Source organism: Larimichthys crocea, chromosome III (genome assembly GCF_000972845.2).
Source record: "Larimichthys crocea isolate SSNF chromosome III, L_crocea_2.0, whole genome shotgun sequence".
In the NCBI taxonomy this organism is placed as follows: Eukaryota; Metazoa; Chordata; class Actinopteri; family Sciaenidae; genus Larimichthys; species Larimichthys crocea.
In genome coordinates this window covers 44387553-44660507 of record NC_040013.1, presented here as the reverse complement: position 1 = coordinate 44660507, position 272955 = coordinate 44387553, and the positions used below count along the sequence as shown (strand labels likewise).

Genomic DNA, 272955 nt, shown 5'->3' with positions numbered 1-272955 from the left:
TGTGGTTCCTATAGTTTCCAAAAGTAGATTGGGAGCCAGAGCTTTCAGCTATCAGGCTCCTCTTCTGTGGAACAAACTACCTTTCTGGGTTCGGGAGGCAGACACGGTCAACACCTTTAAGAATAGACTTAAGACTTTCCTTTTTGATAATGCCTATAGTTAGGGCTGGCTCAGGTCATCCCTTAGTTATGCTGCCATAGGATTACACTGCCGGGGGACCCCACCGAGGGTTATGCCTAGCCAGGCACGGTATTGGTTGAAGATGCACACATCTCCCTTACCGAAAACTCTCTCTCTCTCTATATATATATATATATATATATATATATATATATATATATATATATATATATATATATATATATATCTATATTTCTCTATATCTCACTCTCTCTATATATATATCTCTATATCTCTCCATATCTCTCCATCTGTGGACATGTCTCATTAATGCATGTTACTAACCAAACTTCCCCGGAGTTTCTGTGCTCTGTCGTCCAGCAGGTTCTCGTGGATCGTGGCTGCTGCTGTGATCCTGCATGACGCCCACTACATATATTATTACTGTCATTATTACTACCATATCTATTACTGTAATCGTTTTTATCATTCATTATAATTCATTGTCATTTTATCAGTCATTGTACAATATGTTTGTGTTGATTTGTCCTGTACACGTGACATCCATTGCACGTCTGTCCGTCCTGGGAGAGGAATCCCTCCTCTGTGGCTCTTCCTGAGGTTTCTTCCACATTTTCTCCCTGTTAAAAGGGTTTTTGTGGGCAAGTTTTTCCTCACTCGAACCGAGGGTCTAAGGACAGAGGGTGTCACTCCCTGTACAGATTGTAAAGCCCTCTGAGGCAAATGTACTTTGTGACTTTGGGCTATACAAATAAAATTGATTTGATTTGATTTGATTACACAATGGCCTGTGTACTGTCAAAAGTCCTGACTACAGATATTTCAGACAATGTTGCGGATCTGCTTCCTGAGGCGGAGAAGGTCGAAACTATATGTTTGGTTTCGGGGGCTTTCCCTGAGGTCTGTGGCAGAAACTGGAGCTGTGATAATTAAAAAAACTCTTCACTTCTGCTTTCTGCTGTGCACAGAACAGGAAGTGCATGTATTATATTTCATTACCTGTTTCTGACCCGGAAACTTTGTACAGCCAGAGAGAATATAGCCCGAGATCCACACACACATACACACACACGCATGCACGCACGCACGCACACACACACACACACACACACACACACACACACACACACACACACACACACACACACACACACACACCAGGGATGTCCAAAGTACGGCCAAGGGGCCAATTATTGCCCTCGGTCAGATTTCATGCAGCCCAAAGCTTAATTTTTATAATGTATTATTTATGGCCTGCTACAAATAGATTTGACTTTTTTGGTTGACATAATGAAGCATTTGAACCTCTAAGGACATAACTGCTGGTGTTATATATCTGTAGATGTGACACAAAATATTACTTTCTGAATGATCTTGTTAAAGAGTGATGCATTTTTTAACTTAAATTTCATACAATACACACAATACAAACACAGTTTGTTCTTTGTTTTAGGACTTTAGATGTGAAAGAAAGGAGGAACTGGTTTCAGGATTTGTTCACGCCCGATTGGTTTAGATTTGGTCACATTGCCATTAAAAAAAATTATAAATATATAAATATAATTGTGACAATGAAAACAAAATTGTTACAGAACATTTGTATGTAACCTTTATTGGTGATTTTTTCATTTTTTAAATGTTAGTATTGGCCCCCGGGCATCTTCACATTGCCCTCTTTAAAAAAAAGTTTAGACACCCCTGGTAGACAGAGGAGACACAGCGATGCATGAACCCGTCTAGTGAAATCAAAATTCAGTGTATTCAACCTTTGAGTTCAACCAAACTAACGTCCTGAGTTGATTAAACATGACACCATGACATGACATCTGGTGGTCAGAGTATGAACACATTTATATCATTCTGTTTGAAGCTGTCCACAAAAGTACAAGAGACTATTGTCTGTTCACATGTTTGCTTTTATTTTATTCATCCCATCTGGAAACAGTCACTACTGCAAATAGTTCAAATAAAAGAACACAGAGTTTATCAGACATGATGACCTTACGTACTGTGCAAAGGCTGAGTAGTTATAACATATAGAAAACACTCGAACACAATATAAGAAGGATATAAGAACAGCATATAATAACAGCTGTAACCATACAGTGAGAAGACACATAACAGTACAGAATGTGCAATATTTAGACTTTTTACATGCATGATCACTTAAGCATGTCCACACAAACCTTTACAGTCACACAGACACCAGAGTTTGACTGAACAGCAAACCCTTGGGTACTTTAACTATTTTTTATCTCATGGTCTTCCTCCATTGCTGAGTTAGCTCAGTCACTCAAGATCAAATGACCTGCGTAAAGTACAGTCAGTCACATGAAGGGTGGGTTTAGAAACTTTAGAATATGACGGCAAATCATCAGTTCCAAGCTTTATTTGATAGAGACAGCTGGAGAGTGACAGGAATGTGGAGAGAGAGATGGGGGCACGGGTTGGATTCAAACTCTGGGCCGCTGCGGCAAGGACTAAACCTTTGTACATGAGGCGGCTGCTCTATCAACTGAGCTAACCGACACCCCTGAGAATTAATTTTAGTTTCATAAACTTGTCGATATTTTTAATTATCACATTTGGCTGGGTGGTTAATAACACGTTCTTCTTTGGTCTGACAAAGTCAGAATTTACTGAATTTACAAGGACTTTAAAGAAAGGGGTTCCCTGGACACAGACATCCACCCCAACCTCATAGTGACAGCTGGAGAAATAGACAGGAAACTCAGGGGAGAGAGAGAGGTCGACATGCAGCATAGGACACAGGCTGGAAACGAACCCATTAAGGACTTTAGCCATGATACAGGGGTGCGCACTCTACCAGGTACAATGGAGGGCTGCAGTGACCTCTAGTGTCCATGAGCAGAAATCACATCCCTGACATGTCAGGCTCTGGACAAACAGTTCTTATGACAGCTTCAGGTCTGTTTTTGTTCTTGATCTCACAGTTTCCATCATCTATGAACAGTGTAGGTATGATGAGGTCACACTGGCCACTCAGAATCAATCCCCTTTAATCCTCCCTTCCTATGTATGTATTACAGATTGTATATTTTTAGTCTGAAAATAGCAGACTTCTAAGTACACAGATAAACACCTACTGTTTCTGCTTCCTCTGTGCGTCTTTCCTCCTGCTGCCCTTTAACACGACAAAGAAAACTGAGGTTTAAAGACGTCTGCACAGCCACAAACAGTCTCAGAGAGAGAATGAAACACTGAACAATCATTCAACGTGTTCCATCATTTTGATCCCCATTTCCTCCTTTCTGTCCTCTCCTTGGACTCTGTCATATACTCTATATGTGTGTGTGTGTGTCCCTATCCCAGTGGGACAGCCATGACCGAGGTTGTTGGGTCAGAGAAACAGGCCAATCACAGATGTGCCGCTCCCTATTTCCTGTCCTGAATGGCAAGCATTCCCCAGCAGTTCAACCAAGGATGTCAGGAATTGCACAAATCAGCTGATGCTTTAATAGCTCTTTATTTATACAGGCTGACGGCCACTTACATACATACAAATTATATTTTACACTGTTGATGTCCTTTTTAATGGCACAGAGGATTGGACATGGAAAAAATGTGACACTAAAAGCAACCGCAGGCCTCTGGTAATGTGTGACTGTGTGTGTGGCCGGGCAGGAGACTTGAAACGTTACACTTGGCTGTATTTATGTTTGATCATTCGGTCAATGTACATTTTTTGGATTATTATCTCTATACATACTTCACCTTTACACCTTACATACTTTGGCATGTTCCTTGGTCAATATTTTTGCACAAACTGTACAGCTCTCAAATTGTACTTGCTTTTTCTATTCGTGTCTTGACTTTTGCAATACTTGCTTCTCTATTTTCTTACTCCATGCTTCTGTTCCAAAGTGGCAGGGCTTTGTGTGCAAAAACTGAAAACGATTAATCTGAAATTTGGAAATCAACACTCTAGTGGCATCTATTTTTCTAAAGACATCTGAACTCTTTTAAAGGACTTTAAGACAAAGGACTAACTTCCACTGTGAAATATGTTACTCAGTTTTTATTTATGTCCACAATTCTGAAACCTGCATCCAGATGCTGAAATCCAGGTTGTTGAAGTAAAAATATACCTATCTCAGTGTATAAGTGTAAAGTAACAAAATGTGCTGGATACATTTTGTCATGTGAAAATTGAGACATGTGAACTGACTGAACTTTTCCTCCCCAGCTGCTGTTGAGTTCCTGAGCCAGGCAGTGCAAACAGTCCCACTCCCGGCCACCAGGGGGCGGACGCCGAGAGTGTAGGATGTTTACATTTCCTGGAACTCAGAGGTCAAAGGGTAACTTTACAAACTCACATTACACTGTCTGTATCTGAATTTGATGTGAGCGTTCACATTCTAAAAACACACTGAAGACCTGAGAATGTCAGCCCAGGTGGTAGATCTGGACATGGTTTGTTTTTGGGAACATACCATGTCAGCTGGTTCCCAACCTTTTTGATTTGACCCTAAAAAGCTACCTGCAACCACGTGTCATAGTTTGTTTCATTTTTACAGGCCTGAAGACAAAAATGTGAAATTATGCCTGAAAATAGTCTCCCATCCTATCCTGTAAAAATTGTCTTGTGACTCCTAAGATTTATCTTGCAACCCTCACTGGGGTCCTGACCCCCAGGTTGAAAACCAGAGCTTTGGTATCAGTTCGAGGTTTTGAAATCAACCTGAAATTTCACTCAAATTTAGTTTGAGTAATTTGAAAACAGTTTTTGTGTGGTCTTGCCAGCGACTTTCATCGGATCTATTTCTTTATTAGAGGGTCGTCTGCTGTTTCTAGATAGACCCATTGCAGCTGCTTCTTTTTCAACGCTGTGAGCACCACAAATGAAATATGACAAAGGACCAAACACGCATACAACTATCGGCATGGATACTACTCGAGGTAAGAGACTAAAAGGTTTTTTTTGTTGTTGACTTGGGCCTTTAAAAAGGTCAAATTGGTAGCATATTTACATTATCTAAGTATTACAACAGTAATTATAACTAATTATAACATCAGTGTCATTACAGGAACCTAAAAGGCCGACTTATGAGATTTATTTACGTCTAAATAGTGTGACAGCAGTAAATATTCTGCTGCATCATGAGCTGCTCAGTTTGACGTTTGTCTCTCTGCATGCAGAGGAGCTTTTCAGAGCTGAACTGTCTATTTCCTGAGTTTTGCAGCACCAAGGAAGCAAAGCTAAGACTGTTTAGACAGAAACTGCGAGAGGCACAGCATGTTTTCATTCATGGTATGATGAATATGGGGGTGGGGGAGTCTGTAATATTAGAATGCTTGCTTCCTTCCTTCCTGCCTTCCTTCCTTCCCTGTCTGTGGCCCTGTAGTGTATGTTACACCCACTTCCCTCGAGCTCTCACTGGTGAGGGGGGAGGAAATCAAGACCAAACCATTCAGGATCGACCGCTTGTGTCTCTCTCATGTCTTTTTCTACCTTCCTTCTAGGTGACATTTATCCTCACCTCTTCTCCCTCACTTTTTCTTTCTTCCCATCTTTCTCCTCTCTCCTTCTCCTGTTCTCCTTTACATTCCTTTCCCCTTCTCCTTTGCCCTCATCTCTCTGGAGAGGATGAAGCCGCTCCCATCCACTGGGAACTGAATGGCCTGAATGGAGACTAGACTATCACTGCCAGCCGGTTCTCCATGGAATCGCACTCCTTTTCCTCCTTCCAGTTTTTCTGTGATTTCTATTTACTTTGGGTTAGTACCACTGGTACATATTTATTTTCCTGTGAATTGACCCATTCCCCATCGACAGATAAAGTTTTTTTGCATCTTTCTCACTACTGAAAGGCACAAGTTGATTCAAACAGGACATAGCACGACAGGGATCGGGTCAGTGAAGTTACTACCTTTATTCCAGTTCACATGACTGCAACTATGTAAAGTTACTTCTGGTATGATCCAGCTTAAGCCCATGACTTAGCATTCTGAGTAAAGGGCAGTCTGAGTTGCCATTGGTTGAGACTGACTTCTCCAGAAAAACTACTTTTATTTATTACAACACAGAATTTTCTTTGTAGTTTGGGCCAAAAGTTGTACTGCTTATGGCATCTATAGCCCCAATGTTTTCACATTTAAGTGTTGTAATTTCACTTCAAACAAAGATATACAGCATGAAATTAACCACCAAAATATTGTATATTTTCTTATCTATTTCTTTATGGACCCTGTCCCAGCTTCCTCCTGATCCTGCATCCATCTAATACAAGTCAACAGGTGCGAAAAGAACCTAATAAAACAATGAGACCCTGTTTGTGATTGACTTGCTGAGAAGTCAATCACAAACTTGTGTTAGCAATATTTGGGGGACATTTGGGACTTCATTCAACTTCTTTTTGTTTCTATCGGCAGCCTCGTAGGACACACCTGCACAACATGAACCAGCTCCAGTGGTCCAGTCCAGAAAATGTTACAAAAAGGCTAAGAAGGTCAAGATAGCATTTTTAATGTAAGTATGTCTTCTAGAGTCACAGTTAGAAGCACCAAACTAGACAACAACATTGCTAGTGTGTTTGCAGTGCACAGTTATCACCAGTCACCAACCACCAACCACTGGTACCCAAGAAAGTAATGACCAAGATCTCAGAACATGGAGCTATAGCTACAAATATGTCCAATGGAGGGCAAAAAACTTGAGTGGTACTCGAACCATTATAGTTCTTCTTACTTGGAACAGCAAACATCCACCACATAGAGCCCGACTTGTTCAACTTTGACCTACCTTACGTGAACTCATGGTTTTCATGTACAATTAGAGATCGTAGCACTTCACGCACATTACATGACGGCATACAGGTGAAGTGGAGCGATGGTACTAGCAGTTGGCTGCTGCAAACATCCGACTGAAAGCCCCAGAACCTAACACCAGCTTCCAGTCAAGGATGTTTACAGTAGCCCTGACTGCCAACCAGCCTGGAGAGGACACGGCACCTACAAACACACACACACACACACACACACACACACACACACACACACACACACACACACACACACACACACACACACACACACACACACACACAGGCCTGCAATACACTGCAAAGAAGTTAATGTGTTATTATGTCAAACAGCTGAAAATGTCTGGCATTGATGTCACATGATCACACCAGCAGAAATTAAACAAGAGTACTTTCAATAATGGAATCTATTTTTTAATACACATTTTATACACATACAGTATCAACATGACAAAACATAACAGAACTCTACTATAAGTCTAGCTTATGTCCCACGGGCAACTTGGACTCAAAGAAAATATTGGTGACTTCCTCTACAGCTGCTCTACTTTTTTTTTTTTTTGTTGCTGTTTTTGTTTTATTTGGTTAACTGAATGCTAAAAAAAGTTCTCCTACCTTTTTTTCTTACATCTAATAATCTTTTTCCCCCCTTTCTTTGGAATACTGATTCCTGGTTCTTCATTGTTGAACCTTGCAGCAGCTCTTTGAAGAACCAAAGTGAAGAAAAGAATTTACTTTGGGTATAACTTCATTACTAATCTTTTTACTGTTTCCTGTTCGTTGTTCCCACATAACTGTAGTGGATGGAAACACATTCATTTGTATTTTACTTATTTATTATTATGCACGGTACGGTTTAGGATAAGACACTGTAACAAAGTTTTAATTTTTTTTGTTTTTTGTTTTAAACAACACTTATTTAACAAATCCAATGTTAAAGGCACACCAAGTCTGTTCATTTTGTCTAAAAATATTAGACATAACAGACGTTATGTTATCCTACTAACAACATTACCTTCCCAAAGTAAGAGACTCTTTACGTTTTTGGTTTTACTTTGGATTTTTTTAATGGTTTTTAAGTCATTAAATGAAACACACACACACACACACACACACATACATATATGACATAACTGTGAAATGAAAGCCTATGAAAAGCACTGATAACAGCTCACTGCAGCAGGTTGGTGCACAAGCCCTGTTCTCTCTCTCACACACTCTCTCACACACACACACACACACACACACACACACACACACACACACACACGTTTGAGTGTTAGAAAGCAGCCTTCATTCTTTCGGTTCCACAGTGCAGACGCAGTGCTGAGCTGTGACCGGTATAGTTAATGGTTTCCACTGTGTTTTCTTTCCCCAGCTTTGTTGTCCAGTAAGCATTCTATCAGCATGTGACATTCCACAACCTTAACTCCCATCCCACACACACACACACACACACACACACACACACACAGATATTTACCATGTAAACACAACTCAGCCTTTCTGTTTAGCCATCATACACACTCCCACAGCTCGGCATATGCACACACATACGCGCGCACACACACACACACACACACACACACACACACACACACACACACACACACACACACACACACACACACACACAAATCTAATTACTTCTTCTCACGCAAATGAATGTAGAGGACTCCCATAGTGCCCTTTCTGACCCTGCTCCCCCAACCCAAGCGCTCACTTCCTGTTTCTCCCTCCCTCTGTCTCTCTGCATTTCTCATCCAATTTTTCTTAAATATTACTGTATGACACACACACACACACACACACACACACACACACACACACACACACGCACACACAAAGTCAAACTGCACTGGGCATTTTTATTTCCATCACAATCATTTAACTGCCATCCCTAATTTAAATGCCTGAAGGATGGCAGGGCCCCACAAGTAAGCCATGATAACTTATTTTGAGTGTGTGTGTGTGTGTATGTGTGTGTGTCTGGGAATGCCAAAGACTGCACAGTGCATGTGTAAGAGTTTGCATGTCTTTGTGAGCATGAGCATGAATGTGCCTTTGTGTGTGTGTGTGTGTGAGAGAGAGAGTGAAAGAGCGAGAGAGCATGTAATCACATGTGTGTCCTGTGCTCAGATAAAGACAGGAATGCCAGCTCTTCCCCCGTTCCCTCCTTCTCCTTCACTAACAAAGAACTAAAGTGTCAAGGTACTGTATAGCAAGCGTCGCCTTTTAACCGACATGGACTAAAACTCGACGGAGAAATCCACCCGGAGCTCCCGCGCCTTCAGTTCAGCACAGTTTCAGATGCGACTGCGCTTTCATTTCAGCTGACTGGGAAGGCTTTGCCAGGAAGTGGGAGGTAAAATGTGGGAGAGAGCGTGTTAACAGTGGAGATGTCCAGAGGCAGTCAGTGCTAATGTTTGGCATCTGGACTGATCCAGGCATATTTCAAAAGAACACCATCAGCTAAAATAAATCCAATCCAAACCTCTCTTTATTGAGTTTCATCCACTTCAGCCTGCTGTGTGCTGCAGGTGCGACTCACTCTGTTCTGGTCGCTCTCTTTTAGCTCTGACGATGGCAGATAAGAGTTCATTAAGTGAGCACCTTGACGGCTGGCCAAAATGAAACTTGTCTGTTGTCAGGTTTGTCCAGCCAGCTGTACTCAGACAGAGTCTGTGAGATTTGTGAGGAAGAAGAGCCTCTCCCGAATGAAAGAGTGTTTCTTTAGTTCCCCGATAGGTTGAGGCATCTTTGTTCTGGCTGATCGCAACACATTAGTTTCAGTGCCAGGTTGTATTCTTCTAGTTAAACATTCATTCACAAGTACACTCCACGTATTGATCAAGTAGCTTGTGAAAATAAGTCAAATTTAGAGACAACAGGTGGTATTTTGTCAGATGTCAGATAGAAATTTAATCAACAAGTATTGGATTTGGAATTGGCAGATACTCCGTGTGAAAGGACTCAGATCAGGATCAGGACGTCCCTGCTGGCTTTTGAATCTCGGTACTGTGACATTCAGACTGACCATTTTGCTTTGAGTTGGGTCCGCATTAAAAGTATTTCTACACCAAGTCTGGGTTCCTGTTTGACATTTGCATGAAACCAGCCTGTGTTGCAGTGGTATGCTGTAACCATGGTATATGTTTATGAAAATGGACGGTTATCATACTGGGTACATTTCCTTATCTATGTACTGAATTCTATTGTGTTAATGTTACTAGAAATTGTAGGACATCAAATTTTGTATATAATATTTTCTGAATCCTTGTGCTTCTAATGCTTCTTTCACAGTAATTGTGTTGTTTCTTCTGAAATGTTGCTGAAAAAATTAACATTCAACCCATGAAATCTGTGAGGCAACAGCCTGAGTTTAGTTTGTTTCATCACCAGAGATTATCTGTAACAATGAAAGTTGTCAGTTGTCAGTTGTCCTTGTACACAAGTATCAGACTAAGAGTCTACAGCCATACTAGCATCTCTGTGAGATTATCATTATATACAGTGTTTCTTTTAGGTAAATGCTACCATCAGTGTGCTAACTAGAAGATTTGTTATGTTTTGACAAAGCCAGGTCTTTGTGCTAAGCTAAGCTAAGCTAAGCTAAGATAAGTATTTATTCAAGAAAGACATGAGGTCATGATGTCAATCTCCTCATCAGACTCTTCACCATAAAGTAAAGTAGTTCTCAAAATAACAAACTATTGATTTCAACCAAGCAGCAACCTCCATGGCTGGAAAATGAAGCTTATACAGAAGTGCCAAAAACTGTAATTCCTTGAGTGTCCACTTGAGGCTGGCTGCAGAACATTTCAACCTCCATAAGTCCCCGTGTTCAAATGTTCAACTTCACAGCAGAAATAAACATGTTTAAGCCTAGTACAAAAAAACAGTTATGGTCTCTATAGCTAATTTCCCCGTTCATGACAACTGTACTGAGGGTGAATTTATATACAACTCACCTGTTCAAAGTTAAAGGTATGCATAATAAACAGTGTGGATGCTTTGATTGACAGGTGGGTGTCATTACACATTACTTATTAGAGCACCCAGGGGTCGATGAGCCACGAGTCAAGACAGCCAACAAGCTACAAGCTAATAAGTGTCATTGCCTTGCCAAAAGAAATCAAATGCATTTTTTTTATTAACTCAAAGCAAAATAGCATCATTGCTAAAGCTTCCTTTATACAAAATCATTCATCCACACTAAGTGAGTTTCTGGAGCGTTTGCTTCCCAGTGTGGATGAATCTGAAAAAATGTAAATCTCATGTTAAAATACAAGGAAAACTATGGCACAGTCCTGTTCACTGTTGATGTTGTGGAAGCATGTCATGTGTGCACACATAAACAAATTTTCACATTTAGCTCTCTTAGTGCTGATGTCACACACTGTCGCCCATGCCTGTTTCTGAGTAAAAGTTTTAATTAACTTACTGTGTGTTAAACCTCTTCCATGTCTTATTAATAACTTCACCACTGTGACTCAAATGACCAGTCTGCTTCCACTCCAAGGACAGACAAAGTGGCACAAGAGGAGGAGGGAGAGACATGGGATGTCCTTGAAATAATCCTTGAAGGATTGGGAGTTTCTTGACTCCTGGTCCTGTATTCTCTAAATGCTCTTAACTCCAGGCTGTCTATTGTAAATAGGTCTAATGGACGCTTGACAATGCTTCAGGAATTCTACTTATCCAGCCGTCCATGTTATTTAGCTTTAATTACATGACTGTGTCTGACTGCCTTCAGTGTGTCTCAATAACTGTCCATACTCACACACTCCAGTGCCTTTTCTGAAGAATAACAAGACACTCATGTGCAAGTATGCGTGTGTGTAGACTGTATATGTCGGAGTGTATGTGTGTGTGTGTGTGTACTTATGGGTACTACTCTCTCTCTCTCTCTCTCTCTCTCTTTCTCTCTCTCTCTCTCTCTTAGGTCACTTGGGGAACAAAGCAAACTTTATCAGAACATTGCAATCCTGCATTCCCCAGATTCTTAGCACTTGGCAACCGGCTAACACACAGAGCAGAATGAGAGAGAGAGAGAGAGAGAGAGAGAGAGAGAGAGAGAGAAGGAGATGAAGGCAGGAGAAATAAAGTCAGGTCTAACTTGTAGGAAGAAAGACAGTTTCGTGGTTTAGCTGTACAGAAATGTGATCGGAGAAATTTGTGATCAGTGTTTGCAAATTGATTTGCAAGAATTTGTGTGTGTGTGTGTGTGTGTGTGAGGGAGTGTTACTTCCCTAAACCTAACGGAAGACTAGTTCAACCAAAACCACCAAATATGTTTATGTGAGTAAGCTAACAGTCTGGAAAAAATACATAAACTTACTCCGTAAAGAGAATATCTGGAGATATACGCGTGGACATTTTATTTTTTACAAAGAGCATCGGCTGTAACATCTTTGTACATTTTGTTACTATTTAGAAATATGACAGAATTTTTGTAGTTTGAATCGAGCGTTGCACCAATTTGTACTGCTCTCTACTGTACGCTTTGAATGTCAAAGTCAAATGGCATTCAGAAATCTGGCTATTTAAGGGGGTCTTATCAAAAGTACATACCTGCTAGTACATGACTGGAGGCACTTTTTCAGTTTGGTTTTCATGCAATCCAGCCAGCAGCTGCCATTTCGAAACAAAGGAGGCATTTTTATTCCGACAAAAACGAAAGAATAACCGAGAATGAAAGTTGAAATTTGCCTTTTGAAAGAACCAGGGTTTAAACACAAAACTAAAGATTGTGGGCCTGTTGAAGTCTACCCACCATACTCCAACAATAACAGGTGGAAGTTTTCAGGCTCTGTGGTTATGGACTGCAAGTTAAGGAATAGTTCAACACTTCCAGAAAAACATTAAGTTCAGAGTTTAGCCTAGCTTAGCATTAAGACTACAATCATGGGGAAACAGCTAGACTCTGTGAAAAGTTCAAACATCTACTAGCAGCTCTAAAGCTCACTAATTACCACATTGTGTCCTGTTTAACTTGAATCTGGTACATTCTGAGTACTATTTCCTGATGTACAGTTTATCCGTAAGCCGAATGTCTCCAGCTGTAGTGTTGTTCACCAAGAAAAAGTTGCAGCATGTATTCCTGAAAAGCCACAACATGTAGATTTTTGTTAGATTAATGAGACTAATGAGACATAACATGTTAATTAGTGGTGCTGGTAAGTGTTTTTTAATCTCTGAAGAGAACCAGGCTAGCTTTCTTCTTGATTCTAGTCTTGATATGCTTGATATGCTGTGATTAACATATTTCCGAAACTGTTGAATGGTTCCTTAACTTGCAGTCCCTTTCGCATTCATGTCATTTCCACAGAGCTGGAAAACTTCCACCTGTAATATTTTTATCTTTGAACGGAGCCAGGCTAGCTGTTCCTCCCTGATAAGCTAGGCTAACACATAAACAAGACACATATATCAATCTCTCATTTCAAAAGCATACGTTTTGTGAGGACAAAAAATATCTTTGTCTTTGTGTAATCGGAAACAGCAGGGTTATGTTAAATGGTGAAGAATTCGAGAAACACTAAAATGTCATTAATGTAAGGTAGAGGTCATGATAGTCAGATCTGTGTACAGTAAATATGCCAAGGTGACAGTGACTTCAATGGTGATATATCGATGTTTAAAACTGCTACAAAGGAAACCTTTAAAGTATGGCAATGAGCGTGTCTGTGTGTTCTTTCATCCACTCAAGAGGCACTTCTCTTATATCACAAATACACCAACACAATAAGAGAAGCAGTGTGCCAGATTAAACACCATTAAAAAGGTGCAGTATATCAAGGACCCGGGCACTTCACATGACCTCTAGCTGTGTGCCAAAGTGAACCTTTGAAGTTTCTCTAGTCTTTCATCATCCGAGAGCTTCAAGTATAATGTTTTCTTTTAGCCATAATTCACTGTCATTGATTTTTGGATTACAATTCTATTTTGTTGACGTTGTTTCCTGTAGATGTTATGTTGATGAAGCTTAACTTGTTGTGAGGAGAGTTCTTTTTCTTGATCCAGTTCTTGTAGCTCATGCTTATTCCAAACCAATATGAACTGTAAACCACTTCACTTGACTTCACAAATACTGTAGACTGTGCTACTTAGAACGGCATGTTCGGCACTTTATAAAGGCTCTGTTTCAGATGACCCTCCTGATGTTTACGTGTTTTTACAATTTAGCCCCAATAACTGGACTAAAGCTTGATGAAAATTGGTTGGTGATACCAAGCGGCAACTTATGTGGCTGGGAAATGAAGTCAATACGGAAGTGCCAAAAACTGTAATTCCGCGAGCTGCATTATCTTTATCATATTATTGAAGACTTTTTGAGGGACTCCTGCAGTAGTTAAAAGCATCTCTTGTTCAACAGCAGAAAAGTTTGTGTTCTTTAAAAACTTCCTGGGTTCCACTGGGCGAAAGGGGAAACACATCCTGTGTTCCCGTGACTTTAAAAAGTCACAAATGAAAAGCAAAATCAGTCAGGAAGCTAACGGCGATCAACAAACAATGAGTGCAGAGATGCCATTCTTATCTGATGTGTGCTCACACACTATCTCATACTTAAAGAATTCCTTCAGAGCCCAACTTCTTCACTCTACACCACATCTGGCAGATGTTTAAACTCTTTGCAACATCTACACACACCATCACTCCCACAAGGAACCTGCTAACCCTCCCGACTCCTACATGAAGGGTAATTGGTGACTGAGTATCAGGTTGAAGCTCTCTGCACTAGTTACTGCTCAGCTTAGTGGATTTTATATTTACAGGTTTCCTGTCATGGCTCTGGTGCCAAATGACATGATTTTACACATTTGTCAAATTTTGTGGATTTTTTAAACACTTTAACGTAGTGCCTAACCAGGATTAGATTCATGTAGCCTTCAGTAATATCCAAGTTAAACAAGACTTAATCTGTGCCCTTGACTTCATAATTTGATTACAATTTAGCTCCTAATCTTCATTAACAACACTTGCTACTGGCTTTGACCTTTGCATTAGTGTGTGTGTGTGTGTGTGTGTGTGTGTGTGTGTGCGCGTGTTGTGTGTGTGTGTGTGTGTGTGTGTGTGTGTGTGCGCGTGTGTAGCTGGAGTTTTCCTACAACTTTCCATTCTTTATCTGATAACACAGGTCCTGCCCTTTCCTTAACGCCCTCCCTTCCTCCTCCTTTCAGCCCTCTCTCTCTCTCTCTCTCTCTCTCTCTCTCTCTCTCTCTCTGAAAGGTTGACCTTGTGTATCAGTCTCTGTCAGCAGTTTAACGGACCATCAGATATTCCGATCAGGGTCCGGAATACTAACAGAGCCGGTGGCCTGTGAAACCAGAACTCTGATTATTAACACGGTTGACTCCTAAAAGGACAAAAAATCGTGGGTTAATGTTCCCCGACACCCTCGGGTGCCGGAACTATGTTTAGCAATGATGTTGGAAAAGTTGATAATAAACCCCCTGGTCTTTCTCAACGAATGCCTAACGCCTACCAACACGTACGTTTTTGTGTTGTCCCTCATTGCACACATGCTGCAGTTCTTTGATAACTGTCAATTGTTTCAGGTTTAAAGAAAGTTCAACCTTTTTTTTGGAAATACTTTTTTTAGATAGCAGAATGATACCACTCTTAAGCCTGAGAGTGGAGCCGAGAGGTGATTAGCCTCACTAGCTTAGCTAAAGGCTGGAAGCTTTGTAAACAGCTAGCTTGAAACCACAGATGTTATTTTTACATATCTGTTTGTATACAATTTAAATGTCTACAATGATTTAATTAGTCAACCTCAAACGTGTTTGTAGCCTTGACATTTAAAGAACCAAGCTGGGCGTTTCACCTACTTCCAGTCTTTAAGCTAAGCCAAGCTGAGCTCAGCCTGACTCTAGCTCTGTACTTTACACGCAGATATCAGAAGTCAAAATAAAAATAACTAATAAGCATGTTTCCAACAATTATGTGTTCTCAGGTTCGTTATTATGCGTATCATTAGCTACATGCTAAAGGAAACCAGCTAATTCATTACGTTAACGATAAACAATGGAACCCATTAATGCCATTCAATTGAATAGAACTGTTTATCCAAGTCAGACAGGAATTTCTTTACAGTCTGCATTCCTTATTTCAACTTGGCTCCATATTGTATTCAATATTTCAAACTTGCTGCTCTATTTTTACTGTATTTAGTCATTTATACATCTTTATGCAATGAATAATTTCATAAAAAAAAAAAAAAGAACTGTCTTGGCTTCCCTCCCTTTTTTCCACTGCTGTTTGGAGTTCGGCTCCAGATCCCTGCTCTGTAATGTATTGTGGGATGGGCCCGAGAATTCAGGAAGTCACTCCTGTTGTCTCCATGGCAACCCTGAGGTCAGCTCTGCGAGGCCGGAGACCCCTCCTCAAACACAAAGAACCAAGAGGCCTGGATCAACACAAACAACCCGGCTTCCACACACACGCATGCACACACACTTACAAACACAAATGCGGGCAAGCTCACAAGAACATAAACTGCATTCAGCTAACTAAAGGACTTCCTGTGTAAGCTCTTCGGCAACAACATAAATTCTGTGTACAACATGAACGCTTCTGTAAATCACTGGTGAGGATGCAGCACTGGAGAGCACAGCTGACTGCTGTGCATTAAAGTTAAAGGACTATGTCAAGTTTTTGGAAGACTGTTATTCAGCTTACTGGTTAACACACTGACGCCACAAGCATCTCAATGCTCCGAGTAAATGATTGGTTCTGCTGGATTGGAACATGAGCAGCTTCAACCAATCTTAGATGATCAGTATACTGGATCATTTAGGTAGGGTTGGGTAAGAGACTAAAAGATGGTACATAAATACTATTTTTTATGTGAATATTACAAACACAGTAGCAGGGATACTGGCGGTTTCCGGCTTTAACACAACAACGTGTTATCACGGAGCATAGACTGTATATAAAGATGGACGATGCGTCTCCATTTCCTCCACTGTACAAAAATGAAGCCAAAGGTTTTCATGAGTTCTGCCATCTTGTGCTAGGGATGTCACCAGAGTTTGTGCAGTGGTGATCGGACTTACAGCCGCAGTGTCGTTTTCCTGCCCCATACACCCAGTCGACTGAACAGCGAGCAGTTCTCATGCTGTCAATCATGACGTGACAGCCCATTTTTAAAGTATCAAATGACATATTAAAAATAAACACACTTAGTTTGGCCCATGTCCCATCTGCTAACATGACGGAGGCGGTTTATGACACATATTGCGGCCATCCAACATGAAGGGGGGCGATCAAAATGTTTGTTCAGCTTTATTTTCAGGGCGATGTCATGTCTTTATATCCAGTCTGTTGTACAGAGCACAAGCAACAATGATGTTCCATATTCTCCCCACTTACAAGTTGTATTGACCAACAAGCTACACTGTTGTCCTCTTTTAAGGATTTTATAGATATTATAACGTCTTCTGCCTCGTCTTGTTGTAACAGTACATCTCCCTGTGGAAGCTTTTCCTTGGCCCTCCACACATTCATCCTGCCTGGGAACCAAAGCGACCGTCATCCCAAGGGAGGAAAGAGTCGGATGAATAGGCAGCGCTCACTGAGGGTCACTTTCATACGCAGCCCACCACAGATTACTGATTACCTAGTTAAAAAGTACCTTCAGAAGTTTAATACTCAGTGATCCAGAGGTGCATGATGGCACGATTGAACTACATATGACCTCAGGTTGTTGATTACCATAATCACACACCATAAGCAATATGAAATAAAATCCATTCTGAACCTTTAACCCTCTAATGTTCTGTCCACTGGCTCAAATCTAATGAACCTACAGTGAGGTTTAGACTGCTTCATCCTTCACGTCACCTTATTCCTCTAATCTACACATTTCTCAAATTTAAAGACACTTTCTATTAGTGTATGACCTGATTACTTCACATTATTTTTGGAATAGCCTACTTGAACTTCAGAAACGATGTGACTCCATACAGTTCAGAGCTAAGCACCATATATAGACAACAGCCCATATAAATGTATTTTTGTCTCAATAATCTATCACAATCAAACTGTTTTCCTTTTAAATGTAATAACTCTGAAAAGAAAAATGAGCCAATGTAATCTGATTACACTTTCCCTGTAGTCATTTACAGTCGGGTGTTTGGCTACAGTATATTTTTACACAGCAAATGTACTTTGGAAATTTGAGCTGATGACATGCATTTGTTCAAAGTACGTCTGGGTCATTTCATGCACATCTGAACCCTGCAAGCTTTTTTTTTATATATCCTGAACTGTGAAATATATTTCCTATCTTCTTCAGCAGTTATACATCCTCTGTAGTCAGGCATTAAAGCACCCAGCCTGAGTAAAATGCAGGTAAACTGCAGGAGGTGAGCTGAGCTCTGCTTTGACGAACACAATATAAAAAGTAATAATTTAAACTTTTTTTGATTGTCAGCATAGTTATACAACAGACAGAGCTTAAGTATGAATATTTAAAGATTGTAGTGTGTCCTGTAGCAAATTCGGCTGATAGATAATTCACTGTCTGCTTCACGTTTGCCATTTAAATCTTTCCCTGAGTCTCACATCGTTAGTCCGGACTCATTGGCGTGCTTTGCGGATGTAAGTTATAAAAAACAATTATCCAAGTTATTCTTTGATGCTGGAGCAACGCCGAATTTATCACTATCATATTTGAATCGGTGAAATATTACTATTCATGTTTAATAACGTACGCAGGTGTGCTGAAAGCTACGATAAGTCAGACTTGAGTACTTTCTCAGCGGAGTTTGGCGTCTTAGTAAACCTGCGGGAGAGAGACAGCGGATCCAGTCCGGAGGTAACTCACCGTGTCTCTGCGGACAGCGGCTCCAGACAGCCGGCCCGGCGTCGCTGCTCTCTGCGGCTGATTTGAAAGAGCGGCGGCCATTCCTGGAGCACCTTGCCACACGGTGACATACATGTTTAGAGGTCTGTTGACAGTCAGAGAAGAAACTCAGTCTTCTGGAGGTGGGTGGGTCACTTGTCCTCAGCGACGGTGCAACGGTGCGGGGATGAACTTGGTGATGACAAACACTTTTTTCTTTTTTTTTTAAGTTGAGCCACTCGAAAGGTGTCACTCTTTTTTACTTGTACTTCTACTCTCTGAAGTCTCCTTCCCCTTGTCCTCGCTCAGACTGTCCCCGCTAAACTCTGGAGGTTTTTGTAGGAAGAAAAGTGGACGGAGTCCGGCCCTCTTTTTCTTTGACCGGTGTGAAGTTAGCTTAGCCACAGGAAGAGCGCGCTTCCGGTCATCACGTTAGGCATGAAGTAAAGTTATACACGAAAAGTACACATAAGCCTACTTCAACGCGATTATGAAAGTCTAATGTTACCATAAATTTTGCTAAATGGCGCACTGCGTATTTTTAAGGATAAACGAATGCTTTTGTTTTGAAATCAGTGACATTATTTCCGGTATCATGTTGTCTAGTTGTGTTAAACTTGGAGCTTCGACACTGGCCAATAGGAAGCTGTAGGACAGTAGAGCCAACTCTCACCTTGCAGACTCACACACACACACCTACACACACACACCTACAACATAACACACACACACACACACACTATATGTTAATAAGACCTTTCCTTTTGTTCCCTAGTTTAATCCCTACATACTTTACTGTATCTCAACCAAAGCCATATTTTCTACTATATAGCCACGTGACTGGAATCTGAGCATTTACCAACCACATTACTGCTCTGCTTAGAAACAAACTTGTACAATAAAACACAGTGATTTTTCCCACTGGGTCTGAACAGAACCAAAAGATAAGATTCCCAACAGTGAGGAAAGGACAGCGAGGCCTTATCTCACCTTGCAGAGGCTGCACCAACCTCCACACTGCTGACTGCTGAGAGGTCAACTGTACACTGATGTCCTTTTCATTCCGCATGGATCAGCTGAGAATCTTTCAATCAGCACGTCTCCTTTCATGAGCAGACATTCTCCTCCGGTGCTGGTTATGTAAAGGGGGAGCACGTTATGCTATACTCACAAAAAGCCTCAGCTGCATGAGCACATTCAATCACCCTGAACTTAACCCTGACCAATACACTGATCTTATATCAAACAAGATCATGAACTGGTTTTACCCCAGAGCCAATCATGTTCCTAAATTAGAAGACTTGATAAATTGTGTGGGATCAATTTCATCTGTACTGCAGGCTCTGCAGGCTCACTCTGCCAGGTTTATTTTGGCTTGCTCTGTACTATACTGCTTCTAGTATCCACACTTACCAAAGAAAAATGAAAATCAAGTTATTCCTCAGATATGGTAATGCATAGTATTCCTATGTTGCAGTCTTGTAGGACTGAAATATGTGCTCTGACAGCATAATGGCAACGTTTCTGTCGTGATTGCATACATTTCTGTACATTTTGTTATGACTGAGGAAATGACCAAATTGAATTTTTGAACAAATTTATCATAGTACCACATAATGTAAGGGGACATAAACCATAATGTTCCTAGTTTAAATCCAGGGCTCCTTTTATGCACGCCATTTCCAATGTATGTATAAAGAATGGACACCGTGTGTGTGACATCAGTCGTAGGTTTCCAAAGTGCCATTTTGAAGCTTAAAATATATGGCACTGGTAAACATGTTTATTTCTGCTGTGAAATTGATAGATAGATAGATAATATGGGCTCTTATGGAGGTTGTAATGTTCTGTAGCCAGCCGCTGCATTGGCTTCAATTCCCAGCCACAGCAGTTTGCTGCTTGGGCATTTCCCGTGTCTTTCCCCCTCATATATCCTGTCATATTTATACTACTAAACACCATCTAAAAAGTGGCCAGTAATAATAATAAAAATCCACACTAGATACGCGAGAGTTTAAGCATCTACAGTCAGCAGTAGAAGAAGTATTAACATCCTCAAGTAAAAGAAGCAATATCAGTACAAGTTCTGCAATGAAAATGCAACTTAAGTAAAAGTATGCAAGCATTATAAGCAGATTCAAGTATAAGTGGTAATGTATTTGATAGTAAGTACTGGTGTACAGTATTTCCTATAGTTGGTCAAGCTAAATGTAGATATTTTAAATTAGGTGTGGTTAAAAGCATCATATATTATAAGCTACTCATATGGTGTGTATGTAACTAGTAAGTAAAACGATCAAATATATATAGTGGAGTATAAAGAACAATGTTTCTTTCTGAACTGTAGAGGAGGAGTTCAAGTAAAAAAGGAAATTTCTACTGGAGTAAATGTGCTTAGTGACATTCCACCGATGTCCAGAGGTTTGATGTTGCTCAAAAAAGAAAACAAACAAAAAGAAAACAGCAAAAAAAACCCAAAACAAATATGTAGCTGATAACTGTCCAAAAAATCAGACCAGACCACCCAGTCAGAATTTGTAATACTGTAGTTACGTAACACTGCTGATGTAGGTGATACAGTGAGGTACAATAAAGACACAATTTCCCATAAATACCTAGGCCATATGTTATACATCACAAAGTAGTCCAAAATAAACTGTCTCATCTAATGTAAGTAAACACAGACCAAGTTGGCCCATGTGACACTTGCCATGGCCCACTTTGAGCCTCTGGGGTTGGAGAGCCTTTGTCCGAGCACTGTGTGCTGTCTGGGTAACCCTGGACAAACCCAAACCCTAACCCTGAAGTGGGCCCCTTGAAGAAGGCAGAGTCGGCCCACATGTCCTCACTTCACAAACATTTCCCCACTCTGAAGGTTGAAAAGTCAAAATGCTTCTCTCACAGATGCACAGATTCGTGGACATGAACACAGACACACACCCACACACCCACACACCCACACACACACACACACACACACACATGCTTTCAACCTGAAATGGCAGTCCATGTTTGCTTTTTCCACTGCCCTCATCACAGCTTTGTTTAGGGTACAAACTGAAGCAGAAGCTACTGGTATCAGGATCTGAATGCAGATAAAACACCTCCAGATTGTTGAAGAATAAGTGTTTGCATTCAAAGCACCATCGGGATGTGGGGATTAGGTAAGAGAGTTGACACTCAAAGCAGTAGCTGGAGGTGTGACCTATAGAGGAGATCCCACTCCACTAACACTAGTATATGAAAACAGTTTAGGAGATCACCATCATCTGACAAACAATACATCATATGACAAAATACAGTGCTCACGGCTGAGTACATGCAGCCTAAACACGTCCGTGCTATTTCCATCTTTGTTGTTTAGTTTTTCTTTGATTCCTGTCCATGTCCATGTCATCCTCATTGTTCTGACATGGAATACAATATTCATAACTATGCTTTCATGCATGTATAATCACCTGAAAATAACAATCTTTTTTGTTTTTGTTACTTAAAAATTCTCCATTTATATCTACAGTGGGAGCAGGTCCTCTTCCATGAAGGACACCATGTTGAAACACTGTGTTTCTACAGTAGCCCAGAAAAGACAAACTAAATACTGACTCTAAACAGGGCCTATCAAGTGTTGCTTCTCCTTTACACTAGGAAAGTGAGGGTGATGTGAGGAATGGTAATGGTAAATGGACTGAACTTATATAGCGCCTTTCTAGTCTTCCAACCACTCAAAGTGCTTTACAGGACATATCTCATTGACCCATTCACACACATTCATACACTAATGGCATTGGCTGCCATGCAAGGTGCCAACTGCTCATCAGTTTGAGGAGCTAACCATTCACACACATTCATACACTAATGGCACAGCCTTCAGTAGCAATTTGGGATTCAGTATCTTGCCCAAGGACACCACGACATGCAGACTGGAGGAGATCGAACCAGGGATCGAACTGATTAGTGGACGACTCAGTCTACCTCCAAGTCACAACAGGAGATTCCAATACAGCAACTACACCACTAGATGCAACTAAATTTTACACACTGGACCTTTAAGCTCAGATGTTGGGTTATAATTAAATGACAATGTTTGTGTTTTTTGTGAGCTCATAGCCTTAGATGGAATTGCCTCATGGAAAGCATGTATCTGAACGTCCGAACATAATACAATGCTGTAAGCTTTTAATCTGTTAAATGTACGGAAGCCCCAAGAGGCAAGAGAGAAGAAAACTGGTGATCTAAGTTTGATTGAAACTGTTTTCTCTTCTTTTTGTTTTTGACTTTGGTCTTTTGTTTCTCCTGGATTATTATTCTTTTTTTCATCTGGGAAAACGTTTTTGTGTTGTTGTGATTTTCATTTCAGCTGCATTTTCAGCGTTCATGTTTTCCTCCAGGTGAGTTTATATTTCTCTATTCACTTCATTCAATTCAATTCCATTCCATTCATGAACACAAGGTTAGCAAGTTAGCAAATTCAATTAATGAAATTTGATTGTTTGATCGTGTGTTTCTTGGTGCATTACAGCCACTCGTCAATCATTGCAATAGAGTCAAATCATTGGTTGTATTGATTATCTCGGGATCTATGTGCACGTGTCTTCATTAAAAAAAAAACATAAAAAACTGCTCCATAGTGCCACAAGAGGTGAAAAACTCCACAGGATAACTTTAATTTGTTTCATTATTAACCATGGAAATTGTCTAAATTGAATCTAAATACAGTATAAATACATTTCATTTCACTTAGAAGACAAACAAAATGGCTGTCGAAGTTTGAGAAGGAAAATCTCAAAAAAAGTCACCGTAAATGTATTATATATATATTTTGATATATTTAAAGGTTAATATTTACTGACACAGTGTCCTCTGGGTAATCTTCCAGTTTATTATATACACTCAAGTCATTTTCTCTGACAGCAGAGATGTAAATCTTTCATTCTCAATAGAGATCATGATCTGCAAACAGAACAGTTTACATATCCAGTGGGCAGTAAGTTACAGAAGAAAACTATGGGAGAGGTAGTGTTTGCACGTCTAAGCAAATGTGTGTTTCGTATACATGAGAATGCAAACACGGCAGAGGAGAGACAAAGGCGGGGGAGGAGAGGAGCCGCGGGTCAGATTTCACTGATCTGTTAGAAGTGGCAGAGAATGGAGGACAAAACAGAGATTTCTACTGAGAAATTCAGTACGGTCAGTTTAAGCTGAGTCGGTTTACAGGTAGAAAGATAAACAGGGCTTGTTTTTTCAGTCAGTGTGGCTCATTTATGATCCGGTGATTATGAAGTGTGTTCCTCTGGGATTAGGCCATTCTGAGCTGCAGCTCATTTAAAAACAATATGGGGCAGACATACACTAGTCTAAAGATCATTCTCTGTGTTTGATTCATGAAAGACACTGGGCATAAAACACCTTGCTTACACAGATTCAAAAAAACATCTGTGATGTCTAAATCCCAAATTAAAACTGATGACACCTGCCTTAGAAACAGTGATTCCTCCTTATACAATGCTAGCACAAATGAGCATTTATTGGGAATACTTCTTTCTATACGACGAAAGACGATTAATAGAATATATATTTGTTTGATTGTATGATTTCACCGCAAATCACAATATCCTGACATAACTAGCAGGAAATCACTAACACCAAGCCTAGACTTTGATTAGGTTGGGTAAGGTTTTATGGGCTAGAATCAATCAATCAATCAAACTTTATTTGTATAGCACGTTTCATACAAAACACAAACACAACACAAAACACAAAGTGCTTCACACAATAAAACCTGGACACCTCAACACACACTTTTATATTACATTTCTGCCATATTCTGTCCATATAATAAAATAATATATGTAATATAATATAATGTAATAAAATAATCTGACACATTGGTATCTAAATTTAAATAACAGCCAAAAAATGTGTACATTTTCCCCCTAATTCACAAAGACGGCAGCAGAAATCTCAGAGGTGGACAAAGTTAAAAGTTAAAAATAACTCTTTGCGTGGATTAATACTTCTGAGGTATTTCTTTCTTTTGAATAAAGAAAAGGCTGGTTGAGTGATATCACCGGTCGTCCGTTCACATCAACCCCTTCGTGGCTTCACCATGAGGATTTCTCATCTGAAGCGTCGTCGCTCACCAAATACCACAGCAGCATCGACACAAAAACTGATTTGCAGACTGTTTCTGTTTGTATCAGGTGTCAAAGCTCACAGAGCCACTTCATGAGTCTGAGTGACCTGTCGTGTCTCCAGTACAATGACTATTAGACATTTTCATCTGTTGTTTGTTTGCTGTGGTGTACAGCTGTAATGTATCCTGGAGTTTCAGGTCACCTGTTATTGACCTCTGTGACGTTTTTCTTCACCCTGACCCCAACTAGCCAGTCCTTCATGTGACATTTAACCATAAGCTAAATATACATAGTATATACCTGATATTGATATGAGAGTTGCTAGCAGTGTCAGTTCAAGTTGTTTCGATTCAAATTACAGTTACAGGCTGTCTACCTGCAGTCTGATCAAACTGACTCAGGCTCACAGAACCGTGAGTCCAAGTGTATCTTCCTCCAGCTTTGTGCTGTATTTAATTGAAAATAAATCAAGCAATTGCTAGCAGTGGAAATAGACGATGCTGTATTTTCAATGTGTAATGAAAGTCGTCTTCATTACTCACATTTGGTAATAATAGTAATGAAGCAAGTGATTGTTTTATTGAAATCGTGAATGTACATGTGTGTGCAGGTCAGCTGGGACTGACTGGAGGCCAGCCCTGCATTCATTCAGTTAGTTTGGCTAGTTCGGTAGCCTGAACACATATACTCATTGTGGTAATGTGTGTAAAATGTGACGTGACATTATTGCACAATTCATTTACAATAATTGTGCATTATTGAAAATGAAGGTCTTCTCTCCAGGGTGTTCAGGTGAAGAGTCCCCAGTGTAGCTGAGCACTATTTAAATGTTCCGAAACATACCATGAGCTGATTAGTTGGGGAGGGAGATTTAATCGGTTCTTGAGGCCGCTGCACGGCCATCCTAACACAACGGAATCAATAAACATCGAGCAGTGTGCTTTAGCATGCTGCTGCAGAGTGATGATGAGTCTGTCCAAACGTCCTGCTACATGAGCTGCGGACTCCAGGAGATTCTGTAACAAAAGCAACCTGGAATCCTTCAAAGATGAAGGTGTACCAACTGATGGAAAACGTATAAATAGCAACCGATTCTCTCTTCCTCAGCACAGAGAGTTTATTTATAATACTGCACAGCAAAGATGAATCTGATCACACACTGCGCCGCCTCCGGACACACAGGTCACAAGAGTCCAATGACAATGCAGATCTGTCACTGTGACGGAGCTGAGTTATCTCAGGCCTATGAGAGCAGTCAGAAATGCCCATGTGGCAATCTATCTGAGATACCTTTGGACCTTTTATTACAAATCTTAATCAATCCGTTTTAATATAAAGGAAATGAACAAAGCAAGTGTCTCAGGGTTTAAGAGAAAGTCACGTGTCACGTGTGTGTGGAACGTTTCAGTGTTGGTTTGTATTGAAACAGCCCCACCTAGTGGATCTACAACAGTAACACACGGTACACCTCTACACACAGGCTTTCTGGGTAACTGAAGCATGATACTCACAGGGATTAAAGACATTTATTGTCTAGGATCAGTGTTTTCATAACACAAAGCTTCAGCGTTGACAATCATCATCTGATCGGCAGCACTTCAGAGTACTGGCTCTGGTTCCAACTCCTTAGAGAACACTACAGAGAAATCACATAATACTGATTTTATTACACAACATAGAGATATGAGCAGCTGAGAAACACAAAAATTGACGATTGAGGTCATTTGATTTAAAAAAAAAAGAAGAAGAAGAAGAAGAAAAAGCTTATTTATAATCAAGTTAGTACAAAATTACACATTTTGCCAAAGTTTAAAAATCTAAGACTGAAAAAAAGTCAAAATACGTCCATGAAAAGCGCTCGTTTTTCTCACTGGCCAGCTCAGATTGTTATTATAGGTGTCTGACAACATATTTCCATACTGAAATGGCTATCATTCAGAACACCTTAAACTGTATATATCATTAGTGTTTGTATTAAGTTGTGTTAATATTCTTCACTTTGGTAGATTTCTGTCCCACTAGTGCAACATTTCAGTCTAATATGAGCTGTGACTTCGTGTCAGCGTGGCTCATCTATGCTCTGGGTGAAGTGCTCCCCAGTATACAGGCCGTAGTGCAGGGTATTTTTCTGAGCTGCAGCCCAGGACATCTGCAGGCTGGAGAAGCGAGCGGCCCAGTGGCCCTGAGGGTCCACTGTCACCACCCCGCCCAGCCCGTCCACTCTGGACTTCATGTAGGCCAGGCCTAAATCACTGGCTGCCTCCACCGACTGACCTGAGGTTGGTTAGAAGAAGAAAAAATGTGGTCCAACAGTAACTGAACTACTCTACTGTGCGTGCATTACATGTACATTTACCGTAAGTGTGTGTGTGTGTGTGTGTTACCTTGCTCCATGTGGAACAGGATAAGTCTGGCTAGTGTAGTCTTCATGATGGCTTCTCCGTGGCCTGTAGTTGACACTGCTCCTATCTCGTTGTCAGCGTAACCTCCACTTCCTGACACACACACACACACACACGCACACACACACACACACACACACACACACACACACACACACACACACACACACACATCATATCACATGGTGTCACCCTTACAAGCTATTTCAAAGGCAGTTCGAGTTTCCTTGTTTTATTGCAACATGCCACTTTCAGACAGATGTGTCAATACAGTTAGAAAGAATCATCCTGTAAATGATGGAAATACATTAAAGAAAGTGTCACTGAGCAAGACTGAAAGTGTCTGTTTAGAAATGTGACTGACAAAACAAACTCTCCCTGCGAAGGATTACAGATCAGTAGTTGGCATAAGGATGTAATTACACATCCTTTACACTAGATGGTAGAGTTTGACTTGAGCGCCTTCTCTCTTGGAATACACTGCAGCAGTGTTTGGACACCAGTGCAAACTTTGATGCTTGTCATTTTTAAATCATTCCATCAAAACATGGAAAATATCTATATCTGAAAAGGGTTCACTGTGCAGGCTTGGAACCCTGTCAGGCACAGCAATCTAGTCACGAGACGACCACAGCCTGTATCAGGAGCCTGTTGAGTCAGGTTGTATAGTGTGAGGCGGTACAACCGGGCAACTGAAGCAATCTGATCAGAGAAGGTAGAGGTGCGAGACAGGAAGTCAATTTTGACGTTGATATCATGTTGACCCCTTCGGTGTCTCCACTGTAAAGCGTCCCTGGGTTTATGATCTTATGGAAGCCATTAAAGATTGTGCTTCTCACCCAGCATGCATAGTGAAAAAAGACAAAGACATTGAGAGTTGTGTTTTTCTCACATCACGAGTGTTGAATCAAACTCTGTTTACAAAGCTACAAGTGCCACATATTTGGTTAGAAATGACCAGGAAGAGGAGGTTGTGATTTTCTGAACCATTTCTTTGTTTTTCAGATAGAGATGGTTCTCAGTGAACTGCAGCCACGTCTAGAATTCTACTGTGGTTCAATCGTCCATCTGATCTTAGAAACAATTCTATGCTGATGATGAAATGTTACAGTAGACAAAAGGTGACTCATAAACAGGTTCAGCAATGATAAATTCTAAATCTGAAACACTCACCTAACGTTACCTAAGGTTACATAAACATTTGAGTGTGTGCCTTTCATCAAAACGGTGACTGATGCCATTTTGAACTGAAGTTTCAACTTTCAGCTTTCACTTTTCACAGACAGCCTTTGCTGTTAAAGCCAAAACGTCTGCTTCTGACTGTGAGGCTGCGACTTGCCCACTGACTCATGACAGTAAAATCACTCATTTACTGATAGTGACTGATTAGACGGGGCTGAAGCGGCCAAAATCCACTTACTGCTGTTTACTGAAGCTCAGTATAAAACAGCTCTTGAGATAATTCAGCTCCTGTCACACAACTGTATACTTATCTTCTTAAATGACACTTCTGGCTGATTACTCAGCATTAGGTCAACAACATTAGGTTATTAGCACAGGCCAGTCAGGTCACGTGGTGCAACATGTGTCTGAGAATGTTGTGCAGTATGTTGTTCACAAGCACAGAGCTCAACTATTAACTCAGCAGGCTTTGATTGAACTGTGTGGAACTCCTTTTGGTCAAAGGTCGACCAGGCAGGTGAAGTCAGAGAACAATGAGTCAATCTATTGTTTTTGTCAGACTATGGTGTCCACTGTTTTTTTGCTCTCTCTCATAAAATGTTCATAAAAAGGTTTATTTGTATGAGGGCTGACCTATCACGGGTGTGTCGCCCACTCGTCCCTCCATCTTGTTCAGGATCCCACCTGTGGAGGTGGCAGAGGCTACGTTGCCCTCAATATCGACTGCCACTGCTCCAACCGTGCCCATCTTCCCCCTCCACGACAAAACACACAGAAACAGTAGAGTTATGTTTGAATGACTTCATCATATAGCATTCACTTTTATTTTACACCCAGTTAAAACCGGGTTAAGAAACACCTTCTTTTAACTATCGGCCCCTCGCTGCTGGCAGGATCTGAAAGTTTTGCTCTGTACTTTGCTCTTTTGTGGAGTGCAGCTGTAGTCAGCTGGGACTCACAGCAGTGACAGTGAATTCCAATGATGACCCAGACTCAGAGCGACAAACCTGTCCAAACATCCAGAGAAGCTTTCCCAAACTGGTTTTGTAGTATAATCCGTTGTTGATTCTTCTGCTCAGTATGTTCCAAAAAATTCATCACTTCTATCTTTACTGTTCTACTTTGGGAGGTTGTGAGATATGAGGAGGAAACACCAGGACGAGGAAGCAGTGCATTTTTCACATGAACTTTAGACCAGATATTGGTATTAACTCCATAAATCTATGCCGACAAAGAAATCGTAAAACAAAGTTATATGACAGTGAGATACCGTATGAAAAATGCTGTAAACCATCTGATTTCAGATTGATTGGTTCTCCTATCTGTGCTCATTATAATAAGCTGGGTTAGTGTGTGTTGGCAGGTTAGCACTTCCAGTTCCAAAGAGGGTTACCCAACTCCGAATGCAAGTAAACAAATCATTTGTTAAGCAAGAAACGTGTCACGATGGGTCGATGCAAAAAGCTTTCCCAAGACCTTCTCAGTAACATGACTGAGCCACACAGCAATGGCCCTGGATAACGATGAATATCTCAACTCCTAAATGTTCCAGTTGGGTTATTTTTGAGGCACAAGTGGAAGGAACATCACTCCATCAACTGACCATGCACAGAAGCTCCTCGCAGGTATTCCAACTGGGGAATCAGAAAGGTAGCCAGGAGAGCAGTCCTCAAAACAACGACCACTTGGATGCTTAAATGTGGACACGAAGTGCAAGTAGGCTTCAGGAGGAGTTTTGAGGAAGGATCCCGGGTGTATCCTATGAGAAGTTTCAATTCTGTACACAAATCAATCAGATTCTGTTCAGTGATTGGTGAGCTGATCTGATGAGACAGTTGAAGGACTGATTGCGGCGCCTCATACGTAACCGCATACTTGTCAAAGGGAGATTGAGGATGTCCCCTTTGGTGAATACAAGTCGATACGAAGCTTCTTACAGAAAACAGGTTGTACCTGCAAAGACTCATATCTCATGTTTCATTTCTAATGGATCATAGCATATTTGGAACAAATGCCCACATAATGTTCTGTCTTACATTTGGCACTCCACAGGGTTGGCACCAGGTTCAAGGTTCTTCTTCCAGCGCATACGGGAATAGTCAGTGATGAGGGACTCTAGGGGTACCTCAGGGACACCCATGGACCGTGCAAACTGATTGGCACCCTCTCCTGCCAGACATACATGACTTGTCTGAAACAGAGATCGATAGACTATTATGAAAACTCTATAGATCTCTTTACATTAAAGTCCTAAAAACTCATGCTGCATATTCAAATGTACCTTGTCCATAACCAGTCTTGCTAGCTGGATAGGGTTGGCTATGTTGCGTACAATAGACACGGCACCACTGGCCAGCGTTTTCCCATCCATCACCATGGCGTCCATCTCCACTTCTCCTTTGATGTTCAGCACTGATCCACACCCTGAAATGTGATTTGAGAAAAATAAAGTCTTTGCTACTGGAAGCCAAGGATTCAAGTGGTGCACTTTCTTTCTGACGACACACAACTGAAAAAATAAATAAAAAAATGCCGTCCTCTCAATATGTAAATTGATTACATTTTTATTAACCAGAAACAACAACACTAACTGTTACAGAAGCAGTTATTTGTTTCCAACACCATCAAGAACATGAAACCTGTCATCGTTTTCACGCGTGTCTTATAAGTTGTAAAACTTAGTTATGAAAGCTGAACTTTGCTCAAACTGCCATGGTCACAAAAGACACAACCTGCTATACCGACAATAACCTTCATATTTAAGACTGTTAGTTGTAGATGTACTATTATTATTTTTTCTTTTATTAAAATAGAATAGACACTTTACTGACTAATTGATGTGTTTTACATATATAGGACAGAAAGACACACAAAGGTCTCATAGACATGCAAATGTGGAGTGATGGGCGGCCACATAGCGGCAATCTGGGACCAGTTCAGACTTTATTACGTTGCTTAAGGGCACCTCAGCAGTGCCCAGGAGCTGAACTAGCACCTCTCCAGCAACCAGGGCAGACATATGCTCCACATACACATCACACACACATGTATGAAACGTCAGCAAAACATGCATATTTGGATATGTACATGATCAAAAGTGCAGCACAGTGATGTTACCTGCGTTGAAGGAGGGGTTATTCTCCAGCTGGGTCACAGCCTCCACAACAGCGTCCATGCTGCTGCCCCCTCCCTGGAGGACAGCGTACCCAGCTCGCACTGCTGAGCACACGCCTGTGGTGGACTTTTCTGACCGCTCCTTTGGGATATGACCCGCCCCTCCATGGACCACCACCACTGGCAACATGTCAATCACCTGAGAAGGAACTGTGGAGAGACAAGACGTAACGCAGGTTACAGTAAAAGGTGCTGCATGGAAGATAAAGGACAGCTCCAACATGATGACAGGTGTTTTCTCTACTGTCAATATTTTCAAATGAAGTCTGGTGAAGTGCAGAATATGGTCAACACAGATGTTTAACTGCCGACTTGTCCAGGATGTACCCCTCATAATTTCGCGGTCAGTGTTTGTCCTCCGTGTACACATGAAAATATAGATTTATCCACGCCACTACAGGCTGAATTATCTAAACGTCATATTAAAGCATGTGGATACAAATGTTACAGCACATGTCTGAAAGACACTTTGGAAACAGGTGGATTCATGTTACAGCCAGTGACAGTATAAAAACAACACAACAGCCAACGAGCGTGTCAGTAAACCGCGGACACGGCGGTGTTATGGCGTGAATGACGGCTTATGGCTACCGCCACAACGGAACACCGTCAGCAGCATGCAGCTCCAGCAGACTGACCCTGAAAAGAACAAATTCAACAATTCATTAAACTGTTGGTACCTTCTCAGGACACCGACTTACCCTCGGGACTGACTGACACGCTCACATACAGCGGATTCAGTTTGACTGTCAAGGTACTGAAGGTGAAGCTCAGAAGAAGCAACAGCACTTCCGGGATGCGACGCTTAAGAAAATAAAATATCTGACCAACAGCAGCACTTCCGGAATAAAAATGTCATCGACTATACATATTAGGGCTGTAAATCGATAAAAAAAAATTAACTAATTAATCGCAAAAAATTCTGTAATGAATCGCGATTAATTTATCAATAAATGTATCAATAAATTAATTGCATTTTTCTGAGACTGAAGCTTATAATGACTATGTATTTATGTAAAATGATCAAATTAATGTAGAATAAACAGAGAAAGTATATTTAAATTCATTCATTTTATTGGCTTAAGGTGCACATATGCACAGTGCAAATAGAAAGAAGCTGGAATGAGGAAATATACTGACGAGTGCCACACTCCTGTAGTGTAGACTAGCGAGGTCCTGTGGAGGTCATTTCAGCATGGTGTTTTGCTTTGAGGTGATATGTTAAAGTCGTGTTACTTCTGTGGAATTTAAATTCGGCTTTGCAAACTGTGCAAATTGCCTTGTTTTTGTCCAACGAGCCGTGGTGCAACTTTTTAAAATGAAATGTTCCCTCTAAAAGTCCGTCCTTATCCATCTTTCCGCCATAGACTCTGCTTTAGTTAGGATAGATCATAGACATATATACATAGACTCTCCTTTAGTTAGGATAGATCATAGACATATATACACAGACTCTCCTTTAGTTAGGATAGATCATCGACCTAACATAGACGCCGCATTGAGCAGGTTGGTCCGTTGCTGCGATACGTTAACGCATCCGCCATATTGGATGTGGCAGATCTGCCCGTAAACTAATACAAGCAGGGCCGGTTTTAGCTACACACACTAATATATCTGGGAAACAAAGCTCTTCTTTGCCACGTCCAGAATGGCGGCGACGTCGACGCACGATTCAGCGCTCAAAAAGGTTTTGGGTCAGCCACCACCGGAAGTAAACAAAACCGCGTTAATGCGTATTTTTTTTTTAACGCGTTACTTGTTTTAAATTAATTGACAAAATTAACGCGTAATTTTGACAGCACTAATATATATATATATATATATTATTTATTATATATATATTATATAATATCTATATATATAGTCTTTTTTACAACCATACCCCAGCCAAATAGATAGATGTGGTTTAATTTTCACTGTGATAAGTTTGGAAGAGATTTATCAATAAAACATTAAAGAAGATACACTTTATCTACCAAGAATAAATCACATTGTCACAATCATTTCATGAAGAGGTAAAAATATGTTATTCCACCTTTATGGGCAACAGTGTAAGAGTCACAGCTGTTGAGCCAGTATGTAAGATGAGATAAGATGAGATGAGATGAGATGAGATGAGATGAGATGAGATGAGATGCAGGTGTTAGTGTGACAGCTGTTGGAATGAAGGACCTATGGTAGATTTCCATTGGCTGTTTAAGGCCTCCACAGTTTCATGCAGGAGGTGAGAGCAGTTGCAGGTCCCCAGGAATATTCAGGAAAGACTTTGGTGGTTTGGCATTTTATGAGATGATGATGATATTGATGATGATGATGATGGTGAGGATGATGATGATGATGATGATGATGGTGAGGATGATGATGATGATGATGATGATGATGAGGGGTGTCTTTTATTCTTTGTGTCTCTTATTCTTTGTGTCTCTTTCCTCAGCTGTCGCCGTTCAGTGAGCTGACCATGGTGCTGAAATACAAACACACGTTCCACCATAAAGTCACACTGATGCTGTCTGACCTGACAAATTTGGAATGGTCTAACTTTGGTACAAAAATCTGTCACTTTCTAAACTAAAGGGTCTAAAATGAATCTCTGGTGGTTCAGGTATCAGTTTTCTTTAAACCAAATCGGGATCTGAGACTAAAAATAGTCATATTTTTAGTAGTTCTAAATTTGGCTTAATGTGACACAATGAATGATACCGTTTGTGTGTTTTACACCTCCCTTTAATGGCAAATTCATGTGGATCTGAATAGTAACATGTAATAAAAATGCCTGTAATAAAAATGTTGTACACTGTCATACTGTAAATGTCACCCTATAGCCATACGTGTGCACGGCTGTGTGGGAAACCTCAGGCTACCTTGAGATTGTTTTACAGCATGAGGAAGTAGTGTGTATGTGTGTGTGTGCGTAAGCTGGGAACTGCTGGAAGGATGGATAAGGAGGAAGGACAGACGGAAGGAGTGGAGGGAGGGAAAGAGAGAGAGAGAGAGAGCGATAGATGGAGGGCAGGAGGAATGAGGGAAAAAAGGGGGGATGCACGTCATTCTAACACGCAATGATTGGTGGGAGAGAGGAGGAGGAGGAGGAGGAGAGTGCAAACACTCTTATTGTGAAGGGTTTCATGCAGTACTAGAACATGGTCCATTAGACTTACATTCATTATTTCTCACAGCATTGCTGACTGAACACACTCCATGTAGCACACACTGGACTTCTGTTCATCTTGTGGAGGTTTCTTACTTATTTGACTTTGTCTCATGACTTTGCACCAGTATGATGCATGTTTTACTGTACATAATTGATAATAATTTGCTTTATTGATCCTTGACACACTTACATAATGTTTGAGGTTTATTCTTCAGCCTATTTTTATCTTTGCTTACTTTATTCAACAGACCCGCCCAATCAGTAGATCCAATCCACACCACACTCAACATTATCTATGAATAATAAAGTATTTTAACAAATAGATATTAATGTTTTTTAATAGATTAAAGATCATTTAATAGATTATCTGCAAGATTGTATATACTAATACTGTAATATTTCATGGCAAAACCTTTATATTATACGGCATTCATATTTCATGTCAATTATATGGCAGAAACCCCTTAATGCATAACATGTCCCAAAGAACAGAGCCTTTGACAGTAAATTAAAAAAGATAAATGAACTATATTTCAACTCGTGGAAATATTCCATGTAAGCATCTTTCATTATAATCCATGAATCCATTTATCTGAGGTTGTAAGAATGGTGTGGCGTTCAGGGACAGGCCTGTGAAGCTATCATTTTCAGAGAGATTCTTGATTCGAGTTATTCAGATCCTACAAAACCCACAGTGCACCTTTGAAGAACCCTTTATTTCCTGTGTGTGCTACAGGCTGGCGTGAGCGCGCATCTCGACGCCGAGCGGAGCCCCCCATTCTCAAATGAGGGCTGCGCGCTCCCGCCGCAAGACTAGTGAACGCGCTTGAGGGGCTGCGGTCCCATTGACGGTTCCGTCTCCCTGACAGCAGCATCAGCATCAGCATCATCAGCGGCGGCGCTGGAAAACAAGAAGTCGCCGCCTCGCCCCGCAGCCACACAGCCAGCCCACCGGACCGAGCGGGGACCTGAGCCACCTTCAGGGGACCCCCCCCTCCTCCAACCACCACTCTCTGCCCGGCCTGAAGGAAGGAAGCGAGATCCCCCTCCCGTGTGCCATCGTCCCGACCGACCGCCGGAGATATGGGCTCCCCGTAAAACGGAGGTGGTGGAGGGCAGAGGCGGGCGGGCGGGCGGTGGGAGGGGGGTGGGGGGAGAAGACAGCGGAGCAGCAAGAGGGAGAAGGAGAGGCTGAACACGGCAACCGGGAACCGAAGCGCTACCACCACCACCACCACCACCGTCACCGCTGCTACTACTACCGGAGCTAGCACCAACACTGCTGCCGCCACCGCCGCCCTGGGTGCCCCCCGCCACCGCCATGGGAACTCCGCATCAGTCGCTCCAACTACCGCTTTGTCCGTGGGCCATGTCGTGATCCGTGGGCTCCGCCAGCGGGTTTTCTATCCGTGATCCCGACCGAGGCGAGGAGGAGGAGGAGGAGGAGGAAGAAGAGGAGGGAGGGAAGGGAAGGGAAGGGAAGGTGGTGGTGGTGGTGGTGGTGGGAAAGATGTTCGCCTCGGTGGGCCCTCGGGGCGGCCCGCGCAAACCCGTCGCCCCGGCCATCCCGGAGCCGGACCTGAGCCATCTGACGGAGGATGAGAGGAAGATCATCATGGCTGTTCTGGCTCGGCAACGGGAGGAAGAGGCGAAGGAGGAGGCCATGTTAAAGTAAGAGAGAGAAGAGGAAGATAGTGTGTGTGTGAGTGTGTGTGAGTGTGTGTGAGAGGGAGAGACTGGGCCTGGGCTATTTCCATGCTGAAGAAGTCCATCCACCTCCGTCCTCTCCTCTGGATGAGATGTTCCAGCATCCCTCCACTGGATGCATCCATGTGTGTGTGTGTGTGTCTGTGCTTGTACATCCTGCAGGTCTCTCCACACTGAACTCACACACTCACACAGACTACAGCATGTGTGCAGACCAGGTTCACGTCCAGTTTGCAGATCCTCTCCGGTCTTACGGGGGGCTTGGTCGAGTGTGTCCCTGGGTCAGGTGCAAGTTGTTCGGGAGGCAGGAGGAATAGAATGGTGGGAGGATGAAGGGGTGTGTCACCATGCTCCAGCATCATCAGCAGCATCATCACTCCACTCTGATGAAAAATAAGAGCTGATTTCTGTCATTCACACCACAGACTTCACCTCAAACGTTTGGTCTAGAGGCGCAGCGCTGAAGCCCGGGCACTGACAGTAGTAAAAGTGAAACCCTCCCTGTTGGCTTCTATCTGTGCAGCATCCATCTCAACAGCTGCTGTTCTCAGCTCTGGGGTGCGGTTGAGCCTTTCCAAGCTGTATGTACTGTATGTAGGCCAGTGCTCTTGCAACACACATCGCACAGGCTGTTATAGAACCAGTAGGCCTATAACAAGAGGAGGTGGGGGTAGAGAAAAAGGTGCCTGTGTCATGTCATTTTGAATCAGGAGTGGCTTACATTAACTGTGTGCATTCTCCACCTCCTCCTCCTCCTCTATGTACCACCACCGTACATGCACAGAGGAAAAGTCTCCTCCAGATTCATCGGTCGCCGCGATCGGTGCAGAGATGAACTCACATCCACCCCCCCACCTCCTTTTGCCTTGCCTTGCCAGAGAATGCATCAAGTTTAAAAAAAATAAAAAATGTTTTCTGCATGGTCTTGCGTGGAAGCTGCATGCACACACGGGCAGATAGAAAGATAGAGCGACCCACCTAAGCGGAGAGGTGCTCCTCAAGCTTTACGTCCCTGTTCTATTTTAAGCCCTCTGTGCGGACTGATAGCCCAGCACTGGAACGGAAGATCGATTCATTGCATCTAAAGAAGGAAATGTCCAATATATAGCCCCGACTCTAAGTGGCTATGCATCATTTTCTGTAATGTATCAGAAGCTGTGGTGGATTCAGTCATGTCATACTGTAGCTGCTGCAAATAAGGCAGCCTGTCAGCACATACGTGTCTTATACTATATTGGCTTCAGCAGCGTTTCCACTCATCACTGTTTGGACAGAGATTGCCATAGCTGAGCAGTGTGTGTGTGTGTGTGTGTGTGTGTGTGTGTGTGTGTGTGTACTGAAAAGCTGCACTGGTTGACTAATACATGCATGGTGAGTGTACAGCAGTAGGGTAGTGTGGGTTGTAATGCAGAGAGGCAGAGGATACACTACTCTGTGAGCATTTTAAGGCTTTCTCACCGTCAGTCTTCTTGCTGTTAAAGCATACAGGATCACAGCATATGTATGCATACATCCCTGTAGGTATATATCCATAGCAACAGTGATGTAATGGTAAATACATTGGGGGTAAACAATGATGTCCTGTCAATAATTATTAGGAGGTAAAGCAGTGTGTGATGACAGTGAGTTTACTGATAAACTGCAGATGAATATGTTCTTCATATGAAGATAAAGCACAGTAACAGTACAGTAAAGCTCCTCCCTACAGCAATGTAACAGAGCATCAATGAGCGGCATTCCCTCACTGTCTTATGAACACAATAATTCATCCTGAAGCTCATTTTTACTGATACAACCAAGCACATGTGATCAAACGTATTGACAGTCCCGCAGGCAGGATATCCCTCTTTACTGCACCGAAGTGATGAAACCAGAGACTCAGCGGAGGCGAATTCTTTGCATCGCATTGCAATCACTTCATGTCAGTACGAGCCTCCTCAAATCGATCACCTATTTCATTCATTCATATCATTTCTCAGAGGGATCGTATATTTCACCCTGCTTGCCTCCAAGGTAGAAACATGTGCTGACGTAGTCCGAGAGCTAAAACGAAGACACAGGAAACACATGCACTGTGTATGACCAATGTAAAAGCTCCAGTAGTTGTTGTGTAGGTGTGTGTATGTGTGTGTGTGTTTTTTCTGGACTAGATGTGCCAGATTTGAAAAATATATTAGCTCTGCTGATCTACAGTGAGTAGCGATGTCACCTCACAGCAAGAAGGTTAGTGGTTCGAACCTCGCCTCGAACCTTTCTGCGTGGAGTTCTCTCTGGCTTCCTCCCACAGTCCACACACATGCACTTAATGGGTTAACTGCTGCCTCTAAATTGCCCGTAGGTGTGAATGTGAGTGTGAATTGTTGTTTGTCTCTATCCCTGTGTTGAGGTGGCCACTTATCCAGGGTGTACCCCGCCTCTTGCCCAAAGTCAGCTGGGATAGGCTCCAGCCCCACCGTGACCCTGATGAGGATAAGCAGTGACAGATAATGGATTCAAGTATCAATATAGTTATCTGATATCTAGAAAAAGAAAGGAGTCTTCTTTGTAGTAGTTTACAGACAACTGTGAATGTCAGTTGAAAGAATTCTGACACTGTTTTTGTGTATTAACTACTCATTCAACTTTTTCCCTCCTGATACTGTTTCTGAAATCTGTCAATACAGAGTAAGAATATAATACCAGTGCTGTCTTTTCCCTAAATTGCATAACAGGCTTGTGTTGAACTGAATGGGATCACTTTTATCTGTAACGTGACGGCAGGAATCGCTGTAACGCATGGACAGCCTGTGGTGGATGAATGTAACTGATCATGGAAGCACAGAAGTTTTCAGTTTAATGTTGAGAGTTTAGACCACAGCTAACTATTGTGTAACATTGTAGAAATGGCTACTGTTGGCTTCTATTCATTTTAATACCCGACTCTTTTCAGCTGCAGACAGTTCACACAGGAGGCAGGTTTATTTATTTTACCTCCGTTCACTATCTTTTTGTCACCTCTGAGCTCATGTATGCGTGCAACTTCAGGAAATGCAAAACTTATTGTAAGTTCCAGCAATCCCACAGTTTATTTTCATTAGAAACTTTGTAGTATTTTGATATGTATAATATGTTTTTAAATTCATTTAATCAGTTTTTAAAAAATATATTAGAGATTGCCCCAAGTACCACTACAGGGAGTGTTTTTTAGTTTGAGTTTTGACTTTGACTTCATTTCAGGATAACATCACCTGTGAAAAAGTAGAATTGAAGTCCCACACAGTATCTTTCACCAGCATAACCCCAGGACGTAACATCTACTTCTTTCAGTCAGTCCAGCAGAGGATGGTTAGAATCCACATGAAACAAAGATATCAGCATTCCTAATGTGCAAAAAAAGCGTCTCAGCTAGAGAGACAGAGGGTTACCCGCAGTATCGACGATGAAAGACGCGTCTTCTGTTTTAGACGGTGTGGGTGTTAGCAGGGATTTCTCTCTGGAGTTTCCTCTGTGATCAGAATGATCAGAGCCCACCGCTCATGTTTATGGATGAGATGGTTTTGAATCGCACTGTGAACGTGTCAGTGGCCATATTGAAAACATGTCATTGTTAACTAAGTCCTAAATGTATCTCCAACACTGAGTCTAAATGAGAATTCTTATCGGTTTAGTCTGTATTTGGAACATTTGATTCTTTGGTTTGGTGTATTTGGTTGAGTGCCATTCTATATCAGGTTTTATTAAGATAAAAAGGCAAAACACAGACACCTGAAAGCTAGCTGATGCTCATAGGAAAGCCTGGCATAACAAAATGAACCCAAGAAACTGACTGCAGTCTGGACTGATGCTCGGATTCAGCTATTTTAACTCATATGAACATGAGAGGAGAAACTTTTTAATTCTAAAAGGTGGACATCTGCACTCACAGCATTTTCTTAACTTTGTGTGTTTCAGAGAAGAGAAGCCTATCCAAGCAAGAACGGTGAACCTGGTTGGGCAGAAGAAACCTCCGCAGCAAAACGACGTCCGGTGAGTGGGTTATACCCAACCGCCCACTTCACGCCGACTTGGAGTTTAAAAGTGGCCTGAAATGAGTTTAAAATGGCTGTTAATGTTCGCTTGTGCGTCACTTTAACGTCATTTCACTCCGATGGCCCCCAAAATGACCTCTTTTTTGGAGCTGGCAGTCTGCCCTTCTGCCACGCATTCATGTTTTGTTGTGAAATCACAACAATTTTACACCTTGGATGAGTCAGCGACGTAAAAGATAAACTCATGTTTTGGCGACTACCTTCTGCAAGTGTGACTCAAGCCTGTGTTATGTAATTTGGATGATACTCTAAGTGGAATGGCACTGCACAGACACCTTGTTTAGATTTTTTCATTTATATTTAGGAAATCTGACTCAGTTAGGAAGATACAAGATTCTTCTTCTTCTTCTTCTTCTTCTTCTTCTGAGGGACTTTATATCCTGTTAACCTGTCTGTCTACCTACCAGACAGCAACTACACAGCTCCCGCTGTAAAGATGGACATGGTCAGGGTGATAAGTCCAGTCCAGATCCTGTTGAGTCATTAGAGACTGGCTCATGCTGTCGTCCTCCTCCGTAGAATTGCCTCTTAGGGTGGATTCAGATGCTCTGGGTGTCTCACAGTTTGCTGCTCGTCTGGAGGAATTACTTCCATCGTCTGTGTGTGTGTGTGTGTGTGTGTGTGTGATGTGTTTCAGTTCAACTTCCTCTCACCTGAATCTGGGTCTTCACAAACTTTTGTAAGACAACCAGTTAACCAGTTCTGTTTGCCCGTAGCAAAGCCGTGCTTACATAATGAGTCATTTTCTATTATAACTGTGTCTGGAATATTCTTATCCATCATTTGTGTCCGCTGTTTTTCAGTCCTAGTACATAATTCATGCCTTTCAGTCAACATTTATCTAGCGATATATTGAAAGATCCACATTGAGGACATGTGGAGGTGAGAATCAAGCTCTGGTCCTGCAAGTAGCATGGTGATGTTCGTCCTTACATGAGGATAGGTGGTATTGGATTGTTGTGACTACTCGTAGTGGTAACCACTGCGGGAACGTGCTAGACCTAGTCAGTCACGATTGCTCTCTAAGGTAGCTGGTTAATAGCTTGATTGTTCAATAACCAGACAAGACAGCTCAAGAGACGTAGCTATTTGTAGCTAATAAGCACTAGCTTCCTCTGTTTTGTAAGGTCAGCATGGCCAAGCTAGCTTCAGTTCACTAAAGTTGCATGCCAATGCATAAGTGGCAAAAACTGTAATTCCTCGAGCGTCCACTTGAGGCAAATATGTTATCCATCCCTGCAATCTTTACTGCAGTAATCAGGCTTCTAGTGTCGCAAAGTAAGACTTATTATTTTGGTATGTGTCACCTTAACACTGTCTGTTCACAAGCTGTTGGGGCATTTTCAGACAGGATTCGTCGAGATTGTAGCCGCTGTGCTACAATCTGTTGCACAGCAGAAGCATAGGTTAACACATGTGACGACAAAGGCGTCTGCTATTACTTGTCACGCTGGTATCTCCTAAATAGCATTGGCTGCTGAGGATCATGGGTATCTATTTGACACACCAAACATAAAAACTAATAGGTAATTTCTCTGGAACAAAGTTAAAGTATTACTCACAGATGACTGTAACAGCCCCATATATATAGTTATCAGTATATATATATATATATATATACCTCTTTGCAAGCTCAGAGGTTATCTTTTGCTGAAATAACGCCTTCCATCTCGTCTCCAATTAGCGGGAATTGGATGCTTGATGGGTTGGTCAGGAGCGATTCTTTATAATGGCTCAGCTCGTTGATCATCTTTCCTTCACCGCTGTGTGTGTGTATAAAGTCTGGTTATTTGATCAGCGGTTGTTAATACAGACTCGTATTGCAAACGTTACTTGAAACAGACTCTGTCGTTTTCACTCTTTGATGTTATTCGAGCATCTCAGTCCCCGCTGGCTTATTTGCACGTTGAAAAGCCGGTTTCCGTGCATTTCTATTCGCAGTGACTTCTGCGGCCAGTGATATCTTTTTTTTTTTTTTCTTTCTGCCACACAATGATCAAAGGATAAAGCTTGTTTATGCTCTATCTGTGTGCACTGTATGTGTGTGTGTGTGTGTGTTGGATCAGAGAGTGAAGGGGGATTACAGAGTAAGTCAGCTGGAGCACATCTGCTTCTCTGAGGAATCCCACAATATGGCCCCCATTTATAACATTATACAATCTGTGCCTTCCCGGTCACATCACTCACCAGACATTACAGTCAGTATTCCAGCAGTATTCCTTCTGCAGCTCGGCCTGGCTTGGACAGAGATAACATCATGTCTATAAGGTGATTGTAATGCTAACACACCAAACCAGGAGGACTGCTGACATTGTTGAGGTGAATTTCTGATACTGGGCTAAGACTGTTAGGTGGTGTTTGGACTGTGTGTTGCTTTAGATATGGTTTCTGGTTTCTGTTGATCTGTGACAATTCTGAGATTAGATGATAGCCAAGATGGCAGCAGCCAGCACCGCATATTTTAAGCTTTGGAAATCTGTTGCCGACATCACTCATGCGCTGTCCATTCTTTATACTGTCATCGATTTCAGAAAATTCTCACTTGTTGTGTGGCCGTGAAAATCACAAGAGGGAGGTCATTCATATGAACTCACCTCCTGAACAGAGTAAGCACTAACCCTATCCTGCTCATAATGGCTAAATGACATCCTCATCAAATGTTATTATCCTGGAGAAATTCAAACATATATACCATCATACCAAACATGGTAGTAGTTGTTAACACCACTCAAAAAACACACAGTTAAAGGTGCAGTGTGCAGGGTTTAGTGCCATTTAGTGGTGAAGTTGCAGATTGCAACCAAATGAATACTGCTCGCCTCACCTTTCGTTTCGAGCGTGAAGGATAAACTGCAGTGGCTGGAAAACAAAAAATAAAAATAGACAAAAAACAGAAAAGGTCCTGTCTAGAGCCAGTATTTTGTTTGTCTGATCTGGGCTGCTGTACAAACATGGCAGTTCAACATGGTGGACTCTGTGGAAGAAGACCCGCTCCCTCTGTAGATATAAAAGATATAAATTCACAGGAATAAAAAAAATACATTCTTATTTTGCATAATTATGTATATTATATTTCTTCCATTATATATTCATAAATGTTACATACTGGACCTTTAACAGGAACAAAATTACTGGTTGTTATCTTGATCATTTGTTTGTAATGCTAATTAGCTGATTGTACTTGAATAAAGAGTAAAGATTATGTTCCAGTCTGGTGTTTGTGAAGGTTTGATTTCTGATAGAATATCTGCGTGATCATCTACTGACCAGTTAAAGTTTGTATGGTTAGCTGGAAACCCTAATAAAGTCGTAATATCAGTGTATAGCCTAAATCATCTCATAATGGAGAACATAATGGAGCTGTTCCTGTACTCATTTCTGTAAGTAAAAAATGGTCTGGACGGCAGACAGGAACAGTCCATTGTGTATTTCTGAAGGCATAATGTTTATTCACAGAATTATTGTAACGTCTGGAGGAAATAAAGTGGGCAGGGAAACCTGGCTGCTGACGGTCAGTTCCTGCCAAATGTTTGTCAGGTTGATCGGCTCAGTACAGACTGAATGGACTTCTGGTGAGCTGTTGATTGAGCTGCTGGCGATCTGAAAGCGCTGTAAAAGAAAACGGCTTGTTTTAAACTTGACCACTGTGTTCTTTAGACTTCATCTCTTGGGGTTTTAAAAGTTTTAATAAGCCCAGGAGTTGTAAAAGTTACTCAGTCTGTAGGGGAGCATGTAATCCTTCAGCTGTAGTTAATCACAGAGGTTTTCAAATGATTTGTTATTGTGTTATTAATGACCTCGTGTTACTGAATGCATTTTAAATTAGCAGCTTATTCCTCCATGTTTATTCGTCATTAAACACTTTGTTTGTTCTCTTGAAGGTCCACCACTGAATCTGTTAATAATGTTGTGTTCTTGTATCAGTGTTCTTGGAAGTGAACTAATTTTATCCCACACTGTTATGAATTTCACACCATGGAACAATGCACACTGTAAACTTTAATAACTCGTGAGACCTTCCGTTTTGTTTGTGGACTGGTCAGTTCTTGACATGCTGCTTACATGCTTACATGCATTGCGTGTTTTTGTCCTCACTTCACCCTCGTCCGTCCCTGTCTGCGCACTGAACCCCATGCCTCTCTAAAAGCAACATGAATGTACCGCATTGTGAGGGTGTTTACACTTCACATAACTAAATGCGATTGGCCAGGTGTCCCCTGATAGCAGGGTACCATGGCGATGGCCCAGCAGCCCCGTAGTAACCTCTGTGACCCCTGGGGTTGGCGAGGAGTCACTTCCTCACTTCCTTCAGGGATTGGCTGTTATCCTGGTCTTCCCATGAGTCTCTGCTCCAGCGGAGAATGGGGTGGGACACACTCTGTTAGATTTCTGTGTGTTTGAGAGAGTTCCATCTTTAGAGGATAAGACAGAGATGAAGCCTTACATTTCTTTCTTTCTTTCTTTCTTTCTTTCTTTCTTTCTTTCTTTCTTTCTTTCTTTCTTTCTTTCTTTCTTTCTTCTTCTTCTTTCTCTTTTAAATAGTAGGAAGGGATGGGAATTTTATGTCTCGCATATGAGTTAGTTTATCTGATTTTCACCACATGATTATTGTGACCAAATTTATGGCAGAATTCATAACATAATAAATTAATATATAATACATAATATTGGTATATTGCAACACAACATTCTATATCTTCAGGTTGTTTATGTTCAACCTGACTTCACATGGAGTATTTCACACCTCAGCGTAAGAATTGGGAACATGGTGATATTTTACTGGGAACATGGCGATATTTTATTGAAGTTTGATGTCGAAGTCAGACAACTATAAAGAGAAAACAAAGGTGAATGCTAACATTAATACCCAAACTATCTGCTTCAATCATCGATTACAGCTGTTGGGTCCAGTATGCTTGAAACAGAGTAGTTGATGTGATGCGTCAGCCTTAGATTTCTGAAGCGTAGTGACTGTCTTCCACCTTCCGACTAATCAAAAAAAACGGTAAATCGGTGGTGGCAGGGTGCTGAAATCAACCACCTGTAACAGCATCTAGCTGTCAATCAAAGCAGCCACACTGTTAATTCTGCATAATCAGCCTTAATATCATTTGAACAGGTGAGTTGTATATAAATTCACCCTCAGTACAGTTGTCATGAACGGGGAAATTAGCTATAGAGACCAAAACTGTTTTTTGTACCAGGCTGTAAACATGTTTGTTTCTGTTCTGTAGTCAGTCTCAAGTGGACGTTTGAGGAATTACAGTTTTTGGCACTTCTGAATAGGCTTCATTTTCCGGACACGGAGGTTGCCTCTTGGTCCGACTGCGTTTAAAAAACTGGTTGTACCTGTTCTGAAAGGCCACACTTCAGACGTGGATCCCGGAGTTTCTTGCTTGACTTTGGAGTCTTCTGAATAAATCATACAAATCAGCAATCTCTCCTCCGATGCATTCATGGTGTGAGATTGAGAGAAAATAGTTCTGCTGTTGGAAGTGGGGCACAATCTCTGTAAAACTTAGTTTGAAGCATACTGGGGCCTTTTACAAACTGACGACCTGGGTAAATGTTGACCTGCAGTGTGTACTGTTTGCGCATGCAGTGTTAGTGTGCAGTGGCTTCTTGTAGCATTGTTGCCATGATACACGTTTATCAGAACCACAGCTACAAAAATATGACAGCTAAACGCAAACTATCCTTTAAGAAAGTTGTCAGGCAACGAGACTGATCAGCCTAACTCAAGGAAGCATGCTGTCACGGATATAAAGCAACACTACTACACTAACACTACTTACCCAACAGCACTTTGTAAGAGATCATTCATTTTGAGAAAAAATGTGCTATCTGCACAAACTTGGATATACTTAAAAATAACAGACCACCGATGTAAGCCCTTCCTCTATAGAGTTATTGAATAGGTGCAAGGCTTGGGCCATACATTAAAATGATCCATTTGGCCACTGTGCAGCCGTGTCGGCGAACAGTGAACTCGTTCTTCAGAGGCTGATCATTCAATTAGCAAAATAAAATGACAAAAGCTGCCCCAAAAACCCAACTGCCGCTGGACTCAGCCAACGTACAGCCGATATATCCGTCTGTTATCCTGACCTCAGCGCAAACATGAAGTTTTTTGCTTGAATTTGAGTGGAAGTCATTCATACAGTAGAGACAAAGGTGACCTTGTTTTCTACCTCAACGAGCACCTTATAGGCAGCTGCAGTACTGAACAAACAGTACCGTTTGCTGACATGTCTATCCTCAATCACGCAGATAACTGCTGTACGTTATAACAAATCAGTGATTGTTGCTGAAGGGAGCGTCACTGCTGGTAAAAGCTGTACACGGCCGTGACCAGAGCTTTTCCTCACGACTCGTAGGAAAGAAAGTCGCAGTTGGATTTCACAGTAAATGTCAGGATTTAGATGATGTAGATCGTTTTTTAATACAAAGAAAATTAAAAATATATCTGGTTTGGTGATTTTGTTTAAAGAGTGCGTCCCCCTCAGACTGAGCCCTGTACATGTGTGGGTACACGGGAATGTGTGAATATGCACTCCGTGTGTGAATTAGATTGTTTGTGTTGAGGAGTGTTTGGGTATGTGTGTGTGTGCGCATGTGTGTATACATGCTGTGTATATGTGTGTTTGTGCTGCCTGGCTGTGTATGGCTTTGCCAGGCCATATGGAGCGCTGTCTGGGGAGCACACTACCCACTTAGCTCTGCTGTTGGCTCTGGTGCTCTCTCCATCTGTCCCATCTCTCTCTCCCATCCTTTCCCTCCATCCCACCCTCTCTCTCTCTCTCTCTCTCTCTCTCCCTCTCTCTCTCTCTCTCTCTCTCTCTCTCTCTCTCTCTCTCTCTCTTTTCTCCTTATCTTTATCTTTTGTTCTATCTATTTTTTATTCTCATTTCACGGAGCGTGGTCTCCTCTTTGTTTCTTTCCTTTCTCTCGGTCTCTCCCCCTCAGTCTTCTACACTCCTAAAATATTCTTCTTTAGGTGTTTGTCCAATTACAAGTGTGCGTGTTCTTCAGCAATAGGATGTGTGTGTGACTCTCCAACACTCTTCTCTTCACACTTTCTTCTTATTCTGCAGTAAATACTGTGCTCTTGGATATCCACACAGGTCGTTATGCTGGTCCTTTTATCTAAAGGCCGGGTTGAGAGTCCCCCCCCCACCACCCCCCACATCCCAGGTGACACGTTGAGTGTCCACAGTTCCTGGAAATGTCCTGAAAAGTCTTTAATTGTATTAAGCTGCGTCTTCATTATATTTCAAGCCTCATTATTTATATCATATTTGATTTTAATCTGTGTTTATAAAGATGTATGAGGCATCATGCATGCAGTAGCACATGGTGTGCTCATTAACATTTAGTGAAGTGCATTGGGATCAATTATAAGGGGATTATAAGCACCGAGCTCACGACAAACTATGAACCGGTGATCGTCACACTGTAGGAGAAACGCACCGTGTTCTGAAATCATCCATGAATACTGTGAAAGTTTGCTGTGGGAAGTGTACATTTTCGAATACCAAAGCAAATTATATTTCTGCTCCTATGAAGGTGTGTTCAGACTGAAGGCGAAGCAGATCTGACCACCATTTGACTTGTTTCTGCACACTGTGTGGTCCTCAAACAGCTAGTGTGTTAGCATTTTAGCTCACTAACTATGTGTGTTTGTGCTGACTGATCATGAGCTCCAGTTCTTTCTCTTTTCTCCTCCTGTCTCTGTGTGAACTGAAATATCATAAAGCCCCTGGATCTGATAATGCTTTACTCTCCACCACTCAGTACAAATTTGTATTTATTAGCCACTCATGCTGCCTTTAAAGCCCTTGTTATTCAGTCTAATCACACAGGTTACACTTTAGGTCACTGAAACTACTGTTTGAATGTGGGAAAAATAATATTTTTAAGTTTCACAGGCGTCCACATTGCATAACCTGTTGTCTATGCTGTTTTCTTTGCCACGCTCGATCGATAATCACAACACGAACTTGGATACAATAATGTCCACAGTTACAAGGTTGCTGATTTGGGACACATCAAACACTACTTGGCAAGCTTCCTAAGTCGTTTATAACATTATTTTTTTTTTTGCCTTTTCAAGCTTTTTTAATTTGATAGAGACAGCTTAAGAGTGACAGGAATGTGGCGAGAGAGAGAGATGGGGAATGACATGCAGCAAAGGGCCACAGGTCGGATTCAAACCCTGGGCTGCTGCGACAAAGACTGAGCTTTTAAATGTGTGACAAAATTCCATTCACTGGACAAAACTAGATAACCTAGAAAAATAAACCAATAGACCTATTATTGTGACATATTAACACATTTATTAAGTACAAAGTACTGGACTGTACATCAGATGTCCTAAATCTGTTAGCGAAAATATTTTGAAGTGGAATTTTCTTCTATATGATGAAGATGTTAATTGTAATTGAACTGACCGCATTAAACATTAAATGTGACTAAAATTGAACTGAAACAAAAGACTAGGATGAAATGTATCTTTATTATCATTGATGGTAGTTTTCTTGTCAATCTAAAGCTCATTCTCATTGGATGATTGCACATTTCTGTGATTCCTTGAATAAAATATGCCGGGCAGTAGTCAACTGTCTCATACTTAGCTATATTTTACACAAAAACATTACAAATAGTACACTGTACTATATCATAAACACTCAAACGAATGAATATAACACAGTCTATAACAACTAGAGTTTTTTCTAAGGTCTAAAGAATCACAGAATTACATCCCTGTTGTTGTTGACTGTAAAGACAGTATGCTCCAGTCATCTGAGGTCCTCATTTGTTGAGTCATGTTGGTTAAAAATAAATATGCAAATCCGAACATGTATCACATCTGGGTGTATTGCTCAAATGAATAACATTGCATTCTTCATCATCATACAACCTGTCATTTTCTGGACACCTTTCAGCACTGCTTCTTTCAGCCAACAATCCATCAGAGGAAATCTTATTTGAAATCAGACTTATGAAGTTTGATTAAAATGCTCATACTAAATAAAAAGGCTATTTCGTTGGACCTTTGATTTAGGACTAAGACTAAATGTAAAATTAGCTGACAAAATTAACTCATAATTCAAACAGTTCAGACTTTGTTGGGTGGAGCAAGTACTCAGCTGGAGTACCATCAGAGTAAAATGTGTCAATATCCATTCTCTATGAACAATAAATATTGCTTTAAAGCTCAATTCTGAGGCTGCTGTGTAAACTAAAGAAATAAATATAGCAATATAAGTGATAAATATAGCAACAACTTCCAGTTGGCCCACATCTAATTTGAGTTCAGCCCATTCCAAGCACGGATACAGATACAGATTATTTAGTTGAACAGACCAACTAGTCAAAGTCATCAGTTTGGTCAGTGGCTCCACACTTCAGGCTAGGATGCAGTGGATATCCTCTAGCATCAGGTTTGCATGTGCTCAAGTTAGCTCTAACAAATATGTAATGTCTGGTTTCACATTGCACATGAGTTTAAACAGCTGCAGTTTGTTAAAAGGTTTAAAGGATTAAAATAAGTACGCAATGCAGCGTAATGTAACTGAATGTGACAGAAGTTAAAAACAAGTTGAACGCTGACTTTTAGTTTCACACAGTAGATGTAGTAAACAGGTCATGTAGTCAACAGTCTCCAGGGTGAAAGTCCTGTGTTTGACGGACCCATCCATCTACCCCTATGCAGACTTTCTCGCTCTTTATACTACGTCACCTGCGTTCAGTCGTTGCAGAGCGTTGAAGTGTAGACTCACTGACCTGCTGTCCTGTTTGAAGGCTGGGCTGGCTGAGCTGCAGATACAGATAAAGTGGCACTCGCTCATCTCTAATCCTGTGGCTAAACCTGGATTATGAACAGCATTACTGTTGTCATAGGTCTCTTCAATAAACAATACAACACCCAGTTTGCTTTTTTTTTTTTTTTTACCTTGTCCTTTGTGGTTTTGGCAGCCACACCTTGCACTCTTTGGGTGTTCACTAAGCCTCTTCTCAATTGCTCCCATGTGTTATGGTGTTTTAAGTTACTACTGGAGAGACTGAGGGAGTGATGATGTTCTGAGAATCGTCTTTAGATCTTTAGAGCACCTTTTCAAAAGAATATTGAAGGCACACAAAAGTTAGAAAGAACGAGTTGGAAATAAGAGATAAGGAGTGAGTGGCTTGAAAGCTGGTCAGGGAAACATATACAGAAAATGAGAAGGAAGGGAGAGGTGAGGCGAGTAGAGGAGGAAGGAGGCATACAGGAGAGACTTTGGTTGGTTTGGTGATCACATACACTCATATTGCTTAAATCACAACTGTCAGATTTGGCATGAATCATCACTTTTCTTCTCTGATGGGATTTCCTCAAAGCCTGATCTGTTCTTCTTTGGTACATTTAAAAAACAAAACTTTCAGTGCTTTAAAAAAGATTCCTGGAGACAAGTTGGATAAATCACTGATGGACAAACACGATTCATATTAATAATCTCCCTTCTCCAATGAGTTGTAAATACCATCAAAAACTGGTAGGGAATAAGCGAGAGTGTGATATAAGAAAATGATGAGAGGATAGAAGGAGGGATGGAGGGAGAGGGGGAGGTGAGAGTACAGCCGAACAGCTCAGCATGGTGAGTTCTGTGACGGAAGTGAGGGAGGGGAAGGGACGGAGGAGGAACAACAGAGCTTGGCACAGAGTGAGAAAAACTAGAGAGCGAGAGATTCTCCATGTCCCCGCTGCCATATGGTGAGCAGCCAGGCCACAGCACAGCACATACATGCACTAATGGAGAGCACAGAAACAGGCTGAGGAACATCAGAATTAAGCTTTATTTTCAGAATGAGTTTGTTTTGTATGTAGAAATGATTAATTGTAATTGAATGTATTTAAACAATTAGCAAATAACAACACACGAGTGAAAAACATGGCTGCTGCCATAGTCAGGTTAAAGGATAAGCCGCTTCCCGTCTAATCTAAAAATCAGCAAAGACATAGATCATAGGTGGACCTGACGTGGGTCGAGTGATACCCCACCATAAAAAAAGAGTAAAAAAAATAAAATAAATTACATAGGTTTTGTAGGTCTAAATATTGAATTGCAGATCATTACTGTCATTTTACATACAAGTAATTTAAGAAAGTAAAAAAAAAAAAAATAGTGTAGCTGCTTTTCTGTACAAAAATAAGAAATAACTATAATTTATCATTATCATCATAATACTTAAAATAACAGTTTGGTTGTTACTTTTTAATAACTTTTTATAGAATTAAAATATATATAACACATTTTCACAAAACATCACAAAACATACAGTACACTGCATATGTACCAATAAAACTGACCAGCGGCCCAGTGTCTTTGTTCAGATTATGAAATAAACATTCTTAAAATCATTTCTGTTGATTTGAAGTTTTATGAATGGTGCTTTGTTGTTTGTTGTCGTATTAATGTAAGCTCCTCTTTGTGCATGTGTGTATTTTGGACATGGGTTTATGACAACAAAGTGAAAATCAAGTCAATCAGGTAGAATAAAAACACATTTTCATTAAATAATCATTTGGTTGTGAATTACAGTAAAAACTTAAAGGGCATTTTGACTTCATCCAGTAAGAATAAAGATGTTATAATTGATTTTTGTGCATATTTTGCAAAAATATATCTTTAACATTATGACATTATCATGATGTTAACAACTCATAATAAGAACAAAACAAAATCATCTTTTAGTCCTCAACTCAGTCTCATTTTGGCAGAAAGCATTTTTTTCTCCAATAAAAAAAGCTTTTGTTAAATATGAGATTGATGAAGCCTAAGACAATGTATATAACCAGTTTCATAATCCACAGATTCTTATCAGCCTGTGAAGGTGATAAACTCTTTTCTGCAGATAATAAGGTGTTAAAGTGAGCGTAGGTGGATCTCCATTGCATGCAAACAAATTTCTTTTTTGTATGCACGCACACACACTCACACACACACTCACACACACACATATACACCCAGTTGCCGCAAACCGGAAACCCATTTCTAATTCTGGCATGCATTTCACCTTCCATTCAATTTCACAAATAGCATGAGAGGGAGGAAACTTTTTAATACTCGTCTATTATAGGACACAGAATGAGCTCCAATCAATCTTGCAGATGACTCCTCTACAGTAAGAACGTGTGTGTGTGTGTGTGTGTGTGTGTGTGTGTGTGTTTGTGGGGGTACTAGATTAGAGACAGGAGTGAGAGAGTTGTGGGGAGGTAAAGAGGATGCTGGGAGGGAGACAGGTTTGAGAATGAAACTTGGACGTTTAAAGGTCTTGACTTAAACATCTCACAACACAAGAGAGTAACAGGGGACCAAAGTTACTTGAAAAAGAGGAGAGTAAATGAGAATGAGACGTAGAGTTGGAGTGCTTAATTTCTAAATGGCTGCGAGGTGATTTTCTCTGACACTGACTCATTGTTATTTGATTCATGTCTGCCTGCTTTTTGAATATCGATCCAGGAACTGGGGGAGTGACTCATACTCGGCCATAGAGGCCTGAGTCACTACAGGAAAAAGAGTCAAAGCTGGCTCCCAGTTCCAACCTGATGCCACCCTGCTTTATGAAAGCCCAGGAGCGAAGAAGGCAGTGCCAACGTTTGGCTTAGAAATAATGACGCTCAAGGACTGAAGGACTCAGCTATTTTATCTCAGTTTTGGACACATCTACTGTATGTCAAGGGGGGGGGTCTTTTGTCGAACTTTAAGCTTTGATCGAGGATTCAGGCTCTGGCAGAGTGTGGTCTAAAACCACTTTGGGAAGTGATACTGGAGACCCAATGGAAGCTTTGCCTGCAGACAAGAGTGGACATGCAATGATGTTTTTTGACAAACCAAAACTAACAGCGTGTCCGTCAGTTGTCCAGCAAGTGCAGTGCCTTGTCTGTGGCACTCAGTGCTGTCAATTCTGATGAAAATGTGAATATTTGAAATATATGTCTCAAATACAGTTGTCCCTCGCTATAACACGGTTCACTTTTCGCGGACTCGCTGTTTTGCAGATTTTTTTAGTGTAATTTTGCATGCTTTTTTTTACAGCGTACTGTACAGTATAAACACGCATTGTGTTCGGCGTCCTAAATTGGCTAAGGGAGAGCACTAAGGGAGTACTGTACAAAATGTGTGTAAAAAGGTGTATAAAAGTGTATGGTTAGGGGCTTTATGGCCTTAAAACATGTAGAATAATTGTAAAACTTACTTCGCGGATTTCGTTTATTGCGGGTTATTTTTAGAACCTATCCCCTGCGATAAACGAGGGACCACTGTATATAGTTGTGTACTAAAAAAACCCGAAACTTTTTTATCAAACATTACTCAAAAAGTCGTGAGTGAATTGGTTAGGGACTATTTTAAGCCATGGATTAATACACATCTGGTGTCCCAAATGGTCCCATTTTCACTGTGAGGCTATTAGATTTTGATTAATTAATGGCTTATTTGGTAATAAACTTAGCACAATATGAACCAAAATAATAAGGAAGCTATTTGATATTTTGTGAAACATTTCTGTATTAAAACAGTGTAAGACGAGATTTGTTATTGTGAAGATTTATTTTATAAATTACGTTACATATATTTATTTATATACTTACATTTATTTAACCAAGGCTCATGGAGATTATTGGCATCGTTTAATTAATCGTAACTATTTGTATTCTATTCCTTCATTTGGAACAGGAACTATATTTTATGCTGCACCTTGCAAGTAATATAAGCGATTGTTAAGTTTGGCGGAGTGATATGAGGTAATGTGTCGTGTCGAGTGATATGAGGTAATGTGTCGTTGTTGTTATATGTTGTTTAAAGACTAAAATGATTTTTTTTTAAACTACACAGACATTCAAGACAATTGGAAATGTGCAATAATAAAAGCTATGTCAACATTTCAAAACAAACTGAACAGCAACTTCAGTCAGGATGAAGGTTGACTCGTGCGTTGTCTTTATCACCAGCGTTGGGTCGTCCTACTATTGAAGCCAACATTAAAGTGACCACGTTACACACACGAAGATGTCCCTGTGCGTTTGCTTGACCCACAGCCTGAAACTCATTGAATTGAGTTCATAGTTAACTTGAACAATACACGCTGGATTTATATGTTGTTATATATTTTTAAGTTGCGTACTTACACTGTTCATATAAAATGTTCAAAGCCAGAAAAATGTGAAAATTTGACTAACATGGCTAAAACCAATTACAACATAATACATCATCTTGTCCATGAGTCCCATTGCATAGGTTTTCATCAGCGATAATCAATTTACAATGAAGGCATCAACTCCCATGATCCCATGCTACTTCGCAACATCATCAAACTCTATCTTTGTCATTGTTCACTGGTAGAAAATGACATTGGATACGTTTAAGGTTCATCTCTTTTGATTTGAATATGTTTTGGTACGGCTGCGTATGAATCTGTGGTTTAGCAGAATGTTAAGACCAGACACGCCACAAACAAGAGGAGGACAGTAAGGTACGTCAGCTGACCTGATGGATACGCACTGAAAGAGACCACAGCTCATTTTTTTCCTCCAGGACCTCAATGATTAATGTGGCCCCTGCTCGAATTTATGGCAGCGCGATGTACGTATGATTAACTCCAAGTAAAGCACAGTGAGTGTGTCCATGTGTACGTGTCAAACAGTGCTCCACGACACGGAAGAATGCGATTTAAAGATAGTTCATGATTTTGATTGTTTCATAGGATTTGTTACCAATTAGAAAAAAGAAGGATAACGCCTTGTCCTTTAAGTCTGTGTGTGTGTGTGTGTGTGTGTGTGTGTGTTTAGAATGTGTATGTCAGGTTGATTAAAGGGCTAGCTTTACAACGTAGTTACTACAACACCACATCCCCCTCCCAAACACCTACACACACACACACACACACACACACACACACACACACACACACACACACAGTGTATTCAGGTCACCAGGTAAAAAGGTCAGTGACCTGTACAAACAGCTTCTCTGAACCTCCATCAAACTGTAATTGTCAGTGAAATAAAAAGAAGAATTTATGTCCTGCGCTCACATACTTGTTCATATATTTCAGTTAAGCTTTAAATTCCTATTATTTCACATGTAGATGGGGCTTGTGGCTATACAGTGCTTTAAACATGAAAACATTTAAGAAGGTAAAGTCTTTAGGGGTTCCAACAAGAGATAGTTAAGGAAAGATGGCTGTGTGTGTGTGTGTGTGTGTGCATGTCCTCTCTGTCCTTGCCAGGTAAAGGTCCATGCGCTGTCCGTCTTTGAGTTACTGTGTACTGTAGCATCGGTCACAGAGCTATAAAGTTAATCCACCTCTACCCTCCATCCTTCCTTGCCCCTTTTCATCAGTCCTTTTTTGCTCTCAAACCTTCTCAGTGTTGCCTGATGCATCCAACATGTTCTCACTTTGAACAACGGCCCTACACTTCAACCTAGGATGTTGTAGGTACCCCTCTACACGTGCAGGGCCCAGTAGACAGCTTAGTTTATTAATGCAATGCAATGATCAAGAGGCAACCCCCGTGGCTAGGAAATGAAGCCAATGCCAAAGTGCCAAAAACTGTAATTCCTCAAACGTCCACATTTCAACGTCCATAAGTCCCCATGTTAAAATGTCCATCTTCACAGCAAAACATGTTTAAAGCCTGGTACAAAAAAATTATTTGAAATTTCTATAAAACTCACCTGTTCAAGTTATATTAAGGCTTAAAGTTATGCAGAATTAACATTGAGGCTGCTTGGATCAGCCGGTTATCCACATCTTTGCTGATTGTTAGATTAGCCAGGAGGTGGAAGAGGCAGGACTCCCAACATGGTGGTGGCCAGAGCTGCATATTTTCAGCTTCAAAACTACACTTTGAAAACCTACGGGTGACGTCACGCATAGGGATGGGAATCGAGAACCGGTTCTTGTTGAGAACCGTTCCGTGTGTTTCAATTCCATGGAATCGTTTGGCAGTTTATCTAACGATTCTCTTATCGATTTCAGAAAGCATGAATTACGTTGTTTATACCATCAATGGTCCCATTAGACTTGAAACATTTCACATATTATAAAGTTTAAAAGGTCATAGTTGGGGCGATCGGTAGCGTAGTGGGTTAAGCGGCTGCCCCGTGTTTGGAGGCTACACTCCTCGCTGCAGCTGGCCCCGGTTCGAATCCCGCATCGGACGGCCATTTACTGCGTGTCACTCCCCCTCTCTCTGCTTCCTGTCCTATCATTAAAGGCCAAAAAAAAGGTTGTAGATTGGTTAAGGAACAAAAACTACTTAAAGGGGTCTTGTACTTTATCGTTTGACTGGGGAGTGAGTACGGGCTGGTGTATCATGCCATAGAGCTCCATTGTTGTCCAAAATCGCTCACATACATCATTACTATGTATATACGCTGTACTTTTTTTTTTCCTGATGCTGGAAATACTCACTAGAGCACTAAATATGTATTAATCCATATATTTGCATATTCACAATGACAAGTTCCTCTCAATGACAAGAATGACAATCATTGGCTTCATTTTCCCAGCAACAAAGGTTGCTGCTTTTCTATACAGCAAACTCTCCCACCTGGCAAATCAATCCATCTGTGAATTCTCTAAAAACTTTGCAATAGACAGATGATACTACTTTCATAAAAACATGCGACCACTTCATTCAGTAAAATCCTTGAAAGAGGTTGATTTACTTTAGAAATGAGCTCAACTTGTTTTTTTCCACTCTCATTAAGAAAAATTGGATTTTTAGCGCTGGCTTATGTAATCCAATTTAATTTACGTTCTCATGGACAAAACTTAGATCTGCCTTTGTGTGTGTGTGTGTGTGTGTGTGTGTGTAGTGGAGAGCTTGTTAGCGCTGTGCAGCTTAATTACGAGACACTTAATGCTGCTTCCTGCTGTGAATCGTGGACTGTTTGTTTAAAATATGTATATCTGCTCCCACATAGACACACGAAGGCTTCATTTTTATTGTTGTTCAAGAGTAAAGGCATTTCAGTGTGTGTTTGCGTAGAGAAGTGAAGCTTTTATTCTCACTTTGCTTTAACCTTGTGTCTTACTACGTCTGAATATGGATATTTTTCTGCATTCTCATAATGAGTTTGCTCCATTTCTCCGTCACACTGTACATTTCCCTCTGATCTCTTTCCCCTCCCTTCGCTCGCTCCATCCTCTTCCCCGTCTCCTTCTCATAATGATCTGCCGCCCCCCCCACACACACACGTTTCACAACACTCTTATTTGATGTAATGACGATTTTTCTCTTCTCACCTACAAGAGTAGATTTGATGGCTTGTTGTGGTTGACTGATTCAGGGAGACACGTACTCCATCTATACTTCCTCCTGTTTTCATCCTTTGCTTCTACAGTACATCCTGCTTTGACACTTTTCCGCATGCAGAGAGCACACATGTGAAGGATGCGCAACATTCAAGTCCTGTTTACCGAGGAGATCATGGACTGTAAATGATGCATTTACATACCCTCTGTAAATCGCTGCTTCTGGTACTCAGTTTAGCATGTCGAGTGCTAATACTTAGCATGTGTTGAGGGTGCTAAAGCATGTGAGTGTGTTTATACTGTGTGCTTTGTTGAGTCATGGTGGGCCCCATGCTACTGTTAAGCATATGCTATAGTATGCAGAGTGAAAACTGACAGATTGGAGGCTTGGTGCCTGTACATAGTTTTTTAGGCTTTAACTTTGTTAGCTGTTTCCTGCAGATCAAGACTGAACACCATGAATCCTAAAGTTAGTCCACTCCAGCTGCTGAGACAGGCTTATATTACAGACATACATTTTCTATAATTTTCCCCATTGGAATATACGCTGTTCTAAGTTTGAGTGACATCTCAGTTCCACATTCCATCTAAATGAAATGTTGACTTCAGTTAAATTTATTTTGTCTGCAGGTTGTATTAAGTTATTTCAACTCTATGTTAGGAGTTCAATGACGTACATATTTGAGTTGAAGTAACTTAATTACAATTACGTGGAAATCTGTGGACAAAATGAATTTAATTAAAGTCAACATTTCATTTTTTTTGTGCATGTGCTTCGGCTATATTTGACATACAGCAACATTTTTGGTGAAAGTAAAACACACACAAGTTTAGTTCAGTTTAGTTTATTTATTGGTTAATTCCTACATTGTTTTGTTACTTGCCATATCCAGCAGGTGTTGTAGGGACAAAGGAGTATCTGAGGGGGGTGGGGTGGTGATAGGAATTAAGCAGTTATTTATGTTGATTTTTGTCAAATTAATAAGTTTATCTGTTTATATTGTAAATTTATTGAGAATATAACACATCACTGTTACCTGTTTTGCTTGATCTGGTCAAAGTTTTGTGTCGGCCTCCTTCTGCAGCGACTCTTGTCCGGCCTCCTCCTGACTCTCACACTCTTTGCAGTATGTTCTGTCATTACAGTATCCTGAGCAGATGTAAATAGGTGAAAGGCTGAAACTGTGCCACGAGGAAAGAGAAGTAGAAAATCAGAAAAGAGGCGACGGACGTGGCAAATGGAAGGTAGAAGCAGAGATCTGTAAAAACTCGATGAACCCAGTAAGAGAGTGACAGTAAGGACGGAGGGGAAATTAGATGTAGTGAGGATGAGGGAATGCACCGAGCCCTCTCTATGCATTTAATATCCAGAGGGGCCACATTCAGCCAGTATAGATTTATTAAGCTTAATACCAATAGAAGCTATTTTGGATTAAAGCCACCTATCATCAGCAATAGTGCCTCTGAAATAACAAATAAGACACCAATAATCATAATAAAGAGCAAAACATAACTCCTCGTGTCAAATCTGACCCAAATCAGCAGATTCAGATCCAGTTTAAGGGCCTCCCATGAACAAGCAGTGTACCGATCACTTCTACAATAAACATGCAATCGATCACACTGCACGTACTGTACGCCAGTGTGACTCTGCGAGGCTGTGAATAGAGTCAGGGGTCGGGACAGACACAGTGAGAGCCGCGGATCAGGAAGCAAATCCTGCGGTGCTGCAGCAGCGGGTGACCTCTCTGTGACCTTTGACTGGCGCTCCCAGGAAGTGTGTGTGTGTGTGTGTGTGTGTGCGAGTGTGCGAGAGAGAGAGAGAGAGAGAGAGAGAGAGAGTGCACTTAACCTCATCAGCTGTGGGTTTGAACGAGTGTGTGCAAATGTTGTTTTTTGTGTTCAAGATGATGAGGTGAGATGAGGAGTGTGTGTGTGTGTGTGTGTGTGTGTGTGTGTGGGCAGGTGTTAACATTTCCTCGGGCAGGTTGTGTTTCACTCACTGAGTCCTCGGAGTCTCTGCAGGGTTTTTCTTCAGTGTGTATTCAGTTCATCCTGTTAACACATAAAAGAGGCAACGTTAATTTCTCCATCAAATGACTATCAGACTTCCTTTTTCTCTGGCCTCCTCCGCTGGGATTTGTAGTTTTTAAAGGACAAGCTGATGGGGGAGGAGACTGCGTCGCTGACTCCCAGTCTGTAAGTAGTGGACTGCTGCCACAGCAAATGATATGGAATACTTGAAATGCTCTTTACGGCAGTGAGCAGATTGAATGAGCGGGCGGTGATTGAATCTGAGGAGCTCGTTTTGAACCTGCAGTCCAGCTCGGCTCAGATAACCAAGTGTTTCTATGAATCAGTGTTTTCTTCACTGTGTGTGAGATGAGGTGGTCAGGAGTGTGTTTTTATTTGTATGTCTACTTCTTCTTGCTTTTATGATTCATCACTCATTTAAATTACAATGGAAATATTCCCAGATAAAAGATGGCAGTTATACAATCATTTCATCAATTTGGTCATCAGTATTTTTCAATTATATGTTTTAGATTTGTAGGAAACATGACATGATATCATATGTATGTACTAATTAATATTTAATTAGTATGTAAAGTCCTCTCCTCTCCTCTCCTCTCCTCTCCTCTCCTCTCCTCTTCTTCTCTACTCCCTACTCCACTTTTAGTTCTCCTCCTGGTAAGGTTCACCTACATGTTCACCAGGAGGAGAACTTTTTACCAATTGGTTCTTTAAAGAACGATTTCTTATCAAGTTCTTCCTTGAATGTAGTGTAAATAGTATTTGTCTTTGAGTTCATTATAAATATAATAATCTGAATAATAATTTGAATTAAAATATTTCATCTCAAATGCAACATTGAGTAAATTACTCAAGAAAGTAATTCAGTAGTATTTATTACTTTATATGACTTATTATGTCATTACTAATTGCTCTCTCTAAAAAGTTGTTAATCTTTACAATTAGAAATGGCACCACAACAATTATTTCTACACACAGCCACGAGTTAGTCAATAGGATAGGCATGTACAGTAGAAGACATTAGTTAAAGTTTGTACTTGTGTACTTCAGGTTCATGAAAAATTTGTTGGTTTTTATCAAAACCAGCTCACATTGCTGCAACTTAAAGAACATGTAAACCAGTATTTCAAAGAACATTTAAAAGGAAAAAAAAAGATTGAACATAAAAAAGATCTTCAAAACACCACACACGTGACTTTTTGCATTCAGAACCTTAAACAGCAAAAAAGGGTTCTTTAAAACAAAAAGGTTCTCCAGAGCACTTTCAGTCAATAGATCACATGTTTATTTGTGGTGTATAATTCGATGCCCTGAAGCTCCTCAGTGTTTCTAATAGTGAATGGTGTTATGTATTATAAGTATTTCACCGTCTTTTTTTCTCCATCTCTCCTCTCTTCTAATTTCTTTTCCTTCTGTCTTTTTTCTCAGTCCATCTTATCTCTTTCTCTCTCTCTTCTTCGGTCCTTTCATCTCCTCTTTTTTGTCATTTTCTTTCCTTCTCCCCTCCGCTCTGTCCTGCTCTTCTCATCTAATTTCCTCTCCTCTTTCCTCACTTCTCCTGGCCTGCCCGCTGAGATGAAAGATAACCAGCCTGACTGTATAAAATAGAAATGTACATACAGTCCGTCTCCTCTCCTCCTGTGATTTTCAGCCCATCACATCTTCTCCTCTTTGGTCTCTCCTCAATCTCCACAGTGCGAAATCCAATTAATCAACATACTGTAACGCCTTAGATAAAACCGATACTCTTCCCCTTCTCTTCTTCATATCGATTTCGAGAGTTTCTTGCGTCGACAAAGCAGCCTGAAACAATAGCAAACACACAGAAGTTGATTGCACCAAAACACACAAACAGTTCAGAGAACAGTGATATCGACCAGTCTTAATGCAACCATTGTCTCCTTCGCTCTCTGGTTTCTCTTCACTTCTCCTGCCCTTTATTTGTTATCCATCCAATAAAAGAAATCACACCATTCTTTACTTTTGTTTTTATTGCATCCTATCACCTTTTAACTTGGATGATTTACAATAAATAACAGTTTATGGTTCAAAAAAGCTCAAGCAAACACGAGTCATAATTTCTAATTCCATTCTTTATTATGCAAGAGCAGAAATGTGTTTTCATTTACCTATACTTTAGTTCTATTTTTAGCCACACTACCTATAGGAATGGAAAGACTTGTCAGCTGGTTGCTCAGTTGGTCCTGACTGAAATGTCTCAACAGATATTGGGTGGTGCCATGAATTTTTGTACAAACATGAATCACTGATAACTTCAGCGATCCTCAGATTTTTCCTATAGTGCCTCAATAAAGTTGATATTTTTTATTTGGACGAGGGTCGTAACTGTACGAAATTTGCACGGTACGATGACCATCCGAAATATCGAGATTTCACATTATTACCTAATTATCATTATCTTTAACACCTACAATGATGTGAATGAAAACAGAAGGTTTTGTTCTGGTTCAAGAAAAACTTTACTATAATTTCACAAAATAATTAGTGCTGTCAAAAATATCGCGTTATTAACGCGTTAATTCAAAACAATTTTAACGTTGTTATTTTTTTATATTTAACGCGAAATTAACGCTCTTTGTGACCTGTGATAAGTTTTTTTCATAAACTGCTGTGGCCACGTTAGAAAAACTACAGGATCCGGCTGTAAACCGGAAACAAAACAATTAGCGCGCCCCACAATGCCATTGTTTAGATGTGGAGCGGAAGACGTTGAAATGGACGCGGCTAACAAACTTATGAATGGAAAGTTTAGTTTTAAAACTTTGCCAGATGGGTCAGTTGATAAGACCAAAGTTATCTGCATGTACTGTCGATGTGAATTGAGTTACCATCGTAGCACGACAAGTCTGAAGTACCATTTGATGGCCAAACACACAGGTGATTAAAATTCTCCGCCTCCTCCGCGTCAGAACCAGGCGACAATGGATGGATTTCGACACAGGCACATGGATACCGCAACTAAAAACAAACTTACAGTCGCCATAGCCAAGTGGGTGGCCACTGCATGTAGGCCCGTTAACAGTTATCTGAAAATGTCAACAGGCTTGTCTGTTTGAGTAACTGGCTCAAAGGAAATAAGTAGGCTATTAGGTTGGCTCAACTGTTCAACAGGTTCATGTTCATCCTTTCATAGGCTGGGTTGATAAGCCTCTGATGAATAAAGAAGAGCAGTACAACCTGACTGTAGTCAGTATGTTCAAAAGAAATTAACTTAACTAATTAAGAAAAGGAAAGTGTAAACGATGGTTTACTGTAACTGCACTATAGGCTGAGTCCTAGTTTACAATGATATGCTCAATGCTATGCACTTTTATTTTGATTCACCTTGTTTTAGGAGCTGCTTTTATGACTAAGTATGTTTATTGACAATATTACTACAGACGTGAATGGCTGTAACACTATGCTGTGGTTTGCAATAAAAAAAATAAAAAATTGCACAAAGCAAGCCTATCCATTTAACTTTGACATTTTGAATAGATAAAAATGTGCGATTAATATGCGATTAATTGTGAGTTAATTATGACATTCATGAGATTAATCGCGTTTAAATATTTTAATTGATTGACAGCACTAAAAATAATATATTATTCTGTACCGTAGATGATGTACAATAACATACATTTTTGTACCATGGTATAGTGTGATAACGGTATACTTCTTTAGTTAGTTGGATGGCCACAAAATTTGGTACACAAATCCAGGTCCCCAGAGGATGAACCGCAGTTTACTTCTCAAACTTTGGTTGATTGTTCCACTACTTTGGTCCAGACTGAAATATCTCAACATCTACATGATGATGACAGGAAAATGTACAAATCTTCATGATTTCCACAAATTTATCCTAAAGACTTTTAAAGGACTTTTGCTCCAGTTCCACTGCTAAGCCTGACATTTTCTGATTCAGAGTGAATCAGAACAATTGAGGACTCCACTAACTTTTATTCTAGCCATTGTCTGTTCAGTCAACTCTCATAGATGCCAAAGCATTCATGTTTCCACCTTGTTTCTTTATTTCTTCCAGAGGTATCCAGCAGCAGTTGTCCAGCTACAGAGAGACAGTGATCAGGCAGGCAACGGTGGCAGCGGGCTCGGCCGTTCACCGGGACGACGCACCAACATGCGGCATCTGCCACAAGACCAAGTTCGCAGATGGCTGCGGGAACCTGTGTTCGTACTGCCAGACCAAGTTCTGTGCCCGTTGCGGGGGGCGAGTCTCACTGCGATCCAACACGGTAAGAGAGGGAAAGAGGGTGTGACCACGGTCAGGCAACATTTTCTTATGGTCTCATGATAAGTGATGGCTACATTACTCACATTGGTCAAATAACATTTGGAGGTACTCTTTCAAAAGCTAGTTTTGACCTTCCATCAGTGTTATACTGGTTTGAGATGTGATGATTGATTCACAATATTTTCATACTACTAATATTTTCATGGCCCTGTGGATGGGTTATTGTTTTTATGGAAGATATCATTCCCATAAGAATAGATGTGTTTCATTGTAGTTAGTCACTCAGACTAACTTTGTATTGATTGACTCTTCCTACTAAACGGAAAGGTATATGGAGTCTCCAAAGCATCAGTAAAAGGCTATCAGAGAAGTCAAAAATATAACTGACGATTGTTGGATAATTAAAATGTGTGTTAGTGTGTGTTAGATAAAATATATAGATATGAATATAAAAAATATAAGATACTATACTATGTATACTTTCCCTTTGAACTCTATCAGTAAAAAATGCAAGAAGTTTTTAAATGATTTTTTCCTTATCCACCAATAGGACCAGTGTGTAATTTTAATTAATCAATTTATTGCAGCCACCTCAACTTGCTGTCCCGTTCCATTACATTTACATTTACATTCAGTCATATAGCTGAAACCTCTATCCAAACAGACCTACAAAGAAAGGGAAACGATCAAGGTACAGTGTGACAAGGACATGTTAGAGCAGCAAGTACTACTCACAGAGAATCGAGGTCAGTTGTAGAGGGGGGTAGTTTTAGCATGTCCAGTTGTTGGTAATGTTGGAGAGGAGGTCCTCTCTGAAGAGCTGGAGGTCTTCAGGAGGTTTTTAAAGGTAGAGAGGGTAGAGAACCCCTGATCTGGTAGGAACTGGTAGGACGTTCCACCAACGGGGAACAATAGACGAGAAAAGTTTGAATTGCCCTGAGTGTACAGGTGGCAGAGCCAGGCGTTGTTCACTGGTGAAGGACAACAGGCAGGAGGTAACACATGCCTGTATGAGGGCAATAAAAGAGATTCCCAGCCCGAATATCTTCAGTGCAAATAAGCACAAGATGCCCTATATAGAGCCAGTATTTAGTCTGTCATGCAGGATAATAGATAGATAGATAGATAGATAGATAGATAGATAGATAGATAGATAGATAGATAGATAGATAGATAGATAGATAGTTTTTAATTTTTTAAACTAACAGGATTATTTATTGAAATATTCAGTCATATTTTGACCCCTATGATAAATTTTTGGTGTAGTTCTCATCCATCGTGGAAACCAACCTGCACTTATAGCACCTCATAGCACATACAGTATTGTATGTCCAATCAGGCTATAGCAGGGCCTCAGGTGGTAGGACTCAGGTGGAGGTGATGAGCCATTACACATGTGTGTCTTTATATGTGTAGAAGTGTGTTGATATGTACTGTATATGGGATCTGTGTGTGTTACTGTGTATTCAGGTGTGTCTTCACCCATGCGTGTGAATGTGATCTATGCCTGCATGTGTATATGTGTGTGTGTGTGTGTGTGTGTGTGTGTGTGCGTGTGTGCGTGACCCACGCAAGACCTGGTAAAGGTTAATTGGGCATTAGACTGAGCTGTGGACAAAGGGGGTGGTCTCCCACTCCGTCTTGGTCTCCCCGGGGTCCGGAGGTGCCCTATACACACACAGCAGGGCGTAGGTGTGTGTTTGTTGGCATCAGGAGCTGAGTCTTCCTCTGTGTGACGTCCCCTCTCCCATCCCTTCCTCTCTGCTACATCACCTGTGTGGCATTTACTGACCTCATACACACACATGCACACACACACACACACACACACACACACACACACACACACACACACACACACTCAAAAGTACATCCTAATTAGTTACTACCTGACATGGGGAGAGTTCAGCTGTGGGGTACTGGGTGGTGTGTGTGGGAGAAGGTCTTTGAAAGGTGGATTTTGCACATGTACACACATGCACAGACACACATGTACACACATGCACAGACACACATGTACACACATGCACAGACACACATGTACACACAAAGAAGATATTTTGAACAAAACCTTCACATGTTATGGACTTCCATTATCCGTTACTTGTTAACTGTGTTTATATACTTATTATTAATTATTTCTTAATATGATACTATAGTTCATGCATAATGGTAGCAGTATATATTTGCAGTGTGACACTGTCTTGACCTGACAAACAGCATTTGTTGTTTAAACTAACAGGAAGACATTTCATTGATACTATGGAGGAAATTCCAGTAAGAGATGAAAGAATAAACAAAGTTACTCCAATACTGTCTTTGATTTATTCAACAGAGTGAGAATGAATGAGTTTAAGAAGACAATAGCATACAACTGTAAAAACATCACGACAAAGAATACTACCAAGATTACCAAGCCACGAGTATTTCAGCTGAAAGGTCAGAGATCCTCACACACGCAGGTCTGACGATGAGTAATACAGGTCAACATAAACTCTGCATGTGACGTGATAGAAAACCTTTAACTTGGCTAGTAAAAAGTGATGTTCATATTTTTCCAATACTGACAAGTGAATTTTCTGGCAGGCAGGTAGCAAGTCAAAGCTGTAACTACTTTTCCTCATCAGGGTCACTGGGGGCCTGGAGCCTATCCCAGCTGACTTAGGGCGAGGGTAGGGTACCCCTGGACAAGTCACCAAGGCCACATAGAGACAAATGCCAGTAGATAATTAGCAGAAACACTTTGGCCGGCTCTTCTTAAACATTAAGTACTGAATGGGATGCCATTTTAAATAATTAGATATGTACATAAGCAAAATACAAAAGCAAAAATAGCAAAAATAGTTCAATAAATAAATAAATTCATTTCCCAAGCTCTCTGAACATTGTTACCCTACAGAGCAGCAAGACTAAACACAGCATCAAAGACCAACAGAGGCCAGTTTGCAGTTTGACGTCACATCAGGGAATACAATACTGTGGTTTTCCTGACGTGCTTGGCTTCTGGCATCCTGCTCTGCATCAATTCTCATTTAATTATGGAGTTAGCTCAGTTAGCCTTGCTGCTAACTTCAGTTCATGAACTGCAAACTGGACTTCCGTCTGTCTCTGAGGATGTGAGTGCCCTGAGCAACTGCTACGATTATCTTATCTTATCATCAATTGAATCATAATTCATCATCATCACCATGATGCACATTACCTCCACGCTCCCTCCCTGAGATTTCCTGCTCCCCTGCATGCTGCTTCCTGCTTCATCTACACTCTCCTCTTGCCTTCCTGTCGTTCATCTGCTCTTCTTCCTGCTCCTCTGTTTGGCAGCTGTTGCCATGGCCGGCCACGTCTCCTCCTTCCACCTGTTGCTCCACTGCTGTCGCTGTAGATGTTAAAAAGCTACTGCTGCAGACCCTCCAGCAAACATATCAGGGATTTTTTGCACATGATGACATGCACATCCTTCAACCTCTCCACACCCCACTTCAGTTTTTGCTTATCCATCGTAACAGACAAGAAAGGCACCCTCCTTCATCCACTGACGTTTGACTCTGCCCCTGCTTTATACAGCATTCATTAGCAATCTTTTTTTACTTTGTTACTATTGTTTTTAATATTAAAGATTAAAAATTGAATTTATATTGGTTCCAAGGTATGTCAGCCCAGCAGGACAGTCTCAGATTTTTAGTCCCCTGACCTAATTTACTTAAACATAAATCTGATCTGATCCACAAGTGTTTGTTAGGGGTAGGGCTGTAGGATCATTGCCATGCTTTCAGATATCATCTTTGCTCACATTCTCTCTGTCTTTCTTTTCATTGTACATGAATGGCTGACTGGGCTGCAGGAGGACAAAGTGGTGAGTGTTGTGTTTTTCCTTTTCTTTTTTGGACTACATAACTCTGCCTGTAACCTTTAAGACATGTCCATCTTAACAGGTTCAAACAGTATGTACTGTATATGTGTACGTATGAGTAAGCAGTAGCGGCAATAGTACATACACGGTGCTCTCCTGGACTAAACTACATTGTCTTGCAACTAGATTAAAACAATCTATTCATCCTTTGTTTTCCCAAAGCCACTGACATTCCCATAGTCTTACCCAGAATGCATTACATGCAAGGAACCAACCTGGACCTCAGAGGTAGATCACACAGACAAGCTAGTACAGTATGGACAATTTTAGATTTTGCAAGTAAAAGCGTACCGTGTAGGAGGAAGTGGCTTCATGCCAATTCAAACATAAGGAGAAGGCTCAGATTGCAAACATGCTCATTATACTGATATTTAAAAAATACTTAATCAACATAACTTCACAGGGTTTTTTTCATAGTGGGGTATAACTTAAGCAAGACGCATAACACCTCATCGAAAGCTGATGTGTCCAAATAGCAAGTCTGACCCCCAAAATTCAAACATGTAAAAGAAAGTAAAATATTGATAACTAGTATATCTTTTAGTTTTGAATTCATCCATAACCATTGCACTCACAGTCTTGACTGTCAAGATCGGTTTATAGCTAAAAGGGTCACCCAAATCACCCCTTCGCCCAAATTCCATAATGGTTGTGAGTCCTAAAAACTTGTCCAACTCACAACAGAGTCGAGTTTAATGGATAGTTGTTTGTGGTGCCCTAAAAAGTACATTTTAAGAAAGAGTGTTCCTGCTATTCAGTATAGTGAGGTTGGGAAAGCGGCCATCTCTCAAAGACCAAAAGCTCTAATTTGTAATTTGGCTGAAGTGAAGGTATAGCTTTAGATTTAGGTACATGCAGTAGTTATCTAGCTGCAATAATTATTCTAATTAGTTCGGTTTTGCTAAGCAGACATTTGCTAAATGTCTTTGCCTTCTTGCCGAGACTTTTTACGTGTAGAATGATAAACGTCGATTGAATATGAAGCTACAGCTAGTAGCCAGTAAGCTTACCTCAGCGAAAAAAGACAGTTTCCCCTGGAAACAGTGAAACAGCTCACCTGGCTCTGTCCAAATATAACAAGATCCGCCCACCAGCACCACTGAAGCTCGCTAATTAACTTGTTCTCTCTTATTCTGTTTAATCCATACAAACACCAAAGTGTAAAAAAAGACGTGGTTTCATGGGAGATTATGTGACGGCCTACTTTCTGGCCAGGTGCAGTTTATGAAGACTTGTCGTAACTGTGGGGTTGCCAGGCAACCAGCAGAGACTCCAAGACGTTACAATGACAACTCTCTAACTCTTAGCGAGAAAGCGAATGAGCCAATTTCTCTAAAATGTCAAACTATTGCTTCACAAAAGCGTAATTGTCATTGCTGCTACTTGCACCCAAGCAAACCACAGCTATGAACTGATTTCACTACCTCAGTGGGACGAGAATCGCTGAACACTTGCAAGTTTGCTTGCTGGTGTACAGAGTAGCAGTATAAAGTTAAAAGGTGGATGTGCACATGGAGGATAGAGTTTGAAAATACTGATCATCCACCCTATCTACCTCATTTTGTAGCGTTTTCGACACATATGTGTTTGGAAAAAGCTTTATTGCCGTCTTTGTCATGTGGCCTAGTTAAACAAGATTTAAGCAGAATCATCTGATATGGTGCTACATTCTCGGTGGACATGCCTTTAACACCTTTCTCTACTTGTGTAGTTGTGTCAGGTTTAGAACGTTCCTTGGCCTTGGCTGCCTTCCCCCAGGGCATTTGCCAAACGGCACTTTGATGATACTTAGCTGGGCTTGAGCGCCACGGCTGTCCGAGAGTGCTTTGGTGTGCTGTACATAGCAGTCGCGCTCTCTTCCTAAAGCTCGGTACAACAATCACTGGCTCTAAAGAGGAAAGTTTTGGCAGAATGGAGGCCTTATGTAGAACTGGCTGTATAGCTGGACAGCAGACCGGGCTTGAATTACTGTTTGACATGGATTCATTTAATTACTTGGAGACTGATTAATCTTGCCTGGCACAACAGTCTAAAAGTGCAAAGTTACTCTGTCCGCTTTTTCCACTCCACTCAAACTAAACACTCAAAGTGAAAGTGCTGGCAAGGATAATCCTGGGCTTGAATGATATGTACAATGAGTTCAATGAGTTCTATAGTCTAGATCAGTATAACTGTTTAATAAAGTGCTTTTTAAACTGGGTCTCCCTGAATCTTTGAGGCCAGTTCCTGGGAAAATGTAGCACACAGAGCAGAGTGTATCTTCACTTCTATTTGTTAGACATTTTGGGTGGTGATCAGTAATCTGAAGCAAAACCGCTTGAGAGTGCTTGAAATGGACGTTTTGTATTCATGGTTTTACAGCTGTTTATTTTCTTATGATAGTGAACATGAAAAAATCTTGTCTTATCAGTGTTGCCAGACTGGTTTGGAAGCTACATTTCATTTTTGGGTTGGTTTTTGTACCATTTGGGTGGTTTCCACCAATTCAAAGTTAGGCAATATTCCATTAAATCAGCCCTTCCTTCCTCCTTCCTGACAGAGCACTGAGTTCAATAGACTCTGATTGACATTATATGAAAATGAACAACTTTTATGACAATTGGGCAGATTCTAGGCAGATTGGGCTACATTTTGTCAGTCCAACGTGCCAACACTGTAGCCAGGGAACCAGATGAATTTGCAAGCTCATGCTTCATTTGCAAATTAGTCTGGCGATGCCAGGCTACTTACACTTCCTCAAAATTGCCTCACAGCACACTACTTCCCAGCTTGCTTCAACCATGGTGACCACAGCTACTCATGCTAGTTTACACAGTTTGTCAACTTTTCAGCTTATAACAATGAGATTATCACCATTTGCTATTTGATTCAAAAAGCCTAAATGATGGACAGCTCGTTTGCACCAGTGAGCCATGGTCTTAATATGATGTAATATGATGAAATCTCAACAGTGTGTCTTGCCATTTTGAATACTTAGGCACATTTGAACTGTAAAGACAAAGTGTAGTGTATTCTGAGCACCTGGACAGTGCACTCATAACCAGGGCCGGTCCTAGCTATGGGCAATGTGGGCGGCCGCCCAGGGCGCATTCTCCGTCGGGGGCGCACGAACGCCCGAAAAAGCGGGCGCCCCGGGAGCAGGGTGTTGACAAGGGTGTTGCTCATAACAGTAAAAGATTAGAACACTGGACACTTCTTGCCCTTAATGCTTGCCGTTTTGGCTATGCAGCTGAAGGGGAGGGATGGAAGGGGCATTGTGAAAGTGGCAGCCAAGGAAGCTGCTGGAGCTTAAATGGTTGCAGTGCAAAACACAAATGTAAGTTATACATATATTCTAAATTCATATTTTGGCAGTCTGCTATTGCTCCACCTGGTTGCAATTCAGCAAAGAAGAAGAATTGGTTTGTTGCAATTGTCATTTCCCTCTTCCTACTCCCAGCTACTGTAAGAATCAAATCTGTAAAGACATCATTGACGGACCTGAGGCGGGCCGAATGATGCCTGGGTGCTCCTGGGTGCACCTACCTGTCAATCAAAGTGACCGCGCGACCATTCTATATAACTTGTTTATTTCTACTGTGAAGTTAGACATTTGAACATGGGGACTTATGGAGGTTGAAATGTTCTGTAGCCAGCCTCAAGTGGACGCTTAAGGAATTACAGTTTTTGGCACTTCCACATTGGCTTCTTTTCCCAGACATGGAGGTTGCCGCTTAAAGTGTACTAACTGAGGTATCTGAATTGAGACACAGCATTAGTCTCTTATACAGCAGGCTAGGCTCTATCATATCCACCACCTCTCTTTAAATGTCATCTAATTTATGCTGGCTTAAACACGTAGTTTGAGCCTCCCTACTGTGCTATTGCTGAACCGTGGATAATTAATGTGGCTGGCTTCTCTATAAGTTGCTGACGATTAACCTATAAAGTTATGGAGAGTTTGTTAGAGGGTGCTAAAATCATGAAAACAATAATCAATAACATAATTTATATTTCTTTCTCTCATATGTATCTCATCTACTGAATGAAGAACATTTTTGAAATGAAGTGATAAAGAGAGATAAATAAAGTTTTAATAAGCAGAACCATATACAGTGTGTGGTGCGTGCAGCCTGGTGTGTTGTGCTAATGATATTCAGGGCTCATTATCTGCAGTGACGGCTGAGCTCTTGCGGAGAGATGAGTGTGTGTTGTTGTACTGGAGCCAAGTGTTTCTCACAGAAAGGGCCATTTTTGAAGTCTTGATTCCTCCTCTCATGGGAGACTACATAAGAGTGTTGAGTGTTACTTTATCTCTCTCTCTCTCTCTCTCTCTCTCTCTCTCTCTCTCACACACACACACACACACACACACACTCACACACACGTTCACTAACACCTCTCCACTCTCTCTAATTGTAATGTCCAAGGCTGTATTTCTGTGTTGGGGATCTGTGCTTTTATGTGGCTATAACTCAGACTGATATGGTAGATTGCTGTTTTTAGACCAATTGTGATTCAGAATTACTGGCATGCTTCATCCACTGTTTTTTTCGGCCCACTGATGATGTTAACCAAAGATGTAATGTTGGTTTCATAAATATACTCTCTACTATTTTAGAACGGAGCCTATTTGTGGAGAGGATGAGACAGAGAGGATATCGGTAATTATCTAATTGAAATGTTGTCAGAGTGGATGAAGAGGATGCAGATTTGTCTGATACATTCAGGACTCCAACTAATATTTCTTTCTATTATCAATACATTTGTAAGTCTGTTTTTGTTTAGAAAATGTTACATAATTTATAACAACATAAAACAGGGAGTGAAACTAAAGCTATATATACCTGTTTCAGAAAAGAGTTATTAACAGTGTTTTCAAGGCTATCAGGATTCAGAAGGACAAGATGGGCAAACTTCAGTGACAGTGTCTTATGGCGGTTGAAATGTTTTGTAGCCAGCCTCAAGTGGATGCTTGGATGGATCCTTTCTGACATGGCATGGGTAGGCGTTAAAAGGTTTTTGGCTTCCAAATAAGTGCATGACAGGAAAAGTTTGGGAATTAATTAATCGTTTAATCACTACACATTGATGTGTCTTTGGTTTCAAAATTCCAAAAAATGCAGGATGTGATTGTTTTTTCCTGCTTGTGTTCATGAAAGTCATTACTCTGGGTCATTATGGAGTATATTGTAGTGGTGGTAGTGGAGTATCATAGTAATTTTGTAGTAGAGACAGAGGGAAACAGCTAGCCTGGCTCTGTCCAGAATAATAAAAAAAAATCTTTCCCAACCACTCCATTCACTAATTTTTAATTCCATGTCGTATCTTGTTCCTTTGAGGGGCGTCCTGTTTCCTCCCACAATCCAAAGATATGCAGGTTAAATGGTGGCTCCCAGTGTCAGCTGGAATTAGCTCCAGCCCTGCTTGATAAGCGGTGATAGAAATGAATGAGTGTCTTGTTTGTTTAATCTAGACTCAACAGTTTGTTGCTTTATTGGCAGTTACAGTATATGGTGAAATAATTATTTTTCTAGGTGAACAACAGACAGCTTTGGACAGAGCCAGGTTAGCTGTATCTGGTCATTATGTTTTACTCCCTCACAGCTCCTTCCTGTATTACTTTGTAGGAATTTGTTCCAGGAGACTCAGCGTGTTCATTCATCACGTGTTTGTTCAATTATGTTGCCACCATGTTAATGTAATAGTTGTGCATCACAGCTTGCCCTGGGGGAGGTGTTCATGAGCTCAGAAACAAGTCTGTGTCATGCTTGCGTAGATTTATTCTGGGCGTCACAGAGTCACACTCCTGTGTGTTAGAATCCCTCAAACACAGTGTTTTTTGGATGAAGGAATGACCGTCCTGTGAGCTGACACAACTCCTTTTGCAGGGGCTGCTATGACGGAAAAAGTTAGCACTGCACCTTGAGAGGAATAACGTATCAAGTCAAGGCAAAAGTACCTAAAAAAATAATCTTACTATGCGCCTGATACTTGTGGAAATGTATATCTATTGATCTAAGCCTACAAGGAATTATGGCTTTGTGCTGCTTTGTGTCCGGGTGCAGCGCAGTAGAAAAGCCTGAGCGATGTGTCATCTGCTGTTAACGCCACAGCGCCTCATGATTACTATTGATCGGCAGTCTCGCTAGCTGCGTCTGTCTTCACGTCCATCTCTCATTCACTGGTCTTAAGGGGGCCATCTCTCTCCACGTTGTTGCTGTACACTCCCTTATGAAAGCAGGCACACACACACACACATTCTCACATACATTATGATCTACACACAAGATATGCTCTAGTACGGGCAACCCTTGGACGTGCAGGAAGACGGTTTTAGATAGATGTCAGTGTCGTAGATGTCCCTGACAGAGGCGAGAGAGACCCCGATGGTCTTTTCAGCTGTCCTTACAAACCGCTGTAAGGCCTTTATTTGTGCGAGACAGTCAGCTCAGTGTTGCTTTTAGCGTCTGTCTTTCTTCCGTGTGACGAAGACGTATCTGAAGCTCCGAAAAAGTTGCAAAAGTTTAAAGAGGAGTTTAGGAAAGGAACAAAAGAGCAGACTGATGACAGGGTAAAAAACGATTATAGTCAATGTCAGTTAGATTATTTGTTATACCTGTACTTCATTAAAGCTATAAAACTGTTTGGTATCCTTGGAAACTTTATGAACTCATTATTTAATGGGATAGAAATTGTGAATATTTTGACAGTTTTTTGACTGGCCTGAAGCTGGCCTAGAAGTTTATTAAGTAAAATAAAGTCTACACACACACTGTCCTCCCTTTCCTTCTCTTTCTGCCACACATCCACACTGTAGGTCCTCACTCACTCATTCACTCACTCGTGGGGTATGATTGAATAGTCAAAGAAATGACCTCTTATGTCCTTTCCTAAACACTTTTCCTTGACCTTGATGGAAAACTTTTTCTTAAGGACTTAGCAAAAGACATTCACAGTGTTCAGAGAGTCCTAATGCACCAGGCTACGTCATGCGACAAGGGAAGTTGTGGGTCTGTGGTAAGACTACAAAGTTCAGAAGATGGACTACAAAAAACTCAATTTGAGATACTTCTCCCTGTGCATGATTTTTTTATGCAGGAAATATAGAAATAAACAACCCTGTGCAAATATGGCTTCATTATCAAGGTCAGAATTAAAATAATAATAAAGGAAAATAGTCCACCTGTCACAAAGTGAAGCGTTTGTCACATTGAGAATGATCACTCACACTCCTGTCCACTCAGATATATATAACATACATATTAGTATGGTAACAGATGGATGATTAATGAGTATCAGTAACTTCCATGACGATCTGCAGGATGCTGGAGCACACACTGAATGTGATATTCATGTTTTATATATTAATCTTATCTAGTTGATTAACAACATTTGGAGAACGTTTTTTTTTACAACAGCAGACAGCAAACCTGTCAACAGTCAACATCAGAACTAATGCAGAGAACTGCAGGAGATGAAGAGAACCGTCCACGATCAGTTCATCAGAGTTCAGAAGAACACAGCGCAGTGAGGACACAGACAGGTTTCATAGAGGAGAAGTTTTTAAATCTTGTCAACACGCATGTCCAGAGTCACACGCTCTCTCTGTGCTGTGTGGGAGTAGGACCTCCTTTCCTTTCCTAAATGATGGTCCGGTGTATCCTATGCTAAAGGAGATAAGAAAGGAAGCATTGGAGCTCCTTTCCTTAACATTTAAAGAATTCGAACACTCACTCTCTCACTCACACTCAGGCAGATGCTATGTTTGCTGACTAGAGACGTTCAGTGGTGAAAAAGGGGAAGTGCAGCGCTGTGACTCTCCTCCACGCAATACTACAGCTCTGTGTAGTGAGATCAGAGAAAGGCTTTGCAGTGTGTGTGCGTGTTGTGTGTGTGTGTACTTGGGGAAGAGGGAATTCCAACATGCAGTGAAATATTAACACATCCCTATAATGGGAGGTGTGTGTACAGTAAATTCCTGATGTAGCTCTCTTTCTCTCTCTCTCACACACACACACACACACACACACACACACACACACACATTCATCACATTCTGGCATCTATGCATGTTCATAAAAACATCATCTTTCTCTTCATTGAGAGAAAACACAGTGTGTGTATAGAGAGTGGAGCTTGAGATAAATTTGTCCTCCCATTGACCTGATGATGATGCATGATGCATGTGTGTGTGTGTGTGTGTGTGTGTGTATGTGTGTGTCTAACGTATGTTACATCTGGCCTGGGGACAGAGGACCTCACTTGGCAGACCTAAATGTCTGCTGGGGGGCAAAGTAAATCATTTATAATATTGATCAGCTATTTACCTGTATGGCCCCTGTGTATGTATTTATTTATACTGTATGTGTGTGTGTGAGAAAGCGGAAGTGTGTGTAGCACCCATCATGCATTGTACTTACTAGAACTAGTGTTCCATGTGTACAAACACAATGCACTTGGGTGTCTGCAAATGCACTTATTTGTGTATGAGCTTTCTGTGTGTGTGCTTGTGTGTGTGTGTGTGTGTGTGTGTGTGTTGCTGCGGGTGCCGGGCTGTGCTGATATAGTACCTCATTAGCTACTGTGGACACTAATCTCCTTTGTGGCAGTCTTTCATCCTTAGCGCAGGATTTATTGACGCCCTCGGTTACGGCGCTCGCCTCTCGCATGCTGCTGGTGCCATACGTCAAGCTGTCATTGGCTCATGCCACTTCCTGGTTCCCGCCCCTCACTCCCACTCCCACTCCCCCCTATCCTCCCTAAGGGTACACGTGGTATTCGTCTCACCTGTTAGGTGGCAGGTGCCTGGTGTGTTTTCGCCCAGTCTGTGGCAGCGGCCGACCGTGCTCTCGTGTCACGGGGGAGTAACTGTCAGAAGGAGAACAATAACTTGGAAGAGTTCACATTTTCAACCCTTTTTTGTCTGGTGTTGTCTGGTGACTAACAGTGTGTAAGTAAGAGACACAACATGGATGTTTAAGGTCTTTAAAGAAATATTTCAGCATTTTAGGATATATGTTTTAGAGTTGTCACGATACTAAAATGAGTAACCACGATACTATACCAGACAAAGTATCGCGGTTCCGGGTATTATCGCGATACTGTGGCCTTTTTTTATTATTATTATTTTTATAAACTGCAATGTATTTGTACAAGTTAGTTTGAAACAACGACGTTTGTTTTTTAAGCAAAATTAGTGTCACCACTGACGAAGACGCCACGGCAGACTCGCTGCCATGGTGAGTGTGTTGTCTCGTGTCTGGGCGAGACAGAACTTTAGCTTGTTGTTTGTTCTGAAGTTTCTATCAAGCGGAGCTGTCTTTGCGGAGTTCGTTCTTGCCGGCAGAAACACACGAACAGCCAATCAGCTAACAGACGGGCGGACCCAGCGTGCGGAAACAGCCTATCATATCCCTGGACGTCACCAGTAACAGGCAAACAGCCAATCATACAGCAGCTGTGTCGTTCGGTTGCGGTTCCATGTTGGTTTGTTTACAAAGGAGTAGCATGCAGCGAGAAGCCGGGAGGAGAGCAGAGGCGGCCGCTATGTAGCGGAGACTGGCACCGGTAGTATAGTAATCCACGGTAGTACCGTCGTGTAAAATTTCTAGTATAGTAGCGACGGCTATGATTCGGCACCGCGGGGTACCGTGTATACCGTGGGTATCGTGCAACTCTAATATGTTTATTCACGGGCAGCACAGTGTTGCAGTGGTTAGCACTGTTGCCTCACAGCGAGAAGGTTCCTGGTTCCTTTTTGTTCTCTGTGTGTCTGCATAGGTTCTCTCTGGGTTCCTCCCTTCCAGTTGGTGACTCCAAGTTGGACTCTAACTGAGTGTGAATGGTTGTTTGTCTTTCTGCGCCCTTTGTCGAGTTGGTGACTTCTCCAGGGTGTACCCTGCCTGTCACTCAAAGTCAGCTGGGACAGGCTCCAGCTCCACAGAGAATCGATGAATGTTTATTTACTTTCTTTCTGACCCCGAAACCTCACCCGGCTGGTTTTTATGACTGGCAGCTTGCACAGGGTATTTTATTTTGAAAATCCACCGGATTCTCTATGCTGTTTCTGTGTCTGGCTTCCTGTCAGCTCAAGGTGCTCTGTGTAAATTGACGTGGGCCGCTTGCGGTGTCCGTCAAAAATAGAACAGCTGCATATTCAACGCGGAGCAGAGGCCCGCTTCTGGGACACTTCTGAACCGAGCTGGTGGGGTTTAAAACATTGACTAGAACGGCCGTGTATCACTGAGGCAACCGCGTCTGGTGGAATTTGGGGGTAAGAAGGAGATGAGAAACTTGACACCACTCTCAACTGTTTGTGGAGGTACATCTAGCTTAGCATAAAAACTACTGTGCCTACTGTATCAACACCCCTGAAGTGCACATCGTAACAATATTTTCTATTTAATCTTCACACAAACATACATTTTTTACATAACCACTGAGGTCATATTCAGACAGAATCTTTCAAGGTTACTTTTATTAGAGTGGTATCAATGTCTACAACGTGTTCTTGTCTGTTGTTTCCTGTTGGTAGAACGTCCTACCAGTTCCTACCAGATCAGGGGCTCTCTACCCTCTCTACCTTTAAAAACCTCCTGAAGACCTCCAGCTCTTCAGAGAGGACCTCCTCTCCAACACTACCAACAACTGGACATGATAAATCTATCTCCCTCTACAACTGGACAAAAGGATCAGTGCATCGCTGAATCCCACTCCATCAGTTCTGTTGGGACACTTTTATTTTAATAAAATTAGAACTTCATGGACACTTTTATTTTAATAAAATGAGTTGTTTCCATTAGAGAAGAAATATTTATTGTTCTGTCATGTCAAGTTATTATTACAGTTTTGATTCTTAAATGCGAAATCTATATATGCATTATATATTATGCATATGCAGTGTGGGCAGGAATTCTTCTACACACTGTACTCAACTCACTCTTACTCACTAACTTTCAGCCGAAAATGGCCCAATTTTCGGTTTTCGGTGAAGTGGCCGAATAGTGGCGTGACGCAATTGATGCAATGAAACCACGTGCGCGGTGATCTGGCCAGGGTTGCTGATTCTTTTCTCATTCACACACAATAAACCCACGATGCAGGATATAGGAAAAACAGGCAAGAAATACATCATACACTGCTCTTTAGAGGAGCTATATACTTCTCTCTAAACTACGGCGTCTCACACATGCGAGGTGGGTTCATGACCGTCGGAATGACTAAGATGCGTTCATGAACGTGGGAAAAATGGAAATTCACCGGAAATATAATAAAACTAAATAGTATTTCTTTCAAGAACAAATTAATAGTGATTAAAACAACATGGGCTTTCTAACAGTATAAATGAAATAATAATTATACTAACTGGAAATTCTACTGGAATATTTGAAGGATATTTAAATAAACATTTACTTTCTTTGAAAAAACAAATTTATTCTAGGCTATTTATGCAATAGTAAAAAAAAAAAAAAATTGAAAAATTTAACAACTGCATTTCATATTCGGTTTCGGTATTCGGCCAACCATTTAATTTTTATTCGGTTTCGGTTTCGGCCGAAAATTTTCATTTCGGTGCATCCCTAGAATACACACATACCTTAAAGATTATTGTAACGAGTGCTTTGTTGCACAAATAAACCAATAATTATGCAAGATAAGATAAGATACAATGAGATACAATACAATACGATACAGGATGTCTGTGTTGTCCGACCAGTCCAGTTTGTTACTGAGGTGAACACCCAGATATTTGTATGCTCCCACCATCTCCATATCCAATCGCCGGATGATAACAACTGAGGCGTCTTCCTCCAGAAGTCGATCACCATCTCCTTTATCTTGGTGGTGTCGATGTGGAGGTGGTTGAGATCGCACCAGTTGATTAACACCATGATGACCCCCCTGTACTCCTGCTCATTTCCTTCTGATACACGCCCAACAATGGCTGTGTCATCAGAGAACTTCTGCAGGCGACAGCTGTCGGTGTTGAAGTCTGACGTGTAACAGGGTGAAGAGAAAAGGAGAGTGTGCCGTACCCTGTGGAGACCCCATGCTGCAAATCAGACATGAAGTCATGAAGCCTCACATACTGTGGTCTGTTGGTGAGGTAGCTGATAGTCAAAAAAACATGACCCTCACAATGCTTCCAAAGGTTTATATTGTGGAGAAATTGCTGAAGTCAGGTCAGGTCAGGTCAATGGTGAGGTCAGGAGGGAAGAAAGTCTTCAGGAGCCTGTGATGTCTTATGCTCTATTATTTACTGATGCTTGGACAAGGAGAAGGGGTCCCAACCCCCAATCTGGGAACCATCGCATTAGATGACACTTGCTGGACAGATCAGCTTTTGCACATTTGGATTATTTTTTTAACTAATTGTGTTCATACGAGTTTGATTTTTAGAATTTATACTATAATTGTAATACAGAATATACAATATATTCAGTATATATATAATGTATGTATATATGTGTGTTTATCTTATATACAGTATTACAGGTATCTCATTTATCATATTTTATTAATGTGTGAGAGAAAGAAAGAGGAAACAGAAGTGAAAACATGAACGTGTGAGGAGCTTGCATTGGGAATTGAACCTTTCGCCATCTCACGCTGACCTCCATTCCTCGTACTGTACAGCCCGGCGTTACACAAACGGCCTGTACTCTCTCCAGGAAATCAAACACGTAGTTACACAATCTCTAAGATTTCACCACTGGATTATTCATTCTTTATAATATATCGCACACAAACACAAGGCACCTAAACGCACCGTATACAAATGAGCAACGATGCACAGACTCGCAGCTCCTCGACAGACACAAATAGACACGTGCACAGATGGACACACATGCACACACACACATGCGAATGCAAAACAAACACACACAGGGGTTTGGTGTCCTAGTTTCCATCTGTGGAGAAGCTATTCTCTCTCTCTCTCTCTGGCTCTCTCCTTCACTCACAAACTCATCTCAGGGGGGGTCTTACTGTGGTCATGTGACACGTTGCTGCTGTTGTTGCAGTTTGTGTGTGTGGATAAGAGCAAGCGTGTATCCGCATGTGTGCATCACTGCTCATGTGCATATATTTGATTGTATGTGCGGTTTAGTATGCGCATGCAGTCTATATATATGTCCATCCTTGTGTTTGTGTATGTGTGTGTGTGAGCTTACTGTCAGGCTGCTCTTTGCCTGCCTACTGTTCCCCCTCTTCAACGCTTGTTTCAGCATCATTGTGATCTAATACAGGGATTACTATGGGATTAAGCGAGTCCCATAAAATAACAGCTCACCACTTCAGACCTGCATGACGGTGGACATTTGTCCCGCGCTATCAACGCACTCGAAAGACGCCTCACAAAGGTGAAGCACAGTAACTGCTCCATCAAGGACTGAAATGTGCTTTAGAGAGTACAGTCGTCCCTCGCTATAACGCGGTTCACTTTTCGCAGACTCACTGTTTCGCGGATTTTTTTCAGTGTAATTTTGCATGCTTTTTTTTTTACAGCGTACTGTAAAGTATGAACACGCATTGTGTTCTGCGTCCTAAATTGGCTAAGGGAGAACTGCACATGTGTTCTGCGTCCTGATTAACTAAGGGAGTACTGTACAAAATGTGTGTAAAAAGGTGTATAAAAGTGTGTGGTTAGGGGTTTTACGGCCTTAAAACATGTATAATAATTGTAAAACTTACTTCGCGGATTTCGTTTATTGCGGGTTATTTTTAGAACGTATCCCCCGCGATAAACGAGGGACCACTGTACACCAAAAAACCCAAAACTTCAAACAAAATCATTCCACTCATCAGTTAAATTTTTTCAGCACCTGGACAAATTTTATTCTTTGATCAGATTTATTTTGTATTTTCTTAATCAGAACACCGTGCGTTAATTATCAGCAACATGAATTTTAAAGAGAGACGTCATTTCGGTCTTAAGATAATTAACTAGAAAGGGATGACTTGATTTATGGTAATGTGATGCACGCAGAAGGCCAAATGATAATGTGATGCTTAAAGGATCAAGATTTAGTGGCGTCTAGTGGTGCAGCTGATTGCAGCCCCCTCGTTTCACCCTCTCCTTCCTAGCATGAAGGAGAAGCTACTGTCCAAAAGTCCTTATCTAGAGTCAGCATGCTGCCATAACACACTGACAGTCTAAAGAATGACGTGTGACGTCACCTATAAGTTTATGAAGCTCAAAGTCTTTGGCACTGGCCCCCGCCATCTTGGCTGTCCTGCCTCTTCCAACCCCCCCCAGACTCTTAATTCTTCATAACTTTAAGCCTTAATATAATCTGAACAGGTGAGTTGTATATAAATCCACCCTCAGTACAGTTGTCATGAATGGGGAAATTAGCTATAGAGACCAAAACTGTTTTTTGTACCAGGCTGTAAACATGTTTATTTCTGCTTGTGGAGGGTGACATGTTCTACAGTGGACACTCAAGGAATTACAGTTTTTGACACTTCCGCATTGGCTTCATTTCCCAGCCATGGAGGTTGCCGCTTGGGTTTGACAGAATTTAGATTTTATCACACTGATGTAACCAGTGTTTTCATATTTTAGGGTAGCGATGCAATTTTATCGAAATGTATCATGTTTAGAATTTAAAATATTCAATGGGCTCCGTGAGCAAAACATATTTTGTTTTTAAAAACACACACATACAGAGTTAGATGTCCCAGTACTTACCAGGTCAACTGAATATGAAGCAGCTAAATGGAATTCAGTTATCATTTCTTTTATGAACTCCACCTGTGCTTTTCCTACTGTGATGTCAAAGTACCCACATACAATTTAAAACATTGAATCGATCAGTGGTTCAGTCAGTCAGATCACTTATTAAGTAAAAACATTCTCAAATATGAGGATTTCTTGCTTTATGTTTTTAGGTTGTGGACTTGATCTGGAGATTTTGGGAAACTGTTAGCTGTAGCCATAGTTATGTTAGAAGTGTTCAGGATTGTTCACCGTATTTCAGGTTGAATCTGTTGTTTTCAGTTCTGAGTGAGTTGATTTGGAACATTTACTGCATTCAAGGGTTCTTAGACCTTTTTGACATCAGAAACCGTAAAATTGGAAACTTACAATACTCTTGGTTAAAGATGCACTGAAATTCCTTCATGACTACACGGCAGCTAGTCATCACCGCCTGCATGTGAACGTACCGACGAGTAGACGGCACTGCAGTGTCAATCTGGCAGCCGTCCACCTTGACGGTCTGGCTGCAGAAAATCACAGATTGGTGGATGTTTTTACCAAAGCTATAATGTCCCACTTGAGGCGGTGTTTTTCTTTCTTTGCCGTGTGTGTGTGGTTGTGTATGTGTGTGTGTGTATGTGTGAGCACACGTTTCCCTCTCTCCCCGGTGGTGCTGGGGTGTTTGGCAGGATAAATATAGCTGCGTTGGTGTAAAGCTGTTTTCTCCTCGGCTTTTGTAGCTTTAATCAAAAGCAATCTGGAGGAGGGAGGAATGGAAGGGAGGAAGAGTGGGAGGAGGAGGAGGAGGGAGAGAGGAAGGGTAAGAGGAAGACAGGGGACTGGGGTAGGGGGTGGGGGGTTGTGTTGGCCAATGCCAGAGTGTTTTATTTTAGCTCTCTTTAAAGAGTCATTGGGGAGTGTTCAGGAGTAATGAGAACCCTGGTGGCTGGAGGAGAGGGACTGACTCTAACCTCCCCTCGCTCGCTCTCGCTCTCCATCCTCTCACTGTCTCTTTATTTCCCGCCCAACCTTACTTCCCCTGTCATCCAATCTTCCTCGTTCCCGGCTCTAATGTCAACACAAGACTGTGGCTGTGGCCACATTCACACTGCAAACCCTCACGAATCCTGATATAGCTATTCTCGGATGAAGCCCACATCCCTTATCTGTATGGAGCGACAGCGATGTTGACAAGACGCGTGCACACAGGAACAGTCACATTTGTTTTTATTCGTCATCTCAGTTAGTGCATGTTTAAAGCTGCCAGTGCTGTGTCTCATTGGTTGCTGTTGTCAGAACTGTTGCTTTTCGGTAAGATAAAAATACTGAAAGCATTATGTAAAAAAGTTATGGTAGCACTGATGAAGCTGAGTGTTGACATTAGAGCTGAGCCGGATACACTGTAAACTATAATAAGTTGACTTTACTTAAAAAAATATGCAAAGTCGTTGCCTCAAAAAAAGTAATTTCTGTTGATTTAGATAAATTAGATTACAGTAACTTATTTATTCTGAGTTTGCAGTACTCAAATTAACTTATATAAATTGGATTACAGTAACTCAAATCAGTGGATTTCAGATATCTTTTTTTTGTAGATTTAACTTAATATTCATGAATTATGAAAGCTTAATTCTCTTTAGTTTTACTCATCTATCATATTGAGGTAAAATTTTACTTTAACGTTATGCAATAGACATTAAAACGACACATGCTAATTTAATTAACAACAACAACAAAAACATATTACCTAATGGTAATGAGCCCCAAAAACACAATCAATGGTGACTTACTTAGTGCAATTACAATTTATTTTAAATGCTCAACAATGCATTCATGGCTCTGGAACATGTTTACAGAGCCATGGTTGACAAAAGAGTAAAAATATTTACTTACCAAATAGGTGAAAATTATCCAGTCGTAGCCTACACAGCAAAACTTTTAACAAGGACTTGCCCGAACTTGTGAACTGAAAAGAGCGTGCAATTCGGCGCCAAGGTTTGCGTGAGCCAGGTCTGCGCATGTCTGAAAGAACGCCCAAAGGACCCTGGGACATTAAATTATTTTTTCTAATTTAACTGAAGTGGAGTAAATTAAGTTAAACATGTTCTCCAACCCAAAATTACTAGTTACTTATTTAGGATTAGTCTTCATAACAGGTTGATAGTTTCTGAGTTTGGTTCACTAATCATTTCTAATTAATTTGAATGTTAGCATTTAAAGTGTACTCGGCTGAAACGAGCACGGCACTTTTGCGGAGTACGAGTATTATACGAGTAATACGAGTCAATGTCTGTGCTGGGATTGAATGAAAATCCTCATTGGGTAGCTGACTGTGTGCGCTAGTCACAGCGTCCCTCCCCTACACATACAGATGTATTGTGTTGCTGTGTCCCTTTGCTCACTCACACAGAACAGCTCTCTGTCTCTCTAGGTTTGTACTTACTTAACCAGTAGAGTTCAGGTAATCGTGGGTTTGTTCAAACGTAGAATGCGACTCGCGTTGCGTCTCTGCCTGTCGGACACACACACACACATACACACTCTCTCTCTCTCACCCTCTCTCTGCCAGTCGTCAGATTTTTCTTTTTAAACCGTCAGCTGGCTCTAAGCCTTTTTTTTTACTTCGTACTAGTGGTATAAATAATATTACAAATTAAGCTACACACACACACACACACACACACACACACACACACAAACTCTCTCTCTCTCTCTCTATCTCTCTCACTCTTACTCACATACACACGCACCTGGTGTAGAAATAAAATAAATAAATAAAAAAGAACCATAAAATTAAAAAAAAATAAATTATCAACAACACACTGTGTTGTATTCATTGTTGCAAAACTTTTTCTGTAAATACTTCATTTGCTATCGTGATCAAAACCATTGATCTGAAGCTCGATGCTGTCCTGTAAATAGTTTTCTAATCAGCAATAAATATAACAATTTCTGATCAACCCATATCAATTGCACCCCCCCCATTTCAAGACAACCAGTTCTGGGTTAAATCCTGACCACTTTTGGGTTAGCCCCCGCCCACTCAGAGTACGGATACGGATACAGATAATTCATATGGTCAACAGATACAGATACAGATAATGCTGTACTCGCTCATCCCTAGTTAACATGTTTGTAAGATTAGAAAAACAGAGCTTCTAACATTGTTCTTTTTCTAAATATAATGAAGTTTACAGTGTTAGGAGATCATATTGCACTCTGTGTATCAGCTTGTTGTATCACTTTAACAAAGCCGTATGATGCTTACACAAAGCAAACACTTCAACCTATAATTAAAAAAAAAAATGTTATAATGTGCAGCACTGTACTGTTGTACTGTTTGTACTGTGTACTGTACAATGTACTGTTTATTATTTAACTATTGAAAACTATTAACGAGTACAGTCACTTGCTTAGCCAGATCTTGTTTATAGCAAGCAGCAACCTCAACTGGGAAATGAAGCCAATGCAGAAAAGTGTGAAAGTGTGAAAAACTGTAATTCCCAGAGTGTCCACTTGAGGCTGGCTACAGAACATTTAAACCTCCATAAGCGCACATGTTCAAATGTCCAACTTCACAGCAGAAATAATACATGTTTACAACTGTACTGATGGTGAATTTTTATAGAACTCACTTGTTCAAATAGTATTAAGGCTTAAAGTTATGCAGAATTAACAGCGTGGGCGTGGAAGAGGCAGGACAGCCAAGATAAGGACTTTTGGACTGTAGTTTTTCCTTCATTCTAGGAAGGAGAGGGTGTAACGAGGGGGCTGCAATCAACAGCTGCACTACTTTTTTTAAGTAAGCTATCAGAAATGTAATTTTTATATCTGTTTGCGGTACGATAAGCATCTCAGAAAGCTTCACGGCATGACTGTATTACACAATTATTATCATCATCAGTTCCAATCACCCTTTAAGGAATGAAAGCACAAGGGTTTTGTTTTTTTGGTTGTGCAAACACATTAGTATAATTTCACAAACTATTCTCAAAAGTTGCAATGTTACACAGCATTGTTCCCAAATAATTCCAGACAATTACTTCTTCTTTGGTCTTTGTATTTCTGCAGGAACAAAATCTGAAATGATACATACACGACAAGAGACAGAAACATACTGATACATACATACATACATACATACATACATACATACATACATAGTGTTTGTAAAATTTGTCATCACTGTCAAAATGTTTTGACATCACATACTGTATGTGTTACATCCCAAAATGAAGAAATGGACATGTATGTTTGTATGCTTCCTCATAAAAACTAAAGGCATGCAGTGTGAACAGAGCAGATCAAGACTGGAGACATGTTCACACACTGACTTCAAATTGTCAGGGGAAGAAATCTGAATTTGGTCACTCTCAGTTCTAGTGTATAGTGGGTGTCCATATGTGTGATGAGAGATATTATTTCATCAGCGAGCTGAATCTTTTTCATTATCCGGTTGGCTTTGTGTGCTTCATCTGGAGGCCAGAAGCAGTGGAAGCCAAGCTGCTCCCTGGTATAACAGCCATGATGGTGATCTTAAAAAGCTTCCATAAAAGCATTTTTTTCTGGACCACTCACTGGCAGGAGTACAGTGCTTTAGGAAGTGCATTGTTCTATTTCCTGTTTGACAGAAGCCGATCCTCCGATTAGTGGTTGGCAAAGTAGTGTAGTTGGTTGAGATGGTTTGTAGCAAAGAGTAGCTTCCTCCTGATGGACACGTTAATGTGGCATTATGTCAGCTGCATTAAATACCTCAGAATGTGATGTCATGCTAATATAAAAGTTTTGCCATTTAGCTATGATCATAACCTCTACCCATGCTCCTTTGTGTCCTAGGTGATCTGGGTGTGTAATAACTGCCGCAAGCAGCAGGAGATCCTGACCAAGCCAGGCGAGTGGTTTACTGGTCCGGCTGGGAGACCCGCTGGCCTCGGTTCAGCCGTCAGCGAGCCATCTGTGTGCCAAACGCCCGGTGACAAGAAGCTCCGGTCCCGCTCCCAAGCACCCCCAGGCTCCACCACCACAATCCAAGACCCTAACCGACCCAGCGCACCCGGGACCACACCTGGAACCGATGCTCGGTCACGTAGCGAACCACCACGAGACACGTAAGCTGAAACAATTTTGATACAGAAGCCTCGTCACTAACATGCCACATTTGAATCTGTTGTTATCCCAGCAAAACAAAGCCAACATCATTGAAAACCTTTTCATGCCTGTTGCATCAAGATTTGTTGTTTTAGTCACTAGTATGGGTCAAGCTGCAAAAAAACACGAGACACTACAAATCCCACAATGCAACTTAGTAGTGTAATTTTCTAGACCTTCCCTGTTTGGTCAGTGCTCGTGTGTTTCCAAACTAAAAAAAATTTAGTTTAAGATCACCCAAATGACATCACTGTGACGTCATCAGGGTTATTAGCCTTTAGGCCACTGTTTTCACAGGCACGGCAGGACTAACCATGACCATTAAAGTGATCTTGATGTGTGAAAATGGTGGAGTGCCCCTTTAAACTGCATTCTCTCAGCCATCAGAAAGAAAGCAGCCCTTGTAGAAGATATTAATATTTGTCTTCTTTTATACAGTGGTGCATTATGTCTCTTAAGCAAGCCGTGTGACTCGTTGTTTCCTATTTATGCCTCCCTAAGTGTAGTGGAAGAACACGGTCGGTTCCAAAACACTGGGTAGTAGAATGTGTTTTCACTCGTGACTCTGTTAGTGGAAACTTATGTTAACAATGAAATGGTACCAGACGCAAAATCAGGTATGAGAAAACTGTTGTAAGGGAAGTAAAAGCTAAAAGTCAAATGTCACATAACATTTACTCTATTTACATTACACTTCTGGATTTCACAGGGTCAATAAAACACAGTTCAAATCTGTGTTTGGATGTAATGTTATGTTCGAGATTCATGTAGAGGATAGGGCTGGTAACATTCCCCAGAAATTGAATTCGAATATTCGTCTTAAAAAATGGTCCGAATATCGAATATATTCGAATATTCTTAATTAATTAATTAATTAATTAATTATTTTCCCCCCGCAGAGAATAGGACTTGTAACAGTATTGTAACAGTACCCCGTTATATCCAACAGAGGGCGTTGCACTGCCAAATGTCAAGAAAAACGACCAGTGGTAGTCAAACGCTGATTTATTTTCGGTCTTCAAACTAAATCCAAGCGTCATGTTCAACATGTTACATTTAGTGTAACTTCAGTGCAATTTATGCAAAACTGTACTGCTCATCGGGATCACTGGTGTGTAGCCTGCTCTTCATTGAGGTGGGGAGCGGGATGGGGTGCTTCCTTGTTGTGTCACGTGACTGCAGATAGCTAGCCTACAGGTCAGTAAGGGACGCACCATGGGACACAACGGAGGAGAATCAATGCGCGCGCTGCCCTGAGCAAATAGTAAATATTCGAATATTCATTTTTACGTTCGAATATACATATTTTTAGTCATCCTCTACTAGGACTGGTAAACTAATATTCGAATTTCGAATATTATTCGAATATTAGTTTACCAGTCCTAGTAGAGGATGACTTAGTGAACTGATACAAACTTGAACTGCAGTCATATTGATAATCAATTTCTCATTGATTGGGGTTTTCAGTGAGAAATTGGGGTTTTGAGCAAAATGTATTGTCAGGTTGAGCCATTTTTTTTTGTATAGCACACTAATCAGAATTTGCCACGACACCCTCTGTCCATAGAACATCGTTTCGGATAAGAAATTGCTTGCCAAGACAAACTCTTTAAAGAAATGGAAGGAGCCTCAGGAAGAGCAACAGAAGAGGGATTCCTCTGCTAGATGGACAGACAGAATACAGACAGAATGGATCAACAAAAGATCATAATATATATATATATTGTATATAGATTTAGAAGAATTGTCCATTGCTTTGGTTTATAATCGAATACCTGCAAAACTGTTAGTAACACTAAGCTAAGATTGTGGTCACGTTACCTGCTAAGTATTTTAACATTGCCATTATTATCATGCTGACATTAGCATTTAGCTTAAAGCGCTGCTGTACAGCCAAACAGGGCTGACAACCTGGCTGCTGACCAAGCAGCAACCTCTCTGACTGTAAAGTGAAGCCAGTGCAGAAGTACCAAAAAATGTTCCTTCAAGAAAAGGTCCTTACTGCAGCTAGCAAAGACTGTACTAGTCTGTACTAGAGTATAACCAAGTGTAGTAATGGGAGAGTCTAACTGTCTAATTTCACATTTCAGAAATATATCGTTCAAAGTTTTCAGCAACTATTTTTCAAGAGAAATCTCAGAATTTACTTTACAATGACTTTAAACTAACTCGAGTAACGCAGACCTTAAAAAGGTCTCTGTTTGTGTGTGAGCTTAATCTTATAGAACAGTCCTCCAGCCGTGTAAATACAGTATCCATTGATGTAAGTGCCTGAAATCAAATACCTCGTCTGACAACAACTCTCACTGATTCTTTTCTTTCTCTCACTGTCTCATATTGATTTCTCCCCAGGAGAAATGGAAGAGGAGGCGGAGGAGCTGGTCGTGGAGAACGTCGGCAAGGTCAGCCCAGACTACAGACCCAGGTCTCTATGGACCGGGACCTCCGGGGGGAGTCCAGGGAGCGCAGGGAAAGCCGGCGGCTGACAAAGGGACGCTCTCTGGAGCATGATCCTGTAGGAGGTGGTGGTGGTGTAAGACGGACAGAAGAGGGGGGCTACCACCACATGGACCACAGCGGTGCCCCTCCTCGCCAAGCAGGGCCGGTCCCTCCTGGAGGCCGGGGCCACCCTGTGCCCGCGCAGGGTCGTGGTATGGGCGTAGCAGGGGAGGTTGGGGATGGCGTGCGGCCTGGTCAGAGGACGGTGGGTGGGGTTGGCGGGCCGCATGAACACACCCTTGCTCAGCAAGTTCCTCCCCCTGAACTCAGAGAACCTCCCAGTTCAGGCCCTGGCTCCGCCCCTGGCCAGGGACCCGTGGTGAGACGGACTAAACGGGAGAAGGCTGAGAGCATGCTCCGCAATGATTCACTAAGTTCTGACCAATCAGAATCTCTGCGCCCACCGCCACCGAGGCCCTACAAGTCGAAACGAGGGCTGGGGGCCGGAGGGAAGAGGCAGACCAGCGTCAGCAGTTCAGAAGAGGAGGGAGGGACCACGCCTGAGTACAGCAGCTGTGAGGATGCTGAGATCGAAAGCGTCAGCGAGAGAGGTGAGAGACGATATCAATCATCACATTTAGGTCATGAAAAAAATGCTAGTTGATAGGACTCACTTCCTTAATATGCTAATGCCAAGGAGGTACTCTTAGCTACATATAGCTACATATATATATATATATATATATATTATATATATATATATATATATATATATATGTAGTATGTGATTTAAAGGTCCAGTGTGTAACATTCAAGGGGGTCTATTGAGAACCTACGTACAGTATGGAGTGGGTCCTCTTGTGTTTCTACAGTAGCCCAGAACGGACAAACCAAAAACTGGCTCTACATAGGACCTTTTGCATTTGTCACGACTTTTTAAAACCACTGTAATTTCCTTCATACTGGAAATGAGAGAGTGAGGCGAGGGGCATTCAGTTGGTTGCATTTTTCAACTTCACCACTGGATGCCACACTGGACCTTTAATTCAGTACAAAAAAATCAACGTAATTTATTTTCTTGTATTTTCTCTGAGCTTTTTGAGCATACTTCATGTCATCTGTTGTCCCACGTGAATACACGACAGACCTCAGACCTACCTAAAATGAGAAGGTAGCTCTTCTTTCATAGAGGAGGAAGTAAACAAACTATAGTGAGATCTGTTTGCTGCATGTACCGATGGACCATTCACATCCTCCTGATGAGTCACTAAATCCACCACACACTGCATAGGAACAAACTGCACAATATAATATTATCTCAGTAATAAATCTCAGTATATTATAATCAAGAAGAGGAGATGGCACCTGGAGAAAATGGCAAGCAGGAAGGAAAAGGGACAGAAATAAACATGTCAGGGTCAACTGTCAGAGAAACAGTCAGAAATGGCAACCAAACAGCTACAGTACAATCACGAGAAGTTATTGAGAAGGTTAATGCACAGTCTCACAGAATGCATTGCCATCTTCACATTATATAACTTGCCTTTGATTGTCCACAAGTGGGCTGCCTGTGGGACACCATGTTAACTGTTGTCTTGATTTTATTGCAATCCTCAAGGCACCCAGGAACACAGTGTCTCCAGCCATTTGCAGCTCTCTGTTGTGCAGTAATCATGTTCATTTAAAGGAACAACGCAATTTATTTCACACACTTACATTGTGTATGTGTTTAAATGTGCAGTGTACGAACACTTTGAACGCTCTATCATGAGACGTGAATGCTGCTTCATTCAGACTTTGTGAATCAGTCTCCTCTTTAGCTCAGGGTTCAGAGCTCTTATGTAACTATCTGCAAAAGCACTTTCATGTTCCCTTTATATATCCTGTCCATGAAATCTTTCTTACACACCAAACATTATCATCTCTAAACACTCCGAGTGATGTCTGAAACACAGTCTCACTTTTGTGGGCCAGAGCCGACTGCCTGATAACACGTGTGTGTGTGTGTGTGTGTGTGTGAATGTTTTCCCGTGTGTCATATTGTATTGTTTTCTGCTTGGCCCTGAGGTGAGACAGTCCCACACTGTGTGTACATATGTGTGTCCGTGTTAGTGTATCCGGGATGGGGCAGTTTGACCCCACTTGATCCTAGTGTTGACACCGTGTGGCCTCACATAGCCAAGTATGTCCCCAAGCCTGAGAACACACTGCTGTTTACACTCTAACCTTGTCATGTCCAGGCTGGGTTATGTCACTTTAAGATGAAGCATAACATGGCACACAGGCTCACTGCTATGTATCTAACTGTTTTAGAAAAATAAAAAAAGCTAATGATAAATTGGCCAATGGGTTTACTACCCGAGGGGGAGGGATGTTCTGCTATTCTTGAATTGCAGGCGAGGTAGCAGTAACCAGTCCTGTCCTGCTATAGGCTTGCTACATGCACTAAAAAAAACACAAAGGAAAGATATAATATGATGTCTGCAATTCAAAATTAATCACATTATGTCCTCTTAAGAGGATGGTAACTAAAATGTGACTATTTTTGAACTTAAAGTGAAAAGTTTCCTCCCGTGTCCCAGAAATGTAGAAAACAGTGACTCCTCTAGAAGTTTATATTGCACAACTAAATTATGTCTTATGTATTATTTTTTCATGCGTTTTCATTTTTTTCACAGCTTTCTGAGAGGTGGCCTCAAGGTCCACTCACTCACATCTTTTTCCGTGGTTTTCAGCCACATCTCAAAGTCTGTAGTGTGCACAGGGCAGGGAGTCATTGAAACATAGACTGAGATAAAGTTGAAAGCTGTTGATAAGTAAACTTAAGTCGAGCTTTTTAGTTTAGATTATTTTTATGTAACACTAGTCTACTGAATCCAAGGTTAATAATGAACTTAGTATTAAATATGAATTGAATGGATGATGGTTAAAAAAAAACTGCCCAATCAAGTTTTAATTTCTGAAACTTCATCAGTTCTTCTTGAATGTAAAGACATACTGCCCATCATTACAGAAGATTATTAAATTAAGTGTCAACCTTATATGTGAAATCAACAGTCCTTATATCCTATTACTGTAATATTAGAAAAGGTTATACTATATTTATTATGGTAAAATTCTGGCAAACAGTTTTTCTTCTTCTTTTTTTATTATTATATTTATTTTTTTTACAGTGTGTTGCCCATAACCTTTAATCTTTCTCTCCACCTTCCTGTCACTCTTCAGCTGTCACTTTCAAATAAAGGTTCAAAAGCCCAAAAAATAATCTTGAGAAATGCCATACATGCCTGAATTATGTCCATCCTGAGACTTAACGGGAATGACCTCCCGTTATGCATTCGACAAGCCCCTTCACTGTCCATTTTTAAAACACGTCTTAAGACCCATTTTTATTCCTTGGCTTTTAACCCAGCATGAGACTCTGTTTCTGTTTTTGCTTTAATATTATTTGAACATTGTTTTATCGTTTATTATTGTTTTTATATTGTTCTTTGTTTTATATGTCTTATTTCATGTTCTATTTTATGTACAGCACTTTGTGTCAGCTGCAGCTGTTTTTAAAGGGCTTTATAAATAAAGTTGAGTTGAGTTGAGTTGAGTAACTTGAACTTAACTTTTTGTCAGTATGGTCGGGCCCCACTCTTAGCTTAATGTTCTGGATTAAACCGGGTTATGCATTGCCAATGCTGACAGGATGTAAGCAAGTGACATTTTTCACCATTAAGTGTTGTTATTGTAACCAATATATGTAAACACAGTGAGGAATGTGCATCCTTAATACACCAACATCTAACGGGCCCTGGATATGTGTTATAGTTACAAACTGAAGCAGTTCTATGAAACTATGAGCATGCTCAAGTGAGCAGAAATGATTTTTCTAAAAATAGAAGTGTTGTTTAGCTTTTGATGATCACTCACTCCTACATAGTTCACTCTTTTATTTACCGTTACATGTCGGTCCGTGTCTTTTTACAGTAGTCAGTTTCACCTCATGACAATGACAGTATTTACCAAACACACCGTAGCTGACTGTAGCCATACTCGTGCTACATTAAAGCTACACTTTCACCGGAAGGTGACATGGATGGAGTGTGTGTGGTGCCCCAACGAGAACGATGAGGACCATGCAGTGCCAACCCGGACTCAGACTGGGCTCTGCGACATTGATCAAGTGGAGATTTAGGATGAGAGTGTTCTGTCAGGCCAGGTTTTAAACACACCAGCATGGCTGCGAGACGCCGCTTCCTTTTTTAGCTTGAGACTGAGACCAGGTCAGCTCACAGATGTGGCTGCTGGCAGCCAAGAAGTGTCCGGGCATGTAAATCATCGTAAGATCAGTGGAGGGGGGAAAAAAAACAAAACATACACACACTAAAATGTGTAGTCAGTCACAGCACAGTACATCCTATTATGATCTGCGCAAGTATCGTACTAACATCCCACAGTCTGTCAATATTTTCTGGTCATAAGCTTTTTTTGAACCCCAAACTTCTCCAGCGATTAGAAAATATGTAAAAAAATAAAAATTACATTTTAGAACATTTATTTTAGAAAGTAAAAGTTATACAATTATTTTATTTTACATGCTGAGAATTGCTCCTTCAGCCCCTAATTACTCTGACTATGCCCAGCACATAACCATTTTGCAACGATACAGTATTGGAGGTAGATATATACCCCTAGAATTTGTGTTTTTTGTTCTTGACTCCACAGTTACCAAAAGCAGCCTCCTCATTTCTAGCTGATGACTGTTGATTTTGTTGGTGCTGCTACCAGATTTTAGCAGCTTGAGCAGCTTACTAACAGCCAGTCCAGCTACATCTCTGTCTCCAGATGCCTTTTTAATGCTTCCAGCAGAGTTGTTATGAAAGAAGAACCTTGTAAAAGTGTCTTAAATATATATAGCATAAACTGATAGTCCATTTAAAATACGTGAATATGAACAGACAGTTCATTTCAGTGTAGAATTACACTGACCAATGTAGTCAGCCTTGGAAGTTACATGGTTAATACTCTTGGTAGTAAGCTAGAAACACTATTTTATTTCTTAAACTTTTGCTTTTATGTTTTTAGTTTGATGGTGATAGCTTCTGCATTCATTCTGACTTTTATATTCTGTTGTCAGGAACATTAAAGATGACTCTAATAGATTACTAAATTATCATAATACTATTGATATCTGCACAGCATATGACCTTATGGCTTCCCGATCCCATGGTGACTTTGATAATTTTTCTTCTAAGTCTACAAACACAAGAACACACACTCACCCATGTGGCCCACCCACTGCACGAAACTACGTTCATGCTCGAGTTATGAAACCGAGAACTCAGTTGTCTGTCATCAGAGTGTTTGCTTTAAGATTACATAATGTCACTATAAGTTGTCACAAGTCATTAACCTCATAGCCTCCTGGCTCATAGGAACGCTTGGCTCTGTTTTACTCTGTGTCATAACAGTGTCGTCCAGGTCCTCCACACATTTCGACACCCCGGCCCATGTGTACAGAGGAGGCTGTGTTTTTGGACTAAAGCAGGAGATGAGCAGGGGCTGAACCGCTGGAAATATTTAGTGCAATTCTCCAACATATCCAGCTGGATAGGATTAAAAATGCACCTGTTCATGTTGAGTGGTTTTAAAAGACAGTTGATACTGAAAGAAATCAATGAAGAAAACAGTATCATCTTTCAACTGTATCCCACTGTCTCCATTAGCAATTAGAAAACAGCAATCATAGTTGAGAAAATAAAGATATTTCTGATGTTTAAGAGCTCCTTTCTATTGAAAGGCAGCCGTCCACGTTGTAGGCATTCCCAGCTCTTCAATCAGGCTCTATCCACTGGTGAAGACTGCATGATATAGTTGAAAGTCCTGGAAAAAGTTAGTTGTTTTGTCAAATTATTAAGGTCAAGAGTGAACTTTCATGCTTATTTAGAAATCATTTACTCAGTTCAGTGGCATAAACCTTCGAAGTCAGATCATAGAACTGTAGAATTTATAGACTGATCATGTGTTATGGGGAGTCCGGCCAATCAGACACAAGGAGTAAAACGAATTGTGAGATTGAATATGATTGGCAGAGGTATCGGTAAATGTAATAACAAAGTAAAATTTAAAAGGTTTTTTACAGGATTTGTGAATGTTATTTTTTATTGATAAATTTGATTATTCTTTATTTTGTAAACTTATTTTTGTTTTTTACTTTTAAACTTTTCAAGCTTTGTGAGATTAATAAATTCATGAATTTATTATTCCTTTGGTACAATAGAATTGGAAGTATAAGTATAGTAATATATATATATATATATATATATATATATATAGTCACTTATACTTCCCGCTTTTAGCTTATATATATTTCCACTTATATATAAAATACAAAGAAAAATGTGCATTATTTAAATTGTTTTTTGGTAATATTGCTTCATAGTGACCATCAAGTTTTTATTTAGCTTCACAGCGCTGCATAAATCCACAACATCAAATCTGTAAAATATCTGGGAGGGATTTGAAGCATTTTAAAGGGCTTAGCTGTCCTTTTGGTATCATTGCTGCCTCTGCGGACTACTTTGAGGTTGAGTCCTGCCACTGTGGTGATACATTTCTAATTCTAGCCCAGGCCTGAATATTCAATAAACGTAACGCTCTCCACTGTAAACAAATACCTTGTGAAGAGCCCCCAAATTTGGCCGAGCTGTGTATGAGAGGACTCAGGTTGGTATGTGCTGTGTATACAGTTTCTTCTGTATGGGCGGGTGGATGTGTGTGTGTGTGTGTGTGTGTGTGTGTGTGTGAATGTATCATGGGGATATGAAGGAGGTCACCGTCTCTGCTTCATCTACAGTATCTGAGCCGGTCTCTTTTCTCTTGCAGGAGACTGGGAGTGCTACCCACATGACCCCACTGTATGGCATGTAAGTCAGGTTTTATTATCTAATATTTTTCATGTTCAGCGTTTTCAACTCGGCATTGTCCTTTTCAAAGTAGATGATAGTCAACACTTGTGTGTATGTACTTTATGTACTGTAAGTATAATTGCCTTCGGTGCTTTTCAATCAGTGTGTCCCGTACTTCAACGTACTTTAAACTGTTGATGTCTTTCTGCATGTTTCTTTGACTGTAGTGATTGGGAGCTATCGCTGTTTGTATTGGTGTTAACCACCAGAATCCACCAACGTAAAACACAAGACTTCTCATGTGCCAGACAACCTTTTACACAAAATAACTACCAGATCCTCTGTGTTAACACCAGCAAACGTAATGGCTTTTATGAACTTCATGTGACCGTTGTCTTAAATCACTTGGTGATCGTGGGTAGCAAAGTTTAGCTATTTTATCCCTGTTGCAACCTATGATGCGGCGTGTTCCTATTGAAATCAGATGAGGGAAATGGCATCATATTGAGATGTAAATGAACCCACATTGCTCCAAGTTTTCACTCATCCACACCAGCTTAACAATGCTTGACAGCATTTAGAAGCTTTATTAACGAAATTGAAATGCAGTGCACCTTCGACCCAAATACATAATTAACAACTATTTTAAGGGAGATTTAGACACGAAACGTCTATATTTTATCAGATGTGAAACATCCTAGATGTCATAGTTCACTGCCGCCAAATAATCAAAATATAAAAGAGCTTTCTAAGAGCTTTCTGTTAATATTCCTCCAGTAGAAGCTGTGTCTGTGTTCAACTTCCAACTACAAGTTGCGTACACGTCTCCTGAGTGTGCATGTGTACGTGTCTCATGCTGTCACCTCTTGCAGCATCCTGTAACCTGGCAACCGTCCAAGGAGGGAGACCATCTAATTGGACGAATCACCCTCAGCAAGAGAAGCGCCGCCATGCCTAAAGAAGCCGGAGCTCTGCTGGGGTTAAAGGTCAGAGAGGACACACACACACACACACACACACATACACACAGAGAATGTTGCTTGTTCATGGGGTTCAGTCACTATCTTCAAAATGACGCTGTGATATGACACTAATGTCTCTCCCCCTCTGTCTCTCTCTCTCTCTGCAGGTGGTGGGAGGCAGAATAACAGAGTCAGGGAGATTAGGTGCCTTCATCACTAAAGTCAAGAAGGGAAGCCTGGCTGATGTGGTGGGACATCTCAGAGCAGGTAGTCTAAACCACATGTGTGACACTATTTGCAAGACTGGAAAAGTCATTATGATGCAAACATAAGAGCTTATTTATCATCAGCAGAGGCAGCTTTGTTGCCTGATTCTGTAATTTATTATTGAATTTGTCTCATCTAAAATATAAGGCTGGCATTATATTATATTTTTGTAATTGACACCAAATTTGATATGAATATGAACAACAAAGAATATAACTAGTGTGTGTGTGTGTGTGTTTAGGGGCAGCTGGGACATGAACAGTGTATGAAATAACTGCTTGTATGTGTAAGGGGTTCTTGTATTGATGAACCCATTGAGGTAATTGTTACTCAAGGGATGTTTTAGAGTCTTTCAGCTCGTTGTTTTGGTTTTACGGATCGCAACTTTACTGTTTTGGTTCTCTCTCATTTGCATCAATTCCGACTAAAAACTGTTTCCAGGTACAGTAACATGAGTTTACTATTACAGCTAACTGCAGACAGAGATAGCTAGCAACCCGCTGCTTTACATAAAACATTTTGTTTTTGAAGATGTTTCCATCAGGAGTCAATTGAATTGAAAAACAGAAATGCAGTACAATGAATATATTAACGTTTTTTTTAATTTAAACATTTTAATTTTTTCTTCACAGACTTTCTTCACAGAAATAATTAGTCTTACCCCTAAAATACACTGCATGCAGAACGACTCCACCACGGCGACATAGCCGATACAATTCAGTTTTAGTCAACACGCCGCTTCCTTTTTTAGCTTGAGACTGAGACCAGGTCAGCTCACAGATGTGGCTGCTGGCAGCCGAGAAGTGTCCGGGCATGTAAATCATCGTAAGATCAGTGCAGGGGGAAAAAAAACAAAACATACACACAGTCACAGCACAGTACATCCTATTATGATCTGCGCAAGTATCGTCCTAACATCCCACAGTCTGTCAATATTTTCTGGTCATAAGCTTTTTTTTGAACCCCAAACTTCTCCAGCGATTAGAAAATATGTAAAAAAAATAAAAATTAAAAATTCAATTTTAGAACATTTATTTTAGAAAGTAAAAATTATACAATTATTTTATTTTACATGCTGAGAATTGCTCCTTCAGCCCCTAATTACTCTGACTATGCCCAGCACATAACCATTTTGCAACGATACAGTATTGGAGGTAGATATATACCCCTAGAATTTGTGTTTTTTGTTCTTGACTCCACAGTTACCAAAAGCAGCCTCCTCATTTCTAGCTGATGACTCCACCATGGCGACATAGCCGATACGTTTCAGTTTTAGTCAATGTGTCAGCTCACACAGTCTTCAGTTCCGCTGTGTCACGGCTCCAGAACGACTGCCGCGACCTCCGCAACACATACGCAGAGCTTCTATTTTTCACCGACGCTGGAACATGGCGCATAAATTCAGCACAGAGCAGACTGTGCGGGGAAGGAAATCGGCTACAAAATACAAAATAAAACCCTGGTTTATTTTAGAATAAATTACTCCGTGTTCACCGCGGATCGAGTTTCATTACAAGAACACGTCATAATGGGTGGGGCTGACCTGAAGTCAACAGGTCAGAGATTTTCACATGTTTTTTCACCCTGCCGACACCATGGATGAGGAGAAGTTGATTCTGGAGGTCCAAAATCAAGCTATGATTTATGACACCTCACAACCTTTTTATCACCAGCAAAAAAGATGCGGCATGGAATCCCATTGCAGAAGTCAAAGAGACTACAGCTGGCAATATCACGCAATTATGTATGAATGCGCGAGATCTCGTGCGTTCTCGCGACGCTCGAAGGCCAGCGGAGCCGCACCAGTGCGCATCACAAACGGATTATGTGTGAGTTGGCGGAAAAAGTGCAACTTACATCTTAAACAGCAAAACACATGACAAATATCTCCTTTCTTTAGAGACAATCTCACAGTAAACTGCTGTTAACTGGTGTGATGTGCAGTTTTCGCTCACGAGGGGGCGTAACCAGGGCTCTAAATTAACTTTTTTGATCACCAGCCAATGTGGCTGGTAAGTTTTGTACACTAAAATACAATAAAATAAAAACATTAAAACTTGCGAGCAGCACGCGTCAATTTGTTGGCGGACGGCGGAGTACGCTGTCGTTCCGGAGCCGTTCCGCATGCAGTGTATTTTCGGTGTTAGGGACAGATCTTTTTTTGTTCTTGCATACACCATATTTAGAACTAATGATCTAAAAAAGACGAGGATCACACCTTCTGATATTCATAGGTTATATTTGTGGTGTCATTGTGGATGGACATAAATAATAAACCCGAATTTATCTGCGAAATGAATTTAAACAGAAGCAAAATGAATCTAATCTGATGGGATTTTGAGTAGTTTGTGTTATTGTTTTTATATTAACTAAACTGTCATGTTGTATGTGTACAGATAGCTCATACTGTATGGTTCAAAACAAACATGAATGGGAAACATTATATTGACATTTTACACCGTCTCAATTGAAAGGTCCATTGTAGACATAAACTTAAAACGAAATTAAAATAAGTGGAGAACTAAGCACTGTAAGAGATTATTTTCTGACATACAGGTATGAACATAAACTGCAGTGATTGTGATTGTGATTGTGAGTGAAAGTGTCACAGCTCAGCTGTTAGCCTATGAGAAAACCTGATCTGTAGACACACAGATATATTTAACTCTAAATAACATTTTTTTTTAGATATTAGGCAAACTGGAGGAAATGTTTTGAATACGATATACTGTATAAATCATAACACAATCATAATGTCAGAACACTTTACATATAGAGTGAGAACACCTGAAGACACACAGATATACTGCATCTAAGTAACATTTATTTCGATCATAGGAGGAACCGGAGCAACCCGGAGAAACCCTGTCATTCTATGACATTCTAAACTACATTTTTTTAGATTCTAGGTAAAACAGTTGCAAGTAAACTGTAGAATCATAGGCGAACCGGAGCAACCCGGAGAAACCCTGTCATTCTATGACATTCTAAACTACATTTTTTAGATTCTAGGTAAAACAGTTGCAAGTAAACTGTAGAATCATAGGCGAACCGGAGCAACCCGGAGAAACCCTGTCATTCTATGACATTCTAAACTACATTTTTTTAGATTCTAGGTAATCCAGTTTTAAGTAAACCGTAGAATCGTAGGCGAACCGGAGCAACCCGGAGAAAACCTTTATAAAGAAAATATTTACATGACAGATGACAGATATATGTCATTCTAAACTAAAAATTTTTTAGATTCTAGGTAATCCAGTTTTAAGTAAACCATAGAATCGTAGGCGAACCGGAGCAACCCGGAGAAAACCTTTATAAAGAAAATATTTACATGACAGATGACAGATATATGTCATTCTAAACTACATTTTTTTTAGATTCTAGGTAATAAGAATAATAGAATCATAGGTAAACCGGAGCAACCCGGAGAAAACCCAAGTTAAACTATTTACATGGAGTAGGTCTAAACCAAAATTACCACCATGAGCAAGCACTTGGCGACAATGGTGAGGAAAAACTTCCTTTTAGGAGGCAGAAACCTCAGGCAGAACCAGGCTCATGGTGGACGGTCATCTGCCGTGACCGGTTTGGTTTAGACGGAGAGGGAGTTAGGGAGGTTGAGGAGGGGGGGGGGGGTTGACAACTGGCTGTCTGTTCCAGCTGAAGTAGTTTTGGACAGTGTTCTTTATTCTGCTAAAGAAACTCCACACTGCCTGTCCATATCCACCGTTGTCAACTAGCTGGTCCTCCAACATATTCTCGATGTTTTCGGTCTCCTCTGTGTTCTCGGTGCTGACCTCCAGGTCAGCTGGTCCATCGTCCATTGTAGTGACAGGGTCTGCTGAGGAACTTGATGTGATGCAGAAGAATGGGTGATGCAGCACCTCCAGAGGTTTTATACGTGCATCTGGGTCAAGGTGCAACATCCTCTTTATGAGATCCACCAGCAGTCCCTGATGAGTCCTCTCTCTTTCCTCCGCCATGACATGGACAAGGGCATCCAGGTTGTCGAGCCTGAATGCCCTTGTCTCCTCGGCATAGAACCCTGTTTGTTCAGCAAAGTCCTCAGGGGATTTAAATGTCCAATGCTGTTGGCCATTTGTCTGGTCTCTATCAAAATAGTAACCAGTCCCCAATCCACGGTCCAGTACGTTGTCTGATGGCTGTCCTTGCGTTTCAAAAATGAAACGCAACACATCATAGTCTGTGTTACCAGGGTACAGGGGGCACCCTGTGGACAGCTCTGCAGCTGTGATGCCCAGAGACCACATATCTATGGCATCGTTAAAGGGGAGGTGAAGCGTGACCTCCGGTGCCCTGTACCAGAGGGTTTGTACGCATGTACCAGGTTTAACTGCAGCTACTGGATGTGCCAGGCCAAAGTCAATTAGCCTGACCTGAAGCGGTGTCTGATGGCGGTCAACGATCATAACATTGTCGGGTTTCAAGTCCGCGTGAACCAGGCCAATTGACCTCAGGTGGGACAGGGCTGTGGCCAGCTGCGCGATAACTGGCCTCAGCTCAGTCGTGGTGAGGCCCTTGAAGTTCCTTTCTTTCAAGTATGAGTACAGGCTTAGGTCCAGCAGATCAAAATTGAGACAGATCCGGTCTTGGTCAAAGAAGAACCCGTTCCACCTGACAATGTTGCAGGTGTCCGGGTTCAGGCATCGCAGCCGCTTTAAGATACAAATCTCAAGCTTGGCTTGCCGGACAGTCTCAGGACAGTTTTTGTTTATTTTGATCGCCTCTTGCTTGTTTGTTTTGAGGTTGCGGCATTTTGTAACAAACCCGAAGCCGCCCTCCCCAAGGAAGGACTCTACCTTATGAAAGTGTCCCAGAGTGGTCCCTTGGTATATTTGAAGTTCATCTGTGCAGAGCAGAAAGAGGATAAGGTTACGACATGAAGACAACAGAGCATAACAAAGTCTAAAGTCAAAAATATAGCATTCTCATAACCAAGAAACACTTTCAGGTGTTGTCACACTGACAACAGCTCTATTAAACTCTTTGAGCCGATCCCTTACAGTTGTCCCTCGCTATAACGCGGTTCACTTTTCGCGGACTCGCTGTTTTGCGGATTTTTTCAGTGTAATTTTGCATGCTTTTTTTTTACAGCGTACTGTACAGTATGAACGCGCATTGTGTTCTGCGTCCTAAATTGGCTAAGGGAGAACTGCACATGTGTTCTGCATCCTGATTAACTAAGGGAGTACTGTACAAAATGTGTATGAAAGTGTGTGGTTAGGGGCTTTACGGCCTTAAAACATGTATGATAATGGTAAAACTTTGCGGATTTCGTTTATTGTGGGTTATTTTTAGAATGTATCCCCCGCGATAAACGAGGGACCGCTGTACATGGAATTGATTTCAACTATTACAAGTATAGACCCTTACACATGATTAAACATTTTAGTAACTACTGTAAAGATGAAACATTGGACCACTCATGGTGGTTACACAGAAATAAAACAGAAAATTGAACTCACTGGCTGTGTTGCTCCTCTCCATGTCGAAGTAGGTAATGATCTTTCTCCTGAGGTGTTAAACAAATGTAAAGAAGATATTTTCCTTGCACTTGGTCTTATCAAACGTCACGTCTTGTCGCGATGAAGGTCTGATCTGCACCGATGTCCTCTGTAAGTCTCTGTACTTTAAGTAGTAGAATCTAAGGACATTCTAGGATCTAGACCAAAGGCACATTCTATGTGACATCATCGGGTTACATTCTATTCTATTCCTTTCAAGCTCGACCAATCAAATCACTTGTTGTTATGAGGTGGAAAAGGCTACTGTTGCCATGGTTAAACAACAGCAGTATTAAGGGAAACACCTTAACCCTGTCATTCATTTCAGTGAGATCGGAGTGTTGAGCAGCTAATGCTGAATTACTAATCAGGCAAACTGTTTTGTAATACTGTGAATCATACTAAAGCACAACATATGATGACACCTATTCCTAAGTTCCTTTCAAGTACTGTGAGAAGAAGCCGGGGGTCAGTGGGTGTCAATAAAGTCCACCATGTTTCTCCTGAAGCCCTGAACAGACGAACTAAACACTGACTCTATATAAGGCTTTTTAGCATGGTCTTGTGTATCACATCGAATTTTTGCTACAGCATAAAATATTATGTTTTTATGTCCTCTTAAGGGATGTAACGATACACTCAACTCACGACTCGATCCGAGTCACGATTTTTTGTTCACGATACGATTTTTTCACGATTTTTTAAAATCAAAATGAGCTACAGACAATTATGACCAAATAAAATGATTACAGTCGTCCCTCGCTATATCGCGGTTCACTTTTCGCGGACTCGCTGTTTCGCAGATTTTTTTTGGTGTAATTTTGCATGCTTTTTTTTTACAGCGTACTGTACAGTATGAACACCCATTGTGTTCTGCGTCCGAAATTGGCTAAGGGAGAACTGCACATGTGTTCTGCGTCCTGTTTAAGGGAGTACTGTACAAAGTGTGTATGAAAGTGTGTGGTTAGGGGCTTTACGGCCTTAAAACATGTATGATAATGGTAAAACTTTGCGGATTTCGTTTATTGTGGGTTATTTTTAGAACGTATCCCCCGCGATAAACGAGGGACCACTGTATATTTATTATATTTTTTATACTTTTTGTTTGTAGGAAAAAAATCTTTCTTTACAGAAAAAAAAAATCTTTCTTTACAGAAACTCTCAAACTGTTTGTGTTCTCTTATAAAAAGTGCAACTTACATCTTAAACAACAAAACACATGACAAATATCTCCTTTCTTTAGAGACAATCTCACAGTAAACTGCTGTTAACTGGTGTGATGTGCAGTTTTCGCTCACGAGGGGGCGTAACCAGGGCTCTAAATTAACTTTTTTGATCACCAGCCAATGTGGCTGGTAAGTTTTGTACACTAAAATACAATAAAATAAAAACATTAAAACTTGCGAGCAGCACGCGTCAATTTGTTGGCGGACGGCGGAGTACGCTGTCGTTCCGGAGCCGTTCCGCATGCAGTGTATTTTCGGTGTTAGAGACAGATCTTTTTTTGTTCTTGCATACACCATATTTAGAACTAATGATCTAAAAAAGACGAGGATCACACCTTCTGATATCCATAGGTTATATTTGTGGTGTCATTGTGGATGGACAAAAATAATAAACCCGAATTTATCTGCAAAATGAATTTAAACAGAAGCAAAATGAATCTAATCTGATGGGATTTTGAGTAGTTTGTGTTATTGTTTTTATATTAACTAAACTGTCATGTTGTATGTGTACAGATAGCTCATACTGTATGGTTCAAAACAAACATGAATGGGAAACATTATATTGACATTTTACACCGTCTCAATTGAAAGGTCCATTGTAGACATAAACTTAAAACTAAATTAAAATAAGTGGAGAACTAAGCACTGTAAGAGATTATTTTCTGACATACAGGTATGAACATAAACTGCAGTGATTGTGATTGTGAGTGAAAGTGTCACAGCTCAGCTGTTAGCCTATGAGAAAACCTGATCTGTAGACACACAGATATATTTAACTCTAAATAACATTTTTTTTTAGATATTAGGCAAACTGGAGGAAATGTTTTGAATACGATATACTGTATAAATCATAACACAATCATAATGTCAGAACACTTTACATATAGAGTGAGAACACCTGAAGACACACAGATATACTGCATCTAAGTAACATTTATTTCGATCATAGGAGGAACCGGAGCAACCCGGAGAAACCCTGTCATTCTATGACATTCTAAACTACATTTTTTTAGATTCTAGGTAATCCAGTTGTAAGTAAACCATAGAATCATAGGCGAACCGGAGCAACCCGGAGAAAACCTTTATAAAGAAAATATTTACATGACAGATGACAGATATATGTCATTCTAAACTACATTTTTTTTAGATTCTAGGTAATAAGAATAATAGAATCATAGGTAAACCGGAGCAACCCGGAGAAAACCCAAGTTAAACTATTTACATGGAGTAGGTCTAAACCAAAATTACCACCATGAGCAAGCACTTGGCGACAATGGTGAGGAAAAACTTCCTTTTAGGAGGCAGAAACCTCAGGCAGAACCAGGCTCATGGTGGACGGTCATCTGCCGTGACCGGTTTGGTTTAGACGGAGAGGGAGTTAGGGAGGTTGGGGGGGGGTTGACAACTGGCTGTCTGTTCCAGCTGAAGTAGTTTTGGACAGTGTTCTTTATTCTGCTAAAGAAACTCCACACTGCCTGTCCATATCCACCGTTGTCCACGAGCTGGTCCTCCAACATATTCTCGATGTTTTCGGTCTCCTCTGTGTTCTCGGTGCTGACCTCCAGGTCAGCTGGTCCATCGTCCATTGTAGTGACAGGGTCTGCTGAGGAACTTGATGTGATGCAGAAGAATGGGTGATGCAGCACCTCCAGAGGTTTTATACGTGCATCTGGGTCAAGGTGCAACATCCTCTTTATGAGATCCACCAGCAGTCCCTGATGAGTCCTCTCTCTTTCCTCCGCCATGACATGGACAAGGGCATCCAGGTTGTCGAGCCTGAATGCCCTTGTCTCCTCGGCATAGAACCCTGTTTGTTCAGCAAAGTCCTCAGGGGATTTAAATGTCCAATGCTGTTGGCCATTTGTCTGGTCTCTATCAAAATAGTAACCAGTCCCCAATCCACGGTCCAGTACGTTGTCTGATGGCTGTCCTTGCGTTTCAAAAATGAAACGCAACACATCATAGTCTGTGTTACCAGGGTACAGGGGGCACCCTGTGGACAGCTCTGCAGCTGTGATGCCCAGAGACCACATATCTATGGCATCGTTAAAGGGGAGGTGAAGCGTGACCTCCGGTGCCCTGTACCAGAGGGTTTGTACGCATGTACCAGGTTTAACTGCAGCTACTGGATGTGCCAGGCCAAAGTCAATTAGCCTGACCTGAAGCGGTGTCTGATGGCGGTCAACGATCATAACATTGTCGGGTTTCAAGTCCGCGTGAACCAGGCCAATTGACCTCAGGTGGGACAGGGCTGTGGCTAGCTGCGCGATAACTGGCCTCAGCTCAGTCGTGGTGAGGCCCTTGAAGTTCCTTTCTTTCAAGTATGAGTACAGGCTTAGGTCCAGCAGATCAAAATTGAGACAGATCCGGTCTTGGTCAAAGAAGAACCCGTTCCACCTGACAATGTTGCAGGTGTCCGGGTTCAGGCATCGCAGCCGCTTTAAGATACAAATCTCAAGCTTGGCTTGCCGGACAGTCTCAGGACAGTTTTTGTTTATTTTGATCGCCTCTTGCTTGTTTGTTTTGAGGTTGCGGCATTTTGTAACAAACCCGAAGCCGCCCTCCCCAAGGAAGGACTCTACCTTATGAAAGTGTCCCAGAGTGGTCCCTTGGTATATTTGAAGTTCATCTGTGCAGTAGAAGAAGAGCAGAGAGAGGATAAGGTTACAACATGAAGACAACAGAGCATAACAAAGTCTAAAGTCAAAAATATAACATTCTCATAACCAAGAAACACTTTCAGGTGTTGTCACACTGACAACAGCTCTATTAAACTCTTTGAGCCGATCCCTTGCAGTTGTCCCTCGCTATAACGCGGTTCACTTTTCGTAGCCTCGCGGATTTTTTCAGTGTAATTTTGCATGCTTTTTTTTTTACAGCATACTGTACAGTATGAACGCGCATTGTGTTCTGCGTCCTAAATTGGCTAAGGGAGAACTGCACATGTGTTCTGCGTCCTGATTAACTAAGGGAGTACTGTACAAAATGTGTATAAAAGTGTGTGGTTAGGGGCTTTACGGCCTTAAAACATGTATGATAATGGTAAAACTTTGCGGATTTCGTTTATTGTGGGTTATTTTTAGAATGTATCCCCCGCGATAAACGAGGGACCGCTGTACATGGAATTGATTTCAACTATTACAAGTATAGACCCTTACACATGATTAAACATTTTAGTAACTACTGTAAAGATGAAACATTGGACCACTCATGGTGGTTACACAGAAATAAAACAGAAAATTGAACTCACTGGCTGTGTTGCTCCTCTCCATGTCGAAGTAGGTAATGATCTTTCTCCTGAGGTGTTAAACAAATGTAAAGAAGATATTTTCCTTGCACTTGGTCTTATCAAACGTCACGTCTTGTCGCGATGAAGGTCTGATCTGCACCGATGTCCTCTGTAAGTCTCTGTACTTTAAGTAGTAGAATCTAAGGACATTCTAGGATCTAGACCAAAGGCACATTCTATGTGACATCATCGGGTTACATTCTATTCTATTCCTTTCAAGCTCGACCAATCAAATCACTCGTTGTTATGAGGTGGAAAAGGCTACTGTTGCCATGGTTAAACAACAGCAGTATTAAGGGAAACACCTTAACCCTGTCATTCATACTAAAGCACAACATATGATGACACCTATTCCTAAGTTCCTTTCAAGTACTGTGAGAAGAAGCCGGGGGTCAGTGGGTGTCAATAAAGTCCACCATGTTTCTCCTGAAGCCCTGAACAGACAAACTAAACACTGACTCTATATAAGGCTTTTTCGCATGGTCTTGTGTATCACATCGAATTTTTGCTACAGCATAAAATATTATGTTTTTATGTCCTCTTTAGGGATGTAACGATACACTCAACTCACGACTCGATACGAGTCACGATTTTTTGTTCACGATACGATTTTTTCACGATTTTTTAAAATCAAAATGAGCTACAGACAAATTATGACCAAATAAAATGATTACATTTATTATATTTTTTATACTTTTTGTTTGTAGGAAAAAAATCTTTCTTTACAGAAACTCTCAAACTGTTTGTGTTCTCGTAAAAAAAATGCAACTTACATCTTGAACAACAAAACACATGACAAATATCTCCTTTCTTTAGAGACAATCTCACAGTAAACTGCTGTTAACTGGTGTGATGTGCAGTTTTCGCTCACGAGGGGGCGTAACCAGGGCTCTAAATTAACTTTTTTGATCACCAGCCAATGTGGCTGGTAAGTTTTGTACACTAAAATACAATAAAATAAAAACATTAAAACTTGCGAGCAGCACGTGTCAATTTCTACAGAGCACCTTGAGCGGGGGAAAGCCAGACACAGAAAAAGCAAAGACAATCCTGTTGATTTTCAAAATAAAATACCCCGTGCAAACTGCCGGTCGTAAAAACAGACAAAAGCGAAACTAATTAACTACGTAGCATATTTACACACATAGAAGCATGTTTAGAAGAACATACACCGGGAAAATGTCCAAATCTGAGCAAGTAAACAAAGTCTGGCGGGCTAAGCGTCGCTCCTGAAACACTCCCGGTGGGGTTTGAAGTCGCGTGCAGGACGGTCCAAATACGCCACGCTCATGCAACGCCTGTTTGACCAGTGAGAGCACGCGCTGTGTGGGTTCCAATTCGCCAAGAATCGCGATTCATTTTTTCTGTCAACCGATGCGAGTCGTCACGCATTTGTACCAATTTTTTATCGTGTCACGATGCATCGTTACATCCCTAGTCCTCTTTGTTACTTCTTAATCCCACCATTCCTGCCTTATGCTCTCTCTACACTGGATTGGCACTAAAATCCTGGAGCCTCTCAAATTTAAAGTTAAAGGTCCGGTGTGTAGGATTTAGTGGCATCTAAGGGTCTTACCCCAACCTCCCCTTTTGAAGCATGAATGAGAAACTATGAAAGTCTATCTAGAGCTAGTATTTAGTTTGTCCATTCTGGGCTACTGTAGAAAATCCACTCACTCATCCTAATATAAAGACACACAGCGTTATTCTTATTTTCAGGTGAAGGTCATCACTTATGAAAACATACAATCATTACTAATCATACACTGTCATATCCCATTTCTATTATAATCTGCCAGTAAATCCCGATCAAATAATCAGTGTGTGTGGGTGTGTGTACCACAACCTGATATATCAGTGATCCACACTGTAATCCACACCGGGTGACATGTTGCTTCATTACTATTGACACACACACTAGTTTATTTAGGCTCAGTCCCACACACACACTCTCTCCTGCTGCCACAAATACTTACTAACACACCAAATGTGTATCAGACTGTGACTGAAAATAGTCTCAAACAAAGTCATGGTTCCTTTCTGTTCGTGCAGTGTTAGTTAGAAACTACAGTACCTAACTTTTTTTTTTAATCTGTTTTTAAAAAGTCCTCATTTGGCATGAATAGGCTTTAAGCAGCTGGGTAGGGAGGTCAGAAAATATTGTTAAGTGGCCTAACATATTGTTGATTTTTGTCTTTTATTGAACAGATAAAATATAAAATAAAGATAAAATTTGTCTCTTTAAAACCTGCTGATGCCTGTCCCTCATGTCCAACTTGGTGAATGCTCATGTGAAAACACAATGATTATAAATGCATATGCACATCTGGTTTTAGGGGATGAAGTTTTGCAGTGGAACGGGAAGCTGTTACCGGGGGCAACCATGAAGGAAGTTTATAACATCATACTGGAGTCTCAAGCTGAGCCTCAAGTGGAGCTGGTGGTATCCAGACCTATTGGGTAAGTCAGGAATAAAACACACTCTGTGCACCCGTCAGTGTCACACTTTGATATTTGTGAAAATGTCTGTGCAGCCTGTCAGTTATGAGTCAGCCATCAGTCTAAATGTTAACCCTTATTTGACCAGGCAATGTTGACCGAGGCTCTGACTCAGAGTTGGCAGACCTCAGTTTAGACAGGGGACATTTATTTGTATTCTGACCGTGACTGTGTAACTGCATTGAAAATATTAAAAATAGCCGGCCACTACCTGCTGCAGGGATAGCCAAGTTTCAGAACAGGAGATTTCCATTTTGTCCCCTTTTAAAAAGCACTTTATTTCTGGGGTGATATAAAGTGAATTGTTTGTGACCAAGTAAAATTGTCTGTAAACCCCATAAAAGAGGAGAGGTCTCTGCTTTGAATATTTTGGGTTGATGCCTTGTAAAAACTCGGCTGAGCTGGTCATGAACAATCATGAGTGCAAGAGGTTGGCCTGCAGTTTGAAAGTCCTAAAATGTGTTTATCAGGTGAGACGGTGGTTAATATGTTCTATGAAGGAAGACTCAGCATCTTAATTTGAACTGTTGTATTGATTGATGCTCTTGAGAAATGATGTGTATGTTTGTTTTAAGGAAATACTTAATTATTCCATGCACGCAGGAAATATCTATATAGATATACACACATCAAAAGCCTCATAACTTAACTGATGAATTTCTCTTGATCTAATTGTCAGTTGTTAAATGACGTAATTTATCTGGCTATCGTTTGTTAATAACTTATAATCACATTACAATTCATATATTTACTGTAGAAATTCAAACTACTCAAAATACTGTAGTAATGATTTTATTTATGTGAGAGAGATGTTTAGAAATTAATTTTCATGAATCCATAGCCACAGTTGCAGCAATAGATTCTGATCATATAATCAATTTCATCATTTATTCAACAGTAGTCAAACATTTTTATTCGTACAACCTTAATTAGACAGATTTGACCCCACAGACAAAAGATCGATCAGCACATGTCAGTTGCTGCTGATTTTGAAAATAAAATACATTCATTAAAAGAAGCACCAACCATTACATTTCTCAGTCCATGAATTGAGGCATAATAATCATTTGTAACAAATTATTAAAACAAATGTAATGGAATCATAATTATAACTGAAACAAGGATATCACAAAGGCCATGATAGGAGTCTAAATTCTGATGTGTACATTTACTTGAAGTACTCTGAATAATCAACTTTTTGATTACACTCTTTGTCAAACTTGTATATTTCTCTGATCCTTCACAGACGACTGTTTCTGTACTGGAGGTTCAAGATTTAATTGATGATTTTTCAGAACAATTTTCTCATATATATTATGATGAAAACACTGTGTAACACATTTAAGTATTCTTGATCAATTCTAATGGGTTTATATTGGAAATATTTTACAGTAAAATACTCACTGTTTCTTCAAACCATTGGAACTTTTCATAAGATTGAACCTCATTTGCTCTGATGAGAAGAAAAAAGTTGAATGTATTAATTTCTCTCCAAACACTCGCGAAGGGTGTATAGAAAATATCAGTAAGTAAACTGCCCATTTTATTAGGACCTCTTAATCCTCTCATGCTTATGGAAACAATTTTGGTTTTGCTGGCACCATTTTGCATCCCTAAATGAACTGAACTGAATCCTGTTGAGTAGAATTGATACAAATATTGGCTTTTGTGAAAGTAGTTGTAATTTGTCACTTTCAACTGAATCAAACTGGAAGTTCCCTTGAAGGGATGCAAAATGGCCAATGGGAAATGTCCGTCAATGTAGCATTGCTTTTTGCTAGCTTTTTAAACTGTTTGTGCAGTGTCTGGAATTCCTCTTTTTCATTCCTGGTGAAGTCTGAGGATCCAAAAGTGAAATGCAGCACTTACAGTGTCAAATAAGAAACGCTTATTTCTTTTTACTCATAATTCTTTGGTTTAAAATTTGGGATATTGGGATTCATTAAGCAAGTAATTTATTTTGTTTTATTTCATTTACATTTTTTGATTTTGGAATGGGCTCCAACGTAATCTAGGGTCCATAAAACACTTATCAGTTTAATATATGTATTTGAAATCAAACTCTAAAAACTTGAAACAGTTCAACATTTTGGGAAAAGTGATTTGCCGTCTTTCTGGGAAAGAGAGAAGATTAAGATTAATCCAATATTTACATGTTAAGTCTAGCACTGAAGTTTTGAGGAGGTTAACCATGCTGCTTCCAGACTTCATAATATACTGAAGATACTTTTTATGCTAAGCTAAGCTAACTGCATCCCGACCAATACCTGTGAGTGGTATCAGTCTTCTCATCTAACTCCCAGAAAGAAAGTGAATAAATGTACATTACCAAAAGTTGAACGCTTACTTTAAAGAAAATAATGTAGAACATCAGTTTGTCGCCCCGTGGGTGAATTTAGACTTTAAAATACTGCCTCTTTGTGTGCTGCCAAGCAAACACAGCAGTAAAAACCTCCAAATATCAGTGATGGGGCTGCAAATTTAAAATACTGAACTTAAAATGAAAAATTACACTGATAAGTGTTCCATAGATTATCATTCTTTCTTTATGTTACATGGAGCTGGTGCAGTGGATTCTGCTGTTTCCCATGGGACCCTTAAATGTAGTGGTGGTGATGGATAAGAAAAGCTGATGGTGTGGACAGAATTGAGCTACCGGTTCCCATCCATTATTATTTTACATGATCATTGGCAAGACTAAAATGTCTCATTGAATCCTGGAAACACCGCAGTCATGAGAAGAACTTGGCTCTACTCACATCTTCCCTTTACTTCTCCATGTTTGTTAACCACATGGTAGTTGAATCTCCAGATAACTTTGAATTACTTTTTTCCAGTAAACTATTACTACATTTATATGCATGTTTGCCTGTGCACCAAGAATAATGCTAACTATGTTTAATCCAGTTATAGATGCCAGTATGAGTGTGACTGACATGGTCTTTGCTTCTTCTTTTCTAGTGATATCCCAAGAATCCCCGACACGTCCCACCCTCCATTAGAATCTAGTAGGTATCTCCCGTGCATTGGAACATCTCTGTATTTGTTTTATTTTCCTTTGGGAGGAATTTATACATGAATAATACTCGTTTTGATTGTGTGTTATAATCCTGCGATGTATACATTTCAAATGTATTTTAAATACATCAAGACGGGATACAATACATAGCCGGGCCTGGTTCAAAGTTCAAAAATAGGTCTATCACTCCCTCTGAAGCACTAATCATGTTTGTGTAAATAAGCAGAAACAACAAAAAACACTTTATAGACTACACATGAAACACATTTTAGGATACAGTAATAACAGCCGGGTGCAGTGACTTCCTGAAATTGTTGCCATTTTTTGTTCCCCATTGTCTGAACATAACCTAGTATGTATGCTAAGCTAGGCTAAGTACCTCCCAGCTCCAGCTCTGTACTTAACACACACTTATGAAGGTGCTATCATTTCACTCTCAGAATTAAAGTGAATTAATAAGCAATACGTCCCAAAATGTTGAACAGTTCTTTAAATTTCATGGGGACAATGAAGAGTACTTTTCCGGTATGCTATGTTTATGAGAGTTCCACCTCTCAAAATCAGGCACCAAATGAGCATGACAAGACAAACGCAACATTGGTGCAATTCTGTTTGCAAAGCTGGCTCACAAATTGTGGCATATGGTACCTTGGCCTGTTTTTGTTTGATAAGACTAAGATTGGATTACCAGCCAAAGTTGTAGTAAAGTTGCTAACTGCTAACTTTGCAAGAAATTCATTACACCCATAATGTATGTCAGGACTGACAAAATGGGGGTCTGCATTAGTGTGTAGTTAAAAAAATACTTGATCATAAGACCATGTTATAAGATATATGAGGCCATGATTCTTCTAAATAAAAGCCTATCAGACTCAAAGTAGGACAGAGGCTTGGTAATTTGTCATCCTGACAGGTTAGCTGTGGAATGGTCTGTACTCTTTTTATATATGAAATTTTCCAAAGAATGGAACTCTGGGTATTACGTAGATATGAACACACTTTTAGAGCTGGACCAGATTATACTTTCACTCTTTACAAACCCTGCTCATTTCTCACATCTTTACCTCTGATTCTTGTCTGGACTTGACTTTTCTGTCCCTTTTTGAAACAGAGCTGACATCCTTCATCCTCCATCCTTGTCTTCATAGCAGGTTCCAGTTCTTTTGAGTCCCAGAAGATGGAGAGACCGTCCTTAAATGTCCTATCTCCCTCCAGTCCCGGGATGCTCCAGGATGCTCCACAGTTGATGCCGGGGCAACTCTCAGTGAGTGTGGGCACTTTAAGTGTGTTGGGCTGTTGGTGTGTTTCTCATGAAGAAGAAGCATCAGATTTGTTTGTGTGTTTCCCACCCAGGTGAAGCTGTGGTATGACAAAGTGGGCCATCAGCTAATAGTCAACGTACTGCAGGCTGTAGAGCTTCCTCTTCGGCCTGACGGGCGTCCCAGGAGTCCCTACGTCAAAATGTACTTCCTCCCTGATCGCAGGTATGCAACTGCCCCACAGGGATTCCTGGTGTCACAACCAGAATAAAATGCAGTCTGTCTGGTCTGATTGGGATCAGAAATAAGTCAGAATCACACGATAACCCTTAACAAGAAGTCTGCATAGTATAAAATCGTCTTAATTGCACTCTTTCTGACATCACCATCAGGTTTCTCAAGCCTGGATTTAATGCTCGCTGCTTGGAGCTATAAAGTCCTAATTTGGACAAACGGGAGCCAAGTTGGGACAAGCAAGCAGGAACCACAGCTGGCTGTGACAGACTGTCTTCCTTAACCCATATTATCTACTTAATAATCCAATACTTTGCAAATTCGCAAATAAAACTCACCTTAAATTAACTCAGCAAAGCAGTCTCCAACATGTTTAGTCAGAGCAAGCATCTAGTCTTGTTCCTCTTGGAGGAACTGCAGGTTAAAATAAACTGTAACCTCAACTGAAATGTCACTTGTAAATGCATTCCAAACAATAAATGTGAGTCATCTAAGAAGAAAACTTGGTTGTCTCAGTATCTGTATTGTTTAACACAGTGACAAGAGCAAACGAAGGACAAAAACGGTGAAGAAGACCTGCGAGCCCAAGTGGAACCAGACGTTTGTCTACACTCACGTCCATCGAAGGGATTTCCGAAACCACATGCTGGAGCTGACTATATGGGACCAACCCAGGTCACCAGAAGGGGACAGCGCCTTTATGGGAGAGGTACCACACACACACAAACAATTAAATGCTTTTTTCCGCTGATGTGGCATCTTGGTTGTGAGTCAGGATCACGGTGGTCACCTTTGTGGTTTAGCCACAAATGATCACTTTTCATGTGGAAGTCAACAAAATATTATGTTTTTATTGATGATTTTATTTATTTATTTCTAATGAACCATGTACAATACCAAACATGAACGTTACCATTTAATGCTAAAAGCTAATCCTTTCATCCACACCCTTGCTCGGTCACAAAACAAACTTTGAAGAAAGGTTGGCCCTCCTGTTGAGCAATGCACTTGTTGAGTGGCTGTTTGGTTTACACCAGTGTATAATTTTATTCACACCGGACCTCATATGTCTTTGAACAAGTGGAAGCTATGGCCAGGTCTATGATCCTGCCTGGGCTAAATACTCTCCCCACCGGTCAGTCAGAACCGAAGAAGCTTCTTGGATAAGAAGCAAAACTTCTTCACAGATCTAAAACCAAGTCCAGTGCCCTAGATTTGAACCCTTCTTTGAAGAAAGATGACCTGGATGACCGAGAACCTTCACAGACCACTAAACAAACTAGACAAACAGGATACAAAGTTACACACACTGTGTCAGCAATAAGTGTATGTTTGACAACCATCCCCAGATAACAATTAAATTAGCATGTTATTTGATGATATCACACACATTGTTTTGTCATGATTACAGTTTACTTTGTATGATGAGCTTTCACACTTCACCGTCTATCATCAGGGAGCTATTTCTCTCCTATAAGTAGGCCTACATCTCATGATTTAAGCCCACAATGTAGTGTCTTCTCTTGCCTGGCTCCTGAAGTCTCAAGTGTTGATCATATTGGACAGCCGGAGAAAGAGGTTGGATCGGCGTCTGGTTCGAAAGTAGCTTAGGCGGTTATCGCTAACATTGAGCAGCAAATGGAAACAAGTGATCCCGTTTCACCACCCTTCACTATTTCCATTGACGTTAATTTTCCAGTTACGTGATTTGGAGACTGTGTTTGTACACGTTTACAGGCTGCCACGCTGTTATCCTGCATTTCTCACTTGTGTTTCTTTGACGCAAAACATGACTTCTTCCGTGCCAGCACATTTTTTGGCACCAAATACCAGACGGCGGATGTTTAGAGCAGCACGCGCAAAAAGCTTTCCTGATATATCTTCATAAACAGCTCAGAGTGTCTGCGTTGCATCAATCAGCAGTCATAAACATTTAATTACTGTGCGGATTATGACCTGAGCAGATCCTGATAGAGCTGGAGACGGCCTTACTGGACGAAAAGCCTCACTGGTATCCACTCCAAACCCACGATGTCTCATCCATACCGCTGCCCCGACCCTCCCCGTACCTTCCCCGACGACACACACACACAGACGCCCCCGGCAAGAAGCTGCAGCGTAAGTCTGTGAATGGTTATTATTGTAGGTATTTCTGTACAATCCTGCTCTTATGTCTGTGTGTGTGCATCACTGTATCACAAAGAAATTCACTATCAATTTTCAAAGTATAACATGTATGTCGATGTCTGTTTTCACGACCCTTCCCTAATGCTGCATCTGTGCCCGGATACCTGCATGTGTGTTTATATATGTGTGTGGCGTATATACACATCTATGTGTGTGTCTGTGTCTGTGTCTGTGTCTGTGTCTGTGTCTGTGTCTATGACTGTTTAGGTTCACAGCGTGTAACAGAGCCTGAATTTGATGAGGGTACAGCAGTAGTGTCTAAAGGTGGGTGGGGATTGTTTCCTAGTTTTACATTCAGTGTCTCCCACTAACTGTACTTTTAATTTGTGCCGTTGTTTTGGGGACTTTGCTTGGCTGGAGCGGGTGTATGTATTAGCTAACAGCAATGTTTTCTTTTCTATGTATGGAATAAGTTTTATGCCAAAATTTATTCCATATTGTTCCGAAATGTCATTTTAATTTAATTTTATTGTGTTGAAATGAATGAATTAATCGAACTATTCTTAATGATCACTTCACAAATGTAAAATAATCTTCACATGACATCAAGTCCTTCAAATTTTTCATTACTATTTAAAACTCAGCAAGTGACTTGAAAATTGAAAAAACTAAACAGATACTGTATGATTTACCACCACAAATGAATCACGTTTGGGGAATGCTGTCATGTCTGAGACTACGTGTTTGCATGGGCTCTGAAAAGGGGCTCATTTAGATGTTCATTTTCTAACCCTTAACAAATTAAAATATAGATGACTAAAACATATCTTGAAACACTCTAAACACGCTTTTTTGTTTGTGTGTGTGTATCAGTGTGCTGTATACTCTTTGTTTATCTCTGTGTGTTAGGGTTGGACTGGTATATAGATTTGTTGACATGGACCATTTTAAAGAATCAAATTGATTAGGTTTTTCTCTGATGACAAGCCTTTATAATAATCTAAATGAATACATCTATTGAAGAAAAAGTAAAGTTTTCACCCTGACATGTGATGCCAAATCCCCACCGGGCACGTCTCTGTCACGTCGTGACCTCAGAGCTGTATTGGTCCGCTCTCTGCGCGACTTCAAACCCCACCAGGAGTGTTTCAGAAGCATTTTAGCCTGCCAGACTTGGTTAAATTTTCATGGCTCACGTGTTTCTAAATATGTAAATATGCTACATAGTTAATTTGTTTTCCTTTTGGCTGTTTTAAAAATCGGCAGCCAGTGTTTTATTTTGAAATTCGACCAGATTCTCAATGCTGTTTCTGTCTGACTCCGTCAAAAATAGAACAGTCATATATTTTCCATGGAGCCGAATGGAGATACGCTTCTGAAACTTTCTCCGGTGCTTCCGGCACGGTTTGAAACATTGACTAGTATTAGGTCTGGTGGCCGTGGCGCAAGCGGAACCTGTTGCATCCATGCCAGGTGGAATTTGGCCATAAATTGCAGTGAAAATATCCAAACAAATTACGTGTCAAAGTGATAAACATCCTTATCACCCTTGATTTAAGGGTAGATTTGAATGCCTCGTACTGATGGTCAGTTAGCTCAGTGAGATACTGCCTGTAAAAAGTCTATACCAGTCAAACACTACCGTGTGTGTTTCTTGTTAATGAGTATCCAAGTTAAAAAAGAGAGAGAAAATGGATTTAAAAAAAAAATACACTGCAGTACTTTAACCAATTTTTTGTTTGAATTTCCATGCATGGTAGGAATAAATGAAAGACCTTGGTAGCACTTTCCAAAACAAAACTAAAGTCCCACTGTGAGCTTTGAGGTGCTGTTCTCTTGGAAGTGAAACCAGTGACCTTGGCACCACAACAAAGGCTGATGAGCCTCTCTATTTATATTTTTATCTTCAGAGATAGTTCCTCCACAGCACCAAAGAAAGAAAGTTTTCATTTACTACATTTGAAAATACAGGACACGGCAATGAGAAATAGCCAGCTGCAGTTCTATTATTGGCTAATCTTTAAATAGTCTGTATCCTTGAGACAGACTGTCCTGTTGTAGCTGCCATGCAATATGTTCAGTGGTATCCAGCTCTATGCTGAGATGTGAGCATGTGCGCTATGTTAAGAGCAATAAACGTGTTAATACTTTGACGTACTAGGCTGACATGTTGTCTGATATTGAGCAAGAAAGCCAGCGTGGGGATGGCAGACTCTACATTACTGATAAATGAGATCTACTTTAATGAAATTAAACATTTGAATAGAAGTTGTTATTTTAGAGCTGGCTGTATATTTCACTTCACTGCAGATCTACTGTGGATCAGAGCTGTAAAAGCCTACACCGGCAATTATATTTATTTATTCATCCCACCCATTCCCACCCAGCAGCGGACGGGCGCGGCAGGGAGAGGCAGCGGGAGTCCACGTCTACCCTGGAGGTGCCGGAGCAGCAGAGGATGCCGGCCCATCACATACGTTCCCGTTCAGTCTCCCCACACCGCGAGGAGCAGGGACGAATCCGCTCACGCCCACCCAACATTCCCGCCCAGAGGTTAGAGATTTTATTGTGAAGAAGCAACATGCACTGTTTTGCATTAAAAAAGACAAACAAGAGTGGAGATATCGAAAGTGAAATCTTTTGAGTATGAAACACTGCAAGATGTAAAACATTTGGAAGCGGAGGCTGTGGTGAGCTTCACAGTGGTTTATATGAATTCCATTGGTGACAAGTTTATAATCCACTTCTTTGCTGCCTCTTTGTATATGTAGCATGCTCCAAATGGTCATATTTTAGCCAAAATATATCTGCTCACTCCTGGGACACGGTTATGTGTTAGGATTAAGATGGAAGGCCATGCGCAATTCAGAATCATTAACTGCTCTTCAGAGGTGGGCGGCATGGCCTGATGTCAGATGATAGATACTAATAAAGGACGAGTGTCAGCCTCCTGAGGAGACGTTGGTCACTTATAAGAGGTAAAAGAAACACGGTAGAGTGAGAGAGGAGGAATGAGAGTTTGTTGGAACCCATCGAACGGAGTCCATCTACTAATGAAATGTCCGTCTGATGCAGAACATGCCGTGCTGCCAGCTCTGCTTTTACAGGCCGAGCCAATCGGGCCCCTGCCAAGAGTCTGCTGCAATACATATTGCCTGACCACTAACCTGACATAAGTCTTTTTCTTTCTCTCTTTCTTTCCCCCCCTTTGCTTGATTCCTTCCTTCTTTCCTTTCCTTCCAGGAGTCTGGATGACGAGCTTCCTCACACTCGTCGTTCCCGTTCTCCGACCCGCTACTACGATGCTGCCAGGGGTCGTCACCAGGAGGAGGAGTACCTGGACGACAGGTATGTGTTGTAATATATCTAATTAGACCAAATGTCACCAGATGTTGCTTTTTATGTGTGTGTGTGTGTGTGTGTGACATTGACCACTCATTTGTGTGCACAGTTGGTTTGAGACAGCAGATTTATTGTGAAAAGCTGCTGCAGAAAGTGTGAATGCCTGTCATGACATTTGCTAAAACTTTATATTTATAAACTTTATAAAAAATAAAACTTTTTTTCGTGGCTCTGTTTTCTTTGGGCCTCAAAACAAGCTTGGCGCAGTAGCTATACGTCCTTTTTATCGTGTGTAAAGTGTCTTTAGAGACAATATGGCTTTGGTTGTGTGTGTGTGTGTGTGTGTGTCATGTGTACAGCAATCGGCGACAGCTTCTCTTTCCTATTCACCCTCTTCTCCTTCTGCTCTTGTGGTTTGTTTGACTGTTATTGATTTCCTCATGTGTCATCCATCCCCATGGTAACCACAGTGAGGTCATCATGATCCACCAGTCAATGCGAGGCAAAAGTGCCGAGTGCCTACACACCAGGTAAACTGGCCAATCATGACGTACTGTTTACATTTGGGTTCTGTGATCAGTTGTGGTTTCATGTGTTTTTATCAGAAGAGTTCATTCCATCGACCGTCAGCTGTTTAGAAAAGGAAAGAGAGAAAACATCCCACTGACACTGTGTCACTTAAAATGCATACAGAAAGTAATAGTTAAATAATGTTCTCTCCAGTGTGAGCCAAAACACACATTAATAGAATAGTAGTCGATAGTTTTATTATTGTCAACAAGTCCCATGATACAACAGTCTTCATTGTCTCTTCATTCATTATCTCTCAATACTTTTCCAACATGTTCACGGCTCTCAACCCCAAACTTGTTTTTTTTCTTCTGAAAACATATCTTTGAAAACTACAGAAGCCCTAAGTGGCCATGCATTCACACATTTTATTTCCTCTGTTTTCTCGTGACAATAAGCTAAGTTGAGATCTCAAGTTATTTATGACATTATGTTGAAATGGGTAGGGTTATCCCAGACAGAATCATTTTCTCGACATCTCAAGAAAAACTGTCTGGAGTTTGTAGTTTTGTTTTTAAAATTTCGAATAAAGTCAAATCTTAACAAAAGTTATATCACGACACTGTACATACAGAGCAGATTTAGGCCGTACTCTTTATAATATTATCGACAGAGACCAACACTTCCACCAGGAACAAGCACTGACAGTGGTGAGGAGAAACTCGAGCAGAACCCATCACATTGGTGGACGGCCATCTGCCGTAATAATGATAATCATAATAGTAGTATATGTAGCAGACGTCATCGGGACCACAGCAGCAGGCTCGACCAATCGCTGATCTCAGAGTAGCCATGATCCATGAAAACCTGCGAGATGAGAATGCAGAAAAACTCCAGGGAGGAAGCTAAGTTAGCACATTGATCGGGCATAAGTGTGTACAGATGGAGAGAGAGAAGAAAAGAAGAGCTCAGTGCATCATGGGAAGTCCCCCGGCAGTCTAGGCCTATAGCAGCTTAACTAAGGAGTGGTTCAGGACACACCTGAGCCAGCTCTAACTATAAGCTCCACCAGAAAAGAGAGTCTTAAGTCTACTCTTAAAGTGTTGACGGCGTCTGCCTTCAGAACACAAAATGGTAGTTTGTTCCACAGAAGAGGAGCCTGATAGCTGAAAGCTCTGGCTCCCAATCTACTTTTGGAGACTAAAGGATATAGGAAGACATGATGGTGTCTGACCATGAAGAGCTTTGTAGCATTACCACATGTTACTCGAACATGGGTAAATAGTTTGTTGGGGACTATTTTCAGATGTGGATTCATCCACAATTGGTAATCTAGTGAGTATGTGGGACTGAGCCAAAATAAACTACAGTGTGTGTTCATGGTAATGAAGGAACTGTGTGACTCATTTATTCAATTCACTTTAGTTTTATTTATATACTGCCATATCGTAACAAAAGTTATCTCATGACACTTTCCATACAGAGCAGGTCTACTCTTTATAATAGTATTTACAGAGACTAAACAATCCCACCAGGAGCAAGCACTTGGTGACGGTGGCGAGGACACACTTCCTTTGGAGATATGGTAGCAATAATAATATGAATAAATAAATAATATATGTAGTGGACGATGTGCAGGACCACAGCAGCAGCCAAAAACTCAAGGGAAGAAGTTAAGTTAGTAACTTGCATTAATGAGACATGAATGTTGAGAGAGATTTATATGTTTTGAGGCAACATTAGAGGCATACATCAGGCTTTGAATACACACACACACGCACACACACACTTGTTATTTGGATCGATTCGTAGGTAGTTTTGGTCTTTTCATGGGATTTGTTGACACAATAATTCACAATGACTTTCCTCATAGTTATGGGTAATGTGGACAGTAAGGAAGGTAGCAGGTGGAGGAATAAGAAGCCATGATAGCTAGTCGTTTAGTTGTACTGCTACCTCAGATCCACAAGAGGACACTACAGGACCATGCTTGTGTTCAGACTGCGCTTCATTCTTAACAGGCTGCTATTCTACAGCTAAGCCCACAGTGCAGCGTTCTAGGGCTAAAGTCAACACAAAATACTCATTCAGCTACTGTGTTATGAAAACATCCATAAGAATTCATTCTTGTGTGATATGTGCCAATTTTGTCTGTGCCTCTTGATTCAAATGAGTCTTGTCTCTGCACTTCTATCCGGATACAGTTTCAAATATCAAGACTTAACATTTGCACATCACATGACCTGTAATCACCTGCACATGGATCTTAGATAGCTAGTTGAGCACAAGGCCAAAAAAGGTAAGTTACACACTTGAGATCACATCTGTGTGTGTGTCTTCTGCTGATAGAACCACACCTCCCTTATAGAAACATAATGAGACCTCTCTATACACATGGATGTGTTTGAAGTAGAGGGTGTCAGAGACGAGTGGCGGCTTTTGATGCTTGTATGCCTGTCATGCGCTACTGTACTTCCACTTGCTTACACTGCAAAAAATGCAATACCTGCCAATAACGTGCCGATAGCATAATAATTTTATGTTATCAGCTAGTATTACATTATTGGACGTTATTACATTATCAGTTACTACAAGCCTAGTAACATGTTGCATGGTAAATAAAATCACTGGTTAAGTTGGCAACTTTTCTGACCTATAAAACTTTCCCACACTTTCTTTTTCCTTCTTCCGCCCATTCCTCCTATTATCCTACTTCTGTCTGCTGCATGCATGCTAACATCAGGAGATCTACTAGGCACAATAACACACTGCCACCTAAGATGCCACTTTTGTTCAATGGTATCCACAAACACACAAACAGGTAAGTCCATAGCTAAGGGTTCAGTATGCTTCAGCTGGTGTTTATAAAAGTGTTTATACCTGGAAGTCAAAGTGGTTTTCCCCATTCTGTATCTGCATTTCAAATAGTTTAATTATTTTCTTGAAACAACCACCTCAGTGTTACTTTTTTGGATAATTCCCGGCCAGTCAAGTTTAATCGTGTTTTGTTAATCAGTTTGGCATGTCAGATGGCTAGAAAACAGTACCCATGAGCCTCTGCAACTGTTGCTATGGGGAAGAATCAAACAACAAATCAGAGTTGTTGCAAATTCACAACACTTCACAATTGCACTTTGGAACAAATATGGCTCCATGTTTGTTGCCAGTACACAGTATGCTGTATTACACTGCCTCCCCAGTTTGTCGTTTGCGTGCTTACTCTTGATACAATGAATCAGAATCTCAAAAAACTCACGGAAAGTTGACAAAGAAGATCAGACTCCACCACTTTGTTTGAAGCATACTGAGGCCTTTAGACGTTCCGTGGTGCCAGTGTGAATTTTTCTCAGCCTGTGGAGAAGCACATAATCCTTTTACTGTAGTCAGTCTTGATAATCTCCAATATTAGACTCAAGATACATGCCAGACTGTTCATATTTATAGTAGAAGACAAGCAAACTTGTGATCTATATATGCCTGCGGACTTCCTTTTTATGTGAGTATTTTCTACAGCAGCAGGAGCTTCATGTATTTGTTTCCAATCTGAGCTTCATTTCTTTTGTTTTCTTTCATTTGCAAATGCATGCTGTTTTCCAAACTTTGATCTTGTGACTAGCTCCACGCTGCTTGCATGTCAAAAGATAAGCTGTGCCGCGGGATCGCGCATGGTCACGGCAACGTGCCGCTCCATCACACACCGCGTTGTAATGTTCACAGATGAGGTGACGGTTAGGTAAGACACACACATATGCGTGCAGATTGTTACTTACAGTTACTCATATGAGAAGAAGAGGTGTCAGGTTGGTAGAAAAATGCAGAGAGCCTTCCAACCTTTTGCCATCACAAAACACCATACCCCATCTTCATTACAACCATGACAACTGAAAGACGCTCCCATCCTTACGCCATCCAGCCAGTCAGTCATGGTTTAGTTCTCAGACTAGCATTATGATTTTAGAAATCTAACTTTCTGACTTTCTTTTAAAACATTCTTTCTGTTTGTCCATTGTTTTTCTCTTTGTGTTTGTTTCTGTCCTCTCCTCCTGTCTCCTCCATTGGATGGCATGTTGTGCTGTGGTGCCTCTAGTGATCTGCAGCCCTCTCTGGACAGGGTTAGGAGCGCTAGTGCCAACTGTCTGACTCCAGACAATCATGCCCCCTCACCAGAGACTGAAAGGTACCAGCCTCTGTCCCCACCACCCCTCCTGTAGTGCTCCAGTAGTCTCTGATCTTTCCCTTTCCTGGTCTTTGCAGCTCTTTTCCCTCCCCTACACTAAATGATGATTAAGCTCCCTTCCCCTTCTCACTCTACCCAGAACCCCATTGCTGTCCATCACTCTCCTCTTCCAATCAGCAGCTTCCATGTTTTGCCACAATTCTCAATTTGTATATGAAGGTGCAACAATTTTCTAGAACTGACAGGAGTAGATTATCCATCAGCAAGTATTATTTTATTTATTCAGTTTCAGAGTTGTTCAACTCTAGTGAGTGTGACATATCACTATCGAGACAACTCCATCAAAGTATGATGCAAGTGGGATTGAGACCCTGCTAACCAATCCAGTAAACCTATTCTTGTACATCTTACCATCTTGACTTAAATCCAAAGACAGATCACTTTACCAACCAGCTTACTTACATGCTCAGCTTTACATAGCCTAATCTTTAGTATGCACTTAAACCACTTCTGCGTCTCATTTGTTAGAATCAGTCCAGCATAACCTTTTCCATTGTCACTGAGGTCTGTTTATTAAGACTGAATCGTTAGAACACTTCTCCTGCTTGATCCAAATAAAATTTCTGCTCCGCAATGCAATCAAAATACCTCGAAGACTAATTTTGAATTCATTTAAGTCAACAACTATAGCTCAACAATAACAGCTAATTTATTAAAATACTCATGTATATGACATACAGTGAAAGTTGTGGGCAATGTTATGATTCATCCTGTTGATTTCAGGCCATGTGATATAAGGTATCTCAAGTCTGCAAGTCATGTGCTGACTTGGTTTATTTTGGAACTTTGAAAGATCCCAGATATTTCCATCAGGAGTTGGTCATCGAAACAGCTAAAATCAGACTTTTATGCACTGGTTAGAAACACAGTTCCAGTTTGCTAAATGTTGCTCCATGTCTGCTGGATGTGTAAATGGGTAAATGTGTGCTAAGAAGTCCATTCATCAACCTTTGTAAGGTAATTTTATGTCAGTGTTGCGTTTACAGCTTGTTCCACTGCCCCCAAGTGGGCAAAAAATGTTTGTAGCCATGGCAGGCACAAAGAGACTCAGACAGCTTTTCACTTTGTGCACACCTAACAATGGAATAGCAAGACTTTCTGAATTTCTAATGGCTTGCTGATTTGATCATATGGGTGATATATTTTGTATGTGTACACATAGAAAATCTTTCTCCCATTCCCTGCCCCGGAGACGTCCAGCAAGTCCCAGGATTCTTATCCAACATGCTTCCCCTGAAGATGACAGGTACCCCTTTGTGGACCCCCCAACTGCTTCCTCTTAGAGCTTGACTTATGCCTTCAAATCTGATGCTGTTGTGACCCAGACCCGAAGGCCCAAAGATTTTTGTTGAATTGTAATAAAAGGAGCAAACTACTGCCCAATATGTCACCAATTCCCAAGTTTTTTTTTGTTCTTTTTTCAGTAATGTAACATGTTCAAACCCAACAAATCTGGGTCCATTCGAGTTTTTTTGGGTTCAGGCAGATGTCAAGCTCTACCTCTTACCTGCAGCTAACAATTTCTTTGCTGACTAGTTCTGTGACTAGCTGGTAGTGAATTTGCATCCTAAATTATTCCAACTCTTTCCAACTCTGATAAAAGTGTAGCGAGTAACTTTATCTTGTATCACATAAAGAAGTGTAACTGAATTCAACACAGCAGGAAAGGCTGGCTGCTTTTTGAAATTTAAACTTCCTTAAATAGTTTAGCATTTTGGGAAATAAACACTTGATTTCACTTGATTGCTGAGAGTTCAATGAGAAGAGCCATACTACTCTCATATTTGTCTATTAAATCTGAAGTTTCCATCAGGAGACTTGAGGTCAGGTTAACCTGGCTCTGTCTAAAAGTCTGAATGACTGAAAAAGACACAGTGTGTTAATTAGTGAGCTTTAGAGTTGTTTGTAGGCGGACTGTGTTACCTGCAACATAGCCAGGCTAACTGTTTACACATGTTTCAAGTCATTAGGGATTTAGGCTGTGTCTATATTCTTAATGTTTCAGAATCGGCCTTCTCTTGACGAAAAGCAAATGAGCATTTTTCCCAAAATGTTAAACTCTACTATTACTAACTTAGCGTATAACTGAAATTTAACTTCACAACAAATACAAGATAAAATAACAAGCTATTCTTTTCACTTCATGCGATTTAGCGATTTCCCATCGCTATCCCTGAACTCCTGATTTGTGGTCAATGAGCTGGACACAGTGAGAGTGAACATGATACACAATAAAGAACTTGTCAAAATAACAGTCTGAATGGCTCACAGACACAGACAAGTTCTACTTTGTTTCATACGCTGTCACTCACATTGTGTAAAGGATCACTTGTATGGTTTTTCAGCTTGTTGGTGGTGTTTTTTCTGGTTATGCAATTTGTTGCCAAGAGTTGTAGCAGTAGTTTTTCGTTCCTGGTTGTTGTTGCCGTAGTTTTGTCCTCTTGCTTTTCTATCCTTCCTTCACGGTTTTTTAGTTGGCCGGTTCGTGCTCCTCTGAACTCGTGGTAGTTTGTACTGGTTATGGTGTGAAATCCTGCCTTGAGTTTGCTTCCTGCAGTCTTTCCGAGTGTACTTTTTGTTCTGGGAATTGCATCTGCAGCTTTTGTGTGCTCGCCTTCTCCTCTCAGTCTTTAAGAAGTCTCTCCTTTTCAAGACTTAGTGCTCAGCAATGACTTAGAATTCATGATGTCCATAATTCATGTCAGAGGTATGACTGTGTGTGTTCATGTGCTTTTGTGTGTGTGTGTGTGTGTGTGTGTGTGTGTGTGTGTGGGTTGGTGGCGGTACATGTATCATCCTTGTCATCTTCATGTCCGTGAATGGAGAATATGGATGCTGCTTCCCTCTCAAGAGACTTTAATTCACCTCAGTACAAAGAAGAGGTACACACACTTACGTGTACACACACACACACACACTCACACACAGTTACACATTAAGCATGAGTGGGTGACATCCCTTATTCATATCACCATCATACCATCCATCACAGCAAGCCTCCTATTTCCTGTTTTCCAGATCATAAACTTATAAGGCCAATGACAGGCCCCTGACAGAGTCAGCCTCTAAATGATGTATCCTCCATCATGCTCTCTTCCATCCTCTCATCCATCCATCCATCCATCTTTTTTTTTTCTTTTTCTTTTGTGTATTGTTCCCTTTGCTCATCCACCATTCTCCAGGCAGCCTCGGACACACCTGGAAACACCTGAATGTCATACTCTTGGCAGGAAGCTGTCTGACAGTGGCAGGTAAGGCATGTACTGTATGCTCAGCACATGTCAAACAGTAATGTATGAGCTCACTGATGGGAGGAGCTTGAAATGACAACAAAAAATTAAAATGTGTGTATTGCCGGTAGGTTTTCTAATCCACTCACGAGTTTGGAAGAAGCAATCTCTATTTATCTCTCTATTTTTCACAGTGTTAATTTGACTCACAACGCAACACATATTGTGACTTACAGTGATTGTCATTATCTCTGAAATACCAAATAAATGCAAATAAATGTCCATTAAGCCTCCAAGAAATCAAAAAAGTATCAAAGTAATCCAGTGCAAATGATCTGCATTACAACAACACATTTCATGAGCTTTAATGGACTCCTGATGGCCTTGATTGATCACATTGACTCCACTAATCTGTTGGTGTAAGTGTGTTTCCATCTATCGCTTTATAAAAAACACATTTGATTTCATACATTTGCACACAAAGTCAAATTTTACACCAACTTGATAAAAAAAACAAAAATGACATGGAAATAACTCAGAAATCCACTTTAAAATATGAGAACACGCCTCTTTAAATTTACAGGACTGAGTTTATGATTAATTGTTGCTGGGGTGGAAATGAAAACTTACCCATATACACTACTGTTTAAGAGTTTCAAATCACCTGCCACAAATCTGTAAAAGAGTATCTAGGGCAGGGATGTCTGTACTGTATTGTACTGATACTGTATGGCTAGCTGATTTGGCTTTTTTGGTTGACATAATGAAGCATTTGAACCTTTAAGGACATAACTGCTGGTGTTACATATCTGTAGCTGTAACACAAAATATTACTTACTTGGATTGGGTTACACTGTCATAAAAAAAAGCCCTGATCTAGGGGAAATAATAGCTACCACAGTATTCTCTACTGTCATGTAACACTGTGGGTGTGTCGACTAAACAGTTTTATTTTAAACATTCTCTTATTGACTTATCCTTCTTCCAAAACTATTTAGAAGATTCTAATCTTCTGAACTTTAGTGCACACACCCCAGACAGCAATAGAATCACTGACCAGCTCAGGCCATGTTAAAATCATCACCACACATCCCAGAGAGAAATACATCCAGTCTGAATGGGGCTTTAGATTGAAGCAGCCATTTTATTATTGACATTCACTTACAGTAGACACACAATAAATCATGGACCTCATTGGATATTAAAAGTCAAACAGATGGATATAAGCAGATGCTGGCAGCTGGTGGCGTTTTCAGATTTTTAGTTTATGTCTCTTTTGAGGCATTAAATAGTGACTGACCTCTGCCTGGCCATGGCCAGAGAGACCCTATAAACTCCCATTGATTGTTGGGGAGGTGTTCTGATTGTATGACTCATCAGTAAAAGTTATTTAACCACCTGAAGCTGCCATTTACTGACCCTTGGCAGCACAGACAAAATAATGTATTACACTAATATGACCTGTCAGCATCATCTGTTGGGTTTTGTTCAACCAAATGTTCCATGTTTTTCCAAAGCCAGGCATGTCATGTCAGGCCGACATTGCCATGCCACTAATCATTGCTAACGTCAAGCTTCAAGCCAGCGTTGACTGCTTTTATATTTAAACCAAGACCACCATCTTTATTTAAACTAGATCAAGGGCTTTGGGTTGCCTAAACATAAGCATAAAAACGAGTTATGCTTCAGTTGCCATGATATTTATTTGAAAACAGATTTGCTGTTGATAATTAGTAGTCTATAAATGCAGTTTTTAGGAGACATGGGTGAGCTTTAAAGCAGCTCAGGTCATTTTCAGTCTTGAGATGTCTGGTTAGGATTTTTAACCATGCCATGTCATGACTGGTTCAGGTTAATGCTACCTGCAAGCAGGATGTTGATTAAAGGAGCAGTGTGTAGAGCAGGATTTAGTGGCACCTAGTTGATGTGCAACCTGCTCGCCTCACTCTCTCCTTTCTAGCGTAAAGGAGAAACCAAGGTGGCTGCAAAATGTGTAAAACGCCATATCTAGAGCCAGTGTTTAGTGTGTCCATTCTGGGCTACTGTAGAAACATGATGGTTCAACATGGTGGGCTCTGTGGAAGAGGACCCGCTGTGTAAGTAGATAAGATAAGATAAAAAGGCTCATTCTAAGATAAGGTAAGGGAAATTGTTAATTTCAGGTGATTATACACTCAGAATTATGAATTATATTTCATTTCTGCCATATTCTGGAAATCAATCCCTCTAAATCTGACACACTGGATCTTTAAGGTTAAGTTAATGTTTCATTTAACATGATTTTGATGAACTTTTATTTATTTGTTCTGTTGCTTTTTTCCCTCCTCCATCTTTCCTCAACCCAATCTTTATTCAATCCCATCTTTCTTCAACCCTATCTTCCCCTTTTTTTTTTGTTCCTGCATGCTGCTGCTCACACACACTGTGTTGCTGGGCTTTGGGTTTGTATGGCACAATGTGATGTGTGCACATTTGTGTGTGTGTGTGTGTGTGTGTGTGTGTGTGCACCAGATTCAAGCCCACCTCAATCTTAAGAGGCTCCAGAGGAAAGAAGACACCACTGCGACCCCTTGGTGAGGGGATTCCCCTTGAATGAGTCCACCCCATTCAGCCACCCACCCTTCCTTTTCTTACCCGCTGATATAAAGGCAGATCCTTCTTGACTTTAGAAACTGTGGTGGAGAGGAATACGACAAGGCTGCTTCCCCAAACCTTCATACTTTGACCTGTTTGTGTACGTGTGTGTGTGTGTGTGTGTGTCTCTGACGTGTCTCTGCCGCATCACGACTTCAGATGCCGCTGCTGTCCTGTGTTTGTGTGTTTATCATATGTGTACTGCGTGGACACTCAAAGGTCATTGTTTATCTGTGTTTCTACGTGGACGTGTAAGTGTTGTGTTAAGTGTTAAGACTTGGTGTGTTTCAACAAGTGAAGGAACCACCATTGCTTACATAATTATCAGATTTAGCATCAGTAATTTTATTTTGTTGCCACATTCTGAGGCCAGTAAAATGTCATACGATGAATGAATGTCTGCAGATCTGGTGGGATTTGTGCTTGAAGGCTTCCACCTTCTTTCTGTGTTCTTGCGCCGTCTAAATCTTTATTTGCTGCTCTTCCTGCCACAGGATCGCTCACCATCGACCCCTGAACAAGCTTCACTTTGCTTCACCTTGCTTTTTGTTGATATGTTGTTGCCACTGATGTTGTCACTATTATATTGTTGCTGTTCTTTAATTTCCGCGACTGGTGCTCTTCCTCGAGTCGTATTCTGTCACTTCATTTCTGCCATTTTTATGTTGGATGTGAAACATCTGAATACCTGAAATAGTAAATGACAGCACATTCCATTGGTAAATATCTGTTTCTGCTCAGTGTTTTGTGTCCCTTCAGGTGAATTTCAACCACTTGTAAGGTCAAAATAATACAGTGTGAATAGGATTAAATTAATAAATGTGAACTCCTATGAGCAAGTGACCGGCGCTGCAGTGAACAGTGTGTTCTCAATCACAAATATATTGACTTTATTTTTATTTTCTCTTTCTTTCCCCCCTCATTCTTTTTTTTTCTTTGATTTTGTTCATTCCTCTTCTGTCTCTCCACTTTCTCCCTCTGTTTGTTTTTTTCTTCTCTGTCTGCTTCATTATCATGTTATTTTGTTTTAGGGGCCACCTCCAAGGTGGTTCGTCTCTTTCCTCCTCAGTGACGTCCTCCACAGCCCGCAGAGTAAGGCAACTCCCACAGCTTCCCCCCAAGAGCAGCACCGTAGAACAAGGTATTTAACAACGATGTGTGTGTGTGTGTGTGTGTGTGTGTGTGTGTGTGTGTGTGTCTATCTGTCGACTGCTACTCTACCTTTTGCCGCCACCTACTGTTTATCTTGTGAATAATATTCTCATAACAGTAGAGGATCGAAACAAGCATTCATTTGCATTTCCATTTAAAGTTTGTGAAACATTTGGATGGAAACACAGCTAATGACGACAAGCACAAAAATAGTGTGTAAAATAACCAGTTGTCTTTTTACAAAGCGACTTACAAAGAAAGGGAAACGATCAAGGTACAGTGTGACAAGGACATGTTAGTGCAGCAATAAGTACTACTCACAGAGAATCATGGTCCAGGTCCCGAGACTGCTTTATCAGTAGCCAGCATTAGAGACTTGAATTTAATGTGGGCTGCTACAGGTAGCCAGTGGAGCTCCATGAACAGCGGGGTAACGTGACCTTTTAGGTTGGTTGAAAACCAGGCGCGTTGCCGCGTTCTGGATCATCTGGAGAAGTTCCACTGTGCAGGTTGGGAGGCCCGTAAATGTATCCACAGAGTTCAGCTGTAATAACAGTAAGATAGAAAAAAAATTGACTGCACAGGCATGGAGCATATCTTTCTATTTCACTGTCCAACTGTTGGAAATGCACTCAGTCCTACACCTGCTGCTGCTTTTGGTCTGTCTGACCTGAATGACTAAGATTATTTTATTATTCTTATCTGTCGGGGTCATCACTGTTTTTGTTTTTTCAAATGATGAGTGTCAGAGCATGTATACTGAAAGGTGACATCAGTGTTAGTGTGTCCTCTCTGCTAGCTATAAGTCCTTTGTGTGCTGTGTGACCTTTTGTTGTGCTGCAATAAGGGTCAATTGTGCAGAGTGGTTTAAGTTGGGATTTCTCATGTGTGTGTGTGTGTGTTTGTGTGTGTGTGTGTGTAGCCCTGGTAGCAGAGGAGTGTGTTCGTCAGCTCCAGATGAGGGTTCATTCCAACCGGGTGTCAGCCGCCTCCACCTCCAGCCAACAGGACCTGGACCGATCCCTCAAGAACAAACGGGAGGTGAGCCACAACTATTTCTTTCTTTTATTTTTTCTGGCTTCATTTAGCCTGACAGTTCACTTTAAAACAAACTCATCAGGAGAATGGAGGGGGACAATAAGGGGTTCCAGCCAGAGAGCACGAGCCATAATGTTGCTGAAGTGCATCGCAGTGAATTGCATTTACTGTCTAAGAAAGTAATAAATTATGTTACCGTAAATGGTGAAGACCACTCAATAAAATGAATTGGTTCCAACTGGGCAGTCACTCAAGAATGCACCTAACTCTTCAAATACACGAGTGTGTAATCCACACGGCTGCTTTTTCCTATCCCTAACTTACAGAACGCTGACAGTTTAACGGCGATGCCCTGACTTTCACACATGTCTACATGCCAGTAGTTCCACTTTTTCCTTCGCGTACTGTGTCAGTGCTGTCTGCGTGATGCATTGCACTGTCCCCTGTCTGACTGGACGTGAAACGGTTTTAAATCCGACGGTGTAGATCATCACACAGGCCAACTTCATCATCCGAAAGTGGCAGTAATGCTGCAATATGGATGAGGCGTTTTATTCTTTTTGAGATTTTTAATAGCTTCTGGCCTTTTACACTTTAAACTAATACTTTAGTTTGTTCAATATTTTATTTTTAAAGGCAGGAACGTGTCCAAATAAAGAAAGAGAATTAAGGAACTCTTTAATTATATGCTATAATAGCTGAGATAAAAAAAAACACTTTATTCTAATCCTATTACCAGAATTAATAAGGTTATTATTGTAATATGCATTATTATGACAACTATTGAAGGCCATACACACCCCACAGGTGTTTCACTGATGTGCCTAATTCGACTTTATTTTAGTGCTGTGTGTGGGTATGGAGAGGCCAACATCTCCCTGACTATCATACAGGTCTTTTTTTTTTTTTCAGAGCAGTGTTGCAGGGAAGCACAGGTGTAATTAATTACATCAACGAAGGCTAACGTTCAATAAACGTCATAATAAGCCATGGCAGCAGTGAGTCATCGTGCACACTAGCAGGACCCTGGGGCTTGTACAGAAAGTACAGATGTACAGTACAGGTGGAGTTTGGTGACCTGGTAACATGTGAAAACAATAGGGCAGGGCCTTTGTCAATGGTAAAAGTTGGAATGAAGTTACAGAGCCATTTTGACATGAAATAGTCAGGTCAACACATTGATACTAATTAAGATCCTGTTCCATTCAGGTCAGACAGGGTCAGGGTGCTGCTGTGCTGCATGTCGGCTCACTGGAAAGTCTCTGCTGCAATAAATGGAACTGAACCTTTATTAGTGTCACTGGTAACACCTGTGTTTACACTGTCTGTTGATGATGTGATGAATTACGATTTTGACAAGTGAGACATGAACTGTAGATATCTTTAATTAGAATTCCTACTAGTAAACGTTAAATTAATTAACTTTCAGCATATGCTTTATATACTTTATGTGCCAACAACACTGCCTGTGACATTTGTTTCCCGCAGCTCTACAAGGACCAGAGGAGGAGCAGTGAGAATGTTTCCCATAAGTCCTCAGACAGTGATGTCAGCGACGTGTCAGCCATCTCTCGAACCAGCAGTGCCTCTCGCATCAGTAGCACCAGCTACATGTCCATCCAATCAGAGAGACCCCGGGGACGCTTCAGGTACCCACAGTCACTCTCTATGTATCATTGCTCTCAGTGAATTATGAAGTCCTATGAAATGAACTTTGACATCATGTCATGTCTCTGTGAACTGTGATAATCCAGCAGGGCCATGCGCGCGACAGGACGCCACATGATAAAGAGCACCAGCGTTAGCGGGGAGATCTACGGCATGGAGCACACTGACGGCAGCCAATCAGACACAGCGCTCGGGAGCCTCGGGAGCGGGATCAAGAAGCGGCGCTCGAGCCTCAGTCAACGTGTTGTCGCCATCCTGCCATCCAGACGCAGCCGAAGTACCTCGCAACTCAGCCAGACAGGTCAGAGATCAGTCGGAGAAATCATCACACAATACACATGAAAGAAACACACAAGATAGCAGGTCTACTCATCCTACCAGACCCTCAGTGAAGGTTGCTGTGTTTGTCATTCCTTCAAAGAAGCACCTCCACAATCATTTGAAGACATTAGTGTGATTACTGTAAATAATTAAACCATCGCCAAGAAGATTGGCAGCCTCGAACAGCATCTAGTCTGCTTTATATTGTGTGGTAAATCATTCAGTGTTTGGCTTTGGCAGATGATGGAAGAAGTTAAAAGGCTAATATAAAATCAGTAGAGCTGAAGCAACAAAAATTCTCAAAGCCGTGATATGTAGAATTTTATGTGGATACATTTTTGATTCTAGAAAAACGAGACAATCCCAGAGGACGGCAGAGGCTGTTGGATACATCAACATATTGTGATTGTAAAATAACGGCAAAAATTGCTTGAAGTTTGTCTTTTTCAAAAAGAGTTAAAGCTCTTACCTAATGGAAAACCTTTTTCCAAATAAGTTCTGACGTAACCATTTAAGTCAGGTCTTGTCATGGCTGCCACGGCTCTACAGTCCATCCATGATGGCACCACGCAGATCTGATGTAACATTAATACATGAAACAAACACAATCGTCTCATCTACTTCTTGTTTTCTGTATAAAGTGGCACTTTTTGAATCAACATCATCTCGTTGCGCTGTCTTCTTCTGGTTTTCTGACTGAAGAACTGGCGCCACCTACTGCTTTTCTCGTGAACCAACTAATATTCTAATAACTGTTGGATGGAAACAAGCATTTATTCACATTTCCCTTTACAGAATGTCTTAAAATTAAGTTAATATTTGTGATACATAACGATCGAGATATTTACTCTTGTGGTGCAGCGATTCCTTTTTGTATCTGGTGCTCTGTCTATCTCTGGTAGAAATCAAATGCATGTGATGAGCACAGGAGCAGTATGATGCCCCTTTCTGCAGACAGCAGAGGACTGAAAAACAGGTGTCAAAATATTCTCAAAAAGATGCTAGGATGGTGTTACTCAAACTTTTTACACTGTGTACCTCCTCAGAAAATCAAAGTACAACTGCTGATGTTAAAATACAGCAGTGATTGACTCTTTTCAGCTGCAGACAGTTGACACAGGAGGCAGATTTACTACTATTATTTATTGTTGACTGCTGAATCCTTAATGAAACCAGTTCAAGAAGCAGAGCTAATTTGTAGTAAAGTGGTCCTTCTGATATTTCCTGTTAGGAGCCATGATTTTTTTTTGTTTTTTAACCATATCTGAGCTCATGTATGCGTGCAATGGGTGAGATAGTTGCAGGATATTGAAACCAAACATTTCAGGAAATGCAAAACTTATTTTAAATTACATTCCAGCGGGTTTATCATTTATTTTCAATAGAAACTTTGTCATATTTTGATATGTATAATATGTTTTTAAATTAATTTATTTCATTAAACATATATGTATCAGAGATTCCTCCAAGTACCACCAGTGGTACTAGTACCGTAGTTTGAGAAACAGTGTGTTACAATACACGTCATATATTTATAGAGTATTTTTCATTTGATTGTCAAGAGTCTCTACATGTTAAATGTTTATAATAGATTAATTTATTTATGGATTTTAATGTGTGTTTGTCTGTATAGAAACACACTGGTGTGGCACTTAAGGACAAACACACACACACACACACACACACACACACACACATACTGTACATTCATTGCAGCAGCCTCTAGCTGTAACACACATTTCGATCATTTTACACGTTTCCAGTGTTGCTGTTGTTTCTCATGCTGTTGTTTATTGGATTTGTTGTTATGTGTGTTATTTCAGAGGCGGCGGGTAAGGCGGCGGAAAGACAGAAAGGTAAAGCAGTAGTCAGACAGACAGACAGTTTGAAAGGAAGACAGTCAGACACTGTAAGACAGGAATAAAAGTAAACGTGACATAAACGTTAAAGGTGACATCTCTGAGGTGCCATAAAGGTTCATCGCTGGTGCATGATAAAGCAGCATGGCTTTATATTATACAACAGTAAAAAATACACTATTTAGCAGCTGTTGGATGTAACTTTAGTTATTTTAATTACATTGAAATGTTAAAGAATAAGTTAAGCAGTAAAGTTTTATGAGACACAGATGCAGGCTGAATAGACCAAACTCAGGCAGAGAGAGCCACAGAGAGGAAGAGCAGCTCTGTTTGTCAGACCGTAGTTCCTCCAGCACCTCCAGCTCTTCCTAAACTCTGTCTGCGGCACGCTTCCTTACTCCACCCTCTCCTGTCATCATCGTGTTAAAGGGATGGTTCAGTTCTACAAGAAGCCCGGCTGAGTCAGGAATATTTTTCTCTGTAGTCTGATTGCTGCAACGTACAAAAAAGAAACTAAATCTGACTCAGTATCTTCACGTCATAACCCGAAACACTGGTATTCTTTCTGTGTGGACTGAACAGCCGGCTTTAAAAAGACCTGAACTCCTCCTTTAAATCTTCAACCCTCCGAGTTCTACCTTTTACATCCTTACCAAACATTCAACTCCAGGGTTGACTGACTATCTTCCTGCAGTGACCTCATCACCTAAAAAAAACAAGAAATAATTCCTTTGTGATTTTCTACGCAATTATCATCCTAAAGATTGCCATGTATTTATTTTATACAGAAATGATGTTTTGGGATGTTGGTGAGGTCACCATGGAATATGAATTTGCATGGGATGGCCTGCAAATAAACAGATAAACCTCTATAAGCCTATAGTTATCAGGCTTGTCAGGGTTTTGGGTAGGTATGACATGATAACCTGATAACTGAGAACCTTGTCTAAATGGCATCTACAAAGTCTAATTGTTTCACACATCTTCTCTGTGTTTGTCACAGAGGCGACAGCGGGCAAGAAGGTGGGTAAGGCCGGCAGCAGCAGCATCCAGAGGAGTGTGGAGACGGGTATGGCCGTGGAGTACCCGAGGGGAGGGACGGCCATGAACCGGCAGGCCAGCAGAGAGTCGACTGATGGCAGCATGAACAGCTACAGCTCTGAGGGGAAGTACGTACACGCGTGTGATCGCAGAATACAGGGCTTTGTGGGCTGTGTGCAGTTTACTGTGAAAACCTGACAAAGACAAAGTTAAAGAGAACATTTTAATAACATTAACAACATAAGACACCAGGAACTTAACAAAAGCAAGAAGACCTGCTTGGTACACATGGAATGTCATTTTAGTTGATATTAAAGACATAAATATGGATCATGGAATGTCATTTTAGTTGATATTAAAGACATAAATATGGATAAAAACGTCCTTTTTTAGATAAAAACTTTTAAAATAATTTACCACGGTACTGACATATTTACCACTCTCGATTCCAAAAAGGTTTGGACGTTGTGTAAAACTTAAATAAAAGCATTGATTTGAAAATCCATCTCAACCTACCTTAGACTGAATACACTAGAAATGTTCAAATTGAGAAAAGCTTTTTTTTTTTTTTAAATGGCTTTAAGGTTAGGACAGGAGCAACAAAAGACTCCATAAACAGGTAAACAGGTTCGTTGGAAACATACATTGATAACAGTATCATGATCAGATATGAAAGGGGCATCCACGAAGGGCTCAGTTCACAAGCAAAAAGATTCTCATACCATCTGCAATCCATAATATCATTCAAACATTCAGAGAATCCAGAGAGTCTCTGCACATTACACATTACAGACAGGAACCAACACTGAATGGCCATGACCTTCAACCCCTTGGGCAGCACTGCGTTAAAAATGATTCAGTCGGTCAGATTTTATTTGTGTAGCAATTTTCATGCAAACAAAATGTAACACAAAGTGTTTTACACAATAATCCTCCGTTATAAACAACACAAACTGAGGAAGGAAGCACTATCTCATCATCTTGCAATAATAATAATAATAATAATAATAATAATAAAATAATAATATTATGAATTAATATGTATGTATAAATAGACAGTCAACTAAGTAAATAAATTAAAGTGAAAATAATGTAACAGATGAAAATAAATAAACAGACAAATTGATAAATATAAAAAAGTTTGCTCTTAAAAATATAAACATCTGCTACCCTCAGTATAAAGGATATTATTATTATCCATTATTAGACCATGTGCTAAGGAAGACTTGAAAACTGTAAATAATCACATTTTTCAAATAATGTATTTACTTTTTATTATTACTGTATTAAGTGTTAAAATGACCATGCTGTGTCATGAAACATGATGAACTGAAATACAAGCTTCTTGACAACAATACTACAGTCACTATGTTTCTTCTTTTGTTTTGATCCGGTATGATCCCGCACACGGCCCGTGTGGACCCTCTGGGTTGCCAGATATAAAACATACTATGGCCATAAAAGAAGTCTAACAAAGTAGATCAATAGAGTTATCGTTAGATTATGCCTGACCTAAAAAGCTCCATGAGCCTAAACGTGATAAAGAGCACTCTCCCGTGTTTTGAACTTGACCTGCAGCAGTTTAGCCCCTGGACATCACTGTTACAAACAAAGTTACATATTGTTCCTTTAACTATGCACTGCATCTGGCATCTTCTATGTGTTTTGAGTAGTGGTGTATGACTTGTTGAATAATGTGTGTGTGTGTGTGTCAGTCTGATCTTCTCAGGTATGCGGCTAGGTGCCGACAGTCAGTTCAGTGACTTCCTGGATGGTTTAGGCCCAGGTCAGCTGGTTGGCCGGCAAACACTGGCCACGCCCGCCATGGGTGAGTGATGGCTCCATCAACTCCACAGCACAGACCCAACCCCAGCATCGTACATCTGTAATGCAAACTCAAAGAGAAAATATGTTATATATAAAAATAGAAGAACATGTTTCATCTTTTGTTAACATGCTTCATACACTGAGCTGAAGAGTTAAAATGGGCAAGCTAGACATAGTTTCTGTGTGTCTAAATGTGGTTTGTATGTGTGTTTGCATGTGTCTCTTACACACACAGGTGACGTTCAGATCGGTTTGATGGATAAGAAAGGCCAGCTAGAGGTTGAGGTGATCAGGGCACGAGGCCTTACCTCCAAACCAGGCTCCAAATCCCTCCCAGGTAACCACACACACACACACACGCACACACACACACAGTCAACCCTCAAAGAGGCCTGAACTCAAACACATGCACAACCCAACAAAGCTGTTCTCTCCCATTTCTTCTTCTCCATCTTTCTATCTGTCCACCTTCTTTCTCTCTGTTTGATCCCTCTCACCTCATCCCTCCATCCCCAGCTCCCTATGTCAAGGTCTACCTGCTGGATAATGGAGCTTGCAAAGCCAAAAAGAAAACCAAGATTGCACGAAAGACCCTGGAGCCGCTCTACCAGCAGCACCTGCTCTTTGATGAGAGTCCCCAGGGCAAGGTGCTTCAGGTAATATTCTGCGTGTGGTGGGTGGGTGGGCAGGGGGGTGTACCTAATAACACTTTAGCCTTAAACAGACTGAACGACCAAACCATTGCTCACTTTGTAATGAGAATGTCTATAAAAAGACTTAAATAGAAACTTCTTCTGATTTACGGCATGCAATAGAGAATCTTTTAGGTCCTGGTTTAACAGAAAATGACCACATTATAGTGTAATTATCTCTCTGCCAGAACTGTAGACTTGAGACTTTAGACTTGAATAGACCTAATTGCTGTGAGAATTGACTTGGGAGTGGAAAGCAAAGAAGATTCTTGTCTCAAATGCTGACAAAAACCTGCTTTGCGTGGACACAGATCTTATATAATTATTAACCATCTTCATTAAAATAATATCCCGGCAGAGGTTTGAACCAGGAATGCACCACCTTCCATAATATATTCCTGCAAATGTTTTACAGTACAAGCCTTGTTGAGAAATAAAGGGTTTGTGTCCAGTGAAATACCAGAGGGCTTTTAATTTGAAACAGATACAGGAAGTGTGGAGTTAGTATTAACAAACGAGAGTGGATAAACCTTGCAAACATAGCAAGCGCTCATAAAAAGGCTGACATTGCTGAGAGCTGCTCGCTGTCTCAATTTAGTTCGCAACAGCTACAACAGTTAGTTTGCACAAAATCAAACTGGTTTAAGCTCGTACAATGGATCGGAACAGCAACACCGGAAGCTGACCCAAACCTAGTCTCAAAACACTTCAAAGCAAATCTGCATTATTGACTTTGAGTCTGTCTAAAAGAGTTTAAAGATCTGAGTCAGGTCCTGTTGAAGCCCCTGAAGAAATGATTCATAAACACGTTGATGACGTGCTCAGTGCTCACCAGTTTAACTCATCTCTCCCATTCTCTCCTCTAGGTCATAGTATGGGGCGACTATGGACGATTGGACCACAAATGTTTCATGGGTGTAGCACAGATCCTATTGGAGGAGCTGGACCTCTCAAGCACGGTGATTGGCTGGTACAAACTGTTTCCGCCGTCCTCATTGGTGGACCCTACATTAGCTCCGCTTACGCGGCTGGCGTCTCAGACGTCATTGGACAGCTCAGGACCGCCACCAGGCGTTCGGTCCTAGTGACCGAATGGTGACCACAAAACAAACCCCCACCCTAAACCCCCCCAGAGTATCCCTTAAATGACAAACTAATGGACCACAGCTGCTGGACCAGAACTGAGCAGAGGGCGAGAACACAGCCCCGAGGACAACGACGAGAAGCCCTCGGTCAACCAGTGAAAAGCCAGACGGAGCGACAGGGAATGAGAGAGAGAGAGAAAGAGAGAGAGGGAGAGACAGAACTAGCCAATCAAAGCTTAGCTGGAGTCTGACAATCACGTCTCACACCTTCCCTCTTCCTCCTCCGTATGCCTTTTTGTTTTCAAAGCTTTGCTTTCTTTGTTTTCTCCTCCGAGCTGCAGCGGTGGAGGTCTCCGTCCAACATTCTCCTCTGATGTTCTTTCTTTATTTTTCTCCTTAACTTCCGTGTGCAGGCCCTTATCAGAGCACCCGATCAAAGTGGAGTCCTCCACCTAGTAGCGCTCCGGCCAATCAGAGTAGAGCTTTTACTGCTATGCCACAAGGATGAGCGGCGTAAACAGGAGGTAGTAAACCGACGCAGCTACACCGCCGCTTAGAAGGTCGGCTGTTGTCTCTGCCGGTGTTACCGTGGTAACAGTATCGTTGTAAATGAGCACGTGGGGGGCAGCGGTCTTGTCTCCTCTTCAGGTGAAGGGAACCTGCACACGCACGTGCACATTCTCAGCCTTGTTGTGACGTATGAAAGCAAGCACAAGAGAGGCTTGACTCCTTTATCGAGACAGAGGCGAACAAAAGGTTTTGCTCTTTGTCCAAACAAAGACGAAAGAACATAGAGGCCAAATCGACTATTTGCTTTTTATTCTTTCATTTGGAACTTTTTTTATTTCTGTCTTTGTTTTGCCCAGAGTTCAGAACGGCACCGTCAAGGTGCAGACTCCCTCTGTGTACGTGTACGTTTGGTTTTCGAGCGACGGTGCACCAACGGCCGACGATAAAGGTCAGGTCACATTCGCCCAAACACCATTCGCCCAACCCCTCAAACCCTCACCCCACCAACACCCCTGGTCTCCTCCCCCTTCCTGAACCCTCAAACTCCCCCTGTAAGGAGGGAGCAAGCATGACTCGGGGACACCCCCACTCCTACCCACCACCACCACCACCACCACCCCCCCTCCCGGCCCCCCAAAGCTGCATGCACGTTTCTTTCGTTCCGTTTGTTTCGTTTTTTTGTTTTGTTCTCTACTTTTTTGTAAAATAGAAGACGAGACAAATTTAAGGAACAATTCTCAAAAAAACAAAAACAGAAAAAAAGACTAGACTATGTGTGTTAGTTCCACATAATTTTAGGCCAGCTTGTATGTTGCATGTTCTTGTACAGTTTGCTCGTACTGAATATGAATACAAATCGAGAAAAGCCAAGCCATCCCCGCCCCCCCCCCTCCCCTAACAGGAGCGGACCAATAGGGGAGGGGATCAACTCCGCCCAGGCCACGTCTACCACTCTGGGTCTAAATATACATATTACGAAGTCTCCAGAAAAAAAAAATTCTCTTTGTTTCAGTTTTGTTTTTGTTCGTTAGTTTGGTTTGGTTTTGAACCCTTTGAACAACAGTGCTGTTCTGTAGTACTGAGCATACTCAAGCCCCTGGCGTATCTGAGGGTGTAGGTGTCTAAACTGTAGTTTAACACAGTCGGGGCTAGAGACAGAGATAGAGAATGTGTGTATAACAGCTAAATGTATATGAAGTATCATTATGAGTTTGACAGAAATTATAAAGATATAGATATATGAATATAAAAAGAGTGTATCTGACTGCACACCCGTCACCAACATGCACACACACACACACACACCACACACACACACACACACACACACACACACACACACACACCTTGTACATACAAACCAGGACGAGCAGCTTGAACCTAAGTTATGAACAGACAGAACATCGCTGACACACAAACATTCCTGGTCTCGTTGAAGGGAATCTTTGCGTCCTGTGGATGTGCTCGAGCCGCTGAGCGGCGCTGAGGCACGAGGGGGCGCTAATAGGCCTTTATTTTTATTTTCATTTTTTCTCGTCCCAGTTGCAGAAAAAAAAAGCAGAACCAATTGGAGCAAAGTTTACTTTCTTCTCCGTAAACCCCCACCACCCCCCTCACCCCCCTCTTCCCACCCCGCCCCCGCGTCTATTACTATTGGTTTGGACTGGACTTCTAAAGCCAATAAGAAATCTGATTTTGCAGACATATTTTGCGGATGTTTCTGTTGAAACCCTTGGCGGTGTGGCCGACTGCCCTTTCCTTTGTCAGTATTACTCCAGGAATACTGATTGTTTACAGCCCATGGCTCCCCACTCCCAAACCACAATTTTAGACGAAAGACTAAGTATTCACTGCAACAGTTCTTGTTTGTATAACAGATGTGGCTCTACTGATGTGTATGTTTTATATTCAAGAGTTCATTTTTATTATTTACAAATAAAAGACTGTGTGGAAGAAGATCATGGCTTTTTCTTTTTGGTCTCAAAGTATTGTGGAGTCTGTGACTTGAGATCCTTTTTGACATGGTGAATGTGATAGTGATGTTTTTTTGTTTTTTTAACGGTGCACACACACTGGAACAATACAAGGTCAACCTTTTAACATGTTTCAGCTTTTTCTTGGAGCCGCTTATTTCATGATAAGGAGATGAAGAGAATAAAAGGAGCTGCTGTGGGGTCCATGGGATTAACCTAGTCTTACTTTTGTATTTGTATTTGGGACATAATATTATAATGATTTATGTTATATGATAATGTGGTGTTTTATGATTATTTTGCATCACTCTACTGCAGCTCTGTGCGAATCCTCCATCATCTTCCAGTTTAGACTGACACTTGTAGTCCTCTCTGGCTTCTACTGCCACCCTGTGGAGAGAGTCGAGACATCTCGCTGTCAAAACACTGATACAGTGAATGTTACTCTGTGTACTCAAAGGCAATGAACATGTTACAGATTTAAATTGAATACATATTAAATATTTTTCCTCCCATAACCATTAGAGAGTTCAAAATAGATAAAATATTTGGTTGGCTCCTATTTCGTTTTTTATTTCTATCATGTGAAACAAGGACAAATGACCTCTAACAGACAAACATGAAGTGATATATTATTATTGAGAGGATCGCAATGTATACACACACATCAGACTGTATTTGTACAGTACTTTTTATACAAACAAAATGCAACACAAACTGCTTCACTCAATAAAACTGCACTCCATCCCCGACCCTTTATAAGGAATGAGGAAAAACCCGAGGCAGGTCTAAAAATATGAAATATATAAATAAATAAATAATCACACATCACACTACAGTAACATGACTCATCAGGCATCTTTTATTTTGGACCCCTGACTCAAAAGAGATGGACTTCCTATTCCTACAGGTAACATCAACAGGAAAATGTAATTTCGACATTTGACATCATGCTGCGCTTATTGGTTATTGAACCATCAGCTCATCAGAATCTGAATCATCCACCCAAACAATATTAGTCAAAGAAAACCACTGCAGCTCTCATGACCAAGTGAAAAATCAACAAAATTGTGGAAGCTCTGCAGCCTGAGGGAGTGATTTTCCTCATCACAGATGACTCACCAAAGGTTGGCATTAATCATGGATCCAGAGATGAACTATCACTATTTCTGTAGAGCTTTACATCATTCACCCACTCATTTAGTCACTTACACAGCAATGGCAGCAAGGCTCAGGCCTGACCATCAGGAGCTGAAGTTCGGAGCCAAGGTTGACTGGAGGAGCCTGGGATCGAACCTCCTACCTGCACCACCATGTCCAAACCACACAGACCAGGGCAGAGGTGAGTCCTTCTGTAGCCATCCAGAGAAGGTCCAATCAATAGACAGAGTGTTTTCCTCTATGAGTCAATCTGCAAACTTTAGTTTTTACTAGTGGAAAGGTGTCGGTGTAGGAATAGACAGGAAAGTGTGAAAAACAGCAGATTAATATGCTTCAGTGTGCAACAGTGTATGTGAAGATTTATTTGTTCTTATATACACATGTAAACTGAGAGTCAGCGGCTTCTCCGCTGAGCCTCACCCTCTTGGCTACTTAACATTAGTTTTATCATTAGCCTCCAGGCTATCGTTTCTTTCTGAGTTATATAGTTATTGTTGGTCTATTATTATTTGCCTTTAAGGTCCATGACAGATCACGATTTATGTTCAGGTCCTGGTATAACGTGGAAATCCACTTTAACATCAGCTCGTAGTTACTCTAGATCCAATGCACTTCTCAGGTGATGTTGAACTTTCCGTGATTTGATGTTGTGTATGTTCTGGTGCTTAATGGAGAGAGTTTTGGTTCAGAACAAAATGTGCTTATCAGGATGAACATGATTATTGCTGACTTCTGTGGACCCCTAACAGCTGGGCCAAGAAAGCGGGAAAAACATTCAACATTCATTCTACCTGTAAATGTTTTATTCTCATTATTTAAATTACTTGAACTTTAACTTCAACTTTTTTGTCCCTGAGGAGGAAAAATCTTCCTAACTATAGATCAACACACATGTGAATATAAGATACATAAAACATAAACCCACCACACCGCTCATATTCTGTATCATCTGTCCAGAGAGCAGCTCAGAGAAACGTTTTCAGCTCTTTATTGCCATCTTGTGGTGAAAATTGTGAACTAAATTTGGTTGTGAAAGCAGTGGAAGGGACTAAGCGTCACTGCACTCAGCTAAGTGCGTGGTTGTGCTGACAATCATTTACAGAGTAAAATAATAAATACAAAAATAAATAAAGTGTCAATGAATACAATGAAGTGTAAAAACTGAACGTTGATGATGAAGATGCAAAAATGTGTCCTTTCCTACAATACAGCATTGGAAGTATACTGAACTGTGTATTGTGCAGTACAGTATGTTGTTTTCTATGGTAGTAAATAAGAGCTTTTGATTCTTCCAAAGAAAAGCAGAGCACTTAGTCCCTGCAGGCAATCAAAGCTCGTCCACATTCATTGTGAACATGGTTTGAAGTAGACCAGAGTGATCAGAGATGGACTGTTTGTATGATGCTTCAAGCGAATCAATTAGAAACTAATGAACATTTATTTATTCTCTTCAGCCGACGCCTAATGCAAAAAGCTAAACAGCACTTCTACCACTGAGCAAAGACAAAATGAACTGGAGTCACGTCTGCTATCGTTCATGTGGAAGCGATCATCATGAAACCTGTTCAACAATATTAAAAAAATGTGTGCATAATTTTAAAGCTCTGCTAGAGATGATCAGATTTCACTACATGATTTTTGTGGCCGAAAGAATTCATGATAACAATATTATCTCTATATCTACAGTAACCTGAGAGAAAAATGAGCATCATCTTTAACTTTTACATGGTATTCTCATGTGTTTTTTTACCATGATCATTTCCTAAATATCATATTTGTCATTAATTCTGGCATATCTCAACACACCTACTATCTACCAGATCAAAGTTTATATCTGTTGAATACTGACAAACTCTTCAGAACTGAGCTGTGACTTCATTTCATAAATGCATCAATAAGCTTCTCCTAAATGTCCTCAGTTTAGAGTGAATCAATCATTTATGACTGAATGTACTGATTCAGGGTTCTTGTGTTTTTGTTGAAGATAATCCAGACACAAAATCCTGAAAATGGATCAGATGGTGATGTTCCAACATGATGGTGAATGAAAGTGTCTGGGCTCACACAACACAAACCTGCACTCAGCATCACATCACATCCTGACAACAACCCCCTGATCAAGACTTCAGATGAAGGCAGGCGGTGCGTTTGCTGTCAGAGCTCTCAGACTCTGCTTTAAATCTCTGCTCAGTTTCTGTAAACGTGAACATCTTCCGTCTGACTCTTCATTTTGTCTCAAACATTTCAGCGTTTGGTAGTTTTGTCATGTTTTTGTTTTTTCTGTAGATCACTTTGTGACTTCAAGGTGCGTCAGTTTAGAAAGTCTGTGGACGTTGCTTTAATTCTAGAATCTAAAGTATAGTAACGTCTTTTACTTGATCAAGACTTATCGGGACTCTGATGTTTATGAGGACATCAGAAAAAATTATATTGATTAGTCGTGAGCCAGACTGTGTGAACTCCACTCTGTCCTCCTCAGATTAAGTTCAGGTGTGACATGTGATCATGTGATCGGACTCGGTCGCTACTTTCCGGTGAGGTGACGCTGCTGGAAACGGAAGGGTGTCATGTCAGATCAGATTTGTTATGTCCCCCCACCCACCTCTCTGGTCTCTGGCTCTTCGGCAGCGCTTCAGAGCCGTCAGAGCATTCATTACCGCACCGCACTGCCGCTTAATCTAATTAGGTAGCCGGCTCGTGGCTTTGGGTTCATCTATTGATATTCATTAAAAACACACGATTTATCTCTGAGCACCGAGGCCCGCTCAGACTCCATCCCGACAGAAACACAGAAGGAGGAAGAAGATTTACTGGATACGAGTTCATCAGGATCCGCTGATCCCAGAACAGCGTTAATAATCCTCAGACTGACTGATTCATATCACAGCAGCGAGATGACGGAGAGGCAAACCGTCACCGTCAACTCACTGCTATTATGAAGAATTTAAAAATAAATAAAATAAATAATAATAATAATAAAATAATAATAAATAATAATAATAATAATATACAAATCACATCATTTGGAGGAGGAGTGTTATATATATTTTTACAGACTGTGACTCAAATAAATAACAAATGTGTTGGAAGAAGAAATCTGAAACGTGATGAAATGTTTTTTTCAAATCAACTCCTTCTTCTATAAAATCGAAAAAAAAATTAAACAGTTTCAAGCGTGCAGCTGCAGGAGAAGAGCTGAGGTTGTTCATGGTTTCAGGACTTCAGGGTTTTGGTCTCACAAACTCACAAGCACTCTGGTGTACTGCGTTTAAATCAAAGAATTATTGCAATCTGGAAACATAATTCAATAATAGTAATCAATAATCGGAACCTTTCAAAGACAAGATCCCTCAGACTTGGTGGTGTTTCTTATTTTTGCGGCTCCTCCGTGTCTCCTTCACTTTACATTCAACACAACCACCTCCTCTGCGAGCTCTTCTTTATTGTCCTGATTGAAATGAATATTTACAACATTGTTACAAATTTAAATCCCCCCCAAAAATCAATTCCTGAAGCTCAATCTGACGCCGCGGGCCCTCCGCGGACCCCCTCTCCTCTCCCCTCCCCTCCCCCCTCCCTCTCTCCGTGCGCTCTTACGCTGCCTGTGTGTGGACACTAGGGGAGCTGAGTCCGTGTTTGGAGCTGTTCCGGAACGAAAGTCACCCGTTGGAGCGGCTTTGGATCTGTGACGGTAAAGAGGTTTCAGGTGATTTCATACACCAGTCCAACAACTGGATCAATGCCTGATGGTGATCTTTAAAGGAGCGAGGGATGTTTCTGTGCATGTATCAGAGAAGACAGGCAGGTTTTATCATACATTTAATTAACTGACCCACGGATCTGTTTGTTAGTCTGATAGAGTTTCACCTTTTCCAAATATAACAGACAACACACAACAACACACACACACACACACCACACACACACACACCACACAGTTGTTTGGAGTGATTTTGGAAGCCAGCTGTCAGTCAGACCTCCAAACACAGCAGCTTTTTAACCATGATGCGTTTAAGAACATCTCAACATCAGCAGCACAAAATAGGCCCCTCCAGACCACCCACCCTACTCCACCCCTCACATCTCCTGCTGCCTTTATGGATCCCTATAGCTATAGCCCCTCTCAGAACACAAATCAGTCCCGAGTGAGCCATTCTCCTCCCGTCATTCATCTTCATAACAGCCCGTTTAGTGTAAATTTAACAACGACTTAACTACGGAGGCCATAAACACGTCCGTGCATTAACAGGCAGATGGATGGGATGGATGGATGTGGTTGTGTGGTAGTGGGTTTGGTGGGAGTGGGAATGTGCACGGTGCGTAACTCTCTAAAGACTCCGGACCCGTGGAGTCTGCAACGGGTGTGTGTGTGGTGTGGGGGGGGGGGGGGGGGGCTTCAATGAGTCCTCTGAGGGAGAGTTTCAGCTGGTCCCAGAGCAGCAAATTGAGAGCTTTTACAGCGAATGTAAAGACTGGCTCTGCACAGTGAGATACACTCAGTGTAAACATGAATCATCTGGTCTCAAAGTTTGGAGGATGTGGTCACATCAGGGCCACACGTGGTACAGAGGGGTAGTGATGTATGGGGGGTGTGGTGGGTGGTGGTGTGGTGGTGCGGAGAAGCGGGGGTCTGATAATTTTGTCTATAGCGTTAATCCCGCCTGATTTCACTAATACCACCACCGCGCCTGACGCAACGGCGGTGCGCGCATATTCCCCCGATGTGATAATGGCACGTTGTGAAATCCACCCCGCTCCCTTTATTGCAAAGCTTTTGGGTGGTGCTGTATGTAATGGGGATGGGCTGAAATTCCTCCGCAAAAAGCCAGGGACTAGATTTAACAGGGATTTGGAGGTAATTCCCAACCGGAAATAAACGTGAAACCCTCGGAAACTGTTTTTCTTTCGCCACGGCGCTGAAACACGGTTTGTCATAATTTTTTTTGTTCTTATTTTTGTTATTTTAATTGTTAAAGGATTAGTTTAGTAAAGAGGCGCAGCTCAACAGATCAAAAGGGACAGAAGTTTTCATCCTAAAAATTCAAGGCCAGACTCTGAGCGCACTGAAGATTAATAGATGCATAAAGCTGAAGTTTTATGTGAATGAAGTTTGGTTCAGATCGTAAAACACCTGAAACAATTTAAAACCTTCCTTTGTGTGTCCCTGAATGGAGCCTACTGATGCCAAACTGTGTGTAAATTTACAAGTTAAGCATCGTGTTTTTTTTGTTGAGTTTAGTCAGTGGTGTGTTTGTAATCTTTTAATACTAAAAAAGACTTTTAGGGCCCCGTGAAACATTAATGTTGCCTTTAATTATGACTTTGTGCAGAAGTCCGTTTACGCTGCGCGTAAAAATTGGACAAAAGCAACAAAAGCAGCGGCTGGAGAGAGAGAGAGATAAGTGCTGGAAGAGAGTATGGAAAAGAGGGAGGTGTGATGTGTGCAGGATGGTGTGGGTGTGTGTTGTGTGTGTGTGTGTGGTGTGTGTGTGTGTGTGTGTGGTGTGGGGATTGGAGCTGATTTATCTCCAGGAGCCCCCCGGTCATTTCCATATATGAAATGCGCCCCCAGTCACTCAATTTCCCCGGAGCTGTCGTGCGTGCAGGGGAAGGCGCGCATGTGACCACCGCAGGTCTGATGCCATGTGCCTCTCCGCCTCTTTTCACGCTCCTTACAAAGCTTAAATTCTGCCTCCCCCATCCTCCCCCCACCACCCGCTATTATTTTATGAACCACCATCAAAGCACGTCGCTGTCCGTTCGCGTCGCTGCACACACGTCGTGAATATAAGGCGACGAAGGTTGCAGCCGCCTCAACAAGCGAAATAAAAGTGCTGAATGTGAGAAATAAAGTTAAAGATGGCAGAGTGTGGCCTACATATGGCGCAGAAAATATATACAGCTATATACACTTTTTATCTTTACGCACACCTGACTGCGGCCTGTGGCTCCAACTTCACTCCAGGTGATTCTGGATCCTAAACGAGGAAATAAAGGATTAAATATGACACACACACACACACACACACACACACACACACACACACACACACACAGGCCCCGCAGAGTGCTGCTGTACCTCCACAGCATTACGCATGCAGCCTGATTGATGTATGACGGAACCGGCGACGCGCTTCCATTTACATATAGCGATTCCCCTGCGCGCTCCCCGAGTCCGAGCAGCTTTACGGGCTTTGATCAATGTCCCGCCTTGACTTGGAGTGGTGTGTGTGTGGTGCGTGTGTGGTGTGTGTAAAGTCAGAGGAGATGGAAGAGGAGGATGGGGGGGAGAGAGAGAGAGAGAGAGAGAGGAGGAGGAGGAGGAGATGGGAGGAAGAGAAAAAGGAAAAACACTCTTTGTTGCCAACAGATGGAGCGGGGTGTAGGGAGAGGTCAAGGTTAGTGCTCTCGGATGTGTGTGTGTCGAACGAGGGCCCCCTTTTTAAAGGTGGGCACCAATTAAGGCTAACATGGTCTCTATTAAAATCGGGAGAACAACTTTTGCCTGACAGATGAGCTGCGGGGCTCGTTTATGTCTCAAAAACCATCAGTTGTCGCTCCACTTTTTTAAAGTTTTGGTGCCAAATGACGCACAGAATGCCCCACGCCGGCCTCAAGTGAAAAGAAGCCCGCCAGTCATAAAACATGATGATAAACATAAACAACACGACGCAGTGTGCTTTCTCCTGGATGTTTTTTTTTAACTCCGGGTGCAGCTCCGAACACTCCCCGTGTCACGCAGCTGTAAAGGCTTCTAATGTTACGGATCAGGTTTAGCGGGTACGATGGCCGCCTGTCGCCATCCAGACAGCAATAGGCCACCCAGGACACCCGATGCCCGGGCACACACACACACAAAAGAAGAAAAAAAAGGGAGAGAGCTAAAATCCCTCATTTATCCCCAATTAGGCTCCTTAACAGGACGCGTCATTTTCCGAACATTTCTCTGTGCGTTATGACAGCGTTTAAGAGCGCCTTTAAAACCCATTAGGTGTTTTTTTTTTAAAGTGAAAGCCCCTCAATCAGTTTTATGAATTAAGTCCAAGATTAAATCCACCGGTGAAAAGTGAAATCTAATTTCAGCGACCTCTTCGTGATCTGAGAAGTGTCCAAAACGAGACAAACACACAGAGAAAAAAACAAAAAATCTAAACTCAGCTAACCCTTCCACGCAGCCTCCTTTTTCATCAACCTTGATTCTGATCAATATGATCAAACATTTTAAATCTGTTTTCCAAAAATTCACGGCAGAGCGCCGCTTGTGTGCTCAAATATTACGATATTCGCTTTAAAACGTGTGTTCCTCTCTGTGATTTCACACATCACCTTCGACAAATTCGTGTTAAATTGTCCAGCTTGATTTTCACTGTGCGCGCAAAGACAAATAAGGAATTAAAATAAAACACGTAATGGTCAGCGCAGATTAGAGAAACATGAGCGATCTTTATGATTTCATAGAAAGTATTAAAGTGCACTTTGACGCGCCTCTGCCTCCATGTCACAAACTTTGTGTTGAAGATGATATTGATGTTTAAAAAAATCTCCCCCCGCAACTTAGACACTCGGTCACAAGCGGGATAATCAACCCTGTGCAAGATAATCGCCGTGCACGCGGGCGCGCCCCGCACACACACACACACACACACACACACACACACACACACACACACACACACACACACACACACACCAGGTCCGTCTAATAAGCCATGCAGCGAGTTGCAACCTGCAAAATATTCATCACTGGTCATGCATTTTTCCCCTTGACGTTGAACCTCCCCTCCTCCTCTCTCTCTCCTCTCTCTCTCTCCTTCTTTCTTCTCTCTGTCTCTCTCTCTCCCATTCCTCCTCCCTCCCTCCTCCTCTCTCCTCCTCCTCCTCCTCTCTGTCTTGCCTCCCTCCACTACCAACCCCCACCCCACACCCCCCCTCCACCCCCCCCTCGGTATTAAGTGCGCGTCTCTTTCGGTCAGTGCGCGGTCTCCAGGTCTTCGTAGCACCACCACCACCACCGGAGTCGCCGCTGCCCGCAGCGGCCGCCGCTGCTTCTCCCGCTCCGGTTTCTCCACTCTCCCTGCGCAGACGCGCGTCCCCAGGACGAATCTCTCCGGCTTCCCTCTGTAACCATCCCTTCTCTCTCTTCCAGCCTCGTCCAAAAAGCAGCGGTGACTCCTCTCTTCTCATTTTTATCTGCGCCGCGTCTCCTCATCTCTCTCATATCGGCGCTCTTAAAAAGCTCGTATCGCGTCGGGATGCGCCTTTTCCGTTTTAAGAGCCCCGCGTCTTATATTACCAACACCCCCTTTATTCAAGAGTATTTACAATCTCTTCCCCCTCCTCTTCTTCTCTTCTCCTCCCTTCTCCTCCTCCTCCACCCTCCACCCCCCTCACCAACACACCCCACCCTCCCCGTGCCTGCCTGTATGCAGCCTCGAACCTGAGGCACATCTGAAAGTTATTACACACGGCGCTTAGGTGCCCGCTCGCACTCCCACGTCTGCGCGCGGGGCGGCAGTGTGGTTTCACGAACGAGACAGACATACATGCGAGCAGGCAGAGGGGGCATTGGACCCTATAGTGCCCCTTAACCCCCCCCCCCCCCCCATCCCTAACACACTCATACTGTACATCTCCAGTGGTTCAGACATGATCCACAGTAGAATGGAAGTTTTAATGTATGGTACAAACACTCAGCAGCAGACAGGAAGTTTTCTATTTTAAAAAACAAATAACAAATAAAAGTTTTTTTTCTCCAGGTGGGAAAAAAAGGAGCAAATGTTGAGGTGAAGTTTTCCGGATCTAAATAATTCTGCAGGATCAGTATCGTTTCAGTGATCCTAATAAATCATAACAAACATTATGCATCAAACTCTTTTTAGATTCCAGGACTCATTCTTTGTCTTTGCGGGGGCCGGATGTGACTAGAACCTGCTCGCAGCCCGCAGCCTGCGTGTGCGTGAAGCCGCTCGAGGTTACAGCCCGCGTCTGTGGTCTGTGGCCGGTTCAACCTGTTCGTCTCGTTCGCTGCGGCAACCGGATAGTTTGCCGCGCTCCTTGGTCATTTTTAACACGTGCATCTCTCTAAACGTGGTGGTCACGCGCTTTAAGGACACACAAATATACACATAAGCAACAGGCGCGGCGCGCGCTGCAGAGTGAACTTGTGGCCAGCGTGCGCGCTTTTCCTCGGACGTGAAACAGTGGCCACCGAATGCGACAGACTTTAGTCCCACACACACCACACCACACGCACACACCACACACACGGTCTGTAGTATATGCAGCAGTATTATACCGCCCCCCAGTGAGCGCCTCCTGTCCGCGGCTCCCTTGCCCTGTTGTGCGTCCACCTCTCTCTCTCTCTCTCTCTCCTCTCTCTCTGCAATGCTTTCATTAGACATCTCTGCCTCTCTCTCTCACTTGGCGCGCGCCCGCACGCAGCACACACACACACACCACACACACACACACACACACACACACACACCACCACAACACAACAATCTCTCCCTCCTCCAGTGCCGTCTGGTCCCCCCCTGATCTCTGTGTCCATTGGCTTCCCTGGGGTCTATTTCTCATGTCCAGCCCCCCCACCCCCCCACCTCCTCCCCTTCCCTCCCTCTCCTCTCTCTCTCTCTCTCTCTTCTCTCTCTCTCTGCTCGGGCCTCTAATGACCTTCCATTGGTGTTGTTATTGCGCGTCCCGTGCCTCCCTCCTCCCACTCCCCCACTCCCACTCGGGTGCCTCGGCCCTGCCCATGTTTTGTATGTCGGGTGTGCCGTCCATCGCCTGACGTTCAAGTTCGCCGGAACAGTCACGTCCGTGCACTTGGAACTTGCACAGCTCAGAGGGGGGGGCGGGGGGGTGAGGGAGGGTGGTAAAGGGGGGGAGGGAGGGGGCGGGGGGGGCTTTTGCATTTTTTTTCCATCTCTCCTCCCCTTCTCTCTCCTCCTCTACTCTCTCTCTCATCTCTCTCTCTTTTTTCTCTGCCTCCTTTCTCAAAAAGCCATGACGGCGATCCCGGATCCATCTTCGCCTCCGCGCCATCTTTTGTATTATTTCTAATTTATTTTATTTTTTTATTTTCCCCTCCGCTCTCTCTCTGTGGATGTCAAAGGGTTGGATGAAGATATTTGCCCCACCGGAGTCTCCTCTCTACCCGGCCTCTCCCGATGGTGATCCGCGCTGAACGCCGCCGCCTCCAGCCACACGTATCCGGCCGCAAGCAAGGCAAACCCCAGCACTTAAGCAAACGGATTTTTCGCGTAAGTAAAAGATGAAAAAAAAGAGAAAGAAACAAATGTCACTTCTGGCTCGCCCTTTCAGTTCATTCAGCAAAAATGTGTTTTTTTGGGGGGGTGGGAGAAAAGCAGCGCAAACGAGCTTGCTGGAACCAGACGCACCCCTCGGACCGCGGTCAACATGACGATTAAACAGCGTGGAGAGAAAAGTGCGACACCTCCGTGCGATAAAGCCGCTCAGACGGGAATCCCCCAAAAAAGAGAGAGGAAAAAGTTTTGTGTGGTTGGTGCTGCTTCTCTGTCACACGGAAGAATGTGCATTCAAGGCTGTTTTAAATGCACCGCTGTGGCCGGTGTGCCCCCACGGTCGCTCCGGTCATTGGGAAAGCGCAGGGCTCCCGGTAGCTGAGCGCGTCCTCTCCGCGGAGCTTCGTGGAAAAAAATCAACCTCCCTCTCTCGAATATCGCTGTCTGATAAGCCTCTGCTTGCAGGTTTTCATCTGCTCCCTCTCGTTCTTATTTTTGATTATTTTCAGGAAAAAAAAACAATTTGGAGGTGGATTTTTTGGATCGAGGGGGGAAAAAAAATCTCGTGTCCGACTGTTTACAACTGCCTCCCTCTTATCAGCAGCAGCAGTACAGACAATATCGATTTATTTTTTCACATCTTCAAAAATAATGCCTCTTAGGTGAGCTCTGTTTATTATGTTGTAGTTAGTTGAGAGGCTTTCCTCCTGAAACACAGCACAGCCGCTGCAGCTCAGAGTCAGAGGCGAGACACAGCAACAGGACTGCTCGGGTCCTGTCGTCCTCTGCTCTCTTTCTTATAAAGCCAATTTGGACCGACAAAAAAAAAACTTAAAGATTCAAAAGCTCATGCTCAATTAAGGTAAGACACAGATAAGCTCTCGGGGTGTGTTGCAGCTGCAGCCGGTGAGGAAAAGCGACAACATTTTTTTTTAGTCGAGTCGGCAAAATCCGGTGTTGACGCATGGCGTTTATTTCTCACCAAGCGTTATTTTCCAGGTTTATTAGATGCATACATCTGATATGTGTCCAGAGAGCAGATAAGTGTGTTTGGAAACTGCGGGGCGATTAGCAAAGTGGCGCTAATCACCGCACCATGTGCCCCCCCCACCAACCCAAGCCCGTAGCGTTTCAGCGGCCTTCAAGTTTTCCCGCAGACAAAAAAGAAAGAAATTTTTGGGGCATCTTTACGCATTAAGTGCTTCATTAGTTTCGGTATGTTGACGGCTGTCGCCTGTGTTTGGTTGGAGAGAGGAGAGAGAGGGAGAGAGAGAGAGAAGAGAGAGAGTGTGTATGTGTGTGTGGCCCCGGCTGTGTGTGTCACAGCGCAGTCACCATGTCCATGTGCCGTCGCTAGGAGGCAGAGCGCGATCAGAAAATCCAGCGCTGAACTTGAACCTGATCAGTTTCACCGCCACCCCTATCTACAACGGGCTACATTTGGCGATCTCTTAAGAATAAAGGGAAGGTATGGAAGACATGGGGAGGGAGGGGGGAGGAAGATAGTGGCGGAGGGAGGGAGGAAACCCCCCCCCCCCCCCCACATAGCCAAATCTACAATTCCTCCTCATCACCTCCATCTTTTCTCCTTGTATCTCATTTTTTGTGCATCACGTTTTTTACATACACGCAGGCTGCAATCAGCATATGCAGCTACACTGTAATATGCCTACAGCCCCCCCCCCCCAAACCTTACACACACACACACACACACACACACACACCACACATTTCTTTTAGTATACAGATTCTTCCAGCTCAGAATCGAACAGCCCTCACTGACCATTTCTTCTTTTTTGAACTCTTCTTTTCTCACTTTCTGCATTTCTTTTCATTTTCTTTATTTTCACTGGATTCCTCAGCGTGTGCCACACTTACACTGTGTGCTGTGTAAAAGGCAGTGATCCGAGGGGTGAATTTAAGTATCACATTTGAACATCGCTCAACAGTGTTTTTCACTGTTTGCAGCTCTACATTTCCTCCTCCGGATTAAATTACATTATCAGTAATTTTCATATTTTGCCAAGATGGAAATTATATTTCAAATCTGGGGCGGAGAGCCAGTCCTCCCCACAGTGAACTTTTCTAGTTGTAGCTGTTTTTATAGATTTCACACACAGGTGTAACTCTCTGCTCACAGCTTTTTTGTAAAATGATATCTAGTGAAGAGAATATTTTTATATTTTTAAACGTTATTTTCCACCTTTGGAAAATGTGTCTGCATTGTCGTGCATGTTTTGACATATTAATATGGTGTGCAGACACATGATCCTCCTCTTTGCGCCTCTCGCCGTTTATTTCACCCAGTTAAAAATAGTGATTTGTGCATGTTTCTATTTTCTGTTTTATTGAAATTGAACTCGCTGCATGAAGAGCTGCTTTGTATAAAAAAAAAAAAAATCTTTTAGGTCTCTTACTCTCCCTCCTCATGCTCCATTATATCCAACAACATGTTTAGTCAAACCCCAGATATCCACTATTGAGTTCAACTTAAGAGGTGAAGGAGCTTTATGCAGCCTTCATTAGATTTAAAAAAAAATTTTTTTTAGTTGTTTTATCCCGTGAATTTAATGCCCCCCTCGGGAGCTGTTGTGTAACTTGCGTGGCGTTGTGTTGACCTGAAGTTAAATCAAAAGAAGAGAAGGATGGGGAGGAGGAAGAGGAGAAGAAGGGGGAGGAGGAGAAGGAGGGGGGTGTTGATAGGGTGGAGTGGTGTGTGTGTGTGTGTGTGTGTGTGTGTGTGTGTGTGTGTGTGTGTGAGAGAGAGAGAGGGGGGGTTGTGGTGGTGCTGTTGGTGCAAGCTGGGAATTTATCATGTTATCTCGATGTCCCAGTTTGCGCACAGATGTCGTGCAGGATTGCGGCGTTCAAATGATATTTCCTTGAGGGGATGTAGTCCACATTCAGACTCTATCTCTCTCTCCCTCTCTTTCTCTCTCTCTCTCTCTCACACACACACACACACACACACCCTCTTACACATGCATGCACAGGAACCCTATCCTTTTTATCAGACAAAATCTGTACCAATCACCCAGACGGTGAAAATTAAAATCTATTTTTTGACTCTCAGTGGTTTTAAGTTCATTAAAATGTGAAATTGGCGGCTGAGTAAAGAAGGTCAACATGCATTAGGCGGCTAGCGCAGAGTCAGACTCTTCACCTTGGATTGGAAGATTTTCTTTAAAAGAGGGACAGTGAATTATGTTCTCCCGTTTCGCTTCTCTAATTCAGCGGGGCCGCTCTGTTCACACTCCTCTGCTCTCCGCTGCAGGACGGTCTGAGTTTGACAAAAGGCTTCTTAAAAAAAAAAAAAAAGTAGTCAGGAGTTAATCCGGCCTCGGAGGGGTGAGGAATCGGGTTGAACGGCTCATTTAGGGGTGATTTCCTGCTGTACAAGCGGCTGGTATCCAAGAACTATAAGTCCGGCACATGTAATCGAGGCCGAGGGAAGAGCTTTTCCTTCTCCCTGACACACACACACACACTCTCTCTCTCCCTGTGCCGCCTGCCTTCTCTTTCCTTCCCCCGGCACATATGTTGGACATGTTTGTGACAGTTTTCCTTTCTGCTGATTACAGGATCAGAACCTGTACAAACAAGGTTAGGCAAGTCAAACTCATCCACATATTTATTTTTTTGGTGAGCTGTGTTTAACCATCATTTTCCAAGTGTCCCCTGTCATTGGCTATAAAATTGTTATCTTTGAGGAATCTGATTTGAGCTTTGCAGCTATTCAGGATATTCTTTCCCACCATTTACTCTTATGATGTGTGATCCAGATCAGCTTGCATTGTAATCATTTTTTTCCTGCATTACATGCATTTCTATCATTACAAGGCACATTTTCTCACCCCCTTATTGTGTGCACCACATGTCGGGCTCGTGTTTAGCTTTGACTCTTTAACTCTGATCCTCGATGTGACAGAATGAGAAAGCCTTTGTGTGCACTCCTTCTCTTGTCATCTATCCCCACAAATAGTTGTATCAATAGGGTTCAATTACAGGAGAGAAGAAGAAAAATATAAACACATGGTTGTTGTTTTTGTTTTTTTTGCCACCTTCTAATTTCCTCCTTTCCTCCCACCCTCCCTTTTCTTCTCCTTCTCCCTCTTCCTCTGCCTCGCCAGCAGCCGAGCCCCTCTCCACGGCCATCGTCTCGTCGGAGGAGCTGTCGGAGCGCTGCTCGGAGCACTCGGAGGAGAGTGGCAGTCTCAACGGGCACCACCCGGGCTCGGCCGTGGGCCGGCTTGCCCGGCTGGGTCACGATGCTCACCCCTCTCTGGAGCAGGACCTTCTGACCTGCGGCCAATGCCAGGCCACCTTTCCCCTGGCGGACATCCTGCTCTTCATCGAGCACAAGAGAAAGCGATGCCACGGGCCGCCCTGCCTGGCCGTTGGCCGGGGGCTGGACAAGCCCCCCTCGCCCTCCCCGGGCCTTGCTCTCACCCCATCACCTGCGCTTGGCTCCATGCGCAGCCGGAGGCCCGTGGAAGTGGGCGTCCAAGCCACTCTGGCAGACGACGACGATGACCGGTTCTCGTTGCCCCGGGGGATTTGCCCCAAACAGGAGCCCCTCCCAGGTAACGAGACCTGCTTCCACACCAAGCAGCACACACCACCTTTGTCTGGATTTCAGCACAGTTTCAGTAGCGCTCAAGAGAAGCAGCAGCTCGCTGAGGCAGACTGTCTGCAGAGGATGTGATTATGATCATATGTCGGCTGTTTTGTGAATCAGGAGGTAAAATATTACAGAATATTAAAAATAGACAATAAATAGTTCCCTCTAAACGTTTCCTGAGACTAAATTAACTTCCCCAGCTTGAGAGCAGCTTTCCATCTCCAGATTCTCTGTTTGTAATTGGCTCCTTGTCATAGTGGGTGTGTACCGGCCTGGATGGGATCATTTCAGTGGGTGTGTGCTTCTTGTTTTTATATCGTCGACACAATGTGCTGCAGCACGACAACACAGCTTAGTCTAGAGTCTAGCCTACATGTTGCCGACGAGCTCCGTACGAGGATTCTAGGAGGACACACACATGCCAATCCTTGCTAAGGCGAGAAATCCGATTGGCTGAGACTTGTTTTGGGGGGGGGCAAACAACAACAGAGGGACGTCACAGGTGGGGAGGAAACCCGAGAGAATATGCCTCTGTTCTCTTTTGCAGCTGACACAAAAGCACACACCACTGGTTTGATTTAGGATGGCTTACTCCCTCTGTCTGTCTGTGTGTGTGTGTGAGCAGACTTCTGTCTTTACTAACTTGCGTAAAGGGCGGTGTGTAAGACAGTGTAACAGATCTATCATCAACACGAGTCTGACCAATTGTCCTTCCGCTGATCCAATGCAGAATTCAATGCAGATAGTGTGTGTGTGTGTGTGTGTGTGTTTGTGTTTTCCCAGTTTACCCACTTTGGCCGTGGTGACTAATTCCCACAGGCCAGTGGCAAAGAGAGATGTGTGACCTTGACTTTGACTGGTCAGTGTGTGTGAGACCACTGTGCAGCGCAGCACAGATGGAGGATCGGTGGCTGGAGTGGATGCAGCGAAAACTCTGTGTGTGTGTGTGTGTGTGTGTGTGTGTGTGTGTGTGTGACTCTCAGTCTGGGGAGTAACTGCAGCCTCTTTCTGGGATTGGGTGCGCGGAATGTGTGTTCTTGCATAACGCGCGCGTGTGTGTGTGTGTGTGTGTGTGCGTGTGTGCGCGCATGCCTCTCTCTCATGTGGCCCTAGCAGATGTGTCCTGCTCTCGGTGTGGTTTTCCCCCCTTCCACTGCCACATCTTACCCGACTAAATGCAGCCCAGCTCTCCATCTCTTTCATTCCTTTCCCCTCTCTGACTTTACCTCCATACCAAACTTCATAGGTAAAACACACAGTTTTATCTCCCCTATTTCCTTTCCCAGCACAAGAAGCAAATGAAAGGCGAGCGGGGAGAGAGAGAGAGCGAGAGGGGAGGGGAAGCCAGTTTTAGTTTTGCTCTTAGAGGGAAAGTCGTTTATTTAAAGCGTCTTAACACCACTAATTATTTGTTGCAGCGCCATTTTTTATCTTCCTCGTGCATTTTAATTAGCAGTAGTTTTTAGTGGCGGGCTGCCTGTACTAAATTAGCCGTTACAGAGAGACAGAGGGGGGGAGAGAGAGAGGAAAAAAAAGGGGGGGGCGAAGATGAAATAGAGCAGCGGAAACACACTAGCAAAACACACACTTTATCACTTTGCTCGTTGCACGCGGCTCAGGAATCCTAAATGTTGCACTTTGTTTTCCATTTTGGAGTCGTCGGTGTGTTGTGTTGTTTTTTGTTTTTTTTTGAAGGGAGGAAAAAGTGGAATGAGCCGTCACGCTTGATGTCGCCATTTTCACAGCTGCCACGGAAACAGTCGTCAAAGATGCGTCTAACTTTTGACCTTTTAGTCTTTTGCTGGATAGAGACCGATCTGTCTACTGTACGTGAGCTGTGAGGATTTTTTTTTTTTTTTTTTGATCGTCGCTAAAGCTGCTCGTGTCTTTGCAGTCACTATACATTTCAACACCCACTCCCACACACACACACACACAGACACTCACCAGCTAAACTGGGTTATTAGAGCGATTTACATCATAATACAGGCGTCTGGTCGCTTCAATAGCGGTGTGTGTGGGAACGTCTTGGTAGGAACAGCTGTACACTCAGACAGGAGAAGAAAACAGGACAGCAGAGCGTTATATATCTTGTCTGATGTTGACGTCAAGCTGAACAGCAGACAGGCCGAGCGTTATTAAATGTTTGCCGTTTGGAATTTTAAAAGAGGAGAAGAACAAAAAAAAAAAACATCCATCTGTGGTATGGACTTATTTACATCTCTCCTCCTATAATCAACGCTTTTAAGCCACTGGACACACACCAGCACAAACACCACCCTCACATGCTGAATTTACGCAACACGTCCATTCTGATAGCCGATAATTAAAGCCAGTATTTTCCTACCCGACCCCCCGGCTTTCATCCTAATTGACCCCAAACTGTCACGGTGAAGTAAATATGTGAAAGAAAGAAAAAAGAAAAAAAAAATCTGCTGGAATTTTTAGCCACAACGATAGCCGTCCAAAAGCATTCCTAATGACAAAAAAAGGAGGCGAGGGTGGAATGCGTGTGTGTTTCTTATTTGTAAATGCTGGCTGGCTGCACTACTGTGTCTCCTTTACAGTATAGAAGGCCTCTGTTCAGCCGGGGAGGCATCAAAAATAACTAGGCATGAATTATACATTCAGAATTTACACTTATATACCAGCACAATACTGCTGATCAACCACAGTATTTTAAATTCAACGCTGTCCACCCAATCTGTGGGGATTTTCATCTGCAAAAATATGATCCATCATTCTCAATTTATCGTCTTGTCCTTTTGGGGGATTTACTGCTCTAATGAGAATTCTATTTCACTCTGATTTCTTTGAGGAAATCCAGAGAATATATATTTTTCTCATCTTATGTGGAAGGAAAACAGACGGCCTCTCCTTTATCTCTGCGCGCGTGGCTTGTTTTTTCATGCATGCATCTGCTTCCATAATGTGATGCGTGTATGGCCGTCGTGTTGTTGTGAAATGTGTATCCGCGTCTCTGGTCAGAGAGCTTGCTTGCAGAGAGCTTCCTCTGGCTGCTGCGAGGCTCCGAGGAACACAAAACGTCGGACTTGTGCCGGAACGCTGCTATTTACATATCAAACAGCTCCGACTGTGGAGACGTTACCTGTGTGTGTGTGTGTGTGTGTCTGTGTGTGTGTGTGTGCACTGTACAGGCAAAATGCTGATCAGTGATGCAAAAAGGTAGCACACCCGCCCACACACACACACACACACACACACACACACACGGTTAGAGCGCTCTCTCTCTCTCTCTCTCTCTCTCTCTCTCTCTCGCGCGCGCTTGCCCATTTATTCTATTAATCCCTGACTGAGATGAAAATTCTGATTATAATCCCTGAGGCGCCTCTCATTCAGAGACAGCATTGCTAATGTCTCAAAAGAGAGGGGTTTGCATGTGTGTGTGCGTGTGTGTACACTGATGTGTGTGAATGTCTCACTTTCTCCCTTTTAACTGAAAGTGGTTATGATTGGAAAAAAAAAAAAATCTTGGCTCGAAAATTGAAATTTCGAATGAATTCTTTGTGGATTGTTCTGACAGTAAATACACTTCCTGCTGTCCAGTTTTTTTTTTTTTTGCCAATTGATTTCTCATAATTAGCATCAAGAATTTAATCCTCCCCCTCTATGGGAAATCACTCTTAATATGTGTGTTAATGAGCTGAAATTGATACCAGCGCTGAGAATTATTCATCGTGTTGACCACCGATTTTTATTGAGCGCTATTGGCTGATAAGCTGTATTAGCCTTGTGATATTAGCTCATTAGCGGGCGATATCAATACTTGCACGCGATGATGATGATGATGATGGAAAAAAAAAATAATTCTCATTTGTCAGACGCGCTTGATATTTTTCAGCCCTTCATTACGAGCGAGCCCACTGAAGAGTCATCCTGGCTCCGAGCCTCGTAACACGAGTATTGTTAGTCTATGATCTAGTGATTAGCAATTAGCTTATCATCACTCGCTAATGCTACCCACCTCAATACACATTAGTGCGTTTTTAACAGCCATTCATTGTCTGGCTCTGTGTCAGATCTCTCTCTATCTCATGTCTATTCTCTCCCTCCTCTTCTTCTTCTTTTTTTTTCTCTTTTGGCTCATGCGTCCGTCTCTCTCTCTCCCTGCAACATTAGCAGTCAATGCAAATCCAGGACAGCCAATTGATACTGAATCAATTACAGTATATTTGGTGTGTGTGTGTGTGTGTGTGTGTGTGTGTGTGTGTGTGTCATGATGTAGCACATCCCCGGCGAGCCTACAAAGAGATTTCACACACTGGCTGCCATTACTAATCTATTGTTGCTCCTCTCTCTCTCTCTCTCTCTCTCTCTCTCTCTCTCTCTCTCTGTCTGTCTTTTCCCGACATAAGATTTTATTTAGTGGACTCGAGTGCAAGTGCTTGAACTCTGCAGCGACAATCCGACTGTGTCGGCGTTTTGGACGAGCTCTCTGAATGTAAACACGTGTGTGAAGAAGACGTCAGCAGCTGCTAACACACTGCTGCAGACCCCGGAGAAGCTAATAATCTGCCACCGAGGCCTGCGGAGTGTATACTGGGTTTCAAACTCAAGCTCTGACGAGGGGGGGAAAAAATCTCCATAAAGTGCATATTGACTGATTACTTGCTGTAACTATGTGTGGGCGTGTGTTTGCAGAGTGTGTCTGTAATCCAGTTGGAAGCTAAGAAAAAAAAAACACAAAAAAAACTTGCTGACAATTTTTGGATGGAGTGATGAAACAAGGAACGGAAAGAAAGAGCTAAAAATAGAACAAGAAGCACTTCACGTAAATTTAAAGGTGCTTTCCTTCAGCCTGTGCTGGGAAAGTCCAGCCCCGCTGTGCCTGTTGATTTTTTTTTTTGTTGTTGTTGTATCCTGTTTGGTATTGTCCCCCCCCCCACACACACACACTCACATTCAGACACACGCCCATATTTTGTTACATAAGACAGAGAGGCAGTGGCATTGAATTGCTGAACTGAATCTAGTGTTTAGTTAAAGGGGGCACCTCAGCAATTTAATATTGTGCTCGCAGGGCTAATGACAGAGGTGGACCCGCAAGAGATGAGAGATTAAGAGAGACCGTAAAAAACGACGGTCTCATTTGAAGCGAGAAATGTTGACTTTTAGTCCGTGGCTCCAAAAATAAAGTTAGATCCTACATTTCCCATAACGCAACCAACCTTCCCTGCAACACCTACATCTTTCTCTGTATCTAACTCCATAGCTCCAAGTTTGCAGTGCCGGCTTTCCACCATACATTCGCTGAGATAACCCGATGACGTCACGATGACATCACCAGGGTTTATTTTCTCAGACTTCACACACAGAAGACGTTATGCAACCGCTTTCTCAGGCTGACACGAGTAAACTGATCTTTCTGCGCGCAGTCTGCAGAGTTCCCCTTTAAATGACTCAGGGTTAACAAGGAAGCTGCGCTTCTTTGATCAAGACAATGGACTCGTACGAGTCCGTCCAGGGACCGCTGCCCTCAACGTGAACTTTGACCTCTGTGTAGAGTGTGGAGGAGTAGAGACGAGAGAGCTTCCCCGTGGTGATCAATAGACTCTCACATTGTTATATTAGCAGTTTAAAGATGGACGCTGTCCAGTCATCAGCATGATTACTATTACTATCATTTATTTTACAGTGCCAATTACATTCATTGCTGCAGCAGTAACATGCGAACAATGAAAGATTTTTACAACAGTAGCCCTCTCTCCTCACACAAACTGGCCGGTTGCACAGGAAATGATGCATTTTACATGTGCGGTGAGTTTGGAATAAATAGAAGAAGAGCGAGGCATGAACGCCGCCAACCGCAGCCGAACAGACAACAACAGCGTCGGCATCAAAGGGTAACAGCAAAACCAAAATTTAAAAAAAAAAGAAAGAAGAAGAAGAATCCAAGAGAAAGACGTCACGTTGCCCACACACTTTGACTGACAGCTGATCTCTGGGAAATGCAGCGCAGACACGCCGTGGCGACGCTGGCCAAAGACGGATAGACAGATCTGCGGAGAACAAAAAAGATCTCTCAGATTATGGCGGTGGGTTTAAAAAAACCACTGAGAAACAATGACAACGGCAGGGAACAATGAGACATTAAAGAGACCAGTGTTATTTCCCAGTTTGCAGCAGCGACAGTGTGTGTGTGTGTTTGTGTGACGTCATGCAGCGCTGCTGCACGCGCTCCGTGATGGAGGATTGTTTATTGATCCGGCTCCTTGTGTTTATGCGTGAGATTCGACATCCACGCCGCGTCTACTCCTTTTTCGCGGGCGAGAGGGGAAAGCTGCTGTTTTTGGCTCTCTCGCTTGCTCGACGAGTGTGTGTTTATTCCTGTGCGTTCACACACACACACACACACACACACACACATGCACGTGCTCGGCCTGCTCAGGGGGTGCACATGTAACTCAGCTCTCTTATTATGTTGAAGGCAGTTGAAGGCCTGTTCATAAAACTGTTTATACACTACAAAGCTTATTTATATAGGCCACTGGATTACAGACTGGCTCTACACACATACCACACACACTCACACACACACACACACAGTATATCCACATCTCTGAATATGTATTCACTGCTTCTCTTTGTATGAACCTGTTAATACTTATACAGCATGCCTACCTGTATGTGTGTGCATGTTTTTGTGTGTATGCAAAAGTGTGTGTGTGTGTGAGCTGGCAGTGTGAATGCAGGACATCCCCTGGTGTTGTGTGCCAGGGCTGAGCTGGCAGTGTGTGTGTGTGTGTGTGTGTGTGTGTGTGGCCAGCATGTGTGTGTGCATGTGTGTGGAAGGGCCTGGCTCCTTGCTCTGGTTTCATGTTCCCCATTTGGCTGAACTACTACTACAACTGCAACGACACACACACACACACACACACACACACACACACATGCTGGCACTGTAACTGTGTGTGTGTGTTGATGAGTAGAGCGCATACAGTGCATGCACAGCTCCACGTGAGCGCTTCTAATCTTTTATTTTGGCGTTGCGAGCATCAGTCGTTCTCTCACCTCCCACCACCTTCTCCACTTCACCTCCTCCTCTTCCTCCTCGGCGAATCAAAAGCGTTGTTTCAGCGGCGGCTAAAACATTCCTCAAAGCTGGATAACATATGTAATTTCTCATCATCTCAGGCAGCTCGCTTGATTTTTTTCTTTCTTTTTTTTTTTTACGTGAGCGTAAAAGGCATGACAACCGAGGCCTCTGATGCCATTTAACAGTTCGCTCTCTGCAGCAGGAGATACGAGGAGACAAAAACAATCCATCAATCATTTATAGTGTTGATGTCATGGATAGTAAAGCTAGTGTTATAGTGAAACCATGTATCTCCAAGTCTGTTTTTTTTTCAATAAAAAAAAATAAAGGATTAAATGTCCTACAGATGAAACAATGAGTCTACTGACAGATAATGAGAATCATATTTTTGAAAGCAAAAAAACAATCCAAACAATCCTTCCAGCGTCTTAAATGGGAGGATCTGCTGTTTCTTTTCCTGTAAATCGAGCATGCTTTGGTTTTCTCAGACAAAACAAATGTGAAGACATCAGTTTGGGCTCTGGGTGAATGTGACGGGCCATTTTTCACTATTTTGAGACAGGTCGCTGAAAAAAAGCAGTTAGCGATTCCTCCAGAAAGTAAAAAAAGATTCATCAGGAATGAAAGTTATTGGCAGCCGCGGATTTAAAACACTCTTCCTCCGTCTTCTCAGCCTAACAAAACGACATGGGGTGGTCTCAAATGCATTGCATTGATGAAAAGTTGTCACTTCTTTCTCTTTACATGTTTCTTTCTTTCTTTTTCTGTGTGTGTGTGTGTGTGCCACTACAGGGCTGTTCTATGGTCTGACCACAGCGGTGTTCAAAGGTAGACGTACAGTTAAATGGATATATTACATAAATACATGTTGTATTACATCATACTGTGAACATACATATCCTCCATCTACCCGCCCCAATCCTCCCACACTCCCACCTACCTCACCTCCCCCACTGATGGGCGACACGTAATAATAAATGTACAGACACATGAATCTTCCCCACATGTACACACCACACACACACACACACCTTATTTTATTGTGAATTACTCATTTGCTTCTAAAAATACTTCAATACAAAACATTGTGGTCATACCTGACATACGTATGCAACCACTGATAACTGGTAGACATTGCTTCATTTTCTGTGGTCACAATCATAATCGCCATTACTATGTCCCATCATGCACTGTGGTGGTTTCCAGTCTGATGGAGGAAATGTTTCCTGTGATATTCAAAAAACCAAACAAACAAAAAAAAATCTCCTGATGTCACGAACGCAAGCGATCGTCACGTCAAACCAAACCCCTGTAATTACACGTGTTCGGCCCTCAGATGTCGAAGAAAAGACATTTAATAATGCTTAAAAAAAAATCACACGCATAAACACACACACACAACACACACACTACGACATATAAGAAACTCCCCCATCGCCACGAGCAGCAGTGGCGCTGACTTTTCCCGATAATTTTTGCGGAGGCTCATTTGAATTTTAAGCGCTACTTTAATCTTCAAAGCTCAAATAGCTTTATGAATATGCATGCGGTGGGCAGACTTTAGTTCATTACCTAGTTGTAAATTCTAATGACCATTAGGTCCTCACAGTAATTGCCAATTGTTTTGCATTTTTGATTGGCCTATTACCATGCGCATTCGCGGGCGCACATCAGCCACGCTTGTCAGAGCCGGCATGTCAAGGGGTGTTTGTGTGTATGTGTGTGTGTGTGTGTTTTCTCATTTGTGCTTTGGGTGAGAAATGTGTGTGTGTGTGCATGAGTGAGAGAACTGGCTGTGTTTTTTAGGCTAATATAAATGAAAGTTGCATTTTTTTTTTTAATTGTGTGAAGATTGAGTGCCGAGCCAGAGATTGGACATATTTAATTTACATGATGTCTCGTCTGTTCCCTCATTACACTGCTTGTCTCTCACCAACACACACACACACACACACACACACACAAAATATACCCAATGCAAACCATCTGGCTCTCTCCTGTACGTGTCTGTCTTGACATGGTAAAATGATTTTCTCAATGCCCATCTCTCTCTCTCTCTCTCTCTCTCTCTCTCTCTCTGTCAGCCTATTCATTTTTAGAGTCACCCCCCCCCCCCCCCCCCCAACAAGCACACACACCCTCTTTTTCTTTTTCTCCTTGAACAAACAGATGTCACATACGTCTCTTTCCTCCTCGTCCCTCCCCGGCTCTATCTGTGGCTGCCATTTTGGAGACAGTGATTCGTCTCCCTAAGTGAGTTTCTCTGTAAACACGGATGGAAACTCGTGAAGAAAGAAAGAGAGAGAGACAGAATTCCATTGTTCTGTCCTCAGCAAAAAAAAGAGAAGAAAGACACTGTGTGTGTGTGTGTGTGTGTGTGTGAGACGCGTTCGTGCATACGCACAATAGGCACCTGTGCGTAAACACTCGCTTACGGACGCACACCTTATGCTTCCTTTGTACTCAAAAATAGGCCGGTTCTCAAAGCTTTTTTTTTGTTAAGAAGAAGACAAAGAAATCAATAAAATAAGTCAATTTTCATCTAATAATGAGATGGGACAATTAAGAAAATGAGAACAAAGAAAGAAAAGCGGCAACAACAAACAAGAACAACTAGCGCACAGGCGCTAATCTTTGTGTTTTCTTCTCGGCTTCCCTTTGTTGCTTTCTTACCCCCCCCCCCCCCCCCAAACACACACACACACACACACACACACACACACACACACACACACATACACCTCACGTCTTCCCACTTTGTGTACAAGTGCTGTGAGGGAGATATGTGAACCTACATAGCGATGAAAAGGAATTCTTAATTGCCCAGAAATGAGCAATGTTACAAACGGCGGTGTAATGGACGCAGCCGAGGGGAAGGATTGTGTGTGTGTGTGTGTGTGTGTGTGTGCGTGTGTGTTTCGAGGGGTTGTCTCCGGTGGGACTCACAAGGCCTGTTTCCTGAGGTCTCTTTTAGCCCCCCAACAAATACTCTCTCTCTCTCTCACACACACACACACACACACACACACACATACACACCCTATATACCTCTGGCTGCTGTTACTCACTTCAAAGTTGTTAATATTCAGCTGGGAAACTGTATCCAGAGCACAGCTAAATTATTAAGCGTATGAACTTTTTAGGCAGTAAGATGAACTGATGGGCCACATCTATGAGATCCTCCTCTTCTTCACGTGTGTGTGTGTGTGTGTGTGTGTGTGTGTGTGTACATGCCCTCTCCTTCTGCCCGATGCTTGGTCTTTGGCCAAGGGCATGCATAATTGATCCCGTGCCCACTATCATTTTCTTGATGTAATTGCCCCGGTAAGATATGATGAAATCTAATGTATAATTTATTCCCCCAAAACGGATGAAGAACCCGCTAAATGTACTTTACAGCTGTTTTTGTCTGAGCGTAGTTTAGTAGTACACTAATATGCACAAATATTCCAGCTGTGTGTGGTCAGCGTGGAGCAAAGCGGTAACTGATATCTCTGCTGCAGGGTAAAAACGTCTAAAAATGCATCAAATAAAGATAGTTTTGATATGTTCTTTGAGGTTAAACTCCAAAAACCTGCAGGTTTATGATCTGACATGAATCATCATAATGTAGATTTATAATAAATATGATTAGCAATGTAAAAAGCTATAACAGAATACAGTTTTTAAGGAAAAAATAGTTTTCCAGCAAGAGCAGCTGCTTCATCTTGTTGTGTTTCATGAAGGTTGTAGTTTAATTCCCGCTGCATCGCTGAGACGTGATGACGTGAGAGGATCAGCTGTGTTTTCTGACACGATGAAAAGCTTCCACGAGTCACAGTGGGAGTTTGTCATATTCACCCCGACCTGCGGAGGAATCGCGCAACAATTGAACAGAGGCTAAAATGACAAAATTGCCCTCAAAATTACAGCGGCGACGGCGACAGCAATATTTAACACTCACCTCTCCTCAAATGTTCCACTCTGCCTCAACCTCTAACCCACAAAAAAGAGAAGAAAAAAAATCATGTATTAAAAATAATAAAGACGTCTTGTTAAATAAATATTGAAGTGTGAAAGAGACTGTAATTCCTTGAACTCTTGCCCTGCGACAAATAATCCAGAAGCAAAGCCGACCTTTGTGTGTGTGTGTGTGTTTATGCAAAGAAAAAAAAAGCACCTTCACCTGCTCTTTATGAATTTCCCTTCATTTTTCTCTCACTCCCTTTCAGTCTCCTCTTTGTCGATCTCTCTTTTTTTCCCCCTCCTGTGCTGCAGTTTTCCGTTGGAAGGCAGATGTGTTTCAACATGCTCTGGACTGTAGTTACCACTGCTGATCTCTCTCTCTCTGTCTTACACACTCTCACACACACACTTTCTCTTACACACACACGTTCTATCTCTGTTAATTTCACGGAGCCTAACCCGTCTTTTGGCATTTGTTTGATTTCTGACTTTTTTGTTTCTAGCTTGTTGAAAAGACTCTTTTCAAAGGTACTCTCTTAAGTCAAATATGAGTGTGTGTGTGTGTGTGTGTGTGAGCACCGTCTGCTGACAGACATACAGACAGACAGAAAGACAGACACACACACACAAACACACAAACACACACACACACTGTTTATCTTTGCCATACAAGGGAAATGCAGGCCCCGATCTGCGGCACTGGGAGAGGTGGGATGGGGGGGGACGAGGAGATGAGTGCATAGGGGTAGAGCGCCCTAGGGGGATAGGGGATGTGAGAGAGAGAGGGTAGAGCAAGCTAGGAAAGGCTGGGTCCTGGCGGTGGCTGTCCATTAACAGATGAACTTGGCCGACGTCCAACTGTTTGATGAGACGGGTGTCATAGGGCTGGCTGTGTGTGTGTGTGTGTGTGTGTGGATGGGTGGGTGTGGGGGCTACATACAACCTACTGTTCCCATTTTTATCTACCTGCATACACACCTCTCTCTCTCTCTCTCTCTCTCTCTCTCCCTCTCTGTCTCTCTCTCTCACACACACACATGCTGTTCAACAGGACCAGTTCAGACTGGTATGCTGGCACTGAAACCATGCCGTGCAGGGTTAAAGAAGAAAAGTACAAAAAAGGAGAAAAAAAAAAAAACTAGCAAAAAAGATTTCCACTAATGCCCCTGACCTGCCGAGCCCTCTGCTTCAAGAGGCGAGAGAATCGCAGCGCACTGTAGGGAGAGATAGATCGACAAGGCGGAAAGAAAGCAAGAGGAAGTAAAATATACATATTTTTAACCTTTGTGGAACTGCTGCTTGTGTAACTGAGTGCGAGTTGACAGTGCAGGAGCACATTTATATTTACACCAACAGCCGGGGTCAGGAGGTGCAGCAGGAAGGAGGGAGGGTTACACACTTTCTGTAAATTTACACTGCCGAGCCGCTGCCGCTGCTGCTGCTGCTGTTGGCTGCCGAGCAGGTTCAGTGAGTTTGATGCCTTGCTGAAGGGCACTTACATGTTGGTTAGCCAATGAGTTCGCAATCCTCGCTGTCACGATGTTCTTTTGCTTTTGATTGATGGGATTAATGCCTTGCTCACTGTTCTTCTGACACAAGCGTTGTGCTCATGGGTACATATCTGCAGATGTGTGATTTTTCTCCTTTGTCAGACTTTGGCATGATCACAAACACGCCGCACTTTGGACCTCTGTCTGATTCTGTCCGCCTCGTATGATAAAACATCATCTCTGCCGTGTCGTACGAGACACGCCATCTTTAACACTTGTAATAAAGATCAAAGGTGACGTGTGGAGAGCGAGAGCTGCGTAAACATACAGGAAATAAGATATAAAGTCTACAGTTACCAGTCAGGAGCTCACACACACACACACACGCACACACACACACAAACACACACTTTATTGAGTATAGAAAGTTCCCAGCAGGTACTAAAAAATAAAGCAGTTTTGATGAATGATGTGGAATATTGTAAAGTGGAAAGAGGAATGTTTCATTTGCATCTTTAAAGAAAAAGTATTTCATGTTTCACATATTTGGCTGCTCTCGCACATTCAAAGCTCGCAGGAATGGTGGCATTGTCTGAAACTTTTACTTTCTCTCAGTGCAAATGAAGAGAAAAACTGCATGGCGTGCTCTTATGTAATGACGTGACATTCCTTTTTTCGTGAAGGTTTAGTCACGGCGGACGTGGAAATATTTGAAATTAGCACAAAAGTAAATCGGTGCATCGCATATCGTCCAACTTCTTTGAAGAATACGTGCCCTCGCTCGCTATCGCTTATGATAATTCACCTCTGTGACGTTAAACTGGACAGATACGAGCGGTTATCAGAGGTGCAGTATAGATGTGTGAGGTCGTGCGATATCTGGACCCGACCTGGAGAAAGTTTAAAAGATATACAGTACAATGTGATAAATCCTCCATGTATTTGTGCTTTTACAGCATCATGTGTGTGTGTGCAGACACACAGGCGTCACATGGCATTTCACCAAGGGTCAGTGGGTGTATTCCCGAGTGTGTGTGTGTGTGTGTGTGTGTGTGTGTGTGTGCCATATGATAGGACAGGTTGTATTTGGACTTTATGTTTGCAGTGTAGGCCTTTACAGTGTACATGCAACATGAACTGTGAACTGGACACCGTGACCTGCGCCTATAAGCGCGGACTGAAACACTTGCAGCAAATGTGGGACAGTCAGGCTTATGTAACAGGCCCTCCGGCGGCCATATTGGAGGACCAGTTAAACAGGCACAGTTCAGTTCAGCCAGTCTTTGCCAGTACAGTCGATTTGCATGTTAGCTGATGTGCAAATATTGCCTTTAGGTTCATTTTAAAGCAGCGTTAACTGATCGTTTGGTCACTTGGGGGCAGCAGAACAAGTCACAGGACAGCACCCACAGCAAGATTTTTAAATCATGGGGAGCTTTTCTTACCCAGACCGAAGCTCTAAGGACAGAGGATACAAACAAAATTTCACTTGATGAGGTTGTTGAAATGTTTCAGCGTGCTCCCACACGAGGAACTGTCAGATCTTCTTAAATCGCATTGACACATTTTTTTTACCCTTAAATGTCTTTCAATGAAGACGTGGCGGTATTCATTCGCTCCATCGTTACAAACAAGCAGAGCGTTATGTATCGCTGCCTAAGATCCCTGACCACTGCTGCATTGCACCCATATTATACCACGCACACATGCCACCCCCCCTGAGGCCTGTAAGTGGTCTAACTCACTGCTCCTACCTTTTGGCTACGTCTCTCCTCAGCCCCTCTCCTGCAGGCTGTTTGTGGCAGCGTTTGCTGCATTAAAAATGAGAGCTGCTTGGCTCGGAGCTACCATATCGGCTACCTTCTTTTCTCCCTGCGCTCTAATCTTATGTAAACATAGAAATCAGCTCCCAGCTCTCTCTCTCTCTGGCAGATGCAGGCCAGCAGTGATGTCCCACTGTGATACATCCCTCTAAAGCCCGGATTAAAAGTTTGGATGCACAGGGCGTTTAGGAGAGGGGAGTTTATGTAGGAGTTAGGGAGGGAGGGAGGGAAGGAGGAGGTTTGGGAGGGGGGGGGGGGCAGCAGCTGTCATCTCTTCTGTGTATTTATACCTGAGAAAACAGATGAACTGAGGTCTGAAGTTGGTTGCAGTCCAGGTGGTTTGTATGAATGCGAGACTTTGCAGGAACGCGTCTAAAGAGAAAGCTATAATTGTTCCAGGAGAAACAAATGTTTGCACACGGGGGGGTTAAAGTCCAAATCTATTTTTTCATTAATGGGAGGGTGTCAGCACTACGCTTTAAAGTGTCTATTCTGCCAGAAACCCACAAGAAGAAGAAGAAGAAGAAGAGAGAGAGAGAGAGAGAGAGAGAGAGAGAGAGAGAAAACGAAGGAGGGAGACAAGCATCCCAACAGAGAGACAAAGATAAAGTGGAATAAAGAGACGGAAAGAAAAAGATATCTACACGGCGCTGAAAGAAGCACGTTGTGACGTGACCCATGTCCAGCTCCATGTACGCATAAAAGCATCTGTCTTCAAAGACATATTTTATGTATGTGTGTGTGTGTGTGTGTTTATCTGCGTCTGCGGCTGTCTGTGTGTATCTGTGTCTGTGAATGATCTATGGTTTGTGTTTACCGTGCCATATTTCGGCCTGGCCTGCCGTCACCGGCGTATGAATGATAAATTGCGGATGTCCATCGGATTCACCCGAGCACCTGTGGTCCCTCGCTCCCCACGGCCGCGTGGCAGGAGAGCAGAAATAATAAATAAATAAGCAAAGTGAGAGATAAACAAAAAGGCCTCTTAGGGGACGGGACTTTTTGCTTTTTCTTTTTTTCTCTAGGGCTTGTTCAGGATGTAAGATTTATGGAGGATATTTAAAAGACATATTCTGTCTTTACCTTCCTATTTACACATTTATTTATTTTTTTGGGGAGTTTGAATGTGATAGTCCTTTTTTGGACTGAAATTAATTCAGCGCGAGGAGCTCGTCCACCCTCACACATGAGTCCGGGTCATTTAAAGCTTCAACAAAGCTTCATTCACGCTGTTGATTTATTTGGGGATCATTTTCTGAATTAATCGATTCATTTTTTGGTTTATAAAATATCAAAAACTGTAAAAAAAATAATTTTGTCTCACAAACAGCCACAACAGATTACCTTTACAATCAGTTTGTTCAGTTTGAGAAGTTTGAACCAGCAATCGAAATGACTGCAAATGAATTTTCCGCCTTCTCTCTCTCCCTCTGTCCTCATCACAGAGCAAAGCTCTTGGACTCTCAGTCTTCAGTTGATCTTCTAACCAGTGTTGTAGTACTCAAGATCAGTCTTGGTCTTGAGACCGGCCTCAAGACTGCATTTTAAAGGACTCTGGATTTGAGTTCAAGACCGGTCAAGACCACAACTGCAAAGATATCACTTACTGTCTGATGTATTTGTTAAGTGTCTAGGAGGAGACATCAGACAAATCTTCTGGAATAAAAATTGGTTTCTTAAACCACAAAAAGTTCATCTGCAAACCTTAAATTTGTAAATACTTCAAGCTGACCACGCTTAGACCCCAAAGAGTTTTCATGAATATTAGCTACCTAAATATGCTACATACTGTCTGGTCTGGTCTTGGTCTTGACTTGGTCTTAGCCCCTCAAAGTCTTGGTCTTGTCTCGGTCTCGATGCAGTCTGGTCTTGGTGATTACTCGTCGTGTCATTTTAGTTGGTCTTGACTACAACACTGCCTTCATCTTCTGCACATGAGGTTCTTTAACTGACACAGATAGGGGAGATTTTAGCGTTCTCCTGAACCGGCAGGTTATTGTCCGGCTGGTGGATGGATGGGTGGATGTATAGGCACAAAGAGATTTGTGTTTTTAAGTACTGAAAGCTGGAAAAAGAGTCGGCTAGAGGCGATTAATTGTTGTGTCAATTTTTGTTTCTCCGTTTTCGTGAAGCTGTTTTGGATGACAGATGAGTGTGTGTGTGTGTGTGTGTGTGTATGTGTGTGTGTGCAGGCCGTCAGGAGTGTGACCTTTTGTTGTTACTTTTTGGGTCACACCAGTTTAAATTTCTGGCACAGACTGCTTCGTCACTCACGCCCGAGAACTCTCTCACACACACACACACCCTTTTTCTTGAATTTCCTATTTCCTGTGGATCGCGTGTTTGTGTGCGCATGTCGGGCTCTTAAACATGTTGTTGTTTTAAATGAAGTGTCTGCAGTGAACACTGTCCTGATGTCTGAGTTATGTTTCGCAGAAACAACTTGTCAGCTCTGTTTCTGCCCTTTTAACACATCCCCACTTCTCTCTGTCAGTGTGTGTGTGTCTGAACATCGCACATGGCTGCGTTCTGTTGACCACAAAGGCCTTCAAAGCATCACAGCTCGTCCTTCTCCTCCTCCTCCACCTTTTGGTTTCTGCCTCAATTTCTCCTTGTTTTTCCTCTTTAGTCTCCCCCTATGTCTCCCACTCCTCTATCTCTCTCTCTCCCTCCCTCCCTCTCTCTCTCTCTCCCTCTGCTGTGTTTGTGTTTTCTCGGCCTGCTTGTCTCAGTAACAGTAAATACCCTTGCCACCTGACACAGATCCACCTTTCTACTTGACCGCGCACACAGAGAAGGGCAGCCGTTTGTGTGTGTTCGTGTGTGAGTGAAACAGTGTATTCTCCAGTGACCCTCTGCCCTCTGGTTTAAAGGACTGACTGAACACACACACACACACACACACACACACACACACACACTCTCGCACACACTCTTCCCCCGAGCAGCCCCCTTCTCTGAGATAAAACACAGGTTTAATCTTTGACACTGTGTCCAAACTGGCCTCTTTGCAGGTGAGGAGAGCCTCCTGGGGAGTGTGTGTATGTGTGTGTGAAGCTGTTAGTTTCGGCCTGACCTAAATGTGGAGGACAATAGCCTGGAGGCTGTGTGTGTATGTGTGTGTGTGCGTACCGTACAGTATGTGCTGTCTTCTTTGCTGCATCTGTGTGTTTGTGTGTTCCCGTTTTTTTTTTTTCCTTTTTGGTTTTTCTTCTCCGTCTGCCTCCACACTGTGAGCCTCCATCTTTTCTTTAGTCGGTGTCACATATTGACTTTTTAATCGCTCTTTTTCACAATGCAGACATTTGTATTAATCTATCAAAAGTTGCCTCAAAGGGTCAGTTCACCAAAATTACAAGAAAAGAAACACATTTTCTCACTTCCCTCTGCTGATGGCTAACCATGCAGAGAGGTTTGGTTTCAGTTGTCTGGGTTTTTGAGGTACCTATCTCCGAGATATCTGCCTCCACCTCAAAACAACCAGGCTGAAAAGAATTGAATTTGTGCTTTTCACAGCTTTGAAATATTATAATAAAAAAATAAAAAAATCAACAGCGATGTGTCTTTCCAGAAACACCGTCCTTGTTAGTCTGGATAATCCTCAGAACTCGCTGTCAACTGTTTTCACAGGGACTACTTCTTCTGCAGAAAGTAGTTCCAATTAAAAATGTGCCTAGAACTAATCTTTTTTTTTCCCTCTGTAACTTTTCTTAAATATACTTTCTCAACACTGTAAGCACCACCCTTAAGATAAGTGATAAGCAAAAGATAAGTTCTAATAGATGAGCAAAAGCCTGAAGATAAGCGAGAAAATGAAGTGACCCTTCAAGGAGCTGTGAAACCACTTAACAGAAGAGAGTTACTGACCTATAAATACTTCATGTGTCTCAGTTATGACTACATACTAAATGTATACAGTATCATTTATATGCTTGTGTCATATATTTGCAGATATGAACAGGAAATGTTGAAGTTTCCTCTATCCACTGATTTAACTCTGTCTCTGTTAAATAAATAAAAGCAAAAAATAAAATATTAAATCTATATTTTATTTTCTTTAAATTCAGTATTATTTTGTTGCCACCACCATCCACAATTTATTTCCACTTTTTTTGCAGCAATGAGCCAGACAGCAGAAACAGCAAAAAAAAAAAAAAGCAGGCTTTTTTAAAACATGTATCTTCATTTTATTTTGAAGTTTTGCAAAAATGTAAAAAAAAGAAAATACCTTCCTCTTATTTTGAATTGTTAATTTTACAGGTAGTTTTAGTGGCTTTTAGGTGCCAGTCTTTCTGTGCAGACATGATCGTGATTTATTGAAGCGTCCTTTAATTCCCTCGCATACATATTTAGATCTGTCGATATGCTTCAGTGCTACAATACAGTTACACAGAATTACTTTACATAAACGCCAAATAAAGTTGCTTTCATTTTCACTTCTCCTCACCGTCTTCCCCACTCTGTGCACTCTGGTCGCCACTGTCTAGTTCGGTCTCTTTCTCTTACTTGCAAATATCATATTCATTCGTTCACCGTGCCTGCCTGTAACGCTCACCGTGGCTGGGAGTTTTACCTGTGTGCGACCCGGGTTGACAGGAGGTTAAGCCTTGTGCGATCCACCCCAAAGCTGCTTCACTGTGACAGTATGAAACGGATATTCAGAAGGATTTTAAGACTGACGTCTCTTCTAAGCCAGCACATTATGCCAGTTGTCATCTTAAAGTATATGATATTTTCCTCTCTTGTTTACATTGATGGTTCTATTCAGCGAGATCAGTGGCTGTGTTTCGGACGGACAAAAACCTGAACAGGATGAGACAAAAAAGTTTGTGTTTCAGGGCATCAAAGTCCATCTCAGAATCTCATACGTTATACGATCATGTGTTGGACCGCCACAAGCTGGCGCTGACTCATTCCAGGGTGGAAAATCAGTCCTGCTGGCCAAATCTTTGCTATAATAGACGCACAGAAATGCTGCTCTGTGCCCCTGGCTTCTATAAAATCCCAGAATTCCTGTTTCTATTGCAGCGCTCTCTGATGATGGTGATGTTTCAAATGGAGATATTGACCTTTTAGGAATATTTACCATGTAATGCAATTATACCACTAATGGATTTGGCCCACTGATCTTTTTATGCACTGTGTCAGCGGGCCAGTAAAACATTGTTGGCTTTATTACAACACAGACACACACACACACACACATACACACACACCATGCAGACCAGTCAGGCCCTGTGCTCATTTGTGTGTGTATGTTCAACATCTATAATCCTCCCTCCCCTGTGCAGTCGCACACAGGCTCAAACGCACATGCATGCATGTGCACACAGCCACACAAACGCACACGTGCACACCAGACCCCTCGCGAGTGTGCGTCTGCCAAGTCAGGCGGCAGGCTGCCAGCAACAAAAAGAAAAAAAAAAAGGGGGGGAAAAAAAAAAGGGGGGGGGGGGGGGCTGTGATTGGGGTGAAGGCTCATCTGCTGGGGTTAGCCAGCTATGGCCACACACACACAGACACACACACACACACACAAATGGACCCAGTGCCCACTAAGATTAACAGGGTTAATTAGTCCAACACGGCCCCCAACCTTGGCCACAGCAGAGGGGCGTCGGTCTCAGGCCGCGGGTTACAGGAGTCCTAGCTGTTTGCGTGTGGAATGCTAATGCTTTTAGCCACCGGTGTCAAACTGGTGTTGAGCTGCCTGTGCTAATGAGCTACATATACACTTAATGTGAAGCAGAAGTGCAACTAGCACTGTGTTATGACAGAATCAGCATATATTCTGCAAATAAATGAAGGCTGCAGTGCAGAAATATCAAAAGAGTGTCAGAGAATAAAGTCTAATTATTACATATTGTTACACATACACACACACACACACTGATTTACTGAATGTTTATTATAGTTCTGTACAGTACATTATTATATATGGATGAAAACAGCTGCATGATGTCATCTGTGGAGGAGCTCTGTCGAATCTGAGAGAGAGAGAAAAAAACCCCAAAGAAGAACAAGTGATGTCATCAGGGTTGTGTTAGGATCGAGACATATTTCACGGAGAGAGATGAATTATAAAGCAGAAGCGTGGATCTTGCGTATTGTAGAATACAATTGAGTTGCATTGTGGAAAATTGTAGGATCAAGCAGTTTTTTTATTTTTATTTGACCCATATCAGTGATCAGAGTTCATGTTTTGACCTCTGCTGTTTCAGTTTTGACCATTCTTTTCAAAAAGGTGATTTTATATGATGTGTTCATGTTTTGAGTCAGTCAGTATACTGTGCTCTGTTTCCCAGAAGAATCCAGCGCTTCTTGTTTCTCAGGCTTTAAGAGAACACCCAGCCGAGAGCTGAATTTCTGTTGTACACAGGGTGGTATGTTAAAAAACACCCAACACAGATTGCAGAGTACAGTATGTTCTATATATAGCTGTGTATATACAGTATACCAGCCGCTTCTCAACACTCAGTAACTCTATATCGTTTCCTTTTGATAGTGTGCCTGAAAACTGAATTTGAAGACATTTGGGAACTTTTTTATTCTGAACTGAGAGCTACGCTCTTTCTATTAAGAATCTGAATTTCCTATTTTCACTGTGTCACTTCAACTTATCAAGCCAAGAGCAGCGACAGGGCTGACTGCAAACACCTGTCCCACAGCTATTATCACACATACTGGTCAGTTCCTCTTTCACACTTTTCTTTTACACACACACACACACGCTCACGTACACATCTGGCCTGACAAAAACGGGTAGTGAGAAACGTGAATGTCCGTTGAGGCGAAACGTGTCTGTCTGTGATGGGATTGATTTTAGTGTCATTTGTGTATGAATGAGTGTATCTGCGTCTGTGCTTGTGAGTCACGGTGGTTTGTGTTGCGCGCCCTGGTCGTCTGGTCTAAATATACCAGAGGACCATGAGAAAGATTCTCTGTTTCTGTTCTCTGTGGCCACCAGCCTTCTGACACATATCGCCACTTTGCTATGATTTTGATATTACACCCATTCGCGAGTGGAAAAAAAAAGATTCAAACCGGAGCCATTTTAAGGCCAGAGGAGCCGTGATGGCCGTCAGGGTTTTTTTTTTTTTTTTTGGTGAGATATGTGAGACGTGCTGCTGCCTCGTTGAGACCTTGAGGCACTTTTAATGGCGAGAAGAGGAAGAAAAAGGGAGGTGGTGGGAGGTTATACATGAGCCCCTATCAGCCGGGCAGAGAGCGACAGTTTAGGAAAGGACGACAGAGGAAGAAAAAAAAAAGAAGGAGAGAGAAAGAGAGAGCGATATGCAGACACACAGAGACAAAGAGGGAGGGCAGATGGTAAAAAGAGACGGTGCGACGTGTGAAAAGCAACAGTTAGCCTGTGTCTTCGCTGTGTGCCAGTCTGGCCTAAATATGGCATGCTTTTGACACTTTCTCCCCTCACACACACACACACACACACACACACACACACACACACACCCTTCTTTTCTCACACACCGTTTCTACAAGAAATTACTCAACTACACAAGTCGTGGGTTAAAATTTGGTCTCCGGTTGTTGTTTTTTTTCTTTTTTTTAACACATTTTTACAGTAATCAGGAGCTGACAGTACATTTGTATTGAATTACAACAGTGACTGTGACACGCTATTGACTGTATGAGTAAGAAATGAGTAGTGACAGTGTTATTTTTGGCCTGTGATGAGTGGCACACTCAATTATTAATATATTATTGTATTTATTCTCATGAGTGTGTTGAAGCAAGCTAAACAGACACCTACTGAAGGCTTATGGTAAAATAATGTGGTTGATTCTCTCTCTCTATGTTCTGCATTTTTTAGACGCAGTTGTCTGCTAAGCTGGCGAGGTTATAACACGTCCCACACACATGGCTCGAGCAGACGTCTTTCTTTCTTTCTTTCTACAAAAAAAACACATACAAAAAAAGTGCAGACAGGACTCGCAGTGTGGTTAGTCGTTCTTTCCTGCACCACTTGAGATAAGCGTCCAGGATATGTTCCCTCAACCCATATGACCCTGACAGACAGACAGCACCACACTTAATCCCACACACACACACATACATGCACGGCTTTGACCCCTCTGGCTCTTCCTCCTCCTATAGGTAGATGTATAGGGAGGTAAGAGTGGATGAGAGAGGTGGGGTGGGGTGGTTGGGACACATTTTTTGGCAGTGGTTAGTAGGCAACATATAGCATATACGCGCGCACACACACACACACACACACACACACACACACACACACATAGAGCTATGTTTCAACTTGATTTACAGGACTCAGCTGCAGGGAATGGGAGAAGGAGAGAGGGCGGGAGGCATAGACAGACACACAAAGAGAGAGAGATGGGGGAGTATGGCTCACAGGTAGCAGGTCTGGGAAAAGAGGACATATAGCGATTGTGTAACACTTTTAAACAGAAGTGGTTCTGGATTTTACAGGATCCCTGAGTGGCTGCCCTGTGGGGAAAAGTGTAGTTTCTGGTTTCGGAAATATTCATTTGTGTACCTGACACACTATGTATATATCTATATGTCCTCCGTAGACATGTGGCTTCCATTAAAAAGAAAAGTTAAAGGATCTGTTCACACAGTTCTGGTTTTATGTGTCCAGAGTCCATTTGGTGTCTGTGCTTTCATCACATAATCAATAAGTTGACCAACCGACCTTATTGCCAGAATAGAACATTGATTTAAGACAATTAGAATGTTTTATGAGGACCCGTGCTGCCCATGGTGACTACAGTGCGGTTAAGGTCAGGAAGACATTGTGGTTATAGTTAATAAAAGACAACATTAAGTGTTCAGTTGTGATGGGATGCCTGAAAAGCTACATACACACACACACACATCCGCCCACCACACACTCTGACTTCCCGCTTTAAAGGTGGTGTAAGTGATTCTGGAGAAAGATAAGTGATTGTTGAGTCGTCTTCCCGTGACGTCAAACACTGATGCTTTGTGTTTGTCCACCCAGCGTCCTGTGATTGGTCAAAAACACAGCCGATAAGAGTCTAGTTTTCTCTCAGACCACTTGATTTGCTATTAAAAGTTATGACAGAATTTCTGCCCAGTGACGCCAAAAATAAACCACCTACCACAGCTTTAATGGTGCACTACTTTCTGACTAACTGAAAAATGGTGGATTCCTTTGATACTGCATCCGTTCTGTCTGTGAAATGTATTCGAAGCTCATCTAAGAGCAGTTTTGTCTCATATGAGCCTCCAGGAAGATTTTAATTACCACCCAGGACTTCCAACCTTAGCGTACTGTAGCATGTTATTAAATACGTTTGTTTTATTCATATGTAGCCTTGTTGTGTGAATAAAAGAGGTTGTGTGTGACTTTGGCCAGCATCAAGACTGAAAATAGAAAATAACACCCCACGTCACAGCTGCTTCCCTTCACAATTCCTCCTCTTGATTTCTTATCACGCTACTGATACAGTTATACTGAGCGCAAAACAATTTATGTACGAACAGTTAAAATCAAGAAATGCAGCTGACTCATGCTGTTTCATGTAGAAACCTGTGGCAATGAAATCTATTTTCTTCCCATGTGGCCACTCCCAGGTTCTGCAGACTTTAGCCCAGCAAACAGACAGGTTTTTCTAACAGGCGGGATGACCTTCTCATCGGGAAACAATTTTTAAAAGATTGCCTAACAGCTGTTATGAATATGATGGCCTTCTGGGTTGTTAAGAGCTAATGAGGAGGAGAAAGATATCTTACTTTAAATGTGAGGTGTGTGTGTGTGTGTGTGTGTGTGCGTGTCAGGCCCCGAGGGTGTCTGAATGCTCCCTCTTTCTTATTCCTCTTCTTTTTTAACACGAGGGCATGAAAGTTCTGCCGGAGTGCTGAATGATTTGTACTTAATGCTGAATAAGGTTGAGTCATGAGTGTGTGTGTGTGTGCGCATAGGTGTATTTGCTCCATGATGAGTGATGTATATGTTTTGTCTTCCTCTCACCCTCTTCTGTTCTTAAGGAGACAGAGACAAGATTGTAAAAAGACAAAGAAGAAAGGGAAAAGGAGGGGGTGTGGGGTAATAAACAGGTATGCCAAGCCTACCATCTCCTTCTAGGAAAAAATTGCGTCAGTGAGAATTCGGCTCTAAATCGTGTCTGAACCTGACCTGAAGTGATTCCCAGCGCTCTCCACTTGCAAGGAATGGACCCTGTTTACCCTGGAAGCAGAGCTATTTTCTCCCTGTCAGGAGCCTCTGCAGCCTCGCGGCCTGCATTCAAATCTCTGGGTTTAAAATGCACAGTGGAGCTTAACGTACTCAGGAGAGTGTTGAAAGTTTCAAATTTATCCAACATTAGCAGCTGTGGCCGACAATCCAAATGACAGTTTAAAAAAAACAAACACACACAGACACACAGTATTGGTGCTGTGGACGGACAATCGGAACAGCATGTTCCTAAAAGAAGTCCACAACAGTCCAAAATATGGTCAAAATGATTCATGGTGTCCAGCGCAGGTGTGTGTGGACATTTGGACAGGATTTAGTCCTGATGGAGGAGGTTTGAGTTTAACATTGTACATGTAGTGACTCCTCGTCCACGGGGACGCCCTTGCATTTCTATGAGTTTTTGCATTCTGTTATTGAGTTTAATCAGTTTTGTGTGACGATTCAGTACACGGTAAAATATATACACACTGTATTTAAAGAGGAGTGGCATGGTGGTGCAGCGGTCGTGTCTGCGGGTACTTCGTCCCACAGTCCAAACACATGCATTTGACAGGTTAATTGGTGACTCTGAATTGGCTGTAGGTGTGAACGTGAGGTGCCCTGTGATGGTGTTATTCTGACAGCTGCTGGAATGAAGGACCTGTGGTAGAGCTCCTTCTTACATGGTGGGAGTATCAGTCTGTTGCTGAAGGAGCTGTTTAAGGCCTCCACAGCACACCGTATCAGATATAGAGTGTAAATGTGGATTGTGAGAAATATGAGTTCCCAGCAGTGGACTGAGTTTGAGGTTTAAGAGAACAGTGTGTGGTCGTAATTCTTGTCAGTGTCCAGCAGTGAGACCTCTGCTGTCCAGTGGTCCACCTTGGTGGTATCAGTCTGCTTCTCGTGTTCTTCCAGGCAGAAGCAGAAACATGTTTTTCCAACCTGACAGATGGCAACGCAAAATTCAAAACTCAAAAAGTAAAAACCACAGCAAGACCACTCATCTCATCATACAGGAAATGATTTGTATAGTCTCATTTATGTGTAGTTGGCACATAGTTAACTCAGTCACAGACTCATTTTGTAAAACCCCAGGACAAAAAATGTATTACCCACCTGCCCCTGTAATGTCTTATTTTAAGTATTTCCTGAGCATTTCCTGCCTTTATCGGATAGTCGAGAGCTGACAGGAAATTAGAGGAGAGAGAGAGAGAGAGATGCAACAAAAGTCCCCAGCCAGAGATGAACTGAGGGCGTCGCTCGCAGACATCAGGATGCCCTGTGCCATGGTGATATTTATCCCATTCCAACTAGGCTGTAAAGTCTAAAAATAAGCCCAAAGATTTGAGATTATGTGTAAAAAAACAAACAAGTAAGTGTCTGATACAAACACAAAGAACGTCATCTTCAAAAGACGTGACCCTACACACACTTCACTTCACAGAGAACAAGATGTGGACCCTCCTCTATGGTTTCTCACTTATCCTTGTTTGGCTATCCCCTTCCGACCTGTGGCTGTATTTACGCGAACGCCCATTTTATCCATGGCTTCTAATGGCATATAAAAAAATCACTTCCCCATCAAAATGCCCTCTCCTAATAGCTTTTCAGAGTTGTTTGGGAGCTGTTTGGGTTTGGTCATTAGTGGACCATGAGTGTGTGTGTGTGTGTGCGTGCTCTTATTTATGTGTGTGGTGTTTTGGACCCGGCTGAGAGGCGCTACTAGCTTGTCCTAGGTGGGGTTAGGGTTGGAGTTGGAGGGAAGGAGGGGGGGCCCATCCAGGCTGTGCCTATCAGCCTATGAGGGTGGGGTTGGTTAGGGAGTTTTGGGAGTGTGTGTGGTGCAGCACTTAGGCCATACTGGGCCTGGTGGGAATGCCAGGCCCTCACTTTCCAAATCACTAATGGAGCATCTTTGGGCTCACACATAAAAAAAAAAAACAACACACACACACACACACACACACACACACAGATATGCACACAACTTGTCACATGTATGTAGATACTCAAATATCTGAATGATTGATCCCATGATGATATCTGGAGATGTGTATGCGTTCATAAATACTCCAAAAACAAAACAAAACCTGTGTACATTGTGCCCCCTCTCCCTCCTTTGCTTTTCACACTTCTCAATTATTTACTGGCCTTTTTGTCGTCTACTGGTGGCCAGGCCCCAGGCATATGTCAGTGTGTGTTCGTATGTGTGTGTGTGTGTGTGTGTGTTTGTCTATTCAGAAAAAAACACAAACAGAAGCTTTCACGTTCATCGAGTCTTTTATCGTTCACAAACGGTCCATACCATATGTCATGCAGGCGTTGACCATTTACACGCTCGCTGACACACACACACACACACACACACACACACACACCCACACACACCCAGGAGAATATTGTTTTGAACATTTTGGCTGATTTTTATAATTCTCTTAACCCTCTGCTGCACATGGCTGGCCCGAGGACAACATAAAGTGTTCTGACCTTCACACCCTTCTATTTATAAATATTTCAACTGGTACACATTGTAGTATCTGATGACATGAATCAAATAAGGAGCTGGGCGTGGGTATAATGTTGCATTTTGGGATGGGAGCACCATTTCAGGAAGCTGAGCCTCACGTGCACAGTGCCGACTATTTAACACCATTAAATCAATTAAACCAAATTAAAAATGACAGTACAAGCAAGAATGTGCATGATAATACTCTATTAATGCTCAGTGGAAATATAGTCTATATTCATTATCTGTTTATACACCAGTATCGTCTTATAAAGCAGTTATGTACATTAATAAACGCATATATCTGCTTACAACCATAAAACATTATTACTATATACTACATTATAGTGTGTTATGATGATGATACTAAATGAGAAGAAGAGCTGGGTTTATAGTGAAGTGTTACCATAAATTCTATAATAGTGCACATTTTGCTTGTTTTCACCTTAAGTTGATCTGTTGAAATCAATTTCTCTTGCTGTTTTTATTCCCATATGCTACGTTGTTGCCTTGAGGCAGCAAAAAAAGTATCATGGTGGGGCAGTGGGAGATCAGTTTTGTGACTGATGTATCATCAGAAGAATTCAATCATCCGGAAAAAAGAGAAAAGAAAAGAAAATAGAGCAGAATAGTTGCCAAATGCCCAAAAAACATAATTCATGCAGCAGAGGGAGAGCCGTTTCCCTTATTTCCTGATTATTGATTATGACATTTTTTTCTTGTCCTATAATATCAGATTACTCTACAAAGGAGGTAAGATCAGCTGTGTAAATAACAGACTCATTAAAGCGAGCTCTGCTGGGTTAACCTGGTCCAATCTCTCACACCGAGGATGAGTCAAACCCCTTGAAAAATATCAACCCTCACTGTCTATCCAATGTGTTTGACTGGCGGCTTCACGCAAACCAAAAATCTCTCCATCATCTTTGACTTTGGTTCCAGCTCATGCACACCTTGTTTCTCTTGGAGGGCGAAAGATTTCCTTTGGCGATGAGCGGTGAGGGGGGGGGACTTTCTCTCCGGGAGCCGTCACAGTCGCCTTGCACACTAGAATAAATTTAAAGAGGCAGGTAAACTGCTGCTCGCATCGTATTAACAGAGCCATATATTCAGCCCATCTCTCTCGCTTCCACCCCCCCCACCTTTCCTTCCATTCCTCTGTTTCTCCCTCTCTCTCTCTCTCTGCTCTTAGTTTTTTTCCCCCCCGGCCTGTAGAAAACGTCTGGGGGATCGATAGGGCTCTCAGGCTGTAGTGACTGCAGCTCTAATGAATCAAGCCTATGTGTTTGTTAAGTAGACAAGGTTGTGAAGGAGCGCTGGAGGGGAGTTTGTCTTCGTGCTTTATCTCATCGCAACACTCCCTTTGCTGTTCCTGTATGTAACAGAACAGTAACCAAATCTGGGAACTCTGAGAGGAATTTAATATTTAGCTTCTGACATGATTTCACCAATGAACACTGAAACATCTAGAAATAGTGCCCAAGTGTGCCTTATATTTGTCATTTTCACCAGTCCAGAAGTAGTTTTTCCTCTTAAATTTGAAAATAACCCTATATAATTATTTATTACGCCTGCCAAAAATGGCTGCTGCACTGGAGTCCATATACTGCAATCCTCTTGTGAACTGTGCAATAAAATCAAATGCCTGAAAAATAAAAATAAAAAAAAATCCCAAATACACCCGAGACCTGCTTGAAGTTGAAGCCTTGTCTAAAAAGAAAAGAAATGAAAAAGAAAAAGAAAAAATCTTGAATTCTCGTGTTTTTGTTGCAGCTTAAGCCGTATCTCTCCAAGGTCGGACAGTGAGACTGTGGGAGGCTGTTTGTGTTAAAAGCAGGATGGCTTGTATTTCCTCTCCTTCCTCCTCGCCGTCCTCCTCCTCCTCCACCACCACCTCCCCTCTTTCTCTCTTTCACCACAAGCAAGAGCTATCTAGGAAAAAAAAGAGGCTTTTTATCGCTGATGGCTAATAGTCATAAATTTGTATTAAATATGTCCTCTATCGATTGGCCTTGTCGGATGAATACAATTAAAGAGACGGCACTGAGTGCTTCCCACCTGGGAGGGGAAGATGGAGGGATTAAAAGAGGGGCGGGATGGATGGAGGAATACTGGGAGGAAAACAAGGAGGGAAAGTGGAAGGGAGGGAGGAATGGAGTGAAAGAATAGACAGGCAAAAGGGGTTTTGGCAGCAGAATGGCTTCTTCGGGTCGAGTCGCAGCTTGTCCACATGTTGCCATAAATGTGTGTGTGGGCGGTTAGGGTGTGTGTGTGTGTGTGTGTGTGTGTGGCTGTTTGTATTTTAGCGATTCATCTTCTCTCATCGGGCTCTTCTTCCTCCCGTATCCCCCTCTGCTCTCCTTCTTCTTTCTGTCTCATTGGCCAGTCATAGGGAAGAAAAGAGGCTGTTAAAGAGGTGAAGAGAGAGAGAGAGAGAGAGAGAGAAGGATGGAATGTGGAAAGGAAAAGGAAGGATTGGGCAACAGAGAAAGGATAAGAAAGAGAGAGAGAGGGAGGACAGCCACCTGTATGCAATGTTGATGGACAGATGGAGGGATGAAACCAACTGGGCGGAGGAGGGATTAGATGAAGAGAGGAAGCAAAGAGCTGTATGTGGTGTGTGTATGTGTGTGTGTGGGCCTCCGGCCAGCTGAGGTGTTTGCTTGGCTCAGAGTGATCTCCCACTGTGGTCACTGCAAGACACACACACACATACACACATGCATGCACGCACACACACACTGATGACTGAATTGTCCTGCTTGGCAGCTGTTGCAGGTCCCTGCAGATCACTCAATACCAGACTGGCTTTGTGTATAAATGTGTGTGTGTGTACGTGTGTGTGTGTGTGTGTGTGTCTGCAGTGACCACCAACCCTCTCGCTTGTGGCACTAAAGAAAATCTGCTTCCTCTCAGTGTGTGCTCTTGTCTCATCAGGGATTTGAGATACAAGCATGTGTGTGTGTGTGTGTGTGTGTGTGTTTGTGTGTGTATGTGTGTGTGCTTCTAGGAAATATAAAGCACATGTATTTTTTAGTAATAATTAAAACATTTTTTCTAATTTGTCAATTTTGGTAACTCACACTTTTATTTAGTCCCTACCTGTATTTTAGGAAGCGAAGCAGCCTAAAGTTTGGTTATTATTATTCATTATTCATCTTGATGATTACACACTGTAAGTTATTCTCTATCATTTTAGTCTTTTGAACTTTGACCGTGGGCCTCATTGTTGTTTAATGTTATTTTTCCGTTGCTTTCAAGCACTTACTTGCTACTGTATGATCAGTATGTGGTCAAGAGTTAGCTTTCACATCCAGCAGACTGTGGAGTTTGTTCACTTTGTTTTCACTTCAGTCTGTTGTTGAACTGTTCAAAAGATGGAGTCAGATACAGGGTTACTGCATCGTGATGGATCTGAGGGGATTAAAATACTTCAGTCACCACCGAGGCTGACACTAAATGCTGCCGATTTGACCAGTGATAGTGATGATTCACTACACTCATCTCAGTTTGATGGTGCGATGTATTTGTTCACACACAGGATGCCTCCAACGCCAACTGGACTACATCCTAAAATATTTGGGCGTTCAGACTGGAATCAACACTGAACTGGTGGCTACGTGTTGCTTCAGCAACTGATGAAATGATCCAGGAAAGTCAGTTTGAGAGATATATCCACGAGTTTAGAGGCTTATCAGACGTCTAAACATTCATATTACAAAGTAATTTACACAGAATGCATGCTTGCATGTGTTTGATCAGCCGTCAAATACCGCCATGTGGTCAGTGACCCTACTCTTCAAACTGATGCTGTAGGTACCCCTCTAGAGTCATTTACAGTTATGTACTTATGTCATTGTAACATTAATCAAGCAAGCTTTATTTTGAAAGTCTGGCCATTGCTTGGATGTCCAGAAATGACTCTTGAGGGTAACTACAGTGTCATATTTTGAGTTGGAAGTGAGAACATGTTGGTTTGATTGGCCAACACAGCACATTACCACATGACACTGTTTGGCTTTGCAGCAAAAAGTTGATCCAGGGCAAAATTGCTTTGCCAGACGTCTTTGTGCTTCTTTGCCAGAGCTCTGTTGCGTCAACACAGCGGCCTCATTGAAATGAATGAAGGAGGGTAGCATTTTTTGTCATGTAGTGCTAATGTCTGTCCGGACATTATAACATATTTAAGTGTTGCACATCTATACTTACCAATGCACACTATTGATATTTATCTAGAAATAGACTTGTCATCAAGGGGAACAGAAGGATAAATGTTTCTGAACTTGGGAATGATACAGCACGTTATCAATGTGAACTGAGAGTTGTATAAAGGACATAATCAATGGCCACATTAAATCTGAGTTTTCTGCAACATAAACTAAAAAAAAACAAACAAGCGTTCAAGTATTCTGGGTTTAAAGTAGAGTCCACAAGCTGAGTCATTCAGTACTGTGTGTTTCTGTGTGTGTGTGTGTGTGTGTGTGTCGGGACCAAGTTTCCTCTTTCAAACCCCATTCTCTCTCTCTCTCTCTCTCTCTCTCTCTCTGTCTCTCTCTCTGTCTCTCTATCTCTCTCTCTCTCTCTGTATAAGTGTTGTAATTTGGATGCTCTGTAATTTCACCATGGTGGTTTAGGGTTAAGTGGAGGCTGTCCCTGCCATCATGAGTACCGGTCTTCCAAATGGACACACACACACACACACACACACACACACACACACTCCACTCTCCCTCTCTCTCATACACACATACACACACTGGATGATTTCTACAGTGCGCTTGGATGCCTCTACAAAGCCCGGTCCATTTAATTACATTGATAAACACAGTTTAAGGGCCTTGGCTGTGTCATTAGAACAGACTTTACGAGATACATTACTGTGTGAGTGTGGGAGAGTGTGTGTGTTCGTCGTGTGTTTGTTTGCATGTGTGTGTGACAAGGAGAAAGAAAAGGAAACTTTGTCACACGGCAGATATAATGGGTGGTTGGATGGACATGGACACACATACACACACACACACACACACACACACAGTGGATTACTGGTGAGAGAGTTGCAGATAGCACAGTCTGTAGCCCAGCAGGGGTTCCAAACACAGAGACAGAAGGTATTGATATATCCCCCCCACACACACACACACTCGCACACACGCACAAACACACACACAGGGACAGACGGTATTGATATTTTTGTTCATCAGCCTAGAGTGTATGGCTGTTCAGCAGGATCACACAGATACACACATTCTTACGCACATCCATGCACACACAGCATGTAATCAGACAGGCTCAATAATCTATTGTTGTTTTTGGTAATTCAAATGCGTTCATAGTTCTTTCTTCCATAAAAATACCAGATCATTATTGTCAGGCTTTGAGCTTTCTATTTGCAAAAGTTGTTTGAAGCTATTTTAAGTTCAAATAATATGGGACAGTATTTTTGTTTCTCACCTTTATGTTCAATATCTATAAATCTGACAACTTTAAAGTCGATTAAAGACTGCTTTACTTTTAAAGATGAAGAGGTGTGTTTCATGTTTCCAGACTTTCACTTTTTGAGAAGAACTGCAGAACTTGAACTTGTTTGCAAAGAATAGCAAACACTCTCTGGATTTCCGCTCAGGATGTTAATGTGAAGTATTCTGGTTATGAAGACTTTTGAATATTTTTTTTATAACACTGGTATATCTCTTACTATTATTATCATTATTTTATCTTGTGAGTGCTAAATGGAGCCATGTACTGTTAAACAGGACATTCCAAAAAACAAATGAGCAAACATGAATCAGTGGCATAGAGTTGCTTGAATGCTGACGAGTTAAACAAATGCTTGACAGACGCAGTAGTCGCAAACTTGGATCATTGTAATCAAGCAAGCAGGGCTCCTCCATGTCCCATGTAAACACCATATGCTGAATATGATGAAGACAACAATCTCAATGGGAATACTAGCACACTTGTAAATGTACTTAGTGATTCTTTGCAGGTGAATACGGTAGCCCTCTAATAGCGAAAACAGATCCAGAAACATGAGTACGTCTTACAGTCCACAGTGCAGTTAAAGGGTTCAGTATGCTTTAGTAGTATTGTCAGTACTGCCCAAGAATGTCTAAAGGCAAGAAGAAATTATATTTATTCCAAATTAAAACACCTGCCTTGCTCCCTTCCCGACCTCTCGCCAAGAACTTTCATTCATTCAACTGTGGGTGTACATTTTCGACGGTCCTTCCTTGAAAGCATTCTCGGAGTTGCACCGTCGTTGAAAAGTATGACGCAACACATCTCCCTTATAATGTCTTCTAAGAGCATCACCAAGGAAAGTTTCTTGAACACCTAGATGAGGTCAAAGGCCAAACAGCATGGAACATAAATGACATGCAGAGGTGAAGCCTCTGTTTTGTCAAAGATGTAGAGTCGTTCCTTCAACGAACAACTCAGAATGCAATGTGACTGCAGGACAAGCATTATCTCCTCCTTATTCATATATTGTAAGCTTGTTTTTGTGTATCCACCCCTTTTATGATTGCACAACCGTTCTTTGCATCAGGACTGGCATACTTTTTTTTTGTAAATGCAGTATTTGAGGAAGTTGCTTTGATCTTGCCTGCGTCTCTAGCCAGTAATAGAAGCTGATTTCTTTCCAAGCTTTTTTGCGCAATTGCAGACATGTTGTTATTTGACTGCATTGTTCCCTTTAGTGAGCGCACAGGACACCAGCTGCCACTGTTTGCATTCCAATTGTTTGCTGTCCAGTTAGCGGGAAAGCTTGAGCATAGAGGGGAAAATAATTGGGGGAGAGGAGGATCATGTAGACCCCTTATTTCTGGATCTCATTGGAAGTTGTTGTAAAATGTAGCCCAGTACATTGGTATGACAGTTTATGATGCCAAAATAGCAATTACGGACATTTTGTGACAATTTAATAGGATGCCACTCAAATATGCAACAATGTCCTTAGATTTGTTGGTATCCTGGATTTTTATAACAGCCTTGTTTTTGAACTTGACTGCCATGCATTTTTGAGTTTAACCAACAGGGTTTTGAAATGGTTTCGAATATATGCCCAAGGGTCATTGAATTCCCCCAGCTCAGACAAGAACATGCAGTTCTGAAATTAAAACATGAAAAGAGCCATAATTAGGGTAACAAGATTTTCACATGACAACAATGATATGGTGTAGTGCTTTTGGGCTGTATAAATGACTGTTGGGATAGAAGCAGAAAGCCACAACTGTTGCACTTAAGTGGGTGATGATGGAGGGAGGACAGCGGGGACGAAGGCTGGGTTATGACAGTGGAGTCGATAATGTCCATGTCCTGCAGAAACCATTTGAAAATCATTTTCACTGGAATGGTTTGCTCCCAGACTCATGACAGACTTCTTACTTAAGTAGGACAGTGTATCAGTTACAGTGCAAATGTATGGTGGCAGTCACGAGATCTGAGTATCTGAGTGCTCAGCAGGCAGCTCTGTGTGTCACTGAAAATGCATGTGGATTTTAATTACCAAGTGTTTTGTATTCCACAGTGAAATGCATACTGATAGCATATAGGGGTATGGTGTTGTAGTCCATATGATTGATTGTAGTCTAGTTTCTTTTTTTATTGTTAGATTGTTTACTTGTGATCCACGTTAGCTGAAGTCCGTGTTAACAACATAATGTACACATGCTTTCACATACATGCATTATTTGGATCAACACACTGCCTCCACATCCACCCAAACCTAATGAAAACATTACAAAAACCAACTACAATTTTACAATTTCAGTGGTTTTTCATCATGTTTTTGGCCAAGCATGTAAAGACATTGCATTTGTACTTTTGCCACCATAAAACTATTTAGCATTCGTCTACCACTGCTGCTAAGTGACTTCTATTTTAGCTGTGAAAATGTTCTTTCTTTGCCTCTCTGCAGAGAGAACAGAGGTCAGGTAAATAAACAGAAAATGCGCACTCGAGTTGGCCAAGATTCTGTCTTTTTGTTGCTCGAGCACACACTGCTAGTTTCAGGAAAGTTTCTCAAACCTGTAGTTTTGTTTGTAAGCTATTTATTTCATTAATGTGATAACAAATATGCAGTAATAACAGAAGAGTAAAATTGTAGTGAAATGTCCAAGTTTCCCTTTAAGGTAAAACAGGAGGTGATTGGGGTGAGCGGCGATGGCCAGATGTAAATATAAGCAGCAGATCCTGAAAGCCTGAGGCTCGGATAGAAATCCCAAATTGTATTAAGGGACATTGTCCCTCACTCCCAGTATGCGTACCTAATCCTGTTTCAGCGATGTTCCATTACCTCAATTACTATCATCTCACCCAGAGGTGGACCCAGCCAAGGACACTACCGGAGAGCCAACGATGGGTGGAAAGAGAGAGGGGGAGAGGGCAGAGGAGGTGGGGAGGGAGGGCTGTAAAGGAGACAGTCCTACATAGCACGAAGAAAGTCAGAGAGAAGATAGGAGAAACAGAGGGACAGAGAGGGAGGATAGAGAGATAGAAGGAAGGAAGTGAAATTAAACACGAGATAAACAATACAAGGAGAATAAATCCAGAGTGTTGAGATGGTTAACATTCATATAGGACCAGTAAGATAGTGGTAGGTCTGGTCTAGCTGGCAGCCAAGACCTGGCATCCAGGTTTGTTTCCCAGCTGGTCAGCAAGGGATGGAATGATGGTAAACCTAGCTAATTCATAGGACAGAATGACTGGCTGAAGAACAGACAGTTATACAGGCTGACGTTCTGACGTGGGTTCATTAAAGAAAATGTCTATAATGCCTGTGGCCTTATGTGCTGATGTCTTAAATATATCGTCCAATCCATCGTCTCTGTGCAGACCTGTTCCAAACAAACACGCTGCAAATCAAGACCAACCTTTCAGTTTTGCTTCTCTGGAGCATGTGCAGCCTACACAGACGTGCAGATGTTCATGGACACGAGCAGTTGACGAAACTCACGCAGACATTTGTAGACCCTTGTGGACAGTCAGCCTCCAGTGCTTCTGTCAGCTCTGATCTCATCTCTATCATTCAAACTTTAAGCAAAGAGTGTGGTGCGGTGTATCATTTTACACAGTCCATGTCTAGAACGTGTTAGTGTGATGAGTTTAAGGTCCGAATGAACTCAATCCATAATTCCAATGGAAGTTTCGCCGTGACTGGAAAGAAAGAAAAACACATTCACTTCAGATGTATTTTGAAGGGAAAAGTTCAGTACAGCAAAAAAAATGTAATAAAATTCAAACTTCAACATTTGTGGTTCAGGCGTGATGCCACAGTGTGCATTTGGCCCGCGATATGATTTGATACATTTAAAAAATGATGCTTCCACTGCATTTTTGGCCTTTTTTTTGCTTGATGTACAGTGTGTCTCGTCAGTTTGGTACACTGGCTTTATTCAGCTCCTTTGACAGCCATTGGACCAAAGTGCTACACTTCCTTTTGAGAAGAGTGGATAGAGCCAGGGGAAGCTTCTGCACACACACACACACACACACACACACACACACACACACAAAGGAGTCGTGAAACATGAGCCAAGCTGCCTCACTGCCTCCCTCTCCCATCTAGCACCACATAAGTGTCCAGGCAATGCCCTTGGCTTAATAGGGCTTAATGCCTGTGCTTGTCACTGTAGCATGGCTGGTATTGAGTGTTAGGACATTTCTGAAACGTGCGTGTGTGTCTCACTGCTGGCTGTATGGCTTTGACATTTACCCCAGGTAAAGAACCGGATGCTATTATTTACCCCCCTTACCTCCCCCCTCTCCTTCCTCCTCTCCCCTCTCCTTTCTCCCTTAACATTCCTGCTGCATCCAGACTTGGAAAGTTGAAGCAGGTATTTGTCACCTCTATCCAAACTTAAAAGAGGCATTACTTCTCCTTTCTTTCCCTTTCTCTGACTCTATCTGTCTTCATCTCCCATTCTCCACTTCGCTTTCTCTCTTCATTTTTCTACCTCCCAGTGGTGGAGAGTTTGCCTAATGAAGTGGCTGATGGGAGTATATTACAGAGAGACAGAGTGGAGCGGTCGCCTACTCTAAAATCCATTAACCTTACAGTTTCAATCAGGGTGCAGACAAGTCTGAGCTACGAGTCAAAGTGGAGCGTGTTAGCTCAAGTTAAGCTCACACTGCTGCACTTGTTTTGCTCAATATTTTGCTCTCATCTTTGTCTGGAAACACAAAATCCTTTTTTTTTTTCTTTTTTTTTTACCCTGTTATCACAGTGCTGTCACAATCATCAGCTGACAGTGCAGCAGATGTAGTTTGATTCGGGGGTGTAGCACCAAAAAATAAATCTGGGCTGCGTGCAGAGGCGGCCGCAGCGGGGCTCCTTATCTTTTAAATACATCAGTTTCATGCATGCATTAGTGAATCCCTTCAGGTACTTTTACATGTTTAGGTCTAATAGGTTTCATAGAGCCACATACCAGAGTGACTTTCTGAATATATTTTAAAAGACAAAGATTAGTAAGTGTTAAATTTGTTTAGCTTAAATATGTTATTCATCTGCTTGTCCATCCTTTTTATAATCATACGACTTCTCAGATTTACTGTAGGAGCTGCTGTCAGTAGGAAGGCTCCCGAGAAGCTTTAATTCCATTTTCTTCTAGTAAACGCTCATGGTAATATGTTTCTTCTGGGCTTCTTCTGTGTTTAGTTGGTTCACCAACTAATAACCACTATAACACCCCTGTGAGGAATCTTTAAGGATGGTTGAACTTCCTTTTGAACATTACTGTATTTTGCAAATCCTGGAGAGACTTTGACTTTGAATAGATGCTTACATGACATTGTGCACCACTCTTGAAAACTCTTTCCAAAGGGAAACGATGCCGTGATATTAAGCCCTCTACACACTGCCGTCCTACAAATGCTTGCCTGAAAGTGTTTGCTTGGCTGGTTTAGTTTGTGTGTACAAAAATGCAGATCTCAGGCTGTCACCTTAGTCAGACAGACATTTTTTTATGTCCAAGACGAATGCAGCTGCTTCATTTAAAGCAAAAAGAAAAGGCAGATCCCACACCATCTGGTCAGCAAAGGAAAGGACTGCCTCCATGCTGCACGATGGATAAATGATGGTTCCCATATGAGACGTAATGTGTACCGAAAGGATAACCCATCTCCTGATTCAACCAAAGGCGGGCGGGGGGTGCAGCCTTGTTGTTGGTACTGTCAGTGTCCAGGATTAGAGTGGCTCAACCAGAGGAAAAAACGATGAATAAATAAATGAATCCTCCCCGGTCCTGATAATGCAAATGATATTCACAGGTTAGATCCTATGCAGGTGGCCACAATTAGTGGTAATTTGTGCCGATTTTTAATGATCCATAATTTAGCTGCCTTTCCAAACTGTTGGTCATGTGGGATAAGTGCGTGTGTGTGTGTGTGTATGTGTGTGTGTGTGTGTGTGTGTACAGAAAAAGAGACGGGGAGAAAGGGAGGGACAGTCGAAGGGAAGAAAAGAAAGGGAAAACGTTCCCCTGAAAAGCAGAGAGGCAGGCACTCGCACACATTCACTCTCTAGTTTATGATAACACGCTATTCTTTCACACTTCAGTATCATCAATTTAAATTAGTGTTTGCTTTTGTGTATGTTGTGAGGCCCCAGAGCGTGAGGAAAATTACATCTCTTTAAAGTCCACACACACACTCTCACAAGCACGCACACACACAAATGTTGCCTTTGCAGATATGTGTTGAATCGGTGGATTTTTTTTTTCTACAACAACCTCTCTGACTCTTTCTTTCTGGCTATTAGAAGTAAATTGCAATGTGTGGATGTATAAAAGCTTCCATGTAAACCATGACATCCTTTTAGTATCACTGCTAATTTGTCATATTCGTTCTGCCAGTAATTATCAGGCGATACGTCCCAATTTGTGTCTATTTTTACAACCCACTTTACCTGTTTACATGTTAATGGGATGTTTTGTAATTTATTGTGCGGACACGTTACGGCAAAAGAGCTTTTTACCCAAAAATCATCTGAGATAATTAGCTTCAATATTATGACCCCTAGAATGACATCTGTTTATTTATTCTGATTTTGCAATAATATTACAGCATGTGTTAATTTATTATGTATGGCAACTTTTGACATTTATGGATGTCGATATAATTGTTGCAGTTGTTATCCCATAAATAGCTGTATTTTGTGTATTTTTATATATCATCTTAACCAGAATGTGAAATATGATTTTAATTATTTGGATTTTTCTACAAACCTGATTCATTTAGACGTTTTTGATAGAATGTTTGGTGGTCATTAATGGATAGTTTAAGTATTTTCTAGCATATTAGTCTGTGAATATTTCAGCCTGACATAATATTTACTATGCATGTAAATATATGTCTATGTGTTGTAAATGCTTTAGTTAGTTTAGAGAATGGGCAGAATAACAAACAAAAATGAAAATTCCATATTGCTCTTCTCTCACAACAGCATTTTGCTCCTAAATATTTGTTCCCTCAGCTCTGATTTCTGTTATTTTTGTAGCTCTTTGCTCACGTACGGTTGCAAGAATAGGGCCTAGACATTGGACCTTAGGTCATTTGCATTGTTGATGGCAATAGTTAAAGAGTGTCAGCTATATGCCTCGAGTGCAGCATAAATGTCTAAACTTGGTGTGCATTTGTGTATGGATATGTATCCCTGCTTGTTCACTTTGTCAAATGCAACCACGTTGCTCTGTGCTTAATAGTGAAAGGCTCTGAATGGCACCAACGGGGGTTCGTCTGTCATCTAATCTTGTAAACGAGCTGATGGCCGTCCATTCGGTTCCCTAATGAGATTACACATGCACTGCGGGTCCCACCACAGGTCATCATTGGCGAGGCCATTCAAAGGCAATTATTGTTTTAAATGTTGCTCTCGTCACCATCTCAAAGTGACTCTGCATGCTTCACTGAGGGAAGAAGCTTGGAGGCAGACTGAAGGAGTTGTTTTTTCCCCTCTTTAGTTGGAGCCTAAATGTTTTTACACTCCTACTGTTTTACTTTCCTCAGGCGGCTAGGATCTTCTGTTCTGTCTGAATGTGTGTGTGCATTTGTGTCGGGTGATTGGCGTTGGTAGGAGTATGAACAGTACATAAGAATGACTGAAATACGATGTAGGTAAATAAACTTGCACACGTTGAATTTTTTTTATTATTATACTAATCGATAGGGTTATACCTAAAAAAAACCAAAAACTCATCAGTCTTATCATTTTCTCAGCTATATCAAAGAGAACCATTCCTTGTTTGTCATATTGTTTTCATGTATTTATGCTGTTGCTACAGAAACGGAGAAGCAGTAATTTACAGGTCTAAAGGATTCTTCTCTGTTGCCTTTACTGCATGTGTGTGTATGTGTGTTTGTCAGCGGGCCTCTGTTTTGGTAGATCAGTGGGAAGTGGTAGTCCGCCGGGATAGCCCTGTTTCTTTGTTCTGCTGCTGACAATGGAGGACTCACAGTCAGTCTAAAGGGAGAAATTATGTCCCAGAGCAGTCTGGGAGAAGAACAAATGCATACACACACACACACACACACACACACACACACATAGACACACAAACTACTTCTCACATGCTACTCATGTGGGGCATGACCTCAATAAGAGCTTCTGTTGTATTTGCAAAGCCCTCAACACCATGTGCCGACCACTTTTAAAAGCTGTAACAGTTAGGCCTAAGGGTTAAATAAAAGATTGGTTCAGCCAAGTTAAAAACAGTTGTCCTTCATGAATTTCATTCTGTACACAATGCTGCTTATATACAAATATGTGGATGTTTCCAAATGAAGAACACTGAACACTTGATAATCCTTGAATTTTGTTAAATGTAAATTGAAATGTTTGAAATAATTCTCTTTATAACTCAAGATATGTGAATATTGCTATGGCTGATTCATCCAGTAATGCCAGTCTGAATATTTTTAAAGTGTTAAGTTAAAATTCCTCCTAACCCGATTCTTTTCTCTCTATCACCACAGGTAAGGAGGAACCGACTACCTATACCTGCACTACATGTAAGCAGTCGTACGGCAGCGCCTGGTTCTTGCTGCAGCATGCTCAGAACACCCACGGCTTCCGTATCTACCTGGAAAGTGAACATGGCAGCCCTCTCACTCCACGCATGGGTGGGCCTTCCTCCCTCGGTGGGGGTGCAGACTGCCCTTCTCAGCCTCCTCTTCACGGCCTCCATCTGCCTCCTGATGCAAGCCCCTTCAACCTCCTCCGCATCCCCGGCTCGGGCTCAGGTGGAAGGGACAGTGTCGGAATAGGGGGAGGAGTTGGTTCTGGTGGTGCTGTTGGTGGGGGCCATCATCAGCGTTTCCCTCCCACGCCACCCCTCTTCAGCCCCCCTCCAAGGAACCACCTGGACCCCCACCACCTGAGCCCAGAAGAGCTGGCGCTGGCAGCCCACCACCCGAGTGCCTTTGACAGGGTGCTGCGCCTCAATCCTCCTCTGCCCCTGGACCCACCTCCAACAATGGACTTCTCACGGCGGCTACGGGAGCTGGCAGGCAACACCTCAGGGTCCACTCCCCCGCTATCCCCCAGCCGGCCAAGCCCCATGCAGCGCTTGCTCCAGCCATTCCAGACAGGAGGAGGAAACGGAAGTACAGGAGGTGCAGGGGGCAGCAAACCGCCATATCTTGCCACTCCACCCCCTCTTCCAGGCTCCATGCAGTCCCCTGTGGGTTCTCAGACCACTCCTACTACCCCTCTCCCCCCAGCAGGGGCACCACCTTCCTCCACCACCCCCTTGAAATCAAAATGTTGTGAGTTTTGCGGCAAGGCCTTCAAGTTTCAGAGTAATCTAATAGTTCACCGGCGCAGCCACACAGGAGAGAAGCCGTACAAATGTCATCTGTGTGACCATGCTTGTACACAGGCTAGCAAACTGAAACGCCACATGAAGACACACATGCACAAATCTTCCTCGCCAAACACAGGCAAGTCAGAAGATGGGCTCTCAACAGCCTCCTCTCCAGAACCTGGGACCAGTGAGCACCTGGGCAGTGCAAGCAATGCCCTTAAGTCAGTAGTGGCCAAGCTGAAAAGTGAGAATAACCGCATGCTACGTGAGAATGGGGAGGAGGAGGAAGAGGAAGAAGAGGAAGAAGAAGAGGAAGAGGAGGAGGAAGAAGAGGAGGAAGAGGAGGGAGAGGAGGAAGAGGAGGAAGAAGAGCAGAATGGAGAGAGAGCAGTCAGAAGGAACAACAACAGCTATCACTTTGGTTTGAACCTTGAAGCCGCACGTCAGCATGAAAACAATGGTGGTATAGGAAGCCGACTGGGAGCAGTTGCTGAAGAGGGGTCCATCCCTCGATCGCTGCCTGAGGTCATGCAGGGGATGGGTTTGGCTGCTAGCATGCAGCATTTCAGCGAAGCCCTTAACGCACACAAACGGAATGCCATGGCCCAGGAAAATCACCTGCACCACCACCTCAACCGAGACCATCACCACAATCGTGAAATGTGTGATGGGGAATCGGTGTTGGAAACAGATCGTGGAGAGGAGGGCTCTGTCTCAACAGTCAACGGGCGGGGAGCATCCCCTAACGAATCTGCCTCTGTTGGCCTCTCTAAGAAACTGCTTCTGGGTAGCCCCAGTCCACTCAGTCCTTTCTCCAAACGCATCAAGCTGGAAAAGGAGTTTGACCTGCCCACTCCCACTATCCCTAATACGGAGAATGTCTACTCCCAGTGGCTGGCTGGTTATGCCGCCTCCCGACAACTCAAGGACCCTTTTCTGAACTTTGGGGATTCCAGACAATCGCCCTTCGCCTCTTCGTCTGAGCATTCTTCAGAGAATGGCAGTCTGCGTTTCTCGACTCCTCCAGGGGAACTGGATGGTGGGATGTCTGGCCGTAGTGGCACAGGCAGCGGGGGCAGCACACCACACCTCGGGGGTCCTGGGCGGCCTGGCTCCAAGGATGGCCGCAGGAGTGATACTTGTGAGTATTGCGGCAAGGTGTTCAAGAACTGCAGTAACCTGACAGTGCATCGGCGCAGCCACACAGGGGAGAGACCATACAAGTGTGAGCTGTGTAATTATGCTTGTGCCCAGAGCTCCAAACTTACTCGCCACATGAAGACCCACGGTCAGGTGGGCAAAGACGTGTACAAGTGTGAAATTTGTCAGATGCCCTTCAGTGTCTACAGCACCTTGGAGAAACACATGAAAAAATGGCACAGTGACCGTCCTTTGAGTACCGAAATAAAGTCAGAGTAGAAGGCCGAACTATGGGACCTTTTCCCCGCAGCTATGTCCGCCATTAGTCCCCTGTTTATTCCCAGCCCCTTGTAGATTTGCCCCAACCCTAACACTCAACTTTCGCCAGTCTGGTGGAAGCTTAAGACCATGTGCTCTGCACCAGCACACCCCGTTTCCATTACCCATTGAATGCATGATCTGTATCGGGGCAATACTCTTGCATTGACGCAAAACTTCGAGCCTTTCTCTTGTGCAATAATTTACATGTCGTGTACTATTTTCTTTTTTGAGTTTTCCTTTTCCATTTTTAAGAATTAGTCAGCATGCATAGTATGTTTTTGCTAATCAAAAAAAGAAAAGAACTTGTCCCTGGTTGGTTAGTTGTTGAGTAAATGTGTTGCTGTTTTTCTCTTGTTCTGTTTTTTCTTTTTATTCTTCAAAAAGAGAAAAGACAAGAAAGATACACCATGCTGCATACATTCTGTAACACATATCATGTACAGTTTTGTTTTGTAACATGGAAAGTGAACAGTCTTTGATTTGACCCTCTTCTTACAACCCTGGAAATGCACTTATCCTGATCTTTCTAAAAGATGCCATGTTCACACAGGGTTAAAAATCATGTATTGGCTTGATGACTAAACTAAAAGTAATGACAGCCTTCAAATTTCTTTCAAAAAGACAAGGGTGTGCTATGAATTCAATTTGTACTATCATTTGGTAGAATAAGAAAGAGTGCCTTTGATATCTCAAGACTACATTGGCCATAATCTTATCTGGTATAAGTTTGGGGTCACATTAGATAAAGCTAGAAGGTTTAAGCCACCCAGGGAAGGTCCTTGCATCAAGCACCTGACTGCTCAAATGGACTGTGACAACTCGTGATGAAAAGATCAGAGTTCTTGTTAATCATCATTTAGCTACCTATTACATGTTCAATAGGCTATCTTTAATATGTGGATTTCATGGCAAGCATGGTACAAGCAGTATTGTGTATATCTGAATTATTTGTAGTTTTGTTTCTGGTAAGGAGGTACTTTTGAAATAAAGGTAATCTGTAATGTACAATCCTGAACTTGAGGGATACAGCGCATGGCTGAGAAGTGTTAGCACAAACCTACAACGCTGCTTCGATATGTCAGTGTGTGGAACAATGCATAAAGTAATATATGAGCTCCAAGTGAGGCAAACTTTATTTGAGAGCATTGAAATAACTACAAGCTAGACAGACAGAAAGCTAAACAGAACTGGAAGCTACGTATATAAAACGGGGATCAGAGGCAATCTCTTTCATTTTACATTTGTAATATCAAAACAGGGTCATTAACGATGAATTCAGAAAAAAGAAAGAAAGAATTGCAAAAAAAAAATCTGTACTCCAGGGCTCTTGAAAACAGTAAAACATGATAATTTGAATCAGTATGCATAGGCTAATGCAAGGCACATTTTTTTGTTTGCTGTTGCTTTACCCAAAAGAAGAGTTTTTTTTTCTTGTTGCATTTCATTCAAGCTGTTCATAGTATAGCACTTGTCACTGAGAGTAAGTACCGACATCTCTCTTGCATTTTCCCACACTGATGCAATGTCGGTACATGTGTTGAGTCTAAAAGCTAGATCATCATTTATAGGACATGAAGTGCACTGTTTCAATTTTCCCAGTTTACAAATTCACGCTGAAGGGGAAAACGTTGTTGAAATGCTGTCAGTTGACGAGGGTCCCATTGTTAAAAGCAGTAAAAGATGAGACACATAATCTGTTGCCAGCCTCATGAACCTTGACCTTTGTACCCTTGCCGTTTCACCTTTGACCATTTGTCAATTTGTTACCCCCGACAAACCCCAGCGCTTAGCCTGGGCTGAAAATTCACCCTGTCAGCAAGGTCTGTAAATGAAAAGGTTTGACGCGAGTGACATCTGTAACCAGTGCTCCTACATCGTTCTAAAAAGATGCAGCTTTCATTTGCCACAGCAGCACCAAACATCCACATTTCTGAAGGAGCTAGATTATGACTCCATCTTACACCTGAATAATCTACAGACCTTGCTGCCTAGACAATAGACACTCAAATCTTGTTGCTCACACTGCGAGAATCGGTTTTTGTATAAATCTTCCTTTAATTATAGATATGAAAATAAACGTTTTTTGCAAATAACACTCCACTATCTTTAAGGGGAAACTGTATTTAAGTTTTGTTGTCGTTTCTCTTTTCCTCAGCGTCTTGGTGGTGTTCAAGACTCCGATCACAGTATATATGAAATGATAAAAAAAAAAGACGAAAAAACAAACAAAAAAATTTCTGTGATGGTTTTTGTATTTTATTTTGCCTTGGCTCTTCACAGCTCTTCAGGTTGAAATACAATTTGCATTGGGGAAAGGATTAAGATTATATATGAATATATAATAAAGAACTTAAAATATAGGAAAATGCACACTCATGTCGATTCCTATGCTTAAACACATTTATGGTCTACTTTTTCTGTATTTCTAGAATTGTATTTGAATTCAATGTTCACTTAGAGTAGGCACTATAGTATTTATATTGAGGCTCGTATTTTTAACTGTTGCTTGTTCTCTCTAAAGGTATTTACCATACCTTTTTTTGGTAGTGGAAAAAAAATCCCAAGCTGCCACGGTATATTTTTTTAATTTGGCAGGATAATATAGTGCGAATTATTTGTATGTTTAAAGAAATAAAAGGAAAAACCCCATAAAAAAGCAGCTAAAGTATGTGGCATTGGGAGGCGTCACAGGCCATCAGATGGCCGCCGCTCTGTTTCCTGTCCACAGAGGTGGTTGTACATATCTTCTTTGGTTTTTTGGTTCGGACCTCCCCCCCACCCCACCCCACCCCTCTGCTGCCATTCTTGTATGCAGTAATGCAAGCTGACGTCGGCCTGTTCTGTTGTGTGCTTCTGTCTCTCTCACCCCTCCCACCTGACTACATTCCAACATCAAGAAGAGAGGAAAAAAAAAAGAAAAAAAAAACTCCATATGCAGTACATGGATTACGAAAAAAAAAAGCGTCAAAATAAATACATTTAAAAAGAAATTAAATGTTTTGCAGTTTTTTTTCATTGCCAAATACTAAATGGTGCTTTATATTTAGATTGGGTATACTTTCATATGCAAAGCATATTTAAAAATGACCCGGGGGATGTGGAGAAGCCTGCTTGAGTTGAGACTTTTTTGTAAATGGCAATGCGGAATATTTTGTTATCAGCCTTTTCTATTCCTCTTCTGAGAGCTGTTTGTTGTAACTTGAACTTGAACTTTATCTTTTACTATGGGAGTTACTATTTATTATTACCTATATGCTCTGTTCAAAACAGAGACATGGAATGGATCCTTATTTTGTTTTGTTTTTTGTTTTTGGTTATAATATAATTTTGATTTTTTTTTCTTTTGTAATGGTGGCCGATGGTCATTGGACAAACCTAGCTCTTTAATTTCTGTTGTACTTGTTTGGGGTCTCTGTTCAGTTGTATTGGGAAAACCACTGTCTGTGTTTTCTGGCAGATGTCTGCATAATCCTGTTCACACACCCATTTTGTCCCTTTATCGAAAAACAATTAATAAAAAAAATGAAAGTATAACGGCACTTGTTGCTTATCTCCACTGTGTGTTAACTCAAGTGTGTGTGCATGAGTGATGAGTGTGTGTGTGCGTTAGGGCCCATTACTATCTTTTAACCTGTCAACACCACCTTCTGACTTCTTTTTTCTACATGTTTCTTTTGACAATGTTTATTCCTTATTATCACTTCAGTTAAAAGAGTTTTCAGCAGTCTGCATATATGTGCGTGTGTGTGTGTGTGTGTGTGTGTGCATGCGTGTGCGTGTTTTAGGTGTCAGCGTTGAGGGCGTTTTCTTAACATGCTTTCTCTAATGAGGCTTCAGTGTCTTGTGCTGTTGCTTAAACCCAATGAACTCAGCCCTCCACCCCCAACCTCACTTTAGCCTTTGGCCCTGTACTTTATGTACTTTATGACTTATGTGTGTGTATGTGTGTGTGTGTGTGTGCCCAGGAGTAGTGTGAGAACAGGTGGATATTCAAATGCTCCTGACACCTGTGCGTCTGTAGTGTCATCCTACCCGTTGGTTGAGACAGCCCAGATGGTTTAAATGCATGCCTTTGCGTGTGTGTGTGTGTGTGTGTCCATTACTTCATTTTCTCTCCGTTTGCATGTTATCTTTTTGAGCACATATGTGTCCTATGCATGTCACTCCTTGAAGTACAGTATACTGTTGCTGATAATAGCTGTTCCCTATGTGCCTTTCACACTCACACACAAACACAAACGTACAGTATATGGACATGTCGGCTATATGCTGCCTCTCTTACAGAATGTACTTAAGTAAATATCATTATGTCCCTCTGTTTGCTCAGTAGTCACACAGCCTCATAAACCTGTCAGGATCAATCAGCACCATGTCCTCCAACCACCGCACCCTCCTGTTCAGCTCCCTCTCTCTCTCTATCTCACACACACACACACACACACACACACACACACACACACACACACACACACACACACTTAAAGCAAGTCTCTTTAGAAAGCATCAATACACCTGCCATGGGGCCAAAATATAATAATGAGGATACAATCATTAAAAAGGGAAAGTGCCGTCATCTAGACTGACACGAAAAGAAACAGAAACAGACATTTCATGTTCATAATGCAGTGTGTCCCTGTATTTATATGCTATGGTATTTTGGAGCTAACCTTCAAGATAAAGTAGAAAAAACTGCACTTGAACTGTTCACACTGAAGATTAAGACAGTCTATTTAACTCTTTGGCAGCCTCTGCAGAGCCAGACCTACGCTCCTCTTAACAGACATTATAGAAAACACTAAAGCATATACGTACAACACATTATAGGAAACTATCAAAAGAAACCTTTGTACATGCTACTGAGCTGTCACACGTTAAATGATCTTACCAATTTGAATGCAGGCTGTATCATAGATAAGAACAGACATGAGATCAGCCTCTTTGTTAAAGGATGCAGAGAAGAAAGATGATTGGGACATCTGTTTTGTTTTATTTAACTTGACTTTCCATAAAAAAAGGTCAAACAGAGGCTTGAGTTGAGGCCCCCCCCCCTCCCTGCTAACCCCTTAAGCCACCGGGCCTGCGCCTGGTATGTCTGTTATGTAATCCGTCCATGTAGGGATTTAGTTAAGAGCAGTCACATACATAAAAAAACACATAAATCAACCAATTAATAAAAATAGAATTAGTGCACGTTAGATAAGTGACCAAAAATTGCATGATCTTTCAACAACCGTGCACACTCATTCTCATGCGAGCGCACGAAAACGGCACAATCCACAGTCTGAGCTACCGGCTCCTACGGTTTGCTCACTTGCTGACATTTTCACAAGTGGCAGTCAAAGGTTAGGATGCGCCGGCTAACTTTTTGTACAAAGTGCTTTTGAAGGCGTTCATGTTCTCACTTCAAAGGGAATAGCCGGAATAAAAGAACAGACTTAAACTTCTCTCCAAAGGGCATTTTTACTTTGCGACACAGCACAGAGAGAGAGAGAGAGAGAGAGGGAGAGAGAGTGACGAGGTGGGGAGGGGGAGCAGGTTTATAGATGCTTTCTTCAGCTGCTGCTGCTGAGGTGCCCTTGACCAAGGCAGTGAGCCCTCACTGCTCCGGGAAGAGCGCAGTGGCTGTACTGGGTGGCTCCCAGGTGTGAATGTGCCGCGCTGTTTGAATGTAAAACAGGCTGTCGCTAAAAAAAGAGCAAAAAGGACTGTCGAGAAGAAAAGCTCCAAAAGGTCACATGTACAACTCAAATTCAAAGCAATGATTTTTCATTTATGCGACTTAGTCTTAGCCAAGCTACCTTGACGCCCCAAGAGGAGAGTCAGTGTTGCGAGAGGTTCTGGTGCGTTGGACATGGGAGCACTGTGAGACTTTATTTCCCACCTCAGGACCCACAAGTGGCAGCAGTTTCCTCTTTACTCCCCGTTAAACAATGTGACTAGCTACCAGCAGCACCGCCTGGGCAAATAAAACAAATCAGCACCATATTTTTTCACTTCCTCTCTCCTTCTCTTTCTCTCTCTCTCCACCTCTCTCTCTTTCTGTGATAAATTCATTGTGTTATAAACCCGTGAAGCATTCAGGCCTTTTCTGCTTTACTAGGGCTCTCCTGTGCTGGTTTATGTGAAAAGCATAATGCATTTGTCACCGTTATAAAATCTATACAACCATGACCTGCAGTCCCCCATAAACTCCCATGGATTTGTCTTTGGCCTGCAGGGTTTTAACAATAAAAGATTCTCCAAAGAGAAAGCATGTTTTCACACTGCTTTTGTCACCGTATGGCCTTGACGCAACACTGTTCCAATGGAATCCAGATAAAGGAAAGGAATGTATGTGTGTGTGTTTTGTCTGTCTTTCTTCCTACTGGGTGTACTTTGGTATCTGTGTACATATTGTGTGCCACAGAAGTGCATTTTGTCTTGGCCAGCCTCTCTCTGCCATACAGTAGAGTAGCTACTTCTATACGTATTGAGCGGTTTAATACACACTGACCACTGCGGTCTATAGGAACTGGCTGCAAAGTAAATGCCTCTTACTGTAATGGACAATCATTGAACGTTACTTAGCATGTATAATAGCCACAAGGCCAGTCAGGCGTGTTTAAAAAATTTCAATCAAAACCAGTGAAGGAATAACGCACCGCAACACACTTAACACTGATGTGTAGGAGTCACAGTGTGACATACTCTAAGAACCACAGAATGAAACCGTAAGTTAAAATGAATACTTGACCTGGCATCACTTGATAATGGCAAGGCCACTTGATTAACTTGGAGAAGTTCTTTGATTGAAAACCAAGAAAACATGTCAAGAAAATCAAAACACGTAAGACACGCAAGAAGAACTGCGTGTCTCGCTCAAGATCCAAGAAGTTCTTGGATCTTGAGCAAAGTTCCTGCAGGGAGAACACGGCGACATCCCTACAATGAAATCTGATGAGACAGATTGTAAATAAAGCAACCGTTTAGCCTGATTATCTAAAACTAGATAAAAATGTTATTCCGAGGTCAAAACCTGTGGACGTGAGAAATGATCTCTCAATTAAGTGAGCATTCAGACCAGAACCAGCCCCGGATTAAAAAGCATTCAAGAGGCTGCATTGTTAGGTCCATATCAGGTACCACTGATAGGACGAAATACTATCCAGGAAGGTTGGTCTAAATTATAGATCCATGAGTTTGAAGGCTTATCAGGCGCCAAAGTGCTGCAGTGAGGTCGGTAATTATGAGGAAGGATTTTACTGCCCTGAAAAGTAAGTATTAATCATCTGTCGTTGATCACTAGTTAAACACTCTTTTTTTGTTTTGCATATTTTATTGGCCAACATAGTGGCTACCAAGATGACGTTGCCAAAAGTTTAGCCAGGTTTTTTTTTTGCTGGACAACCCCATGTTGTCAACACCATATGCAACTTTTAAAACAAGCCAACGCTGTGGAGATATATTAATGTAACGCCTCCGTCATTGCCTGAGTGACTAAATAAAAAAGATGTTTTCAGTTTATACACAATATTTAAGTAAAAATAGACAAGAGTGTGAAAGGACAGTGCAGACTTCCTATGCTATCACCAAAAGAAGAATGGATGCAAATGAATATGTTTTCAAGTCATTTCGCTCGTTGTCACAATGATTTTTTCTTTGTTTATTTCTGTTATGTTAACGAGACACATGGAGTTATATTGATGAGATGGTGTTTCAGAGCTGTTTGAGAGCATGTCTGAGAGAAAGAAGTAGTATAAGAAGCGAGAAAGTCCATGTCTGGAGGAGGTCGGGGTGGATGGAAGTCCACAGTGATTTATTTTGTAGTGTATTTAACTTATTGCGGTGTTTTTCTAAACCTAAATAATCTGTGATGTAATGTTGACATGACGATGAAATGACTTTTTCGCCTCCTTTTCCTGCACATCCTAAAAACACAAAATACGTATTCTAATAAATCTGTTATGGTGTGGTATTTATACACCATGCTGTATATCAAGCTGTAGCTCATGTAGCTCTGCGTCAGAGTTGCAGTGTATTTTCACTGGGTGGATGTTACAGTTGGAAGTTGTGACAGAGTTGTCAGGAGGTGAAAGGTCAGAGTTCATGTCTATTGTTCCGTCTTTTATCTGACCTCGCTGACATCATGTTACGGTGTAGCCACACTCACTGTTTGGACTATTCAAAGAACACACGGCTAAACACACAGGCCTATCTGCCCTCACAAGTTATTTAATCTTTGTTGAATCTTTATTTTTTTTTCTACCGCCACTGCTTTGACTGTCTTTCCGAATTATTTGGGCAAAGTTTTTTTTGCTTTGAATTCAAATCCACTTGCTCAATCACTACTCGCACCGATAACATTGTCACAAGTCTGCAGCACTATTTAAATCAGTATTAAGAGTAGTAGCCATACAACCCCCACTGCACACAAGCACACACATGCTCTCACAAAGCTAAGCCCAGGCATGAGAGGTCAAAGTCTATTGATAGACCGTTGGTGCTGGAATGCAAGGTGTAGAAAAGGCAAATCAAACAGAGCTATGGCAGGTGTGGTGATTTGTGTCCATGTGGACGTGTGACACGTTACCCCCCTCTCTCTTCCGGCTTTGTCATATTCATGTTGGGACATATCTTAAAAAACTGAATAACATGCTGAGAGTTCTCTGACCGAGACTGTTTGAGGAAGACGGGGCGAGGGGTGGAGGGAGGGCTGCCTGTCTCAGAGCAGGGTCATGAGGTCAGAGAGTAGGCTTAGAGTAAGAAAAAAAAGAGTCCTCCCTCCCTTTTCTTCTCTTTTCATTCTTTCACTCCACCGTGAACTCAGTCTGAAGTTCAAATTCGTTGTCAAAGTGAGCCTGAATGAATGAATGAATGAAAATGGGGGAGGTGTGCATGCACATGTATGTGGTTGTTAATAGATTAGTATCCTTCACGCTGCACTTATTTGTGGACAATCTCTGAGCTTTTTATGATTAGGTTTAATTTTTAAGCTGGGTGCGTACAGACTATACATGCATTGTATTAAAGCTAAAGATAAAAAGACAAATGCTCGCTTCAACGTCATGTTATTAACTGTACACGTAAATCATTTACACGTCGTATTTATGACCCCCTGCTACAATTATAAGAACAATTATCAGGCAACAGCATGGCGCTTGTAAGCACTTTATGATGTCTTATGAGCAGCGACTCAAGGACAGTGTTATCTGTTGGTCATTCTGTCTCATTGCTGTAACATGGTTAAACAAAGAGGCCATTAAACATTAAAGCCATATGACCTGCCTCTGTTCAGTCCTGCGCTGTAGCACACACATCAGCTATACAAGAAGATGTTCTGTGTTATATCATCCTCCCCTGACTGTGCTCTAAACCCCTGACCTCATAGCGCACTGATGGCAGGCGGCTGTTAGGGCCATACCGTGCTTGGATCCTCCAGGGTCACGAGGGGCATCTCTCTGATCTCTGACCCCAGAAAGAGGCCTCTCGGCCTGACCGGGGCCAACGGAAAATCCCTCGGGCCTGAGCTGGATAAAAGGATGTCCAGGAAAGACATGGATTATCAGTGAGCGTGTGTGAGGCTATGTGCGGGTGTGTGTGACGGCATGCCCTGGAGACTCATGCCTGTCTTGGGTAACCAAGTTCAGGACACACACTTTCCAACACACACACATAACGCGCAGGGGTTATGGAGGTTAATTGCAGCTACACAGATGAGGGGGTTGGGTCACCTTCGCTGGAAAGCTGTGTGTGTGTGTGTGTGTGTGTGTGTGTGTGTGTGTGTGACAGAGAGAGAGAGAGAGAGAACAAGAGAGAGAGAGAGATGGGACACTTCTTAAACCAAATCAAGATGTATTAATGTCTATGTGGAAAAGGGATACACACTAACCCACACACCTACACACTCTCTCACACACACATGTGGATAAGGGGACATTGTGTGTTAGGTTGTTATGTCTGGAACCGATGTGTATATGTTTCTGTGACCCTACAAGCCTACAAACACACACACCTACACACACTGCACTTCCATCCTCTCTTTAATCTCTTCCCTTCCTTTTTCTTCTGTGTGTTCATGTATGTGTGTGTGTGAAAGGGTAAAGGTCAACCTGCGGGTTTGAGGCTTGGGTTTCACATGACTGAACACCTTTGTTGCTCGCCGCAGGGGGAAGACTAAACATGTGTGTGTGTGTGTGTGTGTGTGTGTGTGTGTGTGTGTACACGGAGAAGTGGGGGTGTGTTTGGTATGTTGTGTCTAGTCCAGATTCACGGTGGACACGGACGACACTACAGCCCGGGTTTTCATGTCTGCTGGGTGCCGTGTGATCGTACAGAAACGTGTGACACACAATAGATTTTCTTTTTGTTCACAGCAGCTGCGGGGGGAGTGAAACCGGCCTCACCCTGCCTTCAGGAGCTGCTGCGTCACTTGAAAGAATTTAATTAGTCTGGCTTTCCAAGTGTCCCACGATTGTCCAAATGCTGTTTGCAAGTGTTGTTTAGCATGGATTCAATGGGAATCAAGACAAATGTGTCCTATTTGAGCAAAACAGTGGACAGATTTCAAGACAAATTGCTCTGTATGAGCAAATAACATTAATTAAACCTTAAATTCAATCATTTATTTTTTGACTTTGACTTCAAGCTATTACTCTAAACCAGTAGTTCCCAAACTAGGGGAACCTCAAAGCATATGTGCCAACCACTGACAGTATAAATGGACGGTGTAGGCATACCAGGCTGTAAACATGTTTATTTCTGCTGTGAGGTTGGACATTTTAACATGGGGACCAATGGAGGTTGAAATGTTCTGCAGCCAGCCTCAAGTGGACAATCGAGGAATTACAGTTTTTGACACGTCCGTATTGGCTTCATTTCTCTGACACAGAGGTTTCTGCTTGGTGCCAACGTTGAGACATCAGAAATAAGCACACTGCAACAGCACGCTTATGTTAAATACTTACAGGATAAGTCACCCATCTTGTGTGAACTTGTGTGTGAATCTCCACCATAAACTAATATTAATCAGTTCTCATTCGTTCATTTAATTTGTCATATTTTTAACCACTGCCTTCAGAGGGTCTGTGCACGCCACTGTGCGACATGTCAGCCGCAGCATGCCTGCAGCAGGGCGCATCCATCATAATCAACTGAAGATGCAAACAGAGAGAATCTGTCTAGCAGGTAAAACACTCAGCTCCAGACTGCCTACGTGATGCGTGCCATATATTTTGGCAGTTATCAGGCTGTACAGTACCAGAAACTGATTCTGATACCAAAAAGGAAAAAAAAGTCAAAAATCTGGAAAGAGTTGTGAACCTGGGAAGAAAAAGGGGAGTCTGCTGGGGAAACTGTGAGGGCTGGCGACTTGCCCATAAGGGAGCTCAAGATGAATCTAAGACATAATACTACATATATTTCTAAAAAATCTGAGAAAAAAATGAGAAATAATGAGAAAATTTGGTTGAAATGATCACAAGTAGGGCTGCAGTGGAGGGTGAATGCTGATTTAAAACAAACAAACTCTCCACGTCTAAGCTGGCAGGCAGATTATAAACTGAGCAGGAGGAAAGAGGATGGACATATGATATCATATGAATGTGCAGAGTTAAATAAAAGACAGCAAAGTGAGCTCTTAACTGCCCTGTTTATCGAGCCTGTTGCTGCTTTGCATAACACTGGAGCTGCAGTCAGTTTGGCTGCAGAACACCATAGTTTATCCGTTCCTACAGTATGATGTTAACCCCAAATTGCTGTAAAAATACAATGCAAACTAAAATACTGCTTGTTGCACTACTGTCTGTTCAAACTTTTAAAACAGAGTTTTTTTCTTGTCTTCTTCTATTTTTTTATTTTTATGTTTCCACAGAAAGAAGGAAGGGGTGAGGAGAGAGGAGACACAGATGCAAAGCAGGAGCCAGAAAAACGGGTAAGTTTATCTCCATGAGTTATCGTTCTGGTAAATGACACAGGATGAAATCCATATGTAAACAAAAAGACAAGCCCAAGTAACAAAATCCAAAACAGAAACCTGTGATAAAGTGAACAGATCTGTTAACACGAGGACTAACATTACCGTGTATTTACAGAACTGACCTCTTTGATTTTTCATCTACATCTCTTCACTTCTGTATGTTTTTCCACTTTAAATGAATTCCCCATCAGTCAGTTTTGTTATTAGTCTGATAGGTTCATGTGTCATGGCCCCTGTGGCAGTGATAGAATAGCTGAGGTAAGGTAGGTTTTACTCAGCCTTTTTATTTAACACTACAGCCCGGCTCACAACTCATGCCCACACCAAGTCCCATAACTTATGATGATAGGTTACAAGGAGACATTGCTTCACTGTAAAGGTCAGAAAGTTTGGAAATCACTCCTCCTCAAAAGGTTTAAATAAAAATGTTTTACTGTTTTTCATGTGAGTGAAATCAAGGCTCAAATGTTAACTCCTGTTCAATTTCTGCGGCAGCTATGATCAGGTACTGTAGGTTAGGCAGTGAAGTTGTCGTCATCATCAGTGTTCTCTACCATTCAGAGTTCTTCTGCTGCCAAGAAATGAGGTTAAACTGGTTTGTTAATGTCCAAATGTCCACTGACCCCAATGGCAGGCTCGACTAAAGTTAGTTCTGTCTCGGCTTGGATGCGGTTGAACTAGTGTATTCTTACTTTTCTTTTTTCCTCCCCTTTAAGCAGTGTGAGTATTTGTCTTTTCAACACGCTCTATTTTTGACTTACAGGTGGAGGGTGAACCTGATGAGGTGGCTTTTTCTCTTTCTGGGTCATGGAGGAGAAACAAAAAGAAAGAGAGGGAGCGGGACAGGAGACAGAGAGAAGGAGAGAGAGAGAGAGAGAGAGAGAGAGAGAGAGAGAGATGCACACTGTAAAAAAGGTCAATCTCATTAAATCATTTAGATATTCTGAGAGATGCGACCTTGCATACAAAGCTTTGACACTGACAGCAAACACAGTGTGATAAATTGGTTGCATTGTTTCTATTTAATCAACAGCTCATAGAGACAAGCCCTGCCTCCTAGCTGTTGATGGACAACTGGTCTTGTACCTCCTTCATTTTATACTATTGCAGCTACTGCTGTGAGTCATAGTGTCAGCATTAACGCTGTCACAACCATTTTGAACAATTCTTTTTTAGCTTCCAATAAGCTTCCGAGTGCGGTCAGCGATTCTAATCCAATCCAACACTATTCCAACTATTCCAACCATGGTTTATGCAGGATCATGTTAAATGACGCGCCCACGTCAGCGTGCTTTCTAGTTTGCAGAGACAAACTATAGTAGCAGTTTGAGTATCGCCGTCTAGAGTTGCTGTGCCGAACTGTAAGCGCAGATTGCAAACCCACAACACAGCTAACGTTGTGTGTGTGTGTGTGTTTTTGCCTTATATCATTGTATTTACACACTGTACAGCATTTGTGTAGGGTTTCATACCCACAGAGACCTAAAAAGTATGCTTACATTACCTTCCTTCTTTGTTAGCTTAGCTACAAACCTACAGTGGTCTCTTTGGTCTCTGCACTTTGGTAAAAACAACTAATTCTCGCTAGTTCATTAGATGCTGTGATGTTCATTGGATGATGTTTTACTGTGTATAATAATGTCTCAACAACCATTCCCTAGAATTGCATACCACTGTCAGAAAAAAAAAATGTTTGTGTACAGTAAATAAAATATTAAACTATGACTGTAAATGGGCTAGTGTGCTTGCTAAAGTTCATGTTTTCTAAAGTGTTGTGCCACTGTTGCGTTAAATTTGCTTTTTTTTTAAAAAGACCATAGTTTTAACACTTACATATTCATACACTTTTTTATTCAAGAAACAATGTTGACACAAGTAGCTAAAGCTACCTTCAACCACCACAATGACTTCTTGATTAGCGGCAACCTCCTTGGCTGGGAAGTGAAGTCAATGTGGAAGTGCCAAAAACTGCAGTTCCTCTAACGGCCACTTGAGGCTTGTGACAGAACATGTCAGTCTCCATAAGTCCCCATGTTAAAACTTCACAGCAGAAATAAACATGTTTACAGCCTGGTACAAAAAACTGTTTTGGTCTCTATAGCTAAGCTAAGGCTTAAAGTTATGCAGAATTAACAGCATAGCCACTTTGACTGACAGGTAGATGCTGCTTTTTTATACTATTATTGGTTTCTTCAATGTTTGGCTGTGCGTTCCAACAAACTGTATCTTGTCTGCTTGTGGGAGTGAGGATTCTCGTAATTGTTGCTGCCCTAACAACTTCAGCTTGTTGACTGCGGCACCTCTGAGAGACACTCCTATCTGACAGGTGAAAACAAGTCGATTAGCTTCTGTAACATGAATAAATGTGCATCTGTAGATGTTGATATATGTTGATGTATCATGTAGTCTTCTTTTTCAGTGTCATGTGACACTACTACACCAACGGATGGCACTAAATAATGTTGATGATGATGATGATGATTCTTAGGTGTCCAAAATCTACAAAATAGTTTATTGCTCATTATATGAGTCTGTTATATAAGGTGTAATGAGGGAGAAAATAAAAGAGAAAAAGAGAAAAAAAAACATTAATGTTATTACTATCCAGACTAATACAGACTCTTACATACTTAAAAAGTTATACTGGATATACTTTAAATATCACATAAGCTCTTTATGATGATTAACAACAGTCTAGGATGCCACGGTGGTGTGATTAGATTAGATAGCTTCAACTCGATCTAATTTAATCACACCGCTGCGGCATCACATCAAATGTAAGATCTCTCCACAATGACGAGCTAACAGCCCAGGCTACAGAGAGAGTGTGGAGAGCGTAGCATCACAGAGACGTGGCTGAATGAAGTCACTTCGGACTCGCAGGAAACTCTGGACGGCTTTTCAACTTTGTGCTTAAGCTATGCTGTGCTCAGCTTCACTTGGCAGAGCAGGGCCCTGTTAAGAGGTGTGCTAACACAAATGGGACACTGACCCAACTGTTAGCACTAAATAAATATACAGATACAGATAAAAATACAGATGCAAATCTAACCAACTAAGCACAGATTAAAAATCACACGCATCCCTTTAAGATGACATTTTTTGCAGTGCACCAGAGAAAATGATAGTGAGAGAAAAGAGGTGGATGTGTAAGGTATGCTACCTGTCCCATCCCCTCCGGCTGATTTAGTTCCAAACGCTTACTCTCTTTCACACACACACACACTCTTGGCTATGTGCCACTTGTCTCTTTGTGTTCCTAGAACCTGTCACAAAGACACACACATACACTCACACATACACACACACACCCAGTGCCCCTGAGCACTGGTCATATGATTGACCTGTTCTACTGGCCCATCTGCACCTTTATACACACAAGATCATACCCGTAGGGTACACACGCACGCACACACACACACACACACACACACACACACACACACACACACACACACACACACACACACAGACGCACATACACACACCTGTTATCAACCACACCCACAGGTAAGAGGAATCTTGAGTGACATTGCAGGGACGCTCTTAGTAAAGCAAACACACACACCACACACACACACACACACACACACGTGCGTGCACAAAGCTGCATCAAACTAAGTAAAGAAGTATTCATGCAAATCTGGTCAGTCAAGTGCATTTGTGCATTATTGTCACTCCAAGATGTTTTTGTGCATAAAAGGTATTGTAGTATATGATTGACGCCTTTAATCTGAGTCCAATGTGTTGTTAAAGACCCACGCTAGAACTTGTTATGTTGGGATTATAAAACTATACAGACGATACACCACACACACACACACACACACACACACCAAGAAAGGATGTGAATGTTTTCTCCACCTCATTTTCTTCTCTCTGTGTAAATGCACATTTCCATGCTTTCATCTCTTCTTTTCATTCATCCGCCCATTGGCCTTATTAAAACACAGTAACAAAGTAATGATAGACTGATGACAGCCCGAGCTGATTGTGTTTATTTTCATCTGTGTGTGCATGTGCGTGCGCGTGTGTACTTCAAATGAGTTGAGGCCAGCTCCAGTAAACTAGGCACCATTTGACTGTAATAACAGTAATCAGTTTGGCCCATTTTAAATAAGACCTAACTGAGTGTATTGTTATGCTCAATTACTGTTTGTGGTTGGGTCATGCACAAATAAATGCATACGCGTGTATATGCCTAATTCCATCACTATATTTGTGCTTTTTGCTTGCCCAGCTACACAAATGTAACAGGTTATGGCAAACCGGATCTGCTGGTTTTTATTCACTGAAATCAAAAGAACAATAGAAACCATCAGTGTAATTGTAAATAATTAAAGTGGACACACACTATGGCTCACCAGAGGGAAAACAACCACCAACAGAAACAAAGCTAAATTACAATTTCCAAAAGAAGAATAAAAGTTATGGTACATCCTATAATAGAAGTTATAGTTTAATACTTATTAAGCAGTGAAATGTAATGACCTACCCTTCATTTATGAGCCTGACCCTGTGTTGTGCAGGTAACACATGAACATCTTCCTGTTTGTCCCCACATGTCCCAGAGGCCTGCACGACCAAGAGAGTTCAAGTGACAATAATGACACAATGAGTATTTGGTAAATCAACCAAGGGTTTTCTAATCTAGCCATGAGTGCGTTCACGTAATATTGGCAGTGTTCTGCTTCTCGCTTTGTCTCTTCATTTCTGCTGTTATGTCCATAGAGACTGCTGAGCCTGGACATTCCAGGACATTCTGCTACTGCATTCCACTGATCTCGGCCCATTGATCCAAAATGCCTGTGTTACAAACACTTACACTACAAACATTTGTTCTGACCTCATAGTCCAGCCAGACGCTAACAAACTGAACTAACATTAGCTAACAGCAGCTACAACTGGCAGCCATTTACTTTACTGTCCATCAGGATCCGTCAGAGGGAAAACCAGAAAACATTTTCACTCTAAAATATGATCTGGTTTCACCAAAATCAAAATCAGTCAAATAGTTAGTGGTGTGTGACTTAGTGCTATAAAGTGTTACATCTCAAAACAAAACAAAGATACGTAGTGCGATTTATAATTTAACATCTGTTATTTTATAGTAGAAAAGTAACACGGTGTTGCTTTAATAGACTCTTATTATCACTCCCGCATCATTAGATTGCTAGGTAAATTTATCAAACTAGCCTTTTTCTTAGTTTTCTTCTTTATTGTTAGTATTGTTTATTGTTACACAGTGAGGTGCAGACCTGCAATAAAAGTCCATGAAAATTAGAGAGGTTCCCCAGGCATTTAGTTTCTGTAAAGATAGAAGAGAAGACACAAGAGACAGATTTAAAAAAAGAACGGTCCCTAGTATGGGTCAAGCTTGAAAAATGGTGGATCCTAAAATTCCCATAACTCAACTCAATAGCATAGTTTTGTGAGACACTCCCTGCCTGGTGGATGCCCACATCTTTCAGACAGCACACCTCATGTTTGTACTGTTGGCTTTTTGATGTACATTTGTACTGATGACATCATCACGGTTGTTTTCTCAGACTTGTCAAAGCTCCTCCAGAACCACAGAAGACGTTATACAACTGTGTTCCCAGGCTGGGTACTACTTACCATGACTACAAAATTGACATTTCTGTGTAAAATGGATGGAGTTAACTTTAAAACTTAAAACTGTACACTAATATATCATGTTATTATAATGTGATAATGTAATGCATTTTGATTGGAGGCACTGCTCTTGCTTTGCCCTGTGTTGCCAACCAACACAGAGGGTAAAAATTATCAATAATGGACAATCTGCAATGTGGTAAGCCTGAAGCCCAAACATGGCCGTGATCAGCTCATAAGTCAAGCACACAAACATTTTCCACTGTTGATTCTCAGTAACAGTAATTTAAAGTTGAAAGTGCTGATCTTACAACAATAAAACATCATAAATCTTGTATACTGTTTGTTTTAACACCAGTGGTTTTCAGCAAAAATGGTGAGTCGACAACTTTGGTAACAGCCAAACATCAAGCGAGGTCAACAACTCAAGACATAGCAACCAGCTAATATTACTGACTAGTCCAACAGCAGGAAGCCCAGCTCGGCGTCCGTCTTTCAGTCATTCATTTCACCAAAACGATTAAAAGTCAGTTACAGATTTACTCTTGTCTAACGGCTTCTTGCTTGCTCACTCTTTCCTTTTCTCTTCTTAGCTTCCGCAATGAACGTCCTCTTTGGTCTATCCTTCTCTGCCATTATGTCTATACGGGCTGCTTACATTGCCTGAATGCCTAGCTCCGGTTCTGGCATGACACCAGCTGTACTGCACGTCAGCATACACCTGCGCCCTAGGCCAGATTCACTTGATTAAACGTCAGTGTAGCATCAACATGGTTTCAAATGTGTTGTTTTACAGTTTAACTGCCAACGACCTGCGTTGCAAGTCCTGTCACTCAATAATGTGGAAGAATCAAGTTACCTGAATTCCTCCTTCTGGACATCAAACGGGCAGCCACAAAAGGATTTTTCTCTTGGATGAATTTTGAGGGATAGAATGGTGAGAGGCTAAAAACCAGTGCAAAGAGAGAGATATGTGTGTAGATGCGTTTGCATGTGTGTGTATATGTGTGTGTGTGTGTGTGTGTGTGTGTGTGTGTGTGTGTGTGTATGGTTCAGGAGTGGTCTCAGTGTCCTGGGGGCTGGGGAGGTTTGAATGTCAGTTTCTCTAATAACGGGAATCGGTGAAAAGGTCAGCCCCAGTCGCCTGACCACACTGAGGGGAGGGTGAGTGTGTGTGTGATTCTGTTTGCAATGTGTGCATCTCAGTGCATATCACAATGTATGTTTGTGCGTTTCATACTGTTATTTGCGTTTGAGTGTGAAAAGGTGTGTACATATGTGGGTGTGTGTGTGTGGCGGTGAAGGGGGCGGGGGGTGTCGGCCAGGCCCGGGGCAGAAATTGATTCTCTGGCGAAGGAGAGGAAATGAGGAGAAAAAGAAAAATGGTAGAAGGTCATGGGGTGCGAGAGGAGCAGGAAGAAAGAATGGAAGGATGGAAGGGGAGTGGAAGGAGGAGGAAGAGTGGAGGGAGAAGAAGGGGGGGAATAGATGTGAAAGAAGAGGAGAGGAGTAAAAGAAGAAGATGACAAAGGAATGAGGTAGAGAAGTAGTGAAAAAGAGAAAAAAGAGGAGACAGAGTGAGGGGAGGAGAAACAGATGGAGCAAGGGAGCAGGGAAAGCAGCAAAGGTTGAGGTGGAATTAAGATGAAGCAGGAGGCGCAAGGAGATGGAGAAGGCAGCGGCAAGAGGAAGAAGCTGAGAAGATGGGGAAGAAAAACACAGAGGGAGCACGGCTACCTCCAAAATGTTTGCTGAGGTATGAGCTAGAAGCTCCATATACAAAAAGAAGTTATGAAGTTACGGCCTTGGTATTTCTTCTGAAAATTTGAGGGTTTTAGCAGCAACCTGGGAGAGTTTCAAAAAATTCCGACTTTTTCAGATTTCAGAATTTGACTTCAGGCCAACAAAATGAGTGCATAAATAAAAGCCTCAGTACTTCTCCATCACAACCTTGATCCGAGCAGCTCGGGGACGGCTTGGAAACCTAATTTAGACCATCATATTGGGAAATAATCTCCATAGTTTCCTCTCTTGTTCCCTGGAAAAAAAAAGACATTTTTGTTTGATTTCTGGCATTATTGCAGGAATATGTGGCTAAGCTGTGATAGATGACATAAATGCATCATAAATCATATATATTGTCACAAGTACAGTATTAACTCGTGGGTATATGAAGGCAGAGTGTGGAATGTAATGCTTTTGGGGGTGTATTTTTTTATCGCTGCTTTGTTTATGGTTATTAGATCATGATAATGACCACACAGAGGTCACAGTTTACCCATTTCTTTTATCGAGCTGCTGCATGACAGTGTTGAAAAACCTGCTGAAATATCTACATTAAATAGTCTGATTCTTGTGCTTCCTACACTGGCGCGGCCATGTCAGTGGTCTGCTCTATAATGTGCAGGAGGCACAAAGGAGGGAAATTACATTAATATTTGAAATAATGAAGCCGTGTGGTCATTAGGATAGTCTCCTCTGCTTCCATAGCAATACATTAAGACAAGACAAGCGCCATGTATTTTACATGGTCCTGTCAACGCGGAAGATGGATCCTGCAGCATAATGATGTCCCTTTGCAAGGTACTGTGTGTAGGTATAAAGAGAGAGAGAGAGAGAGAGAGAGAGAGAGAGAGAGAGAGAGGATGGGGTGTGTGTGTTTCAGACACCAGACTGCTCCCTGTCCCTCGGTCACACGACTGACCTGATTTGCCTTCTAAAGCCTCCAGTTATCTATCTGAGGGAGCACATGCTGCTATACAAGCTTGTTTTGTACTATCTCCAACACACACACACACACACACACACACACACACACACACATGTACAGACAGTGAGTGGTAACCCTGACTCACCTTTAACCTCGGTCGAGATTTTGGCCCAAATCCCCTGTGTGGCACTGTCTGAGCCAGTGATGTGTGTGACATCAGATCCTTGGCCAGTATTACTGTACTGTGTGTGTGTATGTGTGTGTGTTTGTGTGTGTGTGTTCACAACAAGAAAGGGGGCGATAATCAGGAAGTGGGCCTCAGGGTTAAGCGCTTATTGGTTCGTTTGAATGAACGGGTTTCAGATACACACACAAATATGCCGTGATCACATTTTATATTTTGTATCACCAACATGGATTTATGGAGAAATGTCAGGAAGAAGTTCTTCAGCATGAACGCGGCTAAAGCTTGGAGCGTTTTGGGCAGAGGCAGACGGTCAAAGACAAAGAAGCATCAATCCGTTTTGCTGCAGGAACCCAGGGTTTAGAGTTATGTAGTCTTTATAGGGGAGACCTTTCCCCTTCACTCGCTCTCAGAAGCATATATTGTATTTTTATTTACATTGCACAATGAACTCTCTTCCTTCCTTCCCTTAGCTTCCTAATGTACCCTTGCCCGGGTCTGACAAGGTTATGTCAGGCTATGTGCTCAGAGGAGCTATTGATTTCCCCTCCAACCTCTCCTCCTCCCTGCCTGCTTGCTTGCAACATGGGCAGAAGATCACACAGACACACAATCACAGAGCTCTCTTTCTATTGAAAAAAAAAAAGTAGTGTTCTATCCGAATGTCCTTTTGTTCTTTTATGTACATTTAAAACTAAATATGAAAAATGTTAGAAGACATGTTGAATAATAATGGCAAATTCTGGTGTTTTTTCCTCTGTTATTAAAAATATAAAAGCTTTACACTTTAACATTGAATTTGAAGGAGGAAATAATGCAATACATTACAATGGGAACCCATTTGTGAGTTTACAGTGACATTTGTGCAACAACTGCTTAGAATTATGTCTTTTACTTCCTGGGAAGAAATATCAGTGTGCTTTTCCTGTTTTGTCTTGAGGCAGTTTCAAATTTCACAAACTACTACTACTACTGCCACCTAAGGTTCTTTGGATAACTAAATGCCAAAAAAAGAGTTCTTCAAGTCACATTTGATGCATTTTTGGTGCTTTAAAGAACCTTTTCTTTTATATTTGATAATATTTTTAATGTTTAAGTCGACCCTTTGCAGCAACTGTTTCTTGAACTGAGGTTAAAGGTTCCCTTATGGCATCACCATAAAGAACCACTAAAGGTTCTAACTCAAACATTTTTTTTAAGGGTGTATTAATGTAAGTAAGTGGATGTTGTCAACAATAATTATAAAAATAATAGTAACTTGATGAATGGCATATTGCGAAACAACAGAGGTTGTTTTGTTCAATCTCTTGGAAATGTTGTTCCCATTAAGCCATGGGTATATATGAAGGTTTGTTGTGGTTGTTGTTGCCTTACCCAATATTTCTTTGTCTGAACAGTTAGACAATGAACAAAACTATGCATGGACCTAGTTCAGAATTAATGCACAAGTGGACAATGTTTGTCTGGTTTGATCATCAAACAAGTGAATCATCTGCAAACACCAACCACTGCCTTTAGAAAGGGTATAATCTTTCTAAATCTGTAGAAAGATTTCTTTGCTAGTGAGTGACACAACTGGCAATCTAATATTGGTCTTTTGCACTAGCTGTAGGCTAGCTTTTGTTGCTGCCACTTGGCCATGTAAATGATTAGTTCTCAACTGACTTGAGGTTGCGAGAGGTCTTCAGTAGATCATGATTAGATGACGAAATGTATGTCATGAAAAAGCCAGCGGGTCTGTTTATAGCACCAAAACTGTAAATCAAGCTTAACCCTGTTGAGTCCCAGCACAGTATGTTAAGAATTAAGGTCAAGATTTATGGCCAGTGCCAACATTCAGTGCCAATGCACAAAGCAGTGTAGGTTTTATGTAGAGCTATAGAAAGTAAGGGTTGGGGTGGTGCTTAGGCCTTGGACTTTCATGCAGAAGGCTAAAACACAAGTCCCATCAGACCAGCTCTGCAATTTATGTTTTTCCTGAAGTTTAAAGTTATCACAGATTATTTGTCTAATGATCTTTCACTAATCTTGCTTGTTGGAAAGTTCTTGATCAAGCTAACTGGGCTACAATATAAACACAAACCTCACTGGAGTGTTTCTCTACAATCAGGTGAATACAGACTAAAGATGAAAAGAAATCAGCTTTGAATGCTTCTTGGTGGCCTCCAGATATCTCTACAGGTGACTGAGTGGCAGAAGCAAGTACATTTCTTCTGTACAACAGAATCAAGGTGCTGTTGGCTTTTTGTCCAGAAGTTCCCTTTTTATTTGCCTCTTCAAGCACCAGGCAGGTCACGTCACAGTTATCGTCATCAAGGACCTTTAGTCGTAGATCACAATAGTACTGTGTACTAGGTCATGAATAATTTTGTTGAGAAGGGAGGTTTTCATGTGCACAACGGGTAGACAAGCAGATGGGAAGCAGAAGTCTTAGAAATACATTTAAGGAACGACCACCAAACAAAACAACCAAACAAAATATATAGTTTTATTGGCTGACATCCTGTCCCGAATACAGCCTCATAAAGAATTCATAAAGAATATATAATAATACAAAGTACTGCCTAACAGCAGCTACAAACCTACCATATTGGTGTTGTTACCAGCTCGGAAATCGTCATACTGACTCACCCCAGAGTGTAGGAACAATATATTTCTGTTTTGGTGATTGAACGCTCCTCCAAATTTCACCCCTCTCCCTAAACAAGGCCTGTTTCCATAAGAAAGGGCTTTGCTAATGTGATTGCTGTGGTCATGGGTCTGCACTGATCTTCTTTTTACGAGGGAAAATGAGGTCTGATTGTTGGAGGCGCGTCTTGTGTGCCGAGGTCCCACAGCAAGATAGACAGACAGACCGACCAGCCGACAGTGTGAATGAGTGGCGGCGTGCCAAAGCCAATAAGAGGCAGCGGTGGGAGCCAGGGGGAGGGGAGACACTCATGTATTATTCATAATTATTCGAATAATCCCCAGACAGCGGAGTGTGATGGTCTGTGTGAGTACTCATGTATGTGTGTGACAGTGATTTAAGGTAAAAGAAAATAAATTAAAGATGGACTATCAGTTGGTCCACTGCTTCTCTGCTTTGCGATGTTAGCTGTCAGAGCAACCTGGGATTATAGTTGTAGTTTACAAAGCAGAGACAACCACAACAATGTCTGGCAATCATCTACATATTGTATCGCAGTGTTTAGCTTATTACCATCCATCAGCGGCAGGGCACTTTATCTGAATGCTGCTGCCTGGGTTCAAAATCTGCTCACACTTAAAGAAAAACTGTTTTTTCATATGTGCGCTGGAGCACTTTGAACCTTTGTATCCTTAAGAACTCTTATTTTGCCGTTTATGGTTCTTTGAGGAACTGAACACACACACAAAAAGAGTTCTTTACGTCACAATCGCAGCACTTTTAACGCTTTATAGAACCTTTTTATGTTTAGCAATTTCTTTTGTGACGGGGTTTTGATAAACATTAACAAAGGGACAGTAGGTGTGGCTTACACGAATATGCCTAACTTGACTATTAAATAACTAAGTAGTACTTTATAGAGAGAGCAAATAGTAATGTGGTAATAATTAATATAAAGTAATAAATAACTGTACTGAATTACTTTTTAAAGTACTTTACCCAATGTTGCATTTAAAATTAAATATTTTAATTATTACATTATTACATATTGCACAAGGACAAATAATATTTAAATTATTAAATTCTCTGAGGAACTTGATCATAAATTGTTTTTTGAAGAAGTAAAAGTTTACTTGCAGAACAGAAAAAGGTTCCCCTATGGCATCACCATAAGAACAAGTTCTAACTCAAAACTTTTATTTTTAAGGGTGTACTCTGGTGATGTTCAGCTCTGCTTGTATCTGACATTTTAGGAATATCTTGGCACATGAAGATATTTTGAAAGTATGATTGTATGTTTGTGTGTTTTATTTCCCGGGAATTCAGAGAACTTTAAAAAACAAAATCAAAATTTATTATCAAGTGCTCAGTCAGAGCTTTTTGTTGGCAGGATTATGGTTGTGTGTGCCTACAAAAATATAGGGCTCCATAAAATCCGTGAAAAGTAGCAACAAGTGTGAATATGGTATTAATACTGTTGTACAGGTTGTTGTATATTGATTTATATAACAACTCTTCAATCCTCATAAAAACATTAACAGCTCCATGTCACACTCTAACGTTACTGGCTTCTGGGAAAGTGAAAAAAACAACATACTGTTATCACTATCACATGTTTGATCATTTATTCAACATCACTGTAACTGAAGCCAGTGCGCTGTTTAGTAGTAAATGGACTGTACTTTTATAACGCCTTTCTAGTCGACCACTCATGGTTTTACACTACATATCTCAATCACCCATTCACACACACACTCTATACTGATAGCATTAGCTGCCATGCAAGGTGCCAACTGCTCATCAGCATTTGGGAGCTAACTATTCATTCAACTTATGCATTCACACACTGATGGCACAGCCTTCAGGAGCAATTTGGGGGCCGATCATCTGGTTAGTGGACGACCCGTTGTACCTACTGAGCCACAGTCGCTCAGTAGTGCAGATGAATTGCACATTTTTCCAAAAACATTCAGAAGTTAAGATGTTGCTTATGTAAAAGGTCTTGGAGAGTAAATAATGTTAATATTAACCTCCACACTGTCCATTTACACACACACACACTAATCCACACAGAAGTTCCAGAATCCCCAATAACTCTTAATAAGCCCTAGATTCCACTGCAACGCGCTCTGGCTGCACCACGACCACCGGAGCTGATCTTGCCTGTTTCAGACAATGATTGGGATTCCACCAGAAGCACTGTCCCAGAATGTCCCAGAAGCATCTCTCTGATGTGCTCCCCAGAAGCTCGCCAGCATAAAAAATAAATTCTTTTGATGGATGCTATGATCGGCTGAATCAAGCAGCACAGAGCAGATTGTGCTGGCCAGAAGTCCAACACAGCAACAGCACAGAGAATATGGTAAATGTTCTAAATAAAACACCCGTGCTTACTCCGGATTGTAACAATGTCCAGAAGAGAAACAATTTAACAAGTGGCCTACTTATTCACAGTAGAAGGGTTGCTTCGTTTTTCCTAGTGGGGTATGAGGCCGCGTGGAGAACGGACCAAAGCAACACAGAGCTTTGAAAGAACGTGCAACATTTTAAGACCCCTAAAATCATGAATATTGATCAGATGACCATATCACATGTTATTTTGGTAATGTGTTAGCATAGGGGACATCTACAGGGGTCCTATGGATCATTTTAGAGTCAAAGCTCTCATCGCTTCTCAAAAACTGACTTGACTTAACACTCTATCTAAAAACATACTGTACATATATTACTTTGATTGTTTCCCCGTTTCATTGCAGGCTGCAAACAAATGAGGAGCAGCAGACAGAAAAAGTCGAACAAGAGCAGACCTCTGTGCTATACTGTGGTCCCTTTTTTTTTGGATAACCACAGACCCTTCTCTGACTTCAGATCTGGCCCCTTGTTAACACAGTCTGCTATTATCATAATCAACTCTGGCCTCTGGTCAGCAATCAGCTAAATGAAGGACTCTACAGGAGTAAGACTGGAGCACACACACACGCATTACAACACAGAGCTAACATTTCATTTCTATGACTACGTGCTCAAAATTGTGTGACCATTTTAGAATGTTAACAGAGTATGATGCTCCCTCCACCTCTCTCTACATTTATATATAAAAGGCAATAAAATATAATTAATTGAGTTGTTTACACTGATGTTTGATTTTTCAGCTTAATTGCTAAACCATCTGCCACTGTCACTGCTGTTGTATCTCAGTTGATTCTCTTCATATTACCTTGCCAACCAAAGTTTCTCACCTGCCATGCCAATAATGCTGATTTGAACTGAGTTGACTTCGTTTAAGGACAAGCTAACCTTGGCAACAGCCACAATGCCATTCAGCAGTGCTCGAACCTCTCAGTGTAAAGCAACAACATCATGTGCTCATATCCTTCAGCATGATTGTCTGATTCGAGGCTTATTATAGAGCATGTTGACAGGTTCATTTGAAAGTGTGTTGTCCTTTAATTTACACACGGGACTGCAAGGCCATTTTTCATTTTCATGAGCAGGGACCTGAATCTGCCATGTTTAAATGTGTGTATGGAAGCGTAAGCATGTCTACATGCGTCTGTGTGTGTGTCTGGTCTGAATACAAGTGACCTTTAATGAATTAAGGGGGGATCCCACTACGGCTTTCCCAGACACACACTGACCTTTCAGCCCAGATGGGGCAAAGGGGAGGTATGCGTGTGTGTGTGTGTGAATGAATGAATGAATGAATGAATTCTTAACATTTCAGAACCTGAAAAAAACAAATGCATCGTCTAGTATTAAGAAAAGAAACGATATTAAAGGGTCAGTTCACTCCTCACTCCTCGCAGCACTGCCAACCAATTACAGTCTGGAGGAACTCTGCAGCCAGCCACTCTCAGAAGTGGATCATAGCAGTGCGGAGAGGGGAGAGAGTCGGCAAAGTTCTAAAAAAATCTACATTTATAATCCTAATCCTAATCTTACCAAATGGAGAACCTGCACACCCCAGAGTATACTTGTCATATGTCACGTGTGCTTTATTCTATTATTCCCATTCTCCATGACTTTGTCATTACTGTCATTATTTTCTGTTTCTGTTTTAAAGCTTTTTAAAACTAGCAGTATCTCAAAGTCCTTGGGGACACCAGTCAAAAACACTCAATTCCCCCTATGTAATTTAATAGATGAAACTATTTATTGAGTTCATGTTCACCATGGGTCCTAATTTAAAGTATCGCGGGGGGATGGGGTGTCCTGTCAGTCACTTTGAAGGAGACACAGATTTGCTCATGTACTCTGTCGATGACCCGACATTCTGCTCTTCATGAGGTAAGATGATGTTTAAAAGACAAAACATCATTTCATACTAACATGTTTTATGATGATCACATTAAATAATGTTCTGTGATGCAAGTTAAGACTGTAAAATAGTGTGTCATGCATGTGTTTGACATGCAGTCACAGCATAAGGACATGGTGTAACAATTTTTGAGGCTGTTTTTCAGGCTTAGAATAGTATATTTTTGAGGTTAGTCCCTGTTAATTGTGCTGTACTGTATGTTTGTGTTATATATTGATATGGGTTAATATTATTTTTGTATATCTTGTAATTTATACAAACTTCTCGTGCAGTGAGAGATCAGTGCAATGCAGATCCCACATATGAAGTGTTATGAGTAAGGTGATATGATTCTTTGAATTTTACAGCAATTTTACGTACTTGCTACACCCTTAAAAATAAAGGTTCAATTTGGTCATGGTGATGCTATAAAGGAAGGCTTTTTTGGCTCTGCAAGGAACCTTTTACCTATTGGTTCTTCAAAGAAGCATTTGGGTCAACTTAAAGAACCAGTAATCAGTTTAACCTTTAAAAAGAAACAAAGATGATCATAAAAAGTTCTTCAAAGCAGCAAAAGTGCTGTTCCCCAAAGAAATCTGAATAGCAAAAAAAAAAAAAAAGGGTTCTTCAGGATAAAAAAGTTCTTCGGAGAACTCAAAGTGCCAGACTAGTTATCAGGAGGCATTTTTTGTACACCCTTAAAAATAAAAAGTAAAGCAGTCTTTATGTTGATGCCATAGGGGAACCTTTTTCAGTTTTTCAAACCATTTCTTTTGAAGTTTACAGAATTTAATCTAAACAGTATTTGTCCCAGATTTCATTAAAGGTGAAATATATAATAATTTGAATCCATTTATTTATGTATTTAATTTTAAATTCAACACTGAGTAAATTGGATAAAGAACTCTTTCCCCCCCAAAGAACCTTAAACAGCAAAAAAGCATCCTTTAGGATAAAAAGCTTCTCCAGAGCACTTAGCAAGAACCAGTTTTCCTGAGTATGAAATAAATACAGGTAAATGTAATATTAACCGAGCATATGACATAATCAAATTTATTATGTTTTTATATCTGCCTTTAAATATTAGATAGGGTTGAAACGTCCATGGACCTCTTCCCTATAGGAAATCTGAGCACTGTTTCTCATAAATAAAAAATACATTCAGCACAACACTGGGGTCACTGTGTCAAATCACATCAAAAGTAATATTAATTTGGAGCCAAAACAATACACAATGCATCGCTGTCCAAATGTCTGTGCATTCAGTCTGCATGCTTTTGGCAGAGCTCTCTTCTAAAATGAGCTGGGGGAGGGCCAGCTTCCTCACCCTCCCTCCCTCCCTCACTCCCTCCCTCCCCTCTGTCTCTCTTTCTTTTCTCTATGTGAAACGCCTCGAGCATGCACGGTGCTGAACTGTCTCTAATCGATTTGTCTGTGAAGGCGAAGCGTCACACTCGGAGTACCACAATGCAATTCTTTCTCTCTTAGTGACATCGCGCCCCCACCCTGAACACCTATAAGGGAGCCTGAGTGATGCTGAGAGACTCATCTGCTGGGATAAAGAACGGGAAGACACTTCAATCCACCGCCACCACCAGCAAAAACAATGTGACTCTATTACTGATGCTAGTATCATTACATATTCCACAGACAGCGCTGTTTTCAATATTGTCACTATTATCACTGCTCTAATACTGTTGCTACTAAGTAATCACTAATACTAGTGTTAGTGCAACCATTGCTACTTAAAATACACAGTAGATCTTCTGTCCAAACCAAGTGTGAAGTTAATGCAAAGCTAAAATATGTAATTCCTCGAGCGGCCACTTGTCCAACTTCACAGCAGAAATAAACATGTTTGATTCAGACATATATTTGGCATCATACCAAGTGAAAAATGTATTATTGTGTATCATTTCACTGTGTCTAACAAGCTACGAATGTCTGCTAACAATGAACACGTGCATTGTATTTAATACTATTGCTGCTAATGCTACTGCTTCATGAATAAAGTATTAAAATAAAAAGCAATATGAAAACAGATCTTAACCTATGTGTTTTAGCATTTGGCGTGTGTGTCTGTGGGTGTTACAGGGTCAATGAGTAATTACAATGCCCCTGTACAAGCTCTTTAACAAAGTGTTACCTCAACACACTGGTGCTAATCTATGTTGGTGCCACGCTGAGTTACACAAAGCCAACACTGACCTGCTGTGTACAGCCTGACCTAGCATCTGTATGCTTCTGTTTGCGGCCACCCGCTGTGCATGCATGTGTGTTTGTGCATGGGTGAGAGCATGTTGGTGTGAATGTGTGTGTGTGTGTGTGTGTGTGTGTGTGTGTGTGTGTGTGTCTCGAGCATACACCTGATGGCCAGTATCTCCTGTTTCACAGCAAGGTCACAGACAGATGGAACAGGCGCACACACCTACACACACACACACACACACACACACACATCTAAATATATACCTATAAAAATGTACATATAAAAATGTAAAATAAAAAAAGTCAGACAGGTGCAAATAGGAACAAAAATAGAGTGTAATTTTCTCTTTCACGCACACACACACACACACACACACACACACACACACACACACACACACACACACACACACACACAAAGTGTTTCACACATTTCCCATTTACTCCATTCATGGAGCAGTTTAGCAGGGCGCAAATGGATACGTGGGTAACTGGCGGAGCAGCTGATCAAAGCTCAGCTACAGCTTGCTGTGTGGCGCTCGTAGCGAAATGGGGATCGTCACACTGAGAGTGGAAGCTCTGTAGTTGGTGCACATGGAGGAAATCCACAGGTCACATGAGTCCTTTTGCAATGGTGATAGCAAACATCACATTCCCTCTTGAAAATGTGAAATAATCACACTTTTTTTTCTGTTAATGTTACCTGCCTCTTTTCTCTTAATTCTGACTGTTTTGTACATAAACTACATTTCTAAATCAGTTTTGCAGTATAGCAAACATCAAAAGAACATTTTGCAAACTTCACGTTTCAGTTTGTTTTTCTGCACTCATTCCAGAATTGCATAAAAACCTAAAAATGAGGCATCTAACTTGCATTTTCTGCCTAATTTCTTCATCTTCCCCATCCAAAATAATTATTCCAATCAAGAACCAGGGGCCCCAGAATGCTAACAAAGTACTAGGGCTAACCGCCGATCGTTACGATGTGTAAGGGTGGCTGCCAATCTTTCGGGAACTTTCCAAACAGACAATTTGACAATCACACCCACACTTATGTAGCGATTGGCCAGATGTGTGGAGGTCTCCATCTCTCTTTCTCTCTTTTTAAAACAAAAAATTCTTCTCACATCTACTTCCGTCACTTTCCGAGGATGCAACTCGGCAGCGGTGTCTTTGAGAGAAGAAAGTGTGTATGATTATCCACATTTGTATGATTTTTGGGGTCTAGAATACAAAGACATGTAAAGGTTATGCAGCTAGGTAATCAGGTAATCATTTTCTGTTGAATGGCACGTTTTATGAACTGGGTCACCTTTTAGATCATACTGAAGCCTTAAAATCATCTATAATTACATGAACCTACTGACTGCCTCAAGTCACAGTCAGGGTAACAAACATTTGTTGCAAAATGTAAGATAAAACTGAGATGACACAGTTTTATCTTAAAGTTTCAATGTTCTGGGATAATAAACGCTTAGATTGCAGAAACACAGATTTGTGACAAAATAGATTTTATTGATAACATGTACAGTAAATGATCAAGTTTAACATCCACAAACCAAAAGTGATGATTATTTTCCAAAACCCACATTTGTCCAACCCTAACCCCATGTGTCCTGCAGACTGCTTCTTAAAGGAATCATTTTTCATGAGCTGGTCACATGGTCTGGTCACTGTTTTTTTTTTTACTTATAGGTACTATAAAGTGCAGGTGTTGTGTAAATACAGTAGCACATGGGGCTGGGTCAGGATTTAACCTACTTTAGGTATATGATACATGCGACGTTGCAGCACAGGACAATATGCAAAGAAATGCACGTCAAATAAAATGATTAAAGTGAACTGAATGTTTGCTGTAAAGCTGATACTGGAACTTTTTTTTTTTTTTTTTTTTTTTATGTCGCACATTGAACCGCTTGCTTGCTTACAGTGCAGTACAATACACAACACATGTGCCTGTGTACTGCGCAAAGGATGAAGAAGGGCAAGTGTCATACTGAGAGACACACCGAGGCAGAAACTGAAGAAAATGCGCAAGACAGAAGTGGCAGTTTGAAAAAGCTGGATGGAGAGACACAAAAAAAAGGGGGAAAAGGTGAAAGAAAGACAGAAAGGAAGAAAGAGAATGGGGGTAGAGAAGAGGAGAGACAGAGAGACTTTAATTGCTTGGAGGGAGCATGACAATTGAGAGGAGAGTGGATGGAGGAAAATCTCCAGCAGTATTGATCAGTCCGGCTCTTCCATTTCAGTCGCCACCAACCCCCTCCTGCGTCTCCCCCTCCACCCAATTTGCACCCGTAATTTAGATTGCAGTGTGTTTGTGTTTGTGTGTGCGTGCATATGTGTGTATGTTGAGGTCATTTTGAGCACTGTTTGTCCTTCACTGTGTGCCTACATCTCTTTTGTATTCATTTACTTGTTAATGCGCCTGTCTATCACGTGTCAATGCAGAGGAACCTGAGGTATGGCCAGAAATAGTGCAGTAAACGGAGTGGATGCTCACTGACTTTGTGTGTGTGTGTGTGTGTGTGTGCAGATGTTTGGGTTTATTTTGGAGTGCTGGAGTGTATTCTCTAGTGTGTATCTGTGTTATCTGAATGTGTGTGTAGCAGGTGACGGGCATGGTGGTGGTGGTGGTGGCGGTGGCAGTGGGGGGGTATCCTTCCTGATCGATCTCCCCTCTCCCTTTGGAATGACCCCGCACCTCCTCCTGCGCCTCCGCCTGGGCTTAATGAGACACTCCTCATCATGGGACCAACACACACACCCGCAAACACGCAGACACACAAACAAAATCTATACACAATAGAAACAAGAAAAAACTCAAGTATGAATGTAAATATGACAAAGATTTTTTTTAGATTTGTGTAATCTTTAAATTCTTTGAAATCATTATAGAGAAGATGTACACACACACACACTCAGATTCACTGTCTTAGCTTGGGGGGGTCATTGTCAAGGCTATGACCTTCCACCTCTGTCTCAGTCCCAGACTGAATCAATTCCTAACCAGACAGACTGCTCCCCACCCCACCAGCCCACCCCCCCACTCCTCATACACAACCCCAAACACAATGACCAGAGCCCTGCTGGTTCTGCAAATAGGAGGGACCACCAGAACCTTAAAAGACAAAGTGTGTGTTTGTGTGTCCGGGTGACAGAAAAGGTGACAAGAAGCATGTCTGACAAGCAGAGTGTAGTCTAACTGTAGTAATTTATGCAGTTATGTTCTGACAGGAAGCTGCTGGCAGAGTTTTCTAACATCCTGATTTAACGTTCTGTGGACCAATATTGGCCATGCACTATTTATGCTCCCCAGAGCTTGGGTCTATAGGGAGTTACTGCATATTATTTTTCGATAATATTTTGATTTTTCTTTTGTTTTGTCTGGAAACACACATTCACATCAATCCAACATATTATTAGCTGATATAAATTTGTTAAAACAAACGCTGATGATCCATGTTGCTGATTTTAGATTAGCCGGGAGGCAGAAGAGGCAGAACAGTCAACATGCAACAACAGACATAACAGTACGGTGGCTCTTCAGAAAACTATTGGTGGAGTCACACATTTGCTGTCCATTCTTTATGCTGTCACTGGGCACCTATCCATAACAAACCTGTGGACTAGCTAGCTACTGAATGCATTAAGGAAAGGTAGCTGTATTATTATTGTAAGTGTATGGACGTTCCTGTGAGGCACAGTGGATCGTTTCATAACCTCGAGCAAGAGACTCTGACGTATGCACCAGCAGCCAGCAAGGTTAACTAAGCAATGAGTAAGCACAAACAAGCAAGTATGTAAAAAAATCTGAAAAAAGGACCTCACATTTGGATTTAACTTCAAGCAGACTGAATGTCGAAAGCTGTTATTTTAATTTCTTCTTCTTTTATGCATGATAACAAATCATGACCGACCTACGTTATTGTGACCCCGTTTAACATAAAACACAATTTTGTACACATGTAGTCTGGGATCCCGGCACTGCTTCTTTTTGAGCTAAAGGGTCATTGGCCTGAAAGAAGACCCCAGAGATGCCCCAGAAAATAACTTTGTGACCCTCTGAACTTACACCCGGCATCATTGACGTCTACATTTGACTGATGATTGTCACAGTTTCTCCTTGCCAACACAGACTTTTGTGTCATATCAGGATTTCCAGGAAATATGCTGATAATGATAATGATTATCAGAGGATGAACTCTGTCTTTGACCTTTGACCTTTTCCCCCAGCACTGACATAAAATTAGCTGACCACATTGATGTTCCTAAGAGGATGAACTCTTCCCATTGTGGACATGAGCTTTATTTAGCTTCACCCTGCATGTACAAATGTCAACTTTGCCCAAAGATACCTCCTTGTCTAATTTGAGGTTTCCTATGAAAATTGACCACAGAGATCCTATTCATTAACTTCTTGATCAGCTAAGTGGTAATGGTCTCATAATAAGAACATCCTGAATAACTTTTTTGCTCCGTCCAATTTTGCACACATGCACCCTGCAGGAGTCACTATGAGTGCTGTGGAATTGTAGTCTAATTTTTATGTATCTGGGAGTTTTAACAGTGCTTGCCACATGGCCCCGGGGATGACAGTTATGGTTGGTTTGTCAGTCGAACCGCCACTTAAGTCAAGACTGAAATATCTCTACCATGATTGGATGGATTGCCAAATTTTGTGCAGACGTTCATGGTCCCAAGAGGTTGAAATTGACTGACTTTGGCGATCCCCTGACTTTTCCGACACAGACCTCTGTCTGTGATTACAACAATTCTCTAGTTGGAATCATGTCTAATGAATTAATACATTGTGAAATTAAAAGAACTTCTCATTTAAGTGGGAACTGTCTGGAAGCCCATTAAAATCCCCTGGAAACCATTCAATTAACCCAGTTTGACGACCACTTGGTTTTTAGCACTGAAAGTCAGTCAAGCATTTCAATCTCAAAAATGAACAAAGTGTCAGTTTTGTTAAAAGTTTGGAGTGAAATTAACAAACTCTAACTGCTCCATAATATAGCCTAAAGCCCCTTCCAAATGAAACATTGGAAGATAATCTATGTAGATGCAAGGTCATCTCGCTGAAAGCATCATATATTTCATAAACTCACCACGAGTGTCAATGCTCTGCAGGAAGTTCTTTTATTTGATGTCGGTCCAGACAAATCATTGCAGTATAGTGTGGGAGGATATTACATAATGGTATAGAACACTTGCAGTTAACACACTTACACCTTGGCTTAACAAGGTACTTCAGTACCTAAAATATTTGTTTCCCCAGAGTTTTAGTGTCTAATGTTGCTCTAAATGCTTCAAAGGCTTTACTACTCTAAGCAGAGTAACAAGTCTACAGGAAACACTGAATCCTTTTTGTTATGTTTTATTTTTAATTTTTAGCCATGATAGTGGCACTTTAGAGATACCAATGAGAGAGAGATTCTACTGTGGTCCAGACTTAAGTATCCATTAAATGTAAATATCAGGTGTTTTTCAAACCACCATTATCCCCAAAGGTTGAATTACGTAGATCTTTGTGAACACTTTGTGTTTTAAGTCCCAATGAAGTCATTTGTCTGTCTGCTTTTATTATGAGAAATGCACCTTTTGTTCCTGTTCACACACCACAACTGGACGGTCATTGATGTGACAATGAATGATTTGTTTGCAAGATGTCATGGATTTGAAGTCACAAAGCTGAAGTCCAAGCAGGTTTATTTGAAAGCCCCCTTCGGTTTGTCAGAGTTTTGACTCAAATATGCTTTAATTCCAGGTCATGTGCATGCATCACATGACTTTTTAGTTTCTTTTAACCATGTGGCGTTTTCTCTTTACCCTTCACCCGATACCTTTCATCACTCTGTAGTTAAAGGAATCTGTTCTGTTCAAGAGTGTTTCACTTCTTAATACCTTTCAGAAGCTGCTGAAAAAGATGCCATGAATAGCCTTTCTGGAATATCTTTACTCACTTTCCCTCTTTAATTGTCATGTATGCACAATTGAGAGATTCTGTCAGTACAGTATATCAAGTTCTGTCACTGCCTAAGAGGCATCTTGTTGTCAAATTAGATCTATTTTATACTACATTATTATTAATTTACATTCCTCAGGTTTAGTGAGAGAACTGACATAATTTAATTAATGATAATTATGTGTATTCTATTCCTTAATTTAGAACAGAAACTATACAGTGTCAGTGTTGAGTTGTCCTGTGACCATGTTACACAGTTGTTGTCGGTATGTGTTACATCTGCTTTCTACTGTAGTGTCATTATTCAGGTATTGCAGAGGTTTAAAGCACTCATAATCATATATCATAACATAACAGTTTTGAGGTGTTTGTGGCAGATGAGCTTACTGCTTAATTCCGTTCATGTACCTATTATGATGTTTTACTGTTTTATTGTTTACCCAGTAGTTACAGTACTCAGTGCTACTTATTATCTGTATTTTGCTTTTGAAATATTATCTCACTTGAATATATATTCACTCTGAGACATGCAGTTAACAGGTTAATTGGTGACTCATAATTGCCCATAGGTATAAATGTGAGTGTGAATGGTTGTTTGTCTCTGTGTGCCCTGTGATAAGCTGCTTACTTGTCCAAGGTGTCCCTGTGTGTTTGCTTGACCCACAGTCAAGTCAAGTTTATAGTTAATGCTAAGAGTAACATTATGAAGCTGTATACCTCCAATGCTTATGGTAACAAACATCAAGCCATTACTTACTTATAGTTAAAAACATGTTAAATAAAATCAATGAAAAATGTTTTAAACTAATAATATCAAATGATCAAATGTATGGACAATACATCAGTGACTACATCACTCATTTTCCATACTCCTATACAGTATAGTGGAGTAACTTTGCCTTAACCATGGTGGTTTTGTGCGCTGAGGACTATAAAGAGTGATTTATTCCAACAGAAAAAAATCCTTTTCCATATTGAGCACCTTTCAGCAGCCTCTTTAAAACACTTTGGCCCTGTTAAACCATGCAGTACCTGACCGCCCTGCTCAAACTGTTTATTTGACTTACTGCTGAGAGCACTGTGTGTGTGTGTGTGTGTGTGTGTGTGCATGAGTGTGAGCATGAACACCGACTTGTATGTGTGTGCTTTGATCAGTTTATACACTACATGTGCATTCAAGCTTGTGTCAATCTGTGTGTGTGTGTGTGTGTGTGTGTGTTCACAGTGGCGTTAGGCCTTGCTTCCTTCCTTCCTGTTCAAGGGGACCTGGTACCTTTACCCACCAACGCTTCTCTCCTCTGGGATGGCGGTTTCAGTGAGTGTGTGTGTGTGCATTCACTTGACACTTGGCTGAACAGGGTGGTCCTAAAGGACTAGTCTGTCGGTCTAGTTCCTGATTCTCAGAAACACACACGCACGTACACACACACGCAAACACACACCTGCAGCATCACACCAGCCAAGCGCCCCAAATATAACCCAAACCATGTGATACACACTGGCTGACCCACTCTTTCTTTCACACCTGTCCTTCCCTCCTCTCTCTCTCTCTCTCTCTCTCTCCCTCTCTCTCTTTTCTTCTGTTTTCTTTCTTTGTCAGTTTACCAGAAGTGCTTTCTTTCTCACCCCTTCTCAATTACTAAATGATGAAGTTACCCGCTCTCATGCACTCACAATAACAAAACAATGAACACACACCCACTCTCCCTCTCACACGCATTCTTTCTCTCTGTTTTTCTCTCTCTCACACATACACACACACACACACACACACACACACTGAGTTGTGAATTGTGTTTGTGTAGGTGCACGGGGATGAGTTTCAATATTGCATCATTGGGATGCAGCACGGCTGTGTTTGGGGTCAGAGCACTATCATGTTGCCAATCAGCAAGGCAGCTCAGAGCCCTCATCAGCTTTTGATTGCATTTAGAATGGCTAATTAAATAAAATATGACATTATGTAAATGTCTGTGTCTCTGCCATATGGCCCCAGGCACTGCCCCACGCCGCCCCCACCCCCGCCTGCCTTCCAGCACACCAGGGGCAACCGAGCGCGCTCCATAAGTGTGTGTGTGTGTGTCTGTCCACATTTCGTGTGAAAGTGAAGGAGGGTGAACAAAGTGATGGTGGGCTGACCAAACATGGACCAAGTTTCCAAAAAGCCTATTTATGAAGACGATGCCTGAAGAGTTCACCTTTATTTTCTGTGCTTCATTCCATTTGAAGACATCTGCTGTCAGCCTGCTGAATATATTTGAAGTGTCTGATTGGATTTTAAAGGTGCAGCTGATTGTACGTGTTAACATTCAGGTTTTTCACCTTTCTGGGCTTGAGTAAACCTTAAATCACACAATTCCTTGTTTCAGACTGGGAGTTACTTAAAATAGTTTGTTGTGAAAGAAGCTCCCCTGTGAAAGAGGATGTGTGTTGTCCTATTTGTTTGTTGGAAGGATTTTTTATGAAGAAAAAAAGGTCTCTAGCATAAGTGAGATTTGGCCATGCAGGTGTCTCTGGCCAAGGTTTTTAAGATATCCCATTTAGATTTGTGCCCCCAGCTCAACGTAATGGAGGGGAGTGGAATTCTGCCAGAGGTACTCAAAGCAATCAAAAAGCACTTCATGATTTGAAAAGAATTTGAAATACTGAACAGCAAAGAGTGTTTTCAGAAACAATGTCCTAGTTAGTCTAGATAATCCACCGCTGGGAAGAATTAAGTGTTTTCGGTGTTTGCACGCTCTCAAAGAACAGCTTCATCTTTAGGGTTGCTTCAAATGGTCACATTCGTAGGTGGGCAAAAGCTGGCCATCATGGAGAGGGATGATGTCTTTCAGGAAGGCATTTATAGTGCACGTCAGTTGGAGAGTATCACTAGTGGACAGTAAAGTCAAGCATTGACAAACTTCCATTTGCTAAATTGATCCGTTGCACACATGGCAGGAAGTGTTTTGCCTCCTAGACTTTGTTAACTTGCTTAGAGTCGTTCAGTTTTTCATGGTTTATGTTCTTCTACCATGAGTAAGTAGTTACAGTTCGTACTTCAATAGTTTCCCTTTTGTCATCTGCACCCTAAACACTTTGTGATGCTTCAGGCATTGTCCTGAACAGGTACCTAAGATCTGTTGAAATTTACCTGTTAGGGTTGTGGCAGAATTCTCAGGAGCAGATACTTTTGTTAATGTGAGGTGGAAATGGTCTGTATGAAGTCTAACTGGGATTCAGGCACTTTGTTTAAGGATATCATTGCAAGATTTGCACAGTTCAACTGGATTTTTACATTCCACTACAGTGCTAACAGTGTTGCTCTCTCATGACCAACACCAACAATATGTGATAAATGGCCCCACTAGAATCCTACAGTAGTGACGAACATAAGTGAAGTGCAACAAACCTTTTCAATCAAGACACCGTCTTCACTGCTTTACCCTCAAGATGGCTGTTTCCTTGATAGCTCTCATGCTTTCTACCACTGACATTGCTGGGGTATGGTATGTGTGCATATATGTGTGTGTGTGTGTGTGTGTGTGTGTGTGTGTGTGTGTGTCAGGAGAGGGGGGTTGCTGCTTGTTCCAGTGATAAGGCCTATGGAGCAGGCCCAGTGTTACCAGGCCAGTCACACATACAGATAAGAGAAGATAACATTCACTGGAAGAACCGCTGCAAGCTCAACACACAACACTGTGTGTGTGTGTGTGTGTGTGTGTGTGTGTGTGTGTGTGTGTGTGTGTGTTTTATAACCGTTGTATCTATGTGTGTTCGTATGGATATATAGGCCTTTAAACTGTGTACATCTGTGTGTCTGGGAGCAATCTTGTGCACATGGGTTTGTGAGTGTGCCTCTCTACAGAAGATTATGAGGGGTTATTACTGTAAAAAAAAAAAAGTTTTAAAGAAATCCTTTGTGTCTGCTGTCCACTCTGCTACACTGTGCTATTGATTCAATAAGGCAGCCCACCACTGCTGTTACAGAGGCTTCAACTCAGTTTAAAAATGTATTTCTTTTATTTTTCCCATTTTTTTTTTCCCAGGGAAATTGAAATGAGCGCTACGCTTCAACACCGCTCCGTTACATTTTCACATTCTTGGGCACGTTTAAAGTTTAGAGGTGCCCAGTAAAGCCACAATTTCTGCTAGTGATGACGGATCGGCTCCTTTGGAGGGACTGGGGGCTTTAGCACCATGTTCAAGGGCACCATTTAAGGACTGCAGTATATTTTCACTTGACTGACTCAGATTCTCTTAGCCATCTTTGGAATTACCGTCATTTGCTGGCTTTGCTTCAGAGAAAACAGTTTTTAACTGAAAAATTATTTTTTAGAAAAACACTGTACTGTTTGAGAAAGTTTGCAGGGGGAAAATGAAACTGAACTCATTGACTGTTAACATGTGCTGAAGTTACAGTAATGTGACTTACTTTTCCCGTAATGAGCAAGCCTAATATAAGGCGATACATGTTACATATGTTACGTTAAGATTAGCAACGTAAGGGCAAGAAGCTAATCTATTGCTTCTTCATGTTTTCGCTTATTTGATGCAGATTGCTGCTCCCTCTGCTTTTCTTGTGCTAAAAAATAAGTGTGATCCTCCATTTGTCTACATTTAGCCGTTAGCAACTAGTAAACACTTTGTTCTTTTTCTGCTATGCACTTTTTAGACTTCTTTGACCGTTTTGAGCTACTATAACAAAGATGCAAGATGGTGGACTCCATGTAAGAGGACCCGCTTCATACATAGATATAAATGGCTAATGTAATTTATATAAGGTAATAAACAACATAATGATTTATTTTTAAGGTGATTATCTATAACTGAAAACATAGTTATGCATGTTATATTGCATTTCCGCTAATAGATCACCCTAAAAGTCCCATACTGAACCTTTAAGTTAAGTCACTGGCACTAAGCTAACTGTTCATATTAAGTATCTCCAATACATAGAGTAAGCCAAAATGTCTTCTTTTATTTTTCTACACCTGTCAAATGAATAGTTTGATGTTATGAGAAACGCAAAGTTGCATCAAAAGATTGGTACCCATCTCATATTCTTGGGTTAAGTACAAAGCCAATCAATCCTTTTAACTCCCCCTAAATGTGACTGTCATTTTGTCATTACATTTGGCTCCGACTAAACAGACATGGTGTAACTATCTGCAAGAAGAAGACGTGAAATAAATATTTCTGTGGATTTAAACCTTATGATTGTAAGCTGGATTCTCTAATAGATGGACAGATATCAGCCTGGATGTTGGGAAGTTTCTGTAAAACTACTTTCTGTCTCTCTCTCTGGGTGTCTTCATTCCACCTTGCTGCTTTTTTTTCACCCTTTTTATTTTTCTCATTTTTCATAACCCAAAGTCTCTCTCTCTCTCTCTCTCTCTCTCTCTCTCTCTCTCTCTCTCTCTCGCTCTCTCTCTCCTTTCTGTCCATACACCATAACCAGACCGCAGAAGGGGCTGTTGCAGAGTGAGAGAGGTTGTGGTTGGCACACATACGCCCAGAGGGGCCCAGGCCTGTCAGCTCAGTAGCCCCACATCTGGAGACTCCCGCTGGGCTAGCAGCCTCCCTCCAGCCCTCCACCTCCACCACCACCACCGCTCCCTGGAGAGCACTGAGCATGCATACCACACACACACGCACACACACACACCTACACACACAAACAGACAGGAAAATGTACATGCACATACATATTTGCACACTTCGACACCTCACTTACACGCACACCAGCATAGATATACTTTTTGTACAAAGACATGCACACACATATAGCAGATACCTATATGTAAATTCACAATCTGCACACATACACACATGCATGCGCCACACACTAAAACATACACACACCCAAATGCCCACTCCCACACACACACAATTTACAGGCACACACATTAAACTCTAAAACATTATGCTAATCTACAGCCGGCGGCAGAGGATGGCACTCTGCTCGGCCTCATGCCAAAGTCCCTTTCATTTTTATAAGATTAACCATGAGGAAGGAGAGAGAAAGAGAGACTCATTCTGCTATGTGAGAAGTTGACTGGACAGCAACACCTACTCTCTTGCTCCGATGCTTCATAACACTTTGAAACATCCACTAATATAAATACAAATGACAGCACCATTAGACAGTAGAGTTAAACAACCAGGCCAGACTTTATGTCCCGCATCAGTAGACATATCTGCCTTTAGCAAAGGATAATAAAAAGCAGAATTATGCACATGTTTTAGGTTTTGACTGATATGGATTCTTGAAGACCATAACTAAAATATACCAGTGGAGTCATTTAATACCCAGGAGGATAATACTTTCAGTACTCTGTTTCATTGTCAACTCCCTCTGATTTTGTGCTTTATCTAATTTTCTCTTTTTGTTCCTTGCACAGTCGTTCAAAGATTCCGTGGATCCTTTTTATTGTGCAAACCTTCTCTCATAACCGTTTAAGTTCTCCAAAGACTCCTGAAGGTTAATATCTGTATTTACTGAACGCTGAACCTGCTGAAAAGATGGTAATGGTATGTTTTATATAGTTGTGCAGGTTTAAAGGTGCAATACGTAAGGATTTTCCACCTGCCAAACTCTAAACAAACAGGAGGCAGCATATCATCGGAGTAGCAGCCGCACTGCTCAGTTTGCCGAGCTTCACCCCAACAGAAGGAGGTGTTCAGGCTTGGGTTGGGTGGTGAATACTGGTAGGTAACAGTGCAGGAATGGACCCCAAAAACAACAGAACTTGGCTCAGCGGCCTACCAGTGATCACGAGTACTAGATGTGCTGGGCCTACAAGATCTACTTACAGATAATGTAACACATTTTGATCCGTCCGTTACAATTAGCTGTACTGCCTGATCCGTACTGCACATGTGCAACTTAACAGAGATGAAAGGAAGTCAATGGCTCACTTGTTAGCTACTCCATAACCAACCAACAAAGAAGAATTTGTTTTTGTAGAACGTGCCCTAAAACAACATATTGGGAGCAGAGGTCAGGTGGCCATTGTCCATTGGCAGGTCAAAAAATAGAATAGAATATCATAGACATGCAAATGTAGAGAGATGGTGGCTTGATGGCCAGCCATGCAGCATGTTTGAACACAGACATCTATAAAACACAGTGAGGTATGATTTTAATGTTGGGTTTTCCAGCAAAGTCACAGTGTCCTGAATGTGTGATATTCTGATAACTATGAAGAATAATGTCCAAACCTCGTTTATCAACCGGTGATGTCATCAGGGGCAAAAGCAAAATGAGACACAGAGGCTGCGTGAATTATGACATTCACATCAAACAAAGTGTGAATAGTGTTAATAAAATACATAACACCATTAGATAACAATGAGAAGAAACAAAGTCAGCGTTGCTCTGTTCACCGCGGTACATGAAGAGCAGACAGAGTCAGTCGAGGGCCACAGCAGTCTAACTCATTGCCAGTCAGCGTGGCAATGTGTGATGATAATAAGGATAACTTCCTCCAGGATAATGGAGCCGAAGCATATTCAGACCTCTGTGCGCACTGTCCCAGAGGATAGCCCTGTCTGCTGTGAATATTCTGCATTTAAATGGTCCATTAGAAGCCAAACAAACACAGACAGGCCTCCATACTAATGACCGACGGGGTCCAGGGGTGAGGCAGGGCACCCGCCATGTCTCAGTCTGAGTGTGTGTGCCTGTGTGGGTGTGTAGGAGAGACAGAGACACTGTGTGTGTGTGTGTGTGTGTGTGTGTGTGTGTGTGTGTGTGCATCAGACTGGACTGGGAGGCTGATTGTGTGTGACATGGGTCAGGAGGGTATGAGGGGGGTAGTGGTAGGGGTGATGGAGAGTATGGGCTCTCTGGCCAGAGGGGGATCTTCTCCTCAGTCCCAATGGGTGCACATTTGCATGTCTGTCCCATTTGTGTGTGTGTGTGTGTGTGTGTTTGCATACTCTCACATTATCCATCTTCTGAATAATATGTCTTCGTTGGCTTGCATGCATTTGCGTGAGCATATATGTGCATATTGCCTGTCATATTGTCATGTGCACAAGTTCATGTCCATATTCACCTCAGTTTGTGTGTGTGTGTGTGCGTGCGTGTGTGTGTGTGTGTGTGTGTGTGTGTGTGTGTGTGTGGAGAGAGACACAGAGAGTTGCAGGGGTTATTCTAATAAGGGGATGCTAGTTGCGGGCCCCAGGCCCTGGTCAGCCCTTTGCTCATTATCATTATTAATATTTGAGGAGTAGCCTGTGCAGGGCGGACAGATGCCCTCTTCTCTCAGCACTCAGCTGCTCATGAAATGTGACAGGGCACATCCTAGCTTCCCCTCTGCTGTTTATCAAAATATGAGGACTGAGGATTGAGGTGTCTAAACTGGGAGGGAAATGAGGTTTGATTGGATTTTATTTTAAGGGGTACGGCCAAGATCACCAACTCTCGAGTTTTGAAATAAAAGTGCTGAGGTAAATTCATATCGAACGCATAGAGTCCTTTCGGCTCACGTTATTCATGCACGTTTGACCGCCGGCCCCGGCCACAAGCAGTCTATAGTTCCAACAGAAATGAGCTGTAGCTAATTACTAAAATACTGTTAGGAAATTTGCATGAAAAGTATCAGCTTGATGAAGCACATCTTTGCCAAAGTAACTTTTGTATCTCTTCACATCCACTCAAATTTGTTACTTTGTGCTATCTGTAATCACGCCTCTGCCACCCGTACACCCAGGGCAATCAAAACTTTTCTTGTCCCGTATTCTCTCTTGTGGGACATGCTACCAGTACTTACCAGAGTAGAGGCGTCTCTCAAAAAAACTCCTGAACACCCAGCTCTTCAGAGAGTGAATGTTAGTGTCTGATGAGCAGTTGGCACCTTGCTTGGCTCAAGTGGTTGGAGGACTAGAAAGGTGCTATGAGTACAGTTCATTTGCTGTGTACTGCACCCCACCTGTTGCAGTGCACTATGCCCCCCCGCTCAGTTTAATATACACAACACACTTATTCATCTTATTTTCAGGTTTGAGTCAAGTGGCAACCTCCGTGGATGGAAAATGAAGTGCAAAAAACTGTAATTCCTCAAACGTCCACTTGAGGCTGGCTGCAGAAGTGAGTCAGTCTCCATAAGTCCCCATGTTCAAATGTCCAACTTCACAGCAGAAATAAACATGTTTACAGCCTGGTACAAAAAACAGTTTTGGTCTCTATAGCTAATTTCCCCGTTCATGGCAACTGTACTGAGGGTGAATTTATATACAACTCACCTGTTCAAATGATATTAAGGCTTAAAGTTATGCAGAATTAACAGTGTGGTAGCTTTGATTGACAGGTGATCCAGGCGTCATTCAGCCTGCCTCAGGTCCGTCGATGATGCTGATTTTTAGATTAGCCAGGAGGCGGGAGAAGCAGCACAGCCGACATGGCGGTGGCCACCACTGCATATTTTAGGCTTCAGAAAGCTACGGATGACATCACAGACACGGCGTCCAGTCTTTATACTGTCATTGGTCTGAACAGTAAGTTGAAGAGCTGTAGACAACTTTAGATCTGATGATTCATAAGCTAAGCAACACTGTCCTATGCCCAACCCAACCCAGGACTGCTGCTAGATATGCTTGTTTTTGTTTTCATTTGACTAATTAGACTTTTTGATGAAGCCAAAGCTGCTTTTATGATACAAATGCAGACTGTTTACAACTAAGACACGTCAGTCACATTCTTCATTCTGCCAAAACCCTCCTCTCACAAACCCCTCTCATCTTCCCTCATCTCTTAATTCCACATCCTTACCTATTAATGCATGTGGAGCCTGCTCACTCCACCCTGCACTTTTTGCTTCCTCCCATTGTATGAATACCGGTATACGATTAACTAAAAAAAGACATCATTTTTTTGGCTCAGTGCGGTCCCCAAGCGTGTTGTTTTGGCCCCATGTACAACACGGAGAGTGTTTGTTGCCGTTAACTAGCACACGTGTCGAAAATAAACACCTCGCTCGACAACGCTCCATTAATAACACGCCTTCGCTTTGTTGCCCGCGTGTTTCTGCTGCTGCTGCGTTTTGTTACTTTGCTGTCTTACTTTCTCTGTCTTTTGTAGTGTACGTGCACGTTTGTGTGTGTGTGTGTGTGTGTGTGTGTGTACGAGATACTTTAGTGTCTGTCTATGTTGTGCGTTCCTTGTAGTATGAATACAGAGATGTAAACAGATAGGAAGACACAAACACACACACAGTAATCAGAAGATGATCACAGATTGCAAATTTGAATTGTGGATGTGGAAGAATAGAGTGTGTGTGGCATCGTGCCTTTTCTTGTCCGCACCTGAGCATCATGGGCCCCCATGATTACTGTATATAGTGTGTGTACACAGAAAGCACGTCTATGGATGTATCCCTGTGTGAATACAACCATCACAGGGCATCCTGCATAATGCTTTTCTTAAAAGTTTGCAGGCATCTTTGCACATGCAGAAAAATATGCGTGTATGTGCATGTGTGTGTGTGTGTGTGTGTGTGTGTGTGTGTGTGAGTGTGTGTTTGCATTCATGTTAACCCTACCTGGGCTATTTTGGGTGGCTGGCATTCAGGAAAAACTCCAGAATGTCACAAGAAACAAATAACCCACACAAACCCACCACCCGCCCCTGCAAACAACAAGATAGAAAAAAAAAAGAGAGAAATAAAAGTTTTCCACTCATGAATATGCAAATATATCACAGAGGAGTGAGCGCTTGTTTGAAGAACTGCTGCTTTTGTTTCCAGCAATTAATAGTACAAACAACTGCTCTCTCTCTGGCTCTGTCTGTCTGTCTGTCTGTCTGTCTGTCTGTCTGTCTGTCTGTCTCTCTGTCTCTCTGTCTGTCTCACTCGCTCTATGAATATGGTTAACAGAGCAGATACTGCTCTCTCCTCACTCAACTCCCAGGATGGATTGAGATTAGCAATGGAAATGGAAAATACATAATGCAATAATAATAATGCTAGTCAGATGGTTGGATTCGGAATAGCCAACCATTTCAAAATGAAAAAAGTGACATGGTCAGCTTCTGAATTGTTCATAACTCTTATGCCTCCAAAGATTATCTCTTTGAAACTTTCTTTAAGTAAAGAAACTTATTATTATTATTTTTTTTACAACCTAGTACATCTGAGTTAAGGCTGAGAGAGTAGAACAGCCTGCTTTCCTCCCAAATGGCGTTGCTGTGGATTCTCCATCTCTGTCCAAACCACCGTCTAGTCTCTGATCTACACTTCACTACTCCACTGATATGAGAAAGTCTATTTTGCCTTTTTTATTCCTTTAATATCTCAATAAGAGTCAGTCAGTTGGTGGTTTGAACCCAGAACCTTCATCTGAGGTGACCACTGTGCTGACAAATACAAGTTATATACAGATATTACATACGCCCATATTGTAACCATTTACTGCAGTGGTTCCTGCCTTTTTGGCTTGTTGGCCCTAAAAAACGAAACAACTTCTGACCCCTCAACCAGACTATCCTGTTAGTCATGTCAAGTTAACATAATCATCTGAAAGTTGCAAAAAGTATCTCTCAATTTTGATGTCAGACGCACTTTGTTTGATACCTTTACACACAAAAGCACACACGAATATAGATTTAATGTTTGAACACTTTTCTATTCATTGCATATGTATTTTCCATACAGTGATACACTGCGGGGGGCCTGTTTGCATTTGCGCTGCAACACATAGAATACATCTGCTATATGTATGCGTGCCGCAGAATGAAGTTTGAGCCTTATCGTTGTTTATTCTTAGATTCGCAAACTAAGAACCCCAAAGCTCCTGCCGTTCAAACAGGGAAACCCCCCTGCGGCTGTGAGATCCAGCCTCCCCAACTGTCAATCTCCATTCTGCCCCAGGGCCGTACCAAGTCTGTCCGGGGGTGGGGTTGATATTAGCAGTATCGCCTTTTTTCCACCCCTAAGTTGTTTATTTTCATTTTAAGCTGACATTTTAATACACCACTGTGCAGGTGCTCTGATCCTTTGCCAAAAATGAAGCCAAAAAAAAAAAAAAGAAATATCTCCCCTCACACAGTTGTCAGCTAGAGGCAAAAAAGGCCAAATCTGAGGTTTGACGAAACAGAAGACCATAATGATCGCTAGCATCGGTACGGCTGTGTGTGTGTGTGTGTTTTGATGGAGGGGTGGGGGTATAGGCGTGTACACACAAATATGTGCCTTCAAGGTCATTCTGATTACAAAGCTACAGTAACTTTGGGGTAAATTGCCAGTTCTCTTTGACTAATGTGGGTTTTTGAAGGCCAGTACCAACATTTTTGGGTTGGAGCTGATATTCCGTCCTGTTCCCTATCGTTAGACAATTTCATGAAAGCAAAATCAGTAGTCAGTATTTCTCTGTTTTTATTCTCTGGATGGAAAAAAAAAACCTTAAAAAAAAACTAGATTAAAGAGTTGGTTTGTCCAAATTACAAAATATTGTGTTGCACAGTTATCTCTAGTGGCAGTTGGCCATGCAACTGGTCTTGATGGCATGTGAAATATCTCATTCTTCCTGACTCCACCCACGATACAATGGATTTCTATGAAAGATTCTTCTGAAGAAATGTGTGATTGTGGTTGATTTTTAAACTGTCATCTTTCAGTGCAACATTCGTAAGATTTTATATTCAGGTAAGTGACACTGCAGGCACTAATACAGCCATCCCATTCAGCAGAGCAGACAGGAATGCACACAGCTGGACTGCAGAGCTGCAATAACAGGTCAACATGTACAGACAGGGCTTAATAATATTAATGGTCAAAAGGAAAACAACATACTGGGACACTGAGTTGGCATACATATACAGTAAATGAGGACACCGTTTAATCAGTTTGTAGAAATGTGCACTATTACAGCATCAATGATGACAGATCTATTTGTTTAGACCACATTGCAAACCTCTTTGGTTTTAGGCTTAAAGTTACATATAATTAACAGCATGCACACTTTGATTGACAGGTGGGTGTCCTTACAGATGGCTTGTTTGAGCACCCAGGCATCATTCAGCCTGCCTCAGGGCCACTGATGATCCACCTTAAGCAGGACTACTTACAGCGCCACACGCAGTAGTTTGAGCTTCAGAACAGCGCTTTGGAAACCTATGAGTGACATCACACATGCACTGTCAATTCTTTATACTGTCAGTGGTTTAGACTGTGAAGAACCAAATCAGCTTCAATACAGAAATAAAGACAAACTTTGTTTCTCTGATGGGCAATTAAATTACAGTTGTAGTAATAGTACAGTAGTATAGTAGTTTAGTAATGAACCTTCTTAGATTAAGTTAAAAATAAAAAAATATATATATTTATATAACAAAAATATAGGGTGAATTTCAGGGGGTGCTTAGAATGGGTTTGACCCCTTTCTTTAAGTGGGTTCACTATTCAGGATGTCAGAGTTCAGGCCGGTGTCATTTTTTACAAACTTGGAAACCCTGAAGCAGTTCAGTTAATGTTGCTATAGAATATGTTTGAATCTATCAGTTCATTTGCCATTGTCACAATCTTCTCCTTCCCTTAACCACACGAGGGGAAAAAAATCAAAACCTGAGTGAACACAATCTGAGCTTTTGCAGAATCATCCAGTGTGATATCACAAGTGTATAAATGACCTGACCACCTTACAGTTTTTCTGTCAGCTGTGATTTTAGACTCCAAATGTAGTGATGACAATTTCAAATGAACTCACTTAACTTCACTTAACTGTTCTTGAGTTCTAATCAGGCAAGTGTCATTCAGCACCGGCAAACCCTGATGCAGTTAAATGATGACAATCCATGTTCAGTGTTCAGACTATGCAGTGATGGCAACTTCAAATATATTCACTTAACTCTTAATGAGCTGGTGTTTCTGGCTGTCTTTTCACTATCACAGAGGAAATGAAAATGGTAAATATTTAACACAAATGGATCTCGGGTTCATAATATTTTCCTGTTCCCAATGAAGAGAAGTCTGTCTCTGTTGTGTCAGCCTAGGTATAAAACTTTAGTCTCTGTGATCAGTTTGAAGTTAGGTTGGTTACCTGGAGGTTGCTAAAAATAAACAGCAAGAGAGAAACAAAAGTAGTTGTGATGCACAGTAGAGGAGTGTGTGAATGTAAGGTGGGAAAATCTATGGAGGGGCAACACTTGGAACTTTGTCGTACTGAATAATGCGAGTGTGATTCTAAGAATATGAATGTTTTTTTCTTCTTCGTTTTTTTTGGAGTTGTTTGCTGTCTTATGTATTGAAAACATGTTTTAATGCATGGCGCTGTAAACACAAGTGCACTCTGTATGACCGTGAGTCCAACAGCACACATCAACACGTGCTCCTGTTCACAGCCACACCCCATTAGCCTAAACAGACGCTGCCTTCAAGTGCGGTTCGAAACGTCGCAATTATGAGTTGAGTGCATATGAATAACTGAATGGTTGATGGTAAACAACACTGGGAAAGTTGATAAGTAATATGTTTAGGATATATTTAGTGTCTGCTCTCTGTGCACATGATATATGGTGATTGATGCTTCCACTATTTCAGATTCTAATTAAAAATATCCACATTCAGCTATTTATTCAATTCTCAATTCTCATTTCTGATCAAAAGAACTCGAATGCAGCATTGCACTGTGTTTTTTTTTCTTTTTTGTTGTATGCTTCTAGACTTTGATGGACAACTTACAAGGAGTGCTTTAGATCATCAACAGGTAGACATTCATTTACCCATGATCACACACACACACACACACACACACACACACACACACACACGTGTTCAAAGCCATCAACGTGACCAGCGACCTTGTGACCTTGTGAGTGTTAGTCTCAATTCTGGCACTTAAGCCTCTGTGTCTTTCGTCAAAGGCTGGATAATGCTCTCCCTGAGGGCAAACACTGGCACAAGTCTGTTCCTCCTCCACTCTATCTCCATATTTGTGTTCTTCCCCTGCACTGCTAGTCATAGCTCTCTCCTCCTCTACCAAATCCTCTTTCTCTTTTTTTCCCACTGCCCTCCAATATCTCACTCTTTTTTCTTCTTGTCCCTCCTTATTCCCAGTCGTGCCCCCCCCCCTCCTCCCTCTCCCTCTCTTTTTCTCTCTACTTTTTGCATGGTGTTCAGCGGGGGAGCCACGAGGCAGAGAAATAATTCAAAGTCTTTGCATATTGCAGGCGCTCTGGTCAGCGGCGGAGCCCCCGTTGCACTGACACATTAGTTTATCTGGACTGACCCAGCAAACAGCCTATGCCATGACAAATAGCCTGGATGCTGCTGCTGCTACACACACACACACACACACACATAGAATAGACAGGCATATGCAGAACAAACACTTGCATGCATGCCTGCGGAGCAGACAGCTTTAAAGAAATCTCCAACCAAAAAGAGGAGGAAAAAAAAACAAATGAAAGCGGCGAGGGAGAAAGGGAGTAAAAAAATAAAGATAAAAAAACTAGAGAGATGTACTGTAGCATCCCTTTAGGTAACAGAGTGATTTTCTGCATTGTTTAATTTTTAATCACTTTGCCTTCCCCAACATTCCTCAGCTCTTTTTTGCATATTCTATATATAAATATATAATTAATGTCTGAGAGGCAGATAAAAGTAAAAAAAAAAAATACTATTCTCACAAGAGGCGCTGAGAATCATTTGTTGTTCTTGAGAACAAATTAATGCCAACGATAAAAAGAAAGAAAGAAAAAAAAGTGGAGTTGCTGAGGCCATGCTTTTTTCACCCCCCCTTCTTCTTTTTGTACAACTTTCACACATCACATGTTCCTTTGTTCCACAGGCGAAGCTTCGCTGGTCACTTTAGTGCGTTTCTGGAACAAATGGTCTCCCGGAGGCTGGCGGGCTGCAGACTGGCAGCTACTGTACGCACCACTGGGAGGACAGAGGAGACTGGTGGAGATGCTGCTGCGATGATAGTGTTGCTACCAAAGTGGCAACCTCAGTGGCTGGGAAATAAAATGGAAGTGTCAAAACTGCAGTTCCATAAACGTCCACTTGGGGCTGGCTGCAGAACATTTCAACCTCCATAAGTCCCCATGTTCAAATGTCCAACTTCACAGCAGAAATAAACATGTTTACAGCCTGGTACAAAAACAGTTTTGGTCTCTATAGCTAATTTCCCCGTTCATGACAACTGTACTGAGGGTGAATTTATATACAACTCACCTGTTCAGATTATATTAAGGCTGAAAGTTATACAGAATTAACAGCGTGGGCGCTTTGATTGACAGGTGAATGCCATCACTTGTTTGAGTGACCAGACATCCTTTGGCCCGCCTTAGGTTCACTGAAGATCCACAACTTTGTCCATCGCAAAGTTAGCTGGGAGGGCGAAGAGGCCAACATGGCCACGACCAAAGCCTCCACACTGAGCTTCACAAAGGCTGTTCAGAAACCTGGTGGTGACATCACAGAGACTGCGTCCATTCTTTATGCTGTCTATGGTTGTTACTGGTGATGTGATGGATGCCAGCCTGATGTTAGCAACGTATAGCTATTTTCATGTTTCATTCCTGTCTCTGGTACGACCCTGCGTGGGTCATGATGTTGATGATGTTTATTTTGATGTTTTGATTTGACAGATTTTTTCAGGCGGTGCTCTGTGATTAGTCCATTTGAAAAGATTGGTGCCTCTGGACTGGACAAGCTGATGGCATCATTCCATTTAAAGTGACAACAGCGTACTCTTCCACTCTCCAACATACAAGTGTCAAAGTGTCAACACTTGTTTGTGTTGCAATGAGAGTTTCTGTAAGTAGAGGAACGGTGTCAACACTTTAAATGGGAATATTTGTATACACTTGTGCTCCAATTTGGCCTATGTGTTGTAAATATTCCACTATAAATATGGAGGCCTATAAAAGCGTGTGTGTGAGCGTATGTGAGCTTACTTTTAGCACACAGGGTTTTATGTTGGTTTTATAGAAGCATGTAGTGGTAACCCAGAGAAAATACAGTTATTTCAGTTCTTCAGTATTACATTTACAGTTAGGGGACCCTCAAGAGACAGATTTAAAGAAAAAAAGTTCAAGCAGTAGAGGGTGAGATGTTCTGATTCTTGGATCCTTCAAAAACATTTGCTCTTATACTTCCCCAAATACAATTTGATAGTATATTTCTCTCTATCTGCTAGATGCATGTGTCTTGGCCTTCATGCCTAGAGTTGTCGAATTGTACAGTCCTAAAGCACAAGCCAAGGACATCACCATGACATCATTAGGGTGTTTATTTATTTATTTGTTTTTATTTCCAAACTGACCCAATCTGACAATATGTATCAGAAATACACCCGAGAATGCATGAAATGCTGGACCTATCCCATTTTTTAGCCATGAAACAAAACCCTGCTACTTCCCAGCAGTGCCTAAAGCGAATCCACCCGACCAACGAGGACAAACAGTACTACACAGTCAGAATCAGAGTAGGACTGGTCATGTGAGCTGTCCTGCTGGAACTACTGTTGTAGAATTGATTTTTGGTAGTGTAAAGTTGGCTAGAGCCGGGTAAATGTCAAGCAATGATTTAAATACCAAATACCTTTTATTTTGCGTTTACGATCATTAAAAAAGCGACTCTAGATAATTTAGGAACCACAACACTTCTCTAATTGGACCCAAACACCTCAGAAATTCTCTTTCTAGAGACTTAGTTACTTCAGACGAGATCACCCTGGCCTCCAGCTCCACTGTAAAGAATCTTGGAATTGTTTTTGATCAGGATTTGTCCTTTAAGGTCCACATAAAACAAATTTCGAGGACTGGTTCCTTCCACTTATGTAACATTGCCAAAATCAGACGCATTGTCTCTCAAGCGGATGCAGATCTAGGCTGGACTATTGTAACTCTTTGTTATCAGGCTGCTCTAATAAGTCTCTTAGGACTTTGCAGCTAATTCAGAATGCTGCTGCACGTGTTCTGACAGGAACCAAGATCAGAGATCACATCTCTCCCATTTTGGCTTCCTTGCATTGGCTGCCTATTAAATCTAGAATATAATTTAAAATTCTTCTCCTTACTTACAAAGCTCTTCATGGTCAGGCACCATCATATCTAAAAGAGCTCATAATACCTTACTACCCCTCTAGAACACTGCGCTCTCAGGACGCTGGGTTCCTTGTGGTTCCTATAGTTTCCAAAAGTAGATTGGGAGCCAGAGCTTTCAGCTATCAGGCTCCTCTTCTGTGGAACAAACTACCTTTCTGGGTTCGGGAGGCAGACACGGTCAACACTTTTAAGAATAGAGTTAAGACTTTCCTTTTTGATAAAGCCTATAGTTAGGGCTGGCTCAGGTCATCCCTTAGTTATGCTGGCATAGGACTAGACTGCCAGGGGACTCCCCTTCTCTCTCTCTCTCCCTCCATCACCATTACCACCACCATCTGTAAACATACATGTCTCATTAATGCATGTTACTAACTAAACTTCTTCCCTGGAGTTTCTGTGCTCTATCGTCCAGCAGGTTCTCATGGATCGTGGCTGCTGCTGTGATCCTGCACGACGTCCACTACATATATTATTACTGTCATTATTACTACCATATCTGTTACTGTAATCATTTTTATCATTCATTGTAATTCATTGTCATTTTATCAGTCATTGTACAATATGTTTGTGTTGATTTGTCCTGTACACGTGACATCCATTGCACGTCTGTCCGTCCTGGGAGAGGGATCCCTCCTCTGTGGCTCTTCCTGAGGTTTCTTCCACATTTTTTCCCTGTTAAAAGTTTTTTTGTGGGCAAGTTTTTCCTCACTCGAACCGAGGGTCTAAGGACAGAGGGTGTCACTCCCTGTACAGATTGTAAAGCCCTCTGAGGCAAATGTACTTTGTGACTTTGGGCTATACAAATAAAATTTGATTTGATTTGATTTGATTTTCTGAGCCCACTGTGGTCTACTCAGTGGTTACACTGAAGAGGTTTAAACTGTGTTGTCAGTCCACAGTATGTTCAGCTGACCTTCTGTGCTCACCTCAGACCAACCTTCTACTTCTATTCTGAAATTTAAGAGTACTTATTAATACCAGCTTGTTACAGACATTATTGTGCACTTGACACTGAAACTTTAACCTGCACTAATTCTGATTCTAGATTTCCAGTTTCCTTTCACCACTGACTGGTGATATCTTATATTCTTTTTAACTGTTGATCAGAGGGATCTTTGTCTCTGCCCTTTCAATTGTCAGTCTGGTTGAACCGTTGTGTAACGTTTTGTTCTTCATGTACAAAACATTTCTTTTCTTGCCAACCGTTCATACAAAATAACATTCCGAGCCATTCGGAGTATTCTCTCAGCCGTCTGACTTGACCCAATCAAGGTATTGCTGCAGGTATATATCTGTTTTTGAACACACTTGTACCAGATAAGTGGTTGGTATCTGCTGATATGCAAAGATAAGGTATCGGAATCTGTATCAAGAAGGATAAATGGTATCAGAACATCTGTAGTGGTGAGGTAGTATTCCAAATAACAGTTCATTACAGCGGCGCATAGAGACATACAACCATACACACTCACATTTACGCCTATGGGCAAAGTGTGAATTCTAAAATGTCCACACTGTACCCAACACGGTACCCAGCCCATTGTATTTGATTGTTTCACACTTTTGGTGGACACCAATTGACCAATAGACATCTGACATGGTATCTCTGAGAGTCAGCTGTCCATCACTGGCCAACTCTTGGATCACAGACTGGCCATTGTCATAAGTGAAGCAAGGTTGTGCTGCCATCAGGCTTTAACTCTGGTCTTGTCAGAAAAAGTTTACAATAACATGCCCTGTATTTGCTTTCAAACTGAATGTGGGTTTGACCTCCATCGTATACTCATAACATAACATAATTACATCATGTTGATTTATCAAATGTGCAACTTAAAAGAGCTTTTAAATACTGAAGAGTCTTAATAAGATTAACCCAATGACAATGGTGCTTCAAGTTTCCAAGCAGACCAGCTGATGTTTTATATATTTATATTAGAAATCTAATTTGATATATTTGACATTGGCATCTCTTATGCTCAGCTGAAACCCTGTCCGTCCCTTTCCCTTCAATTCCTGGCTTTTCTCCCTCTCGCTCTTTGAACTGTTCGAGCAGCGAAGCTCAGGGTGTTAGCAGGGAATTTGTCCAGCTTTGACAGGGCCGAGTCGTTTTCCCTCAGTGCTCTTTGAAGATCGGTCGCTTATCGACACCGGGGCTAAGCGCCGGCCCTCTGAGCTCCCATTCCGGCACCGCTGGGAACAGCGGTGAGGCTAGCAAGTATCACGAACCGGTCTCACACACACATGCATGACCGCGATACTCACACACTCAATCTGTAATAAATTCAACGCGTACATACTGTACATGCGTGCACAAAGAACTGAAAAGCAGCGCTCAGAAATATGCATGTTAAGGAGACATACGTGCAGTCACAAATCACGCACACAGGAAGACATTTGCAAGAAAGATGTAGTGACATTTGGATGTGTGGGGAAAGAGATAATAGGGATGATGGAGATATGGGCACAAGCATATGCACTCTCTCTCTCTCTCTCTCTCTCTCTCTGTCTCACACACACACACACACACACACACACACACACACACACACACACACACACACACACACACACTCTCTCTAACCTTTTCCCTTGGCATACAAGGGAAGAAAACATAGAAATGCTTGCAAGAGGAAGATCAATGGGGCTTTGTGGCCTCATGGTGTGAAAGAGGTGAGCTGTGGAAGGTGGAATTTCATATTGGGATCTAACATCTATTGTGGAGAATGGACCACTGCTTCAGACTACAACCCAGATTCAACAGACACAGAAAACATTCTCCCAGTTGTGGCTGTGAACCTCAACCCGCTGCACTCACTTTCAACCAAAGAAAAGTTTTAATTCAGTTAGCCCTTTGATCAGTTTACAGTTCCATTACAATGCCACCAGGGTAATGATTCCAACTCTGACTATTTTTGAGAAGATCACCACTTAGCATTGTGCGTGAACACAATGTAGAGCTGCAAGAAGGCCAAGAACATTCAATTTTGAGAAAGAGAATGCTCACTTAGGTACAATGTAGGTACTTAATCAAAAAGGCAAGGTTTTGGTCATTAGACTTTCAACAGGCCAAGTAAACTCCATTTATAGCACAATACACATAAATCAGTCATATTTCATGGAAAACCTTTTGATGGAAAAAAAAAAAAACATTGTTTTTTATATAGTAAAACATGGAACAAAACACCAACATTACCGTGAAATCAACTGCATTAATATCCTGTTACACATTGTACAGTAGAACACGGTCATATTTAATGTAAAAACTTTAAGTGTAAGTGTAGAAGTGTATTTTATATTAGAGGCTGTTAATTGTACAGTAAAACACTGTAATATTTCATGCCCAAACCTTTATTTTATATAGCATTGATATGCTATTTTCATGTCAATTATACACAGAACAGTGTTTGATGGAGAAAAAAAAAAAACTTAGAATAAAATGCCAACATTAACCATAAAATCAACAGTCCTTGTATCTGTTTACCGTAATAGCAGAAAAAGTTATACCGTATTCATGACAGTAAAGTTCTGGCAACCACAGCTATATGTCACATATTTGTATGTGGACTGTGCACAGAAAGAAGTCCACCCATATAAACAATACAAGTGTTTGCAACATTTGCAAATCTTTATCCCAGATTTGAGTTTGCATAATAACATTTCTATGTCGACTCTTTATTTTGTCTTATACAGACTCTGCAGAAGGGAGTTGATAAGTTCAGAACTCTATCTGGAGCAGCCTTTGAGGGACACGTGAACTTCACTGAGGTCACATCTTTGCATGTGTAAAAGCTCTTTCTCAAACAATAAATCCTCTGCAGCCACCTTATAATCTAAACAAGGTATGTCATATCTTCAGTGCGGCCTAAAAGGAGACACAGACCATGTGTCTCGACGATGAGCAAGTAGGCCTTGGCTGTAAAATGTTAATAATGGAATAGCTTAGACTATTGCATGGAAGAAGATTAGAGTCCAAGGCTAAAGCCGGGAGAAAGGCCGGTAACATTTGATAAAGACGGAGTGGAGAAAGGCAAGGTAACTTTAAGAGGAGAAGGTAAAAGAGGGATATCTGAGGATTTCAGGGAATGATAAAAAGCCGGGGATTGTAGAAGGAGAAAGACTAAACTGGCTTTATCACTGTGGAGGAATTTAAAGCAGACGAGGTTGAGGCTCTCTCACGATTGTCCCTCATTGTGGACATTTTGGAAATATTTTGATGGCTACTGACGGACGACTTTAAAATGTAACTTTCACCTCCCAATTGCAGTCTTTCAGTGTCTGACTGGAATGATACTTTGAAGATAAAGAGCCCAAAATGAATTTCTCCTTCATTATCCGTCATCTGTTCCCCTGCATGAGATGCCAGTGCAATTCGGAGCTAAATCTGCCTATCAGAGAGAGAAAAAAAAGTGCAAATGTGAGAAATAGAAAACGTAGAAAAAAAAGAAGATAAAAATGTCCATATGTTTCAGAGGCCGGCTATCTTTCCCTCTCTCTTCCTCTCCCAGCCTCTGTCTGTGTCTCTCTCCCTCTCTGGTTCCACCGCTGACCCCACTCATTAAAGCTGATTAAAACTTTTCCAGGGAGCGCTGTTTGCCCTCAGAAGACGATAACCTCTACAAGGCTGCTACATAAAAGAATAATAGCCGACTACAAAGAGGGTTGGACAAAGAAAAAAAAAAGAAAAAACCTTCGCCCGGGCCCAGCAAGGCCCCAATTGGAACATTTTAGAAAATTAATGAAATTTTAGATCAAATGAATTATAAATTAAGGAGAGGGGAGAGGAAAAAATTAATAAGTCATAAGAAAATGTACTCTTGCTATCAAACTGTAGGAACATGTTATCCTCCACCAGGCTTGAAGAAACAGGGTCAGGTTCAAGCCATGCGGATTGGGAGGAAAACAAAGGTTCCCTCCTCACTCGGCTTTGAAGATAATTGTTGCAACTGTACTTGAAAGGGGACTCTGGCCCCGGCCTCTGTCGAGACTCACTCAGTGTTTTTGTTGTTCTGTTGTTTGGCTTCTTTTTTTTGCCGGATGCGGCAGCAGGGATTTGCGACATGTGGGACTGCTCCTTTTTAACAGAAATCACATCAAATGCAAGCACAGGCTGAATGTGTGGCACTCTGGCTTCTTCTTCTATCAAATTAATAAAATCCCTTTTTAATGCGTGCATTAAAAATAAAAAAAAAAGGAAGGCAGTGTGGCGGAGGGTATAAAAATAAATTGCTTCGTGTGAAGTTGTGAAAAAGTTGTGGTTTCTTGGAGTTTTCTCCATTCCGCGTGTGCTGCGGCTGCTGCCGTGCGACATGACATTATCAGAGATGCGTGTGACTCCCACCCCCGATACATGTCATGTTCGAATCCAGCGGCTGTCAAATGTGACTCTGAAAAATTCATAAAAATGAGAGCTCGGCCCGTGTCGGCTGTCATTTCGTGCTCGTAAGTCTAAGGTTACATGTTGTTGAAGTGTTGCTTTAAGTAGTTAACAACAGCGCACTCTGTCTGACTCACACACACACACACACACACGCGAGGCGAGGCGTGCCACACACTAACACAGCTGAAGGGTGTTAAATGGATCATTAGCACTGAGCTGAAGAGGCACTCGACCTCTCTCCAGCAGGGGTCAGAGGTCATGGGCCTGAGGAAACAAACCACTCTGTGATCAAGAGAGCGGTCAAAGCTGGTCAGCCCCGCTGAGCTCCATTCACTTTTACAAGCTAACCTCAGCTGTTTGTGTGTGTGTGTGAGAGAGAGAGAACATATTCTAACCAGAATCTCAAACTCTCTCCGATTCTCGATTTTAAACTTTTTCTCTTTGTCAAACTTAGCTCGAACTTATCATTATTAATTATAGCTAATAATAACAATGAACACAGTTAAATATTCATATGAGAGAATAATATCATCTATTGAAGTTTCTTCTTCTCTCTCAGTTTGACCCACGCGTTGCTGTTCTCATTGTATCTCAACACCGTGGCTGCCAAGCCTCCCAAAACAGAATTCAAAGGGTTTATTCTGTTTGACCATGCACACTGAGCAGTGAGGGTGAATGCTTCTAATTCTCATTAACACCAGCCGTGCACTATATTCAGCAAATGACTCAGTCCTCAGCCTTGATGCAACAGTTAGAGATGACATTGTTATGGTACTGTAGATGTGCGATCACTTCTGGATTTTGAGCTCTTTCACCTCGGACATTCTCTGACTGTGACGGCACTGTGACAGAGAAGACGTGACAGAGTTAGCTGTCTAACTAAATTTAGCAGGGGTTCATGGCAGTGAGGGCTACTCCTTACCTGGTTGTTGTAATGTAGATCATGACAGCAATATATTGATCTTCTACCTTTTTTCTGTAAAGATGAAATGATGATGGAGCAAATCAGACTCAACAAAAACTGTGTAATTTCTGAAGAAGGAAGTTGACTAGAATGGAATTTAAAAATAAAAATATAATTTTAAATCTCTCAACAAACTGGTCAAGAGGTCCAGCTCTGTTCTGGACTGTCCCGACTCCATAGAGGGAAGAGGGGGAGAGGATAAACAACTCCTCTCACCTCCTGCATGAGACTGTGGAGGCCTTAAACAGCTAATAATATTCATTAATATAATATTAAAAAAGATCTTTTTATATCTACAGTAGGAGCAGGTCCTCTTTCATGGAGGCCATGTTTTAACACCATGTTTCTACAGTAGCCCTGAACAGACAAACTAAACACTGACTCTAGTCAGGGACTTGATTACACTAGGAAGGTGAGGGTGATGTGAGGGGATTGCAATGCAGTGATTAGACTACTAGATGCAACTAAACTCTACACCCTGGACCTTTAATCCATGACTTGTCCTTCAGTCACCCCGGTCATCTTTCCAGCAGTGCACCTGCAGTCAACAGTGCCGTGGCTCAGTAATCAAACCTTTCGGCCTTAGGAGCTCAGATTGAGAATGTGATAGAAGGTGTTCGACTTTTGCTGCAGGAGTAAAGAGTGAGTGTGCATTAGTGCCAGGACAAAAGCTCTGTGGCTTTAAATAACTACTGAAGTTGATTAGGATTTATAATCTTAACAGGTCTTGGGTCTGTACCTTTGAAACCGGATTATAAAGGTTCATCGAAACTAATTTGAAACATACAGGTATGGAAAAAGTACTGCTAATGTTTATTGTTGAGCTTTCATGGCCTTGGTGCCCTATGTATTCATTTATCTGAGAACTACACTATTTAAGAGGTAGTTCAAGTTTGGCAAGTGCAGCCCTGTGTAGACCAGCGATCCTAAAAACAGACAAAAGTGAAACACTTTAACTGTTAGGCCCACATTAACCAAGGTGAAGAAACAGAGCAGATGAAATGCCCGGTGGAATTCAGGGTTTGGACCAAACTTTCATCTTCTTCTCTTCTCTTCAGATTCTCAGTGTGGTGAACAAAGTGAAGTACAGAGAATGTTTTTTTTGCACCAGCAGGTACCTCGGTCAAAATCCCCCAGAGGCTGACATGTTATTCCTGTTTGAGACAATAACTTGCCCTTTGAGCCATCCACCTATGTTTGTCTGAGAGAGTGCACTTGTGTTGGAGTATAATAGAAAGACAAAGAAAACATTCCCCTCCTGATCATACCCTGATGTGTGTTTGTATGTGTGCTGAGAGAGAGACAGTGGATCTCTCTCGCCCTCTCATATCCAGCGTGTTCACTCAGACAGGAAAAATAAGGTTAACAATAGATAATCGGACATGGGGTGCTAGTCTTCCTTACAATAGGCCGTCGCTGGCTCTCACAGCTTGTTACCGTATGCCTCTCAATAATTAATGTGCTCCTCCCTGGATGCTCTGCTACATGCCAGGCTTTGATATAAGGTTACTGCGCTTAGGGTCCCGCCACAGGAGGGACGGCTGCTCTAACAGCTCAGCGTTTCATGTCGTCCTATTTTAAATGCCCATACAGGCTACATCTCCAGTTTGGCCCTGGCTCCCTTGATATGAGCAGGGCTCAATCAAGGTCACAGGGCTAATCTGTTTCTAGGCAGAGTCAGCATTTCCTTTTTTCTTTTTTCTTATGTTTTTCCACAAGATATAATTGGAATGTTTTGTCATTTTCTCAAAAAAACTCTCTGCTAATGGTGTGCAGTTTCTTCTGAGTTTATTTCAGAGAGGGTCAGAGACAAAAGAAGAACAAAAGTGACCACATCATTAGCGACCAAATCGTCGCAGCCAAAAAGACAGTTAATGTGAAACTGTTAGTTTTTACAGTTTCTGAGAGTCTGCATCCAACGTGTGAGGTGGGTCACAATCAAATGAATGCAGTACCACAAATTAGAGAGCGGGATTTAAAATTAGCAGCTGTATCACTTCACTGAAGTTCTGCTGCCGTAACTCGACTATTCTGAATGAAAGACGTGCAGTAATTAGTAACAAATGATCACATTGGTCAATGTGTGGTGGTACGTTTGAAAGACTAACAGTAACGTATCTGGTTAATTATCATGGCATGACTTCCTGCCTTCATCTTCATTTCAGCTCAAAGTTTAGAGGAGATGCTCAGCATAACTGAGCCAAAGCAAAATAATGACACAGAAAATAACACAAAATTAGCGTTGCTGTGCAACAGTGAGGCTGGGCTTTTTTTAGGCAGGAAGACAGAGGAGGAAGAAGATAAATGAGAAAAGCAGCAGGGTCCATCAGCAGAAATGTCTGGAGCATCATTAAACCTTGAAGTCACGTGTCTCCTGTTCCCACTGTAAAATGCTGAGTAGATATAAGGTTATTCTGTTTGGAGCTCACAACCTTTGCCTCCACTGACCTGTCGTAATCATCTTGAGCTACCAGGAGAAATGGAAAAATCAGAGATGAGAATTTTACCAGTGATAACAGCTGTCCATGCATGTAAAGGCAGACCACTACACCCCAATTATGTTACAGTATGTTCCACACACTGCCCTCGCATTAACAGTAAGTAGTGTGACATACATACTTAATATAGCAGCCAACAAAGTCTGTGCTCATCTCAGCATTCTGGACTTGTAGTCAAACGAGAGCTTAATTTTCTTTTTTTGGTCTTCTTCCTCAGAATCGAACAAAAACTTAAAAAGGCATAAAGAAATGACCTGAAGCAATGCAAACTAACTTGACCAAACTATGATTTATGCATGAGCAAAGCTTGTGTAAACCCCCCTTTTTCCCATTTGACTTGTGAATTGAAGTCAACATGATGAGTTATTACAGAAATAAATGCAAATTTGAGTACAAAGACAATGAATACGGAGTCAGCTCTGTAGTCCGAAGTCATCAGGAGCCTGACTTGATGGTTGATGGGTGGAGAAAATGAGACGTATTGTCAGGCAGTATTCCCAAACATGTGGGAAACTATGGATTGGACGGGTCAGGTTCCTAAATGAGCTCCTTTTACTTTAGAACTTTAGAACTGCTTTGCAGTTGAATGTTGTTTTTACTGCATAATGAAACAACATGGACACACTTACACTTTGCTTTGTTGCTTTCTTCCTTTGCTGGAGATTTTTACCCATATGCAGCTGGTGGGCTGCAATCTACCTCAAAGTAACACAAACCTAAAATAAAAATATAAAAGTAAATTATACAATAAAATATGCTAAATATCTAATATTCATCTTGAAATAATTGAATTGTTATTTAAAGTACATTAGTTGATTAAATAGCTAGTGTTTTGCTAACATCAGCTTTTTTCTAGCTAGCGTTTCTTTTTTCTTTTTTTAGCTTAATTGATGCAGACTACTTAGATCGTAGCCTACAATTACTGTTGCTTTTTAGCTATAAGAGCTAACTTAAGATGTGACTATAGGGCAGTCACATGTTTTAATCATCTTGAAAATTTGGTTGTCTTCCTTGTCAACATGGACAAGCAGGGCATGCAGCATATCTAATGGAGAAAGCTGACTGAGGTTCAGTTATTGGAGCACAGAGCAAAAAAAGAACAGCACTCAGGAAGGATCACCTGGGCACTACAGAGGTGAACAAACAAGAGAACATCGGAGATGTATCAGACATAAATAGCATGCACTTTGATGTGGTTCAAGTGACCAGGGACATTCGAGAGGAATACAAATAAATGAAGAGTAACAGTAACTGCTAGCAGTTAAGAACAGGCTGGCACGATTTTCTAACCAAACCACAGCCATTTGTGGTTTGGTTAGGCAATCACCAGAGCTGCGTGTTAAGGTGAATTTTTAAAATGGTGTCAGGAATTCAGGCAAAATTCTGAGGATTTGTGTACTTCATGGACCAGGACCAGTTTGCAGTGTGTGATTTAGTGGCATCTAGAAGGATTGCTGATGACAGCCCCATCGCCTCACCTTCGCCTTTCAAGTGTGAAGAAGTGGCCATGAAAGGCCTGATCGAGAGCCAGTGTTTAATTTCCCTTTTCTGGGCATGGCAGTCCAACATTGTGGACTCCATGGTGGACACATTAAAGGCTCATTATATTATACACTAATGAAAAGTTATGCATATTGTATTCTATTTTGTCATATCCTGTAAATAGAGGGCCCTTAATCTAACACAAAGTGGGAGAGACAGAGAGAGAAAGATTCAACAAATGTCCCACAATGGGCATACAGAACATTGAAAAGACATATTGTAACGTCATACACATACAAAATACAATATACATATACAACACCAGACTGCTACATCTACATGCATGATGAATAGTTACGTATTGAAATACACATGCTCAGATTAACTACTCTGATCCGACACTAAAATTCACACACAACTGGCCAAACCCGTCCACATGTACAGATGAAACAACAGCAGACAACAAGCATCCAGTCCTCAGCCAAGACAGCAGGAGTTGAGGATGGTGAACAGAATCGTTTGGCTCATTTAAAGTACAGGTTCTAAGGAAAAAAACACAGATCAAATTCAGGCTTTTATTCATAAAAATCTTATATCAGCCTCCAAGAGTTACCCAGGCCGCAGCCACCCTGGCCTACTTGTTTCCACGGCCAATGATATTTTGTTGAACTCCCACTCAGAGGCTCGAGGCTCGAGATTCTGTCTCCAGAAAAATGTCCAAAAATTGTAAGGGAATGTAAAAAATGTAAAAAAAAATTGCCTTGTGGAACAAAACAATTTTTTACATTCCCTTACAATTTTTTTTACTTTCCTTTACATTTTCTCCAAGAAAATACGCATTTCAGTTTAACATTGATAATTTTACATGAATACATAATCAGTTCAGTTCATGAACAGCTCACAAACAGCCAAACAACAAAATGACCTTTTGGCCCGGGGGCGAAAAATATTTGCGACAATGCTGCTCCCCAGAGAGAAACTTTAAGATCGTCTGCTATATAAAGTGTGAAAACTGTAACAGGAAGTTGGCAGGCCCCTCACTGTTCTGACATATGCAGAAACCCCCCTACGCACAGGGATCTGTCAGTCAGTTTCAGGGGCACAGCTGCAGCAGGGCATGGGGAGAATTAGCCCCCTACTGTGCCCCCCACACCCCACCCGTCCATCTCCACCCATCAACCTTCCCCTCCCACCACCACTCATTCTTCCACCCATTCGCCCCCTAACTGAGGGGCCTTCTTTTCCTTTGGCCCTAATCATGGAATTTCTCCAAATAATATGGTTTATTTTAGTAACGGGGCGGGCAGAAGTCAAGCTCGTCAAGCCTGTCCATTTCTGCCATTTTAATTCTTACTGTATGCGCCGCAGAGAAATGATGTGACAGGAAAATACATGTCTCTGATGATACTGTAGCAAGGCACAGGGCATGCTAATAACTCCTGCTACAGTGTGTCTCTTCACATTCTGCTATTTGCACACTTTATCAGCGACTTGTTTGGTTTGTACCTCTCTGTGTGCCGACCGCCTCGTACTCCTTCGGTCCTTCTCCTCGCACATTGAGATGCGTTTGTGGCAATGGGAGGATGGACAGCAGATGAAGGGAAGACTGACAACAGAGTGAAAATAAGAAGAGGATATGTGAAATGTAAATATGTGGAATGTGCATAATTTTCTCTGCTTGCAGTGCTAAGAGCGAAGGGAACGAGTGGCCATCTTTCTACACCGGGGATTATGTCGGTCATCTTTTGTGTGCGGAAGGGTTTAAGGGTTCACACCAGATTAGGGACTGGAGGATTAAATTAGGAGACTTCAAGAAAAGAAAATCCCTCAGACTCCACTCTGTTTATCCCCGTGTAGGCAAACACCAGTTTAACTCAGCCATAAATACTGTCATGTGTATCAGTGGTCAAAGTACATTAAGTGATTATGTTCTTTTAATTACCGGAATACCCTTTCCGATCGCATGATGTTACAAAAAGAGAAGATACACACTGTTCTTTTTTTTTTTTTAATTTAATATAACAATGAAATATGTGTTGCACCCACTCTGGGCTCTGGACTGGGCTGTTGTGCATTCATGCTGCTAACTTGCTCAAGTTGGCAGACTGTCAGAAAATGTATTAATTTCTCAGAAGATTATTGATTGATTTTGTCTTAAACTAGTGTGCAAAAGTCTAGAGGAAACTTTGAAGGTTCCATGAAATGCAAATATCTCTGTGGTGCAATCATTTAGTTTGTGATGCTTACAAAAGGGTCACATCGACTGAAAGAGAAAGATGAAAAGCAACAGAAATCAGTCACTGGTCTTCAATTACAGCATCATGATTCAGTTCATATTTGCACTACACTTACTGCATGTTTCAGGCTTTTACAGGGTGCATGCATTTCTTTTTTTTTTTTTTGCATCTACACGGAGGGCTTGTGTGCGACAAGCCCGTTAGTACTCCTGCTTTCAAAACCAACATTTCCTTTCATGTGAGGCCTTGCACCACATGGCTGACCACAAACCAGCCTTCAAGAAATCTCTAAAATAAACATCTGCGCTTTCTTTGAGCATGTCTCAGTATCCATATGTGGTGCTCTGGCCCGTGTTTTACCGAAACGGCCAGGACCCTTAATGACCTTGACGTCTTGTGTTTAAGCATAAAGGATTAAACCCTGTTTTATACCTTCGTTTTTTAAAGAAAGCATCCGTCCACCAAATCAGAGGGTGAACGCTTGCAAACCCAAACACTGGACCGCATAATGACAGCCAAGGCCTCTGGCAAAGAGGCCACAGAGGTTGTAAAATAATGTGGGGAGGGATGGAGTGGGGAATGACCAGCGCTTAAGTATGGGTTTCCTTCTCGGTTATACGTGTCTTTATGTGTGCGCAGGCCTTGTGATCAGCGAGCCCCAAAGTGGAATGGTCTCCTCAAATAGAGTGCGACAAGCAGCTTCATAAGTCAAAGCCTGAGAACTGTGTGACAATCTGCAGCTCAGTGGGAAGGGACGTGACACTACACCGGTGTCAGGGAGGAAACGGGGATACTCTTCTGTATTTCTAACCCCACCTAACCAACATGTTCATGACAAATTGCAAGCTCTTCATACCACTGCGGTGAACATTTGCTTTCTGACATTCGCTTAATTTTAGGAGGCGTTTTTACCGAATGACATCCAACACCGGGGTTTGGTCATTTGTGATTTGTAGTCGGAGTTTAGACAATCCTGTGTGGCATTCCATGACATTTACAAACCGGTCCCCGCAAGATGTGCATTAAATAAAAGAAAAAAAAAAACATTGTGGGTTTCTAGATTAACTTTGATTTACTCTACTCAGTAATATGCATATAATAACATAACAACACTGCTGTAATGTTGCTGGTGCCTCTCGAGGTTTACCGATACCAAGAACGTATAGACCAACACCATCTGGAATATGAGTGCTTGTAATCCAGAATTTTGTTTTGGCATTAAACTATAATTCACACTCAACAGTCAAGTTGTAATGTTTCTAACAAAATGTAAGGAAATACTTTGTTTTGTTTAAACAGTAGTGTCTGAGCAGGGGGCTCAAACATCTTTCACTTTTTAGAAAAGCGAGACCCTCTCCAGCATTATTTATATTTTCTCTGGACCCTTCCAGATGGTGCGTACGCCTGTTATTACATTAGAAACTAGCGATTGCCAAATGTAATACAAACATATTGTAGAGTCTGTCCCATTTATTCCTACTGTTTGAAAGGTTATTAAGCTAGCCGGCCTTCACATGCACTGACAGGCTCGGGAGTCACTTGACAAGATGGAGCAGCAGGGGATTTGAGAATTGTTTTCTCCCAGCAGCTTAGGAAAAAAAATCACACATAATCAAAAGACGATTACCATCAGACAATGTTTAAACACTGCGTATGAACAAAGTTTTAAGGGCTCTGATAACAGTTCAGCTCTAAACATGAGTTTAACCTCTAAACATTCAAAACTTCACCCACTAATAAGACACATTGACATTTGATGTTGAACTTTGGTTACTTAAAGAAATATTTGAATGTGCTACATACTGTATGTATTGTACTAATTCTATTTATTGTCATAATGTGTTACGGTTAGTGCGGTGGTTCTCAAACTGTGGTATGAGTACCTACACGAGCTTCCTGTGGTGATACGTGGAGGAATCTGAAATTGTTTTAAAAAATGAAATTATTTAAAAACATACCAAATCATCTCCAACAGTTTGAATGAAATCAAGAGATCACTGAAAATGTCATCTAAAGGAAGTGTTGCATTTACTGAAATATCTTGTTTTCATCACATTCATTCACAGTTCAAAAACACTGTGTCAAGGCTCCACACAGGAAATATTAGAAAGAGAAGTGTGGAGCAGGAGTACTACTTTTTACACCAAAATTAGCTCTGGTTCTTCTGGTCATTATTCAACAGTCAACAATAATTAATCTTCATAATAGGAATAAACCTGCCTCCTGTGTCAACTGTCTTTAGCTGAACGGGGTTGACCTATGCTGCTGGATTTTAATGTGTCAAAAGAGATGAATATTATCTGAGCTGGTTCGTGGTGGCAAAAGTTTGAGAAACACAGGCTTACTGTAGTGCTAGAATAGTGCTATAGGTGATACAGCTGAAATACAAATATGAATATGGAAAAAATTAATTACAATGGGCTTTGCTAAATAAACGGAAAAATTCAAAAAACACAGGTGCAAAAGAACAGAAATAAAAAGCCCTGTGCTCTCCCACAGAAGTCAGACTTTTCTAAGAGATGTTTATTATTTCTGGAGAGCTATGTATTCTTGTCGAGAATGTGAATAAATGTGTGTCTTTAAACTATGCATAAATGTATGTGCGCAGCGTTTGCCGTGGACATCTATGTTATGCAAATGAAGGTGCATCACGCTTAAATGAAAAAACCTTCAATGTGCCTTCTGTTCCG

At 41.6% G+C, this 272955-nt stretch overlaps 5 protein-coding genes across 23 annotated transcripts; 2 read left to right on the top strand and 3 right to left on the bottom strand.

The window, feature by feature from the left end:
• Positions 1 to 24683: 24683 nt before the first annotated feature.
• asrgl1 (asparaginase and isoaspartyl peptidase 1) lies at positions 24684 to 32483 on the bottom strand. Its single transcript, XM_010751547.3, has 7 exons — positions 32368 to 32483; positions 31610 to 31816; positions 30774 to 30916; positions 30529 to 30683; positions 29126 to 29247; positions 27293 to 27403; positions 24684 to 27182 (listed from the first exon to the last, which is right to left on the bottom strand). Exons 2-7 carry the CDS (start codon positions 31794 to 31796, stop codon positions 26968 to 26970), a joined length of 933 nt encoding a protein of 310 aa, XP_010749849.1. The 5' UTR covers positions 31797 to 31816; positions 32368 to 32483; the 3' UTR covers positions 24684 to 26967.
• Positions 32484 to 36218: 3735 nt separating this feature from the next.
• Positions 36219 to 144156, top strand: rims1a (regulating synaptic membrane exocytosis 1a). Of its 19 annotated transcripts, XM_027276018.1 has the most exons (35): positions 36219 to 36488; positions 40455 to 40529; positions 63972 to 64182; positions 68023 to 68034; positions 87611 to 87882; positions 90275 to 90972; positions 97235 to 97275; positions 98130 to 98243; positions 98387 to 98486; positions 110863 to 110986; positions 112533 to 112550; positions 113987 to 114033; positions 115193 to 115308; positions 115398 to 115528; positions 116075 to 116246; positions 117502 to 117655; positions 117932 to 117988; positions 120052 to 120217; positions 120908 to 121012; positions 121477 to 121536; positions 124260 to 124337; positions 125604 to 125693; positions 126916 to 126999; positions 128579 to 128635; positions 128936 to 129004; positions 132649 to 132758; positions 133692 to 133810; positions 135296 to 135456; positions 135562 to 135776; positions 137620 to 137652; positions 138659 to 138824; positions 140412 to 140524; positions 140759 to 140860; positions 141040 to 141179; positions 142082 to 144156. In XM_027276018.1, the coding sequence occupies exons 1-35, from the start codon at positions 36328 to 36330 to the stop codon at positions 142298 to 142300; spliced, it is 4590 nt and encodes a 1529-aa protein (XP_027131819.1). In that variant the 5' UTR covers positions 36219 to 36327; the 3' UTR covers positions 142301 to 144156. The 19 variants fall into 19 exon arrangements, with proteins under 19 accessions (XP_027131819.1, XP_027131825.1, XP_027131822.1 ...); XM_027276024.1 differs by lacking the exon at positions 112533 to 112550 and having other exon boundaries at positions 115196 to 115308; XM_027276021.1 differs by lacking the exon at positions 112533 to 112550.
• Positions 101291 to 104618, bottom strand: LOC113744925 (homeodomain-interacting protein kinase 2-like). The gene is made up of 3 exons (XM_027276116.1): positions 103973 to 104618; positions 101797 to 103353; positions 101291 to 101455 (listed from the first exon to the last, which is right to left on the bottom strand). The coding sequence occupies exons 1-2, from the start codon at positions 103992 to 103994 to the stop codon at positions 102095 to 102097; spliced, it is 1281 nt and encodes a 426-aa protein (XP_027131917.1). The 5' UTR covers positions 103995 to 104618; the 3' UTR covers positions 101291 to 101455; positions 101797 to 102094.
• LOC109140907 (homeodomain-interacting protein kinase 2) lies at positions 106156 to 108850 on the bottom strand. Its single transcript, XM_019269335.2, has 2 exons — positions 108488 to 108850; positions 106156 to 107866 (listed from the first exon to the last, which is right to left on the bottom strand). Exons 1-2 carry the CDS (start codon positions 108507 to 108509, stop codon positions 106548 to 106550), a joined length of 1341 nt encoding a protein of 446 aa, XP_019124880.2. The 5' UTR covers positions 108510 to 108850; the 3' UTR covers positions 106156 to 106547.
• Positions 144157 to 146001: 1845 nt separating the features above from the next.
• LOC104933033 (B-cell lymphoma/leukemia 11A) lies at positions 146002 to 207359 on the top strand. Its single transcript, XM_027274101.1, has 5 exons — positions 146002 to 146125; positions 156150 to 156209; positions 160343 to 160795; positions 168683 to 168718; positions 201818 to 207359. Exons 1-5 carry the CDS (start codon positions 146002 to 146004, stop codon positions 204064 to 204066), a joined length of 2922 nt encoding a protein of 973 aa, XP_027129902.1. The 3' UTR covers positions 204067 to 207359.
• Positions 207360 to 272955: the final 65596 nt, after the last annotated feature.

Bases quoted from the DNA above. Each gene is read 5' to 3' on its own strand.
- LOC104933033 (XM_027274101.1), top strand. From the start codon at position 146,002: ATGGCAGCAAGGCTCAGGCCTGACCATCAGGAGCTGAAGTTCGGAGCC. The intron at 146,126-156,149 runs GTGAGTCCTTCT...CGCCGCCTCCAG, and splicing joins CCACACAGACCAGGGCAGAG to CCACACGTATCCGGCCGCAA. The intron at 156,210-160,342 runs GTAAGTAAAAGA...CTGCCTCGCCAG, and splicing joins TAAGCAAACGGATTTTTCGC to CAGCCGAGCCCCTCTCCACG.
- LOC113744925 (XM_027276116.1), bottom strand. From the start codon at position 103,994: ATGGAGAGGAGCAACACAGCCA. The intron at 103,354-103,972 runs GTGAGTTCAATT...TGCTCTGCACAG, and splicing joins GGAGAGGAGCAACACAGCCA to ATGAACTTCAAATATACCAA.
- rims1a (XM_027276018.1), top strand. From the start codon at position 36,328: ATGTTCGCCTCGGTGGGCCCTCGGGGCGGCCCGCGCAAACCCGTCGCC. The intron at 98,487-110,862 runs GTAGTCTAAACC...ATCTGGTTTTAG, and splicing joins GGTGGGACATCTCAGAGCAG to GGGATGAAGTTTTGCAGTGG. The intron at 141,180-142,081 runs GTAATATTCTGC...TCTCTCCTCTAG, and splicing joins CCCAGGGCAAGGTGCTTCAG to GTCATAGTATGGGGCGACTA.
- LOC109140907 (XM_019269335.2), bottom strand. From the start codon at position 108,509: ATGGAGAGGAGCAACACAGCCA. The intron at 107,867-108,487 runs GTGAGTTCAATT...TCTACTGCACAG, and splicing joins GGAGAGGAGCAACACAGCCA to ATGAACTTCAAATATACCAA.
- asrgl1 (XM_010751547.3), bottom strand. From the start codon at position 31,796: ATGTTGCCAGTGGTGGTGGTCCATGGAGGGGCGGGTCATATCCCAAAG. The intron at 30,917-31,609 runs GTAACATCACTG...ATCACATTTCAG, and splicing joins TAACCCCTCCTTCAACGCAG to GGTGTGGATCAGTGCTGAAC. The intron at 30,684-30,773 runs GTACATTTGAAT...TCTCTGTTTCAG, and splicing joins CAAGACTGGTTATGGACAAG to ACAAGTCATGTATGTCTGGC.